The sequence below is a fragment of the Chiloscyllium punctatum genome, chromosome 40 (genome assembly GCF_047496795.1).
Source record: "Chiloscyllium punctatum isolate Juve2018m chromosome 40, sChiPun1.3, whole genome shotgun sequence".
Lineage (NCBI taxonomy): Eukaryota > Metazoa > Chordata > Chondrichthyes > Orectolobiformes > Hemiscylliidae > Chiloscyllium > Chiloscyllium punctatum.
This window is the reverse complement of record NC_092778.1, coordinates 58,951,901-59,240,258: the sequence shown is the minus strand read 5'-3', so window position 1 is coordinate 59,240,258 and position 288,358 is coordinate 58,951,901. Positions and strand designations below refer to the sequence as shown.

The 288,358-nt window shown below is 41.8% G+C and overlaps 4 protein-coding genes across 9 annotated transcripts in view; 2 read left to right on the top strand and 2 right to left on the bottom strand.

Moving 5' to 3' along the window:
• Positions 1-4,429, top strand: part of LOC140464656 (uncharacterized) — a 35,701-nt gene extending 31,272 nt beyond the window's left edge. For both annotated transcript variants that reach the window (XM_072560019.1, XM_072560018.1), the window contains one exon: positions 3,978-4,429. In XM_072560019.1, the coding sequence (XP_072416120.1) occupies positions 3,978-4,022 (45 nt within the window). In that variant the 3' untranslated portion in view covers positions 4,023-4,429. The remainder of the gene's footprint in view (positions 1-3,977) is intronic.
• The window catches only part of ciita (class II, major histocompatibility complex, transactivator), a 126,336-nt gene extending 20,426 nt beyond the window's left edge, over positions 1-105,910 (bottom strand). The window contains exons 1-13 of the mRNA XM_072560017.1: positions 105,868-105,910; positions 70,978-71,289; positions 34,462-34,605; positions 32,769-32,861; positions 32,589-32,654; positions 31,450-31,515; positions 29,170-29,262; positions 21,209-21,301; positions 17,580-17,726; positions 16,266-16,409; positions 6,349-6,417; positions 4,771-5,001; positions 3,475-3,549 (exon numbers count right to left, since the gene is read on the bottom strand). Of these exons, the coding sequence (XP_072416118.1) occupies positions 3,475-3,549; positions 4,771-5,001; positions 6,349-6,417; positions 16,266-16,409; positions 17,580-17,726; positions 21,209-21,301; positions 29,170-29,262; positions 31,450-31,515; positions 32,589-32,654; positions 32,769-32,861; positions 34,462-34,605; positions 70,978-71,287 (1,531 nt within the window). The 5' untranslated portion in view covers positions 71,288-71,289; positions 105,868-105,910. The remainder of the gene's footprint in view (positions 1-3,474; positions 3,550-4,770; positions 5,002-6,348; positions 6,418-16,265; positions 16,410-17,579; positions 17,727-21,208; positions 21,302-29,169; positions 29,263-31,449; positions 31,516-32,588; positions 32,655-32,768; positions 32,862-34,461; positions 34,606-70,977; positions 71,290-105,867) is intronic.
• A 43,892-nt stretch (positions 105,911-149,802) lies between these two features.
• On the top strand, positions 149,803-216,706 carry LOC140464654 (Golgi apparatus membrane protein TVP23 homolog A-like). Of its 5 annotated transcripts, none has more exons than XM_072560014.1 (8): positions 149,803-150,065; positions 150,203-150,288; positions 171,249-171,285; positions 175,649-175,738; positions 176,379-176,510; positions 181,968-182,096; positions 195,667-195,746; positions 197,546-197,842. In XM_072560014.1, exons 1-8 carry the CDS (start codon positions 150,057-150,059, stop codon positions 197,658-197,660), a joined length of 678 nt encoding a protein of 225 aa, XP_072416115.1. In that variant the 5' UTR covers positions 149,803-150,056; the 3' UTR covers positions 197,661-197,842. The 5 variants fall into 5 exon arrangements, with proteins under 5 accessions (XP_072416115.1, XP_072416114.1, XP_072416112.1 ...); XM_072560011.1 differs by having other exon boundaries at positions 149,805-150,065; positions 171,249-171,393; XM_072560016.1 differs by lacking the exon at positions 195,667-195,746 and adding an exon at positions 187,049-187,082 and having other exon boundaries at positions 149,808-150,065; positions 171,249-171,393.
• On the bottom strand, positions 197,726-271,708 carry nubp1 (nucleotide binding protein 1 (MinD homolog, E. coli)). The gene is made up of 11 exons (XM_072560010.1): positions 271,642-271,708; positions 263,057-263,161; positions 262,830-262,963; positions 230,283-230,351; positions 217,664-217,696; positions 215,770-215,860; positions 205,557-205,711; positions 203,006-203,116; positions 202,132-202,234; positions 200,155-200,238; positions 197,726-199,138 (listed from the first exon to the last, which is right to left on the bottom strand). The coding sequence occupies exons 1-11, from the start codon at positions 271,670-271,672 to the stop codon at positions 199,086-199,088; spliced, it is 969 nt and encodes a 322-aa protein (XP_072416111.1). The 5' UTR covers positions 271,673-271,708; the 3' UTR covers positions 197,726-199,085.
• Between the last annotated feature and the right edge of the window lie 16,650 nt (positions 271,709-288,358).

The following is a 288,358-nucleotide window of genomic DNA, read 5'->3' as shown; positions in this document are numbered from 1 at the left end:
TCTAAGGACCTGCATGTCCTTGGTGGAGTGGGAGGGGGAGTTGAAGTGTTGAGCCACGGGATGGTTGGATTGGTTGGTGCGGGTGTCCCAGAGGTGTTCTCTGAAACGTTCCGCAAGTAGGTGGCAAGTCTCCCCAATATAGAGGAGGCCACATCGGGTGCAGCGGATGCAGTAAATGATGTGTGTGGAGGTGCAGGTGAATTTGTGATGGATATGGGGCCTTGGGGAGGAAGTAAGGGGGGAGGTGTGGGCGCAAGTTTTGCATTTCTTGCGGTTGGAGGGGAAGGTGCCGGGAGTGGATGTTGGGTTGGTGGGGGGTGTGGACCTGACAAGGGAGTCACGGAGGGAGTGGTCTTTTTGGAACGCTGATAGGGGAGAGGAGGGAAATATATCCCTGGTGGTGGGGTCCGTTTGGAGGTGGCAGAAATGACGATGGATGATATGATGTATATGGAGGTTGGTGGGGTGGTAGGTGAGGACCAGTGGGGTTCTGTCCTGGTGGCGATTGGAGGGGCGGGGATCAAGGGCGGAAGAGCCGGAAGTGGAGGAGATCCGGTGGAGAGCATCATCAATCACATCTCGGGGGAAATTGCAGTCTTTGAAGAAGGAGGCCATCTGGGTTGTTCAGTATTGGAACTGGTCCTCCTGGGAGCAGATGCGGCAGAGACGAAGGACTTGGGAATATGGGATGGCGTTTTTACAGGGGTCAGGGTGGGAGGAGGTGTAGTCTAGGTAGCTGTGGGAGTCGGTCGGTTTATAGTAAATGTCCGCGTTGATTCGGTCGGTCGCCCGAGATAGAAATGGAGAGGTCTAGGAAGGGGAGGGAGGAGTCTAAGACGGTCCAGGTAAATTTGAGGTCGGGGTGGAAGGTGTTAGTAAAGTGGATGAACTGTTCAACCTCCTCGTGAGAGCATGAGGCAGCGCCGATTAATGGGTCGAGATTTGGAAGTACAGATACACAATCCTTTATCCTAAACCTTTGGGACCAGCTGGTTTTGGGAATCTGAAATTTTTCAGATTTTGGAATAAGTGACAGTTTAACAGTGAAATTTTAAAAAAATCTTACCAAACAGCAGATGCACCTTTGAGTACCACGGGCCATGAGACAGAATTGATGCCTTGCCAATACCCCCATGTCGCATCTGAGTGAGGTGGGCAGAGTGGGTGGGGAGTTGGGTTAACTGTTTGCACTAGGAGCAAGTGAGGACTGCAGATGCTGGAGATCAGAGCTTAAAAATGTGTTGCTGGAAAAGCGCAGCAGGTCAGGCAGCATCAAAGGAACAGGAGAATCGACGTTTCGGGCATTAGAAGGGCTTATGCCCCGAAACATCGATTCTCCTGTTCCTTTGATGCTGCCTAATGCCCGAAACATCGATTCTCCTGTTCCTTTGATGCTGCCTGACCTGCTGCGCTTTTCCAGCAACACATTTTTAACTGTTTGCACGCCAAACAACCTTGTTAATGAGAGAGAAACTTCACGATAAGCTCTTCAAATTTCAGGATTTTGGAAAAGGAATGGTCTACCTGTGCCAGTGAGGTCTAAAGAGAGAAGATGGGGAAAGGGGTAAGGAAAGTGAGGAAAGGCTTGAGTGTTGATGTGAACAAATAAATACTTGGCTCCCAATGGCAAGAAAAGATAAGGAGAGGATTTAATTGTAAATGCATTGGAGTAAAATGAACTGGAAGCAGAAATTGCTTTGGGGGATATGACATAATAGTTTTGACAGAAACTTGGCTCAAGCCAGAATAAGGACTAGTTACTTAACATCCCAGGTTATGTGGCAGGGTAAGTAGAAAGAGAAGAGGTATAGCAGTCTCGGACAAAGATAGTGTCACAGCCCTTGAATGAAGTGTAGATCCTAAATTAGAATCTATATGGTTGGAGGTGAGAACCAGGAAGTGACTGGTGACCTTGTGTATTTATTACAGACCTCTACGACAGAAGACAGCATCTACTGGCAGATTGTGGGGCATTCTAGGATGAGAGGTCATAGTCTTAGGACAAGGCGTAGCAAACTTAAGACAGAGTTGAGGAGAAACTATTACTCCCAAAGGGTTGTGAATCTGTAGAATTCGCTATCCCAAAGTGCAATGGATGCTAGGACAGTGAGTAAATGTAAGGAGGAGTTAGACAGACTTTTAATTGGTAATGGGGTTATGGGGAGAAGACAGGAAAATGGGGGTGAGGAGCATATCAGCCATAATCGAATGGCGGAGCAGACCTGATGAGCCGAATGGCCTAATCCTGCTCCACTATCTTAAGGATTTATGAATTATGGAAAACTGCAGGAAAATTAGTATTGTAATAGTTGTTTTCGATTACCCAAAAGGGTAGACTGGGAGAAAGGTGGAGTCTAGGGCATGGAAGGAAAGGAATTCCTGCAAGGTATGCAGGAGAACTTTCTGGAACAGTACATTTTCCAGCCCCACCAGGGAGGAAGCTATGCTGGATCTGGCCCTAGGAAATGATGAAGCCAACAAGATCCCAGACTGGAAAAGGGTAAATTTTGGGGGTTTAAGAAGTTGAACCGGAGCAGATTGATTAGAAACACATTTTGGTGGATAAAGCAACGGGTGAAAAAATGGTGGATTTCAAAAGAGAGATGAAAAGGGTGCAAGCTAGGTAAATACCTCGGAAAAGTAAATTATGGGGTATCTTAAGCTAGAGTACCCTGAACGACTGGGATATTGATGAGAAAATAAGAAAGACCAAGGTCGCATATGATGCATATTGTAATAATAATAGAAATCAGGAAGAGTATCTCAAATGTAGGAGAAAGGCTAAGGCTGGGACAGACACAGTGGGTCGAATGGCCTCTTTCTGTACTTAAAAGTCTGTGATTCTATCTGCCAAGGAAAAGTTCCGCCTAGTTAGCCAGAGAATTTCTCAAAAACAAAGGTTTCAGTGCAGTTCATAATTCTTAATTTAACACAATCTGATCGCCATGATGTGAAGGTGCCAGTGTTGGACTGGGGTGTACTGACTTGAAAATCACACAACATCAGGTTATAGTCCAACAGGTTTATTTGGAAGCACTAGCTTTCAGTAGCTGTCCTGATAAAGGAGCAGCGTTCCGAAAGCTAGTACTTCTAAATAAATTTGTTGGACTATAACCTTGTGTAGTGTGATTTTCAAAACTCTGATCTTAACCTCAGGCTTGGGTCAGCCAATTTCAGTTCCTCTTTTCTCCTTGCTCTGTGTAGCAATGGACAAGGTTACAGCTGAAATCAGCATAACTACAGCTAAATCTAACATGCACTTCAACTTCTGACATTACTAAAATTAATCTGTTCATCCCACCTCAAAATCAAGAATAACAAAGTAAAATATGCACAAAAGCATTGGTACTAAGTAGCATTTTCATTTTTTAATTTTGCAATTTACTTGCTAATTTAACCCATCAGGTAATAAACACAATATTGACCAGCATACAGAGTTTCACCAGATGTTGATATGTGGAATTAAGTATTTACTTGTTTTTCTGTACGACTTGATTGTTGGACTTGATGGTCCTGATGATTCTTCACCAGATGACTCTGTTTCAAGATCTAGTGTGAAAAGTGATAATTAGTGTCTTTCCAAGTCAGATATTCTGACTAATGTTTTCTCTCCATGCAGCCTCTTGCTTCTGTGAAGTTCTCACAATCTCTAAACTTCCCACAAACACTGTTAACCTCATTTGACCAAGAGCCAAGTTGCCTGAATGCATCCTTCGGTTCAATTTCCCAGTGTTGTGGACAATTCCATCCCAGACAGAAATAAGCCTCTGCTGGGCTTGGGGGGAAAACTGAGGAAGTGAATTACTGTTTATTCTGGTACAACGCACGTTTCCTTAATGCAAATTCACTGTAACGCGATTGACGAACTGGAGACACTTTCTAAAGCACGAACTTTTAAAATGTGTGTTGACTGTAACGCAATTACATTGCTCATGCTTTAAGCATTGTTTCTAAAGCACGATTTTTCTATAATGCAGGTTGCACAAGAATACAACCATTGCATGAAAGCAGAACCAATCTGAAAATTTGTGGAGCTGAAAATGTGTTGCTGGAAAAGCGCAGCAGGTCAGGCAGCATCTAATGAACAGGAGAATCGACGTTTCGGGCATAAGCCTTTCTTCAGGAAAATTTGTGGAACCAAACCAGATTAAAACGAGTGTCTTATGTTTTTTTTCCGTGAAAATGGTCTCATTTATGTTGGAACTGAGAATTAAATATGACATCTTTATAACTTTGATAGAAAGTTGTGCAAGAATCTGGAGTTGAGGTTGAAAATATGATCCACCATGGTCTTAATGAATAGCAGAGCAAGGCAGAGTGGCCTTCCTTATGTAACTTTGACAATACAGTGTGCATGAAAATCAATCCAGCCTCAAATATTTTGATATGGAATAGCCAGCTGTGCAATAAAGGAGAAAACTGGACAATTTGCCAACAGTCTATAATACTTGATGATTCCCAATTTCCTCCCAGGTCTCCATCCAGATTACTTATTTCAAAAGTATTTCGACTGCCATGAATAACCAGAGTAACTTCATTCATCCTACAACCCAATCCCTTTGTCTTCCTGCTGTTATCATGTGTGGCTAAACCTGGCAGCTCAACTAAATAGAGGGCTCAGAATTGTATCCTTCTTCCATTTGAGATTGCAGGCTGGCTTTCCACTTTGCTGCATAACTGATCTTTAGCTAAATCTTCTCACCCCTCGCAGCATCAATCAAGCTAATGCCAACTTGATTGGTTAACTGATTAGATCTCGGTGTAACATACCTAGTCTCTCACTGTCCAAAGAGACTGGAGAGGTTGGACTATCCACAGGCTGAGCATTGGTCACGGACTCTGGTGAGCTCTGAACATTGACAGATTGAGGACTGGAGAAGCCTGGACCAGTTGGACTAACTTCAGGACTGGCAGTCTGAGAGTCTGTGTTCACAATAAGAGCTAAAGCACTCCATGGGTCCACTGGAACATTCTTGGGAGTTGATTCCGGTGTTGAGCTCCCTGAAAGACAGAACACATGGAGGTAAGATACCAGAGACCACTTTTCACTCAGTTAAACCTTCAGTTTGAAATCTTAATTTGACAAGCTGATGCCATCAGTAATTTTTAATCAGCAACCCACTTGAGAATAGCAGCAAGAGAAGGTTGAAGAAATACCACAATGAAAGGCCAACATGTTCCGGATCTCTGCACCGCAAATGATATCTGGATGAAGGGTGGTATCGCATTCTGTCCGCACCATAGTTAATTAGCTCCTACTTCAGACGTGCTAAATTCCCAATCTCAGTCAAACTGTGGTGAAGGTAATGAGTACTTAGGTTTTATGATTGTGACGATGGTGATTTTTAGAAGTCCACTGCTATACCCATAGGACTTGTTTTGTGCAGAATGATCTAACACCTCTCCAGTGACTTCGCTCAGCTGATGCTTCAGTATAGTAATGCTGGTAAGCTGCATTGTCACAAGTGCCAACATTGGCATGAAACAGCCTGGGAGCTTCTCTGCCAACTCAAATTGAAATATATTTCAAAATAAATCCCACCCACTATTCAACAAAGAAACTGGTTGGGATTTCCCGATGTCCAAGGCCATCCCCCACCAACCTTCTGCTTTATTTGTGACTGCATTACAAAGTCAATTCCAACCGTCTACCAGCATTTATGCGGGGAGCATTAGATAAACTGAGCTGATAGCCCTGATAATAAAACGTTTCAGTAGAAATTGAAATATCCCCAAAATGAGGCTTGAGGCATTTTTTAGGTATTTATCTCATTGTTGAGTGTGTAGTGTGACTTGCAGATATGCCCAAATTATAACATTGGCTACACATTGAAAATTATTGACTGCAAAGTGCTTTGGGATATCTGTAGTTTAAGGGCCAATTTAATTGCACATTGTTCTGTGGTTTTAAATTTTCTCAGACATGGTCATATTTTGATTGATCAAATCCCACTATTTCGTCTATGGCACAACCAGCCAAACATCTAGGTCAAATTTATTATTTTCCTTGCTTTTTACAAAAGGATACAAAGGCTGTTCGAATTAAAGCCTCAAAAAACTTAATACAGCTACAACTTGCACAAGATGAGCTACAAACAAGCGCGCTGAAATGGTGGGACTCAGGCTAGTTCACACTTTAAGTTTTCTGCTTTCTCCTGTTGTTAAAGATGAGCATACTAATTATGAGCAGGAATACATAACTCAGCTTGTAAAAATTACTGTAAAAATGGCTTGTTCTGCCATTTAATAACATCATGGTTAACTTGATGATAACCTCAACACCACCATCCTATCTGATCCCCACTAGCCTTTTGGACTCCTCTTCAATAAGAACTGAAAACTACTTACGTGGTGAATGCAGAGGCGATGTCGGTAGTGGTGTTGTAATCTCAAGAGTTGCCAAGCTCTCATTTAGAACTGGAAATCAAAAACATTTTACAAGTTAATTTTCAAGTATGTGTTCCATTGTATAAACAGTCATCTTGTATAATGTGAACAGCCTACATATTTCCTTAGTAAAGAAACACCTTACAGAGGACAGCACTCACTCACCAGGATTTGCAAGGGCGTTAGCAGCAATGTAGCAGTCTGATGTCCAAGTGAGATTAATCATTGCAAATCTCCACTGAGCCACAATGTGCTAACGATGTGGTAAGTGTAGAAAGTGCTAAGATGGCTCAGCAACGTGTAAATGTCAGTAACACAAAAAGCTAACCGGACCTATAAGTCATTCCATAGATGAGTAAAAGTAAAGTCACCACAGTCCCACTCTCTCAGTAAGCAGTGGTTTAACCTGGGGGTTATCACACCTCAGTAATAGGAGAGGATGTGAAGGGACTCTTTTGTGGTAACCTCAGACACTACAGGAATTGAACCCACACAATTGGTATCACTCCACGTTGCAAACCAGTTGCCCAGCCAATGGAATTTGATGATCAAATAGATTACCAACACAAAGTGATGATATAATTCAACCCTGATAACATCTAATGAACATGCACCTACCACTAGTTTGAACTGAAGGAAACAAAACAGCACATGATACTGGACACAGTCAGTAATTTGGAGAATGTTAGAATATTGCAATAACAAAGCAGACCATCTGCTCTCATCCCAATTTCCAGAACTCTCCCATTAACTTTTCATATTCCCCTTCTTAATGAACTGCATGAATTACTTTTAAAAAGTATTTCTTGATCTGTTTCAATAATGGTCCCAGAGAGTTCAACATATAATCACCTTGTCGATAAGAATTTTTGTAAGTCTTATCCGTAACTCTTTGTGATTATCCTAAATTTTTGTTCATTGCTTACCATCCCTCAGACAAGGAAGGAGTTGAAAAGGAAATAATGTAATACTCAAAACAGACTCTGCTTTCTACATTTATCCAAGTTCATCTTTTATACCTCAAATATGGAGCCTGGATTCTGATCTCCAGGATCTTAGCTATGTATATGATTGTTGTTGTAAATGTAAATGGTTCTGGGAGGTTAACATTGGGGACTGCATTAAGCTCCATTGAATCTGATGATGTCTAAGGACTTGCGCAGGGAAAGGCAGAACACTTTGGCATCTCGAAGAGATCAGATCTGATATCCTGGGTCTCCTCACAGTCTTTGTAGCAACATCTATTTCATTAGTGTAACTTGTACCTGATGCTATCGTGCAAAAAGTTACACCCTGTTTACAATAACAGCCTATTCACATTGCAACTCACTAGTAGCTTTCTTCTACCACTGTAAACCAGTGAGGCCCATCAATCCAGTCAAGTAAAGAGGTTGATGGCAGTAACATACCTCAACCACAAGTTGGTAATGGTTGGCATCACAGGGCATAGAACAGTCACCTTTATCAACTTGTCTATCTGCATGCCAACAGCTTCTTTGGCTCCACTTGAAACTCAAATTTAACAAAGTAAATTTATTTTACTTATATTTTCTTTCATCTTTGTACCCCATCCCACCTCTCACCCATCAGCAAATCTCAGCACTAAACTATGGAATGATATTCTTGAGTTATCTAAACTAAACACAAATGTGCTATCCTGATTCTATTTACTTGAAGATCTCTGATGGGTTTATTTACAATTAAACTAATGTCTATTGTACAGAATAATTTCTAGACACAGCTTTTGCCTAGAGTGCTACAGTATAGAGAACCTAATACTGTGGTCATGTGATAATATCCAGGTACATGATTCATCTGTATGTTGTGCAGTTAAAGGTGTATCACTCCCCTTTAAACTTCCCTTTTCTTTCAAGAATCGCTCTTGTATAAGTGATAACACATAAACAATGGGTAATAACAAAATTAGATACACAGGGTCTATATATGTTTCAGCAGTTTAATAACACTTTAGATTTCATATTCCAGATAACTCACATGTACAGTTTCTGAGAGAATCTCCAACGCAAGCTCCTTGGGAACATCACTCGCAATCTTAGTTCTTTTCTTTCTGCCCTAGAATCAGATGTCTTGATTTATATGGCCCCACTCCCTTATCCTGTGCCATTCCCTTTAGATGACTAATGCAGTAACATTACCATATACCACCAGATGAGAGGCCTGGAGTATTGTCCTGCAGCCTTGAGTTCAAATCCAACTGTAGATGATAATGGCATTTAGATTCAATTAACATATTTGACTACCTTCAAAAATCTGGAATTGAAAGCTCATCAGGCAACATGAAGTTATCATTGATTTTCACTGAAGTCATAGAGTCATAGAGATGGACAGCACGGAAACAGACCCTTTGGTCCAACTCATCTATACTGACCAGATATCCTAAATTAATTTAATCACATTTCCCAGCATTTGGCCCATATCCCTCTAAACACTTCCTATTCGTATACCCATCCAGATGCCTTTTAAATGCTGTAATTGTACCAGCATCCACCACTTCCTCTGGTAGTTTATTCCATACACGCACCACCCTCTGCGTGAAAACGTTGCACTTCAGGTCCCTTTTAAATCTTTCCCCTCTCACCCTAAACCTATGCCCTCTAGTTCTGGACTCCCCCACCCCAGGGAAATGACCTTGTCTATTTAAATCTCCTCAGCCTCCAACGTTCCAGGGAAAACAGTTCCTGCCTATTCAGCCTTCGCTATAGCTCAAACCCTCCAACAAGGGAAATACTGCAACATCATCTGTGACTCCAAATCCATAGCTCTGTGATGGATTTTTAATATGTATCATGGCACTTCTGAACAGGTTGATTAAAAACAAAAGTGGGCAAGAGCGGGGCTATTCATCAATGGGGAATTGGCTTCAGGACAAGGAGTCATAGAGTCATAGAGATGTACAGCATGCAAACAGATCCTTCGGTCCAACCTGTCCATGCCGACCAGATATCCCAACCCAATCTAGTCCCACCTGCTAGCACCCAGCCCATATCCTTCCAAACCCTTCCTATTCATATACCCATTCAAATGCTGCAATTGTACCAGCCTCCACTATTTCCTCTGGCAGCCCATTCCATACATGTAGCACCCTCGGTGTGAAAAAGTTGCCCCTTAGGTCTCTTTTATATCTTTCCCCTCTCATCCTAAACCTATGCCCTCCAGTTCTGGACTCCCCCACCCCAGGGAAAAGACTTTGTCTATTTATTCTATCCATGCCCCTCATAATTTTGTAAACCTCTATAAGGTGACCCCTCAGCCTCCGACGCTCCAAGGAAAACAGCCCCAGCCTGTTCAGCCTCTCCCGAGAGCCCAAATCCTCCAACCCTGGCAACTTCCTTGTAAATCTTTTCTGAACCCTTTCAAGTTTCACAATGTCTTTCCGATAGGAAGGAGACCAGAATTCATGCAATATTCCAACAGTGGTCTAACCAATGTCCTGTACAGCTGCAACATGACCTCCCAAATCCTGTACTCAATACTCTAAAGGAAAGCATACCAAACGCCTTCTTCGCTATCCTATCTACCTGTGACTTCACTTTCAAGGAGCTATGCACCTGCACTCCAAGGTCTCTTTGTTCAGCAACACTCCCTAGGACCTTACCATTAAGTGTATAAGTCCTGCTAAGATTTGCTTTCCCAAAATGCAGCACCTCGCCTTTATCTAAATTAAACTCCACCTGCCACTTCTCAGTCCATCGGCCCATCTGATCAAGATCCTGTTGTAATAAAGAACAAAGAAGAACAAAGAAAATTTACAACAGGCCCTTCGGCCCTCCAAGCCTGAGCCGATCCAAATCATCTGTCTAGATTAGAGTGGTGCTGGAAAAAGCACAGCAGGTCAGGCAGGATCCGAGGAAACCTGTCGCCCAATTCCTAAGCACCTGTATCCCTCTGCTCCCCACCTACTCATGCATCTGTCCAGACGCATCTTAAATTAATCTACCGTTCCTGCCTCTACCACCTCTGCTGGTAACGCGTTACAAACACCCACCACCCTCTGTGTGAAATACTTGCCGCCCTTAAACTTTCCACCTCTCACCTTGAAAGTGTGACCTCTCATTATTGAATCCTTCACCCTGGGATAAAGCTGGTCTCTATCCACCCTGTCTATACCCTTCATGATTTTGTAAACCTCAATCAGGTCCCCCTTCAATCTCCTTTTTTCTAATGAAAATAAACATAACCTACTCAACCTCTCTTCAGAGCTAGCACCTTCCATATCAGGCAATATCCTCGTAAACCTTCACTGCATCCTCTCCAAAACGTCCACATCCTTTTGGTAATGTGGCGACCAGAACTGTACACAGTATTCTAAATGCAGCTGAACCAATGTCTTGTACAATTTTAACATGACTTACCAGCTCTTATACTCAATACCCCATCCAATGAAGGCAAGCATATATTATGCCTTCTTGACCACTCTATCCACCTGTGCAGCTACCTTCAGGGTACAATGGACCTGAACTCCCAGATCTCTCTGCCCATCAACTTTTCCCAAGGCTCTTCCGTTCATTGAATAATTCACTCGAGAATTAGACTTGCCTAAATGCATCACTTCATATTTGTCTGGATTGAAAGCCATCTGCCACCTTTCCGCCCAACTCTCCAGTCTATCTATATCCTCCAGTATTCTCTGACAGTCCCTTATGCTTCCTGCTGCTCCACCAATCTTCATATCATCTGCAAACTTGCTGATCATACCAACAGTGCCCTCTTCCAGATCATTTATGTGTATTAGAAACAACAATGGCCCCAACACTGACCCCTGTGGAACACCACTGGTCACCTTTCTCCATTTTGAGAAACTCCCTTCAACTGCTCCTCTCTGTCTCCTGTTGCTCAACTAGTTCTTTATCCACCTAGCTGGAATACCCTGCACACCATGTGACTTCACTTTCTCCATTAGTCTACCATGGGGAACCTTACCAAATGCCTTGCTGAAGTCCATGTATATGACATCAACCATCCTTCCTTCATCTATCAATTTGGTCACTTCCTTGAAGAACTCTGTTAAGTTGGTATGGCACGATCTCCCCCGCACAAAACCATGTTGCCTATCACTGATAAGCCCATTTTTTTTCTAAATATAAATAGATCCTATTCCTCAGTACCTTCTCCAGCAACTTTCCCACCAACAACGTCAGGCTCACTGGTCTGTAGTTATCTGGAATATCCCTACTACCCTTCTTGTACAGGGGGACAACATGAGCAACCCTCCAGTCCTCCAGCACATCACCTGTATTTAAGGATGCCGCAAAGATATCTGTCAGGGCCCCAGCTATTTCCTCTCTCACCTCCCTCAACAACCTGGGATAGATCCCATCCGGTCCTGAGGATTAGTCCACCTTAATAATCTCTAACCTGCCCAACACATCTTCCCTACTTATATCAACGTGATCCAGACTAATCAAACTTCTATCTCTAATTTCAACATTCACCATGTTCCTCTCCTCAGTGAACACTGATGCAAAGTAATCATTCAGAATCTCACCCATTCTCTCAGGTTTGGCACACAGCCTTCCTTCGTTATCTTGTAGTGGACCAGTCCTTTGTCTACTTACCCGCTTGCTTCTTATATAAGGATAAAATGCTTTGGGATTCTCCTTAATTCTGCTCGCTGAATCTATTTCATGACCCCTTTTAGCCCGCTTGATTCCTCGTTTAAGACTTGTCCTACTCTCCTGATATTCCTCCAGGGCCCGTTCTGTACTTAACTGCCTAGACCTTATGTATGCTTCCCTTTTCCTCTTGGCTAGTCGTACAATTTCGCCTGTCATCCACGGTTCATGAATCTTGCCCTTCCTATCCTTTGCCTTCAATGGGACATGCCTATCCTGAACTATCTTTAACCTATCTTTGAAAGCCTCCCACATCTCAAATGTCGACTTCCCTTCAAATAGCTGTGTGCAATCCACATTTCCCAGCTCCTGCCTAATATTGATATAATTGGCCTTGGCCCAGTTTAGTGCTCTTCCCTTAGGACCACTCTCTTCTTTATCTACAAGTATTCTAAAACTTACAGAATTATGGTCACTATTCCCAAAGAAATCCCTCATCAGACTATTGACATACTGCTGTAGAAAACTCTCCTGGACGCTTTTTACAAAGTCTACCCCATCCAGACCTCTGACATTAAGTGTATCACAGTTAATGTTGGGAAAATTAAAATCTCCCATTACCACTACCCTATTGCCTCTACATCTTTCCATAATCTGTTTACCTATTTGTTCTTCTATCTCACACTCACTGTTGGGAGGCCTGTAATACAGCCCCAACAATGTAACTGCACCCTTCTTATTTCTCAGCTCCATCCATAATGCCTCACTGCTCCAAAGTGTGTTCCTTTAGCACAGCCGTGATATCGTCCCTGACAAGCAATGCAACTCCACCCCACCTTTTACTCCCTTCCCTGTCCAGTCTGAAGCATCTATTTCCTGGAACCTGTTGCCAATCATCATGCCCTTCCTTCAACCAAGTCTCTTGTGATTGCAATAACGTCATACTCCCAGGCACCAATCCAAGACCTAAGTTCATCTGCCTTACACACTATACACCTTGCATTAAAGTAGATGCATTTCAGGCCACCAGATTTTTTGCGCTCATCTGCTCTCTGCCTACTCTTCCTTTTATTAATGCTATCTTCATAATTCTTACAGTCTCCACCTCGCTGCCTACTTGTTTTCTCTTCTGGTTCCCAGTCCCCTGCCATATTAATTTAAAACCTCCCCAACTGCAGTATCAAAAACTCCTCCAAGGACATTGGTTCTGGTCTGGTTCAGATGTAGACCGTCCATTTTGTAATAGTCCCACCTTACCCAGAACCATTCCTAATGTCCAACAAATCTGCATCCCTCCGTCCTACACCATCTCTCAAGCCACGTGTTCATCCTGCCTATTTTACATTTCTACGCTGGCTAGCACGTAGCACTAGTAGTAATCCCAGGATCACTAACTTTGAGGTCCTCCCCTTTAACCTCTCTCCTAGCTCCCTGAATTCTTCTTTCAGGAACTCATCTCGTTTTATTTATATCGTTGGTGCCTATATGCACCAAGACAACTGGCTGTTCACCCTCCCCTTTTAGAATGCTCTGCAGCCGCTCAGTGACATCCCTGACCCGAGCATCTGGGAGGCAATATACCATCTGGGAATCCCGTTTTCGGCCACAGAACTACCTATCTACTCCCCTCACAATAGAATCCCCTATGACTATGGCCCACCGAGTCTTTTTCCCGCCCTTCTAAACAGCAGTGCCTACCACGGTGCCATGATCTTGGCAACTGCTTCCCTCCCCAGGTGAGCCATCTCCCCCAACAGTATCTAAAACGGTATACCTATTTTGGAGGGAGATGGCCACAGGGGACACCTGCACTGCCTTCCTACTCTTTTTCTGTCTTTTGGTCACCCATTCACTGTCTCCCTCAGCAATTCTAACCTGCGGTGTAACAGTTCACTAAATGTGCTATCCACGACCTCCTCAGCATCGCAAATGCTCCACAGTGAGTCCATCCCCAGCTCCAGAGCCATCGTGCGGTTCAAACAACAGCTGCAGCTAGACACACTCCTTGCAAGTGTAAGAGTCAGGAACATCAGACACGTCCCTATGCTCCCACATCAAGCAAGAGGCACATGCCATGAGTTTGAGGTCCCCTGCCATTGTAAGCTTAGCTTTATATGAACTAACTAAAACCAAACAATGCACTTAAACATATGAAAAAAAAGATAAAGAAAAAATAAAAGCCTTGCCTTACTGAGTCTTTTTCTTCCAGTTAGGGGAGAGGGGCAGGTGGAAGATACTACACGTATCGTATCTCGGGTTTAGCCACTGGCCAAACATAAATTAAGCCCTTACCCTCCCGGCAGCCCTTGCTTCACTCCACCTTCTCTTCTAACTGCACTGTCAAAATGGAGGCCCGACTCCCGAGGTAAGTGCCTTTTTAAGTAGGAAAACTTACCCTTCCCAGCAGCCCTCGCTTCACTCCTCCTTCTCTTCTCACCATGCTGTCAAAATGGAGGTAATCTGAGGTAACCTTCTTCGCTGTCCACTACACCTCCAATTTTGGTGTCATCTGCAAACTTACTAACTATACCTCTTATGCTCACATCCAAATCATTTATATAAATGACAAAAAGTAGTGGACCCAGTACCTATCCTTGTGGCACTCCACTGGTCACAGGGCTCCAGTCTGAAAAACAACCATTCACCACCACCCTCTGATTTCTACCTTTGAGCCAGTTCTGTATTCAAATGGCTAGTTCTCCCTGTATTCCATGAGATCTAACCTTGCTCACCAGTCTTCCATGGGGAACCTTGTTGAATGCCTTGTTGAACGTTCATATAAATCACATCTACTGCTCTGCCCTCATCGATCTTCTTTGATACTTCTTCAACAAACTCAATTATGTTTTTGAGATATGATTTCCCACGCACAAAGCCATGTTGACTATCCCGAATCAGTCCTTGCTTTTCCAAATACATGTACATCCTTGGAAAAGATCCAGCATGGAGAGGCGGAACCTCATGGGTCTCAACCAGGATCTTGGGTTCATGCCACACTACAGGTGACCCCACTGCACTATACACTCTCTCAATCACAATCACATACACACAGTTTACCAAGCTTGCACACACGTGCATACTCTCTTATTGGCACTTCCACTCACACAGTCACATGCATACACTCACTCTGTCCCTCCTGCATACGCACACACACATAAGTTTATGGGGTAAATTTGTATATTCAGAATTATGTTTGCAGATACATTCTATTTTGCTCAAAAAATGCAGAACCTGCAGGCACTCAATCGATGTTATATTTTGTAAATTCCTACTTTGGAAATAGAAACAGTCAGACTCAAGATTGGAATACAGACAGACTCTAACCTCACTCCTTTAAGGCATTGTCTGAGCTGAGATGTCATCTTTTTTTATAAAACCTTAAGTTATCTTGAGAATGTGACTTAAAAGAAGTTCTGGGATTTACATATTAAAAAACCGAAACCAGCAAACCCATTCCAAAAGATGAAAGATTTAACAGTCTAGGTTTGTTCATTATATCATTTCAGCTGTATGAGACTGTAATATTTTGCTATAAATTCTGTGTCTTATGGTCCTGCTTCACAACCACCTGAAGAAGCAGCAGTTGGAAAGCTAGTGCTTCCAAATAAACTCTCCTTCCTGGGGAAAAGACCTTGAATATTCACCCTATGTCTCTCATGATTTTAAAAATCTCTATAAGGTCATCCCTCAGCCTCTGATGCTCCAGGGGAAATAGCTCCAGCCTATTCAACCTCTCCCTATAGCTCAAACACTCCAACCCTGGCAACATCATTGTAAATCTTTTCTGAGCCCTTTCAAATTTCACAACATCTTTCCTATGGCAGGGAGACCAGAATTGAACACAATATTCCAAAGTGGCCTAACCAATATCCTGTACAGCTGCAGTATGACATCTCAACTCCTATATTCAATGCACTGACTAATAAAGGGTGGCATGGTGGCTCAGTGGTTAGCACTGCTGCCTCACAGCACCAGGGACTGGATTCAATTCCACCCTCAGGTGACTGCCTGTGTGGAGTTTGCACATTCTCCCCATGCCTGTGTGGGAAATGCAGAGTTATAGGGATGAGGTAGGTGGACAGGTCTGAGTGGAATGCTGTTTGGGGGGGGGGTCTTTGTGGACTTGTTTGACTGAGTGGCCTGTTTCCACCCAGTAGGGACTCTTTTGATTCAGTACCAAATGCCTTCTTCACTACCCTGTCTAACTGCAACTCCTACTTTCAAGAAACTATGAACCTAGACTCTAAGATCTTTTTGTTCAGCAACAATGGAAGTGGCAGCAAAAGCACAGTTTCGGAGACTGACCTAAAAAGCAGGTGGAGGCTCTTGAATGTACAGCTCCATTGACAGGCACCTTGACGACTTGCTGTGGTACTGCATATGATGGGACAAACTGGAAACCAGCAGAACTGACTGCTGGACTGTTCGTGATCGATTCATCGCCTTTGACTGAAACAAAGCAAATATGAAATGCAGAGACTACAAACCTCATTCCTAATAGTTAATTTTCTTTTCACATTTCAACTTACTTTTCCTATATCTCCCTTCTGCTTGATGATCCAAACCCCAGTTTAATTCCCTGGCAGTGGAATGATTTGGAGATGCCAGTTTTGGACTGGTGTGTACAAAGTTACAAATCCCTGTCTGTGCCATAATGTTTAGACTGATTCTAATCTAAAAAGTGATTTAACAGAGTCTTACATGGATTCAGGGAACATGAACTCAGGGATTCGTGGATTACAGGGAACACCGGGGGCTAGCATCTTCAACATCTCAACAGCGCTGACACCAATTGTTACAGTTAACCTGAGAATGTAACTTTTAAAAAAAATGTTTTGTGGTTTACATGTGAAAGAAGTGAAACTATCATGGTCATTCTAACAGATGAGAGACTTAAATAATCAAGGTATTTTTCAATGTATAATTTCAGTTACATCACACTGTAAACTTTGCTATAAATCCTGTGTCTTACAAATGTGCACTCCACAACCACCTGATGGAGTGGCGGCTCTGAAAGCTAGTGCTTCTAATTAGACATGTTGGACTATAACCTGGTGTTGTTTGATTTGTAACTGGCAGAGGAAATTTGTCTTAGTTATTGCCATTCTGAGATAGGGCACTAGATGGCAGACATGAGCAAAACTCATTTCTTCCATATCTCAGGGCAAGTGCCAATATTTGATTTAGTTCCAATCAGTTCACTTTATAGCAACTACAAGCATGAACATGCATTTCAACATTCCAAGGTACCTTTATTTGTTGCTATAACAGCCTTCCTGTGCAATCAACAATAACAATTTGTCATCACAAAGGAACTTTTGTGTTATGATTCATCCCAAAGAGCTTCAGAGGGATGTTTCTAAATAAGCTCCACAAAATGGTATTAGGACAGATTAGCCAAAGGCTTTGGCCAATGAGTTAAAAATTAAAATTACAACAGTTTAGGTTTAAAGTGAAATGGCTGCGTTCAAGGTGAATATTCAAATCCATATAATATCCTCATCAAGCAATAAGCAAAGAGCAAGATCATCTGGTTGGATCTAATTTGGTTAGACCAATGGAAGACACAAATTTAATCTGACCAATCATATTGCAAAAAGAGTTTGCAGCTCTCCAGACCTGAGTTTAAGGAAGCGTCTGATCCAATCTGGGCAACATGGTTTTTCAGTTCCTTCAGATGGTTGATGTCCGAAAGGTAGATGGTTGGAGACAAGATGTCCGCTGAATTGTTGGAATGTTCTGGAGAAGGAGGTAGACTCTCTTCATCTAAAATTATAATCAAATGCATTGGTACGTATTTCTAGTTGTGGGGCAGAACAGAATTTGAAAACTGCTGAATCAGAATGGCAGAAGCGTTATGATGCAGATGGAGGTACACTGACCTATTGCCTCATGAAACGAACATCATTACCTTATAGGATGATAAGGCATAGCAGTAGAAGTAGGCCATTCAGACCATCAAGCCTGGGCAAGGGCAGTGTTTATGGGAAGACAAGCCAAAGAGTTCAGTACACTTCACACCTATACTTAGTGGTGAGAGGTCCCTGCTGTAGGATTAAACAAACAAGGGTCCAAGAAGTGAAGGGAGAGTTTTAAAATTTAATTTCAATGGTAATTTACGAGAAGTGAAATATTTTCCTCATGGTAGCATCTCAGGAATATTCAGTTTTTAAGCCAATCAGCAAAGAAATGGGAATCTGGATCCATTATGTCAGGGCTCCATCATCACCAATGTTGCCCCGAGATTTCCAGTGCTTCTGCTCATGGACATAACTGGGACAACACAGGAATGGGGTGAGATAGTGATGAGACTATGGGAAGGAGCATCTCACTTTTCCGAAAGTGCCTCTCAGGCAACCAAACAGAGGAAGTTTTGTGACCGGCCAAAAGATTACTGATACCTATGTTCACTTTGGGCTTTTATCTTCTTTCTTATCCATTAAAGAAGCTCTTGCTGTCTGACTTGTTATTATTTGCTTTTTTATCCCCAAAATTTATTTTCTCCTTTTTTTAGGTCTGTTTTTGTTGGTTTAGAAAGCTTTCCAATTCTTGGACTTAGCACTAATCTCTGCCACATTGGATGATTTTTTTCTTTCAATTTTATGCTAATGTTAAGTGCCTTAATAAACTACGGTTAGCTTTCCCCATCTTACAACCTTTCTTTCTCATCAGGATATATCTTTGCTGTGAGTCATGAACTACTTCCTTAAAAGCCTGCTATTTTTGCATCCACTGTCTTTGACTCTGAACCCTTTTGCCAGTCCACTCCACTCATTCTTTTTGTCACATTTATTTACAGTTTATTTACAGCTTAAAGTTTATTCCCTCGCAATCCTGGTCTTCTGGCCTCAGTACCATTTGGCCCAACATCCCACAATGGGCCTACAGGAAAAATTGGTGAACTCCCCGATTGACAGCTCCCCCTCCTCCTGAAAGGATACATCTGTTTGAGAGAGCTGAGGAGTGAATGCCTAGAGGAAAACCCCTCCCTGCTTCGTTCAGAAACTGGAAGGAGAATTCTTGATCCAAGGTCTAGAATTCTCAAAAAACAAATTCATTTTATTATTCTTACAATGTTTACTTCGGATAAATCTTTGCTGTTCAACGATGTCTGGTGGGGAGTGGAGATTTGGTTTTGCACTTGTTTCATTATCTTTGGTTTTAGCTTCTGTTAAAAGATTTTTTTGAAAGGAAGTCATATCCCCGAAAGTGGAAACTGTCCTGTACTTAAGCCAGCTTGATAGTGATTCCCAACTGAATGTATTCACAACACTTCCGTACCCACCCCCAAACTATTATATCAACAGGAGCTGGATTTGCTCTTTCCAAGTCGCTCATTCTTGTAACCTATGCGTGACTGGTCGCACTGGATAGAAAACTGGGGGAGTCATGATCAGGCCTTCAATTCTGGGTGTATTGCCTTAATGGTAAAAATAAAGGGACAGTATGCAAAGATAAAGCATCACAGTGAGAGAAATAGAGGGAGACACGCACAGAGATAGCGAGAGAGACATGCACAGAGACAAAGAAAGATGGACAGAGAGAGAGAGAGGCACAAAAAGAGACTCACAGAGAGAGAAAGAGTGAGAGAGATGCACATGGAGAGAGTGACACAGAAAGAGAGAGAAAAAAAAAAACAGAGGGAAAGGCCATTATTCCTATGGACCACATGGAATCAAAATTGGCTTTCAGCATGTCTCTGATATTGGGTGAGCTTCATTTGAAGGGGACGTCAGTAAAGTTTGCTTCAGTGTGCCTTTGAGAACCTGTAACTGGTCGAGGTGTTCAGGATGGGGATCAGTTCCAATGTCACCTCCTACATCCAAAGCTGAATGATTCAGGTAAGGGTTTCCTTTGTGAAGTGTCCTCTGCAAAGCACTGATCCCTGGAAGTATTTTGTGAACAGTTGTTTTATGTTATATTGTCATGAAACCCACTGCAGCAGGTTGTCCAAGTTGGGGTAGGGTTGGGTGGAGTGGCAATTAAATGTGGTAGGGGTGAGGGTGGGGAAGGGGGATGCGAATCAACAAATTTCACAAAGATAAAAGTTTGATATAACAGTGGAGATGAATCTCAGAAGAAAGAATCCATTTAAATGAATAATTAATTAAAATAGTGACCATCAAAAAGAGTCAAGCAGCAGAGCTAACTAATAAAACCCTTTTTGTTTTTCTTTTCAGTTGAGAAGCAGAGGTAGAGAGAGAGAAAGAAACTGGGCCTTGCATCCCAATCACCAGGGGAAGAGTCGAGGGCTTGTGCCGAGTTAATAAGCCAGTTTTAAAAAGTGCTGATCCTGGTTCATTGCTGCTGGGGCAGACTCTAAACAGCTTTGGCAGAATCCACATGGAAGAGATGTCTGGAAATGGGTCATCCTTTCAGTCTAGGCATTCTGGCCTGCTTGATGGATGGGTTTTAGGGCTGGGGTCTCGGAGACAATGATCATCTGCCTGGCCCCTCATTGTTCTCTTACGTCTCCTACCAGCACCACCACCACAATGACGGTTCCTATTCCCTGCTGTTCTCCGGCAACCAGCCTGTTGTTCCCCGTCCTTCTTCTCTCCCAGCTGGTGTGTCCCAGTCACCTATCCCCGCAGCAGCTCCAGACCTCGGCTTCATCTGGTACTGCTCCAAAAATCAGGGACTGCTTCTTTCCTACATCTGCTACTGAGTGGGCCAATCAGAAACAAATATGGGAGAGAAGAGGTGTCTGATTGGAGGAGTAACTCATTTCAACATCTTCTGGAGTGGAGAAGACCTAGTGATATGGTCGAGACCCAGCTAATGTTCCGGGGACCAGGGTGCGAATCCTATCACGACAGATGGTGGAATTTGAATTTAATTTAAAAATCTGGAATTAAGAGTCTAATGATGACCATGAATCCAATGTTGGGGGAAAAAAATCTATTTGGTTCACTAATATCCTTTAGGGAAGGAAACTGCCGTCTTTGACCTACAAGTGACTCCAGACCCACAGCAATGTAATTGTCTCTTAACTGCCCTCTGGACAATTAGGGGCAGACAATAAATGCTGGCCTAGCCAGTGGTGTCCTTATCCCACAAATGAGGTCTCTACCTCTGAGTCAGGAGGCCTGGATCCAAGTCCCACCTGTGCTATAACACATCTGAGCAGACTGCTTAAAGTATTGTAGCTCGGGTGTTTAGAATGGATGGGCTTGATAGAGACCAAGTTAGAAACTGAGCCAGTTTAAGGTTTAGATTTTAAAGACACATAATTGTGGGTTCCTCACCTCCTCTTAAACACTTGGCTCTTGGAGCATCCGAGAAACTAGTAGAATCCTGAGATGGAATTCCCGAAGCACTTGGACAATCTCCAATGGCCGCTGAAATAAAGGAGAGGAAACACAATATGGCTTCAAACAAATTGAAAAAAAAATTGTCAAACTGCAGCTTACTTAAGCAACATCCAAGATCAATTAGGCATAAATAAATATTCTTTTTTTTAAGTGTATCTTTTTATTGTAAAAATAGATTTTTTAATATTACAAGTACAAAACAATACAATTCAAAACAGTACAAAAAACCCAAATAATAAAAAAAATCCCCAACCCACCTTCATGTAAAAATGTATAAACATATATCGAAAAATATAGAATTAAAAAAAACCTAGACTGGCTATTTCACAAAATAAATAAATAAATAATCAACAACAAACTAATAAATAGTAATAACTCGGCCCAGCCAAACAGCTCATACGTTCACAGTTCCTCCTCCCTGGATATTGGACTTGTAAAATACAATCGTTACGGCTATATAAAAGCCCTTGTTAGTGTGGCAGATAAATCTGTGTCAAGGTATTCGAAAAAGGGCTGCCATGTCTTGTAAAAATTCTCAGTTTTGTGGTGGACCATATTTATGAGAAAATCCAAGGTAATATGCTCTATAACAATCTTCCGCCAACCCGACAGGCCCGGGGGGGTTTTCAGATATCCAACCTAGCAAGATATTCTTTCTTGCACAGAACATGAGAATATTGAAAAGTTTTTTCTTATGCACATCTGCAGGAAATACAGTGGGCAGGCCCAAAAGGAGAGAGATAGGGTCCTTCTCCATCCTTACACCCAAAATCCTCTCCATTGTGCCTGCTACAGCACTCCAATATGTTTGAAGCCTATCGCAAGACCAAAGACAATGGGTAAGAGTGCCTGTGCAGACCTTGCACTTGGGACAAGCTGAAGATACCCCTGGTTTAAATTTTGACAAACGGTCTGGGGCAAGGTGGATCCTGTGGAGAATCTTCAACTGTAAAGCATGGCTCCTATTGCAAATTGATATCTTCCTTGCATTCTCCCAAATATCCTCCCATGCCTCTGAGGAGATTTCAACACCCACCTCTCTTTCCCACATCTTGCAGAGTCGATCAGACTTATCTGGGGTGGCACCCCTCAATTGATGATATAAAATACTGACAGAGAATGTATTCTTAGCCCTCAGCACCTCCCCCATCCATGTCAGATTTGCAGGGATCAGTCAAAAGTGTGGTCTGTTTTTGAATAAAATCCCTAACTTGAAAAAAAAACTAAAGAGGTCTCTATTAGGCAACTCGTACTTCCGTACTAACTGATCAAAGGACATCATTACGTCTCCCTCAAATAAATCGCCCATGCATGACACACCCCTAGATGCCCAACGTTTAAATCCTGAATCTATCATACCTGGTTGAAAACTTGGCATACCCACTAAAGGTGTAAACAAAGATGTTTTGCCAATATTGCCTTCCCTTTGCTGAATTGCCCTCCATGCTTTAACAGTATTGATGACTATTGGGTTATGGCAATATCCCCTAACTGTCCTCATCTTGTCCAAAATCAGCAAACTGGTAAGGGGGCACCTTGCCTGAGAGACTTCGATATCTAGCCATATTGAAAGAGGGTCTCCACAAATCCAATCTCTCACGTAGGACAAAAGCAAGCTTAATTGGTAATATTTAACGTCTGGAAAGTCCACTCCCCCAATCTATGAGGCAACTACAGTTTGGCTAATTTAATGAGGGATCACTTACAATGCCAAATAAAGGAGCTGAACAAGCCGTTCAGCCTCCTGAGTGTTTCCTTATTGAAAATCGGGGGAGCATCCGTATATGGTATCGCAAAAGAGATGGTGGGAGACAATTATCTTATTAAGCGAAATCCAACACAACCACGAGACTAGAAGTGCCTCCCATCTTTGAAGATCTTGTTTAATTTTTCCAAATAATTGAATAAAATTGTCTTTGAATAGCCAACTCAGAACTGGAGTAATGAATATGCCCAAATACACAAAACCCCCCTGTGACCACCTAAATGGGAATCTATAGTAGCCCTCAACAGCTAGCTCCCTCGTAAGACCACCTGTAGGCATAGCCTCTGATTTAGCAAAGTTAATCTTACACCCTGAAAAAGTGCCAAACGCGTGAATGGATTGTATCAGGCGAGGCACTGAAACTGCTGGATTTGTCAAAAAAGTTAGGACATTGTCTGCGTACAACAAAATCTTATGGAATTTTGACCCCACTTCTGGAGTTGATATATTGGGATCCCCATGAATGGCCACCGCCAATGGTTCAATCACCAACGTAAAAAGCAATGGCGAAAGGGGGCAGCCAGAAATATTAAAATTGCTTGATCATACCCCGTTGGTGATGACCACTGAGAGAACCTTTACCCATCTTATGAAGACTTTGCCCAAACCAAACCGCTCTAGAGTATAGAAAAGGTATGGCCACTCAACTCAGTCAAATGCCTTCTCTGCATCTAAAGAAATCACCAATCCCTGTATTGACTGCTGTTGACATGCTTGAATTACATTAAGCTGCCTCCTAACATTATTGGAGGATTTGCAACCCTTTATAAAGCCCGTCTGATCCTCTTTAATAATAGAAGGTAACGCAGTCTCCAGTCTTAATGCGAGAGTCTTAGAGAGGATTTTAAAGTCAACATTTAAGAGCGAGATGGGCCTGTATGAAGCACAGTCTTCCAGGTGCTTCCCTTTTTTAAGGATAAGTGAAATATTGGCCTCTCTCAGAGATGGTGGGAGACAATCATGACAGTATGAATCATTAAACATATTGAGCATTGGGCCTGACAGTATACTTATAAATTCTTGACAGAATTCACTGCGAAGTCCGTCAGGACCGGGCACCTTTCCACTCTGAAGCTGCCTCACAGCTTCCTGCACTTCTTGCTCTGATAAAGGGACATTGAGAAAGGTCTACCGCTTCCTGCTGGTGGAATATGAAATAACTAACCCCCTAGCATCAGCTTTTGCAGTTTCCTAGAAGCCTATGTTGATGTCTAGGAACGCCCAAAATTCCCCGAGAGAAATACTCCACAAACCTATTATCCTTGAAGACAAAGGGATCCATTTGCCAGTATCTCAAACCTACTGCAGGGGTCAGAAAAAAAATCAATCCTCGTGTGACATCTGTGCGAATTGGAGAAAAATGTAAAATCCCTGCCTGTAGGATGGAGACACCTCCAGACGTCCACCAACCCTAACTCCACACACAGACCCACTAACTGTTTAGTTTGTACAGAGGGTATCGAGGCAACCTGTCTACTGTGGGATCCATGAGAAAATTAAAATCTCTCTCTCTATAATGATGTGCCGGGACTTGAGACTTATCAGTTTAGAAAAAGCATCTACCAAAACTTTAAGGGGATGAGCTGGAGGGCAATAAACATTTAAAACACCGTATTCTTCCCCATTTATCAAGGCTTTAAGAATTACAAACATCCTGTGTATGTCTTTAACATACTCCAACAATTTAAATGGGAGATTTTTCCTAACCAATATAGCCGCTCCTCTACTTCTGGTATTAAATGATGAAAAATAAACTCAGTAACAGCCATTCTGCTGTAATTTCAGATGCTCCTTGTCATCCAAATGTGTCTCCTGTAACAAAGCAATATCCCCCTTCTCCTTTCTAAGACTCAAGAGTACCTTCTTCCTCTTAACTGGTAAGTGACTTCCCTTGATATTCCAGGTATACCATTTAATCAAATCATTAGCCATAATCTTCTGCAAAAATATTTAAATTCCAGACAGGAGGAACCCAAACCACAAATTGCTGAGCCTTAGTGTCACATGATCCACCAAATATAAAAACTACATAAACTAAAACCACTACATTTAACAAACCTACAAAACTATTGAGAATAAAAAAACAACAAAAAATAAACCAACATATAAAGTGACAACACAGCTGAGTAGGGGAACTCACTCCCTGCCCAGAGGGGGCAACTACCCATAAGAAGGCATCTAACCATCCCAACCACCTTCATTTCTCCCAGCTAGAGCCGCACCACAAACACAAGCTGAAAAGAATAAACACCCCATAGAATATCGATATGAATTAAAAAACATTTTCTTTAAAAATAGGGGAATAAATACCCCATCCATCCTTTGGTATATCCTAACTTGAAAATTGAAAATGTACGTCTCAACCACTGCCAGACATAGTTTAAACAAATTATTATCAATAGAGGAAGAAAAAGAAAAAAAAAGTTCCAACCGGACTTCCTCTGTTTCTTTTACAGAATGATAAACACATACCCAAACAACACTATTCACATGTACTGAAATTGTTCCAATTAGGTTAGTTTGTCCACAAAGTCTCTTGCCTTCTCCAACGTATCAAAGAGATGTCTGGATCCACCTAATATGATCTGAAGCACTGCTGGATACCTCAAGGAGTACTGAATCCCAAGCTCCCTCAGTCTTCTCTTGACACTGTCATAAGATTTTCGTTTCTGGATCCACCGCCACTGAGAAGTCCTGAAAGAACATGATCTTAGAGCCCTCATAAATTAGGACCTTTGGATCCTTCCTCTGGACTCTGGAAGCCTCCATGACTTTCTCCTTATCCCGGTAATGATGAGGACGTTGACCCAGCCCTGATCTTCGCGCTGCGACCCAGTAAGCCCTGTCTATTTTCAATCCTCTCATGCCAGCCTCCCAAGTCAAGGAATTTTGGCAACCAATCCTCAACAAATTTCGCAGGCCGCTCACCTTCCTTACCCTCTGGCAGACTTATGATCCGAATGATTTTTCTCCTGCCCCTGTTCTCAAGATCATCCGCTTGGTCACGCAAATTACGGACCTGCGTCTTCGGGGCTTGGATCTCATCCTTGGATGAACTGGCATCAGCTTCCACCACTGTGACCCTGTGCTCCACCTCATCTGTCCTCTTCTCCAGGTCTCCCAGTTGCTGCTCATGCTTCTGCAGCATGAGAGAGATTGGGGCCATTCTCTTCAATCTGTTTCCCCAGCATCTCACGAGATTTCAAGAGCTGGTTCACCAGGTCCTGGAGAGTAATCGACTCAGGGGCTACTGCAGGCTGAACTGCAGACCTGGCCTCGGATGCTCCTCCTCCCTTTTAGGCATCTCTGGACAGCTGGAAACACAGGTAAGTTAATTTTTAGAAGTTTCTTGGGAATCCACGATCTTTCTGGATTCCCAAGATATCATGATGGCCTAGGTTGGGCAGGTTAAAGGATTATCCTGCTTGTGCTGCGATGTGAAGCTCTGCAGTGCGATCTTCTCAGATCGCCGCCATCTTGGATCCCCCATAAATAAATATTCTAATGGTTGAGGAAGTGCATCTGCCCAGAAGGTCGCCATTGGGTGGGTGATTTTCCATATGGATTGGCTACACCAGCTCCGTCTCCGACAATCTACAGAGTGAGGGTTTGACAAGTCAGCCCTCCATAGGGCAGCAAACACCCAACTACAGAGCAGGTTTCTTCACCTCACTCTGTATCAGCAGCACTGGGGTAATTCCACCAGCAACATCTCCATCGCATTCTCCAGATTCGATGGGAGCACTGTCTGACAAATGCCAGTATCCTTCTAGAAACCAGCTCTACAAGTACTCTGGCTAAACCCCTGCAAAAAGCCAACTTTGATGGACTGGACATTGCGTCCAAATGTCCTGCTGCCATGATTCTGGTTTCTCAAACGGTCAGCATTCCAGGGGAGGAGAGAAAAAATGCTGCACAGATACTTTCATGCTCTCCTTGAGGCATAGCTCTGTTGGTCATTAACGATTGGGAGGAGTTCACTGACAATTGATCAAAAATGAAGACAACTTGCCCATCCAGCTGAGCTACTGATGAGGCAGAGCTGCGGCCATCAGGGTCTCTCTGACTCCGGAATGTTGTGTCCCATGGGACACTGGCCTGCGGGTTCAGAATCAGCTTCTACATTCATAAGAGCAGCCGTGGCAGAAACATATGAGCTCATCCTCAAATTGAGGGAGGCCCAGTGACAACTGGCTGAGATTCTGCATCTCTTCTTGCAATGGCACCTGTCCAGTTGTTACAGGTTTCTCCAAGAAGTTATCTAGAGTCATAAGAGTCCTACAGCACGGAGACAGGCCCTTTGGCCCAAGCTGGTCCATACTGACCAAAATGTCCATCCACACTGACCCCATTTGCCTGCACTTGGTTCCTATCCTTCTAATACTTTCCTATCCATGTATTTATCCAAATGCCTTTTAAGTATTGTTAATGTACCTGCCTCAACTACTTCCACTGGCAGCTCATTCCATATGCGTACCACCCCGTGTAAAAAAGTTGCCCAACAGGTTCCCTTTTATTCTTTCCCCTCTAACCTTAAACTGATGCCCTCTAGTCCTCAATTCCCCAACCCTGGGAAAAACACTGAGTGCATTCACCCTATCCATGCCTCTCATGATCTTATACACTTCTAGAAGGTCCCCCCTCAGTCTCCTATGCTCTACACAGCTTATCCAACCTCTCCCTATAACTCAGTCCCTTGAGTCCTGGCAACATTCTTGTAAATCCTTGTAGTTGGCTAAAGTGAGTCATAGGACTGTTCAGATGAGGAAGGCCACATCAAACGTACTGCACAGGAACAGGCCATCCTGCCCATCTAATCATATACATTCTACAGCAAACCCTTCCACCCTTGAATTAACCTTCCACTTTATCTAATTCCGTTCAGAATCTGATACAAAGACTAGCTCCTGGTCAATTTATTAATCTCATTGACTAACATTAGGGATGTGGTAGTTGACCACAAAAGTCCTGGATCAGGAAGATGACTGCTCCTGGCAAAGATCCAACAATTCTTGCTGAACTTTGGTGGAGGGCGCAATCAATGTGATGGTTCTTGTAGTTGAATGGAGTGCAGGCACTGTACGTTGGAAGCTGGAAAGGCACCTTGGAGATTTGAAAACTCAACTTTCAGTCAAGATTATGAAGGAACCTGAGGGCCAACTTTCATGAGGAGAGTTTCAGAATTTGTGGAATATTCAAACGAGGTTGGGTCGTAGTGTTTGAGTTGTGGTAAATTAAGGCAATAGACAGGAGGAGGGTTTGAGGAAAACTCAGCCCTGCCTGGCTCAGGCTAAATACAGAGGGCTGGAAGCGGATTGATGTGACATGCTCCAATCATGCGTGGTACCAAAAGGAGATGCAGAGTGACTTGTACATGACTGTTCCTGTGAGGACAGACCTTTTTCACAGAGCCATAACACCACAGGAGGCGACCCATCGGTATTTCAAGTCTTATTTAAATTTGTCAGCAAATTGGTTGCTCTTCTGGACCAGACCTCCAATCAAAGTGGAGCTGGTGTGCATGGAGTAGGGGTGGTTTGAGTATTGGGGGGGGGGGGTTTGAGAAACCAAGCCACTCACTGAACTGTTGGTGGCACAGTTCAGAAATGTGTCCCTGGACACGGTTCCCTGAAATCCTCCACTGCTACTCCCACAGAGTGTAAAAACTACAAAAATAAACATGGTGAAAGAAATATCTCAAACACAAATAATAAAAAAGAGGAACAACACAAACCACAAGTTCTGCTCTTACTTTTGATGCCATCAGTCAACTTCTTTATTCCAAATATTGCATTGCATGGTTATATTAGATTCCCTACAGTGTGGAAACAGGCCCTTCGGCCCAACAAGTCCACACTGACCCTCCGAAGAGTAACCCACCCAGAACCATTCCTCTCTGACTAATGCACCTAACACTATAGGCAATTTAGCATGGCCAATTCACCTGACCTGCACATCTTTGGACTGTGGGAGGAAACCCACGCAGACACGGGGAGAACATGCAAACTCAAGGAAAGATCATTTTGTGTCCAGAAACTGTATTATCTACCTTTTCTCACCGGTAATCAATATTCTGGAATCTGATGGTCTCATTAACTAATAGCTGGACAGTGCTGAATGATGAACTTACATCTTTTTCTGCTGTATGTGTTCACCTCAGATGGAGAAACGGGACTCTGGCAGGTGACTTTGGTGTCTGAAAAATGCATGCCACAGACTGATGCTAGAAGGTTAAAAAGCACAGTTTAAAAATAACCACGATAAGTGATCTATTTTTTAAATTTAGATTAGATTACTTACAGTGTGGAAACAGGCCCTTCGGCCCAACAAGTCCACACCGCCCCGCCGAAGCGCAACCCACCCATACCCCTACATCTACCCCTTACCTAACACTATGGGCAATTTAGCATAGCCAATTCACCTGACCTGCACATCTTTGGACTGTGGGAGGAAACCGGAGCACCCGGAGGAAACCCACGCAGACATGGGGAGAACGTGCAAACTCCACACAGTCAGTCGCCTGAGGCGGGAATTGAACCCGGGTCTCTGGTGCTGTGAGGCAGCAATGCTAACCACTTCTGTCCTGGTGCCCCACAAATCACAATAGATTCTAACTTCTAACACTACAAATGAGATAGTCACAACTAAAACCAACAAGGAATTCTAGAGAAATTTGAACCACACCAGGGGAGTGATTAACATGTGGAAGTATTTTGCTTGTGCAGTACTAGGTGAGTTACATTGATGAATTTAAGGGGAATCTAGATAAACATAAGTGAGGAAGTCGTGGAAGAATATGTTGACAGGTTGAGAATTCCCTGTATAGACAAGTGAATGAAGTAAAACTGAATATTGTACAGGTCTGCATGATAGCATATGGAATCCTAGAAAAAAGACTGAATTTAGAGAGAGATGTTCAGCACAGAAAGAGGCATTTGGTCCAAATGGTCTATGGGTCTGGCTGGTCCATTGACTGGAGAACATCCAAACTCTATTGTCCATCCCCGAGCAAGCACCAAGTCCTATTCACTCATCACTGTGGTCACTGATTTGTATTGGCCCTAAAGTCATAGAGTTTGTCCAGCTTATTGTGTCCACACTGGTCATCAAGCATTTATTCTAAACCCATGTTGTTTTTAGCACTCGTCCCGTAGCTTTGTATGTTATGGCATTTAACTCTTGTTTAAACAAAGCCTTGGTGTTGAAATTCCCAGTCTTGTTTTCATGGCTTTTTCCCCTCTGTACTTGTGTCTACTCTTACATCTCTCCATTCCACCATGTCCGGAGTCTGAGCATCCCTGATTTTAACTGCCCCACCATCGGCAGCCATGCTTTCAGCTGCTAATTCCCTTCTTATGCCTCTCTTCCACTTGAAGATGCTGCTCAAAACTTATTTCTTTCAGCAAGCTTTTGGCCAGTATAATTGCAACATTTAAAAGGCATCTGGACAGGTATATGAATAGGAAGGGTTTAGATATGGGCCAAGTGCTGGCAAATCGGACTAGATTAAGTTAGGATATCTGGTCAGCATTGATGAGTTGGACCAAAGGGTCTATTTCCATGTTGTACATCTCTGTGATGCCATGACTCTTCACATGGATATATAAATTAGTAGGCCACTCACCCCCTCAACCCTGCTAATGTGGCTCAATGTCCATATTTGTTTCAACAACCTCCCTTAAGATATTTAAGATCTACTTAGATGAGTGCTTGAAATGCCATAGCATACAAGACAATAGGTCAAATGCTGGAAAATTGGCTGGTGTTTGATTGCCGGTGCAGTCACAATGGGCTGAAGGATCTCTTTCCATGCATCAAAACCTCAATGACTCAAGCTTAGTAGATGGACCTGTAACTGAGTAGACTCTATTTTGCCTCGACATCAGGGATTTCCAAACTGTGGATCAACGGGACAGGCAACATGGCTGATGCCACAATGGCGGCTGTGGAGTGAAGACCGGGACTTGACAGTCTTGGGATTGGCTGTGAGGTCCCTTTAGATATACATGAGTTTATTTTATGCCAGTTAGAATGGCCTAATCCCCAAGGCCTGATCACTAACACCAAGATATCCTACAAAATGATAGACATCTTGGTTGCTTTGATTACCTGTGTCTATTGATTGCTTGCACTCTCACCCCAATGTCTCCCCCAGTACTCCATGCCTATCCCTACAGGCCCTTACACTAAGCTAGCCTCCTTAACCCGTACCCAATGTATTCCAAACCACTCCCCACCCCTACCCCCCAACCTACCAACCCACCAGTCATCCTTCATACCCCTGCAACAAAATTTCAATTCAGGATCGCACTATATGTGAAGCCTTAAAATAAGAGTCACGACAAAAGACAATTTGGAAGCTCTGCCTAATGGTTGCCCCTGCATTCTCAATAGTAATGACGGAACTCACAGGCAGTACCCTTGAGTGGAGTGCTCTTGACTGTCACTTCCTGTGTTTCCAGTAATATTTCATCATCTATAAAAAGACACAATAAAAGGCATTATGAGTTCATTAATATTTAACTCTGTTTTGCCCAGTAAGGAACTCTTACCAGTGGCGTAATGGTAATGTCAATGGACTAATTAATCTCAAGCCTCAGGTCCATCAGTTCTGGGTCCATCAGTTCAAATTTCAGCATGGCAGCTGGTAAAGTCTGAATTGATTAAAAGCTGGAATAAAAAGCTAGCTCAATGGACAGTATGGTGGCTCAATGGTTAGCACTGCTGCCTCACGTCGCCAGGGACTGGGTTCGATTCCAGCAAACACTGTCTATGTTTGCACATTCTTCCTGTGTGTGTGTGGGTTTCCTCCTACAATCCAAAGATGTGCAGGTCAGGTAAATTAAACATGATAGGTTGCCCACAGTGTTAGGTGCATTAGTCAGGCATAAATATAGGTTAGGGGAATGGGTCTGGCTGAGTTATTCTTCAGAAGTTTGGTGTGGACTTATTGGGCCAAATGGCCTGTTTCCATACTGTAGGGAATCTAATCAATGGCAATTGCTTAATGTTGTTGCTTAAAAAGCCACGTGGTTTAGTAACACCCTTTGGGGAAATCCACATTCCGAAATGTGTGACACAATGTGGTTGACTCTTACTTGCCCTCTGGGGGATTGGGAATGTGTAATTAATACTGACCAACGATGAATAAATCAATGAGTGTTCTTCTTAAATATCTGCATTTGGTAAAAATGCATTGAAATAATTGGAACAAAAATCAGGCAGATTCTATCAGACATAATTGATACTTTTTACTTTAACAACGGTATTTTCATCAAGGCCATTTTTGCTACTTGAACGTTTAATCCATTTCTGCACTTTCTGCTTCTTCCCAATCCCCTGACTTATATAATTACTGTTCTGTACTTTGATTCGAGTAAACAATACAGAACAACCAGGAACTCTTAATTGTTGTTGTTTCCAGTGGATAATTGTACAGCACACTGCAGCAGACAGATCTTTATATTTAATGTCTCTAAACTGTTAGAGACTAAAGTTTGAATTTTGCAGAAAACCAGGCACTCAAAAGAGCTAGGCAAGCATGCTCACCAAAATATTGTTCAAGTTCTATTGCATTTAGTGGCCGTGGGTCCTGCAAATACTTCAAAATTCCTTCTGCAAAACAAAAGTCACACCTTTGTTAGCCTGGACACAGTAGAATGTGTCTATGCCTAAGCTTAATGTTTCGTTTGCAGGCAAGAAGGTTTGAGTCAAGATAACAAAACCTACCAATGCCAACGTCGCATGGTTCATAAGTTCTATCCAGTTCACAAAAGTCCTCTAAAATCTCTTTGTAAAGGTCGCAATGATTACTGTCAAGACCTGCAACACATTGCAAAAAAAAACACTGAAATCATGGTATCGCAGATGTTGGAAAGATGTTTGATGTTTAAAAGTACAAAGTAGTGGGAATACTCAGTGACTGGCAGCAGCTCTTGAAATAAACATTTTGAGTTGAGGGCGACTCCCCTTCAAAACGGAAGACTTCCTGAAGTGTAAAATAGCCAGAATGGAAAGGGGGTGGTGGGGTTTATGTCAGTGGATGTGGGGTAAAAACAACAGGAGTTCTGGGACATGGTAATGGGTTGAAAAGATTAAATGACAAAGGTGTCCTACAACAATTACATAAGACCATAAGCTACTGGAGTGGCAGAAGGCCATTCGGCTCACCGAGACTATTCCATTATTAGATCGTGGCTGATATGTTTCTCAACCCCATTCTTCTGCCTCTCCCTGTAACCCTTGATCCCCTTACTAATCAGGAACATGACTATCTCTGTTTTAAATACACTCAATGACTTGCACCCCACAGTCTTCCGAGTTCCACAGATTCATCACCCCCGGTGAAGAAATCTCTCCCTCATCTCAGCTCTAAAGGGTCATCCCTTCACTCTGAGGCTGCGCCCTCAGCACCTAATCTCTCCCACTGGTGGGAACATCTTCTCCATCCATGTCCACGCCTCTCAGTATTCTGTAAGTTTCTATCATATCCTCTCTTAAACTTCTAAACTCCATTGAGTACAGACCCAGAGCCCTCAACTGCTCTTCATATGACGAGCCCTTCATTCCTACAATCATTTTTGTAAACCTCCTCTGGACACCCTCCAACATCAGCACATCCTTCCTTAGGTAGGTGGCCCAAAACTTCTCACAATGTTCCACATCCGTATTTCAGAGAATAGGAAGTGATCTTGTTCAGAACATTTAAGATTCTGAGAGGACTTGACAAAGTGGATCCTAAGAGAGGGCTCCCACTTGTGGCAGAGCCTTGAGGAGACACTATTTAAACAGAAGGGCTCTGCCATTTTAAGATGGAGATAAGGAAATGGGCTTTTTCTCGGAGATTCAATGGTCTGTGGAATTCTCTTCCCCAGACAATAGGGGAGTCAGAATAATTGAGTATATTAAAGGCTGAGTGAGACAGTTTCTGAAAGGAAATTGCAACAGAAAACACAATCATCTCAGCCATATATTATCAAAAGCAGAGCAGGCTTGTGGGGCTGAAAGGTCATCTCCTGCCCTCTTATGTTTTTGTGTTGTGTCAGTGACCAAAAGGTAAAGGGAGTGGCAATGAATGTGTTCAAGAAACAAAACAGAATGACTGTGAATAGCAGAATAACAAGCAGCCTGAAAAGCAAGATTAAGTCTGGCACTTGGCAAAAGTGCACAATCAAAACAAGTTGGTAGTGGTGGTGGTGGTGGTGGGGTGTGCACATCATGGCCTGAAATTGCTGAACTCAATGTAAAAATGCCAAATTGCAAGATGAATTCCTGTTCCTGTCCAAATTGTTTTTCATTTTTGATCAGAGGTAAACCAACTCAATTAAAATAGGTCTGATTCTGCTTATACACAAATGCTTTTAAAGAAACTGCCTGCAGATGTATATTACTGATAATACACAAGACTATTTTATTTCCAGACCTGTTCCACAAGTTACTTCTCCATTCTGACCGCAGCTGCTTGACATAGCCATCTGTGCTGAACAATGTTCCTCCTGAAGCAGAGCCAAGTAGCTGTGGTCTTTTAGTGATGGCAACTGTATGGTGCAGCTTTGGCTTCTCATGTCTGGTAACAGAAACAGAGGAGGCAGAAATTGAAGACGATGGAACAAAATATTAGCATCATGGAGATCAAACACTTGAGAGTGAAGCAACGCAAATTTGGTGAACTGGAACTTCTCTAACTTTAACACTTGGCAAAAGAACAAATGGACTTTCAAATATACGGATGTGTAATGTAACATAAAACGATAAATAATATAAAATCCTCTTGGTAAAATAAAACTGAAACTAACTAAAGACAAACGTTGTCGATCAAGTCAAGTTGAAACATGTTTTTCTCAATGAAATCAATAGCTAGCAAGAGAAGGGCTTTTGCAAATTTTAAACATAGCAAGTGACTGCAGAGTATGCAACACTTTATGCAAGAAATATTTAGTAATTTCAGATGCCAGCATGTAAGCTTCCGATTTGGGCAGTTCATTGCCACCAGTCCTCTGTCCATTCTGCTAAGTGTAGAGTTTGGCTAATTATCAGTAGAGGGAAGACCACTTGCCTTGGCTAACCATGTGGTTTATTGCTTCAAAATTGGAGACACACCTATTATTGGATGTAACGATTTATGATTCTCAGGAGCTGCGCAAAATTTGCGAGATCCATGTGAAGGCCAGTGTGGAACTCAACTGCCTCCAAAGATGGTCTGGCCTACATGTGACTCCAACATGAATATTATCTGCTTCAGAGCATAACCTTATACAACAATATGTACTTTTGTCATGAGATGGCAACAGGAACTAGGATATATTTGTTGATAGTCCTGCTTTTAGGGCTTTTGAGGTGCAGCGGTAGTGTGCCTACCTCTGAGCTTGGAGGTCCAGGTTTGAATCTTACTTGCTCCAGAGGTGAGCCATCATTTCCCTGCACAGGTTAATTTTAAAAATACCTGCTCATTCTACCCAAACATTTATTGTCATGTTCCCCTGGACAGGGGCATGTCACCAACAGAGAACCTCCGATCCAGCAGAGGTTATATTTTAACTCAGGAGATCAGAATGGGTCAGACAGCATCCGTGGAGAGAGAGAAAGCTAATGTTTTGAGTCTAGATGATGTCTAGATTAAGAGTCTTGCTCTCTCTCTATGGATGCTGCCTGACCCAGTGTGATCTCCAGCATTAGTTGTTTTCAGTACAGATTCCAGCATCTGCAGTAATTCGTTCCTTATATTTTAACTCAATTGTATTGACTCTTCCTCCACAAGTCTATGGACAGGGCTGTGGAAAGGATTTACTCCAGCGATATCAGTAAATGCTGCGCATTGTTCTCTTTGGTGGCTGCATAGTCCATTGTACTTCAATCCAGACAAATTCATCCAGTACAACTGCAGTTCTGCTTTCCTGAGTTAACTGTGAAAGCTTGCCACTGTTACAAAGTATATCTGGTTAAAAATGATTCATCTGTACAAAGGCCTCCTTGGACCACACCTGGAGTATTGGCAGCAACTCAAGGTACTTCACCTTGAGAAGGCTGGATTCGATTTGGATGGAGAACAGCATGGTTTTGCCAGAGGGTTGTGTTCCTGTGTGACACTGCACAAAGAGGAGCACTTTCTATACATGCACAGATGCAGTTATAGCATTGTCACCTTGCTACTCTATGCCACCCTCAAGATGGCCTAGTGGTATAATCACTAATCCTGAGACCCACATAATGTTCTGGAGTTCGGGGTTCAAATCCTACCATTGTAAATTCAATTTTAAATAAATATCTGTAATAAAGAGTCCACCGATGACCATGAATCTTTTGTTGATTGTTGAAAAAACCCATCTGGTTTACTAATGTCCTTTAGGGAAGAAAACTACCATCCTTACCTGGTCTGGCCTACATGTCACTCCAGACCCATAGCAATGTGATTGGCTCTTAACTACCCTCTCTAACTACATGTAGGCCAAACCAAATAAGGATGGCAGCTTCCTTCCCTAAAGGGTATTTTGAACCAGATGGGTTTTCCAACAACAGTTTCCATGGAGACCATTAGACTCTTAATTCTGGATTTCTTTTACAGAATTCAAATTCCAAAATCCATCATGGTGGGAATTGAAACTCAGGGCCCCAGAGCATTACCTGGTTCACTGAATTAATAGTCTACTGATATAGTCTACTGTCCACTAGGCCATCACCTCCCCGATTGCCACTGGGAATTATGACCCTCTTTCCAAGACCTTAAATTGTGAACTTGTGTTGTGCCATTAGGAATCTTGCACGGTTAAGCACCACAACATATTTTGCTTCTCGTTCTCAGAAACAACACAAGATTGTGCCCAACATTATCATTGCTGGCGTTGACCTATCATTCTCGTCAGCTATGTTAGGGATTTGTGAGGCACAGTAACACTTACAATATGAGGTTGCACAGTGATTAGTACTGCTACCTCACAGCACTAAGGGCCTGGGTTCAATTCCACCCTTGGGTAACTGTCTGTGTGGGGTTTGGACATTCTTCCTGTGTCTGCATATGGGTATGGGTTGTGTCTGGGTGGGATGCTTTTCAGAGAATCAGTGTGAACTTGTTGGGCTGAATGACCTGTTTCCATGCAGTAGGGATTCTTAAAGCAATGTTTTAAAATATTAGCAATGCTCCTGCAACTGGCCAGCTCTGTTTGTTCAAATACACCAAGGGGTGGAAGAGCGATTTGGCTCCAGTTTGGATGTGCATCAAGACACAAAAGCACTCACACACTCATTATCTTTTACAAGTGACCAGCTACACAATTTTGTGCACTGCAGGATGGGTGTCAGGACCTAGGAAGGGATTCAGAGAATATTTACCAGGGTGTTACAAAAGCGAAATACCACAAAACATGGAAATATGAAATGTAAAAACAGGAAATCCTGGAATCTCTTAGCAGGTCTCTAAGAGAAATAAACAAAACCAACATTTCAGATTGATGGCCTATCATCAGACAATACCGCACAAACTAATGACTGTTTCTAACATTTTACATCTTTACCAAAAGAAGGATTTTAGTTACACAGAGAAATTGGAGGAGCTGGGATTATTCCCCTTAAAACAGAGAATATAAAGGGGAAATCTAACACAGTTATTCAGAATTATAAGAGTTTTTTTCATGAAGACTCTGGGAGAATATTCCCCCTCTGAGTAGGTCAGTACTTGATTTAAGATAATTGGCACAAAAGGGGCAGTAATGAGTTGTGACATCCTGGGGGAGCATTTGCTGAAAGGGTGATGGGATTAGATTCTATTGGAATGTTCCAAAGGCAACTGGATATATATTTGGAGAGAACAGGGGGAATAGCTGGAGGTAGGGACTAAATTAGACAGCCATTTCAAAGAGCTGGCATGGAGACAATGGGCCTAAAGGTATCCTTCTGTTACGTGAAGATTCTGTTTGTCTCTGTGCTGCTTCAATGAAACTCTGTGAAAATGAACTGCGCTCACGGAGAGGGACTAATCGCAAGCATTTCTCACGTATTTTGTTCTGAATAATGTTGCCAATTTACATGACATATGACCACAAACACCAAATGCAGCATCGATCCTGCTCAGGATGAACGAACCAACGTCATGGGTCATACATGAACAAGCTGCAGCTGTAATCAAGTGCACCGGCACATAAAAGACGCAGCATTTGCTTGAAGAGTTCACTGCAACTGAGTCACTGCTTGTCATGAGGAGATATCACATTCAAACACAGAGGTTAATGAACATTATTGCATGAAAAATCTCAATGGAAGCCAGAACTGAATTGACATTTGGATAAGGAGATAGCCTACTAAGCAATGGTAGGTAAATTCAAACACAGGATTCCCTTTTTGATTAAGTCTTACAACATCCAAGGACATAATACATAGCTTTCGTCTCCTCCAATCCTGCACCTTCAGCCTCAGTTCTGCCTGGACATTTGCCAATTTATTTTAAGTACTTGCCCAGCTGACCTAATGGTAATACAGGTAAAACAAATTAAACACTGCTTGAAATGTCAACTCCACTTTCTCTCCATTGATGCGGCCAGACCTACAGAGTTTCGCCAGTGTGTTTGTGTTATGAAAATATGTAAATATGATTAACTGCAGATTATTTCCCAACACTTGGGGCTGATGCCAATCAATTGGGACCTTAATGCATGAAAACAATTTATTTCAAAACTATCCATCTCTATTTATTCAAGACATTGAAAAGGTCTTACAACCATAGAATTAAGTGATTTCCTCTTTAAATTCAATACAAAGACAACTTCCCAAGGTATGGTGCTTTGTATCCTCTGTTCTCTGAATTCAGTAATTCCTGTTCTCTGAACTCTTGTACTTTATATCAACAAACATTCCCAATGACAACTTATTGGCAGTGAAATCCATTTTCAACCTGTGATATTATTGAGCAATGACACCCTTTAATGGACTTCAGACAGTTTCTGTCTGCCCATTCAACCTCCACTTTCTGTGGATAGAATCACAGAATCGTAGAATCGCTCCAGTGTGGAAGCAGGTGATTCAGCCCATCAAGTCCACATTGACCCTCTAAAGAACATACCACCCAGAACCCCCCTACCCTCAAACTCTGCAGTTCCCATGGCTAACCCACCTAGCCTGCACATCCTTAGACATTATGGTGATTTAACATGGTCAATCCACCTAACCTGCGCATCTTTGGATTGTGGGAGCAAAGAGGAGCACTCAGAGGAATCCCACACAGACGCAGGGAGAACATGCAAACTCCACACAGACAGTCACACAAGGGTGGAATCAAACCCAGGTCCCTGGCGCTGTGAGGCAGCGGTGCTAATCACTGAGCCACTGTGCCACTCCAATGCCCGTGATCAGCTAACATGTGACTTGGTTACTGTTTTTACTGTGAAATCTGTATGTATTTTGGTTAAGTTTCAAATGAGCCTCCTGCTTGCTCTCTTCGTTTCATCTTGTCAACTTGACATTCTCGTCCTTTTCCTTCATGTTTTTCATCAGATAGCCCTTAAATGCATTAATATTGCTTCCCAAACCATTAGCCATTATGGTGTCACAACCCACCATCGCTCTGGCCCTTTTGGAGCAGGATTCAGGCCTCGGGCCTCAAAGTTTCTTCAGTAGACCAGGCCTACCATTCAGCAAAGTGAGGATTTAAAGTGCCCGTTCGGAGTTGGTGACCCCAGAAATGAGTCTCACCATTCCACTGTGGCCTGTGATCCACAGTTTGGGAAGTCCTGATCTATACAATTCATTTTAAAAACTCCTTCTTGTGGCAAGTTCCACCACCTAACTCCTCTCTGGCTACAGAATCTCCTCTTCAATTCCCTGTTGAGCCGATTGGTGATTACCGTATTTCTAATGACCTCTAGTTCTTGATATTTGCACAACAGAGTCATTGAGTCATATAGACTCTTCGGTCCAACTTTCTATAATCCCAAACTAAGCTAGTGAAAATAACTTTTCTACTTCCACTCCATCAAATCTATTCATAATCTTAAAGACCACAATCAGATCAGGGCTCAGCCTTCTCTACTCTGTAGGAGAACTAGCTTTCAGAGTGCTGATCCTTCATCAGGGAAGCTCCGAAAGCTAGTGCTTCCAAACTAAACCTGTTGAACTATAACCTAGTGCTGTGCAATTTCTAACTTAGTTCACCCCTGTCTAACATCGGCTCCTCCAAAGCATGGCTACTCTGGGGAAGAAAGCCCCAGTCAGTTCTCTCTCTCTCTCTCCCTCTCCCTCTCCTGATGGGGATAACCCCTTGCTTTCTGGTATCGCTCTTATAAAGAAGCTGACCACCAAGGATCCAGGTGAAACTCCTGTAAGATTCAACATACCACCCCCTCCACCACCCAGGCTCCAGGGCATTCCATTATCAATTTATCACCTAAATCCATTTTCAATCCAGCTGGCTAATCTGGCATTCACTTCATGGCAATCTAGCCAACTGAGCTAACTGGCCAAGGTTACCATAACCTTTCCTGCTGAAGGGCTTTTGCCCAAAACGTCAATTTTCCTGCTCCTCAGATGCTGCCTGACCTGCTGTGCTTTTCCAGCACCACTCTGATCTAAACTCTGGTTTCCAGCATCTGCAGTCCTCACTTTTGCCAAGGTTACCATGATGATCCTCCTTCTCAATCTCACCTCTCGTCTGAGGCCTGGGGAGCCTCAGATTAAAGCACTACCAGCCGTCTCTCTCTTTCTAATGAGAGAGCAACCCTTTACCGTTTTATCGTAAAAAGGAATATCTTGAGGGAAATTAGTGCAAAATACTGTCCATTATAGGTCATCATCTCAGGGCCTGACGCTTCCATTGAAAGTTGGATAGAAATGAAATACAGGGATATAAAAAAAATAGGAGGAGACTGGCACTAGGTTAGACAGCCAATGTGCAATGGTCCTCTTCTGTGCTATAACAACTCTGAGGGGTACCTGGATTAATGTGATCCAGGAAAGTTGACTCTCCACAATCATTGAAAGTAAGCACATAAGTGCAGCAGCAAAAGCCAAATGGAATGTGGTCCTCCACAGCGAGAGGATTCACATACAGGAGCTGAGGTACCCTTGCTGCAATTATCCAGGGGTGTGGCGAGACCACACCCAAGGTAGTGTGTGCAGTTTTGGTCTCCGTATCTGAGGAAAGATAATCTGGCTTTGGGGAGCACACAAGGAAGATTTAGCAGATTGATTCCGAGGATGGCAGGACTGACACATAAAGAGAGGCTGGCTCGATTAGGGCCTTATTTACTGGAATTTAGAAGAATGAGGGGGAATCTTACAGATGCTTATAAAATTCCAACAGGACCAAACAGGGTAAATGCAAGTATGATGTTCCTGATGACTGGGAAGTCCAGACCAAGGGTCGCAGTCTAAGGATATGGGATGAGATGAGGAACAATTTCTTCACCCAGAGAGTGGTGAGCCTGTGGCATTCTTTGGTTGAGCCCAAAACATTGAATGTTTTGAAGAAGGAGTTAGATATAATTCTAAGAGCTAAGGGGATTAGAAAGTATCGGAAGAATGCAGGAAGAGGGGACTGAGCTGGATGATCAGCCATGGACATTATGGATGGTGGAGCAGGCTTGAAGGGCCAAAAGGTCATTTCTGTGTTTCTATGTAGAGTACATGCTGCAATCATCTGGATTGGATCTTTCCCAGGGCTCAGCAGCCTGTACAAAATATCAGGAAAGTTTGAACTCCCCTCATCAAACCCTTTCAATGAAATAGCGACATATCTTCGTTCAGTAAGACCACAGATCAACCGCGGAAGTGGAGACTCAATATAAAATGCTATTGATTTTTTTGAAAATCCTTACTGATCTAAGGAAGGACATACTAGCCATAGAGGGAATGCAATGAAGGTTCATCAGACTATCCCTGGAATGGTGGTATGGTCCTAAATTGAGAGAATGAGGAGACTGAGTTGACATTTTGTCTAGAGTTTAGAAGGTGAGGTGAGCCCATTGGTGCAAATGAAATCCTTACACTATACAACAGCATAGATCGTTATGGACCAGGCCAGACCCCCCTCAAATTATTTTAAGAAGGTAGTCCAGACACTAACTATTTCTTATTTTAAAGGCAGATGTGAAGTGGATATTCCAGGTGTGATGCAGCTGGTCAAACCACTCAACTTTAAGCAAAACAGAATTTACTTAAACACTACAGTTGAAATGCAAACAAAATAAAACAGAATTTAGAATAACTTAATTATTTGAAAACCAAACTGACTCGATATAGCAGCTTAACCATGAGGGAGCTGTTTCAATTCCCGTTACAGCCCATAATCAAATCCCTTGGCAAAAAGTAAATTCAAACTCAGGTACTGGGAACAACTTCCAAAGGAATTTCAGAGAAAAAGCTGAAGCTTGGAACCTTTCTCCACTGCAGTAGCTTCTGACCGTCTGCTAAAACCAAGCCAAACTAGAAAAACCTGAACGGGGAGAACTGGCCACTCTCCTGCCATGGTTAAAGTAGACATTTCAGCACCTCTGCCTTTACCACCTCTCTTGGACAAAAAAACACTGACAAAATGACCTTTTTAAAGTGACAGCATCGTCACAAGATACAGAAAGGATGATGTCCTTGGTTGGGATGAGTGTGGAGGGGTCTGGAACCAGGAAAACCAGTTTCAGATTAAAGAACATGTCTTTGGAATTGAAACACTCAGAAGGAGGAATTTCTTTACTCAAAAGACGGTGAACCTTTGGAATTGTTGACCCTGTAGAGCTATGGAGGTTCAGTCACTGATTACGTTCAAGACTGATAGCGATACATTCCTACATAGTAAAGATACCAAGGTTGCTGAGTTGAATATCAGCCATGATCCTGTTGAATGGTGAACCAGAGGGGCTGAATGGCCTACGACTGTGCCTATTTCCTATGTTCCTATGAACACTCCACAAGGTAAGCCTATAGGTCAGAGGTACTCCTCCACCAAGGATAATATCTTCAAGTTAACAATTTTCATACCTCATTATACTGGAATACTCAGATATGTCAAACACCACCACATTAAAAATTCCGTTGGTTCAAGGATGGAATACATTCTGACCAAATACAACACCCACACACAATGAAAACATTTGTTTTAAAAATCCCTGTTACTGATTTCTCACCAAACAAAACTGATTGAAGATCAGGTTAAACACCTCTACACTGATGAATCAAACTCTTGAGTTTAAAATTGATTACTTTATGACAGTGTAGGGGATTTTAAATACAGCGGCCAGTCATACTGGAAAGATTTGTGTAAGCTCTACCCGAAAATATACATCACATGACCTGAGGTCCACCTTTTTAAAAAGTACACATTCGTCAGGATCGAAGAACATGTGACATGATCATCATTACCACTACTACACAAAATTAACATAAATAATTGTCAACAATTACTTCATTTCGTGTAAAATGTGTAATGTTGCAATAATTACTGTTCTTTTACTGTCGTAGAATGGTGACATTTCTGCAGTGTCAAAAATAATGTACTTTAGGAGATGAGTCAAAGTTTGGATACCTTGGAAACAGGAAAGTCTCAAAATATCAGATGACCACACAGTGGGACTGCAGCATGAAAAGTACATATACATAGTTTCATTCATAAATTACATGTAGAATTGAACTGTGTAAAGATAAACAGAGTGTATGGCTCATACAGGACTGATACCAAAACCCATTAAATCAGCATTTAACCTCCATTGACCATACTTAGCCTTGATACCTCATGTGCATTATCACATCACTGAGGTTTTGTTTTAAACCAGTCTAACCTTTTTAAAATCAAATTAAATCTAATCAAATGGATGAGTTGGACTGAAGGGTCTGTTTTCATGCTATATGACTCTATATGATTTATTTTCAAGCACAAGATTTCTGCTTTGATTGTATGTTTAATTCAAATTATTGGACAACCTGAGTTCTGGGACCTTTTAAACGTTGTAATTGTACAAGCCTTCACCACTCTGGCAGCTCATTCCATACACGCACCACGCTCTGTGTGAAAAAGTTGCCCATTAGGTCCCTTTTAAACATTTCCCCTTTCACACTAAGACCTCCAGTTCTGGACTCCCCAGTCTAGGGGAAAGACCTTGTCTATTTACCTTATCCATGCTCCTCATGATTTTATAAACCTCTGTAAGGTCACCCCTCAGCCTCTGACACTCCAGGGAAAACAGCCCCAGCCTATTCAGCCTCTTCGTGTAGTTCAAACCCTTTGACCCTGGCAACATCCTTGTAAATCTTTTCCGAACCCTTTCAAGTTTCACAACATCCTTCCTATGAGCAGCTTCCTACCTTTGAGTCTCACTGAACAGCAGGGCAAGATAGAAGCAAGTCTGATATCTCTGGCTGAGGGAACAAAGTGCAAAAGGCAAAGGCAGTGAAAATGCAACACAAGGCAGGGATGCTTGAGAATTCAGGTAGTTTCAGAGTGAGAAGCATTAGTAGAGCAAGCAAACAGCCCAGGAGATGCAAACCGAAAGAACTGTGGATGCTGTAAATCAGAAGCCAAAACAGAAATTGCTGGAAAAGCTCAAGAGGTCTGGCAGCATCTGTGGAGAGAAATCAGAGTTAATGTTTCAGGTCTGGGGTCAGTTCTGAGGAAGGTTCATCTGACCAGAAACATTAACTCTAATTTCTCTTCTCAGATGCTGAATTTTTCCAGCAATTTGTGTTGTTGGGCCAAGTGATGCAGCCTGGTCCAGCCCATAATTTGGACAGTGTCTTTGCTGCAGCATTACAACAGGAGCTACTGGTGCAGCACCGAAGGGCAGAAACCTCCTATAAATGGATCAGAAATACGCCATGGTAAATCTTACAGGCTGGTACATATCAGATGCCAACATCTATGGATGTGGGGGTGCATATGGCACAGTGCCCATGGGTGTGCACTGAGTTGTTGGTGCCAGTGTTTAACATTGAGGTCCTTTGGAGCAGATGGGTGTGCTGAACATGCCAGGTACCTGCTCTGACTTCCATGTCAAGAATTCTCGATATTGAGCTTGTTTGGCAACTTTGGTAAAATAATGAGGTGAATATCAATGAGGTGAACTGAGTCATCTTTTGCGCATTTAACGAGTAATGATCCCACTTCACTGGCAACTTGCTACTGTCTAGCAGGAATCTCGGCAAACCATTTGGAAAAGCATAAAGGATGGAGCAAGATGACATCTGGTGAAACTACTTTCTCCAGAAAGGCATAAACAATTCTACGCTGTTTCATAGGGTGTCAGGGTCACTCAATTCAGGTTTTCAACGTAACATTCTTCAGTTGGTAGCACAGCATCTTGTGCCCTCCTTTCTCTATGCAACTGTTTAAAGAGGGTCAGTATGATACAACCTTTAAAACAACCTTGAGCCCGGAGATGGACAGATAGGCAGATTCTGGGTTGCCCTTGCCATTCTGGGTTCCTGACCTGTATTCATTGGTTAGGATGATGATTGACATTGCGTATACCACCTATCCCTAGATAAACAAACAAGGAACAATGAACATTCCTGATGAAGGGCTTGTGTCCGAAACATCAGCAGCCCTGCTCCTCAGATGCTACCTGACCTACTGTGCTTTTCCAGCACCACACTTTCTTGACTGATTCTCCAGCATCTGCCATCCTCACTTTCTCCTAGAAACAAGAGTTGTCTACTTGGTCCTTCGAGCTTGCTCTACCATTTAATAAGATCATGGCTGATCTGATTTTAATCTCAACTCTACACTCCTCCATATCCCTGATAACGTTTCATCCTCTCAGTAATCAAAAATCTATCTACTGCTGCCTTAAAGTTAAATAAAGATTGAGCATCCACTACATTTTGATTAAGTGAATTCTAAATATTTTCAATCGACTGAGAGAAAATGTTTCCTCATCTCTGCTTTAAATGGCCGCTCTGTATTTTTAAACAGTGACCCCTAGTTCTAGATTCTCCCACAAGAGAAACACCCTTTCCACATCCACCCGGTAAAGTCCCCTCAGGATCTTAGACATTTCAATGAAATCCCCTCAAACTCTTTTAAACTCCAGAGGATACAGAGCTTTCCTCACTTTTACAATCTTTTTGGACAGCATGATGGCTCAGTAGCTAGCACTACTGTTTCACAGCGCCAGGGGTTCGGGTTCGATTCCACCCTTGGGTGTCTTTGTACTGTTTACACATTTTCCCCATGTCTGCGTGGGCTTCTTTCAGGTGCTCCAGCTTCCTACTACTGTCCAAAGATGTGCAAGTTAACTGGATTGGCCAGATTAAATTGCTTTTGTGCCCATAAACGCTCAGTAGATGACACAACTCGCTTTATTGTTAGCCAAGGGAAATCAGGGTTACATAGATAGGATAAGGGTAAGGGTAGGTGGATGCCCTTTGGAGGGTTGGTGTGGACCTAATAGGCCGAATGGCCTGCCTCGACACTGTAGGAATTCTATAATTCTAAGGCAAACCACTCATTCCAGATAGAACTGCAGTAACCTTTTCTGAACCACTTTCAACACAATAGTGTCCTTCTGTGAATATGGTAGCCAGTATTAGTAATAGTATAGATGTGATCTCACCACTGCCATGTGTGAACTGAACCATATATAAAGCATATTACGGAGTGCTTAGAGACAGGGGAGCAGTTTTTATCAGATAGCTGGGCCAGTCAGGTACCTTCCTCCTTCAGATGGAAGGCGGACCAAGAAAGATGGAGGAAGGCCACAGGAAGAGAGTTCCCTAAACAAATTGGCTAGGGAGTAACATGCTGCCATCATTGGTTAATATTCTGTGTTAAACACCAACCATTCATACTCTGGGATCAACGAACCACCATCAACTATCACTGCATGTGTTGCCTGTCTACTTTGCTAATGTGTCATATCTAAACTTCTGCTTACGAATAAACTATCTGAAAATTACTGATGGATAGTCAACTGCCTTTTGTAGGTGCAAGAAGTGTCTCTCCCACTTAATACCTTACATTATTAACTGAAACCGTTCACTCAGTTTCTTTCGAAATGACCTGCTGAATTGTATCAGCATTAGCTGCTTTGGTTTCAGATTTCCCACAGCCACAATATTTTGCCTGTCACTTAAAGGTTTTGACCACTTTTGTCAGTATTTGTGAAGTGGGGAATGATAACCAGGATACCACGGGTTATCCATATCTCTCTATGAATAGTTTCATCACATTTTCTTTTCACAGTTAGCCAAACAGGCAGACCAAATCTGGTTAGTATTCCATCAGAAAATGACTCCTTTCAATTGTGCAGCAAGCCCTCAGGGGAGTGTCTTACAGTAGGGTTTTAACCTGTCATCTTGTTTTGGAAGAGAGCAAGCCAGTTAGAATTTACAACTGAATCAAATGAATGGATTTAATGTGTAAACTATTACAGCTAATGGATATGGAACGGTAGCCTGTACAGTTCTTAGTAATTCTTCACTCTGAAGGTGACAGTATTCAGAATTAACTATCTCAAAAGATTGTGGAGGCTCTATTGTTGAGTATCCCATGGATTGAGAGCTTTCTAGGTACTAAAAACATCAAAGATTACAGGAACAGTGCAGAAAACTGGTGTTGATGTAAATCAAGCGTTATCTAATTGAATGATGGAACAGATTTGCAGGGCTGAATGGCCTACTCCTGCTTATATTCTTTATTTTCTTATGATTATAGGGGCATATTAAAAGTGCGTTGTTTGGCATATGATGTAATTTCTGCATATTGCTTCATGTTATTGTAAGCAGTACTTTGGAGTATTTTCATTGGTGACATGCAGATACAAAATGTATTTATTGGGCAATCTTAAGTTGGATGAATTTAATAGAAACTGGTGTGTTTCCTGTTTTATGATTATAGTTAGCACTTCTAAAGTTTAAATGCTTTGTTTCTAATACATGTGGAGTAATTTGTTCATTTTTCCAATTTGGCATTTTGTTAGTCAGCTGACATGAACAAAAGCCTTTCATTAACCTTAACGCCCTCGCAACAAGCTGCTGAGCTTAAATAGTCTTCATTTTCCTGACACTTTCTTCAAACAGGAACAAATCCCTCTTACTGAATTCCACAAAAACTAGCAACAGCATATCGCTTTGAGCTGTATTACACTCAAGTGGTGCAATGCAAGTAAACTGTTATTGTTTAATTACTATCATCAGGCATTCAACCAGCCATTACTGTGCTAACAAACTTCAGGCAGCTCGTGCATCTCGGGTCACACTTCCTATTATAAATTTGTAGGAAATCAAAACTCTATAAAGCATCTAATTCTTTAGGTTCCATTAATCAATCAATGTGCTGGATGGGGAATCATCAACTGGGCCTCAGAATCATTGGGGGTTAACTTGGTTCTTGTTCTCTATTACCAATGTGACACCACAAAACCAAGGTGATTCCAAAGGTATTTCTTTCATTCTATTCCTTGCAACACAGTCTCAAAGTTCTGACAACTTTGTGTCCCATCAAACCAAATGTAATCAACTGATAATCCACATTGAAATGTTATAGCATGTCAACTTTTGCCCTTCACTACATCAGAAGTACTGTATTAAATAATACACTCCTGCAGAAATTTGCTCTGAACACCTTTTATTCATATCAATGATTTGGATGAGAATGTACAAGGCATGATTAGTAAGTTGCAGGAGACACTAAAATAAGCGGTATAGTGGACAGTAAAGGAGGTTATCAGAAGTTGCAGCAGGACCTCAGTCAGCTGGGGAAATGGACCAGGAAATGGCAAATGGAGTTTAATATAGAGAAGTGTGAGGTCTTGCATTTTGGAAAGTCAAATCAAGGTAGGAATTTCATGGTGAGTAATAGGGCCTTAAGGAGTGTAGTGAAACAGAGACATAGGTGTTCAGGTACACAATTCTCTGAAAGTGGAGTCACGTGTACACAAGCAGGGAAGAAGGCTTTTGACACACTGGCCTTCATCAGTCAGGGCACTGAGGATAGAAGTTGGGAAGTTATGTTGCAGGTGCACAGGACATTAGTGAGGCTACACTTGGAGTAACTGGAAAGAGTGCAGAAAAAAATTTACAAGGATGTTGCCTGGACTCAACAGTCTGAGTTATAGGGAGGGGTTAGACAAGCTTGCACTTTTTTTTAGAGCATAGGAGACTGAGGGGGGGACCTTATAGAAGTGTGTAAGATCATGAGAGGCATGGATAGGGTGAATGCACTCAGTTTTTTTCCCAGGGTTGGGGAATCGAGGACTAAAGGGCATCAGTTTAAGGTGAGAGGGGAAAGAATAAAAAGGAATCTGAGGGGCAATCTTTTTAAACAGAGGGTGGGACACATATGGAATGAGCTGCCAGTGGAAGTAGTTGAGGCAGGTACATTAACAACATTTAAAAGGCATTTGGACAAATACATGGATAGGAAAGGATTAGAAGGATATGGGCCAAGTGCAGGGAAATAGGGTTAGCATGGGTAGACATGTTGGTCAGTACGGACCAGTTTGAGCCAAAGGGCCTGTCTCTGTGATGTAGGACTCTATGACTCTAGGCTGTAATTGCTAAGATGTTTCAGAACGTAGGCTGCGGTTACCCTTTATAACTTTCTGAGACTGGGTGACAAAGTGAAATTTGCAGCTGGAAAGAGCCCGTTACTTTTGTTTTGGTGTAAAACTGCATCACCTTTCTTCTTCTGTGTTATCTGTGCACACACCCATATACATATTAACCTACTCTGAACATCATTAAAACTGTCTGCACATGTTGGAGGATTAGTTTTCACAAAATGTTAGAGCAAAGACTTTACATCAAATTTAGAGACTCTTTAGGAGATTCAAGAAACATTTTATTAGCATAGTTTTTCATAAAATTGGATCTAAATTCACACCACACTAGCATCAGGAAATGATTAGCAAACAGAAAGATTTTAATTAGGTCCCTGTGACATTCAGTGCTATTATTATCACTAATCGCCAACTAACAGTGTGCTGGGGATTACCATTGACCAAAAACCAAACTGGACTAGCCACATAAATACCATAACTACAAAAGTGGGCTAGAGACTGTGAATTCTGAGATTAATAACTCAACTCTTTAGTCCATCAAAGCCTGTGCATTTTCAATAATCAATACAAGAGTGTGATAGAATACACACTGGAAGAGTACAGGTCCAACAACACTCATGTCTGACATCAACTTGCTTAACAGGCACTCCATCCACCACCATTTACTCTCTCTACTATCAGAGCACAGTGCTAGAGAGTATATCATGGACAAGATGTACTACAGTAACTTGCCAAGTTTATTGCAAAAGCACCTTCTCAACCTTGAAGGACAAGCACAGCAGAGGCACTGGCACACCACTGTAGTGGAAGCCATCTAGGACTTCAAAGGATTAACTAAATCACAAGTAAGTTGTGTCCATCAGGGTATAAGGGAATGTTTCTGGGAGGAGCTAACCAGTTCTCCAAATATATGCCTCAGTGATTATTCTTAGTGTGTTAGAAGTATCTAGCTAAAGTAGTGATGTGTACTTTATCCTAAAGCATGCCTGAAGCCTAACAATCCAAAAATGTGCAGGTTAGGTGAATTGGCCAGGCTAAATTGCCCGTAGTGTTAGGTGAAGGGGTAAATGTAGGGGAATGGGTCTGGGTGGGTTGCGCTTCGGCGGGTCGATGTGGACTTGTTAGGCTGAAGGGCCTGTTCCCACACTGTAAATAATCTAATCTAATCTAATCTAACAAGAGAATATCATGCATCTCAGATGCAGTGTAACGACTCATTAAGTAATACATAATAAACTTATCCACTGTTCACGAAGGTTGAACGAGTTTTCTGCATGAGTCATGTGGCCATGTTTTTGAATACTGCTCACTAGTTTAGACTAATACCAGCAAAGAGGAATGGGGGTGGCAAATCTACCCAAGGAATCCAGAAGACAGCTGTATCTTTATGAGACCATCACCTGCAATGTTCCCTTCTGAGCCACACACCAACATGACATGGGACTATATCTGTTTCCTCACTGGCACTGGGTCAAAATCCAGGAACTCCCTCCCGATCAGCTTTGTGAACGTTCCTTCACCCAATGGGCAGCAATGGCTCAGAAAGGAGACTCAGAGGTCAGGTCCCAATGGGGCACAAGTCGGTGCCAGAATAGATTTAAAAAGAAACATGGAGATCACACAAATGATGGAGAGAGTTTTTACGTCCTTTTCTAATTAAATCAATTTAGGCTCAGACATTTACAGCATAGAAGGGGGCCATTCGCCCCCATTGTGTCTACACCGGACTCCAGACTCTACACTCCTTCTCCAACATTTGGTATATAGCCCTGGTGGCTATACCAGTGCAAGTGAATATCTAAACACTGCTAAACATTATGAGAGTTTCTGAATCTTACTTTCAGGCAGAGTGTTTCAAACTCCCACTACCCTCTGCATGAAAACACGTTTATCCTCTTTGCTTTCTACCACTCTCCTTAAATCTACACATCTTGGTTACTGACCCTCGTACTATTTCATAGTCCTCTGCCCTGCTATCTATACCTGTATCCTGCTTTTCTATTGTGAAAGTCAATGCAACATATCCATTGAGGATTGTGCCTATGACTTCAGCACTCTGGGCTCTGGACCACACACAACGATGAAATAGGGATCATATTTTCTCTTCAACTGGGTGGTTGGGTTTTGAATGAGTTGAAGTCACATGGGTTTCTATTTCTGCACAAACATAAATGATAGCATGTGATACTTCCCTTCAGATTCTGGGCAGGGTACATGTGCCTGCTCCTGTTCTGACAAAGGACGCTGTCTCAGAGACAGAATGTTAAGTGTAGAGTAGTGGCGAACTTCTGAGTACACAGCACTCTATTTAAAAATCAGTGACGTGGAGATGCCGGTGTTGAACTGGGGAGGACAAAGTTAAAAATCACACCTCAACAGGTTATACTCCAATAGGTTTATCTGGAAGTACTAGGCACGGTGGCTCAGTGGTTAGCACTGCTGCCTCACAGTGCTAAGGACCCAAGTTCAATTCCCATCTTAGGCAACTGTCTGTGTGGAGTTTGCACATTCTCCCTGTGTCTGTGTGGGTTTCCTCCCACAGGACCAACAATGTGCAGGTGAGGTGAATTGGTCATGCTAAATTGCCCATAGTGTTAGGTGTAGGGGAATGGGTCTGGGTGGGTTGCTCTTCGGAGGGTCAGTGTAGACTTGTTGGTCCGAAGGACCTATTTCCATACTTTAGGGAATCTAACCTACTAGCTTCAGGAGCGCTGCTCCTTTCTCACGTAGCCACCACACTTTCAGGCAGAATGTTTCAAACTCCCACTACCGTCTGCATGAAAAAAAAGTATCTTTATCAGGTGAAGGAGCAGCGCTCGGAAAGCTAGTGTTTATTTTTAAAAAGTAAAAGACGGTTCTATCTGTTCACTCTGCTTTCTCTCCACAGATGCTGCCAGACAAAATTAGGAACCATTAACGAAAAGAGAAGTTGCTGGAAAAGCTCAATGGGTTAACTCTGATTTCTCCTCACAGGTGCTGCCAGACCTGCTGAGTTTTTCCAGCAACTTCTGATTTGCAGCATCCGCAGTTCTTTCGGTTTGAATTCAGGAACCATTCCCTGGCAATTGGAAAAACAAGGTGACAATTGTGCGCAATGTTATTGGGGGGGGGGGGGGGGGCAGCAGGCGGAGACTCAGCGCAAGTCGCGGCGCATCTCTCTCTCTCTCTGATCAATTTCACTGGGGGCAGAAGCAGAAATTGCGCTCACCGCTTGAAAAGGCGGCAGTTTTTATTCGTCTAGGTTCTGCAGATAACATGAGGCGTGGAAATACGATTCTAGCCTCAGCTGGACCTTACTATCAGTTTCCCGGAATTCGCCACGCGGTTTACAGTAACAGACTGCTCCAACACCAGTGCTCAAATTTCAGCGTTTCTCAATCCCCATTTCTGACGATATCTGCCTCTTTTTTTGGTCACGATGACTTATTTTTTTTGCACAGAGCTAAACCATCACATTGAAAGAACGCCGTCTGTTCACTGTGAAAGTAAATACAAGGGAATTGATACTGGAGCTTAACAAAAATAAACTCCCCCGCTAAAGAACTGCGGATGCTGTAAGTCAGAGACAAAGGCAGACATGGCTGGAGAAACTGGCGGAAAGGGTCGTCCAATCGACTGCCGTTTCAACATGATCCCCGTCCAACATCTCTGTCTCAGAGTCAAAAAAAAAATTGCAGATGCTGGAATCCAAAGTGGACAGGCAGGTGGCTGGAAGAACACAGCAAGCCAGGCAGCATCAGGAGGGGGAGAAGTCAACGTGACCCTCCTTCGGGACCACTCCACCTCCTGGTGCTGCCTGGCTTGCTGTGTTCTTCCAGCCTCCTGCCTGTCAACATCTCTATCTCAGGCTCGCTGCAGAGCTCCAGGGAAGCTCAGCACAAGCTGGAAAAATAGCACCTCGTTTTCCGCTTGGGGACCCTGCAACCTTCAGCACTCAATTTCGAGATCATGAATTTTAGGGCCTGAACTTGTCCCATGTCCTGACCCCAACCCCCATACACCAGGCCTTGTCATCACACCGACTGCTCCCAAAAGCACCCCATTGTCCGTCACTAAAGGTCCCCATTAGCAGCTTTTCATTCTCCCAGTCTGACCCTTCCCCATTCCTTTATCAAACTGTTTTTCTCGATATAATTCCTGAAATGTTCACTCTGCTTTCTCTCCACTGATGCTGCCAGACCTGCTGAGTTTTCCCCACAGCTATTGGAGCTGTCTTCTAGGGTCTGCTTAATTAAAACAAACCCTCAGGCGATTGTCTGTGTGAAGTTTGCACATTCCCCTTGTGTCTCCGAGGGTCTCCGGTTTCCTCCCACAGTCACAAGGTGTGCAGGTCAGGGTGAATTGGCCACTGCTAAATTGCCCATAGTGTCCAGGGATGTGCAGGCTAGGTGGGTTAGTCATGGCAAATGCAAGGTTACAGGGATAGGGTGAGATTAGCTGATATGGGATGAGTCTGGGAGGAGTGGAATGAATCTGGGTGGGATGGGACGCATCTGGGTGGGATGGGACGAATCTGGGTGGGATGGGACGCATCTGGGTGGGATGGGATGAATCTGCGAGGAATGGGATGAATCTGGGAGGAATAGGATGGGTTTGGGAGGAATAGGGTGAGTCTGCGAGGGATGGGGTGAGTCTGCGAGGGATGGGGTACTAGCAAGGTAAAAACAATGACTGCAGATGCTGGAAACCAGATTCTGGATTAGTGGTGCCGGAAGAGCACAGCAGTTCAGGCAGCATCGAAGGAGCTTCGAAATCGACGTTTCGGGCAAAAGCCCTTCATCAGGAATTATCCAGAATGGGGCACTAGCAAACGAGTCGCTCATCCTGCAGCGACTCGTTTGCTAGTACTGATCTTCACTTTAAAATAAACAATCAGTCAATTCCTGTCTGAACTGCATTCAACATTGAAGCGCATATACCTCCACAGCTCCCTGCGAATGATTATAACAACGCACGCTCCCTTTCCAAGTCACCTCTTTCACTTGCTGTTTGTTTCCAGGAGAGACCTTTCGTTTCAAACAGGGCGTAGGTTTCTACACTTCGTGCGTTAACGACCGGCCAGGAGAAAAAAATAAAACACGCACAATAAAAACCAAACGCAGGGCTGCCAGGTCTGCTGCTCTCCAAATTCAGCACCGTGTGCAACCTCTGCTTACCAGCTATCCCGAGTCTTTATGTGTGGGTGTTTTTTTTTAAAATCTCTATAAATGAATAAAGCAGAGATTCACAGGTGGTAGCGCACCCACAGTCAGATTTAACCGCCCTGTGCTTTATTTTAAAATAAAACTGAACGAGATCTCTGGGAACAGGAGGATAAACACTAAACACAAAAGTCTAACTGAAAACCGCATACCAATGTCACCAAGAGTTTGACCATCCAGAGCTCCTCACACTCAATGAGTGCAGCGCCGCTACACTAATCCCCTCCTCTCAGACATCAGCACCAATTTTACACCAACTTACCGGGAGTTCACCACCGACCGAAAGCCACAAGGAACAATGTTCGAGAATGGGGAAAGCCCCTTTCTCAAGTGCGCCGGCGCACTGCCCGGGTTCCACAGCAAGCTTCCATAGAAACATTGGCGAAGTGCGCAAGGTTGAAGTCGGAGCGATTCTGCTGGAGCTAAGTTTCACTTTTGTTCTCTTGCTAAGCAGATAGAACCGTCTCTCTCTCTCCTCTCAGCTTCATGCCACAAACATGTTGGGGGGGGGGGGGTGAAATAGTATTAAGAACACATACCCACACACTGGCCCTGTGTTCTGAAGAAGGGTCACTGGACTCGAGAAGTTAACTCTGTTTTCTTTGTACACTGTCAGACTTGCCGAGTTCATCACTTGCTTTCACATTTCTCAGTGCAATGCCATTCTTAGTCATGTCTTAGTGAATCCAGAACCTGATTAATTTCAGAATAATCCATCGTGCTAGGGTCTCATTGACAACATTGGCTGGATACTACCTCAATGGCATCTGAACTGTATCATGATGAAGAAAACATTCCTTATCTTGTAATCTTAGTCCATCATTATACTTAGCTTCTTTGGATTTCTCCCATTCCTATCCCCACTCCACCACATACTCTCACACACACAAACTTGGCCCATGTACTGAAGGAGGGTCACTGGACTGGAAACATTAACTCTGTTTCTCTCTTCAGAGAAGATGCCAGACCTGCCGAGTCTCTCCAGCAATTTCTGCATTTTTTTTTCAGATTTTCAGTATCTGCAGTTCTTTGTTTTATTTTCTGGCCTGATCTCTCCCTTTTTGTCCCACAGTTGAAAGTGCTGGATCAGAGCACAACGAGGAGAGCAAGAGGTTTTGGGGGAGGGATGGAAAGCTTCAGCTTTTGGAGCAGGTTATGAGCGGACAGAGTCCTATGGGATAGAAATATGGTAAATAGGAGCACGAGTAGGCCATTCTTAGAGCCACAGTATTTGAGCCAAAGTCGTCAGATATCAAGGTGATTGGTGCAGGTTTCACTGATGGAGAGACTGAGGTTGTTATGGAGCTGGATGGAATTGTGCAATATTTGTCAAGGAGAGGATGATGGGATTAAGAAATGCTGGGAAATGTTCAGTGTTTGTGGAGAGAGAATGTGGAATTAACAGTGGACTGAATTTGACTAGTCCCCTTAAGTCGAGATGGGTGTCATGTCAAATGGCAGCACTGTATAACAGCAGATTGTTGATCCTGAGGTCCAGGTAATATTTGGGAAACCTCAGTTCAAATCAAATGGTGGAATTTGAATTCATTAAAAATCTGGAATTGAAAGTTTACTGATGACCATGAAACTGTTGTTGATTGTCAGAAAACACCAGTATTTGGCCAACATGTGACTGGCCAACCTACTGGACATACAGAACAGACAACAAGACAGTGAAACTATCAACAAAGACTACATACTCAAACTACCTGTGCCTCACAACACACTTCACATTCAACAACCAAATATATGAACAAATCAACAGCACACCCATGGGCTCATCCATCTCTGGACTCATAGCAGAATCCATCACGTCTCCTGATTTGATAAATTCTTCCTTTGTTTTAAATGGTTTAAGTTACAGTGACACCAAAAGCGCTGCTTTGTCTCTTTTAATTATTTTGTTTGATTTGGTTATTCTTTTATAAACCTGAAATGCTCACTAATGTGGTGTGGATTTCAGGGAATCAGGATTCAGAAGGGAAATGTGGAAACTGATGATGAGACTATACTGTAGATTTATCTCCAAAAGTTTGTAAATCTCAAAGTTTTCTGCTGCCTAATTCAACATGTGGTATCAGTGTTTGAAACAATGCACATGGTGAAATCTCAAATCTAGTTAAAGGGAGAATGCACTTGAAGCTAGAAGGTGTTAATGGTGGATTCCATCAGATTTAATTGTGCTTTCCTGGAATGATTACTGGGTGTACAGCAGGGACTTTGTTAGTCCGCCGCGGTGACAGAAAGAAACCAGCAGCTCTCACCAAAAAACCATGAGGGGAGGAACAAGGCAGTGGAAGTCAAGAGCAATGTCTGATTTTCTACCCTCTCCAGTATTCATACCCCCAGATTGGGATCAACAAAGGCCTCTCTACTCCATTCATTCTGGGCCCTAGGCAGGCAGTCACTGAGTCATAGAGATATACAGCATGGAAACAGACCCTTCGGTTTACCTCATCCATGCCAACCAGATATCCCAATCTAATCTAGTCCCATTTGCCAGCACTTGGCCCATATCCCTCCAAACCCTTCCTATTCATATGCTCATCCAGATGCCTTTTAAATGCTGTAATTGTATCAGCCTCTACCACTTCCTCTGGCAGCTCACTCCATAAACACACTACCCTCTGCATGAAAATGTTGCTCCTTAGGTCCCTTTTATATTTTCCCCCCTCACCCTAAACCTATGCCCTCTAGTTCTGGACTCCCCCACCCCAGATAAAAGACCTTTTCTGTTTAGCTTATCTACGCTCCTCATGATTTTATAAACCTCTCTAAGGTCACCCCTCAGCCTCCGACGCTCCAGGGAAAACAGCCCCAGCCTAATCAGCCTCTCCCTATAGCTCAAATCCTCCAACCCTGGCAACATCCTTGTAAATCTTTTCTAAACTCTTTCAAGTTTCACTACATCCTTCAGATGGGAAGAAGACCAGTTTCGCACGCAGTATTCCAAAGTAGCCTAACCAATGTCCTGTACAGCCACAACGTGACCTCCCAACTCTTTTAATTAATGCTCTGACCAATAAAGGAAAATAGATCTAAGGGGCAACATTTTCATACAGAGAGTGGTGCATTTGTCGAATACGCTGCCTGATGAAGTGGTGGAGGCTTACTATTGCAACATTTAAAAGGCATCTAGATGGGTGTGTGAATAGGAAGGGTTTGGAGGGATATGGGCCAAGTGCTGGCAAATGGGACTAGATTAGGTTAGGATATCTGGTTGGCATGGACTACTTGGACTGAAAGGTCTGTTTTCATGTTGTACGTCTCTATGACTCTATGCCAGGAGCAGGCTAAGATCCTTTAATCGTCATTAATTGAGCACAGTTGCCCATGAACCTTCCCACACAGAATGTTATGAATGAGATGGAAAAAGTGGAACGTTATTTCTCCAGTGCTAACCTCTCTGATTATCTGCCCTTCCCATTACCCAATACTGGAGGGGGTGAAACCCATCCATTGAGTTCAATTGCTAATTTGCCTATATCCCATGATGAACACTGACAACCTTGTCATAATTAGCATAGTAGTCCCTCAAATGGAAATTGCAGAGTGGCTTCCTTTGAGTTCTCTATCAGTTCAGTTGTATGTCGAGTTATTAATAGGCACAGCAGTGCATTATACCATCTTTCCCTTCATATTTTCTTTGCTCCCTGTTAGGAAGCTTTGCTGGTTATTGTTTCTGTGACTTAAGTCAGGAAATGGCCCACTGGGAAACCGTAGGGGTAACCCCACAGTGCAACCCATTTCCGTCACCTATCTTAGTAAATAGTCATTCAGCCTCACACCTACCCACTGCCCACTAGATCCTGTCACATAGTGACATAAGAAAATAAACCAATGAAAAACTTCAGCTCACACTTGAGCTCGACAAGCGTCAATCACCAGAGGCTCACATTTCCACTTCATCTAGATTAGTGTATTCCATAATATCACTTAAATGTCAGTAGACCCCAGGGTTAACTTTCCTTTCATTTCGTCACTTATCCTCCCACCATTTCCATTCACTCTAATCCATATGCCATCTGACACAACTGATAACCACCCTCACCAAATCACCATCATGCTTATTTTCAACAGTCATGTTCTGACTTTATTCCATCAATGATGAAGTGGAACAGAGACAATTGAAGTTTCTGAGTTTGCCAAAACTATTTCATATCCATTAGACTGCAAGGCTGGATAGGTTGGGATTTTTTACACTGGAGCATGGGAAGTTGAAAGGTGATCTTATATAGTAGAGGTTTATAAAATTATGAGGAATTTATGGTAGGGTTAATGTTAGGTATCGCTTCCCTAAGATGAGGGATCTTCAATACTATGAGGCATATGTTCAAGGTGAGAGGATAGAGATTTAAAAATGATACGAGGGGCAAATGATCTTATGCAGAGTTTTCATGTGAAATGAACTTTCTGAGAAAGTGGTGGACGTAGGCACTGTTACAATGTCAAAAAGACACATAGATACATACATGAATAGGAAAGATTTGGAGGTATATGGGCCAGGAGCAGGCAGGTGGCATTATTTAGTTTGGAACTATATGCGGCATGAACTGGTTGGACCGAAGGCTTTGTTTGTGTTCTGTGTAACTCCATGACTCGAAGACGTTAAGACCGGAAGAAGATATTTCCGTCCATCAAATCTGCTCTATCATTCAACGAAATCATGGCTGATAATTCTCAACTCCATTTTTCTACCTTCTCTACAAATCCTTTGATTCCCTTACTGATTAAAAAAAATCTGATTAATAATGATTAACAATGGACTCAAACTTTACTTTGTCTCTCTCTCCACAGATGCTGCCAGATCTGCTGTTTGCCCAGCATTCTACAAGTTTTGTTTCTAATTATGAACTTTCCTACTATTCTAATTTTAAAATTAAATGGAAAAGTTAGTGCTTTTAACACAAAAAGTGATATAAACTGAACCTCTCAGAGCCAAAACATCAAATTTAAAAGTATGGAGTCTCATTCCCTCAGGAAAATAAATTAGGTTGCAGGGTTAAGAAAAATTTACTTCATTCCCATGTGCGTGACCTAAGTTTTATTTAACTTCCTGAAAAATAAATGAGAATGTATTTTGTACCTCCTCTGTTAATAACTTCCTGATTTGATATCGCTGCTCCTCACAGATGCCACATATCCCCTCTAGAGGGTGTTGAACACAACGAGGATCCTGTTTCACTTAAAAGGCTGCAAAAACTTTGTGGAAAACTGTACTGGAGACAAATGGCAAAAGCAATTCATTCGTTATTCATGGCAACACCCAGGCCAATAGAGGGAGAAACTGCTAGACCCTTACAGAAGAAGAACAATGTTGCATTTGCTACAATGTCCTCTTCCGTAGTCATGATGTGGAGGTATCAGTGTTGAACTGGAATATGCAAAGTTAAAAGTCACACAACACCAGGTTATAGTCCAACAGGTTTGTTTGGAAGCACTAGGTGGTTGATGAAGGAGCAGCGATCCGAAAGCTAGTGCTTTCAATTAAACCTGTTGGACTATAACCTGGTGTTGTGTGATTTTTAACTTTTCGGTAGTCTTTGTTTAACCAAAGAAAAAAGTTCTATTTTTATTTACTGCTTTTATTCAGCAGATGTTACTGACTTCCCTCAATGTGGAAAACTTAAGGAGAGCTTAAATCAGCTGTATGCAATAGGTAATGCTCTCACCTCAGATCCTCATTACAGAGGCATTGGCACATAATCTACACTGACACTGGCATTGACAGAGTGCTGCATTGTTGTAGATGACACCTTTTGATTGAAACATTAAGCCAAGCCAAAGAACACTCAGATAGAGCAAATGAGGTTAGTCCAAGCCAAAGAACACTCAGATAGAGCAAATGAGGTTAGTCACAGGAGAGCAGGGAATTATCCCTACAGTCCGAGCTAACATGTAACAATCAATCAACGTTTAATGCTCTAAACAGTTATGGCAAACACACAACGTTGATTATTACTGATCCACTTCATCATTGATGGAATAAAGTCAGAATGTGGCGGTTGAAAATTAACATGATGTTGGTTTGGTGAGGGGGATAATCAATATTACTAAAGCAACTTATCAGGCCATGCTGAAGAAGGGTCACTGAACCCAAAATGTTACTCTGCTTTCTCTCCACAGATGCTGCCAGACCTGCTGACTTTCTCCAACAATTTCTGTCTTTATTATCTGACCATTTATTGGCCGTAGTTCTTGAATTACCAAGCAAATTGGATGCAGCAGCATCTGTCACATTACAACAGTGAGTGGACTGCAAGAAGTAATCATCTGGGCTGTTAAAGTATTTTGAGAGCAGTTTGAGAATGTGAAAGTTTCTGCAGATGTGCGCAGATTTTATTTTCTTTTAGCTGACTGGCTAGAAAAGGCACAACCCTTTCTCCTTCTTCAGAGTTGTGCCTTGCATTTTACAAACTAAAACATTTTTCAGCCAGTAGGAGGCCATCTATTAAATGAGTATGACACCATAATGGTTAGATTAATGGATTAGTAATCCAGCAACCTAGAATCAGCTAATTAAATAAACATGGAATTAAAAGCTTGTGTCAGCCGAATGGTGACTGTGAAAGTCCCAGATTGTTGCAAAACCCCACCAAGTTCAGTAAATATAATTTAGGGAACTAAAACTGGCACCCATGCCCATTGACTGTAGATCCAATATCAATTTGGTTGACTCTCTACAGCCCTCTGAAGTAGCTAGCAACACAGTTATATCAAAACTTCTATGAAAAGTTACAAAGATTCAAAAGAATACCCAATACTGACCAAGGAAAGGACACATGCTCGGACAGAGGAGACCAATCTGGTTGATCCAATGAGGAGGTGAAGGGAGACCATGCCTGCAGCAACATCAGACAGGTAGTCCTCAAACTTTCCACGAGTGTATGTCATCTACAATGTGCGATGCAGAAATTCACCAAAGATCCTTTGGCCGTCCTAACCCATGGCTCCTTCCCAGGACAGAGATGTATGGGAACACCACCAACAGCAGGTTTCCCTCCAAGCCACTCACCATCCCGACTTCTTTATTCATTCGTGGGATGAAGGCATTGCTGACTAGGCAGCATCTATTGCCCATCCCTAAGAGTCAACCCCATTGTTGTGGGCCTGGGGTCACATGTAGGCAAGACCAGGTGAGGGTGGCATTTTCCTTCCCTGAAGGGCATTAGTGAACCAGATGGGTTTTTATGACAATTGGCAATGGATCCATGGTCATCATTAGATTTTTAATGCTGAAAATGTGTTGCTGGAAAAGCGCAGCAGGTCAGACAGCATCCAAGGAGCAGGAGAATTGACATTTTGGGCATGAGCCCTTCTTTTAAGAGAACTTCTTCAAGGAAGGCATCCTTGCAAGAGGATTCGCAGTAGGTTAAAATCTAGGAGAAAGTGAGGACTGCAGATGCTGGAGATCAGAGCTGAAAATGTGTTGCTGGAAAAGCGCTGCAGGTCAGGCAGCATCCAAGGAGCAGGAGAATCGACGTTTCGGGCATGAGCCCTTCTTCAGGAATTCACATCCCAAGAGTGAATAAAGAAACTGAGATGCTGGCGGGGTGAGGGAACAAAGCAGTACTACCTGCCTGCCAAACGTTGGAAGCTGCATCTGTGGACAGAGCTAAGCTAAACCACAACCAATGGATCAGATCAAAACCCAGTCACAAATGGTGGTGGGCGATTAAACCACTAAGGAGGAAGAAGGGATTGTGAATCCCCCATTCCAATGACTACAGAGACCAGTATAGGCACAGTGGGCTCAGTGGTTTGCACTGCTGCCTCACAGCGCCAGGGACCTGAATTTGATTCCAGCCTCGGGTGACTGTCTGTGTGGAGTTTGCACATTCTCCTCGTGTCTGCGTGGGTTTCCTTCGGGCGCTCCAGTTTCCTCTCACAACTTAAAAGATGTACAGGTTAGGTGAATTGGCCATGCTAAATTGCCCACAATGTTCAGAGATGTGTAGGTTAAGTTTCCACACTGTAGGGATTCTATGATTCTGTAGGGATTTACATACGATCCATGTTAACTTCTTCCTGGATTCTACCCCTGCAGTGTTGTAAATATCAATCTTCAGCCAATTCTAGTCATGTCACATGATCTCTACAAACAACTGAAGGCATTGGATACCGCACAGACTATGGGTCCTGGCAACATCCTGGCAGGAACACTGAAGAAACACTTCAGAACTAGGTGCACCTCTAGCCAAGCTGTTCCTGTACAACTACAATATTGGGATCTACCCGACAATGTAGACAATTGTCCAGGTATGTCCCCAAAAGGCAGAACAATACAATCTGATCAATCACTGCGCCATCAAGCTACTCTCAACCCGAGTGATAGAAGGTCTCTTTGATGGCAGGATCAAGTAGAATTTATACATCAGCAATTTGCTCACCAGTGCTCAGTTTGGGTTCTATCAGGGCTTTTAGATTTCAGTTCTCATTACTGCCTTGATCCAAGTATGGATAAAAGAGCTGAATTCCAGAAGTGAGTTACTGAGTGATTGTTCCTGACACAAAGGCAACATTTCAGTGAATGTGACTTCAAAGCAAGCATCACAAAACCTGAAGTCAATGGGAAGCCAAGGCATAGGGGATCTTTTCACTGCTTAGAGTCGTGTGTAAAATATGGCTGTAGTTGCTAGAGACCGATCGCTTCAGTCCCAGGAAATTCCTCGGGATAGTTCTTAGTTCCAACCATCTTGACATTGTTCAGTTCAACTTGCAAAGATACAGTCTGCATTCCCGCTCAGGAAGATCTGGTCTTGTTTGATAAGCAATACACAGGTGTCAATCAAGGACAACCTCCAAGAAAGGACAAGAAAAAAAATGTAACCACTCCATCTAACAGTCAACAGCATTTCCATTGTTGAATCCCCACCAGGCACCACTGATCAGGAATTGAACTGGACCAGCTACGTACATACCCTGGAAACCAGGAGGTTTGTGATAAATAACTTGCTACCCAAAAAGCAACTGCTGACTATCCAAAATCTGCCTGCTTTCTGCAGTGCAAGCAGAGTCAATCCCCTCTCCATGCTCAATATATACATTTTGATCTATTTCTTTAAAACTAAAGCCACTGAAGATGGCTTCCACAGCTGTTCCTGGTCTGGCATCCAATTACTAGAAATTGCCTAAGCCTGCTTGAATTGCACTTCTCTTTTGCAATTTGAACAGATTAATATTTCCTTTCAGTGGAATTGTCTGTGTTTGAGAACAAAGGCTGTCACAACAAGTACAGGTATAAAGAGCCGGAAAACAGGAAGAAAGGAAAATAAATTAAAAATGAGGGAGTAGCCATTTTGAAAACAAAATTGGCAGAACTGGCAGCCATCAGTTTCTTCACCAGCTACTTCAAAGAGAAGCGACACTTTGAAAGTAATATAGCATTCGAAGGGATGATGCAGCAGTGTTATAAAACAAGATAATACTGGGGCCAGTGGCAAGAAGCTTGGTCAAAGAGGTGATAGCCTAGTGGTATTATCACTAGATTATTAATCCAGAGACCCAGGTAATGTTCTGGGATACAGGTTTGAATCCCACCATAGTAGATGGATGGAAATTGAATCCAATTTTTAAAAGTCTGTAATAAAGAGTCTAATAATGACAATGAGTCATTTGCTGGAAAAGCCCATCTGATATATTAATTCCCCTTTAGGGAAGGAAATCCTGACCTAGTCTGGCCTACATGTGACTCCAGACTCACAGCAATGTGGTTGACTCTTAACTACGCTTTGGGGCAATTGTTGATGGACAATGATTTTTTTAAAAAGTATGTTTTAAGGAGGATAGAGAAATGGTGAGATGGAGACAGTGAATTTAATAGCTTGAGGATAAGGCAAGAGCTATCAACCATGGAATCATTATAATTGGGAATGCATAATTAGTGAATTAGAGAAATGTGTGTGACACTGATTCTGGGTCAGTCCCACTGTTAAGTTGCATTAACTAATGCTCTTGATGCTGAATGCTTTCTGTAACTCACTGTAATCATTATCTTTGACCATATGGTAGCCCGGATTTTCAGATTGCAATGAAAGCAAAACTGTCAGCGTTTTCCAGCATTGCAAGGTGAAACTAAGAGTGACTTCCAATGATCACATATGTAGTAAAATGGGAAAAAACCTGAAGTCACTGCTCTTGTTTACAGTGTGCTGCTGAAATCTTCCTCAGAAGGCAGTTTTTCAAAGTCACTTGAACTGATGGGAACATCCGTTTTTATTTTGTATCATTGTTAAGAAACCCTGAGAAGACACACCTTTTTGAATATAAGTATAACTAGGCTATTTACTAATGAACAACCCCTCTGACCTAGAAAAATAAACTAATTTGATAATTGTAGGACATCAAATTTCTTCATAATATAGTCTTGAATTTTAGAAATGTGGTATTTTTCTTCTATCTTCTTTCTCTGTAAAATGCTCTGTAAAATGTATGAAACATTGACAATAATCAGTGCATTTCACTCACTGATGTACTCAGTGAGACTTCTTCAATGTGATTGTCTAGTTAACTAGTTTCATTAATCACTGTTACTGAACATCTTATGATCCTTTGACTTAGCACAATCTAATTAAAACTGGGAGTGTGAAACTTCATGCTAAAGCTCAGTCGATCTTCCACCAGGTTAATGGTGGGCATCATCACCTTACCACTAACAGTAAAACACAGGCCACTATAATGAATCAGTTGATTGGTTTATTATAATTTTACTTATCATCTAATGAAATGATCACCCTCCTGAAATTCCGCAGTAACAATTGCAGGTATTTAATTTTCTTTAAACTCCAAGCAGTCCCCAGCTAGAAATGGAGATGCAGTTGTTACCATGGTAATCACCATTCATTTCAACATTACCATTTCCAGTCAGAATGCTATAACTGTGGGACGGTTGGTAACAACCAGGCAGCATTCTTGGGAAAGAGGAAGCAGCAATATTCCTGGTAACGTTCAAGGATGCCCTCCAAATCGATATAACGATAGATTTGGAAATGAGCAGTGAGGAAAATCAAGACTTGTATTCAGTAAGACATCAAGAAAACACTGGACGGGAGACATTGAATGCAATAGAACTGAAGATATCCATGGTAGATATGAAAGTTGGAGATTCACATCTTGGTTTCATTGTTGATCCAACTGCAGCAGTATCTGTTACCTCAAAAGAAGGTACAATAAATATCCAACTCTCAATCCCTTATGCTGTTGTGAAACTGACCAGTTAACCCAGCAACTCAAGTCCCACATTAGTGACAGATTGGAAGATGATGATGCATCCTATTACTTGTCATTGGTCATAGGATGGACCAAAGCCTCCATGATCAGAAGGAAGTGGCTCAAGAAAATATGGTTAAACCTGACCAAGCTATTTACAGTAAGTCCCAGGAAGAGTCTGTCTGTTTGAAAAAGTGAGGTAAAAACAATGACTGCAGATGCTGGAAAGCAAATACTGGATTAGTGGTGCTGGAAGAGCACAGCAGTTCAGGCAGCATCCAACGAGCAGCGAAATCGACACTTCGGGCAAAAGCCCTTTATTCTGATGAAGGGCTTTTGCCCGAAATGTCGATTTCGCTGCTTGTTGGATGCTGCCTGAACTGCTGTGCTCTTCCAGCACCACTAATCCAGTGTTTGAAAAAGTGGTCATGAGAATGAGGACAACGTGATAAAATTAGACATCATGGATCTGAAATCAAAGTAAGAGACACTGTATATCTGGCATTTTGCAAGTCTACACTTTCCTCGTTCCTGAAGAAGGGCTCATGCCCGAAACGTCGATTCTCCTGCTCCTTGGATGCTGCCTGACCTGCTGCGCTTTTCCAGCAACACATTTTCAGCTCTGATCTCCAGCATCTGCAGTCCTCACTTTCTCCTCGAAGATTTTGCAAGTCTAGGCAAGTCATAACTTATACTGTTAGAAGCAGTAAGCAAAGAATTGGATTGATTAAAAAGAACAGAGGCAATGAAGGAAGCAAACATTTATAAAGTGTATCTCTGAAGTAGCATTGTTCCACACAAATTCCAGGCAATGACCATCTTCAATAAGTGTCAAGATTAGAGTGGTGCTGGAAAAGTACAGCAGATCAGGCAGTATCTGAGGAGCAGGAAAATCGACATTTCGGGCAAAAGCCCTTCATCAGGAAATTGCAATCTACCTACCGTCTCTTTACATTCAATGGAGATATGACCAGGAGTTCCCCTTTATCAACTTTTGGGGGGCGGGAGGGGTGGGGGGGTGCGGTGGTTACCATTGACTAGAAATTCAACTGATTTGATTTGAGTAATTGTTGTCACATGGAACAAGATACAGTGAGAAGTGTTGTTTTGCGTGCTGTCCAGCCAGTTTGTACCATATAAAGTGCATCAGGATAACAGAACAGAGTGCAGAATACAGTATTACAGCTGCAGAGTAGGTGCAGAGAGAGAGAGAGCATGCGATCAATATTAGCATTTGAGAAGTCCATTCAAAACTCTGATAATAGTGGGGAAGTAGCTGACCCTGAGTTTGTTTGAACATGCATTCAAATTTTTATATCTTCTGTCTGACGGAAGAAGGTGAAATAGAGTATAACCGGGGCTGGAGGGGTCTTTGATTATGTTGATTGCTTTCCCAAGGCAGTGGGAGGTAGAGATGAAGTCAATGGTTGAGGTGGTTGGTTTGCGTGATAGACTGGGCTGTGGTTACGACTCTCTGTAGTTTCTTGCAGTCTTGAGAACTGCAGTTGCTATACTACACTATGATGCATCTAGACAGGATGTTTTCTATGGTGCATCTATAAAAATAGGCAAGAGTCTTCATGGACATGTCAAATTTCCTTATTGTCTTTTAACGTGCTGGCCACAACAGCATGCCAAAGCTACACATCCACAAGAATTCACTTCCTGCACCTTCAGTGTTCAGGAGCAGCAGTATGTACTTTCTATAAGATGCACTGCAGAACTTCACCAAAGATCTCAGACAGCACTTTCTAAACCCACAAATACTTCCATCTAGAAGGACAAAGGCAGCAGATACATGGGAACACCATCACTTGTAAGTTGTCTTCAAAGTCAGTCTCCATCCTGACTTGGAAATATATCACCATTCCTTCACTGTCACTGGGTTAAAATCCTGGAATTCTCTCCCTAAGGGCAGTACGGGTCTACCTACAGCACACGGACCAAGCAGTTCAAGAAGGCAGTTCATCACCACCTTCTCAAAAGCACCTAGGGACAAGCAATAAATGCTAGAGAGCTAGTGACACCAATGTCCCATGGATGGATAAAAAATTAGAAATGGTCCAACCGTAGTTCCTTTCATTTCATGGTCAAGCACAAGAAATACATTAGAATGGATAAATGTTTGAGGTGGATCACACTCTTGGTTAGTAATTAGGAACTGCTTAAATGTTGTTCATACCACAAGTGCCAAAGCTATTCAGATTTTGACAATTTGGTTTGCAAGTTATGGCTTGTCAGAGGTGTTAGTATGAAGTGGTGAATCACATTTTACATAAGAAGATTGGAAATATTTGATTAAGACTGCAGTGGAACAGTCTAAACCCATAATATCATTCAGTATGGAACAGTGCTGCAGAACGAATTGTACAAATTTTAAGAAGGTCATTGCAGAAATAATTGCTGTGTGGTATTCATGTTTCTCTCTCACAAACCAGCCACACTGTCTACATCAGGTTGTTCATCTTAAGTACTAGTTTTTAAGCACACCCTGGAACAAGGATTAGTTTGTTTCATCCTGATGTCAATAGTAAAGAATAGTGAAGCAATAAAATAAACTGATAAAGTGGAGATAAGCCACCAGTTTACAGCCGGTGGGATGGTCATGATGAAACCACTGAGCTGATTTAGAAATGTATATGATTGCAGTTACTGTCAAAGAGATTAGGTGCATTCATAGATCCTAGTGAAGATTGGAAGGAATCTCCATCATGGAGACATACAACACAGAAACAGACCCTTCGGTCCAACCAGTCAATGCCAACATAGTCCCAAACTAAACTAGTACCACCTGCCTGCACTTGGCTCATTTCCCTCCTAACATTTCTTACTCATGAACTTATCTAAATGTCTTTTAAATGTTATAACTGTAACTGCATCCACCACTTCTTCTGGAAGCTGATTCCACACATGAACCACTCTCTGTGTAAGAAAAATGACCCTCAGGTCTTTTTTCACATTTTTCTCCTCTTACCTTAAAAATATTTCCCCAAGTCTTGAAATCTCCCACCCGAGGGAAAAGACACCTGCCATCCATCTTATCTATGCCCTTCATTATTTTACAAACCACAATTTAGTCACCTCTCAACCTCCTACGCCCCAGTGAAAAAATCCCAGCCTATCCAGCCTCTCCTTACAACTCAGCCCTCCATTCCCAGCAGCAACCTGGTAAATATTTAATGAATAATAATATCCTTCCTACAACAAGGAGATCAGAACTGGACATAGTACTCCAGAAGAAGCTTCGTGAATGTCTTGTTCAACTTCAACATAATGCCCCAACTCCCATACTCAAAGCTCTGAGTCAGATGTCACCCCTACACCAGGTTATAATCCAACAGGTTTATTTGAAATCACAAGCTTTCAGAGAACTGCTCCTTCATCACCTTGAACTTCTGACTGTGTCCACCCTAGTCTAATACCGGCACCTCCATATCGAAGGTCTGAGCAATGAAGGCAAGCGTGTTAAATGCCAGTATCATGTGAATCATTTGCTTGAAAGAGGATAGCTGAGAATAGAGAGCATGATAAACCTGCAATTGTCTAAATTTTTCTGATAACATAAATTAAAAGTAAAAAAAAAGCCAAAAGAAACTGAAAACCTGCTGATATCGAAGGGTCTACCAGTTGAAGAAAGTGAGTCAGGCCCGGTGATTAAAAGAAATAAACATCACAATCCAAACTATGAAGTAGAGTTGGTAGTTGAAATTTAAGGTCAGATTTCACACAGAGATTGAGAATGCAGAGTCAAGCTGATAGAAATGGAAGATGATACACTGACAGAAAGTAGCCAAATGGAGGGAGGAAGAAGGAAATTATTTCTAAAAATTATTTCTTGTCAAATGTTATTTTTTTTGTGAACTACGTTGATATTAAGGGAAAATAAAAAAATATGCTGGTAAATTTGGTCATATACATTTTGGTTCACATTGTATTTTGTCATATTTTATTCTGGGAATTATGTGTATATACTGTGCAAGTTGTTTAAATGTTTTGATGAACTGTTTTGATGAACAAAACATTAACTCTGTTTTTCTCTCTGCTGACCTACTGAGTTTCTGTAGCACTTTCTGTTTTTGTTTCAGATCTCCAGCATTTGTGGTTGTTTGTTTTATTATGCAAGATTCTCGATTAGGTTGGCAGGAAGTACAATACATTAGCTCAGGGTAATGAAGGATCAGTAATAAGTTAGAGTCATAGAATCATCAGAGATATACAGCATGTATACAGACTTTTTTTAATTTCAAAATATACTTTATTCATAAATGATTTGATGGTCTGTACATTGGATCATGCCATACATATGTCCATATTTACAAACACAGATTCGACTTTATTCTTGTCCTTTACAATCCTGTGCATTTTTTCAATCTTGTATATATACATATATTTGGCTGAGGCATCAGCAGAGCCCAAAAAAACGTCTGTATGGGCCCCCTGTTCTTCTTTCGGCAGGCCGATCTTACACAGTGGTCTTTCCCCACCGCGCCTTGGCGGCAGCTGCCCCATACAGCATGTATACAGACCCTTTAGTCCAACTTGTCCCATGCTAACCAGATATCCTAAATAAATCTCATCCCCATTGCCAGCATTAGGCCCATATCCATCTGAATCCATGTTGTAATGTTGTAATTGAACCAGACTCTACCACTTCCTCTGGCAGCTCATTCCATACACAGTTGTAGCCTAACCAGCAACTCCTATATCCCATGAATAAAGAAATAAAGGTCAAGCATTGTGTAGTACTACTCTTTCTGTTAAGGTGATGTAAATAAAGTTAGTTCTGGCTAATAGGTGTTAGGCTTACTCAGTGCAACGCACAACATAGGTATTCAGATAAATTGCAGACCCCAATCCATCACTATGCTGGGAGCTTCATACAACAGCAGTGTTGCTTTGATTGGTCAATTAGAGTACAGAGTACACACTCACAGCACAATTAAGGACATCAGTTGGGCTGTCACATCAATATCATGTCACAAATCAAAACACCTTCACATGCATTCTTTCTATTTTCACACACCAATTTATTTCAAGCTGGATTGAAAAAGACAAGTTACTTACTGCCTGGTTGTCCATTTCTCCATGTTTGATCCTTGTTGTTGGAAACTTGTTGAAACACCCCACAAATCCACGGAAAATGGGTGCAGAGAAGGGAGAGAAATGCTTGACAGTAACTCTCCTCTTTGCCAAGAACAGATACAAGGATGGTCCGCGGCAAGTCCTCGGGCTCACATTGGTTGTAATGCCGATAGCCATCCTTCGTTAATAGGCCCTTTTCCAACAAGTCACTCAGTAAATCTTGGAATTTTGAAGGAGGTGCTTGCGAAAGTACATTAATCAAGCCAAGTAGGTCTTTTCTGGAGTGAATCATTCCTAAAAATTGAAGATGATTATTGGTCACAAAAATATCAAAATAGTTGAAATAAATGCTGGTGTTTTGTATGGTTTGTTTCTAATTGCAAGTGTTAGCTCTTGTGAAATAATGTTTACTTGGTTCAGCTTGAACGATTACCAAATGTCTAAATCAATTGTGAACTATCAGGGTGCTGTGTTGTAGGAATATAAAGCAGGGAGATTTTTCTTTCCAGTTACATCGCGGCATAAAATATGTTTCTCTCAGAGGATTGTGTGATCAGGAACTCTCTGACTCGGAGGGTGGTGCAGGTGGTATCATTGAATATTTCTACAGCAGGAAATGGAATTGAAGGTTATATTAGGTAGTTGTGAATGTGAAACTCAAACCACAAACAAATCAGCCATGATCTTTTTGAATGGTAGAGCAGATTTGAGGGGCTGAATGGTCTGCTTTTGCTTCTAGTTCATACAATTATCATAAATGATCTATTATTTTGACAGAGATGGGAGAGATACACTGTCTTTCTCCAGTCCCAATACTCAATGGATCACAGCATATTTTAATTATTTGGTTCCCAAAATAGCCAATTGTAGGCTTTCTCTATATTAGACTTAGCATTAAAAGCTCCATCAACCAGGTTACTTTAATGAACACAAAATTGTTGACTGACTGTAAAACAAAACTTATTCAATAAATTAGTTAAGTGATGAACACATTTAGTTTGGAACATGGAACAAGCGCTGTCATTATCACCTCTTTATTGCTCCCTTTGTTTCTGGAGCCATGACTCACCTTCTCTCAGTCTAATATAAATACCTCCCTATTTCTCCCTTTTTTTTAGCTTTGACAAAGGGTCAGTTAGACTTGAAACGTGAGCTATTTTCTCTCCTTACAGATACTGCCAGACCTGCTGAGATTTTCCAGCATTTTCTCTTTTGGTTATGAAAATTTAAATGTTTACCTTTGAATATCATATACACATTGAATAAAAAAAGAGCAAAAGTGGATTTCTCTCTGCAGAATTTCACGTTAAAAAAACATTTTTGGCCAATAAGCCTTGGTTCCTGGAGGCAAAAGGGATGAGTTTTCAGATGTTCAGAAGGCTTTCAATGTGACGTTCAGGTGGACAAAGACTGATGTTGCAGAACATATGCAGTTGTCACTGGAGACTTTTGCAGCTATAGGCATTATCGCAAACTCTGAGAGCTTCTGGACCAGGACAGCAAGGACGATGGATCCAGAATCAGGATTCTTTCCAAGAAATGAGACAGGGAGCTTCCTTTTTTCCCCAGAATGCTTCTCTCCAGTGAGAATTCAAACAAACAGCCACAAAACCCAGAAGTAAAGACAGCCAGGTGTTTTCCCTCGTGTAAGCCCAGCACTTATCTGGAACCATGTGGTTTCCAAGAAATACCTTGTTAAAAAAAATTCCAATGTGTCTTTTCATTGACCTTTTAAAACGAACTATAAAATCCCAGTATTATCATAGAATTTCAAAAAATCCGTTTTTCCACAAGCCTTCGAAATGCAAGTCCAAACAAAAAATGAAGTCTTCAGAGTACTTTGGGGAGCAATAGCATAGTGATTAAATTATCGTACCAGTAATCCAGAGACCAGGCATAATGGTCAGATATATAAATTCAAATCCTACCAAAATAGATGGGGGAGGTATAAAGCTGAAACAGAAAGTTAGTATAGGATGGTGGGGACTGGGTGACAACTGGATTGTTTCTCCAGCACAACCGCACCAATCAACCCCACCGCCCCACGGCCGAACATTTCAATTCCCCCCTCCTACTCGACTGAGACCTGCAGGTTCTGGGCGTCCTCCACTGCTACTCCCTCACCACCCAATGCCTCATCTTCCACCTCGGAACACTTCAACCCCAGGGCATCAATGTGGACTTCACCAGTTTCCTCATTTCTCCACCCCCCCCCATCTTAACCCAGTTCCAACCTTCCAGCTCAGCACCATCCTCATGACCAGTCCTACCTGCCAATCTTCCTTCCCCCCCATCCACTCGACCCTCCTTTCCGACCTATCACCTTCACCCCACCTCCATCCACCTATTGTACTCTTGGCTACCTTCTCCTCAGCCCCACACCCCTCCCATTTATCTCTCCACCCTGGAGGCTCCCAGCCTCATTCGTGAGTAAGGACCTTTGCCCGAAATGTTGATTTTCCTGCTCCCTGGATGCTGCCTAACCTGCTATGCTTTTCCAACACCACTCTGGACCCTGATCTCCAGCATCTGCAGTCCTCACTTTGTAAAAATCTGTTTTACTAATGTTCATTGGGGAAGGAAATCCACTGTCCTTATCAGCCTGACCTGGACTTCAAACCCACAGCTCGACCCCTGACTGGAGAGTCAGAGTCATACAGCACAGAAACAGTCCCTTGGGTCAAACTTGTCCATGCCGACTAACTAGTATCCCAAACTAATCTAGTCCCATTTTCCTGCATTTGGCCCATACCCCTCTAACCATTCCCTATTCATCTACCTGTTCAAATGTCTTCTAAATTTTATAACTGTTCCTGCATTCATCGCTTCCTCTGGTAGTTCATTCAACATACGAACCACCCTCTGTGTGAAAAGTTGCCCCTCTGGTTCTTTTAAAATCTTTCTCCACTCCCCTTATAAATACACCCCATACTTTTGAACTACCCCACCCATCTTACACCAACTTTATGATTTTCACGAGTGATATGGTGAGCTTCTCGCTAGGCACTGGCACGTTGAGAATTACTGGGATTATTGCTTGTTAAATGCTTCATAGATGGCTGAACTCACATCATTAATATCCAGCTTCCTACCTTACCAAAGATGCCAAACAAGTGTGGAAGTCAGAATGGGTACTTGGCAGAATCAGCTCACCAACTTGCTCCAAAGGACCTCGAGACTGGACACTGGACACCAACATCTCAACACATGCCCCATGGGCACTGGCCACTTACACCCCACCCGGAGACATTGGCATCCAACATGCCAGCCTCTAAGAAACCTCATGGCCCATCTCTGATCCACTTACAGGAGGCTATGGACTTTAACGCTGCACCTTGGGCTGTACCAGTGCAAGAGCAAATGATGCCTGTGAGTTCGAGTCATAGAGATGTACAGGATAGAAACAGACCCTTCGGTCCAACTCGTCCATGCTGACCAGATATCCTAAATTATCGCAGTTCCATTTGCTAGCATTTGGCCCATATCCCTCTAATCCCTTCCTATTCATGTATCCATCCAGATGTCTTTTAAATTTTGTAATTATACCAGCCTCCACCACTTCCTCTAACAGTTCATTCCATACATTTGTGGGATGTTTGCTGAGTTGCAAGTGTTTCTGGGGAATGGGGCGTGGTAAAATGGAATTAGAATTAGACACTAGGGGTAGGGTAGACAGGTAATGAGGCGAGTTTGATAAAATATGGTGAGGAATTTGGTAAAATATTTTGAAATCCCTCCAAAAGAGAAACTCCACACAACTCGGACTCAGCCAAAGAATGGTCTGATTCAGCCCAATGTCACCTTAACAATGGGTGGCACAGTGGCTGAGTGGTGTCTCAGAGCGCCAGGGACCTGGGTTCAATTCCAGGCTTGGGTGACTGTCTGCACATTCTCTCCATGTCTGCATGGGTTTCCTCTGGGTGCTTCAGCCTGTATTATTAGCCATGGGAAATATAGGATTATGGGATAGGAGGGTAAGTCTTGTTGGGGTGCTCTTCAGAGAGTTGTTGGGTCAATTGGCCTTTTCCCACACTGAAGGGATCCTATGAATGTTGCTGTGGAACTTTGTACATCCTGCACATTGCAGTGACTGTATTTCTCACTCAGAATCTGCCAACGCTGGTAGGCATGCTAACAGATCTGGTAATTCTGCTACCTGCAAGGTGAAAACCAGAAACAAATGTCAACAAGTATATTCTAGTAACATTAGCCCACTTTGAATGCAATCCCATTTGCTAGAGGGGTGTAGGGTATGAGGTGCACAGCTGATTCACCTTGGCACTTGCACCATTTTGAAAGTAAAATCAACATTTATCATCTCTCTGCTGGGAGTCAGATATGGCACCAGACCATCTAAAATATGATGAAACAGCCAGCAGGTGAAATGTGGCCCTTTATGGAATGCAAATGAAATTACTTTGAAATGCACACATACAATGAAACTGCAAATAACACATGTCAACCTTTCATTATTGTAATGAGGAATAATTAATAACATCAATGGATTTGGTAATCTGTTTGTTGGTTAAACTAGTCAACAGGATCAAAACATATCCTGAGAGTAATACAAATATTCAGACTGCCTAAACATTGATGCCAAAGCAGTACATTTCACAGAACAGATGCAAATGAGGAAGATTATCTCCCAGTTATACACTTCAATCACTGCATCATATTGAATCTTTAATAACTCGACTCCCCTACAATTAGCTGGTCCATTCTCTGTGAAAATATTTTGTGATGTCCATCCTTTCCGCCATTTACTAGTTCACACTTGTCTCTCCCAGGTCATGTTTTGATTTGAAATCACCATCTTTTCTCAGTATGTATTGACGGTTTATTATGACTGTTACCTCTTAACATATGTAAAGGAGCCATTTGTAAGTCCAGGAAATTATGGTATGCCAGGTCTTTAAAATTACACTCCTGTATGGGTTTGCATTTGTAAATATCGTTTGTAAGTTCTATGTTTAGAAATTGGGAATTTCACTTTAAAAACAGTTGGAGCATATCTTCTGAATCTATGTACAATGCATGCCAGTGTATTGTTGAAAAGATGTTTGGATAATTACTAACAGCGACGGAATGATACATGGAGGAAGGCCATTACGCCCTTCAGTGACTGTGTCCGCCATCCAATTCCTATTCCTTCCATACTCTTTCCCCAAAGCCTTGCAAATGTTTCCACATCATGTTCAGAAGTCACATAACACCAGGTTACTGTCCAACAAGTTTATTTGAAATCACAAGCTTTTGGAGTGCTGCCATCAACAGCTTTCTGCTTCTTCCCTTTGGTTCCATTCTGCTTCTATAGCCCTTTCAGGAAGTACATTCTACACAATAATTTTCTTTGTTGTTATTCTCTTTTTAATTATTACTGTTGGTTCTTTTGCCAATGGCACCGATTAATGAGAAGCCAAACCATTGTCGAGGAATGAATCAGTTAGTGACTTGTGCTGTCTGCACATGCCCAATTAAATATGCCTCACTCCTTGAGAACACCACTATATTTCCAAGAGACACAACAATGACATGAAACACCTCAACCTGCCCATTAGGCACTTGCCAAACTGCCAGAAGTACTTAGTGCTTGACCATATCCAAGTGTAAAGAATTTTGAAGCAAATTAAGAAGACATCATCAACAGCAAAAAAAACAAAGTTAGTCACTGAAAACAAACTATTGTGTGTCAGTCATAGATCAGCTGGCAGCACATTCTCTCCTGTGTTATAGAGTCATAGAGATGTGCAGCACAGAAACAGATCCTTCGATCCAACTCACCCATGCTGACCAAATATTCTAACCTAATCTAGTCCCATTTAGAGTCATAGAGATGTACAACATGGAAACAGACCCTTCGGTCCAACCCATCCATGCCAATCAGATATCCCAACCCAATCTAGTCCCACCTGCCAGCACCCGGTCCATATCCCTCCAAACCCTTCCTAATCATATACCCGTCCAGATGCCTCTTAAATGTTGCAATTGTACCAGCCTTCACCACATCCTCTGGCAGCTCATTCCATACATGTACCACCCTCTGCGTGAAAACGTTGCCCCTTAGGTCTCTTCTATATCTTTCCCCTCTCACCCTAAACCTATGCCCTCTAGATCTGGACTCCCCGATCCCAGGGAAAAGACTTTGTCTATTTATCCTATCCATGCCTCTCATAATTTTGTAAACCTCTGTAAGATCACCCCTCAGCCTCCGACACTCCAGGGAAAACAGCCCCAGTCTGTTCAGCCTCTCCCTGTAGCTCAAATCCTCCAACCCTGGCAACATCCTTGTAAATTTTTTCTGAACCCTTTCAAGTTTCACAACATCTTTCTGATAGGAAAGAGACCAGAATTGCATGCAATATTCCAACAGTGGCCTGACCAATGTCCTGTACAGCCGCAACATGACCTCCCAACTCCTATACTCAATACTCTGACTAATAAAGGAAAGCATTCCAAATGCCTTCTTCACTATCCTATCTACCTCCGACTCCACTTTCAAGGAGCTATGAACCTGGACTCTTGCCAGCACTTGGCTCATATCTCTGCAAACCCTTCCTATTCATATACCCATCCAGATGCCTTTAAAATGCAGCAATTGTACCAACCTCCACCACTTCCTCTGGCAGTTCATTCCATACATGCACCACCCTCTGCATGAAAAAATTGCCCCTTAGGTCACTTTTTTTATCTTTCCCCTCTAACCTTAAACTTGTGCCCTCTGGTTTTGGACTCCCTGCAGTGGGAAGAAGACCATGGACTCATCTGTATCTATGTCCCTCATGATTTTATAAACCTCTATAAGGTCACCCCTCAGCCTCTGACATGCCTGGGAAAATACCCCCAGCCTGTTCAGCCTTGCCCTCCAGCTCAAACTCTCAAACCCTGGCAAAATTCTTGTAAATCAGTTCTCCACCATCTCAAATTTAACAACTAATCTTTCCTGTAGTAAGGAGACCAGAACTGAATGCAAGTTTCCAAAAGTGGCCTCACCAATGTCCTGTACAGTCAGAAGGTTCCATCTCTGAATTCCATTCCAGGACATTGAACATCAAACACAAAAGAGGCTGACAGTCTAGTGGATTCCAAGGAAATGCAGCACCACTGCATAGAATCCCTATGGTGTGGAAGCAGGCCATTCAGCCCATCGAGTCCACACCGACCCTCTGAAGATCATCCCTCCCAGACACATCCTCATCCCTTCTAAAGGAGCCACACTGTGTCAGAGGCTAGGCGGAAGTGGGTACTGCAGATGCTGGAGATTAGAGTCAAGATTTGAGATGTGCTGGAAAAGCACAGCAGGTCAGGCAGCATCCAAGGAGCAGGAAAATCGACGTTTCAGGCAAAAGCCCTTCATCAGGAATGAGGTCTCATTCTTGATGAAGGGCTTTTGCCCAGGACATCGATTTTCTTGCTCCTTGGATACTGTGTCAGAGGCTGAAAATGTGTTGCTGGAAAAGCGCAGCAGGTCAGGCAGCATCCAAGGAGCTCCTTGGATGCTGCCTGACCTGCTGCACTTTTCCAGCAACACATTTTCAGCTCTGATCTCCAGCATCTGCAGTCCTCACTTTCTCCTACTGTGTCAGAGGCTGTCTACCAAATAAGATAACAGACCGAGACCCCATATATCCTTCAGGCAGACAACAGTATAGGCCCTGCCAGCAATGTTCACATCTCACAAGAGAACAGAAAAGACTTTCTAAGATGTCTATCTCCAGTGTCTTGGTCAACATTTACCTACCAATGAGAAAAAGAGATTATTTGTTTATTGCCCCATGGTTTTTTTAACGGGAGTGTGCTGTGTGAAAGTTTGTTGCCATGCTTTAACAGCACAACAGCAACCGTGCTTCCAAAATGTTTTCTTGACTGTGACTTTTGGACATCCATTAGTCATGAAAGGTGCCAAATACCTGCTGAGTCTACTGTCCACAACTGAGCCTAGAGATGTGGTGGCTCATTCCTTCAACTTTTATTTGTCATTGGTTTTTAATCAGTTCTTAACCTCACCTTTGTTTATCACATTTTCTATACACCATCTGCCACTGAATGTATACTTCCCATTTTGGACTGTGCGGCCAAATATTTACTGTGACAGGTTTGGAGGGCAAGGGGAAGTGCTGTGATTGAGAAACTCATTCTTGTGCGTTTTAGTTTTAAGAACAGATTCTTGATTGGGAGGCCAGGCTGGTTGACAGGTGTAGCTGCCTGTGAGGCAAGGAACACTGAAACGCAGGGAAGCCCAGGCCCAGGTAATTGCAGCAACTACTGGGGAGTGTTAATGATCAGTCAGAGGGAGTGGATTGGCAGTGATTGGATAGTGCGAAGATCTTGATATTGGGATGCAAACATGCCTGCTCCTCCTGATCCGAACCATCCATGGAGTATGATGAATCAGGATCCCCCAATATGTGTACCTGTGCTGAAAACATGCAAAGTTCTGAAATCACCTTGGAAAAGTCCCCTCTGGAGGTGTGTGTGTGTGTGTGGTGTGTGGGGAGGGGGCAGCTAATCAGGGAAGAGTTACCATGGTAAACAGAACCGTCAGAACCTGCAAGGAGATTTACATCCAATCAGAGGCTGCTTCTGTCCCATACGTGCTGCTGATAGGCTCAATCTGTGATCAAGCGAATAGCACGGCTATGAGCTTGTCAGCTGGGGACTGGAAATGAAGTCACAACTGGAAGGAGAACATCAAGAGACAGAGGTAGGGAGGCTGAAGAGCTAGAGGACTGAAACTAGGGACACAGTGTGATTTACCCTGGGGCCTGCTCTCCCTATGGGTGGCTGGGCTCCTGACCCACAAGCAGTGCTGCAAAATGTGTGTCAGTAATCGATCCAGCACTGTTTGCCTCTGTTTAACTGCTTCCTAATCTTCAAAAGGGAAGGAACAGATCCTCCTCCATGATTCAATGGCTAACCTGCTTCCTGAGAGTGAATTGGTTACTCACCCCATTATCATGACTCTTCTGAAACTGGAAGTGGCTGAGTTTGAGGTGGGCTAGGTTCCTCTTTCAGATTGTGCATGTTCTAAATTCTACTCAATCCAAACTAACCCATTGCTGTGAGTTAAAATGACCCTTCTATGTCCCCAATTCATTCTGATTCATGAGGGAAATCCAGACACCAGTGTGTGAGATCCTCTGTAGACTGCACCATGCAGCTTTGGTTTTCTTATCCAAGCATTCTACCATGCATTCTCATGACTATAAAGGGAGTAGGCCTCTAGATATTTGCTTGGTTTGACATCAAGGAGCAAACTACACTTCCTGAAACACGTAACCATAAGCTAGTTTGTTTCACAGCTGGACAGGGGAGAATAGATGTATTATTGAACAATTGCAGGAACAACTCCAGTAAACTCTGATGAAGAGTCATCTAGACTTGAAATGTTAGCTTGCTGTCTCTCCATTATTGCTGCCTGACCCACTGTGATCTCCAGAATTTGGTGTTTCCAGCAAATGTACATACTGCAGCCCGAAATATTAGACTCTGAGCTTGCGTTCAATTGTCTAGAGGCACTAGTTTCACATGTGACAATCCATGAAACATTGTGGAGTTTGTACATGGCATAGGAGTTGCAGGATGTCCTATATCTTGCTTATAAATTGAACTAAGTGGTCTGTACCTGAGCTTTAATATAAATGGGGCAATGGCCTATGGTATTATTGCTAGACTTTAATCCAGTAACTCAGCTAATGTTCTGGTCACCTAGGTTCAAATCTTGCCATGGTAGATGGTGGAATTTGAAATCAATCCAAAAACAAAAATCTGGAATGACCATGAGCCATTGTTGATTGTCAGGAAAACCCCATCTGGCTCACTCATGTCCTTCAGGGAAGGAAATCTGCCTTCCTCACCTGGTCTGCCCTACATGTGACTCCAGACTCACAGCAATGTGGTTGACTCTCAAGTATCCACTGAAGTGGCCTTAGAAGCTTCTCAGTTCTAGGGCAGCTATGGGTGAGCAATAAATGCTGGCCAGTGAATAAAAAGAATGGATGACATCCATCTACCTCAGGACATGAAAGACGTATCAGTATATGTGTCAGGAAACTGGTGACATATAGGTTACACCTGCAGTAAATCTCAGCTGAAGACACAGTTCAAATCACATTACATTGTAATTTAAATTCAACATTTTTTTTAAAAAATGTGAATTTTGAGTGAATGTAACACTGAAATTATCACCATTTTTGGTTAACATCTTATCTGGTTCATTAATGAACTTGAGGGAAGGAAATTTGCCTTGCTTACCTTGTTTGACTTATATACAATTCCAGTTGCACAGCAATGTGGTTGACACTGAACTGGCCTCTGAAATGTTCTTGCAAACCACTAGTACAAGAAAAATTAATATTGGACAACACACACTGGTCTTGCCAGCAACATCCATGTCCCATGAAAGAATAAGGAAGAGGGAGGCACAGTGGCTCAGTGGTTAGCACTCCTGCCTCACAGCACCAGCGACCTGGGTTTGATTCCAGGCTTCGGCAACGATCTGTATGGAATTTGCATATTCTCCCTGTGTCTGTGTGAGTTTCCTCTGCGTTCCCCTCAAGCTAAATTGCTCACAGTATTCAGGGTTGCATAGGTTAGGTGCATTAGTCAGGGGAAACGTAGAGTGATAGGGTAGGGGAATGGGTCTGGGTGGGTGATAATTCGGAGGGTCAGTGTGGATTTGTTAGGCCAAAGGTCCTGTTTCCACACATTAAACATTGTGTGTTGTCGCTGAGATTGATAGACAATAGTGTTGGGTATTAGAGTCATAGAGATCTACAGTACGGAAACAGACCCTTCGGTCCAACTTGTCCATCATGACCAGATATCCCAACCCAATCTAGTCCCACCTGCCAGCACCCAGCCCAAACCCTTCTTGTTCATATACCCACTCAAATGCCTTTTAAATATTGCAATTGTACCAGCCTCCACAACTTCCTCTGGCAGCTCATTCCATACACGTACCACCCTTTGCATGAAAAAGGTGCCCCTTAGATCTCATTTATATCTTTCCCCTCTCACCCTAAACCTATATCCTCTAGTTCTAGACTCCCTCACCCCAAGGAAAGGAATTTGTCTATTTATCCTATCCATGCTCCTCTTGATTTTATAAACCTCTCTAAGGTCACCCCTCAGCCTCTGAAGCTACAGGGAAAACAGCCCCAGCCTGTTCAACCTCTCCCTATAGCTCAAATCCTCCAACCCCGGCAACATCCATGTAAATCTTTTCTGAACCCTTTCAAGTTTCACAATATCTTTCCGATAGGAAGGAGACAGAATTGCACGCAATATTCCAACAGTGGCCTAACCAATGTCCTGTACAGCTGCAACTTGACCTCCCAACTCCTGTACTCAATACTTTGACCAATAAAGGAAAGCATACCAAACGCCTTCTTCACTATCCTATCTACTGCGACTCTACTTTCAAGGAGCTATGAACCTGCACTCCAAGGTCTCTTTGTTTAATAACACTTTCTGGGACCTCACCATTAAGTGTATAAGTCCTGCAAGGATTTTGTGGCTATTGTTGTACATGTGTGTCATTATCCCCAAATATTTACCTTTTTCATCAAATTTGTAAAGTATGTTATTTAATAACAAATTTGAACTGCTAAGTAAAGATCAAAAATTCTTAACACAGTACATGACACTGTGAGGTGCCTCGCTACATTTGCAATAAGTCATATTTACATTTCATGCCAAACACTCCCTAGCACCTATAACTCAACAGATCTAATACAGGTACAGGTCCCTCAGTACACTATGGCAGAGAAATTTAAAACTGTTGCCTTAACCCTTTGAGTATCTACCCCAATCTTGAGAGTACCTCTGTGCTGGTACAGTATCTCAATGTTAATCTTGCTTTAGGAGGACCTTCTTTGCAGCTGAAACTTTATATTCCTCGTTTTGTTCAATCTGCCTTACTGCACACAAAACAAAATTTTTACTGTGCTTAGATGGATGTGACATCAATAAATCAAATCAAATCAAATCAATTCTGGCATCCTCAGGACTAAGGCCATGTCACATTTTTGATATTTCTGGATTTTGGATCAGGTAGCTTTGACTATGGGTAGTTCAGGTTAAGCCAGACTGAGTGGGACCAGGGGGTCACTTGGATTCCAGGATAGATTGGGGCTAGTAATGAGTTTGAAACCATGTTGTAGTGATGCAGCACATAGCTCAATTGTCTAGGTGTAGGAATCTTGTTAATTTTTTTATTAATTCATAAATAAAATGCTGGTAAGTCAGCATTTATTGCCCATCCCTAATTGCCCAGAGAGCAACCACCAAATCTGATATGAGCAGATTTGCTTCCCAAGGGACATTAATGAACCAGATGGGTTTTTCTTGACAACTGACAATGGACTACACAAAAGTGAGGTCTGCAGATGCTGGAGATTAGAATCAAGTGTGTGGTGCTGGAAAAGCACAGCAGGTCAGGCAGCATCCGAGGAGCAGGAAAATTGATGGTTTGGGCAAAAGCTCTTCATCAGGAATCAGACAATGGTCTGTTGATTCCAGATTTTTAACTGAATCCAAATTACACCACCTGCCATGGCAAGATTCAAACCCTGGCCCCCAAATAATTTCTGGGGACTCTGGATTAATAATCTAATGTTAATACCACAAGGTACTTTTACATATTTAAAATGCATGTAATAAGTGTTGAGTTTGTTTTTAGTTAGTTGGATTTGAGTATTGTATTTGTATGTGATATTTGATCACAAATAATTCCTTAGAACTGCAAGCCAGTCTGACTCATCTCTTTTTAAACTTTAAATAAGGAACCATATTTCAATTGAATTTCATAACGAGAAGTGTCATTGCTGACTTGCTTAGTTAGTTTCTATATTACTCGATAATAAATAATGTGATTTATATACCAAATGTTAGCAAGAGAGAAAGCAGATGTTGTCATACTGAGAAAACCAGCACCCATCCTTCAACGACAATGACAAACAGGCAGTTCTCACCAAATGTCATATTAAAAGTATTAAGAATTTAAGGCAAGGAATTAATGTTTAAGACTTTTCTGACTTTATTTAGAAATTAGTTTTGTTTATTATCCATTAGTTGCACACACCAAAAGCAATGAGCTATAACTGCAAGCATTTGCAAATACAAGCTGGATTTCCAGACAAAAGTTGGAGCAGTCATTTACACAGTAGTAACTGATGAACAGGTAGATGACCTCTGGAAAGATGGCCAAAGAGAAATAAGACCAGTTTCAAAACACGACATGTTACTGCTGAAATTCATACACCACATTACCTTCTTGTGTGATAAGGCCGAACATCTTTTTTGGCTTGACAGCAGCATCCTGTTGGTTAGCTCTGTTGACTGGGGTGCTGGTTTGAACTGCAGAGTGATGCCAACAATGTGGGCTCCTGCACCAGCTGAGGTCAACATGAAGATCCTGCCTCCTGCCCTTTGCCTGAGCTAAGGTGACCCTTAGAATAAACTCACCATCAACTGTCGCTTTTTCTTACAAGAAAGTGAGATCACAGTGACTTCACCTCTACCTTTGTGGTAAAGTACTTCTTGTGTTATGACTGCATAGGAGCAAGTGAAACCACGAGCTTCAGCTGTTGCTCAAATGTTTGAGATATGTCAACCTTCAGGGTTACCTGAGGTAGACTGGGCAGTTCTCAGGACCAAAGCGATCAGCTTTAAGGCCATTCATGAGTTTGCGCAAGATATAATTGCAGTAGCCATTGTCCCACAGGATAGTTTTGAGGTGTCCTATTTCAGTATCAGTCTTGCACAGTAAGCAGGTGGCCCTTGCCCTATTTAATAGCAGGTGCTGCAGAGAGAAACATGGGACTTGCAATAACCGAAGAAAGAGCATGTGGAAGAGATGGAAAAGTATGGGCTAACACAGGATCATAGAGTAATACAGAGGGGGGCAACTTAGTCTCCTGTGCTTGTGCCAGCCCTCTGAAATCAGTTATACTACTCTGCTCTTTTCCTCAAGGTCCTGCAGTTATTTTAGATTAGATTAGATTCTCTACAGTGTGGAAACAGACCCTTTGGCCCAATAAGCGCACACCAATCCTCTGAAGAGCTACCCACCCAGACCCATTCCCCCACATTTACCCCTGACTAATGCACCCAACACTATGGGCAATTTAGCATGGCCAATTCACCTAACCTGCACATCTTTGGACTGTGGAAGGAAACTGGAGCACCCGGAGGAAAACCCATGCAGACACGGGGAAAATGTGCAAACTCCACACTGTGGCCTGAAGTGGGAATCAAACCCGGGTCCTGGCGCTGTGAGGTAGCAGTGATAACCACTGAGCCACCATGCAACCCCTATTTATTTTTTCCTTCAATCATTTATTGTCATTTCTTTTCTGAAAGTTATTACATCAGCTTCCATCTCCCTTTCAAGCAATTTTACATCAATTTGTATGAATGGCAAATACTGGTGAGATCTGAAATAAAAACAAAAAGTGCTGCAGAAAATTAACAGGACTTAGAAGAAATCATACTGGACTCAAAACATTAACCCTACTTCTCTCTCCACAGATGAAGTCAGAACTGCAGAGTTTCTCTGTTTTTATTTCAGGTAATTTTTTGTTTGTTATGTCACCTTTGGCCTTTTTGCCAATGACCTTAATGTTGGTGTCCTCTGGTTACATCTGCTCCTGTCACTGGAAGCAGTTTCTCCCTGCATACACTGATCAAAACTCATGATTCTAAACATCTCTGGCATATCTCCCCATAAATTTAAACTAGAGGCTTTTAAACTAGTCTGGCAGAGGGTGGGGACACAGAATATCGATGAAACAGGGACACGTCATGTTACATGATGGATCTGGTTCTAGGGAAAGAAACCAGACAAGTGTTTGATGTGGCATTTGGAGGGACATTTAGGCAATAGCACAAGGTAAGTTCAAATTTGTCTGGACAAGGAAAAGGTTGATCTGCAAAAGGTGACTTTGGATTGGAAGAAGGCAGCTTTTATTAACATAAAGTAGGTTCTGCTCACAGTAGACTGGGAACAGCTCCTTACGGGTAGGTTTACAGCAGAACAATGGGAGGACAGTGGGGAGCTGGGGAAAGTGCAGATTCAACACGTACCCTTCAGGGGGAAATGTAGGAACAAAACATTCAGGGAACCTTGGATGTCTAGGACAACTCGGGACCGGGTAAAGAAGAAGAGAATGTCTTTTAGTAAGTCAAAAGGGAGCAATTCATCTGTAGTCTGAAAGAAATGCAGGAAGTGCAGGAGGAAACTTCAGAAAGCGTTTAGAAGATTAAAAAGGGGGCCTGTGAAAGGACTTGCGAACAGGATTTTGGAGAATACTAGGATATTTTATCAATACATTAAAGGAAAGAGCTGAACAAGGGAAAGAGTATGGTTCATTAGGAACCAAAGGGGGCAACGTGTCTGTGAAACCACAGGATATTGGAAGGATGTTGAATGAATACTTCCCTTCGGTCTTCTTTCTGGAAAAGGAGAACATAGGTAGAGAATTCAGGAACCGGGACCATGAGGAATTTGCACAGCTTGGTATAGGAAATGGGGAGGTATTGGAAACTCTGTCAGGCTTAAAAACAGATAAATACCCTTGACCTGGACAAATTATATCCCAGGCTGCTGTGGGAGGCAAGAGAGGAAATCGCAGTGGCTCTGACGCAGATTTTTAATTCCTTTCTGGCCGTGGGGGAAGTGCACGAATATTGGAAGATGGCTGAAGTGGTTCCATTTTTCAAGAAAGTTAGTAGAGATGAACCAAAAACATACAGACCCATGAATGTTACATCAGTGATAGGGAACCTATAGGAGAAAATTCTGAAGGAGTGAATTAATACTCACTTGAAAAGGCATGGGTTAATTAAGGATTGTCAGCATTGTTTTGTCAGATGGAGGTCATGCCTAACATATTGTTAGAAGTTTTTGAAAGTGTGATGAAATGTGTGGATGAGGGAAGTTCAGTTGATGTGGTTTATATGGATTTTAGTAAAGCTTTTGACAAGGCCCCACGTGGGAGACTGATTGAGAAGGTTAAAACACATGGAACCGCGGGAAACCTGACAAGATGGATCAGAAACTGGATTAGTAACAGGACATAAAGGGTAGTGGTAGAAAGCTGAAGGATTAGAGGCCAGTGTCCAGCAGTGAATCACAGGGATCAGTATGGGACCCTTATTGTTTGTTAGATATATAAATGATAGAGATGAAAATATGGAAGGTATGTTAAATAAATTTCCAAATAACACCAAGATTGGTTGAGTGGTTAAAAGTGAAGACAATGGTTGCAGGTTACAGGAAGATATGGATGGGTTAATCAGATGGGCAGGTCCATGGCAGATGGTATTTAACCCTGATAGGTGTGAGGGTGATGCACTTTGGGAGGAGAAACAAGATGAGGTAGTCTTTAATAAACAGCAGGACACTGGGCTGCTTGGAGGAGCAGAGGGATCTTTATTCACAGGATAGTTAAGGAGGCAGATGGTCACTTACTTTCATCAGTAATGGCAATGAGTATAAGAGCAAGAAGTTAATGTTATAATTGTACAGAGCATTGGTTAGGCCACAGCCAGAGTACTGTGTGCAGTTCTGGTCACCTCACTACAGGAAGAATGTAATAGCACTTGGGTGGGTACACAGGAGGTTCACCAGGATGTTGCCTGGGATGGAGATACTGAGTTTTGGGAGAGACTGGACGGGCTTGGATTGGATTGTTTAGAGCAGAGAAGTCTGAGGGAGGACACGATTGAGGTGTCTATGATTATGAGGGGGATGGACAGGGTGGAAAGATAACAGCTGTTCCCCTGGGTTGAGAGGCCAGTCACGAGAGGGCATAGTTTTGGGGTAAGGAGCAGGAGATTCAGAGAGGGTTTGAGAAAAATCTTTTTGACTCAGTGGGTGGTGGGAATTGGAATGCACTGCCTGGGTAGTGGAGGCCGGAAACCTTACAACTTTTAAAAAATATTTGGATAAACACTTCAGATATCATAACATTTACGGATATGGGACAAGTACAGAAAATTGGGATTAGCGCACTTTTAGTGGTAGTTATGTTGGTGCAGACTCGATGGGCTGAAGAGCCTTTTTTTGCACTGTATGAATCTATGAATCTATAGACTTCTCTAATCTTTGGAGAACAACTGTGGAGTTTGTATAGTGACCCAGTGTGACAGAAATTCTTGTTCCCTGGTATCATTCTAGTAAATCTCTTCCACAACTTCTCAAAAGCCTTGCTAATCTTCTGACAATCTGGTCCTAAAGATTTATCACAATCCTACAGTTGAGGCTTAAGCAGTGATTTAGAACCAACGAGGATACGTTACTTGCTTTTTGCCCAAGTGATTCTATTTAAAGAAGCAAAGATCCTGGGGTCATTTCTAAGAGCCTTCTCAACCTGTATTCCCAGCTGCAAAGATATACAGGTTTCCATCTGTTTCTGGACACATTATACAATTTCATTTATTTTGCATGTCTTCACTCTCCTTACCAGATAAATCTGTACACACATTTCTGCATTAAGTTTCATCCGACATATGCTTGAGAATATCACCAGCCAATTCTTAACCACAGAGGATTGTTTAGGCTAGGTTGTTAAGTATACTCAAGTTGGTGGTAGGCAGATTTTAACTAATAAAGTTACCAAGGCTTATGAGGTGAAGGCAGGAAAGTGGAGTTGCAGATTACCTGATTAGCCATGATCTCATTGTCACCTGCAAACTTTAACAACTAGTCCTGGGGTCTGCAGGGCCTTTGCTCATTCTCCCAGGAATAATCAATGCTGAGACAAAGCCCTACTAGCACATCCATGTCAGAAGTAACTGGCTTGTGCAGAAGCCTTAAAACAACCAAAATTACCGTCAGTGTTACAAACCACTTCCTGCAGTCTTCTGCAACTTGAAATATTTATGGCAAGTGTGCAACCCTTGCAGACTTTTATTAAGAAATCAAAAAAACAAATCAACTCACTTGCAAGTAACTGACAGCACTTTTTATATCGCTAGTGGTGGGAGAGGTTGGGGGAAAGTGAGGTTTATAACATTATGTGGGGTGTAGATAAAGTGGATGGCAGATGTCATTTCCCTAGTTTAGAGGCATTCAAGACCAGGGGGAATATTCTTAAGGCCAGAGGAGAAACATTTTGGCACAGAGTGGTTCCAGAGGAAGTGGTATATGCAGACACAATTACAATGATTTTAAGACATTTAGATAAGGAGATGAATGAGAAATGTTTGGAGAGATATGGGTCAGGTGCAGACAGGTAGGACTAGTTTAGTTTGGGATTATAGTTAGCATGGACCAGTTGGGCCAAAGGATCTGTTTCCATGCTATATTACTCTATAAATGCTTTTACCTGCTCAGTATGTGCTTTGTCATGCATGATTAAGAGAGGAAAGCAATTGGAGCATAGAGATCCTAAAGGCTGGCACTGGAATCATTTTAGCATTTGGCATCATAATCTACTTGTTTGTTCAGGGTATCAGGCATAGAAACAGGCCATGCTCCACTGCAGCCTCCTTTAATCCTTCCTTGCCTCAATCTTATCATCATAAACCTCTATTCCCTTCTTCCTCATATACTTATCTAGCTTCCTGGTAAATACATTACACTATTGTTTTAACCACTCCCTCTGGTAGAAAGTTATTTTTCCCTGCCCGTATTAGACCGATGAGTGAACTCTCTAACTTCAAATAATGTTGATCTTGTTAAAGTTGATCTTGCTTCATGCACGTCCTGTGCAGTGTAACCTGTATGTCCAAGTTTCTTTTACCCTTTGATCTGTATGTCCTTGCTTACTATGATCTGCCGGTACTTTCGTAAACAGTACTTTTCAGTGTATGTAGGCACACGTGATGATAAATCAATCAAATTATGCATGTTCTTTGGATCAAGAAATTCTAAAGTCTGCTCTGCTTACTTCTGACAGAAGTTGGCAGTGTGTGTGTTAATGTCTTTATCAATGTGGCATCTGTAAAGTTGGCAGTGTGTGTGTTAATGTCTTTATCAATGTGGCATCTGTGAAGAACTAGAGCAGAAATGTGCACATGTAAACCATGGTCCCATCAACATCCTCATTACCCAACCATTGGGCAAGACCAAGCCCAATGACCAAAGAGAGGTTTTGTAAAGGCATTTCTCCACTTATCTAAACTTTAACATTTGAGACACCCACCAGGAACAGAGAAGGAAATTGGTACTAAGCCAGAGGGCAGAATTGGAAATGCACGGATCTAACTGGAGAAAAGAGTTACAAATTTTGGAGAGGTGAGGCCATAGAGGGACTTGAAAAGAAGAATGAGAATTTTAAAATTAGATCTTGGAACAGGAAAGAAACAAAATATACTCTGGGTGGAGGATTTCAATGTCCACCACCAAGTGTGGCTGGGCAGCGGTACTATAGATTGAGCTGGTCAGGTTCTAAAAGACATAGTCACTAGACTGGGTCTGCGGCAGTTGATGAGGGAATCAACAAAGGGAAAACAAAGTTTACCTCAACCTTATCAGTCTGTCAGCTGCAGATGCATCTGTCCATGAGTGTATTAGTGAGAGTGACCATCACACTGTCCTTGTGGATCCAAAGTCCCACCTTCACATTGAGAATACCTTCCATCATGTTACTTGGTACTATCACTGTGCTAAATGGGCCTTTGAAGAGATCTAGCAACTCAAGACCATGAGGTGATGTGGGCCATCAACAGCACAATCTGTAACCTCATGGCCCACATATCCCCCACTCAACCATTACCATCAAGCCAAGGGATTGACCCTGGTTCAATAAGAGTGCATGCCAGGAGTGGTACCAGGCATTCCTGAAGATGAGATATCAACCTGGTGAAGCCACCAGACAGGACTACTTGTATGCCAACAGCCGAAGGAGCAGGTGATAGACACAGCTAAGCAATCCCAAAACCGATGAATCAGATCTGAGCTCTGTAGTCCTGCTACATCCGGTCGTGAATGGTGGTGGATGATAAAACAACTCACTGGAGAAGAAGGCTCCACAAATATCCCCATCCTCAATGATGAAAAAGCCCAGCACATCAGTGCAAAACGTAAGGCTGAATCATTTGCAGCAATCTTCAGCCAGAAGTGCCAAGTGGATGATTCATTTCGGCCTCCACCAGTGGTCCTCCACATCACAGGTACCGGTCTTCAGCCAATTCAATTCACCCTACATGATATTAAGGAATGGTTAGACGCACTGGATGCAAAGGTTATGGCTATGGTAATATTCCAGCAATAGAACTGAAAACTTGTGTTCCAGAACTTGCCGCTCTCCTAGGCAAACTGTTCCAGGACAGTTATAATACTGGCAACTATCTGACAATGGGAAAAATTGCCCAAATATGTCTTGTACATAAAAAGGTCAAACCCAACCTCACTAATTATGAGATTAAAGTGGTGCTGGAAATGCACAGCAGGTCAGGCAGCATCTGAGGAGCAGGAAAATCGACGTTTCAGACAGGAGCCATTCATCAGGAATGAAGGATGAAGGGCTCTTGCCCGAAACATCGATTTTCCTGCTCCTCAGATGCTGCTTGACCTGCTGTGCATTTCCAGCATGACTCTAATCTTGACTCTAATCTCCAGCATCTGCAGTCCTCACTTTTGCCCACTAATTACTATCCCATTTGTCTCCTTTCAATCATCAGCAAACTAACTGAAGGTCTTTTTTTATTGACGAGTTGCTTGGATCTCATCAGCCTTGTTTTCCCACCATTAGTTTGGCCAACAGCATGTGTTTTGGTGTTCTTTCCTGGTGATTTCTTGGGTGTGAGCATTTTGCATTTCATCTGGAGGCTTTGGATCTGTCTTTGTCACTGTTGATCAAATAGTCTTGATACTTCCACTTAAAGTATCCTAGGATCTCAGATGGCATGCTGTAAGTAACATCCTTGAAAGGTTTCCAAAAATCTTCAATGGCAATAGTGTCTTTTGGGTTATCAGCAATTCCAGTGACTAATTTGTTTTTCAGTTCCTGTCGGTCAGATCTTTAAGGATAGTTTTAGAAAGCTAACTCTGTTACATGACTCTGTGCCAAAGCATGTTAGGATTTGTCTTAAAAGATACAGTACACATGAAGTAAATTCAGCTAAAATCACATAACTTATTGTAAATGCTGTTTTGAATCAGATGTTCTAAATGACTGTTGCCTTAAAAAAAGTCAAATCTTCATAGAATTGAAAATTAGAATCCATCTTTCCTCCAGTTTAAAACTCAAGTAACCAAATAATCACAATAGATTATTAATCTTTATCTCAGCATTGGCAAGTTAAACTCTAATAACCGACTCCTTTTCTCGAAGTACACATTGAGTTTTATCTAACAGTCACAAGCAGCCAACCAGAAATCAACACTGATGCACTCTAGAAATTAAATACTGGCACAAGTTGCACTGTGCTTTTGTACATCAGACAAACCTCAAGGCGATAGACCGAAATCTGACCTAAGGCCCTCTCCCTTGAGCTTGTCAGAGATAATCATGACAAGTTTCCTGCACTAAACGCCAAAGCAAGGTAGAGGTACCGAGCTCAGTATCTCTGGGTAAGGAGGGTGCCACAAAGCAAAGCAATGCAAGGCAGCATTCAGGTGGTTTCGAGTCAAGTGTGCACAAAGACAGCAAGCAAACAGCCATGAGATGTAGCCTGGTCCTCTCCCTGAACTGGAAGTTTGTTCCTGCCTATGTGTGTCCCTGCAGCAGCACTGCAATGTTAGTTGCATCTCAAGATGCACTTTTAAAGTGGAGGAGAGTTCTTGATGCAGAGGGGCTGGCAAGTGACCCAGGGTGTGAAAGACCACAGAGTGTTCCTTAGGTTACTGGGTGTCAGCTACCAAGATGGAGGTCAGGATGAGTGAGTGGTCAGGGATCTGCTCTTACTTTCTTGTCAAGAATTCTTAGCGTTGTGTTTCCTCTTGGTTGATGGTAGAATAGGGAGCAGTTAATGTGGCTGACAACAAGCAATATTCCTTGTTAATAAGCATCCCACCAATGCCTAAAGAGAATCGCATTTCAACACCTGGATCTTAGTTGGAAAATACAGCTTATTGTTACCAACATCAAGAGAGACCTCACTGGACTTCTCTCACAATTCTCCCAGATTTCCACCTCATTCAGACCCCTGTAAAAATCTGTCCTTTTTATTCTTTTGTTAAAACTACATTGGCAGCTATTTATGAATGCATTAAGTGACTGACCTTCACAGTAATATAAATTAACAATAAAACTCATGGCTTATCAAACCAGATGTCATATTTGGATTAGCTGGGATGATAACAATACCATGGTGTCCTAGTATTCCTTTCCATGTATAACAGACTGTGCCCAATCAGGTATAGGGTATTGGCATCACTAAGAATAATGAATTTACTCTGATGGCAACACCTCTAATTATCATGCTGACCAATCATTGATCATCTCTTTGACCTTATGCAGATTGCCATTGCTAGATGATAGGGAATACTGAGATTTCCATGCTGGTTATTGGCATGACTGAAATGAAAAACCACAATTGAAATTTACAAACTTAGAATGGGCATAATGAAAGACCAAAGTAGTCAGGTAATTGAATATGAGCAAATGGTAGAAAGAATATTTGGAAGATCAATACAATGTATCGCTACATAATGACAACTCAATCGGTTCTGGGATGCTACCCCACTCAAATGAAAGCGAATTGATAATCTATGGTATTCCAGACAAACTTGTCAGATTGGTATAATAAATGTTTGCTCAGTCCCCAAATTATGTTAGGGAAAAGACAAATAGTTTGATTCAACAGCAGAGCTAAGACAAAGATGGACACTGTTGTCTGATTTATTTGACTTAGAACTGGGAACAGCAATAATCACCTTCCCTTAAAAGCTTATCCTTATGTAACAAGATTTCGATGACATTGATCTTGGACAGTACCATCTATGACAGATTTGCAGAGACTGGCTAATAAGCTATACTTTATGAGTACAGAATTTGGATTGCAGGTTAGCAGTAAAATGGCCAGGAGTGTGTATCTGGAAAGTATAAGGAAAATGTACATGTTACATTTGGAGGGGTTGTAGTAGGACAGGCAGAAATTATTGTTTATACTTGGTAGGTTAGTTTCAGAAAATGTTAAGCATTTTCCATGAAAAATATATCAAAATAAGGAGTGGACTTATTTCTTCAGCATTTTACATGTTTAAGTCGGATACAGAAACCGACAGTTATTTTATTCCACCATTCTGACGTGTATCCCCTGTTTAGTTCATGAAGACTGTGTTTTTCACTGACGTTAACATTTTATACAGATGGTTCTCTTTTTTAAAAGAACAGTTGTTAACTTGTCTGAAAAAAAAGGAAGGACTTTTTTCCATGAAGTATGATGTATCACAATATTTTCTTTTAGAAAAGCGCTTTCTTTGGGACCTTTGATGGCATTGACCAAACCTTCATTCACAATAATCTCTTTAATTTTATCATTTTTTTAACCCTTAATTATCCCTTACTAACAGTATTCAGGACAAATGGAATTGAGACACTTTTAGCAGGTATGTCACATAACTTGTGAGATTCGGGAATATTTGACACTTTGTTTGATACATTATATTTTTCAGCAATAATGATATAACACAACAAAATAGAGTAAATACTTTGTTGGTTAGGGAGCAAAATTTTCTCTTAGAAAAGTTAACAAAGGTTTAAGTTGCAATAAGTGAAACAAGTGAATAAGTGAACAAAACCCAAGGTCATTTGAGCCTGTCGCACTAAATTTTAAACTCAGTACCACTAAGTGAGTGGTCAATGTGACTTCTGCATATCAGTCATTCTTTGTTCCTGCCAGGAACCTAAAAACAACTATGTACAGCGATAAAGAAAATCAGCAGCCTCTACAATTCCTGACCATTACTAAAAAAACCATGACATGCAAGAATTTGTTTTTTTATTCATTCACAGGATGAAGGCATTGCTAGCTAGGCTAGCATTTATTGCCCATTCCCATTTACTCAGAGGTCTGTTAAGAATGAATCACATTGTTGTGGGTCTGGAGTCACATGTAGACCAGACCAAGTAAAGATGGCAGTTTCCTTCCCTAAAGGGTATTAGTGAACCAGGTGGGTTTTTCCGACAATTGGCAATGGATTCAGGTTATCATTGGACACTTTATTCCATTTTTTAAAAATTGAATTCAAATTCCACCATCTGCTGTGGTGGCATTCAGATATCAAAGGCACAGAATTGATCATCCATTCCCAAGGATGTGCTCTCCTGGAAAACCTTAAATCTTTTGCATTACAAATGATGGATTCAGGTAATTCTGAATATATGATAATTGACACACACATTGTCTAATTTTAAAAAGAAATGAGATAGATTATAAACTGGACAGACAAAGTAGCACTTCCCCAAAAGTTATATCCAGAAATTCAAACTCACTCCCTGTTCAAGTTCAGCGAGGGAGACTATGGTCTGTCCAAGTTACTTGCCTTTCAATGGCAAACTATAGTATTTACCATCTAACTCATTCCCAATCTTTCCCTTCTCATTGCTTCCCATTCCTTTTTCTTTTCACTTTTTATTGATAACTATTTTTCTTCCTCAGCTTCCTTTACTCTACTTTCTCAATTAGGGATCACCTATCCGACCCGTATCTCTCACAAAAATACACTTCACTGAATGCTGCTGATGTTGGAAGTAGTCACCCATCCTGGCACGATGGGCTCAAATGGTTTTGTTCACTTCTTTTCCTGTTTTAGAGGATTTCACCTAAAAGCGAATCTGGACAAGAATCATTCACAGTAGCAATGAAGAGTGACATGAGGGTTGGACATTTTCCATAAATTAGTACAAGGAGTCCTTCTATAATGCAATAGTTATGTTGTTGTGCGAACCCGCATTGTAGAAAAAATCACACTTTAGAAACAGCATTTAAAGTGCTGGCAATGTAATCGCGTTACAACCAAGACATGTTTTAAAAGTTCGCACTTTTGAAACAGTGTTCCCAGTTTGTCAATCCTGTTACAGTGAATTCAAGTTAACGAAACGTGCCTTATAGCAGAACAATCTGTAGACTTAAATTCCATTGCCTGATTCAAAAAGTTGCATTGTGACATGAACCAATTTGTTACTAAGGATACAAAACCAAACCTCTCTTTTGAGAGGTGAATTGAGTCTAGTTGTGCCTGTCTCCATCATCTTTTCACAAAAAGATAGAACAGCACAGCAACCAGCCAGTTGGTCTAATTGATCTGTTAAAGAAAATGTTATGCTTACCAAACTCCATGCAATAATAGAAAATTTAGGCAATAAAAGAAATTCATTTGCTTAATTTATATTCTATCAAAAATGGAAAATCTTTGCTGGAACTGGCAAGTTTGCTTCTAAAGTCTGACTGGCTCTTAAAATACCAGCAAAAGATGTTAATATCAAGACTTCACCATTGCATCACATACATAGATCTCTTCTAATCAGCCCTTCAGAGATGTTAGAATACACCTCTGGAACAGGTGGAACTTGAACCCAAGCCTCATGACTCAGAGGTAAGGGCAATAGCCTTGATGACAAGGAAGCTATGGCAGGTGAGAGCACCTAGAACTGATCATTACCACTAAAGAGGTAGTGTTGGGCAAGCTAATTGGGCTAAAGGTAGATAAGTATTCTGGCCCTGATGGAATATATCCCAGATTACAAAAAAGAGATGCCGGGGAGATAGTAAGTGTACTCGTGGTATCTTACCAAAGTTCGGTGGACTCTGGGACAGTCCTGGCAGATTGGAAAACAGCAAAAATGGATAAAAGATGGGTAACTATAGGCCTGCTAGCTTAACTTCTGTAGTGGGGAAAATGCTTGAATCTATCATCAAGAAAGAAATTGCAAGATATCTGGAGAGAAATTGTCCCATCAGGCAGACATAGCATGGGTTATTGAAAGGCAGGTCATGTTTAACTAATTTAATGGAATTCATTGAGGACATTACGAGCACGGTGGACAATGAGGAACCAGTGGATGTGGTGTATCTGGATTTCCAAAAGGCATTCATCAAGGTACCACACAACAAGCTGCTGCATAAGATAAAGATGCATGGCATTACAGGTAATGAAGAAGATTAGACAGAAGATGGATGAACAGAAAAAATAGAGTGAGGATAAATGGGTATTTTTCTGGTTGGTGATCAGTGCTTAGTGGTGTGCCTCAGAGATCAGTGCTGGGACTGCAAGTGTTTATAATTTACATAGATGATTTAGAGTTGTGGACCAAATGTACTGTGTCAAAGTTCACAGATGACACTAAAATGAGTGGTAGAGGAAAGTGTGCAGATGACACTGAAAGTCTACAGAAGGATATAGATAGATTAAGTGAGTGGGCAAGGTTCTGGCAGATGGAGGACAATGTTGGTAAATGTGAGGTCATCCATTTTGTGAGGAATAACAACAAAATGGACTGTTATTTAAATGGTGAAAAATTGCAGCAAGCTGCTGTGCAGCGGGACCTGGATGTTCTTGTGCATGAATCACAAAGTGTTGCTTTGCAGGTGCAGCGGGTAACTAGGAAGGGAAATGAAATATTGTCCTTCATTGGTAGAGGGATGGAGTTTAAAACCAGGAAGGTTATGCTGCAGCTGTAAAGGGTGCTGGTGAGACCACAAATGCTGGAACAATTCAACTGGAGTTCTGAGTACAGTTTTGGTATCCTTACTAGAGAAAGGATGTACTGGCACTGGAGGGATGCAGAGGAGATTCACGAGGTTGATTCTGAAATTGAGAGAGTTGGTTTATGCGGAGAGATTGAGTAGACTGGGACTGTACTTACTGGAATTTCAAAAAATGGCAGAGAATCTTATAGAAACATATGTTCATAACATAGTTATGAAGGGAAAAGACAGGATAGAAGTAGGGAAGTTGTTTCGACAGGCAGGTGAAACTAGAACTAGGGGGCATAGCCTCAAAATAAGGGGGAGCAGATTCAGGACTGAGTTGAGGAGAAACTTCTTCACCCAAAGGGTGGTGTATCTGTGGAATTCCCTGTCCAGTGAAGCAGTTGAGGCTACCTCATTGAATGTTTTTAAAGCAAAGATAGATAGATATTTGAGCAGTAAAGGAATTAAGAGTTATGGTGTGCGGGTGGGTGAGTGGAGCTGAGTCCGCAAAAAGATCAGTCATGATCTTAATGAATGGCAGAGCAGGGTCAACGGGCCAAATAGCCTACTCCTGCTCCTAGTTCTCATGTATCCCTGTACCACAAGAGCCCTCACATGTGTGGAATGGGACTGATTTTAACTTGCTTAACTTTCATAGAATTCAAATCAATCAATACTGGATGTGTAGGTATTTTAATTAACCTGTTCAGACATTCTGCAACACCCCTCCAGGGTGGGTGAGATTTGAACTTAATCCTTTAGCGTAGTGGTAGGAGATACCACAAGACTCCAGCATCAGATGTGCACACTGAGCCTGATATTAACTCACTTAATTCCAGGTCAATGACACAAAATTAAAATCAGATCAGTGCCCAATGAGGTCACCCATGTTATGTTGGTCCTTACTGACACTCTATCCCTCTGCTCATTTATGAAATGTTCAAATCATTAAGATATTGTTGTGTGCATTCCTGAGTAATTCTCTGTGGAGCCAGGCTTTCAGATAAGTGTGAAAGTTTGATTTGAAAGGATTAAACAGACACAGATTAAATAGGCAGATATACTGACGAAACAGACAACACAGATTAAACAGGCAGATGGAAGGATTAAACAGACAGGCATCTTAAACAGGCAAAAACACAGATTAAACAAACAAACAGATTTAACCAACACACAGATTTAACCGATACACAGATTAAACAGACAGACCGACATAAATGAAACATTGATAACTGGCAGAAATGGCACCTGTATCGGTTCCAGTAATGTTTTAATGGATTGGTCAAAATGAGGATGTGGGAAGAACTCTATAAATATAGTTACATTGACCCCTGTCAAAAACAGAGACATATACATATTGAATAAATAAACACTTAAAAGCAGAAAACACTGTAGCTTCCATGGTGAGAGAAACAGAATTAATGTTTTGAGTCCTACAGGATTCCTCTTCATTTGTCTCTCCACAGAAGCTGTTGAATTGTTCCAGCACTTTGTTTTCATTTTTATATCTCTGGGATCCACAATGTTTAATATTCTAACCGTGTTCTCGTGTTCATCCTTTCAGATTTTTGTCAAAAGGTTTCTGACCTGTGAACTTCCTAAAATAATCAGTTACTCTCTTGGCTCTGTTTGGAGGAGCTGTAGATTGGGCCAGTTGTTCAAGCAGGAATTGGGACTCATTTTAATTGCCTTATGTGGATAAATTGTCACAAGCTACTTTTAATTTGGCTACTTAATAAGAAATCACACAGACAATCAAGTACTGAACTAATGATTTAAACTTTATTGGATGTAGCAAACAAACCAAAACTCCTCAAGTAAGCAAGTTAAGCTTTAAAATGCAACTTGGCTATTACCCGATTAATGGTGGAATTTAGTGATGATTCAAACCAGCAATTATTGTTTCTGACGTCCAGGGTTTGATCCTTGTGCAGTCTTGTTCTTCAAAGTTCTGCTAAGGGAGAGTTCTGGAATTGTGTTATTACATATGTTTTCATCCTTTGGGTCTATGCTGTAATATTATTGAGGATTCTTTAGATTCTTTCATCCAAAATATGAATTACTTATTTGGAGTCCTTGGGTTTGCAGCTTGTTTCTTTATCAGAAGTCACTCCTTCGTCCCTTATTACATGCAGTGTTAGCTGTCTGCTTGAAGATACAGCTTTCCTGTGATTAACTCCTTAAATTCTTCTTCAGGGCGAGCATTTGTCCCTGAGGCATAAGGCACCCAGTTATCAAGCAATTGATAAAATAATTCTATTTATGTAGCTTTGAATCCTTCTTCTCCCAAACATGGCTAACTGATTTTAATGAGCTTTGTAATAGAATAGAATAGAATAGATAGAACAGAAAAGTACAGCACAGAACAGGCCCTTTGGCCCATGATGTTGTGCGGAAGTTTAATCCTAATGTAAAATATAGGAACTTAACCTACACACCCCTCAACTCACTACTATCCATGTGCATGTCCAGCAGTCACTTAAATATCCCCAATGACTTCGCTTCCACCATTTCAGCTGGCAACGCATTCCATGCATTCATAACTCTCTGCGTAAAGAACCTACCTCTGACCTCTCCTCTATACCTTCCTCCTAATATCTTCAAACTATGACTCCTCGTACCAGTCAATCCTGCCCTGGGGAAAATTCTCTGGCTATTGACTCGATCTATTCCACTCATTATTTTGTACACCTCGATCAGGTCTCCTCTCTTCCTCCTTCTCTCCAGAGAGAAAGGTCCGAGCTTATTCAATCTTTCTTCATAAGGCAAGCCTTCCAGTCCAGGCAGCAACCTGGTAAACCTTCTTTGCACCCTCTCCAAAGCCTCTGTATCTTTCCTATAGTAGAGCGACCAGAACTGGACACAATATTCCAAGAGTGGTCTCACCAGGGACTTCTAGAGCTGCAGCAAAACCTCACGGCTCTGAAACTCGATCCCCCTGTCAATGAAAGCCAAAACACCATATGCTTTCTTCACAACCCTATCCACTTGGGTGGCAACTTTGAGGGATCTATGTACTCGCACACCCAGATCCCTCTGTTCCTCCACACTGCCAATAATCCTGTCTTTAATTCTATATTCAGCATTCGGGTTCGATCTTCCAAAATGCATCACTTTGCATTTATCCAGGTTGAACTCCATCTGCCATTTCTCAGCCCAGCTCTGCATCCTGTCTATGTCACGCTGCAGCCTGCAGTAGCCCTCTATACTATCGACAACACCTCCAACCTTTGTGTCACTGCAAATTTACTAACACACCCCTTAACCTCCTCATCCAAGTCATTTATAAAAACTACAAAGAGCAGAGGCCCAAGAACAGAACCCTGCAGGACCCCACTCAACACTGTCTTCCAGGCAGAATACTTTCCATCTACAACCACTCTCTGCCTTCTGTCAGACAGCCAGTTCGGAATCCTGATAGCCAAATCTCCCTGTACCCCATACTTTCTGACTTTATGAATGAGCTTATCATGGGGAACCTTATCAAATGCCTTGCCGAAGTCCATATACACCACATCCACTGCTTGACCTTCGTTGACCTGTATAGACACTTCTTCAAATAACTAATAGTTTGTCTTTATTCCTTAATAAATTAGTCCAGACAGAATAGTTGCAGATCTTTTCGTGTGTGCAGTCAGTTCTGCTATAAGGTTCATGTCTTTAATGCAAATTGGCTATAACATGATTGAAGAATTTCAACCATTATTTGTAGATTGCAAACTTTCCTTACCTGTATTGGCTATAATGCGATTCTGGTCCCGTTGGCTTAAATGGTGCTGCTATTACACAATTTTCTTATAACACGGGATTGCACGGGAATGGAACTATCAGACTATATCAGAACAGACTGTAACAGTTTATCTTTCTTGATTCTTTCAGTCCATGTATGATTGTTAAAATTCTGAAGTTTATAATATCACAGCCTGCATCTGGAAGCTAGCTCTGATAATTAGCTGAGCAGCTGCCAAGCCCTGTCTTTGCCGATGATTGAATTTTCTTTGAATTTACACTGGGGTGATTCTAATACTATTTATAAGGGCATTGCAATGCTTCAAACAGAGGTGGGCTGTTGCAGGAACTGGACTTTTCCTCTTCTGTGATGATGCTGAATTGGATTCTGAGTGGTTTAAGATTAACCATCAGATTATAATCCAAAACTTGTTCCATAAAGTGCTTTAGATGCCTTCTAATTGACCTGTTCAAAGATAATCAGCAGTTCAACCTAGATAAATGCGAAGTGGTTCATTTTGGAACATCAAATTTGAATGCTGAATACAGGGTTAAAGACAGGATTCTTGGCAGTGTGGAGGAACATTGGGATCTTGGGGTCCATGTGCATAGATCCCTCAAAGTTGCCACTCAAATTGATAGGGTTGTTAAGAAAGCGTATGGTGTTTTGGCATGATTTTTCTGCAGCTCTATAAAACTCTGGTTAGACCACACTTGGAATATTGTGTCCAGTTCTGGTCGCCTCATTATAGGAAGGATGTAGATGCTTTAGAGAAGGTGCAGAGGAGATTTACCAGGATGCTGCCAGGATTGGGGGGCTTGTGTGATGAAAAGAGGTTGAGTGAGCTGGCGCTTTTCACACTGGAGAGAATAAAAGGAAGAGAGGTGGCTTGAAGGAGGTAATCAGAGGCATAGATAGAGTGGATAGCTAGAGTCTTTTCCTCAGGGCAGAAATAGCTGTCTTGAGGGGTTATAATTTTAAGGTGATTAGAGGAAGGTACAGGGGAGGTGTCAGAGGTAAGTTATTTGCACAGAGTGTGGTGGAATGGTAGTAGAGCCAGAGACATTATGGAATTTAAGTGACTGCTGGACAAGCACATGGATGGCAGTAGATTGAGGAGTATGTGAGTTAAGTTGATCTTAGATTAAGATAAATGCTTGGCACAACTTTGTGGGCCGGAAAGCCTGTACTGTGCTATATTGTTCTACGTTCTATATTATGCGGCACCTCTGGGACAGGTGGGCTTGAACCGAGGTTTCTCAGTCCAGAGCTAGTGACACTTCAACATACCTCAAGGATGCTCATAAAATGCTTTACATTGTACTTTCAAATCCTTGCTGTGTCAGGACAATGATTAATCATGGTCTATGCCACCAACCCTTCTCACTTTATAAATTGTCTGCTCATCCAATGAAAGCTAATTTTTCTATTTGACGGGACTTCTTAAATCCACCACCAACTTGGAGCAGGAACCATGAATTATAGACAGCTCCAAGGTGTTGTGATCAGTTAAGTGATCAATTCTTTCCCAGAATCAAAATCAATTCTATCAGTCTAACTGTGCATGCAATACTTCATACTTGTAATCTCCAGAGTTCAAATGTAAGAGAAATTAAACCACTCAATCAATATTGTCTAAACTGCAGAGTTGTTGGGAAGAGATATCCTGCTATGTAATTGAGACAAAACACATTCACCTTTTCGTCAACAATACCAAGGTTCTTAACTATCACATGACACATTTATTTTTAAGAATGTGATAAAATATCATTCCTTTCAGACTCTAAAGTCTTCTACCAGTCAGGAAACCTTTCTTTCCGCATTTTTCGGATGTGAGTGTCACTGGCTGTGTCAGCATTTATTGCCCATCCTTAATTCTTTTTGAGAAGGTGGTGGTGAGCTCCTTCTTGAACCACTGATGCAGACTTAACTAGATTAGATCCCCTACAGTGTGGAAACAGGCCCTTCGGCCCAACAAGTCAACACTGACCCTCCGAAGAGTAACCCACCCAGTGCCATTTCCCTCTGGCTAATGTGCCTGACACAAGGGCAATTTAGCGGACCTGCAAATCTTTGGACTGTGGGAGGAAACCGGAGCACCCAGAGGAAACTCACGCAGACACAGGGAGAATGTGCAAACACCACACAGACAGTTCTCAGGGGAATCGAACCTGGGACCCTGGTGCTGTGAGGCAACAGTGCTAACCAATGAGCCACTGTGATTTGAAACATTAACTCTGTTATCTTCCCACAGATGCTGCCAGAACTGCTGAGGTCTGCCAGCAGTTTCAGATCTCTAGCATCCATAGTTCTTTGTTTTATAATAGATGGTGCTGGTTGTACATTTGGAAGGTGCTGTCTGAGGATCTTTAGTGAATTTCTGTAGCACATCTTGTAGATGATACACACTGCTGCTACGGAGATGGCAGAGTTAATGTTTTTGGTGGTGGTGGAAGGAGTGGGTGTTTGTGGATGGGGTACCAATCAAGCAGGCTGCTTTGTCCTGGATGGTGTCAAGCTTCTTGAGTGTTGTTGGAACTGCACCCAACCAGGCCAGTGGGGAGTATTCCATTACACCCCTGGCTTGTGCCTTGTAGATGGTGGACATGCTTTGGGGAGTCAGGAGACTTGCTGCAGTATTCCTAGCCTCTGATCTGCTCTTGTAGCTTTTTTAAAATATGGTGAGTCCAGTTGAGTTTCTGGTCAATTGTAACTCCAGGGATGTTGATAGTGGGGTATTCAGTGATGGTACTGCCATTGAATGTCAAGGGGTGATGGTTAGATTCCCCCATGTTGGAAATGGTCTTTGCAATTGGAAAGAGATTGAAGCATAAATGTAATGGGATGAAGGAAACGATATACTTCTGGGATCGGCTGAAGGCCAGTGACCGTCCTCTGTTACAAATCCGGATATCTCTCAGTGCATGGTTCCATCAAAATATCACCAACCCAACTCCCTTTAATAAAAAGCATGTTTTTCCTTCTCCATGCCCACGCCAATGATTAGCGTGGCTCACACCACCAGCTATCCACACTAATTCGTCTATTTCCAACACACATTACTCCGTTCAAACTCATTATATCGGATTTGGCGCAACCACGTTTTATTTTGTCAATACCTTAAGTCAACGATAACCTCAAGTCAAACCATCAAGTGCATTTTATAAAAAGATGTAATTGTCTATAATGGCTCCAGAAATGAAAATAAAAGAGCCTTACCTTCTCCCAGTGCTAACGGCTCGGCTTCACGGAGTTAGTTCATATTCTGGATGACAGACCCTGCTGGTTCCGAGCGGTATGTTATTGGGTGTCTGTATTTGAGGCTGTGTATCACTGTGTGTGTGTCTGTGGGAGGGGTGGGGGTGTACTTGGGTCTGTAGCTGGCTGTGTGAGCGTACCTGTCTGTGTGTCACTGTATGTATCTCTGTGTCTCCGCGTCTCTGTGAACCTATCTGTGTGTCGATCTGTGTCTCCCTTTGTCTCTCTGTGTACCTGTGCTGTATATCTGTGTCTCTCTGTAGTTTTTGTGTGTAGCTGCCTGTGTGAATCTCTGTGCACCCCACTGTTTCTATGTGACTGTAATTCTCTATGTGTGTCTGTATCTATATCTGTCTTTATATCTCTGTGAGCATATATGTGTCTGTTCCTCTCGGTGTCTCAGTATGTACATCTGTGTGTACACCTATCTCTGGATCTCTCTGTGTGTATATCTGCCTGTCCCTCCCGGTGTTCCTGAGTGTAGCTGCAATGTCGGCTGGGCAATTTCGGCAAAAGCTAACTTTTCCGGAATGACACGCCTCCTGAACTATTATTCTATTACTCTTTTGTTATTGGACCAAAAATACTCCCTCGCCTTTGTTCGAGAGTGATTTCCCCTTTTTTGAGACATGTCCCATGGCCGTTACAGGAAATCCCCAAATTGTCCAATCTGGGCACCAATTCAGAAAAAAAAAACAAGCTCTGTGAGGTTAATTCAGCAAATATTTGTGTTATATTTAGCTCCCGTAAATAACTCAGGTCAGATGAAGAAAATCCCGCCATACACACGTGCGAATATGACTGATCTCAACTGTTGGGGAAAAAAAATTCCAAAACATTTTTTTGTCTCTTGTGTGAACAGTTTTCTTAGCAAATAAAAATAAAACACAAGGTGGCTCTGACTATGAGCAACGACAGTGACGGTCGGTTTGATCTGGATTAGAGGTCAATGTTAAAGATTGGTTACATTGTACCTGACTGTTACAAAGGTATTTCCCTAAAATACACCGGCTGGCCCTGAAATGACTTTCAAAACAATGTCTGCTGCAGCAAATACTGTACTCAATGTCACATTAGAGTCGGGAAGAAGTGTCAGGCATTGGAACTGTGAATGGCTTGCGGAGTTCTCCTAAAAAGGTAGCCCCCCTTGAGTTTCATGAACATTTGTTCCATCTGCACATTTGTTTTCAGTGAAACAAACACAGAGACAAAAGAAAAACACAGAAAGCAAACACTAAAACATTCTGAGATATGCTGGAGATCTCAACAGGTTGGAGAGACTCACGATCTGGCAGTACCGGTGGAGAGAGAACCCTAGATCCCCGATGGTTTCAGATTTCCAGCATCCGCTGTATTTTATTTCTAGTGACAGTGGCTGTGGAAGATTTTGGACTGGGACATACCAGTTTAACTGCCTTTTCAATGAGGAGTTCTGCATTCCAGTAATGCCATTCAGCGTCTCCACCCTGGGCTGAGAACAATTATAATTGCTATGTCTTTTAATCTGACATAAATTTCAAATGTAAATTAAAAACTACAGTCTTACTTCTCATTTCAGTCTGCCTATACCCCTCACTCTTTGCCAAGCTGTTTCCTACCTTTATTTCTCTCTACTGAAGGATGGCTTCATTGTCTGTGAGGGACTTGCTTCCAATTGTCAAAATGGAGACAACTTGTCCATCAAATTACACCATCCTTTGAGTACAAAGGCCTTATTGATGGAGCAGAGTGTTGGCAGAGGTAAGAAAGGGAAGTAAATCCTGCTCTCAGGCTCACACTACCTCATGGGAGATCCTGCTCCATGTGTCCAAAGATCTGTGGGTTAAGAATTGGCCTATGCAGTCACACAAAGACCCACAGCAGAAACGTACTAATCTGAGTATCCATCATCCTTAATTGAGGAACAGGTGATAACAGGAGATCTACTTTGACAATTATTCATTTTATTGCTGGGGAGGCAATAGCCAAGTGGTATTACTGTGAGACTATTAATTCAGTGATGATAACCGACAATCTAACCTGAATGCAACAGTCAAGAAGGCACAAGAATGCCTCTTCTTCCTCAGGCAGCTCAGGAAATGTGGCATGTCCATAATGACCCTCACCAACTTTTACAATGCACCACTGAAAGCATACCAGCTGTGTGCATAACAGCCTGGTATGGTAACTGCTTAGCCCACAACTATAAGAAATTAAGAAGGTTGTGTGCACAGCCCAGACCATAAAGGAAGCCAATCTCCCATCCATTGACTCCATTTACATGGCTCATTGCCATGGAAAGGCTGCCAACAACATCAAAGACCCCTCCCACCCCAATAATGCTCTCTTACAACCTATTCTGTCATGCAGAAGATACAGAAGCTACAAGACACGCATCAGCTGGTTCAAGAACAGATTCTTCCCTGCTGTTATTAGACTAACGAATGACTTTCTAGCTTCAAATAATGCTGATCTTACTGATGTTGATATTACCTAGTGCACATCCTGTGCGATGTAACGTGAATGCTTCTGTCCAGGTTTTTTTTCACCCTATGTTCTTACTCACTATGATCTGCCTGTACTGCTCATAAACAAAGCTTTTTGCTGTACTTAAGGACACATGACAATAAATCAATCAAATAAATCAAGTCAAAGCAGCTCAGCTAATATTCTGGGGACCTGAATTAATTTAAAACAATAATATCTGGAATGATGGGGAAAAATCCATCTGGCTCATAAATGTCCTTCAGGGAAGGAAATCTGCTGTCCTCAACTGATCTGGCTTACATATGACTTCAATGTGGTTGACTCGCAACTGCCCTCTCTCGTAAGCTCCTCACTTCAAGGCAATAACATGCAAAAAATGCTGGCTAGCCAAAGATGCCCATATCCCACAAGTGTATTGAAAAATAATTAAGGCCTATTGTGGCCTGTAGAAGTGTCTCTACTCCTGGACTAGGAGGCTTGGGTTCAAGTCCCAACTGCTCTGGAGATGTATGACAACATTTCAGAACAGGATGGTTAGAAAAATAGGCTAAATTTAAAAAAATAGTTCCTTCTGTATTCACATGGAATCACAACTCTGCTAACTGATTATATAATATAGAACATAGATCATTACAGCGCAGTACAGGCCCTTCGGCCCTCGATGTTGCGCCGACATGTCATACCAATCTGAAGCCCATCTCACCTACAATATTCCATGTACGTCCACATGCTTGTCCAATGACAACTTTAATGTACTTAAAGTTGGCGAACCTACTACCATTGCAGGCAAAGCATTCCATACCCTTACTACTCTCTGAGTAAAGAAACTACCTCTGACATCTGTCCTATATCTATCACCCCTCAATTTAAAGCTATGCCCCCTCGTGCTCGCCATCACCATACTTGGAAAAAGGCTCTCCCTGATCACCCTATCTAACCCTCTGACTATCATATATGTCTCTATTAAGTCACCTCTCAACCTTCTTCTCTCGAATGAAAACAGCCTCAAGTCCCTCAGCTTTTCCTCGTAAGACCTTCCCTCCATACCAGGCAACATCCTGGTAAATCTCCTCTGCACCCTTTCCAAAGCTTCCACACCCTTCTTATAATGCGGTGACCAGAACTGTGCACAATACTCCAAGTGCGACCGCACTAGAGTTTTGTACAGCTGTAGCATAACCTCATGGTTCCGGAACTCGATCCCTCTATTAATAAAAGCTAAAACACTGTATGGCTTCTTAACAACCCAGTCAACCTGGGTGGCAACTTTCAAGGATCTGTGTACCCAGACACCGAGATCTCTCTGCTCAACTACACTACCAAGAATCATACCATTAGCCCAGTACTTTGCATTCTGGTTACTCCGACCAAAGTGAATCACCTCACACTTGTCCACATTAAACTCCATTGGCCATCTCTCAGCCCAGCTCTGCAGCTTATCGATGTCTCTCTGTAACCTACAACATCCTTTGTCACTATCCACAACTCCACCGATCTTAGTCTTGTCTGCAAATTTACTAACCCACCCTTCTACGCCATCATCCAGGTCATTTATACAAATGACGAACAGCAGTGCACCCAACACCGACCCTTGTGGTACACCACTGGGAACTGGACTCCAGGATGAACATTTCCCATGAACCACCACCCTCTGTCTTCTTTCAGCAAGCCAATTACTGATCCAAACTGCTATATCTCCCACAATCCCATTCCTCCGCATTTTGTACTATAGCTTACTGTGGGGAACCTTATCAAATGCCTTGCTGAAATCCATATACACCACATCAACTGGTTTACTCTCATCTACCTGTTTGGTCACCTTCTCAAAGAACTCAATAAGGTTTGTGGGGCACAACCTACCCTTCACAAAACCGTGCTGACTATCCCTAATCAAATTATTCTTTTCTAGATGATTATAAATCCTATCTCTTACAACCTTTTCCAACACTTTACCAACAATAGATTTGCATTATTTCGTTTTTATATCTATTGCACTATATCAATTGATCTCTGACAAAAACATTGCAATGTTTCTTTATTTAAAACTGAGGAGCTTAGAATTAAAACTAATGTGTTAAAAAAAAACTGGTGAGAGCCCCCTTGTGGTACATTGGTAGTGTCCCTAGACCAAGAGATCCAGGTTCAAGTCCCACTTGCCTCCAGAGGTACAGAATAACATTTCTGAACAGGTTGATTAGAAACTATGTTAAGTAACAAAGAGACAACTTCAAAAACTTTTCTCTCTCACATCATAATAAAGAAAACATTGAGAAAAGGTGCTTAGTGCAATGGTAATGTTCCTACCCCCTAGACTGGGACACCTGGGCTCAAGTCCTGCCTGCTCTAGAGGTGTGAAAAAACATCTCCAAACAGAATGATTAGAAAAATAGGCGAACAGAAAAAAGTAGCATTTTGGAAGGGTGCTTATGGTGCAGTGATAGTGTCCTTACCCCCTGTACCAGGAGGCCTGGGTTCAAGTCCCACCAACTTCAGACGTGTGTAATAACGTCTCTGAACATGTTGATTTGAAAATATTTACACTTGAATTGGTGACTCTGGCAGCACAGTAATAAAACAAATCTGCCATGGGCCCTGTTATGGCACAATGGTGGTGGCCTGGGTTCAAGTGTCCCAAAAAATCTGTTGTGGTGTAGTGGTAATGTCCCTATCCCTGGAATTGGAGGCCCAGGTTCAAATCCCAGATGTTTGTAATAACATCTTTGAAGAGGTTGATTAGGAAAAATAGGTTAAAAAAAATGCAGATCCGAAGAAGAAAAAAAATCTGCTGGGGCCCCTTTGAGGCACAGAGATATTGTCCCTAACAAGAGTTCTGGATTCAAGTCCCATCTGCTCCAGAGGTCATAGAGTCCTACAGCATGGAGACAGGTCTTTGGCCCAATATGGTCTATGCTGACCAAATGCCTGTCCACGCTAACCCCATTTCCCTGCACTTGGCTCATATCTTTCTAATCTTTTCCCATCCATGTATTTGCCCAATTGCTTTTTAAATGTTGTTAACGTACCTGCCTCAACCACTTCCACTGGCAACTCATTCCATACGGTATCACCCTCTGTGTAAAAAACGTTGCCCCTCAAATTCCCTTTTATTCTTTCATCTCTAACCTTAAACTGATGCCTTCTAGTTCTTGATTCCCCAACCCTGGGAAAAAGACTGAATGCATTCACTTTATCCATGCTTCTCATTATCTTATACACCTCTATAAGGTTCCTCTCAGTCTCCTACGCTCTAAAAAAGAGTCCTAGCTTGTCTAGCCTATCCCTATAACTCAGATCATTGAGTCCAGGCAACATCCTTGCAAATTTCTTCTGCATTCTTTCCAGTTTAGTAACATGTTTCCTATAGCAAGATGACCAACACTGAACACAATACTCCAAGTGTGGCTTCACTAACATTCTGTCCAACTGCAACATAACTTCCCAACTCCTGTATTCAGTACCCTGGCTGATGAAGGCCAATGTGTCAAAAGCCTTCTTCACTGCCCTGTCTACCTGTGACTCCATTTTCAGAACTCCAAGATCCTTCTGTTTCACCACACTTCTTAATGCCCTACCATTCACCATGAAACTCCTACCTTGATTTGATTGTCCAAAATGCAAGACCTCACACTTCTTTATATTAAACTCCATTTGCCATTTTTTGGCCCACTTCCCCAGCAGATCAAGGTCCTACTGCAATTTCTGATAACCTGACTCATTGTCCACAATAGCTCCTATTTTAGTGTCATCTGCAAACTTACTAAACACGCCTTGTAAATTCTCATCCAAATCATTAATCTAGATAACAAACAGTGACGGGCCCAGTACTGACTCCAAAGACACTCCACTAGTCACAGGCTTCCAGTCTGACAAGCATCCTTCCACTATTACCCTTTGCTTCCTAACATCAAGCCAATTGTGTATCCAGTTTGCCAGCTCCTCCTGGATTCCATGTGATGTAGCCTTCCAGAGCTGCCAACCATGTGCAACCTTATCAAAGGCCTTACTGAAATCCATATAGACTATGTCTACCGCTGAGAAATTCTATAGCCTTAAAACTTGTCTTTAAACATTTAGACTAAAACGAAATGTTGAATTATAGAACACATTTACTGTACTAGAAAATAGACAGGCAGCAAGGCTCAGAAAAAAGGGGGAACTCAAGGAATGCAGCATCCAAGTGATAACAGGATGCTGTAAGACAATTAAGAACATTTGTCTTAGCATCAGTGAATCTGGGTGAACAGGACACCAAGTGATAACATTCATTGTCGTTCCCTTGTGAAATTAATGACAGTGTTTGATTCTGACCCTGAAACGAAACTCGGTACTATCAAAAGCTTTGTAATTAATGGTCAGATGCTGTTAATTATAATGGATCCTTATTTCCCCCTTGCAAGTGGGGCAGACACAGAGAGAAAAAAAAATCTTTGCTGTTACAAAACCCTGACTTGAGAGTTCAAAAGGACACGAGAGAGACTATCTTAGTGCTGAGGCTGTTGAATGCAGTAGAAAATGAACTCTTTGTGCTTATCTGCTTTGGATTGAATTTAATTGCATCTTGAAACTTTTTGATGATTTTGAGTAGCCAGTTCTGGTTATGAAATGCAAACTCTGTAAAAGTAAATATTGATAAAGCTTTAACTTACTTGCTGTTCTTGCAGACCACTCTACAGACCTTACATACTGCCCCACTGTAAATTCGAACTAATCAGATCTTATGTCTTCTTTGAATTTGAATCACAACCCTGAAAAGAAAGTATGTTAATTCAAAGACTAATGAGTCAGTTTAAATGCAACCTTATGGTAACATTTCAGCCTCAGGTACAGAATGATTCAGTGCTTAAAAAGCAGGAGTTTTCTAAGCCTAACATTGAAGAGATTCTGGCACAATGCATCAAGTAAACATTTTATGGTCAAAGGTTTTCCCTCCTTGCTAGGAAGCCATTTTGTAAAATACTTGTATCAGACATGTGAGGTGTGCAAGGTTACTTTATGAACTCTCCAATTAGCTTAGACTGGTACCTCTTTATGATAGTAGTTTATCTCGCTAGCAGGTGCCTAACTCAGCTGGGTATGTTTTTCCCACCTGATGGAATGGCTTAGGGTCTGTAGGAGTGATTAGTCAAGTGTACGCAGACCTGTCAATTAACTTTCCTTCCTAACAAATTATTGCCTTCACTGTTATCTGTCTAATTAAGAACATGTAATCTTAAAAAAACTTTTGTATAAAGGATGCCACTTTGTATCAGTACATCGGGGTAGCCTGCTGGGGCATTTGAAGAGCTGGTACCCTACTCTCCTACGTTATTAGAACCCAGTTAGTTTAGCTTATAGGTATCAGTGTTGTGCTGTAACAGTGATGCTATAAGTGAATAAAGAGGATGACTAAAATTAAACTAAACTGTCTGTAAGAGGTTTTTATTCCAGACTTCCAAAGAATACGATCTGCGGGATGAACCAAGAGAGAGGCTTTACAGGTCTGAGTCCACAAGGGATTCTCTGGGCCATCTCAAATCTGTACTTTAACACTGCCTTGCCCTTGTCAACCTTCCTGGTCACTTAATCAAAGAACTCTAACAAATTTGTGAGGCATGATCTCCCACTCACAAAGCCATGCTGATACTACTAATAAAACCCTGTCTTTCCAAATGCATGTATATCTTGTCATTCAGAATCTTCTCAAGTAACTTTACCCATGACAGATGTTAAGCTTACTGGTCTGAGCTATAGCTCCCAGGCTTTTCTTTGCAGCCCTCCTTGAATAATGGCACAACATTCACTACCCTCCAGTCTCCCAGCACGTCACCTGTGGCTAACAATGATACAAAAATATCAGCCAGGGTCCCCGTTGGTGTGCAATAATATCTCAAAACAGATTAATTTGAAAAATTGGTTAATGGGAAAAAAAGACATTGTGAATAGGTACTTGTGGTGCAATGGTAATGTCTCTATCCCTGGACTGGGAGGCCTGGGTTCAAATCCCACCTACTCCAGAGGTGTGTATTAATACCTCTGAACAAGGTTAAGTGGAAAACAGGTTAAATAGTAAAAATGCTGTTCAAGGCAGACTATTCCAGGAAATCACAAGTGAACAATAAACTGTTGTTGCAGTAAAAACTGGGCAAGTCCAATGTTTAGTTACCAAACAGGATTGTGAAGGGGTATGAAAAAAACATAAAGTGCCAGGCAGCAGATGCATGCGTTGAATTTTAACATCTACCTGTAGACCCAACCAATTTACCGAATCGAGATTCTTCACTCGTATGTTTCAAAAATAGATCATTTGTATTTGTTAATAATTATTGCATCATCTCTGTTTACATAAGATGGGAAGTGAATTATAGAAACAATGGAGAGAACACATCAGGAGTGACTAACACTGTTTAGTGTTAAACAAATGGAACATTTTGAAATGGAAGCCTCACAAAGTATGCCGAGAGTATTATGAATGGTAGTTAAACATAGTATTTATTTATTTTATCATAATATCAACAAAAATATTATAAGTTGGTGTACCAAAGGATTATCACAGCCAGCATCTATAAAGATGCCTACCTTTTCAATGTATATTAGTTTTAGAAAGCACCAAAACATAATATTTTGAAAAAAATGAAGTATATTTAATTCATTGTTGCAATGATGTTTATAAAATTACAAAAGGATTTTTAAAAAGTCTTTCCTTCAGTAAATTAATTTTACTCTTCCAATGATCCCTGTTTCCCTATCATTCCTGAAGACATGAACACCTTGGTAAGGTTCCATGCCTCTTGCTGCCCTCCTAAGCTTTAACAAAGTTGCTACTTTTCATATGTGACACAAGGTAATGTTGTGTTAGTTTACACTCTCATTGCACTATGTTTCATAATAAGGCTGATTCTATTCTAGCTGAACTACACACACTTTGGCATGCCGTTGTTAGATGATATTCTGGATTAGTGGTGCTGGAAGAGCACAGCAGTTCAGGCTGCCTGAACTCCTGTGTTCTTCCAGCACCACTAATCCAGAATCTGATTTCCAGCATCTGCAGTCATTGTTTTTACCTTGTTGTTAGATGATAACCTGGCCAGGGAGGTACAGTAGACGGGTTTTCCTCCTCACTAGCACAGAGTACTAAGCAATTGTAACACAGATACTGCGAATGAGGCTGAAATCAGCTAAATCATTCCTAGAAGTTTGTTTATATTTATTTGATTTAATTGTGTATCAGATTATCTTGTGGAGCCTTTGGGTGAGTTCATTTTTCCAATTGGCAAGCTGCCTCCCTTGTCTATTTTTCTTTAAAATTGTCACCAAAATCAACAATAAATCATAAACCATAAACTGGCAACTATAACTATCATAAAATCTTAGAATATTACAGCACAGAAAGAGGCCATTCAATCCGCTGTGTGTGTGCTAGCCATCTGAAAGAACAATTAACTTAGTGCCACTCTTTTCTACTTATCCCTGTAAATATTAACTTTTCAGATAATACTTTATTTCCCTTTTGAAAGCTCAAATGGCTCAGGCTCCACTCCTGTGTAATATAGTGAATTCTAGATCCTAACTGCTCACTGTATGAAAATGTACTTCTTCATATTGCCGTTGCTTCTTTTGCTAATGCCCTTAAATCTACCCACTCATTCTTGATCCTTCTAACCAAGGGAACAGTTTCTTGCTATCTAGCCTGTCCAAAACCTTCATGACTTTGAATATTGCTGTAGAATCCATCTCAACCTTCTCTTCTCCAAAGACAATAGTCCAAACTTCTGCAATCTATCTACAAAACTGAAGTTCTTCATCCCTAGAACCAATCTCATTAATCTGCTTCTGCAATCTCTCTAACAACTGTACATTTTTGGTAAAGGATGATGCCCAGAAGTGGATGCAGTTCTCTAGTTGCAGCTACCTGACCCTCTGACATTATTTTCCTGCAGAAAATACATACAGTGTTTTCTATAGGTTTAACATCACTTACTGATAAAAGCCAGGAGGCTGTAGTTTTTTTCTTTAGCTGCTCTTTCAACCTGTCCTCTGCCTTCAATTATTTATATACATACATACACACTCTAATTGGGAAATGGTATTTTTGTGTTTTGAAAATTACAGTTGCTATTTATATATTTATTTTATGGCTGCTTGCAGTTTTTTTAAATTTGCCAATTCCCTCCCTATCCATGCCATTCCTGAAGGTATATACCCATTTGTAGGCTATGGTGCCATGCCACTTATTTGCCTCCAAGACTTTATCAAAATAGCTATGCAACTTGGTACAATGCTAGAATCCAGGCATGTATTTGCTTTGATAGATTATAATTAAGAAATCTGAGGAATTTTATTAAGTTAAAAATCACACAACACCAGGTTACAGTCCAACAGGTTTAATTGGAAGCACATTAGCTTTCGGAGCAATGCTCCTTCATCAGGTGGTACCACCTGATGAAGGAGCGTCACTCCGAAAACTAGTGTGCTTCCAATTAAACCTGTTGGACTATAACCTGGTGTTGTGTGATTTTTAAGGAGAAAGTGAGGATTGCAGATGCTGGAGATCAGAACTGAAAATGTGTTGCTGGAAAAGCGCAGCAGGTCAGGCAGCATCCAAGGAGCAGGAGAATCGCCGTTTCAGGCATGAGCCCTTCTTCAGGAATGAGGAAAGTGTGTCCAGCAGGCTAAGATAAAAGGTAGGGAGGAGGGACTTGGGGGGAAGGGCATTGGAAGTGCGATAGGTGGAAGGAGGTCAAGGTGAGGGTGATAGGCCGGAGTGGGGTGGGGGCGGAGAGGTCAGGAAGAAGATTGCAGGTTAGGAAGGCGGTGCTGAGTTTGAGGGATTTGACTGAGACAAGGTGGGGGCAGGGGAACTGAGGAAACTGGAGAAATCTGAGTTCATCCCTTGTGGTTGGAGGGTTCCTAGGCGGAAGATGAGGCGTTCTTCCTCCAACCATCGTGTTGCTATGGTCTGGCGATGGAGGAGTCCAAGGACCTGCATGTCCTTGGTGGAGTGGGAGGGGGAGTTGAAGTGTTGAGCCATGGGGTGGTTGGGTTGGTTGGTCCAGGTGTCCCAGAAGTGTTCTCTGAAACGTTCCGCAAGTAGGCGGCCTGTCTCCCCAATATAGAGGAGGCCGCATCGGGTGCAGCGGATGCAATAAATGATGTGTGTAGAGGTGCAGGTGAATGTCTGGCAGATAGGGAAGGATCCCTTGGGGCCTTGGAGGGAAGTAAGGGGGGAGGTATGGGCGCAAGTTTTGCATTTTTTGCGGTTGCAGGGGAAGGTGCCGGGAGTGGAGGTTGGGTTGGTGGGGGATGCGGACCTGACGAGGGAGTCACGGAGGGAGTGATACACCCCAGTCCAACACCGGCATCTCCAAATCATGAGGAATTTTATGATACTCTGAAGTAAATATGAAGGCTTATTGTTATTATTTAAATAGTGGACAAACACTTGATTCTCGTTTGTGATCAAGACTCTAAATTTATATCTAGTAATGAAAGACGTCACATGGTGTCTTATTGGAAGTTCATTCTTGTCAGATGTAAACCAATGTCTCATTGAGATTTTTATATCAATAGCTTTCTGGCCAGTAGGGACTGAAGCTTTGTTCTAAACTCAATGAATGAACTCTTGGATCTAAACAATGAATATTCATGATACTGCCTACATAGCACTGAACACTAAATAAAGGCAACACCTTGAAAGACTACTGCATGGTGATAAACATCATTTTGTGAGTTCACCATGTGAGAAACCATAGATCTGGCTAAATCCATGGCTTGCCTTTTACGAATTTATTATTTGTTCATGGGATGTGGGCATCACTGGCTAGACCAGCATTTATTGCCCATTCCCCTGCAGGCAATTAACCACTTTGTTGTGGGTTTGGAGTCACATGTTGGCCAGACCAAGTAAGGATGGCAATTTCTTTCTCTAAAGGTCAGCAATCAACATGGTTGCCAGTAGACCAGAATTTTAATCCCAGATTTTCTTTTGTTGAATTGAAATTTTACCATCTATCCATGGTTTTGAACCTATGTCCACAGACGTTAGCCTGGGATTCTGGATTACTAGCCCAGTGGCATTATGATTCAACACTGCCTCCCTGTTATGGTCCAATGTATTTTGATTATAGCGCATCACATCACATGCTGGCCTAAAGGCATTGCAGTTATGTTTTATGCTGAAAGGAAATTCAGTTTGTTATCAGGTTTAGAGGGTGGATTAGAGAAAAGCTAATGTTACCCTAGGGAGAAGAAATAAACTGGGCTTTCTGTAAATTAATTGTGAATTTGCAAGAAAACCTAGCCAAATTTGTGCATAGAATGATCAAGGAAGGTGCAACCATTAGATATTAGCAACTTCTTCTGGTTGAGTTGAAACCAAAGTCCCATCTGCTCCTTCAATTGGATATAAAAGATCCCAAGATACCATTTTGAAGAAGAGCAGTCCTGGTCTCATGATTAATACCATTGTCCTTCGAGAGGGTGGTGGTCATGTGTTTGTAAGGTACTGTCTAAGAATCCTTGTTGAATTTCTGCAGTGTGTCTGCTAGTACACACTGCTGCTACTAAGCATAAATGGTGGAGGGAGTTAATGTTTGTAGACATGACACCAATCAAGCGAGCTGCTTTGCCCTGGATGGTGTCAAGTAGTCTGTGTGTGTTTGGAGTTACATCCATCCAAGGGAGGGTAGGTATTCAATCTCCATCTCACTCCTCATTTGTGTATTGCAGATGGTGGAAAAGCCTTGGAGAGTCAGGAGGTGAATTACTTGTTGCAGGATCCCTCACTTCTGACCTGCTCTTCTAACATTAGCATTTATATGGATAGTTCAGATCAGTTTTTGGTCAGGATGTCAAAAGTGAGGAATTCAACAATGGTAATGTTATTGAATATCAAGGTGTGATGGTTAGATTCTCTCTTGTTGGGGATAATCATTGCCTGGCATTTGTGTAGTGCAAATGCTACTTGTCATTTGTCAGTCCAAATTGAATATTGTCCAGGTGTTGCTGTATTTCTATATTGACTGTTTCTGTACCTGAAGAGTCATGAATGGTGCTGATGACCATGCGATCATTAGAGAATATCTCCACCTCAGACTTTATGATGAAGAGAAAATCATTAATGGAGGAGCTGAAGATGATTAGGCCTAGGACACTATCCCTGAGGAACTCCTGCAGAGATGCTGGGATCTAATTTTCCCCTGATTCCCATTGACTTTAGTTCTGATGAGGCTCCTAAATGCTACACTTGGTCAAATATGACCTTGATATCAAGAGCAGTCAGTCCCAACTTAACTCTGGACTTGAGCTCTTTGACCATGTTTGAATCAATTGATTTCAGGAGCTGACTGATCTTGGCAGAGACCAGACTGAATGTCAGTGAGCAGGTTATTGCTAATGAAGGGCTTATGCCTGAAACATTGATTCTCCTGCTCCTCGGATGCTGCCTGACTTGCTGTGCTTTTCCAGCACCGTACTTTTCAATTCTGATCTCCAGCATCTGCAGTCCAGATTTTCTCCTTGATTATTGCTAAGCAAGTGCTGATGACACCTTAGATCATTTTATTGATGATCAAGAGAAGAATGATGGGGTGGTAATTTCTATTAATGTCCCCAAATCTAAGGAAAGACATACTAGTATTTGAGGCAGTCCAGAAAAGATCTACTAGATAGATCCAGGGTATGGAGGGATTTTCTTATGAGGGGAAATTAAGCAGACTGAGTCTTTACTCAATGGAGTTTAGAAAAATGAGAGGCAACCCAACTGAAACATATTAGGTTCTCAAGTGGTAGTCCCCATGGGGATGCAGAGAGATTATTGCCCTTTGTAATAGAGTATAGAACCAGAAGATATAATCTCCGAGTAAGAAGTCAACTAATTAGGACAGCAGTAAGGAGGAATTTCTTTTTCAGAGGGTAGTGAATCTGTGGGATGCTTTACCACAGAGGGCTGTCAAGGTTGGGTCATTAAGAATTTACAAGACTGAGACAGACAAATTTTAATCAGTAAGGGATTCAAGGATTTTGGGGAAAAGACAGAAAAATGCAGTTGAGGATTATAAAATCAACCATCATCTCATTCAGGTGCAGAGCAGACTCAATGGGCAAATGGTCCACTTCTGCTCCTATGTTTTGTGGTCTTACAATATTCACCATTTATGAGAAATAGGCAAAAAGCTAAAAGGAGGTGTGGTATTGCTAACAATAAGAGGTAGAATGAGAGTATGTGTGACAGACAATATCCAATCAAATATACATGATTTAGAATCAGCTTGGGCAGAGCTATAGAATAGCAAAGGGCAACAAACATTAGTAATTTATAGGTCACAAAACAGTAGTAGTAATGTATGGCATGATATACATCAGGAAATTAGAGACACATATGGCAAAGTAAGTGCGTGGGTGACTTTAATGTACATATTGATTGGATAAATCTAATGAGCTGTTTGCAATAGTTTTCTGGAGCAATAAGAGGCAATCTGTTCAGGAAAACCAACTCGAGCAGAGGTTATTTTAGATCTAGTTTATGAAATGAGAAGGAGCTACTTAATAACCTTGGTGTAAAAGTACCTTGAGTGATCATAGTATGATGGAATTTGAAAAGGTTCAATCTTAAGTAATTATGGAGGTATGAGAAAGAAGTTGGCTGTGGTAAATTGGAAAACATACATTACAATGTTTGACAGCAGATTCTCAGTGTGTAGTATTTAAATAATTAATGCTTGGCTTTCAAAAAGAAGAATACATTGCTTTAAGGCAAAACTGCTTGAAGGAAAAGGGTTTGAGACATGACCACAAAGCAGTATGTACGACAATGACAGAATTAGATCAAAGGCAGAGGCTTGTAATGTTGGCAAAAAATGTTGTAAGGCTAAGAATTGAGAGATTTTACCGTTCAGCAAAGAAGGACCAAGAAATCGATGCGGGAAGGGAGAAAGAAAGGAATGTAAAACAGGCCTAAATGTAAATATTAGCTGTAAAAGCATAAAAGTACATAAAAGGGAAAATATTATCCAACACAAAGTTAAGTTCATTTACAGGCAGAGGCAAGAGAATTTATGATAGGAAGTAAAGAAATGCCAGACATGCTAAATACGTACTTTGAGTCTCACAGCAGAGGACACAAGAAGTCTCTCTAAAATAGTTAAAATCAAATAGTCTAATGAGAGTGTGGAATTGAAGGAAATTAGTGTTTTAAAAAAAAGTAGTTTCGAGGAATTAATGGGACTGAAAGTTGACAAGTTTGCAGGATCCAATCACCTTCACCTGAGATGTGAAGGTGCTGGTGTTGGCTTGGTGGACAAGGTCAGAAGTCACATGACAGCAGGTTGTAGTCAGACAGGTTTAGTTGGAATCAGAAGCTTTCAGAGTGCTGCCCTTTGCCAGATGACAAAGGGCAGCATTCCAAAAGCCTATTGGACTATAATCTGCTGTCATGTGACTTCTGACCTTCTTCACCTTAGAGTGTTGAAAGAGGTAACTACTGATTTGTTAGTGATCATCTATCAAAATTCTATTAATTCTGCAATAGCATCTGCAAATTGAAAGGTTGGAATTGTAACCTTATTGTTTAAAAAAAGGAGGGAGAGAGAACACAGAAAACCACAGAACTGTTAGCTTGATGTCAGCAGTCGAGTAAGTACTAAAAGCTATTATCAAGGATATGATCATTGGCTATTTCGAAAGTAATTATCTGATGGAAGAATTAACATGGATTTAGTAGAAGTAGACCATTCAGCCTGTTGAGCCTGCTCAGAAATCTTGCTTGATAAACCTAACAGAGTTTTTTGGGGACGTTACTGACAGAGTCATAAGGGGAACAAATGGATGTAGTATATGTGGATTTTCAGAAAGCTTTTGATAAAGAAGGTTAAAAACAAAATAAAGCTTCTGAAATTTGAGGGTAATATGCCAGCATGGATTGAGGATTGGTTAACAGGCAGAACACAGAGTGTAGGAACATATAGGTCAATGTCAAGTTTGCAAATGATATAAAATTTGATAGGAAAGTGAGTCGTGAGGATGATACAAAGAAGCTTCAAGGTAATTTAGTCACTTCTGTCACCTCACCAATGATGGCTTTGCTTTTGGCTATTAAAGCCCTAACACCAGAATTCCCTCCCAAAACATCTCCACTTTTTTATCTACCTCAATATTTTTCAGCTAATTGTGCTCTTCTGAAGTGCTGTGGAATATTTTTTAACTACTTTCAAGGTGTATATATAAATGCAAGTTGTTGTTCTTAATATAAATAAGAATAGGAATTTAAACTGCCTCACTGTATCTTTAACTCATTTACATTATCCACTTCAACAGCCTGTTCTATAAAGCTATTCCATAACACTATTTATGTACACTTGAATGAAAATATGCACATGAAAACTTTGGAAGTTTTATCTGTAGGGTGAGTACTAACGTGAATAAAATTACTGTTTGTTCCCTCCTGTTTTCAGTTCAGTTTTCAGTGCAAGAGCATCACCATACAGAAGTTTCTTTTTATTAATTTTGGCTAAGCCAACACTAATCGCCTCTTCCTAATTGCCCAAAAAGTAGTTAAAAATCAACCTCATTGCTGAGGTTCTGAAGTCACATTTAGGCCAGGTAAGGACAGATTTCCTTGCCTAAAGGAATGAAACAAATGGGCTTTTCCTGACGATCAACAATTGTTTCATAGTCATTGTTTGACTCTTAATTCCAGATTTTTATTGAATTCAAATTCCACCATCTGCCACAGCAGGATTCAAACTGGAGTCTCCAGAACATTATCTGGGTCTCTAGATTAATAGTCTAGCAATAATGCCACTAGGCAATTGCCTCCCCTTAGTTAAATGATGAGAAATGAGCAGGAAGCACAGTATTAATTCTATCATAAACTCAGTGTAATTAGTGACGAGCAGGCTAATGTTCTTGGACATGGGCTCGGATCTAAACACAGCAACTAGTGGAATTTAAATTCAGTGAATAAAATGTTGAATTGAATGGTAATGGTGACCACAAAAATTTCATCGATCATTATCAAAACCCATCTGGTTCATTGATGTACTTTAGTAAGGAAATCTGGCATCCTTATGTGGTCTGGAGTACACGTGACTCTAGATCCACAGACATATATTTGGCTCTTAAACCGTCCCCTGAAATGGCCAAACAAGTCGCAGAGTTCAAGGACAGTTAGGGAATGGGCAACAGTTACCTGCATTATTAGAAACGTCTACATTCCATGAAAAATTAAACATAAATGTCTTGCTATACACATTTGCCTTTATTGAAATCAAATATTAGAAAGATTGAAGAAAGTTTCTAAAAGCAGATGGAAATTGGAACAGGAGATATCAATATTTAAATTATTCCTACTAAGGCCGACAATAATGAAGAAGGAACAAAAAGTCACTCAGTCTTGATAACTGAAATCTTCAGGGCAGATGGATTTCTTCTCGGTACTTAAATTAAATTTAGATTCAAGATTTTGAGTAGTTTCTGAGAATCTAACATTTGAGATCGTAAGAATCCGGGAATCCACATAGGTCAACAAGCACAGGAGTACTGGGTAAGTGGGATGTGGTGGAGAATGGGATAATTTTCAAAAGACATTTGATTTGACTTAATAACATCAAAGTTTATTATAAAAAATGAAAAGGTCACAGTGCAGTGGGTAGCATATTAGTTGCACATATAGAAGGTTGGCCAGCTAACACTGAGCTGGAAGAAAGAATAAGTGGATCTTTTTCAGATTGGCAAGATGTAATGATTCTTTTATTCACTCATAGGATGTGGGCATCACTAGGCAGGACAGCATTTATTGCCTGTTCCTAGGTGCCCTTGAACCGAATGGCTTGCTGGGCTATCGCAGAGGGCAACTGAGAGTCAGCCACATTACTGTGGAGTCACATGTAGGCCAGACCAGGTGAGAATGGCAGATTTCCTTCCTTAAAGGACATTAGTGAGCCTAGATGGGCTTTTCCTGACAATCCACAATGGTTTCATAGTCATCAGTAGCTTCTTAATTCTTTTCAAATTCCACCATCTGTCATGTTGGCATTTGAACATGGCTCCCCAGAACATTAGCTGTGTTTTTGGATTCATAGTCTAGCAATAATACCACCATGCCATTGCCTCCCCCCAACTCTCCTGCAATGATTGGTATATCAGAAGGATTTGTACAGGGACCTCAACTGTTTACAGATTACAAAAAAAATGATTTGGATTAAAGGATGGAAGGTGCAGTGCCAAATTTGCTGAAAACACAAAGATAGATACGAAAGTAAGTTGTGAAGAAGGTGCAAGGAGGATTCAAAAAAGTATAAATAAGTTAACTGAATGAGTAAAGATGTGACAAATGGAGTTACATTGTGTAAAATTGTGCATTTTGGCAGGAGGAATAAAATAGAAATATTATCCAAATGGTGAGAAATTGCAATATCTGAGTTGCAGAAGAATTTGGCTGTCTTATTGTTAGAAACAAAATCAATAAAATTTAAGACGAGACCAACAAATCTGGAAACAAGACAATTTATTATGGACTTACAAGTACGGGCTGCAACTGCACAAAGCAATTGAGCGAATTAGACTTGGGTTAGTTTACAATTATACCTTTGAGCTGAGTGAGGTCACCTCTCCAGACTCCTAATTACCCAATCTCTCTTACTAGGCTATACAACTGTCCATCTTCGCTCCACCATTGTTACTTCCCCTTCCCCATGTTGGCAACCTTCCTCCCTGTTAGTGCTGACATTCATTATTTTGTAGTACATCAAGATATAGTTTTACATTTTGTATCAATACTGCTGGTACATTCCATTCTCCGTATACTTCATCAATTTTGTATCATTTTTGTACAGCTCAGGCATTTTAGTTATCTCAGTTTTTTTGCTGAAAACTTATTTTAAAAGTGTTAACTTGCTTATATTATATTCCAGAATTAGTATTTAATTAACCATAATTAAAAGTAAAGATACACTTCTCTAAGTACCTGCAGAGTTAATAGTTTTTCTGCTGGACCCCTTTTCTTCATGTTTTTTTTATATCTGCAAAAACAACACTTCTTTTCATTTCTAACAACGCCCCCATTTCTTTTATTTTACTATTTGTTGTTTTTGCAAATTTTATTCTCTGCCCTCTTTTCACCCTAAGGTGTAGAGGTTCACAATTTTACCATTTCTGCTCTCTTAAGTCTGCCTTTTTTTCAAACTCTATGAGTAATCTATTACTCTCTCTTTCTTGTGTGTTTAATATTGTCATGATTATCATTGATTGTTGACCTCCGAAGGACATTATCAACTTATTCATTATCCACTTTAACACGCTAAATCCTATTATCAGTCCTACTATTATTAGCAAGACATAAATGCCTAAATTAGCTAACCATCTTCCCCAATTGATCAGTCCCCAGTCACCCCATTCCCATCGCTCATCTTTTCGAAGTTTATTCTCAATTTCTTTTATATTCTTTATCTTTTTCTTTACTATTTCTGCCTTATCTTCTACTAGGGAAGTGGTGTCTGGGATGAAGGTGCAACATTCCTTACCAATTAGTGCACAGGTTCCCCCTTTTTCGGCCAAGAGATAATCTAGAGCCATTCGATTCTGTAAAGCTGCTAATCTTGTGGCAATCATTTCGGTGGTTATGGCCGATATTTGGGACTGAGTTTCTCCCATTACGTCGGAGATATTATTAATTAATTTCTCAAGGGCAGCCGCCAGTTTATGTATCTCTACCCCTGCCCTTGCAGTGCCGTAGGTTGGGAATAGTGTCCACAACAGATGGTCAGAGACCTCTCGGGTCTTACCTTTTACTCCCCCTTCCTTCCTCAGGTTGTGTTCATGTTTTTCTAATTGGAGGTGAGGAATTATATAAGCAAGGTAACAGCGGCCACCCCAGCCTTTCTGGCTTTGAGGCAATGACTCATCAACATCAAAACATGTATTTCTTCCTATACATTCGGTCATTCGAACATATTTCTCCCCGGAAATAAATGGATAGGCCTTCCGGCCGCATACCCAATAGGTTCCATTTAATATTTTGGGAACAGTCTTGGCTGTGGCTTGGCTGGTGTAGACACAAGATGATTTTCCTAATTGGAAGGGTGCGGCATCATTCTGATTACAAAAGCAGGTGGTATTCACTGCTCCTTTCGGTGGGGAAATTATAAAGCCATTGATAATACCCGTGGTTCTCGGAGCTGGTCTAGGGAACCATCCTGCAAAGTTATATTTATCCTTATCGTTGTTAGAAACGAAAATTGCTTCTTAATAATCGCTCTAGACAAATTCAGGAAAACAAAGCTTTATTAGCAAGTCTGCAGAGATGGGCAGCCTTCTGAGTAAAAGGCGCGCTGAGGCTTACAAAGTTTCTCATTATATACAGTACAAGTCCCTCCCCTCCTTGGTTCTAACGAGCCATGAGGTTCACATTCTTAAAAACATCATTATTCTCCAACTTGCATCCTTATCACAAAGTCTGCAACAAATGCCTCCAGACCCTAGAGGTGTTATTTTTTCTCCCCCTGTAGTCTTATCAGTCAAAGACTTATTCTTCTCTGTCTGTGCTGTAGCAGATGTCTCTGTATCAATCTGTAGCAGTTGTCTCTCGAGTCGTTTCCCTGTCCTGCAGTCTTTATCAGTCAAGGACTCATCCTTCCCTGCCTGTGTTTATGGTTTCATCAATCAAGGGCCTGTTTGTTTTACTCTGCTCACAAACTGCACTATTTTAAACTATTCTACTTTTGAGTATACAAAATGTTTTAAGAAAGCAAAAGTCTAATGTTTTAGGAAAGAAGCAAAAGTTTTATCTTTTATTATAGATCAGTCTGTGGTCTAGGCACATCTTAAAATTGCAAACCGAAATTACCTCTCACAATTCCACCCTTTTCTCTTTTTAAGATGTGCCTGACCAAGATAAGACCGCCCCCTTCCTTAAGGGCCCGGGAAATCTTTGGACTTTCGCAGCAACATCACCTTAAGTTTCCGTGTCCCATGTGTGGAAACACCACTGCCTGGAGTCGGGAAATATTTTTCTGAATTAGAAGCTGAATACAGGGGATTAGGCAGGGTAATACGAGAAGAAGAATCACAACCCCCCCAACCATCAGTAGCGCCGTGCGCCACCAACTACCACCTAGGAGACCACCCCACCATCCGATGCCACTAAGAGGACGCCAAGATTGTACTGGCACATGGGCCAATTTCCGAATTTCATCGGAAATTTCCAAAACCGCTTTACCATTATCGTCAATTTCTAGGCAGCAGTTAGTCAGGTTAAACTTCCCGCACACGCCCCCCTCAGAGGCCAACAGATAATCCAAGGCAAGTCGGTTTTGATATATAGTAGCCCTCATCTGATCCTGCTGCTTAGCCAGCAGCTCCAGGGCCAGGGCAGTCCGGTTAGTAATAACCTCTACGACTGCTTGGAGCCTGAAAATTCGATTTAACATATAGATAGGAGTACGGTATCCCCATGATCCGTCCTGTGCCCATGTAGCTGGCCCGTAGTATGCAATAACCCGGGCCGGTGGCCACTCATCCCCCCAATCACCGACTTGGATATCCCTTGGCGACCTACGGAGAGAGTCAAAGAGTTTAATTCCCAAATCGTTGCCTTCCTTCCGGGGTAATAGGAAGAATGCAGGTCGTATTAGACCTAGGAAGCATACCCCAGCCCATCCCATGGGCAGTTTGGAGTATGCCTGATTACCGCATATCCAAAATAGGCCATCTGGAGCAGGCCCTCCCTGCCTCACAACGTTATCCCACAGCTCCTTCACCCGGGGACACCTTCATAAGGACCAGGACCACTGCAATTCCAGTAATCAGCCCCCAGCTTGTCAGAGGAGGAATCAGTACGTATTGGAACGCACGAGCCATGATCTCGGTTTGCAATGTACCAAGTAATATCCTCAGGCCACCATACTCGCGTGGTCGCATCCAATACATTCTGACAGGGACTAATCCCTACCTCCACGGTCCCCTTGCCTTCAATACAGAACTGGCCCTCAGGGCTGTTTGTCAGTCTCCACCCCTGGCTTTTCCTTTCGTTGACATGAGTCCAAGTGGTTTGCAGCAATTCCCCTATGTCTAAGCTTTGGCCAGTCCACGGCCATTGTTCTGACATATGCGGCCCTCCACAAACCCAGCAATTGCTAACATTTAAAACAGTGGCTATTCTAGAGGTGAGATCAATAAACAGGTTTTGTGTAATATCAGGGAGTTCAATCTTTTCTTCTACCTGTTCGTATACAGATGGCACTTTAGAGAGCACGACCGTTCCCTGACGGTCTTGCTCTTTCCCCAACCCCCGATCAGTGTTCTGTATCTTGGTCTCCTTGACTCTGTCAACCTGCTCCCTGAGCAACACGGAAGATGGGTCCCACCTTCCAGTTTTGCTAATACATACCCAGCGCTCATTTATAGGGCATCCACGGATTTTGCCACCGTATCCCTTATTATACACCTGATAATAGGGTCTTCCGCCCTCCCAACATTCATGGCGTGCACTCACATCAAAACACCAATCGTCCACATAGGAATGGGACACAAATGATCCCGTGTAGATTCGAATCCCAAGTCTTACTATAGTTCGACATTTGTCACATCTCCCCTCACCCTCCCCCACATACAGGAGTAAACTGATCAATATCCCCACCAATACAGTCCAAGTAGAGTTCATTATTGCTGTCTTTTCAGTTTTACCACCAACGGCTTGTCCCCTTGCTCGCATGTCCAAGTGCTTTCTCCTTCAGGCGGAACAGGCCCCTTTATCCTTGATGCGTGGACCCACCCTTTTTCTTTCGTCCGAACAGCTGCTTCAGTTGTTAACAGAACCAGGAACGGTCCTTCCCACCTGGAGCTTTTCGGCCTTCCAGGTCTTAACAAGTACCCAATCTCCGGGCTCCACCTAATGCAGGAGGAAGTCGAGCGGTGGAGTCTGAGCCAGGAGACCTTTCCTCTGGAGTTCTGCAAAAGAACGGGATAAGGCCAGTAAATAGTTTCTGATAAATACATCTCCCCCTTGTAAAGTGGGACATCCGTCAACCTTACTCCAATATGGTAATCCAAACAGCATTTCATAGGGGGAAACCCCGACATCCCGGCGAGGTGCCGTACGTATCCTCAATAGGGCAATTGGCAGGCACTTCGGCCAAGGTAACTTAGTTTCTAACACCAGCTTAGTCAATTGGGTTTTGAGTGTGCCATTCATTCTCTCAACCCGACCCGAACTCTGAGGATGCCAGGGTGCATGGAATTTCCATTGGATACCCAGGGCAGTACAGATCAAATGGTGTAGTTTAGAAATAAAATGCGTCCCGCAGTCGGAGTCGATAGATTCCATTATGCCATATCTCGGGATTATGTTCTCTAACAACAGTCGGGCCACGGTTGGTGCATCGTCTTTGGCAGTTGGGAAAGCCTCTACCCAGTGAGTGAAATGGTCTACTATTACTAGCAGATATTTCCATCGCTGCACTGGGGGTAATTCTGTAAAGTCGACTTGGATCCTCTGAAATGGCCTAATTGCGAGGGGCTGACCACCGGCTGGCATAGAACGCATGGCTTTCTGGTTAATACGCCGGCAAGTGGGGCATCCGACTACCTCTTGTTGGGCTAATGTGTGTATCCCCCTGCATACATAGTCTCTCAGGATCGTGTCGCACATGGCTTGCACCCCCCAGTGGGTCTGATGGTGTAATCGGTACAGAATACCCCGGGTGATCTGTTTGTTCAGTACTTGTCTCCCATCAGGAACCGTCCACTTCCCGTTAGTATCTAGCCGGGCACCCAATTGATCCATTTTATCAATCTCCCCCTGGTTGAAGACGGGTTGTTTAGCGAGCCCTTCCCTCAACGGTATTAACGTTAACAATTGGACGGATTTTTCGACCGCTGCCCGCTTGGCTTCCTCATCTGCCAGCCGGTTTCCCACCGCTTCCGGTGTCGACCCCTTCTGGTGACCGGGTACATGGACTACTGCGAGTTCCGTAGGTAACGCCAGGGCTTCCATCGTTAGGCTGATCATTTGTTCGTGAGCTAACTCTTTTCCCCGGGAAGTTATCAATCCTCGCTCTTTCCAGATTTTCCCAAAAGTATGAACGATCCCGTATGCATACTTTGAGTCAGTATATATGGTTCCCACCTTCCCTTCCAACAACTTCAGGGCCCTCTGGAGGGCGTACAACTCACAGGATTGGGCTGACCACTTCCCAGGCAGTCGTCCGGACTCGATCGTCTGCTTTGCTGCACCATCTATGATAGCATAGCCACTGTACCGTACCCCACTGATGCACCGGGAGGACCCGTCGATGTACAGTTCCTGTCCTTCACCCAGCGGGGCCTCTTGCAGGTCCTCTCGGCTCTTGGTCTGCAAGTCTACAAATTCCACACAATCATGCTCCTGTTCTCCATCTGCAGGACGTCCGTATAGAAACTGGGCTGGGTTGCAACTGAGATCTTTTGCAAAATTGAGATCGTCCCCGGTCATCAAAATCGTCTCATACTTCAGGATGCGAGAGTCTGTTAACCAGCGGTGAGCCTTCTGAGCCAGTATGGCACTAACCGAATGTGGGGAATATACTGTGATCCTTCCTCCAAAGGTAAGTTTTCGGGCCTCTTCCACTAACATTGCCGTAGCTGCCACTGCCTGTATACAGGTCGGCCATCCACATGACATAGGGTCTAACATTTTTGACAAAAATGCAACCGGCTGACGTTTCCCTGCCCGCAGCTGGGTAAGCACGCCCTGGGCAATTCCGCCGGCGCTATTGACATATAACTGGAACGGTTCCTTCAGGGTGGGTAAAGCCAATACCGGAGCTCGGATCAGTTTACTTTTAATAATATTAAATCGCTGCTCCTCCTCATCTGACCAGTCCACCTTTTGTACTTCTTGTCCCAGTTTGTCGTACAAGAATTTTACTAAAGTGGTGTAACTTTCAATCCATATCCGGCAATATCCTACTAGCCCCAGGAATTGTCTGATTTCCTTCTTCGTCCTGGGTATTGGCATACCCGTAATCCCTGATATTCGTTCTGGCGTGATACGGCGATGCCCCTTACTGACTTGATGGCCCAGATATCTTACTTCTTGCTCCACAAACTGGAGTTTTGTCCTGGAGACGCGTAGGCCCTGTTTCCCCAGGAAGTTCAGCAGGGCAACGGTGTCTGCCCGTACTTCCTCTTCTCTTGGTCCTGAGAGTAAGAGATCATCGACATATTGGAGCAATTGATTTTCCGCGTTACACCGAAATCCTCCTAAGATCTGCTCCAGTATTTGTCCAAACAAGTTGGGTGACTCCGTGAATCCCTGCGGCAAGACCGTCCACCTTAACTGTCGCTTTCGTCCTGTGAAGGGATTCTCCCATTCAAAGGCAAAAAGGTTCCGACTTTCTTCGTCAAGGGGGCAACTCCAGAAGGCATCCTTCAGATCTATTACGCTGAACCATTCGTGTTCGGGGGAAATTTTACTCATTAACGTGTAGGGATTGGGTACCACCGGGTACCTAGCCTGGACTACTTCATTCAACCCCCGCAAGTCTTGCACCAGCCTATATGTCCCATCCGGCTTCCTCACAGGGAGTATTGGAGTATTGAAAGGGGACATACATTCCTCCAGTAGTCCATCTGTGATTAATCTTTCTATCACAGGTTGTAACCCCTCGCGTCCTTCCATAGCAATCGGGTACTGTTTCCTTCTCACGGGGCCTCTTCCTGGTAACACGGTGATTTGGAGAGATTGGATTACTTACAGTGTGGAAACAGGCCCTTCGGCCCAACAAGTCCACACCGCCCCGCCGAAGCGCAACCCACCCATACCCCTACATCACACTACGGGCAATTTAGCATGGCCAATTCACCTGACCTGCACATCTTTGGACTGTGGGAGGAAACCGGAGCACCCGGAGGAAACCCACGCAGACACGGGGAGAACGTGCAAACTCCACACAGTCAGTCGCCTGAGGCGGGAATTGAACCCGGGTCTCTGGCGCTGTGAGGCAGCAGTGCTAACCACTGTGCCACCGTGCTGCCCAAAGTTTGATGTTTAAACCCCCTCTGTTCCCTTCTCGGTACCATACTTCCGGGTCTATTTGTTGATCATCTTCTTCGGTGAGGGCGAACAACCTTACCACTATTTCCCTGTTACTTGGTACCGTTCCGATCCCTAGTTTGACCTGCAAGTCTCTTCCTAACAAATTAAACCCCGCCGATGGCAGTAGAAGGAGATCTCGTTTAGTAGTTCTGTTTTCATACCCAATTTCCACGTCCTCCACCACTGGGAGTTGTAATTTCTGTCCTCCAATTCCAGATACCCCCATAACTTTTCCTCCTGCTCGGGTGCAGGGGGGTATTTGGATTATACTTGATCTTTCGGCTCCCGAGTCCACCATAAATGTGATCTCCGATCCTTGGGGTCCTACTTTCAAGTTTACCAGGGGTTCCTGTCTATAGTCCTTTTGCCCCAAGGGTAGGAACCCCCGACCTCCCTAATCTTCCTCCATTAGTGCGTACGACCGCACCTCCCGCTTGTAGCGGGGGCACTCCCGTTTAAAATGTCCCTCTTCATTACAGTAGTAACATCTGAGTATCCTCTTTGTTTCCCTGTCGCGGTCTCGCGTTCCTCCACTCTTCCTTTGTTCCGGCCATGGTTCTCTTTTCCTCTGCTCTTGCCACGACTCTCCCCTTTCCTGTTTCTGCCACGGCTCTCCCTTTTCCCTTCTTCCAGCTGTCATTTGTTGCACGGTTTGCATCATTATCTTTGTCGCCTTCTTTTGCTTCTCATCGTCCCTTCTCACAAACACCTTTTGCGCCTCTCGTAGTAGTTCACTTAGAGATTTACTATCCCAATCATCCATTTTCTCTAACTTCTTTCGTATGTCCGGCCAGGCTTTTGATACAAACTCTACCCGTATGAGTTGTTGCCCCACGTCCGTCTCAGGGTCCACCCCAGCGAACTGCTGCAAGTTCTTCCTAATCCTGTCTAGGAAGTCCGTATGGGTTTCCTCCGGGTTTTGATGATTACCAAAGGCCTTGGTAAAATTGTGCCCCTTCGGGGCTGCCTGCCTTATTCCTTTTATCCAATATTCCCGCATGTCCCTCATGTTGCGCCGTCCTTCCTCCGTGTTCTTATTCCACTCGGGGTCGGTGAGGGGAAACTTCTGCTCCCCTCCTTCTCCCCCCTCTTTCTCCCAGACCAACAGCGCAGCTTGTCGTATCATCTGTCGTTCCTGGCTAGAGAACAATGTTTTCATGATGGAACACATCTCTTCCCACGTGTAAGTATTCGGACCCAGGAACTGATCTAATTGTTCAGCCAGGCCCATGGGGTCCTCTAGTAGACCCTTCATCTCCCTCCTGAAATTCCGTACTTCAGTACTCGTCAAGGGAACGTTCACATATCCCGTCCCTCCTTCCTTGCCCCCCATGGGCACTTCCTGGAGTGGATTCATTAATGCAATTGAGGTAGGGTTTTGTCCGTGACCCCTTCCAGCTCGAGATCTGGTCTGCACCCCTGAGGTAGCCTGTGATTCCTCCCCTTTTTCTTTCCCTTCCCCTGATTCGTCGTCACCCGGAGGAACATTTTGTGGGGCAGACGGGGTCACGTAGGGCGGCGGTAAGTGATCTAAAGGTTCCCATTCTTTCTGTCTTCTCGAGTCTTCATTAGTTGCCTGCATTTGGCAAGATATCGCAACCGGTAGCCAACAAAAGGCATAATCACTTTCTTCCAGATTATCACCCGGTTTTGAATTGACATATAAAATGAGAGCTTGCCGGACCCAGTCTTCGTCAGTACCGAATCTAGGCCACCACACTGAGTCGCCCTGAATAGGTTTCTGGGACCACTTTTCACAGTATTCTACCATCTTCTTTTTAGATTTTCCTTTTCTCCCGCCCTGATTCCAATTATTTAACATTCTTCCTAACGGACTATCGTCAGGTACCCCGGGGTATGTGTCATTGTCCCTGTTTAAGCCTACCCTTCCCTTAATCGCCTTGGATCCCCTATTTCCCATTGCCGAGGACTTCGTATTTCTCGTATTATCCCGTGATAATCTATCACAATTTAGCCAATTCCCGGACCTTCAGTCCCGTGATCGCCCAGGTTCCTTTGCAGGCACCCCCGGTCTTTGGATTCCTGTGTCCTACGTCTCTGTGACACAGATCACAGGCACCCCGTAGGTACACGTTCCTCCTCAAACACGGTCTCTGCAAAATCCCTCACAGGCGAGCCCCGGTCTCTAGATACCTGAGTCCCACGTCTCTGTAGAAAAATCCACAGGCACCCCGTAGGTCCCCAGGCCTCCGGAAACACGGTCCCCGCAAGTTTTTTCTTACCTGGGTTCGGAGCACCGAAATTACTCGATCGTTAACCGTCCCCACTGCCTCGGCTACACCCCTCCTTTGTTTTCCTGAGCCTCCTGGGTATCACTCGCTCAAGCCGCGCGGGGCGACAAGCAAGGAATCAGGGACTGCCGAAATCGGCAGGGTGCACCTTCTCCGATGTCCTTCCTCAGCTCCCCTTGCGGCCGGAGTGTTGACCGGATGAGCCCCCAAGTTGTTAGAAACGAAAATTGCTTCTTAATAATCGCTCTAGACAAATTCAGGAAAACAAAGCTTTATTAGCAAGTCTGCAGAGATGGGCAGCCTTCTGAGTAAAAGGCGCGCTGAGGCTTACAAAGTTTCTCATTATATACAGTACAAGTCCCTCCCCTCCTTGGTTCTAACGAGCCATGAGGTTCACATTCTTAAAAACATCATTATTCTCCAACTTGCATCCTTATCACAAAGTCTGCAACAAATGCCTCCAGACCCTAGAGGTGTTATTTTTTCTCCCCCTGTAGTCTTATCAGTCAAAGACTTATTCTTCTCTGTCTGTGCTGTAGCAGATGTCTCTGTATCAATCTGTAGCAGATGTCTCTCGAGTCGTTTCCCTGTCCTGCAGTCTTTATCAGTCAAGGACTCATCCTTCCCTGCCTGTGTTTATGGTTTCATCAATCAAGGGCCTGTTTGTTTTACTCTGCTCACAAACTGCACTATTTTAAACTATTCTACTTTTGAGTATACAAAATGTTTTAAGAAAGCAAAAGTCTAATGTTTTAGGAAAGAAGCAAAAGTTTTATCTTTTATTATAGATCAGTCTGTGGTCTAGGCACATCTTAAAATTGCAAACCGAAATTACCTCTCACATCGTGACTCCACATTGTATTATTTGAGCCCGAATCAAATTGTTGCACATCATACACTTTCTTTTTGGTAAATGGTATTACCGAGGTGTGGATTCCAGATTCGTCATGGTGTGGGATCTCTGCACAGACCCAACAATTAGTAAGTCCCTTTTGTTCAGCATAATTTTGGCCTAGTGTAGTAAAGTGATTTCTCCCGTTTCCTCGAATAGTTAGTATTACGATTGTTACAATACTATACCAATACTCACCCATTTCTAACCACTATCTACCTTCCTATCTTAATCTTTTTAGGCACCAAGAAGAGGTGAGTCCACGCAACCCTTACAATTAATACAATATATATCATCAAACATTAAAAGAGTCTTTTATCTTAGTTCATTCCCTCTTTCTCAGCTTACCTTTCAGAGGGTTGTCTGTTGGATGAGCATGCCACTCCGCCAATGGGGTGTTCACAGGACCTTTGACGCGAGTGTGATGACTCCACCCTTTCTCAGCAGTCCGGATAACTGTCTCAGTCGTCAGGACGGTTAGGAATGGTCCCTCCCAACTCGGGTGGAGTTTGGTATCTTTCCAGGTCTTGATCAGGACCCAATCACCCGGTTGTCGAACTCAAGTGGAGGTATCTGGGTCAATAGACCCTTCTTCCTAAGGACAAAGAAGAGCCGAGCGCCACAATATAGTTCTTTAAAAACTTATCATTGAAATCTACAGTTGGTAAATCCCCTCTTCCACCCAAGAAAGGTAATCCAAACATCATTTTATAAGGAGAGAGGCCTATATCATGTCTAGGAATAGTCCTAATGCGTAGCAATGCGATAGGTAAACATTTTGTTCATGGTAATCGAGTCTCTAGGACTAGCTTAGATAATTGCTTCTTTAAGATTTGATTCATTTGTTCCACCCTCCGAGGGTGGGTGCCAAGGGGTGTGGAATTCCCAAGAGATCTCTAATCCTGCCATTACTCCTTATAAGATCTTGGAAGTAAAATGGCTACCTTGGTCTGAATCTATACTTTCCACTATTCCATATCATGGGATGATATGTTCAAGGAGGGTTTTCACCACTCCTTTTGAGGTAGCTAATGATATTGGGAAAGCTTTCACCCACCCGGTTAAGTGGTCTACTAAGACCAACAGGTACTTCTGTTTTCCCACTGGGGGTAGTTCGATGTAATCCACCTGTATACTTTGGAAGGGTCTCACTCCTGGGTTCCTTCCTCCTTTGAGCCCTTCCCTTATTATTTTATACATATTTAGTATCAGTGTAAATTGTCCCATCCCGATTCTCTAAGTGTTTTAAAGCTTGATTTAATGCGTACAATTCACAGGTCTGGGCTGACCATGTGTTTGGCAGCCGGTCTGCCTCCACTGTTTGGTTTTTGTTACCGTTCACTACTGCATATCCATTGTGTGTTTTTCCTCCCACTACTCTCGATGATCCATCTATAAATAATCTATCCCATCATGTAAAGGTAGATCTCTCAGGTCCTGTCTAATTTTGGTTTGATACTCTATGATATCTAAACAGTCATGTTCTAATTCTCGTTTGTCTAGAGGTTTTCCCTTCCATAAGTAGGTAGCTGGGTTTAAACAAGTGTCTTCGAGGAGAAAGTGAGGACTGCAGATGCTGGAGATCAGAGCTGAAAATGTGTTGCTGGAAAAGCACAGCAGGTCAGGCAGCATCCAAGGAACAGGAGAATTGACGTTTCGGGCATGAGCCCTTCTTCAGATTCCTGAAGAAGGGCTCATGCCCGAAACGTCGATTCCCCTGCTCCTTGGATGCTGCCTGACCTGCTGTGCTTTTCCAGCAACACATTTTCAGCTTAGACAAGTGTCTGTTGCTAACACCAGGTCATCTTCTTCAATCAGGATGGCCTTGTCAACCATCTCCCTGCCTTTTGGTTTAACACAGTTCTGACTTGATGGGGGATACTAACTACTATAAGGCTGCTCCACCTGCTGTCTTTGCAGCTCCTAAATCTTTTAGTCCCTTTTCTCCCTTTGCAGTAAATAATGGGGTACCCTGAAGATCTGAAATTGTAGGTATTAGGGAGCATATCACTGCTCCTTGTGGATTCAGGGTCGCTTCTTTAACTACCTCATCGACCAGTCTATTTCCCCTTACTTCCGGTTCATTCCCCTTCTGATGTCCGTTTATGTCAACTATCGCTATTTCTCTGGGGAGTAATAGGGATTCCAGCACTTGTTTTATCAATTCCTCATGTGTTAGTTCTTTTCCTTTGCTATTTATCAGTCCTCTTTTTTTTTGCCAATATTTTTTTTCGAAGGTATGTGCACTCCAAACGCATATTTGGAGTGTGTACATATTGTTCCTTTTTTGTTTTATAAGGTTCTGAGAGCTCTTTCTAGGGCATAGAGTTCACAAGTTTGGGCTGACCAGCCGTTAGGCAGTCTTTCAGCCTCGATAATGCTTCCCTCTATCCCATCTACTACAGCATATCCATTATGCCTTTTACCCTCAATCATCTGGGAGGACCCGTCGATAAACAACCGAGCTCCCGCATGCAATGGTACATCTCTTAAGTTCATTCGCACTTTAGTCTGATATTCAGTAATATCAAGGCAGTCATGTTCTGGATTGCCAAGGGCCACCCCCCCTCCCCTCTCCACCACAGAAATGCAGCTGGATTCAAGCAACTGTCTGTGACTAACACAAGGTTATCCTGTTCTATTAAGATTGTCTCATATGTCAAGATCTGAGAGTCTGTGAGACATTGTCCTGCTTTCTGATTTAGTATGGTCTGTACCTGATGTGGGGTGCTGACCATTAAGGCTCCCCCAAAAGTAAATTTCCGACTCTCCTCTACCAATAAGACTATTGCTGCCACTGCCTGCACACACTCTGGTCAGGAATGTAGCTTTCCATTCTTTAATTGCAGTTCATGTTTTAAATTAACCATGAATCAATAAGACAGGTCACTGAGAATGTGTGAAGGAATCCTGCCAATTAATATTGATTCAGGCTAACACAATTGATTTATTATAAATATTAATTATTAATTTTATATATTTATTATAAAATTCAGGGTGGACACGCAACAAGTGACTAAAACATTTAAAAGAAAACTGTAATCGTGCAGTTCTGTTTGTTTACCAGTCACTTGTGACTTCTCATTCTGTTCCTGTAATTGTTTTGCTCGAGCACATTCATTTTTAAGAACCGCAACAGATTCCATAGCACCATTTGCAGTTAATTCAATCCCCAATTTGGTGGCAATATCTCGTCATGAGTGCAAAACTGATTCTTTGTGCCTCTCATCACAAAACTGCTGCCATAATCCAATTAACTTTTTTGTTCCCGCTCCCTTGGGCTTAAAATTTTAAGGATAACCTTGCTGCCCCCCTATCGACTAGGAAAACTATGTCCTCTTTGTAAAGTCCCACCTTTAAATTTATCAAGAGTTCCTGGAGGGTCCCCGGGGGCAGGAACTCCTGAAACCCCTATTTTTCACCAAGGTTCATAAACGGCACAGCCTTTACTTCCTTTTTTGGATCTGGACACTCTCTCTTAAAGTGACCTGTCTTTCCACAGTAATAACATCCCGCCTGTGGGGATTTCCACTTTGATCCTTGTTCCTGTCTACCAGACCCCTTACCATCTCTTCCCCGATCTCTTCTCTTCCCTTTATTTTTAACATATTACCTGCCACCAGTTTCCTTATCCTTTTAGTTTTGTCCTTTTCTTTATTACCTCATCAACCGTGGCTATCATTATTTTTGCCTTCTGTTCCTGCTTCTCATGTTACGTTGCCAGATCAGTTGCTGAGCCGATTTAACCAACTGAACAGCTTTAGGGCAACCTCATGGCCATTCCTCATCACCCAATGTTTTGTTTAGATCTTGATTTTTTAAAGAAAAATTGCAATATTTCTTGTTCCCTGTAATCTCAAATATTAATTTATGCTTGTCTAACTTAAATATACATTTAGGAATCTTACTTGTGTATATATACATACACATATATATATATATATATATATATATTATATATTCATATTTATATATTATAAATTCATTTATTCAGTGTTTAATATTTAAAATATAAAATGCATACAGTTCCCAACTCTGAAATCCACCACAATCACCCAGTTCTTGTCCCCGATTCAAATCCAAAACTAGTCCTCCCAAGTAGTCCTAACCAGTCATTGCTCAATTACAATGCTATAGGTCATGAAATAACCAGAGCTGCCTTAAAAGGATTTGTCTATTCAAGTTAAAACTTCAATTGTCCTCCATAAATCGCTTTTCTGTCAGAATAAAAGAGATTAGTTAGAAACTGATAGTAAGGCAGTCATGACCTGTAAAAAGAACATTTTATTTCATAATCTTGCAAAATCCTTAACCTTAAAAGAAATCATGTTAAAATTTCCATAATAGAAATCAAATTCAAAACAGTCCCGGATCTCAAGCTCCAGGGAACATTCAATCACCAACAAACAAATGTGCATTCACACTGAATCACAAAGGGTTAAACTTTCTACTAGCTGTACAGCTCTTATATCTCTCTCTCTCTCACACACACACACTCACACACCATGTCTCACAGACACTTTGAGTTTTCCGCAATGACTCCTCTAGCTTTTGAATATTTTTCTGGGCATCTGGCCATAAGTTAGTTACGAAGTGCACCCTCAGTAGCCCTTCAGCTACTAGCCCTTCTGACACGAAGCATAATCTGATTCGTCCTGACTGTAAGGCTGTTTTTCATTGACATTTTATCATTTGTTTTTTATCCTTTCCTCGCATCTGAGGATTGTACTTCCAATCTCGTAAAGTTTTTCCTAAAGACTGTCCGTTGGGATATGGTCCTCGGACGTCCCTCTCATGTCCCCTTCTAAACTTAAATCACTATTTTTATTCCCCATTTCTATGATCAGCCGTTTCTTTATGTAATTTAGTTAACCTTACTGAGATCTGGTGTCACCTGCTTCCACATCCACTTCAGGGCCCTGACCTTCGCGTGGGGGATTTCCCCTCTTAACAACCAGTCTAAGGCTGGGTGATCAAATCAAGTAGACACCTTACTCATCAGATTAATCTTAGCCAATTAAAAACTTTAATGTAAGAGTTGCCAATTACCCGTACTTCTCGTACGTCCCCGACCACCAAGGCAATACTTAAAGGTCCCTTTTCTTACCTTGGTCTGTGCACAAGAGTTACCTGGTCAAATTCGCGCGTCCTTATCCCGCGGCAATACCCTGGATATATCCACCTGGCAACTGTGACAACTGCTACCTACCCTGGTTGATCGTGTTCACCTAACCCGGTCGCCCAGAACCACGGATATATCCGAATGGCAGCAAATACCGCTGCCTACCCCGGTCACCTGGATAAATCTTTTAAGACCTTTCTTACCCGGTTCTTGTGCACATAAGAGTCACCCAACCGAACCCGCCGCGCCTGCCCATCTTATTTCCAGGGTCTCCCAGTCTGGATCGCGCTCGCCCAAAGCCGCCTCGGCAACAAGGGGGAACCAGAGATCGCCGAAATCAGCAAGGTGCACCTTCTCCGTTTCTCCAAGAATGTCGAGCGACTGGAGCTTGGGATCCCAGACGAGCCCCCAAATCTGTTAGAAACAAAATCAATAAAACTTTAGACGAGACCAACAAATCTGGAAACAAGACAATTTATTATGGACTTGCAAGTACGGGCTGCAACTGCACAAAGCAATTGAGCGAATTAGACTTGGGTTAGTTTACAATTATACCTTTGAGCTGAGTGAGGTCACCTCTCCAGACTCCTAATTACCCAATCTCTCTTACTAGGCTATACAACTGCCCATCTTCGCTCCACCCTTGTTACTTCCCCTTCCCTATCCTCCCTGTTAGTGCTAACATTCATTATTTTGTAGTACATCAAGATATAGTTTAACATTTTGTATCAATACTGCTGGTACATTCCATTCTCCGTATACTTCATCAATTTTGTATCATTTTTGTACAGCTCAGGCAGTTTAGTTATCTCAGTTTTTTTGCAAAACTTATTTTAAAAGAGTTAACTTGCTTATATTATATTCCAAATAGTATTTAATTAACCGTAATTAAAAGTAAAGATGCACTTCCCTAAGTACCTGCAGAGTTGATAGTTTTCCTGCTGGACCCCTTTTCTTCATTTTTTTTATATCTGCAAAAACAACACTTCTTTTCGTTTCTAACATTATGCATGAATCTTATAAGATTGGTGTGTAGCTACAGCAAGTTATTAGGAAATCTAACAAAATGTTTTGATTCATCATGAGGGAAATTGAATACAAAAGCAGGGAGGTTATGCTTCAGTTATACAGGACACTGGTGAGACATGATTATTTAAGGAAGATGTAAATGCATTGGAGGCAGTTCAGAGGAGACTTACCAGACTAATATCTGGAATAAGTGGCTTGTCTTGTGAGGAAAGATCAGGTAAGTTAGCATTTTATCCACTGGAGTTTAAAAGAAGGGATTTGATTGAAACATACAAGACCCCGAGGTCTTGACAGAGTAAATTGTGAAGCAGATGTTTCCTCTTACAGGATAATCTAGAATTAGAATGTAATCATTGTTTAAAAATAAAGGATCACCTTCTTTAAACATAGTCAACATGATTTTTCTTCTTTGAGTGTTGTGAATCCTTGGAACTCTCTTCCTGAAATAGGGAGGTAAGTTGAGTCCTTGAATATTTTGAAGGCAGAGGTAGATATATTCTTGCTAAACAAGAAGATAAAATGTTATCAGGGCAGGTAGGAATGTGGATTTGAGGTTACAATCAAATCAGACATGATTTTGTGTCACAGTGGAGCAGGCCAGAAGGGGTGAATTGCCTTTTCCTGCTCCTAATTCATATGTTCATTTGTTTGTGACTGGGAGAACAGCAGAAATTTTGATGAGTTGACATTTATGCAAGATGGAAGTGAGGAAGAAGACCAGAAGAACATTGCAAGTCAAATGTGGAAGTGACAAAGGCATGGAAAAGTGCTAAAGTAGATAGGAGATGGGCAATACTATGTCATTTGGTATCTTTAAGAACAGGAAGATCTGATGTTGGGAGTTCAGACTGATACCAAACAGCATTCCAAGGTTGCAAATAATCAGAGAGAGTTAGTATGGAGAGGGATGGAATTAGAGGCATTTGTAGTTTGTGACAGTGACCAAAAATAATAGTCCTGCTTTTATTAATGTGTAATCTGACAAGCTTGTGGTTCATCCAGCACATGATGTCAGCTAAGCAAACATAGAGGCAGTGGTAGTATACAAAGAAACAGTGGAGACTAAAAACTACGGCAGTCCCATGTCTTCAGAAACTGTCAATGAAGGACAGCAAGGTAAGGATGTAGGTAAGGATGAAGAGAGGTCCAACTAGGATAAAGCCTTGGAGATGTTCAGACCAAGAAATGGACAATTTGTTGTTGAAGATGCTGTGACTATGACTGGATAGGTAGTGATGGTGTATTCCACACCTGGACAACAGAGGAAGAAGTTGCTGAAACCTGAGAAGAGTACAAATTGTCAAAGGAGGGATAATGTATCATGGCTACAATTACAGAAGTCTGCAACATTTTTGACTTTGGTTCGAACTTTTTTCAGTGGTGCGGCAGGGGCAGAAAATTGAATGATTTAAATGTAAATTGCAGAAAATATTTTTGGTAATTGTAGGTGATAATATATCACATTGACTGGATTATTTTATACAATAATTATAATAATAATTTTCCTTTTCTAACTGCATCTTCATCAATGAAACAAGATTCCTGTTTGCTGTTTCAGTATGAATTACCCTATTTATCCACATTAAGAATGATCTGCTTTTTTTTTTAGGAACCTATTTGTTCCAGATACTGCCAAATCCCATTAACCCCTTGTGGGATATAGGTAAATTAATGTTAATTCTGCAATTCTGCAATTCCATTTTACAAAGTAAAATGGACTCACACCAGTGTGTAATTGTTTTAGCCACGAGCTGAGTCAACAAGAATGGAAACGATGTGGAGGAAATATATAATTGTTTTTGTATTAGCTAAAACTGTATGTCAGAATGAAATGTGACTTCAAAACAATGGTAGACATTATGGGCAAGTAGATAAGATGTTGTGAGGGGATGAAGTTAAGCTAGATACGCCTGTACAAACAGTAGGTATAAACATCTGTTTCCCACTTTTACAGAGACAGAGGAACAAACCCCAATTAAAAGGGTCATAGGGATCAGAACGGCCTCGGGAAAGGCACAGATGAAGGGGGTAGATAATGATGAAGAAAGAATATGCCTAACAATGACCTACAGCAGGATGAGGTCAAACAGCCTTGTAAGGCCAGAAATAAGCATTTTGTCACAGACAAGGCCGGATAAGGCAAGAGATAAACAGGGGTAATGGGGGCCGGTCTTAGGGAAATGGAAGATGTAAACAGGGGAGGAGCAATGTAAAACAAAAGAAATCAAATCATATAAATGTTGTGTATGAATTGAATTTGGTGTGTATGTCCTCTGCCTTATAGACACTGGACATCACACCCACTTGCAAGTGTAAAATAAATGACACTACTGATTCAGATCTTGTCTCGGACTGAAATTATTGAAGTGTGTGAGCTTTGTTTCTCACAATTGGGGGCTCGTCCGTGATGTTCTTCCATCGCCGGGGGGAGTGGCTGGCCTTGGACACTGGGAAGATGCGTCCCGTTCCCCATTGAGGAGTGGTCTCGTGTCCTGGTTTGGTCCACTCTCTTGGGGACTGGTACGAATCCCACAAGAGAGACATTTGAATCAGACAGTGATAGGAACTCGATAGACAATACGGCACAAAGGGGCCAGGCAACTCTATGCACAGACCAAGGTAAGAAACCTGACTTTTAAGTATTGCCTTGGTGGCCGGAATTGAGTTTTAGTAGTTAATAAGGGACTAACGAAGGAACTCAATATGGGTTGTGCTGTGGGTAAGGAAAAAGCCTCCGGGAAAACCAAAGAAGGGAAAGGCAATGGAAATGGAGGCGGGGTCCCTTACAACATACCTCCAAAAAGTCCTTTTGGGCAGGATGTTGTGGAATTGGCAAAATAATACTTGTACAAGGGAAAAAGATGATTAAATATTGTTGCTTCGTATGGACTAAGGAATCCATTCTTTGTCCCGCCTCGCTGAATTTTAAACCAAAGAAAGTAGGAATGTCAACACGGTCAATTACTGTTTCAGGGGTAAAAGAGGAAGGATTTACTGTTCCAGTATTTGAACCTATGATGATAGAAGGTCCTAAGGATAGGGTCACAGGGGAACTGTTGTATATCCCTGATATAGGAAGTAACTTATTAGGGAGAGATTTAATTATCCTCTTAGGACTGGAGATTGGCATTCAGGAAAAAGAATTAGTTGTACAAAGGCAATGTTGACAGAGGATGTGGAGAGAGAGATAGACCCTATTGTATGGGCTAGGGAAGGGAATTGTGGAAAATTACAGATCCCTCCCCTTGAAGTAAATTAAAAAAAAAGGAAAGGGGACGTTGTCTGTGAGTGACAATATCCCATTTCCATAGAAGGTAAACGAGGACTGCAGCCAGTAATTGAAGGACTGATTAGAGATGAACTGTTGGAGCCATGTATGTCTCCTTATAATACCCCAATTCTACCAGTGCGGGAATCCGATGGAACTTATCGATTGGTGCAGGATTTGAGAACATTAAATCGAATAGTACAGATCAGGCACCCAGTGGTGCCAAACCCCTATACGTTATTAAGTAAGATCCCTCATGACCACAAATGGTTTAGTGTGATAGATTTAAAGGATGCCTTTTGGGCTTGTCCCTTGGCAGAGGAAGGTACGAATTTGTTTGCCTTTGAGTGGGAAGACCCTAAGACAGGACAGAAACAGCAATACCGGTGGACTGTGCTCCCCCAGGGGTTTACGGTCTCCCCGAATTTATTTGGACAGATGTTAGAACAAATATTGGAGAAATTTAGCAGCCCCAAGGGGACTACCCTGTTGCAGTATGTAGACGACCTCTTAGTAACAGGAAAAAGAAGAGAAAGAGTAGTAGAAGCCACTAACAAATTATTGAATTTCCTGGGCCAGCAGGGACTGCGAGTATCTAAAAACAAACCACAATATGTGGAGCAAGAAGTGAAATACTTGGGACATTTAGTTAGTGAGGGAAAGCGAAAGATAAGCCCGGAACGGATAGAGGGAATAGTGGGAATGCCGCTGCCCATCACTAAACGGGAGTTACACAAATTTTTGGGTCTCATGGGTTATTGCAGATTGTGGATTGATTCCTATGCACAGAAGACTAAGAAATTATATCTCAAACTATTAGAGGGGGAAGCAAAATGTCTAAGTTGGGATGATGAGGCAAAAGAGATCTGATCCATGCCCCCGTGTTAGCCTTACTTTTCCTAAATAAATCTTTCCACCTCTTTGCTACCGTGGATAAGGGAGCGGTTTTGGGAGTATTAACCCAGAGGTGGGGGAAGGAATTAGTACACGAAGAATTGATTAAACGGGTCTTGGAATCCCTATTACTCCCCCGAGAAATAGCAGTAGTGCATGTAAATGGTTATCAGAAAGGAAATGAACCAGAGGTTAGGGGAAATAGATTAGCCAATGAAGTGGCGAGGGAAGCCGCCCTGAACCCACAAGAAGTGGTGATTCATTCCCTAATACCTACTGTCCCAGGTCCTCGGGAAGCTCCTATATTTACTGAAAGCGAAGAAAATGAATTGAGAGATTTAGGGGCTGTAAAAACAGCAGACGGGCATTGGATGTTACCTGATGGAAGAAGAATGTTAAACAAAATGATGATGCGAGAGATTATGGCTGTCCTACACCAAGGCAGCCACTGGGGAGTACAAGCAATGTGTGATTTAGTTCTTAGGGAATATGGATGTAAAGGAATATATACAATTGCTAAACAAATATGTGAGGGATGTATCATATGCAAAAAGGTAAATAAGAAAGTCTTGAGAAAACAGACCCCGGGAGGAAGAGACCCAGAATTGAGACCTTTCCAGAGTATACAAGTAGATTATACTGAACTCCCCAGGGTAGGGAGACTAAAATATATGCTAGTCATAGGAGATCATTTATCTGGTTGGGTTCAGGCATACCCCCTAGCTACTGCCACTGCGAGTGGAGTGTCTAAAACAATATTGGAGCACATAATTCCCCGATGTGGGCTAGTGAATCGTATAGATTCCGACCAAGGAACTCACTTTACCTCTAAAGTGTTACAAGGGGTAATGAAAGGATTGGGAATTTCCTGGGAGTTCCATACTCCATGGCACCCGGCATCATCGGGAAGGGTTGAGAGAATGAACCAAACACTCAAACGACAGTTCTCTAAATTGATAATAGAAACCAGACTCCCTTGGACCAAATGTTTACCTATAGCTCTCTTGCGAGTACGAACAGCCCCAAGGAAAGATTTGGGACTATCCCCCTATGAAATCTTATTTGGATTACCTTACTTGGGAACGAATGGAGAATTGCCAATTCCCGAAACTAAAGATTTGTTTTTAAAGAAGTATATACTGGGCTTGTCCTCCTCTTTGTTTTTCCTCAGGAAACAGGGTTTATTGGCACAGACTCCACCCCTTGAATGCACCGTTCATCCCATCCGGCTGGGCGATTGAATCTTAGTAAAATCATGGACAGAGACTAAATTGCAGCCGGACTGGGAAGGACCGTACCAGGCTCTTTTGACCGAAACAGCAATAAGGACAGCGGAGAAAGGCTGGACTCACTACACTTGGGTCAAAGGGCCAGTGGACCCTCCAGTTGAGGAAGAAGTCTGGACAGAATACTGGGAATGCTGCTTAGAGTTATGATGCTAGCTCTCTTAGTATTGGGATTTCGTCAAATATCATTTTCATATGTATTATTAACGGTTCCTGAATCTGATAATCCACAAGTAATAGACGCTGATGTATGCAGCTTAGTAAATTGTGGGGATGTAGATAATCAGAGACAGTACTGCAGCTTTGAGATACATCTTAAGTCCTATGGGAATGGCCTTGGGGATGGTACTTAGTATAATGGTCTCGTCACAGTACACAGGACCCCCTTCCGACCAGCTCGCGACTGTCCCGATAAAAAGTGTAACCCAATATACCTAACGATAAGGAAAACCACATGGCACGAAACAATCCTGGGGGGGGGGGCACCTATGAGATACAATGAAATGAAACGTTTGGGATAGAAATGAAAGCAAATGGGAAGGATTTCTTGGGCTATTGTTTTCGAATTAGCGTAGGATGGGGAAAACGGGTAGAACTACTGGGTAATAAGATACAATCTTTCACCCCTCCCGATGATCCTAAAGTTGTAAAATTTATAGAGGTAAAGGATTTGAAACAGAGCATTGAAATAGAAACTGGGTACGGGGATGCAAATGCCTGGGTTGAATGGGTAAAGTATACTGTAAAAAGTCTGAACAAAAGCAATTGCTGTGCATGTGCCTCCGGTAGGCCAGTGGCCCAGGTGGTTTCCTTTCCACTCGTGTAGAAGCGATGCAGGAAGGGCATGAAATGTATGATAGCCCTGTATCAGGATGAGACTGCATGGAATGATAGGAATTGTACCTCCCTATCTCTGATGTTCCCTCCCTTGGAGAAGAAAGATGCAAAAGGTCCCCCCCTATTTTCCGCCGCAGTTGGAAATCACACATCGTGTGTGCGTAGACGAGGTACAAGTCGGTCGAAAGATTTGGTGGAGCTCAAATTATGTACAGAGATTAAGAATGTTACCGAAATGGAGAAGGGAGGGAACTACTCAGCACTAAAGGTTCCCCGAGCGGATCTGTGGTGGTACTGTGGAGGCAAAATATTGAGACCCATGCTACCTCCAGATTGGAGAGGGATATGTGCAATTGTACAATTGGCAATTCCATTTACCCTGGCATTTGAGAAGGAAAAGATAGGAGGGAAAAAGGGAAGGGGTGAGAGATTACTGTTAGACACTTCTTTCGATGACAGGATTTATCTCGATTCTGTAGGAGTCCCTGGGGGGTACCTGATGAATTCAAGGCTCGTAACCAGATTGCAGCAGGCTTTGAGTCAGCTCTCTTTTGGTGGGTAACAATGAATAAAAATGTAGATTGGATAAATTACATTTTCTATAATCAACAGCGATTCATAAATTATACAAGAGATGCGGTTAAAGGAATATCAGACCGGCTTGATGCGACAAGTAGGATGGCATGGGAAAACAGAATGGCCCTTGATATGATTTTAGCAGAAAAAGGGTGTGTGTGTGTGTGTGATGTTAGGAGGAAGCTGTTGTACCTTTATTCCTAATAACACTGCACCTGATGGTTCAATTACTCAGGCCTTAAGGGGATTGACTACCTTAGCAAAGGAACTGGCTGAGAATCCATGAGTAGACACATCTCTCATGGGATGGCTTGAGTCCTGGTTTGGAAGGTAGAAGGGGGTGGTGGTTTCTATCCTTACTTCCCTGATAGTAGTAGTCGGGGTATTGGTGGCCATTGGCTGTTGTATCATACCCTGTATACGAGGACTCACCCAAAGACTGATTGAAACAGCCTTGATGAAACAGGTGCCCCTAGAAGATAAATGCAGAAGATAACAAATGGTAATTAAAGAAAAGGGGGAAATTGTGGGATATAGGTAAATTAATGTTACTTCTGCAATTCTGCAATTCCATTTTACAAAGTAAAATGGACTCACACCAGTGTGTAATTGTTTTAGCCACGAGCTGAGTCAACAAGAATGGAAACGATGTGGAGGAAATATATAATTGTTTTTGTATTAGCTAAAACTGTATGTCAGAATGAAATGTGACCTCAAAACAATGGTAGACATTATGGGCAAGTAGATAAGATGTTGTGAGGGGATGAAGTTAAGCTAGATACGCCTGTACAAACAGTAGGTATAAACATCTGTTTCCCACTTTTACAGAGACAGAGGAACAAACCCCAATTAAAAGGGTCATAGGGATCAGAACGGCCTCGGGAAAGGCACAGATGAAGGGGGTAGATAATGATGAAGAAAGAATATGCCTAACAATGACCTACAGCAGGATGAGGTCAAACAGCCTTGTAAGGCCAGAAATAAGCATTTTGTCACAGACAAGGCCGGATAAGGCAAGAGATAAACAGGGGTAATGGGGGCCGGTCTTAGGGAAGTGGAAGATGTAAACAGGGGAGGAGCAATGTAAAACAAAAGAAATCAAATCATATAAATGTTGTGTATGAATTGAATTTGGTGTGTATGTCCTCTGCCTTATAGACACTGGACATCACACCCACTTGCAAGTGTAAAATAAATGACACTACTGATTCAGATCTTGTCTCGGACTGAAATTATTGAAGTGTGTGAGCTTTGTTTCTCCACCCTTTTGTAACATATTCCCAACACATTGTTTAGTATTATTAGCAGATCTGACTAGTCAAATGTTATCATTTGAGAAACAGTCTAAACCATCTCAATGTAAAGTCCAAATTAAGACAACTGGCAAAAGATGGGAATAAAAAAAACACACAGCGAGCTGTTTTGATTTTAAGGTAAAGATAAAGTCACCATAGTCTGAAAGGATCCAAGTGCTACTCTTTAATTAGAGAGCGATGACTGGTGGTAATTTAACCTAAGGGTCACACTGAGGTTGAGAATCTGGGACCTTCTTGGTAACCTCATGATTTTAAACATATTGACTGAAAGGATGGTATAAGTAGAATGGGAATGATAATCTTCCAAAAGAGGGGATGACTCAACAGGTCTGGCAACATCAAAGGAGAGAAAGAAGATGTCTCCTCTCCACAGATATTACCAGACCTGCTGAGTTTTCCTAGCAATTTTTGTTCTTGTTTCTGATTTCCAGTATCTGCAATTAATTATCTTTTTTAACCTTTCAAATGGGATTGGATCAATACTTGGAGTGGGTAGAATCATCCCTTCAGTATGGAAGCAGGCCATTCAGCCCATCAAGTCCACACCGACAGTCCAAAGAACATCCCTCCCAAACCCAACCACCCACCATATCCCCTAACCTTACGTCTACTATGGCTAATCCACTTTGCCTACTCACCCCAGAACTCTATGACAATTTCAGCATGCACATCTTTGGACTGTAGGAGGAAACTGGAGCACCTGGAGGAAACCCATGCAGAGTCAAAGAGTGACACAGCATGGAAACAGATCCTCAGCCCAACAAGTCTACATTGATCAAAATTCCAAATAATCTAATCCCACCTGCCTGCTCCTGGCCCATATCCCTCCAATCCTTTCCTATTCATATACTTATCCAAATGTCTTTTAAACATTGTAGTTGTACCCACATCCACCACTTCCTTTGGAAGTTCATTCCACTCGCGAATCACCCATTGTCTAAAAAATTGCCTCCTATGTCTTGTAAAAATCTCTTTCCCCTCACCTTAAAAATGCGCCCCCGTGTCTTGAAGTCCCCGCCATCCTGGGGAAAAGACAACTACCATGAACAACTGTGTCTATACCTCTCATTACTGTGCAAACTCCGCACAGACAGTCACCCTGAGACTGGAATCGAACCGTGGGGCAGCAGCGCTGACCAACCATCTGCAGGGTTTGGGTGGGAATGAGGTTGGCACGATGGGCAGAATGGCCAGCTCTCTGGGTGATAGAGTACACTGGATTGCTGTGTTTTTTTCCCAGTGATGAGGAGGCAGGGCGGGGAATGCTGATCATTTGGTTGCTGTGCTGGGGTCGATGTGAATGATAGATGTTGCTGCTCGCGCTCTCCCTCCCTCCCTCCCTGGGCTGTGCTCGCGCCGGATCCGTTCAACTGCCGTGCAGGCCCCTTGGCAACCGGCCCCCTCCCTTGACAACCGGTCCCCCTTCGGCAAACGGTCTCCCTTGACAGCCGGCCATTGCTGTGACAGGAGGCGGAGGAGGCTACGGCTCCGACACCGCGGATCATGAGGCAGGTGAGGAAGGCCCGGCATCTTTCTTCCTTCTCCTCCTCGTCACCTCGGCCCCGGCTCCTTCCACACCCCACCCGGCCCTCTCTCCGTGTTTTTATTAATTAACCCACCCCCCCTCTCTCTCTCTTAACTGTCTCCAGGCTCTCGTCGACGACACCGAAGACGTGTCCCTGGATTTCGGCACCGAAGAGGAGGAGGAGCTGGCGCTGAGGAAAAACAGGATCAGGTAAACGTGGCGCCGGGGGGGTAACACTAACCGGTCCCCATGGGCTACAGGTGTGTCCGGGGTAACACTGACAGCCCCCTGGGCTACAGGTGTGTCTGGAGTAACACTGACCACCCCTGAGCTACAGGTATGCCAGGGCTAACACTGACTGCCCCTGGGCTACAGGTGTGTCTGGAGTAACACTGACCACCCCTGAGCTACAGGTATGCCAGGGCTAACACTGATTGCCCACTGGGCTGCAGGTATGTCGGGGGTAACACTGACTGCTCCCTGGGCTACAGGTGTGTCGGGGGTAACACTGACTGCTCCCTGGGCTACAGGTGTGTCCGGGGTAACACTGACCACCCTCCTGGGCTACAGGTGTGTGTGGGTTAAAATTGACCGCTCCCTGGGCTACAGGTGTGTCCGGGGTAATACCGACTGCTCCCTGGGCTACAGGTGTGTCCGGGGTAACACTGACCACCCTCCTGGGCTACAGGTGTGTGCGAGTTAAAATTGACCGCTCCCTGGGCTACAGGTGTGCTCAGGGTAACACTAACCGCCTCCTGGACTCAGGTATGTCCAGGGGAACACTGACCACCCTCCTGGGCTACAGGTGTGTCGGGGGTAACACTGACTGCTCCCTGGGCTACAGGTGTGTCCGGGGTAACACTGACCACCCTCCTGGACTCAGGTGTGTCCGGGGTAACACTGACTGCTCCCTGGGCTACAGGTGTGTCCGGGGTAACACTGACCACCCTCCTGGGCTACAGGTGTGTCCGGGGTAACACTGACCACCCTCCTGGGCTACAGGTGTGTGCAGGTTAAAATTGACCGCTCCCTGGGCTTCAGGTGTGCTCAGGGTAACACTAACTGCCTCCTGGGCTACAGGTGTGTCGGGGATAACACTGATCACCCCCTGGGCTACAGGTGTGTTGGGGGTAACACTGACTGCCCCCTGGGCTACAGGTGTGTATGGAGTAACACTGACCACCCCTGAGCTACAGGTGTGTCCGGGGTAACACTGACTGCTCCCTGGGTTACAGGTGTGTCTGGGGTAACACTGACCGCCTCCCGGACTCGGGTGTGCCTGGGATAACACTGATCACCCCCTGGGCTACAGGTGTGTCCCGGGTAACACTGACCGCCCCCTGGGCTTCAAGTGTGTATGGAGTAACACTGACCTGTAGCCCAGGTAACACTGACTGCCCCCTGGGTTACAGGTGTGCCCAGTAACATTCTGGTTCTGGAAAGTTAGTCCAGTGATAATTTTCCTAACCCCTTAATATTAGAAAAACTGTATGAGAAGTATTGCACTGAATTCACCTTTTACTTGGTATCAGGGCCAAGAGTTTCCAGGCCAAAAGTACCCTGACTGAGTGCTGTCATCCTGGCCAAACATGGCTCAGGCAGTCAATGTCATGCAGGTACACCCAAGGCTGTTTAATCCAATAGTCAATTTATGTATTTTTTAAACTATGGGTCTTTTATGTTATTGGACTTCTGAATTTTTGTCATTTACATTTAAACAGCGCAGCAATGAAGCATGTCATGTGCGTGTTTCCCAATTTTAAATGTGTCTTGAAGAAATAACTGCAGTTAGAAGGTACTATTGTCATATTCTTCGACTTGACTCAGGAACTGTTCTGGATAACTTATAGATTGTATTTTACAGCTGAGAGAGGGACCTTTTAGTGCCTGTGCTGATATTCTGAAAGAAGTTGTAAACTAGACCCAGTCTACCTCGATAATACTTTGCTAATGGTCAACTCTTTAAGAAGTAATCAAGACATCTATTTTGTGGGTATATTTTTCAATAGGAAAGGAACAAATGCAGGTAAACAGAGCTGAGCTGCACGTCAGGCATGAATTTGAATGGCTTGTTGATATTTGGCCAGTTCCCATGTTGTCCTTTCACTTATGTATTTGGACTCCTGAGTTGCTCTGCTACTTTCTTTTTGATAGTTAGACATTTAGTCTAGAAGTCAAAATGAGCTGAAATTATTTGCTTAGATATATTAGTTAACTAAAGGCAGTTGGGAAGGATTTTAAAAAATAAATAAAGTGAGAAAAATTTATTGGAGCAGTATTGCCAACAGATTTGCAGTGCAAATTAACTTTCAAATTTGAATTGGTGGATAGAGTCATACAGCACAGAAACAGAAACTGACCCACACTGACCAGACATCCCAATCTGACTAGTCCTGTTTGTCAGCATTTGGCCCATATCCCTCTAAACCCTTCTTACTCATAAACCTATCAGATGCTTTTTAAATGTTGTAATTGTACTTGCCTACACCATCTCCTCTGGCAACACATTCCGTAAAGCACCACTCTCTGTGTGAAAATGTTACCCTTCAGGTCCTTTTTAAATCTTTCCTCTCTCACCATAAATCTATGCCGTCTAGTTTTGACTTCCCACACTGGGAAAAAGTCCTTAGCTATTCACCCTAAAAATGCCCTCTCATGATTTTATAAACTTCTATAATGTCACCTCGCAGCCTCCAATGCTCCAGGGCAAGTGACCCCAGCCTATTCAGCCTCTCCCGATAACTCAAACTCTCCAGTCCTGGCAGCAGCCTTTTCTGCACTTTTTCAAGTTTAACAATATGTTACTGAATTCAAGGTGTACAATAAAGGGAATGTGACAGAATGGATAAAAGGTTGGCTATAGACTAAGAGTAATTGTTAATGGATGTATTAGGCTAGAGGAATGTAAGAAATAAATTTGGAACCATTTCTGTTTTTTTAATAGTTTATGCTTTTAAAACAATACAAACATTTTTTAAAAATCAAATGATAGAAATATTCAATAGAGTAAGCATATTGTGGATGGAGAATATTAACTTTTTTAGTTAACATTTCAGGTTTTGTCAGAACAGTGGCTGCATGTGGGCATTGTGGTAATTGTGAATATGTTTTAAAATAATTTTACAAGAGGGTCACAGGGTATAGGGAATTAAAAGCTAGAATCACATTAGCTACAATAAGCTAAATAGGTGATACACCTTATTCGAATGTTCAAACGATTGTCGTCAAACATTTCATGTAAATATTTATCAAAATCACTTGACATCTTTCAGCTTCCATGCCAAAGTATTGTATTAACTTTAAGGTACATGGATTATGGAAGGGGCTCAATCAGAGTTCTTTGTCTTTCAGGTGATGGCAGAGGGAGTGGGGTGGCAAGGTGGGGAACCTCTGCATGAAGGTGATCGTTGGGTCAGAATGTAATCAGATTTGGCTGTATATAATTTTTTCCTCCCACCGTATCCATGAATTAGCCTGATTATTATCATTGTCCACCTCAATACAGCATACTAAAAGCTAACTATTGCTGACAGTTTCACCTTGAATCACTGCCCTAGGAAGAGGAGAAATCTGAGTGATACAGTCATTAATCACATAGTATCTCTATGTTTTAAGACTGATAACTAGAATGCCTTCTTGGTGTGATTTTTGATTCTTGAGCATTTATGTTAACTAAAATTCTTGTTTGTAATTTATTTTGTTTCTTGAGCATTTATAATGATGGAAATTCTTGTCTCTTTGGTGTTTGCTTGCTCAGCCTCTGATATTCATAAGGGTACTACCAACGTTTTCTCTCACACCTGATTTCAAATAGACAGCTGCAGCATAACAACAGCTGCTGAAAGTTCTCTATTCTATTAAATCTGTAGGCGATTTAAAAGAAAAATCAGCATTTTATGTGATGCTGATTTGAATAAACTAATTGAATTAGGTTGTAAGTAACCTAGCAGAAAATGTAATGTCTGTAAATTGTACTTTATGAATGCATTTCAGCCTCTATTTCCAGCATAACTCTGTGGGGAAGCATACTAAAATGGAAAAGGCAATATTTGTCTGTCTTGTAAAAGATTAAAATGCATGGAAACTATTATCTTCTGAAAATATTTTCTCAAAAAAAGATACTTCCTTATGGGTTGAGTGATGGAATAACTATGCACAAGTTTCATCACAAATTTAATTAATAAATTTCTGTGTGGAATGTAAAAGGACACAGCTATTTTTAATGGACTACTTATTTTCAATACAAGTGTGATTGTAGAATGACAGAAAAATGAATATCACCCCTCACCATCTGATGTAATTTAGCACCTTGGAATTTCCTACATTTGTTTAAAACTAACAAAATGTGGATGTGTCTTTACCATTTGATCGTTGCCGTAATTGTCTTTTAAATGGTTATGGAACATAGAACAGTACTGCACAGTACTGTTGTGCCAATCTTTTATCCGACTCTTAGATCAAACTAAGCTACATACCCTTCATTTTACTATCATCCGTATGCCTATCCAAGAGTTGCTTAAAAACCGCTAATGTAGCTGACTCTACTACCATTGCTGGCAGTGCATTCTACGCACCCATCACTCTCTGTGTAAACAACCTACCTCTGACATCTCCCTAAACCTTCCTCCAATCACCTTAAAATTATGCCTCTTCATGAGAGCCATTTCTGTCCTAGGAAAAAAAGTGCTGACTATCCATTCTGCCTCTGCCTCTCATCACCTTGTACACCTCTATCAAGTCACCTTTCATACTTCTTTGCTCCAATGAGAAAAGTCTGAGCTCCTTCAACCTTTCTTCATAAGACATGCCCTTCAGTCCAGGCAGCATCCTAGTAAATCTCCTCTGCACCCTGTTGAAAGCTTCCACATCCTTCCTATAATGAGGTGACCAGAACTGAACACAATATTCCAACTGTAGTTTAACCAAGGCTTTATAGAGCTGCAGCATAACCTTGTAGCTCTTAAACTCTATCCCCCTGCTAATGAAAGCAAACACATCATATGCCTTCTTAACAACCCTATCAACTTGGATGGAAACTTTGAGGGGTCTGTGGATGTGGACCCCAAGATCCCTCAGTTGATCCACACTGCCATGAATCCTGCTTTTAATTCTGTAACCTGCATTCAAATTTGACCTTCAAAAATGAATCACTTCACACTTTTCCAGGTTGAACTCCATCTTAGCTCAGCTCTGCATCTTGTCAATGTCCCATGGCAACCTACAACAGTCCTCCACACAATCCACAACTCCACCAACCTTTGTGTCATTGGCAAACCTACCACCCCACCTTTCACTTCATTATCCAAGTTATTTATAAAAATTACAAAGATCAAAGGTCCCAGAACAGATCCCTGCGGAACAGTACTGTCAACGAGCTCTAGTCTGAATACTTTCCATCTACTACCACACTCTTGTCTTCTATGGGCCAGCCAAGTCTGGATCCAGACAGCCAAATTTCCTGTATTCCATGCCTCCTTACTTTCTGACTAAGCCCACCATGGGGAACCTCATCAAACGCTTTGCTAAAATCCATTTACACTACGTCCACTGCTCTCCCTTCATCAATGTGTTTTGTCACATCCTCAAATAATTCAATAAGGCTTGTGAGGCATGAGCTGCTCCTCACACAACCATGCTGGATATCTCTAATCAAACTATCCTTTTCCAAATAATAATAAATCCTGTCTCTCAGAATCCTCTCCAGTAATTTGCCCAATATAATAGAATGCTTATCAATATAATTAGCGTGTTTTAGAGACTTAATATGCAAGGACTTAGGAGTCTGCATCTGTCCCATTATTAAAAATAAGTTATTTCATATTTCTATTCCTTGGAAAGACTTGAGACTAACTGGTATGTGAATGTACACCTGGAATGTCACATTTATGGCTGTGCTACAGTTAGGCATCGAGCACCAATGTGTCAAATGAAGAGAGCTGAATGAAATATACTCAGTGAAGCTGTAGTGTTTTGAGGGTAAAGGTGTATTTATTATGAACTTGTGAGGCCTAGAGAGGTAACAATATATAGTGCACATACGTTCTTGTGTTCAATGGATAAGAATTGTTCTCTGGTCATTTCTTTATCTTACTATGTCAAACACTCTTGTGAATGAGTGACCTGCTTCCAGTCCACCATCGATATTACTCATTAGCTAGCTTCTAAAGGGGTTGTACAAAGCTGACTTTCCATTGAAACCTTTGCCAATTTGCTCTCTCTCCATTAAGATTGTGAGCAGGAACTCAGCAGAAAGAGGAGTAAACTATTACATTAATACCCACTGCTGCTGTACATTGCTTTTGTAAAGAGCTGTAAAACTCTGCCTTGTGAAAGTGCTCACCTTCCCCTCGATGTGGAATGGTTAACAAGAAATGATTGGCATGAGGAAGTTAAATTCATAGACGATTTATCATACAGCCATGCAGTAATTAGCAATACATTTATGTTGCGGCATTGCAACTTAGCTGTGGCACCTTTGGTTTTAATAATCAACTATGTAAATTGGCCTGGGAACTAGTGCAGCAACGTTTTATTTTCAGGTGCCAACTTCCGCAATGCAGTGAGTGGCATATGTGGAAATAAACCTGAAAACTGCTTAATACAGCATGGATGACAGCTTGGGACATAATGCTGCTTGGCTGCTCCATTATGTCTGTGAATGCTGCCATGTAATTTGGAGAACTAAATATTAATTTCTCAGAAGGAAAAAGAAGAAATAAGTTGACATTAAAAAACAAGGTGGCTGGTCATCTTGCAGTTTGACTCAAGCTGGTTTTAATCTTACGAAATCTCATACAGAAGCATTATATAAAATGCTGAAGTAACATTATTTACGTTGGCTAATGGTTTATGATTCCACTTCTTTAAAAATGCTCAGAATATCCATATGCACTATCTGTTTCTGCATTTTGTGAAATTGCGATAACCATCGTATATCAGTAGAAATTCCCCCTTTTGCTTGCACAGATGACACAGAAACATAACATTCCGACCAACATTTTTAAGCTGGTGTTTTTGGTCTGCATGCATCCTTGCATCCTCTTGCATCCTTGCATTTTCTTGCTTTATCACTATTACCTTCTATTTTGTTTCTTTTATGTACTTATCCAGTTTTTCATTAAATGCACCTCTGCTATTAACCGCAAACATGCCATGTTTTATTGAGTTGTACACTCTTACTATCCCCAGGGTAAAGAAATTTCTCCTCAATTCCTTTATTGAACTTATTAATAACTATATTGTATTTATTGATTTAAATATTAGGTTCCCCTATCACTGGAAGCATCTCCATGTCCACTCTATTGAACCCATTTATGGATTTAAAGACTTAAATTAGGTCATTTCAGCCTTTCTTTTGTGGAGGAAAGAGCCTCAGCCTGTTTAGTTTATACTAAGTTGCACTTTGTCTGTTCTTGTGTCATTTTTTTGTATATCATGTTTACATATTCTCCTTTGTTCCTATGACCTTTTGAAATATGGAGACCAGAACTATATGCACTAAGTGTGGTCTAACCACAGTTCTACACCTGTTTAATATAATTTTCAAACTCTTATCTTCTAGAAATGAAATCCTAGAAGAAAAGTTGCATTCTTTCAGTTCTTGTGTCATCTTTTGTACATCTTGTTTATGTCCTCTCCATTGTTTCCTTGATCTTTTGTAATATGGAGACCAGAACTATACTCACTAAGTCTGGCCTAACCACAATTCTACACCTGTTTAACATAACTTTCAAATTCTTATCCTTTAGGAATGCAATCTCAGAAGAAAGGTTAATTGTGTAGTGCTGCTTCAGATAGTACTACAGAGAGTAGATGATTTGACAGGTGGAGACAAAGCTCTCAGCCACGAGCTGTGTGACTAACACCTGTTTCTTTAATTATATAAATGAAGAAATCCACTAGGGCCCACAGGTAGCACGCATCTCTCAGGAATGGGTGCTTGAAGTGATACTTCGCAAGCAAGATTGTCCTTTGCAGTGCTTTATTTGCACTCTCTCTGACTTTACTAACCTACATTGCTATTTGTAATGATTTCTGAATCTGTACCCTGAATCACTTTGCACCTCTATTGCAATTAGATTCTTATTTTTCATTCAAAGTTGTGCCGTTTCACATTAGTTTTCCATTTATATGTCCACTCTGAGTTTTTAAAATGTTGCCTTGTTGTGGCCTTCCTCTCAGAATTAATGTAAGCCAGATTTAACTCTTGCAACACTTGCAAAAGCATAATTTAGTCACTGATGCCCAGTTTGGGTTCTGCCAAGACCACTTGGCTCTTGACCTCATTATCACAGGGACTAAAGACCTGTGAGTCTGACATTGGTGGTGGGTACGTTGCTGGAGGTGATTCTGAAAGGTAGCATTTACATGCATTTGGAGAGGTAGGATTGACTAAAAAGAGTCGAGAGGTGCGAAGGAGGAGCGAAGGACTTCTGGAAAGGTGAGTCTAATGGTTTAAAAACCTTAGTGCAGGCGTCGGGGCCTCCATTTGCCGAGAGGTGTGAGGGAGGAGTGAAGGACTTCTGGGGAGTTTTTAAGTGGGTGAGATCCTGCAGAATGTGGCAGGTGAGAGACATTTCACATGTCTCTGTCGACTACATCTGCAGGAAGTGCACCCAACTCCAGCTCCTCGAAAACTGAGTTAGGGATCTGGAGCTGAAGCTGGATGAACAATGGATCATCCGGGAGGTTGAGGGGGAAATTGAGAGGATGTACAGGGAGGTGATCACTCCCCAGACACAGGATAAGGATAGCTGGGTTACTGTCAGGGGGAGGAAAGGGAACCGACGGTCAGAGCAGGGATCCCCTGTGGCCGTTCCCCTCAACAATAAGTATATCATTTTGGATACTGCTAGTGGGGACAGCCTACCGGGGAAAGCCATAGTTGTCAGGTCTCTGGCACTGAGCCTGGCACTGTGGCTCAGAAGGGAAGGGGGGTGGAATAGAAAAGCGCTAGTGGTAGGGGACTCGATAGTTAGACGGATTGACAGGAAATTTTGTGGTCAGGAGCGGGACTCCCGGAAGGTATGTTGCCTCCCTGGTGCCAGGGTTCAAGATGTTGCTGATCGGGTTTACAGGATTCTGAAGGGGAGGGGGAGCAGCCAGAAATCGTGGTACATATTGGCACCAATGATATAGCCAGGAAAGGGATTGAGGATCTGAAAGGTGACTATAGAGAGTTAGGATGGAAGCTGAAGAGCAGGACAAGTAGAGTAGTGACCTCGGGGTTGCTACCGGTGCCACGAGATAGTGAGATGAGGAACAGTCAGTGAATGCAACTTAACACGTTGCTGCGAGGCTGATGCAGGAGGGAGGGTTTCAGATACCTTGACCATTGGGATATCTTCTGGAGAAGGTGGGATCTGTACGTGAAGGACAGGTTGCACCTGAACTGGAGGGGTACAAATGTCCTGGGTGGGAGATTTGCTCGTGCGATTCGGGAGGGTTTAAACTAGTTTGGCGGGGGCAGGGTGGGAATTGGAGCTACACTTCTGAGAGGGGGTCAGTTGCAGACAGGACAGTGACAGGATATATTGAGTCTATCAGGAAGGTTTCTCGCGTGATGAGACAAAGGGATCACTTAAAGTGTGTCTGCTTTAATGCAAGGAGTGTCCGGAATAAGAGTGGTGAACTTAGAGCATGGATCAATACTTGGGACTACGGTGTTGTGGCCATAATGGAGACGTGAGTTTCACAGGGTCAGGGATGGTTGCTTGATGTTCCAGGGTTTAGAACGTTTAAAAAGAACAGGGAGGGTGGAAAATGAGGAGGGGGTGTAGCATTGCTAAACAGAGAGTGCATCACAGCTACAGAAATGAAGGTTGTTGAGGAAGGTTTGTCTACTGAGTCAATATGGATGGAAGTTAGGAACAGCCACCACATTGGGGGTTTACTACTGACCACCTAATAGCAGTAGAGAGATTGAAGATCTCATAGGCGGGCAGATTCTGGAAAAATGCAAAAGTCGCAGGGTTGTTGTTATGGGTGATTTCAACTTTCCCGATATCAACTGGAACCTCCTAAGTGCAGATGGTTTGGATGGAGCCGTTTTTGTCAGGTGTGTTCAGGAGGATTTCCTTACTCAGTATGTAGACAGACCGATGAGGATAGAGGCCATTTTGGATTTGGTGCTCAGCAACGAGCCAGGACTGGTGTCATATCTTGTGGTGGGAGAGCACTTTGGTGAAAGTGATCACAACTGCCTCACGTTCAGCATGGCCTTGGAGTGTGAAAGGTGTAGTTACCGAGGGAAGATATTTAATTGGGGAAAAGGAAATGATGATGCTATCAGACAGGAGTTGGGAAGTACAGACTGGCATCAATTGTTTCACAGAAAGGGCACAACAGACATGTGGAGATTATTTAAGGAGCAGTTGTTGCGAGTGATGCACAAATTTGTTCCTCTGAGACAGGTAAGAAGGGGTAAGATTAAGGAACCTTGGATGACGAGAATTGAGGAGCTTCTAGTCAAAAGGAAGAAGGCAGCTTACGTAAGGTGGAGAAAGCAAGAATCTAGCACAGCTTTAAAGGATTACAGACTTGCTAGAAAGGAGCTCAGAAATGGACTGAGGAGAGCCAGGAGGGGGCACGAAAAAGGTTTGGCAAGAAGTATTATGGAGAACCCAAAGGCGTTTTACTCATACGTGAGGAATACGAGAATGATCAGGGAGAAGGTAGGGCCGATCAGGGATAGTGGAGGGACATTGTGCGTGGAGTCTGAGCAGATAGGGGAAGCCCTAAATGAGTTGTTTGCTTCGGTTTTCACCAAGGAAAGGGAACTTGTTGTAAATGAAAACTGAGGAGCTAGGATACAGTTTTGACCAGGTCAAGATTGATGAAGATGATGTGCTAGAAATTTTGGAAAATATTAAGATTGATAAGTCTCCAGGGCCAGACCAGATTTATCCTAGGCTGCTCTGGGAAGCGAGAAAGGTTGCTAAGCTGCTGGCGAGGATCTTTGCCACCTCGCTCTCCACAGGAGTCATACCGGATTATTGGAAGGAGGCGAATGTTGTTTCACTTTTCAAGAAGGGTAATAGGGAAATCCTTGGCAATTACAGACCAGTCAGTCTCACATCTGTGGTCAGCAAAGTTGTGGAAAGAATTCTGAGGGATAGGATTTATGACTATTTGGCAAAGCATAGTGTGATTAAAGGCAGTCAGCATGGCTTTGTGAGGGGCAGGTCATGCCTCACAAATCTTATTGAGTTCTTTGAAGAGGTGTCAAGACAGGTCGATGACAGTCGAGCAGTAGATGTGGTGTATATAGATTTCAGAAAGGCATTTGATAGGGTTCCCTATGGTAGACTCATTCATAAAGTCAGGAAGTATGGGATACAGGAAGATTTGGCTATCTGGATTCCGAATTGGCTGTCTGACAGAAGGCAGAGAGTGGTTGTAGATGGAAAGTATTCTGCCTGGAAGACAGTGTTGAGTGGGGTCCCGCAGGGCTCTGTTCTTGGGCCTCTGCTCTTTGTTGTTTTTATAAATGACTTGGATGAGGAGGTTGAGGTGTGTGTTAGTAAATTTGCAGATGACACAAAGGTTGGAGGTGCCATTGATAGTATAGAGGGCTGCTGCGGGCTGCAATGCGACATAGACAGGATGCAGAGCTGGGCTGAGAAACGGCAGATGGAGTTCAACCTGGATAAATGCGAAGTGATGCATTTTGGAAGGTCGAATTCGAATGGTGAATATAGAATTAAAGACAGGATTATTGACAGTGTGGAGGAACAGAGGGATCTGGGTGTGCGAGTACATAGATCCCTCAAAGTTGCCACCCAAGTGGATAGGGTTGTTAAGAAAGCATATGGTGTTTTGGCTTTCATTGATAGAAGTATCGAGTTTCAGAGCCACAAGGTTTTGCTGCAGCTCTACAAGTCCCTGGTGAGACCACACTTGGAATATTGTGTCCAGTTTTGGTCGCCCTACTATAGGAAACATACAGAGGCTTTGGAGAGGATGCAAAGAAGGTTTACCAGGATGCTGCCTGGACTGGAGGGTTTGCCTTATGACGAAAAGTTGAATAAACTCAGGCTTTTCTCTCTGGAGAGAAGGAGACCTGATCGAGGTATACAAAATAATGAGTGGAATAGACTCTGGTTTCCAGCATATGCAGTCATTGTTTTACCCTTCGGCCCTCCAAGCCTGAGCCGATCTAAATCCATTGTCTAAACCTGTTGCCCAGTTCTTAAGCTCCCCACCTACTCATACATCTGTCCAGATGCAATAAATGATGCCTGCCTCTACTACCTCTGCTGGCAATGCATTCCAGGCACCTACCACCCTCTGTGTAAAGTAATTGCCACATGTATCCCCCTTAAGCTTTTCACCTCTCACCTTGAAAGCGTAATCTCCTGATATTGAATCCTTCACCCTCGGAAAAGGCTTATCTCTATCTACCCTGTCCATACCCTTCATGATTTTGTAGACCTCAATCAGGTCCTTCCTCAATCTCCTTTTCTTGAATGAAAACAATCCTAACCTACCCAACCTCTCTTCATAACTGGCATCTTCCATACCAGGCAACATTCACATAAACCTTCTCTGCAAGCTCTCCAAAGCATCCACATCCTTTTGGTAATGTGGCGACCAGAACTGGACACAATATTCTAAATGTGGCTGAACCAGTGTCTTATACAATTTAACATGACCTAACAGCTCTTATACTCAATACCCTGTCTGATGAAGGCAAGCATACCATATGATTTCCTGACCACTCTGTCCACATGTGCAGCAATCTTCAGGGTACAATGGACCTGAACTCCCAGATCTCTCTGCTCATCAACTTTCCCAAGGCTTTTCCGTTTACTGTATAATTTACTCTAGAATTAGACTTCCCAAAATGCATCACCTCACATTTGCCTGCATTGAACTCCATCTGCTACTTCTCTGCCCAACTCACCAGTCTATATTCTCCTGTATTCTTTGACAGTCCCCTCTGCTTTCTGTAACTCTACCAATCTTCGTGTCATCTGCAAACTTGCTGATCAGACCAACAGAGCCCTCTTCCAGATCATTTATGTATATCACAAACAACAGTGGTCCTAGCACTAATCCCTGTGGAACACCACCTTTCTCCATTTCGAGAAGCCTCTTCAACTACTACTCTCTGTCTCCTGTTGCTCAACCAGTTCTTTATCCACCTAGCTAGAACACCCTGCACACCATGTGACTTCACTATCTGCATTAGTTTACCATAGGGAACCTTATCAAACGCCTTACTAAAGTCCAAGCATATGTTTAAGACCATAAGACATAGGAGCAGAAATTAGGCCATTCAGCCCATTGAATCTGCTCTGTCATTCAATCATGGCTGAGTTTCTCAACTCTATTCTCCTGCTTTCTACCCATAGCCTTTGATACCCTTGATACTCAGGAACCTACCTATCTCAGTCTTAAATGTACTCAATGACCTGGCCTTATAGAGCCTCAGAAATACATCCTTGCAAAATAAATGCCATCATTGCATTTGCCTTCCCAACTTCTGACTCAACCTGAAAATTTATCTTGAGAGAATCCTGGACTAGAATGTCCAAGTCTCTTTGCATTTCAGATTCTGAGTTTTCTACCCATTTAAAAGATAGTCCATGCCTCTATTCTTCCTACCAAAATGCATGATCTCACACTTTCCAGTGTTGACTCCATCTGCACTTCTTTGCCCACTCTCCTAACCTGTCCATATCCTTCTGCAGCCTCCCCACCTCCTCAATGCTACCTGTCCCACTATAGTTGTATTGTCTGTAAACCAAGCCAGAATGCCCTTAGTACCTTCATCTAGATCACTTAGTGAAGCTTTTGACAAGGTTCCACATGGTAAACTTATAGTAAAGTTAGATCACATGGGATTCAGGGTCAACTTGCAAATTGAATACAAAATTGGCTTTAAGGTAGAAGTCAGAAGTTAGTGGTGAAGGGTTGTTTTTCAGACTGGAGGCCTGTGACCAGCGGTGTTCCTCAGGGACTAGTGTTGATTTTGTTTGTTATTTATGTAATGATTTGAATGAGAATAGAGGAGGCATGGTTAGTAAGTTTGGTGATATAGTGGACAGTGAAGAAGGTTATCTAAGATTGCAAAGAGGTCTTGATCAATTAGGTCAATAGGCTGAGGAGTGGCAGATGGAGTTTAATTTGGATAAATGTGATTTATTGCATCTTAATAATACACACAAGGACAAGACTTACACAATTAATGGTAGGGCCCTGGGTAGTCATAGTCATAGAATCATATAATCATACAACACAGAAACAGTAATGATGTTTAAAAGACATTTCAGAAGTTCATAAGATATTGGAGCAGAATTAGGCCATTCGGCCCAGCGGGTCTGCTCCTCTATTCGATCATGGCTGATATACTCCTCACCCCCATTTTCCTGCCTCCTTCCTTAACCCTTCAACCTATTACCAATTAAAAATCTTTCTAACTCCTCCTTACATTTACTCACTGTCCCAGCATCCACGACACTTTGGGGCAGCGAATTCCACAGATTCAGATTCCTTTGGGGGAAGTAGCTTCTCAACTCTTTTAAATTTGCTAGCCCTTCTCCTAAGACTATGACTGCTCGTCTACAATTCCCCACAAGAGGAAGCATTTGTTCGATTAGATTAGATTCCCTACAGTGTGGAAACAGGTCCTTTGGCCCAGCCAGTCCACACCGACCCTCCGAAGAGTAACCCACCCAGACCCATTTCCCTCTGACTAATGCACCTAATGCGATGGGAAATTTAGCATAGCCAATTCACCTGACCTGCACATCTTTGGACTGTGGGAGGAAACTAGAGGAAACTGGAGCACCTGGAAGAAACCCACGCAGACAAAGGGAGAATAGGCAAACTCCACACAGTCACCTGAAGTTGGAATCAAACCTGGGACCCTGGTGTTGTGAGGCAGCAGTGCTAACCACTGAACCACCGTGCTGCCCCTTCAACCCACTCCCCTGTCATACAAGTTTAAATCCATCCCCACTAAATTATTTACTCTCAGCCTTGGGTCTCTTTTATATCTTTCCCCTCTCACCCAAAACCTAGGCTGTCAAGTTCTGGATTCCCCCACCCCAGGGAAAAGACTTTATCTGTTTATCCTATCCATGCCATCATGATTTTATAAACCTCTATAAGGTCACTTGTCACCTTCCGACGCTCGAGGGAAAATAGCCCCAGCCTATTCAGCCTCTCCCTATAGCTCAAACCTTCCAACCCTGGCAACATCCTTACGAATCTTTTCTGAACCCTTTCAAGTTTCACAACAAATTTCCTATAGGAGGGAGACCAGAATTGCACATAATATTTCAGAAGTGGTTTAAGTAATGTCCTGTACAGCCACAAAATGACCTCCCAATTCCTATAATAAATGTAGGGCCTAATTGCCTTCTCATACGTCCTTACCCCAACCCCCAAACAGCAGACTTTGTCATCAAATAGGCTACTACCACAAACAACCCATTGTCAGCCACTAGTGGCGTCCACTAGCAGCTGTTCATTCTCCCAGGCTGACCTCTGTCCTTTCCTTAGTAAGCACAACTATTTTTCCCTCTCTCTGGATTTCATCTCCACCTATTGTCTAATTCTGCCCACTCCTACCACTGCACCTTCAGCATATATACCATGTTTTCCTAATTAAAATCAATTTTGAAGAAGGAACTCTGCTTTCCCCCTACAGATACAACCACATCTGCAGAGTTTTTCCAGCAATTTTAGTTTTTGTTTCTGATTTTCAGCATCCGTAGTTCTTCAATTTTTTTTGACCAATCTAAGAGGCTTGCTGTAAACATGTTTGAGACTAAGTCATTGATATTACACAAATGAAAACACCTGTTCATTGAAACAGAATGCTGCACTCTGTTTTTTGAAATCCAATTTCCTTCTGGGCTGAAGTCCTTACAAGCAGTTAAAAATAATATCCGAAACCTCCCTGTATTTCCCTCGCTAGTCCAGGAAGCACTGAAACTAATTGAAGCTTGTTGAGATTAGGTGTCAAGCATGGGTTCTTTCCTTTTATGAAACATTTATTGACCAACTGAATCGTCAAGGAAACATAAGTTATTGCTTAAGAAGGGAAATGTATTCCCTTTGTATTCCTTGAGACGTCAAGGTGATTGGAACATCTAAGCAAGAACCTTTTATGAAACCCTCAGGAGTGCTATGAAATAGTAAATGTCTTAATCTTTTCTCAGCCGGTGCTATTTAGCAATGTGTGTTGTATTGTAGCCAACTATCTTAACCTCCTTCCCTTTCGTGGTTAACTAAGTTTTGTAATCTACAAACTTCTCATGAGAAGTAGAAATTAAAAGTCCCGGGTGGGTTTTTAGTTCACTGAAATTGAATGTAAAGCATATTGAGTGGAAATATGAGAGAAAACATTGAATGAAAAGATGTGGAACCAAACTTTCCCAATGGAAATAACCTTGATTTTGGTTCATATTGGGGGTTATGGAGACTGGATTAGCAAGGTGTAAGGTAGATGCAATTAGTTGAACCAAACTGGTAATCCCCTAATGAACTTTTAGCCATTGTCGTAAGAGCAAAAATAGCCAGAATGTTGCAACATTCTTCTGAATTGTTTTTAAAAATCCTTATCATTTGGTAGAAGAATAGTTCAATAAGTAAATAATTGTTGAGAATAGAGAGTTTTGAGTAGATTTGTAGCTCAGGTTGAGGTTCTGGATGTAGTTTTGTTTGCTTGCTGAGCTGGAAGGTTCATTTCCAGATGTTTCGTAACCCTACTAGGTAACATCTTCAGTGGGCCTCCAGGAGAAGCACTGTTGACGATTCCTGCTTTCTACTTATATGTCTAACTCGATCTACCGCCCCCTGAGAAAAAGAACAGGAAATGACATCGCAGGAAATGACATCACCAAAGCAATCCAAACATATAAATAGAAAGCAAGAATCATCAACAGTTTGTAACACTCTTCTCGTTCTCTCAGAGAGCACTTTGGACCTACTGAATTATCTTTGAAACGTAGTTCACACTTGGTTAGCAAATGCAGAATTGAATTGAATTGAATTGAATTTATTGTCACGTGTACTGAGGCACAGTGAAAAGTCTTGTTTTGCGAGTTATACAGGCAGATCACACAATTAAATAGCATAGATAAGTAAATAATAGGTAAACAGCAGCAAAAACGAAGACACAGGTGCAGGTGAATGCTAAGAGTTTGTGAGTCTATTCAGTATTCTAACAATAGTAGGGTAGAAACTGTTTCGAAAATGGCTGATGCGTGTGTTTAGGCTTCTGCACCTTCTCCCCAATGATAGAGGTTGTAGAAAAGCATTGCCAGGGTGAGGTGGATCTTTGAGAGTGCTGGTGGCCTTTCCTTGACAGCGGCCCTGGTAGATGGATTCGATAGATGGGAGATCGGCCTTTGTGATTGTCCGATTCAAGTTCACCACTCTCTGTAACCGTCTCTGATCTTGAATAGTACAGTGGCCATAAGTTAACGTCCGCATCTAACAGAGGCCACTGATCAACCATCAAGTGATTATTTTTGAGATTTGTCCCAAGCAACTTCATGACACAGGACTCTGTGCTCTATGGGCTGTTCCCAGAACACACACTGTGACAAATATAGATATCACCTGGTGTACCATCAATTCAGAGAAACACGCTCTTCCGTCTGCCTAAAACTTGTTGGTCTTTCAGTGTAAAGAGTTGACCTCAATCAAACGTGACAGACTGGCACATTCCAAGGTTCAGGATTACGTGTGGAGGGATGTGCTAAAGCTCGGGGAAAGACTGCTGTCTAGGGTATTTCTACCAAAGTATAATGGAGGTCTGTTCAGTTGACAACCTCTGTTGGTGCCTCAAAATGATCATAATAGTTACATACATAAGTAGGAAATGCCTGTTTGTTTTCAACTGTAAAGAAACTTTGGAGCAGCAAGATTGCGCAGTGGTTAGCACTGTTGCCTCACAGTGCCAGGAACCCGTGTTCGATTCCAGCCTCGGGTGACTGTCTGTGTGGAGTTTGCACATTCTCCCCGTGTCTGTGTGGGTTTCCACCGGGTGCTCTGGTTTCCTTGCACAGTTCAAAGATGTGCAGGTTAGGTGAATTGGCCATGCTAAATTCCCTAGTGTCCAAGGATGTGTAGTTTAGGTGCGTTAGTGTAAATGTAAAATAGTAGGGGAATGGGTCTGGCGGGTTACTCTTCGCAGCATCGGTGTGGACTTGTTGGGCCAAAGGGCCTGTTTCCATGCTGTAGGGATTCTATTAAAAAAAAACTCTGAGAAATGGGAACATTCCAGTGCTTTGTTTTTTCCCTCTCTGCAAAGACTGTCCAGATATAATTTAGAATCTTTGCATGTACTTATAGATATTTTTATGAATAAAATATATTTTTGAAATGAAAGTGTTTTCTGTAGTTTAGCTGATAATTCACACACACTCTTGTTAATACTCCTACTGCCACCCTGACAGAGATCATGTAAATTAGCACAATCTTGGTCTGCATGGGTTAGTTCAGCACTGATTTAAACATCTGCAAAAGTATGCCTTGTATATAATTCTTATTTAAAGGAGTTTTGAATAGTCCTTTCAGTATCTGGAGAATTGCCAACTGAGTTTATGGAATATGAGCAAACTTCTTGAATGTGCTAATTCAATTAATTACCTTGTGGCTTAGTGCTACTTTAATTCAAGCCATCAGCATTCATAATTTTAAACAATTTTGACCATATTTTTAATGAAAATGGCAATTTTAAAATCAGTACACTGTTCCTTGTGATTCTTCATGATTTGAGTCACTTGTATTACTTCCCCTTATAAGAGGAAACTAGTATTCTCTGGAATATTTATAGCTAGTTCTAGCAGCTCACTTTGCCTCTCTTCAATTGGAATCCAGTGACCTATTTAGGAATATTTAGGATGAAGGGACTGGGGGCGTTGTAGTGAAGTTTGCCGATGATACGAAGTTAGGTGGACAGGCAGGTAGTACTGAGGAAGTGGGGAGGCTGCAGAAGGATCTATACAGTTTGGGAGAGTGGTCCAGGAAATGGCTGATGGAATTCAATGAGCAAATGTGAGGTCTTGCACTTTTGAAAAAAGAATACAAGCATGGACTACTTTCTAAACGGTGAGAAAATTCATAAAGCCAAAGTACAGAGGGATCTGGGAGTGCTAGTCGAGGATTCTCTAAAGGTAAACATGCAGGTTGAGTCTGTGATTAAGAAAGCGAATGCAATGTTGTCATTTATCTCAAGAGGGTTGGAATATAAAAGCACTATTGTGCTACTGAGACTTTATAAAGCTCTCATTGGGCCCCATTTGGAGTACTGTGTCCAGTTTTTGTCCCCACACCTCGGGAAGGACATACTGGCACTGGAGCGTGTCCAGCGGAGATTCACATGGACAATCCCTGGAGTGGTAGGTCTAACATACGAGGAACGGCTGAGGATCCTGGGATTGTATTTATTGGAGTTTAGAAGATTAAGGGGAGATCTAATAGAAACTTACAAGATAATACATGGCTTGGAAAGGGTGGACGCTAGGAAATTGTTTCCATTAGGCGAGGAGACTAGGACCCATGGACACAGCCTTAGAATTAGAGGGGGTAAATTCAGAACAGAAATGCGGAGACATTTCTTCAGCCAGAGAGTGGTGGGCCTGTGGAATTCATTGCCGCAGAGTGCAGTGGAGGCTGGGACGCTAAATGTCTTCAAGGCAGAGATTGATAAATTCTTGATGTCACAAGAAATTAAGGGCTACGGGGAGAATGCGGGTAAGTGAAGTTGAAATGCCCATCAGCCATGATTGAATGGCGGAGTGGACTTGATAGGCCGAATGGCCTTACTTCCACTCCTATGTCTTATGGTCTTATGGAATATAATTTTCCCTGAATACACCTAACCTGTGAGAGTGTGTGTAACCACAGCAACTTGGCCTCTCTAAGTTATCTGCAGCACTACCATAACTACAGGCTTCTGCAAAATTGATTGTGCACTATTGTAAAATGATAATCAACTTACTGACTAATAAAATAGCAGACAAAAGTATTTTATATTATTATCATCTCACATAGTACTCGACCAAGCATTAAACTTTTCACTGTCTCATCAACAATAGAGGATCCAATGTTGCTTATGACCTTGCACTTGTGTTCACAAAACATATGCTTGACAAACAAATCACAACATTTGTTCTTGTAATTAGCCAGCTCAGATTAATTTTGGCTGACTATCCTGTTTCTTCAGTTTTACCATGATAATCAGCATTTATCTGGGACCTTATTAGGCGTAATCATTATATTTGCTCTGCAATATTATTAAATTAGTCACCAAATGAATGTTTCAGGTGAGTAGTACTTAATTGTTTCAAAAGGGTAATGAAGAATGTTTACAGAAAAAAATCTGCTACTGCTGAAATATTGTAATAGCAAAATATACCAGGGAGTGTTGCTGTCAGCATTTAATTGATTTTAACTTGGCTCTAGTGTATCAAATTTATAACAGCTATGAAATATCTCAGTTCCCGAGTCCAACTTCGCATTTCCTTAACAAAAATAGACACAAACAATCTCGAAGCACTGTGGATACAGAATCTAGCAACTGATGAGACTTAAAAGAAACAACAAACATGAGAAAAGTCAAATTGAAAATAAGCAATGTTGAAATTTTGCAGACACTTGGTTACTAATTCCAAACAGAGAGAATTTTGATAAAAATTTACCTGAAACGTTAATTATTTTCTTTCTCCACAAATGCTGCTAGACTTGTTGCAAATTTTCTGTTTTTATTATAATTATTGGAGTTTTGTGTGACTCTTCCATTATTCTTCAATTTTGATGATGATGTAGACACCAAAATGTAAACAACTAGTCTTTCCTCTCTACAATGCTGACTGATCAGCTGTATATTACTGGTACTATCTAATTTAGTTCAATTATTGTGGACATTTTTTACATTCATGTTTATAATACTTAGGTTGGAAAGTGGCAACAAAATTAAAAACCTTGCTCTGCATCAATAACATTGTAGGTGCTCTTCATAAATTTTGTATGTTATAAATTATAACAAGTAGTATATAACATAATTTGGAATAATAGGCCTCACTATTATACTAAATGATTGTGGTAATAGATATCCAGAGATTGAAATACAGAAATACATTTTGAATATATTTCTTTATTCTTTGAATCCCTGCTGTTAATATTTTAATATCTTGAACCTTTTTCAGACATCCACTAGCAACATTTTTCCACCTGTTTTTCCGCGTAAGTGCCATCATTACTTACCTCTTCTGTGACTGGTTCAGCAGAAGCTTTGTTGCCTGTTTTGTGATGATACTGCTCCTCTTGTCCTTTGACTTCTGGTCAGTAAAGGTAAGAAATATGGATCTGATGACTACATGCCACAGCTTATATACTTATGTTAAATGTGATCTGCAGCTGTGGTAGTCTTTGATAAGCTGGTTTAAATAAGAATTCCTCTGTTACTAGCCAAAAAGAGAGATGTAAAGTTACATACTCTAACACGGCAGTAAAGTACCTTGCTGAGATTTTTATTTTTCTTAATGGGATGTAGGCATCACTAAATTGGTCAGTTTTTGCTTTGAACTGAGTAGCTTGCTAGGTCATCATAGAGGGTAGTTAAGGGTCAACCACGTTGCTCATGTAACACAGATGCCAAAGTAGATAAGGACAACAGTTTTCTCTTATGAACCAGATAGGCATTAGTAACAGTTGACAAAGATTGTATAGTAACTATTAGACTATCCTTTAATCCAGATTTATGTTGAATTCAACTGCCATGTCCCCAGAATGTTATTCTGAAATTCTGGATCACCAGTTTTGATTACAAGCCCAGTGTTCCTTCCCCTTCCCCACTCTATTTCTTTGTGTGATGGGGCCTCTGTCAGAAATATTTTGAATTAAAAGTATTCAAGATGAGCCCCCAGCATCGCCTTTCCAAAACTCTAACCTTGGGACAATGGGGACACGGACTATAATCATGGGTACTGCTGAATTGGAATATTGCCATCTTGGCTTTGTGATTGAGCATGCTAGGCAAGACGTTCCTTTTATTTTGTAACTTTGCCTTAGCTGCTTATGACATTCATGAAAATATGCCAGATGATCTTTTCTCATTGTTACTGCATAATTAGCTCTCACTGTCCATACATGGGTTGAAATATTCGACATCTGCCTTAATTTCTGGCAGGAAGTTCCATAAGTAATAACACAATTCCAGGGACAACTGTTCCTTGGCAGCCAGAAGCCACACCCAAAACACTATCCATACAGAAGAAAACACTGACCTCTGGTTTCTGGGTTCAAATACTGGCAGCTTGTTTGTGCTGACTTTGCTTTTGCCATGGTGAGGGGTCTGCTATTACATATCCAGTTAGTAGTTTTTTTTTATTCCTCGATAAGCTGATATTTTTTGATAGGTGCAAAACTGAAAAATTCTCCATTGTACAACAAGCCTACCACCTATTGGCTAAGCAGTAGATGACATGACTCAGTGATGAAAATAGACGCACCCATGAACAATTTTATCATGTTATGAGTTATACAGTAAACGGGCAAATGGATTGTAAAATTCTTGCCTTAATAACAATTTTTAAAAATCCATATTTTCAAATAATTAATTCAAAACTAATAATTCTTTCATAACTTTAGATTTCCTACAGTATGGAAACAACTCCACACCGACCCTCTGAAGAGCAACCCACCCAGACCCATTCCCCAACCCTACATTCACCTCTGACTAATGCACCTAACACTATGGGCAATTAAGCATGGCCAATCTATTTGACCTGCACATCTTTTGGATTGTGGAAGGAAATCGGAGCACCTGGAGGAAACTCATGCAGACACAGGGGGAATGTGCAAACTCCACACAGTGGAGTTCAGTGGAATCAAACCCGGGTCCCTGGCACTGTGGGGTAGCAGTGCTAACCACTGAGCCACCTGTTCTGCCCATTTACTCACGGACTATTCATTGGGAGAAAAATGCAGTTTTGTGTTCTTTGAAAAATAACTTTTTATTTATATATTTCCTCTGGACAACATAACGGAATTCAAATATGTTTGTGATAACTTGTGGTAATTATTTCTAATTCATAAAACCTTACCATAATCCCATCTTTTAAATCTATCCTGCTGATGAATCTGTGGATTTAAAGTTTCTTATATCTCTGCTATAAGAAATACAAAACTTAGGATGCACTTTGTCAAAATTCTACAAAAATTATTAAAGTGCTTTGCATACTTCAAAATGGTGAGACTATGTAACACTTGAAAGCTTTTTATGCACAGTAAGATTCCACAAAGAACAATGAGGACGAGTATTTGTTTATCTACTTTGGTTGAATTGGTTGCCTCAACTGCAATCTTTATGCCTCACCCAAATGTGACCCCCACAAAATCTTCCATTTACCTTGACTTGATCCTTCAGTTTTATGCCCACACTTTAATCTCTCTAAGCATATCTCTTCTGTAAACACAACCGGTTGTCCTCTTGATATCCCACTCAAATCTTGACTAAGTAGCCAGTTTTCCTGACCTTCATACTTGCAAAGACTATATGATTCACTGCTGCCATTCCTATTTCTTTCCAAACCACTGTGATCAATTTGCATCTCAAAAACCTCAATTCAGGTATCCTATATCCTGAATTTGAATAATTTTCTGCAGTCTTTGACATGCTGGAATTTCCAAATCCCAAAGGAAGCTAAGGGGTGATTTTGATCCAAGCTGTCAAGAAATTGACAAGACCAGTTAAGATCAACAGTTTCTACATGTACTGTTTGGCAGCTTATGACTCAAAAACATTGTTTAAAAGTTAAATTTCAGACATTACAGCATTGAAATTGGACTGTACTTCTATACATGAGGACAGGTGATTAGTTTTAAAATAGATGGCTGAGTCTTTGTAAACATACTACTAAGAGGTGTGTAGCAAAGGCGGATACCTGAATTTACATCACAGATCAGCCATGATCTCGCTGAATCAGAGAAAAGGCTCATAGGAGCAGGAGTTAGCCATTTAACTTTTCACGCTGCTCTGCTGTTCCAGATCATGGCTGATCATCGACCTCAATACCATTTTCCCACTGTGATGTCATTAGTTTCCAGAAATCTATGGATCTTTGTCTTGAATATATTCAATACTGAAGCTTTCACAGCCCCCTCGGATTTGAGAATGCATCATGCTTTGAAGAATTTCCTGCTCATCTTAGTCTTTAATGGCTACAAGAACAGGTCAGCATCTAGGAATTCTGAGACTAGTGACTCACCTCCTGACTCCCCAGACCCTGCACATCGTCTACAGCTCATGTGAGGAGTGTGGTGGAATGCTTGTCATTGGCCAGGATGGGCACCTGGCAGCTCTGATAATGCTCAAGCTTATCACCGTGTAGGACAAAGTATCCTGCTTGATTAACATCCCATCCTTGGACATTGACATTTATTCCACCACCTTAGTCATGCATCATCTTCACCATCGACACACTTTGGCAGGAGTGTGTAACATTTACAAGATGCACTGCAGAAGCTCCCCAAGCCTCCTTTAATAGCATCATTCAGACCCATGACTTTGACAACCTAGAAGGTTGAGAGCAGCGGATGTATCGGTACACCACTAACTAAATTCCCCTCCAAGTCAGTCACCAGGCTGACACTGCATGGACCACAACTAAGAAGTAGGAGCAGGAGTAGGTAGTTCAGTCCCTTGAACCTACTCCGCCATTTTGATACAGTCATGGCTGATCTTATCTTGGCCTCAACTTGACTTCCCTGCCCACTTTCTATGACTCTTCAACCCTTTACTAATTAAAAATCTGTCTTATCTAATCTTTGGTGACAGTTCAAGAAAGCAGCTCACCACCACTTTTTCCAGGGCAATTAGGAATGGGCAATGGCCAGTGACAGTCACATTCTATGAACGAAAAAAACGTGCAATGGTTCTCTCGAGCCTAAATAGAAACTGAATTTTAAGAGCCTCCTTGAAGTTCAACAGCCGAATGCAATTAATGGAAACTCGCAATAGTGATTCATCTGATCTTACAATTGACATAGCTGGCTTTTAGCAAATGTTTTTAAACTAGTGCAAAAGATTGCAGAAGCTCAATTTGTGTGTAACTTTTACCTGTAAATTCGTAGGTATTTGCACTGTTTTTGCACTGATATGGTTAACTTAATGCTAAAATATACTGAACAAATTATACAACCTAGTGGAAACTACTGCTTTAAAATATTTAATATTATTTTGAGTTTTGAAAATAAAATTGTTTCTCTGCTATTATCAGTGTGTTAATATTTTGATTAATGTTGTGCAACATAATAAAGTTAAGCCTGGAACCTCATGGTCCTGTATGGAAAACCTGTAGAATTATTAATTGGACTACAAATTACTTGAATTAAGTTAATGTTTCTCTGCCAACTGCCAGATACAGAGCTACATGTGGGAGTGAACAAATAATTTCTAAATACATTTTACTGTGTATAGATACAAACCCTTTTCCTGCATTACTAACTGAATGAATCCTTCTGGCTGCGTCTCTGTATAAGATTAAGGGATCATAATGAAAAAAGGGATGAGTTTTTGTGAATTTATAATGTGTTGTTTCTGTAGAATATAACTGGAAGGCTCTTGGTTGGTTTACGCTGGTGGAACCAGATTGATGAAGATGGAAAAAGCCACTGGCTTTTTGAAGCCAAAAAGGTATACAGCTTCATCATAATCCCATTGTGTAAGTAAGGATTCAAAGAATTACAGGATAATGTGAAATCCCAGCGCAGTACATTTACAATAGCGCTATTCTCTGGCACTGCAGGTAATTAACTCTAGCCAAATTGAAAATTAGGTTCTATTCAAGGATCTCTTTGTCAGCAATAAAATTGATGTTTTATGAAAAGATGATGGTGCTGTCATTTTCTTGCATAGAAGAGAATTATTATAAGTAAAAAGAACTATCCCTAGTCTTTTCTCCTTTGAATTACTTTCTGAAGAAACCCAATGGGTTTAGCAAGTATCCATTGTGATCTCTCGTACCACCCACCCTTGATCAACCAAGCCCTTTCTCTCCATCTTATTACACATTCTTGATAACTCTTTTCATGTCAACCCTGCTCTCTCATCCCTCTTGCTTGATCTTTCTTCACTTCCTTGCGCTTGATCTCTCCAAACCCATGCTGTCCATCTCTTCTTCCCTCTCCTTGGCTCTCCTCTCCTCTCCTCTTTTCCATTTCTGTATATGCTCCCTCTCTGTCTCTTTGCCTCCCTCAGGTATTCATTCTGTCATTTTTTAAATTTGGGATGAGAAACTATAGTCAATATACTAAACTCTTCTGTTTCTTCACAGACTACCCCTAAAAATAGAGCATCATCGACTGAAGCAGAAGCTCAGATCTTCTGGCTTGGCCTAATTGTCTGTCCCCTAATATGGACCGTGTTTCTTTTCAGTACATTGTTCTCCCTGAAGCTGAAGTGGCTGGTAAGACATTCTAAAAGAAATGCTGGAGGAAGATGAACCAAATTATTTGTTATTTTTTCTTGTTCTTTTAAGAATGCAATTACCTTCTCTAATCTCTACTGGATAGACTCTACCTCTCTGTGTGGTCTGGCAGACAAATCAATAAGATCACCTCCCATTTTTCTGAACTCCAATGAGTACATGTCCAATCTTCTCAACCTTTCCTCATTAAATAACATCTTTTAACTCAGGAATCAGCCTGGTAAATCTTCCCTGAATAGCTTCCAAAGCAAGTATTGCCCTCCTTAATGAAGGAGACCAAATCTGTGCAGAGTATTACTTCAGGTGCAATCTCCCCAAAAGCTCTCTATTCTTGAAGTAAGACTTCCCTACTGCAATAAAAGGCTTCAATTCCATTTGTCTTCCTCATTACTTGTTATTTCTCTATGCTAATCTTTTGTGATTCATGTTTAAGGACACCTATATCCCTTTGTACTGTACCATTATGAGGATTATCTCCATTTAAATAATCTTTTTAAAAATTTTATTGTTTAAGTGAACAGCGTCATATTTTCCCACACTATTCTCCGTCTGCTAATATATCACCCCAAAACTATGAGCTCTTGCCTTGTGCAATAATCTTTTATGTGACACATTATCAGATTTCAATTTAATTAGAGAGAATATGAAATATAATTGTCTAATAGTGGTAACAATGAAAATACTTGGTAGTCATAAAAAAAACAAGTTCATTGATGTTCTTTAGGGAAGCAAATCTGCTATCCAGATTTAGTCTGGTTCACATTCTTGAAAGGAGACAGCTGGACCTGCAGGAGACACCTCTACTTGGGGCGATTTGGCAGCCGGTCTGATTGTGAGCCGAAAACCAAGATTAACATCATAGGAAAAATGTAGGTGTATCGTTGCCGAGAAGTTGCTGTTGAGGACAGAGTTAAATAGTTTGAAGCTAGAACAATGTATAATTTAGAAAGAACTAGCTGCTACTTGGGATTTCAGTAAGGAGCACCAAAAGGGAAGCAAAGTTAAATCAAGTCAAAACAAAATAATAAAGTAGACTGAAGGAAAATTGAGCAAATGTAGGTGGAGTTTTTTTAAAACTTACCATAAGAGTAGCCAATAGTGGTTAGATTTATGGGATGGCAGGTCGGCTGAGCCAAGTTGTGAACATACCCTGTGTCCTAGGCAGACACATCTGCACAAAATGTCACTGACTACACAAGATTGAGCTTCAGATTTTGAAACTTGAGCAGTGGCTAGAATATCTGTTGCACACCCATAAGGCAGAGGCCTATGTAGTTTGCAGGTATACAGAGCTGGTCACACTACAAGTCAGAGCTATGCAGGTAGAAGTGAAATGGGTGACTGCCAGGCAGTCTCAGAGAAACAGGCAGGTAGTGCAGGCGTCCCCTGAGTCTGTTCTGCTTGCTAACTGGTTATTTCAGTTTGGTTACTGTTCAGGGAATGGATGTCTCAACTATATGGAGAAGTTGGGGGAGGGATGTACAAAGAAGAATGGATGGACTGTAGTGCTAAGGGATTCCACTGCCAGGGAATCATTGAAATGCTTTATGTGGCACATGACTCGAGGATAGTGTGTTGCCTTCCCTGGTGCCAGGGTCAAGGTTGTCGTGGAGCAGCTACAGGATATCCTTCTTGGGAGAGGGAAGTCAGCCAGAGGTTGTGACCTTGACACAGGGAGACAGGGGGATGAGGTCCTGCAAACAGATTTTAAGGATTTAGGAAGAAATAAAGGTGGATCTGATCTAATTGCTATTACAGAAACATGGCTGCATGGTGACTAGGAACTGAATAATAAAGATATTTAATGTTTATGAAGGAAACAATGTGTCAATCCTGTTTGGGTAGAAATAAGAAACAGCAAGGGCCAAGCAGACACTGCTTGGAGTTATTTGTAGACCACTAATTAGTAGTGAAATTGTGGGAATGGTATTTATCAGAAGATGAGAGATGTATATAGCATAGGCAACACAGCAATCATGAGTGACATCAATATTCAAATAGAATAGGTAAACCAATTGAGCAATAAAGCTATGGAGGATGCGTTAATGGAATGTGTTAGGGATGGTTTTCTAGAGCATGATGTTGAGGGATTGACTAGGGGACACCTATTTTGGATTTAATATTATGTAATGTAAAAGGGCTAATTAACAATCTTGTTGAAGAAGAGTCTGATGTGTACAATGGCCTCCTGCTAGGCACTCTTCCCCCTTGAGAACATTCTGCATCCTCTCTGGGACATCCTTGATCCTGGCACCATGGAGGCAACACACCATTCTGATTTTTCACTGCTGGCCACAGAAACGTCTGTCTGTGCCTTGCTGTAGAGAGTCCCCTAACACAATCAATCTCTTGGAACCCAATGTACCCCTCATTGCATTAGAGCCAGTCTCAATACCAGAAACTTGGCTGTTCGTGCTTCCCTCAGAATCCATCACTCCCTACATTTTCCAAAACAGCATACTTATTGTAGAAGATTCCTGTACTACCTATCTACCTCTCTTAAATTTCTGGAACAACCATAATTCTATTAGTTTTAAAATAGTGATGGAAAAGGATAGACCAGATCTAAAAGTTGAAGTTCTAAATTGAAGGAAGGGTAATTTTGATGGTATTAGGCAAGAACTTTCAAAAGCTGACTGGGGGCAAATGTTTGCAGGTAAAGGGACAGCTGGAAAATAGGAAGCCTTCAGAAATGAGATATTGAGAATCCAGAGACAGTGTATTCCTGTTAGGGTGAAAGGAAAGGCTGGTAGATGTAGGGAATGCTGGATGTCTAGAGAAATTGAGGGTTTGGTTAAGAAAAAGAAGGAAGCGTATGTCGGGATAGATTGAGTGAATCTTTAGAGTATAAAGGCAGTAGGAGTATACTTAAGAGGGGAATCAGGAGGGCAAAAAGGGGACATGAGATTGTTTTGGCAAATAGGGTGAAGACGAATCCACAGGGTTTTTACATATACATTATGGACAAACGAGTAATTAGGGAGCGAATAGGGCCCTCCAAGATCAGCAAGGCAGCCTTTGTGTGGAGCAGCAGGAAATGGAGAAATACTAAACAAATATTTTGCATCAGTGTTTACTGTGGAGAAGGACATGGAAGATATAAAATGTGGAGAAATAGATGGTGACATCTTAAAAAAATATCCATATTACAGAGAAGGAAGTGCTGGATGTCTTGGAACGCATAAAAGTGGATAAATCCCCAGGACCTGGTCAGGTGTACCCTAGAACTCTGTGGGAAGCTAGGAAAATGATTGCTGGGCCCCTTGCTGAGATATTTGTATCATCGATAGTACAGGTGAGGTGCTGGAAGACTGGAGGTTGGCTAACGCAGTGCCACTATTTAAGAAAGGTGGTAAGGACAAGCCAGGGAACTATAGACCGGTGAGCCTGATGTCAGTGGTGGGCAAGTTGTTGGAGGGAATCCTGAGGGACAGGATGTACATGTATTTGGAAAAGCAAGGACTGATTAGGGATAGTCAACATTGCTTTCTACTTGGGAAATTATGTGTCATGAATTTGGTTGAGCTTTTTGAGGAAGTAACAAAGACGATTGATGAGGGCAGACGGGATCTATATGGACTTCAGTAAGGTGTTCGACAAGGTTCCGCACGGGAGACTGGTCAGCAATGTTAGATCTCATGGAATACAGGGAGAACTAGCCATTTGGACACAACTGGCTTAAAGGTAGAAGACAGAGGGTGGTGGTGGTGGAGGGCTTTTATATCAGACCAGTGGAGTGCCACAAGAATCGGGGCTGGGTCCACTACTTTTTGTCATTTATATAAATGATTTGGATGTGAGCATAAGAGGTATAGTTAGTAGGTTTGCAGATGACACCAAAATTGGAGGTGTAGTGGACAGCAAAGAAGGTTACCTCAGATTACAGCGGGATTTTGATAAGATGGGCCAATGGGCTGAGGAATAGGAGATGGAGTTTATTCCATTTGTGGAATATAGCATGCATTTCTGGTCTCCTTCCTATCGGGTTCAGAAAGGATTTACAATGATGTTGCCAGGGCTGGAGGATTTGAGCTATAAGGAGATGTTGAATAGGCTGGGGCTGTTTTCCCTGGAGCGTTGGAGGCTGAGGGGACCTTACAGGGGTTTATAAAATCATGGGAGGGCATGGATAGGATAAATTGACAAAGTCTTTTCCCTGGAATGGGGGACTCCAGAACTAGATGGCATTGGTTTAGGGTGAGAGGGGAAAGATATAAAAGAGACCTAAGGGACAACTTTTTCACGCAGAGGTTGATATGTATATGGAATGAGCTGCCAGAGGAAGTTGAGGCTAGTACAATTGCAACATTTAAAAGGCATCTGGATGGTATATGAATAGGAAGGGTTTGGAGAAATATGGGCAGGATGCTAGCAAGTGGAACTAGATTAGGATAGGATATTTCTGATTGGCATGGACAAGTTGGACCGAAGGGTCTGTTTCCGTGCTGTATATCTCTATGACTCTGACTCTCAGAGGATTGTAAATCTTTGGAATTCTTTACCACAGAGAGCTGTGGAAGCTTAGTCTTCAAATATGTTTAAGATAGAGATTGATAGATTTTTCATTACCAATGGTATAAAAGGGATAATGTAGGTGAAAGGAGTTGGGTCAGTCATGATTGTATTTAAAGGTGGAGAAGGCTCAATGAGTTGAATGATCAATGTTCTTGTTCCTATGGCCTACATGTGACTGCAGCAAAATGGTTGATTCTTAACAGTTTTGTGAAGTAGCCTAGCAGGCCACATGGGCAATTAGAAATGGGCAGTAAATACTAGCCTTTTGAGCAATGCCCATACACCATCAAAGAATTTAAGAAAAAAGTACAGTAGCTGGTAATTTGCCCTTTTTTTTTAATCCACTCTCCCATCACCAACCTTCAGTCATTGGCTGGCCATAGATGGTGTAAAATTGTGAAATTGTTATGTTCACCTTTTAAGCTACATTGCATCATTTAATGCTTATCACATTAGTCTGACCTTCTATCTCTTAGTAATCATCATTTGAAGTGTACTTGAGATATACTGTCCTGGGCCTCAAACTAATTATCTTATTCAGCAAAGTGTAATTATGCCAAACGTTTTGTACTGGCATTCATGGATCTTAAAAAGTTAAAAACATTGAACAACTTTCCAAATGAGCACAGGAGAACTCAGGTGTTTGGCCATCTATTCTTATTGAAACAATTTCTAGGAGGCCTCTTTATGAGTACTTGACTGATCTCTAAGATATTCAAATAGATTTGCTCAGTAAGGATTCTGTTTAATTGTATTGCTGCATGTGATCTTCATACATTCAGAGGAAGAAATTACATTAACTTTAATTAATGAAAGGAGGAATGAACTATTGTGTCCATTTGATCTTATTTAACATTTAATATGTTGCTATTTCATTTGACTTCTATATCTTCCATTAATTAATGTGCTTTTATCTTGTAGGCCTTGGTGATAGCAGGACTTTCCTTACAAGCTGCTAATCTTTATGGATATATCCGTTGCAAGCTTGGGGGAAACAAGAACGTTACAAAAGCAGCTTCAACATATCTAGGCCAACAACTCTTCCAAAGGGTAAGGTTAAAATTATTAATTTTAATTAGCATTGATGGATGTTTTTAAAGAGTTTTGTGCTCTCAGCAGAATTGCCTATTAAATTTAAAAAAGTGTATCATATTGAAAGACAAAATATTCGAAGCCAGTAATTTGAGAGTAAGAGATTATCTTAAACTGGTGAACATAAGCTTAAGCTCCAACTTCCAAGTGAGTTCCATTTTTTGGATATTTTATTATGTCAAGGGATGACATAAGTTGTTTGTTTTCAAACAGTAACTTTTTGAGTTAAAGTGATTCTTTGAAAACAAAAAGTCAAATCTTTTTCTCTGCTGAAGTATTTCTCCAGCTGTCTGTGATCTGAATAATGCTAACAGTGAGTGCTGAGACATGCATGGATCAAACTAACCTTTCCTTCCAACTAAATAAGTACTAGCCAAATACAGAGTTTAGTATTCCAGCCTTGGAAAAGCTATGGCAATTGGGACTAGATCATTTAGAATATCTGGTAGTAAGGACAAATTGGACCAAAGAGTCTGTTTCCGTGCTGTATGACTCTATGCAGTGTTTTAAGGTTCACCTTAGCATAATAACTGCTGGTTAGGTTAATAAGATCATTAAAAACATAGCTAAATATAAAGCTGATTAAATAATTAAGGATTAAAACACATTAGGTTGGCAGGATAGGTGACGTATCTCAATTGCCTCATGTTGGAGTTCCGGCATTCCAGTTTGGTTCAGAGCAGAGTATACAACATGTTTCACTGTATTTTGTAACAAAATGCACATGACAATGAATAAATCAAATTGAAGAGCATGCAAGTCTGCAGCAAGTGATTAAAGTTTAATCAGATTCAGCTCACATCTTGTGAACTCGAGACTGAACTACAGATATTGTGACATGTCGAGGAGGGGAAGGAATTACCTGGATTCTTGAAGCGGAGGCAATCACACAGTTAAGGAATGGATCCTTCGATTTGGTCAGTATTCAGGGACAGGAGAGTGTGAAGCAAGTAAAGGGACCCAGAGGGTAGGGGCACAGGAACCTCAGTCTTTGAAATTGTTCCACAGGCTTGAGGTTCTTTCAGCTTATCTGAATGACAGTTGGGACTACAATGGGGATGAGCTAACTTTCCATGGGATTGTGGTACAGCGAGCCCCTTGAGGGGGGAGTAAGAAAGAATGCAGTGATAGTGGACAGTATAGTGTGGGGTAGTGACATTGTTCTCTGCAGTAAGGAATGTGAATGAAAAACCAAAAGAAAAAGCAAATGCTGGAATTCGGAAACCAAAGCAAAAACAGAAATTACTGGAAAAACTCAGCAGGTCTGGCAGCATTTGTGAAGAGAAATCAGAGTTAATGTTTCAGGTCCAGTGACCCTTCTTCATAATGGAGTCCAGATGGTTGTTATGCCCGGACGGAATTTCACATTGGCCCAAAGGTCCTGTACTCCCCCCGGAAACCTGTGCCCCACAACCTGAGCCACCTCTGGAATTTTAGTTTTGTCCCTTTTAGGGGCATAAAATGGCGGGCCATGTACAAACTGCTGTTGCACACAGACCACATCTTTTCTCTGATCCATCGCCCAGACATGCCTTGGCGTGCCCATTTACCACTGGGCGATGGGGATCCTCAGTGGAGGGCTCTCTATGCGGGAGTCCTCCCAATTTCACTTGGAGATCTGGGGTGGAGGGTGCTGCACACGGCAGTCCCCTGCAACCGCAGATTGCAGTGGTTCACGGACTCCCAGCCCAACTGCTTGTTCTGTGGTGCTGTGGAGTCTGTGAACCATGTATATGTTGGGAGTGGGCACTTGCAGTCCCTTTTTGATTTTCTTAAAAATCTCCTCTGTTTTTAGTTGCACTTCAGTCCCACGCTCCTGATCTTTGGGCACCCGGTACAGAGGGGGGATGGCAGGTCTAAGGACCTTCTTGTGGGTCTGCTCCTGGGCCTGGTCAAACTGGCCATACACCATCTCCCTCACCTCCTCCATCCAAGGCCCTAAAGGAGCCTTCCACATCCATCAAAGTTTTACCTGCTCATCCACCAATATCATTTATTGTATCCGTTGCTCTCTATGCGGTCTCCTCTACACTGGGGAGACTGGACGCCTCCTAGCAGAGCGCTTTAGGGAACACCTCTGGGACACCTGCACCAATCAACTACACCGCCCTGTGGCCCAACACTTCAACTCCCCCTCCCACTCACCTGACGCCTGGAGGAAGAACGCCTCATCTTCCGCCTCGGAACACTTCAACCCCAGGGCATCAATGTGGACTTCACCAGTTTCCTCATTTCCCCTCCCCCCACCTCCAAACTTCCAGCTCAGCACTGTCCCCATGAATTGTCCTACCTGCCTATCTTCCTTTCCACCTATCCACTCCACTCTTCTCTCTGACCTATCACCTTCATCCCACCCTCATCCACCCATTATATTCTTTGCTACCTTCCCCCACCCTCCTCCCTGACCTATCACCTTCATCCCCACCCCCATTCACCTATGGTACTCTATGCTACTTTCTCCCCACCCCCACCCTCCTCTCATTTATCTCTCCACCCTTCAGGCACTCTGCCTGTATTCGTGATGAAGGGCTTTTGCCCGAAATGTTGATTTTCCTGCTCCTCGGATGCTGCCTGAACTGCTGTGCTTTTCCAGCACCACTCTAATCCAGAATTTGGTTTCCAGCATCTGCAGTCATTGTTTTTACCTACCAACCTGGCCATAAACAGGTCCAGAGAGGGGGTCATTAGGGCTGATTGCCTGCCCCCTCTTCTGCGGTTACATTAGAGTTCGGGTGTCTCTGGAGAAGGAGCACGTGGTGCCCACCAACACCCTTGAGCTGTTCAGGGAGAGGTGGGTGTTACAGTGAGTGGAGTGGAGTGTATTATTTCCCCGAGGTAAAAACAATGACTGCAGATGCTGGAAACCACATTCTGGATTAGTGGTGCTGGAAGAGCACAGCAGTTCAGGCAGCATCCAAGTAGCTTCAAAATCGACGTTTTGGGCAAAAGCCCTTCATTTATTCCTTTGATGTGAAGGGCACTGCTTGTCACTGGCCACTTGGGTGTTTCTTTTCTTCCTGGTGGTGGAAATTGAATAAAGATTCGTGCACCTTGTGCCTTTCACTGTGTCTCGCACTAGCACATACACAACATGGGTGTGGGGAAAAATAGACGGTAATGTGGGGGTAATAGAAACAGAAAGGGAAAAAAAATTAACTTGGGGTTTAGAATCTCCTCAGTTCAGAGGACTGACTCTGTGCTGGCTGATCATAGCCAGTACACTGCACAAGTAAATAGAGGATGACTTGGTGGTTGTATGCTGGCCTCTGTTATTTCAGAAGGGGAAAAGAACTTATATAGGTGGCACTTGCATCTGCAGGAGAAAGAGAAAAGCAAAAAAAGAAAAAGAAAAAAATGGAATGCTATCATTTATTACAAGTAAAATTGAATATAAGAGTAGGGATGTTATCTGTCAATTATAAAGGACACTGGTGAGACTGCATCTGGAATATTGTGCGTTGTATTGGTTATCTTATTTGAGGAAACATGTAACTATATAGAGGCAGTTCAGAAAAGATTTACTTGAGTAATACTTGGCATGGGGAGGCTATTTTATATGGAAATGTTGGACAGCTTAGGCTTGTATTTGCTGGGCTTTAGAATATTAAGATGATATGATTGAGGAGTCTTGACAGGGTAAATGTGGAGAGAATGTTTGGTTTTGTGGGAAAATCTAGAACTAGGGATTACTGTTTAAAAATCAGGGGTGCCTCATTTAATGCAGAAATGAAACAAAATGTTTTTCTCTTGGAGGGTTGAGTATCTTTGGAACATGTTTTCCTGAAAAGGAAGCTTAGTCCATGAAACATTTTTAAGGCAGAGGTGGGCTGGCTACTATTAAGCAAGGAGACAGAACGTTATCATGGGTAGGCGGGAATGTGGATTTACAATCAAATCAGCTATGATCAAAGGGCTGTTTGTCCCACTCCTGCTCCGAGTTCGTGTTTTTGTATTTTCTAATATGATGAGAAGCCAAGTTATGCTTAATGTATATCAAAAGCATCTAAAATGGAATCCTGTACTTCTAAAACTTCTCTTAATTGATTGAACTGATCATTTTCCTGTACTACCTATTCACTTACTTAAATAGAATACTCTGACTAACATTATACATACATGTTTGTTGGTGTTAGTGCAAGTGTCAAACGATTCAGGGACATTTGCAGAAAGACTTTGTACTTAGGTATGTAGCAAATTTGTCAGGAAGACTAAGTATTCATACCCATAGTGAGTTTAAAGATTGTTTCAGTTCAATTATTTAGTCATCTACCATGCCTGAATGTGATTTTAGCAACAGCACCTCAGGATTTCTAACACTCTGCTTACCTGTTTTGAGTATTTGGAAATCACATTATGATTGTACTTACGTATCCTGCGAAGATTGCTTTTTTTGTGGGGATGTTGTTTATTTGTAACATCTTGATCAACATACAATAGAGATGTTCAAGAGAGCCCCCAGGGTCAGATGCACATATGTCCTGCATTGATCTACCCATACTCCTCCTCGTTTATTCCTTTCTTCTTTACACACTTTGAGTAAGGTTGCTTTCAACTTAACTTCAAAAGATGGCGCACAAGAACCTGAAATGGGCAACAGAGTTATTGCAGGTGAAAAATTGTGCTACCCTTACTATAACAAACACCTGTCTGATTGTGCTTAGGAAGACCAGAAGTACTGGTTGCCATTAAAAGAATCATAAAGGGTTGTCTCTAAAGAGGCAAATTTGTAGAATAGATTTCCCTGGAGGAGAGTGATTAATGTCTTTGTCAGCTTTGTATTGATGTCTGAATTGTATTCTGAATATCTTTCATAATATATAAACCTATGACAAAGGAAATTTCCAGAAGAGTGTTAACTAAATTCTTGTATCTGAACAGCCCATGTCACTAATTCTGATCATTTTTTTCAGTCGGACATCATATTTGGAGAGCTATAAACTACAGGTAATGCACCAGTTAGTGTTGACATCTCACTTTTCTCTCAGGTGAAGCAAAGAATCAACTATTTTTCAAATAAAAATTTGGTTCAACTGATTTAAATTCAGTTAAACATGGCATGATTTTGTCAAATGACTGATTACCTTTTAATGGGTAGCATTGTCCAGAACTCAAACGTGTATCTTATATTAAGCAGTGAGGATCATTTTTAGGTTAGTGTTGGTTTACACAATATTGCTTCAGTGAAATCAATCACATTGAACAAGTGAAAGATCTACTTTTCGGGAGAGCTTACTATATTTTCCAGTGTTTATGATAGCTTGAAAGAGTGAAATTTAAAATTTGCATTAATCTATACACCATCTTTCTGTGCTGTTCTCAACTTTTAACATTCCTTGCCTACATACTCTTGCCCACAGAGAAAAAATACAGAAAACAGAGGGGCTTTTATTTCCTGAATAAGATTCTTAATTGATATCACTTTCTCACCATCTTAAGTCAGAGCTTGCTTTTCAATTGTAATTTATAATTAATAAAAGATTGCGTCCAAAATACTTCACGATAAATGACATTCATGGGTTAACAAAAAATACAAGGAGAGCTTGCTATTGCTAAACACTTTATTTTTGAGATTCTTCCTTACTGATATGAAAAACACAAAAGACTATTTGACCTATAGGAGCAACAAATGAATGGAAATTAGAAAAACAAGTGAACTCAAAAACTAATCAGAAGGGAAAGGGAGCTGCGGAGACTCACCGGGAAAGTGAAAAAACAAAGAACTCAAAGATATGAGTACTAGCCACAGTGCAACAACTACTTGCATTTTCATAGAATCCCAACAGTGTGGAAACAGGTCATTTGGCCCAACAAGTCCACACCACCCCTCCGAAAAGTAACCCACCCAGACGCATTCCCCTACCCTATAACTCTACATTTCCCCTAATGAATGCACCTACCTGAACACTACTGTGGGGTGAAACTGGAGCAGCTGGAGGAAACCCACCAGACACGGGGTGAATGTGAAAACTGTACACAGACAGTCGCCTGAGGCTGGAATCAAACCCGGGTCCTTGGTACTGTGAGGCAGCAGTGCTAACCACTGAGCCACCATGCTGCCCATAAACAAAGGCTAGCACTGTCAGGAAATGCTCTTTTTGCCAAAATCCGGGATTGAACCAGGGACCTTTTACATCTTCAGTCATCTTGGTGGATTATCCAAAGGTGCTTGATAGGAGAACAATTAGACAGCAACTTAATACAAACCAAAGAAAGAGATATTACAGGTCTATTTTAAAGAACATCTAAAAGAAGCAGTGAAAGAGAGAGGTTTACGGATGGAATTTCAAAGCTTTGAGCTCTATTGAGTTTGTTTGGTGGAGAAATAGACCAGTATTAATGCAGAGTTGGATAAGGTACCAGTTTGGGTTGGCATTGGTCATGGAGGAATAAGTACTTTGAAAAGTGTCAAGTTTAAATCAACAAGTCCAGGTGAGTGAGTGAGCAGGCCTCGGTGAGAATTATTATACTGGTTGAAGAGTCAGTTGGATTAGTTCCATCTTATAGAGGATGGAATATGTGATAATGATCAGGGCAGTATTGAGATAGTTGGCCATGGACAAGGCTGTCAACAGTAGATGTGTTGAGGCGGGGGTAATATGGAAATAGTAATGAGGAACAAAAACAGAAATTGTTGGAAAAGCTAAGCAGTTTAACAGCATCTGTGGAGAGAAATCAGAGTACACATTTCAGGTTGAGTAACCCTTCTGCCAAAGGGTCACTTCCTGGTGATAAGAATATTGGATTCAATTAAATATGAAGTTGAGTTTGAAAATAATCTACAGTAGATCAACCTGAGATAGTGGCTAGATCACAGAGTAGCACAGGGTTGAAGATTATAACTTGAGTCTTCCCAGTATTTAATTGGAAGATATTTGAATTTCTATTTAGAATTCTATCACTGGCACAGATGACTTGAGCAAATGGTCTATTTCTCTGTTTGTAGCTTTCGAGATCAGACAAATCTGAGACATTGAAGTAGCTGAGAGAGATAGGTGATGAAACAGAACAGGATGTTACCAGCACACATGTAAACTTGGTCTGTTTTCTGATTGATTCTGTGAAGGGCAGCATTAGATAAGTGGCGAGGATGGGGTGGGGGGAAGCAAGGATAGATTTTTGGGTGACTTGGAGATAGTGAGGACTGGAGATGCTAGAAAGTCAGAGTCAATAAAATGTGAAGCTCGTAAAAGCATAGCAGATCAAGCAGCATTAGAGGAGCAGGAGAGTCGACATATTTGGCAGTACAGGAAAACGTGATACCAAAGACAATTCTATTCAGCTGGATGTGGGGGATTTTGGTGTGAACAACAGTGTCAAATTCTGCAAAACAGTGGCAAGGATTTGGAGGGTTAACACACTGTAACTAGTTGCAGAGGATGTCATTTCTGACTTTGGTCAGGGCCACATCAGTGCAATGGGAGTGGTGGAAAGTAAACTGGAGAGGTTTAGGTATGAGATGGCATAGATTTTGAAACTGACAACACATTTAACACTTTGGAAAGGAATGGGAGGTTGGTGATAAGGGTGATAGTTGGCAAGACTAGAGAATTCAAAGATGGTTTGCAAGGAGGGTGATAATTTAAATTAGAATCTGTACATGAATCATGAACTTTGAATGGTTATAACTATTTTCATAATTGTCAATAGAAAACAAGAGCCTGAATGATTATTGTGGTTTTACAGAGCTAATGAAGTGTAAGTTCTTAATCACAGAAGTAATGGTATTTTTCAACTATGTACAATAATGTATAAACATTTTTATAGAAAGTATCCCTATTGTAGGATAGTTAGGAATAGAACCTAAGACCCATTAGTTATCAAGTGCACCAGTTATTTTTGTTGTCTAATGTATATTTTTCATTTTAACTAATGCTATCAGTGATGTTAAGGTAAGAATCAATGTTTTCAAAAATTATAGTCTAAGTCAAATACATGACTTAAAAATGTGAACCAAACCATTGAGTGCTTACCTTAGAATTCCCAGCAAGCTTAAATATCATATTTATGTTCACTGCAGTCTTTAAGTAATAGATAATGATATAATCCAATTGATTAATGATACATGATTTCATTAAAATTAAATCACTGCATAGCAGGAGATCTGAAATAAAAACATAAAATGCTGGAGAAACTCAGCAAGATTGGGGTCAGCTATGGTGAGAGAAGCATTTCTGTTCTCAGCTACTGCAGTGTTCCACTGAAGTTTAACACAAGCTGGAAGAATACAGCCTCATTTTACTCTTAGGCATTTTATATCCTCAGAACTCAACATTTATTTCAGACCATGAACTCTGTGCTCAATTTTGATTACCACTCCCGCTCCCCACCTTAGTGTTTTGATTGTATGGAAACAAAAGCAGAAACTGTTGGAAAAACTCAGCAGGTCTGGCAGCATCTGAGGAGAAAAATCAGAATTAAACTTTTAGGGTTCAGTGACCCTTCCTCAGAAGTGATGGTATCACTTGGTTTTATGCATAAGATAGGGTGGGGGGAGATAGAGCTCCAAGAGAGAGAAGAACAGTTGGACAAAGGAGTGGGTAATGGTCAACCTTGGAGAATGAATAGCTACTAATGAGGACAATTAGTGGCTAATGATGGGTTGTGTGTAACAGCAGGCCATGTAATAATAAGGCCTTGTGTGCGGGAATTAGGGTAAGGACATGGGAGAAGGTGCCTCATGCCCGAATATAGTTGAACTTGATATTGAGTCCAGAAGGCTGTTGAGTTCTCAAGCAGAAAACTGTTCTTCTCTGCTTACTCCTTACTGCTCCCCCCAACCTATCATCTGCATAAAAATTAACTTTTTCTTTGCTACCATCAGTTCTGAAGAAGGATCACTGAATCCAAAACGTTAACTCTTAATTTCTCTCCATAGATGCTGCCAAACGTGCTGAGCTTTTCCAGCAATTTGTTTTTGTTTCTGATTTCCAGCACCTACAGTTCTTTCGTTTTTTTTAAGGTTCCCTTAGATTAGACTCCCTACAGTGTGGAAACAGGCTCTTCGGCTCAACAAGTCCACACTGACCCGTCGAAGCGCAACCCACCCAGACCCAATCCCCGACATTTACCCCTTCACCTAACACTACGGGCAATTTAGAGTGGCCAATTCACCTAACCTGCACATTTTTGGACTGTGGGAGGAAACTGGAGCACCCGGAGGAAACCCACGCAGACACTGGGAGAATGTGCAAACTCTACACAGTCAGTCGCCTGAGGTGGGAATTGAACCTGGGTCTCTGGCGCTGTGAGGCAGCAGTGCTAAACACTGTGCCACCGTGATTATAATGGTTTGCACTTGGCAAAACTGAGTAAGTTTTAATTATTAACACTGACTCTTCATCCATATATTTATTACTAATCTTACTCCCTTGGCCTTTTGGTTTGGCATCTCACCACTTGGTCTTCCTGCCAACTATCCAACAGCATAAAAAGAAACTTTTCCAGCCTTGTCCAAGCTCTGAACAAGAAATAGCAGACTAAATTTTCATTGTTTCTCTCTCTACAGATGCATCCAGGTTTGTGTAATATCTCCAGTATTTTCTTTCCAATCATGAAATAGCTGTGAATATCTGTTATGTACTCAGTGACTTCAGCATATGTGGAAACATAAATAACAAGAATGAGAGAATCATTTTTTAATGTGTATGGAAACTATTTTATTCTCCATCAAAAGCACCAGTATCAAAGTACAATAATCCATGTAGCCTAAATTAACCCTAGCTTCACGATTTATTCTTTTGTAAAATCATAATTCTTTTTAAAAATCTATTTATTTTGCAGATATTTTTCAAATAATATAGATTCTGGGATTGTTTTGGGTCACAATAGAAACTTAGTATAAAATTCTGTTCTGTCACCCCAAAGGTATTTGGCAGCTAAGCGTTTTGGTTAATGTTTTCCAAATAGGATTTTTTTATTAATACAAAACTATGTGACTTGAGATGGTTCCCGTACAACATTGAAATAACAGAAAAAGACCAGAATGCAAGAGAGTATCATCTATTGATTGATCTATTATCCTTGAGAAAACCCCAATAATAAATGATGTGGGGGAAAAAGTGCTGGTGAGAATAGATAAACAAAAGGGACTAAGTTCATGTTTCATTCATTAGTGGAGACCTAGGAAAATCAGCTAAATCAAAAAGATGTAAATCAAGTAGAATTGTGTGCATACATCAATGCACTTATATCCCCTCTAGACAGAACAATAGCATTATTGTTTTAACACTTTTTCTAATAAGTTTGGGGTTTAGTAGTAGCACTCAGCATTAAGAAAGTTGCGGCATCAAGTAACATTCCAGAGACTTGAACGCAGTCTGTCTAAGTGGACATACAGCTGACGTTTTAAGGGATTCTGCACTGTCAAGCATAATGTGCTTCAGATGAGCCATGAAACTGTCTGAAGTCTCATGTAAAAGATCCTAGGAGATTTAAAGTGCAGAGAGATTTTCCTGTATTTCTGGCCATTATTTATTTACACCTCTGAACAGGTTGATGAAAGTTTTTTTTTTCAATCTCATAACCACCGATTAAAACTGATCAACTGGCTGACATCAGATTTCGGTTTTTGGGACCCCACTATACACAAACAAGCTACTATTTACAACAGTGACTAAGTCAGGTCCTTTAAGCTATTGTAAAATTCTTGGGATCTTCTCTGGCTGAGAAAAATGCCTTTGATATTTTCATAAGTTTGCCCATCAAAACCCTGTGCTTTGTACTTCCTTAAGAATGTGCAAAGAGACCTTTGTTCTTCTATGCTATGCGTGGTGTTACTTTTGGTTTTAATGATGGGTGAAGCGCTTCTCCAGTGACAGAGAAATAATTTTGCATCGAGTATTTAAATATTTTGGTTTGGTCCAAAGCTACAGAGGTTGACATGACTTTTGGGAAGTGGTGAAGGAGATAGTGGATCCATTGGCTACAATATTCCAAAAATTCCTTGAACACTGAAAAGGTTCCAATAGATTGGAAAAATGCTAATGTAATGTCCTTATTCAAAAAGGAAGGCAGGCAAAATGTGGGAAATTACAGACCAGTTCATTTAACATCTTGATGGGAAGTGTTAAATCAATTATCAAGATGGCAATATCAGGACATTTGGAAAGTCAAAACGCTATCTTCAGAGTCAGCATGGTTTTATGAAGGACAAATCATACTTGACAAATTTGCTTGAGTTCTTTGAAGATGTTATAAGCAAAGTAGATAATGGGGATCCTGTAGATGTAATACATCTGGACTTTCAGAAGGCATTTGATAAGGTACTGTACAAAAGGTTAATTCACAAAGTTGCATCATATGAGATTGGGGTAATTTATTACCTTGGATAGATGACTGGCTGATGGACAGATGACAAGAGAGTTGGGATAAATGAATTTTTTTCTGGATGGTAAGATATAACTAGTGGGGTGCTACAGGGTTCAGTCCTTGGACCCAAAGTGAATAGAACATAAAGGTAAGGAAATATTGTTGCAACTATACAGGCATTGGTGAGACCACACCTGGAATACTGTGCACAGCTTTGGTCCCCTTATTTAAGGAAAGACGTAGTGGCATTGGAGACACTTCAGACAAGGTTCACTGGATTGAGCTGAAAAATGTGTTGCTGGAAAAGCGCAGCAGGTCAGGCAGCATCCAAGGAGCAGGAGAATTGACGTTTCGGGAACAAGCGTCCTGAAGAAGGGCTTATGCCCAAAACGTCGATTCTCCTTCTCCTTGGATGCTGCCTGACCTGCTGCACTTTTTTAGCAACACATTTTTCAGCTCTGATCTCCAGCATCTGCAGTCCTCACTTTCTCCTAGTTCACTAGATTGATCCCAGATATGAGGGGTTTGTCATATGAAGAGAGATTAAACAGTTTAGGCTGATACTGTCTGGAATTTAGAAGAATGAGGGGAGATCAAATTGAAGTATTCAAGATGATAAAAGGCATGGATAAAATAGACATGAAGTGGATGCTTCCTCTTGTGGGACATTCTAGGGCAAGAGGTCATAGACTTAGGATAAGGAGTGGCAAATTTAAACCAGAGTTGAAGAGAAGCTACTTCTCCCAAAGAGTTGGGAATCTATGAAATTTGCTATCCCAAAGTGCAGTGGATGCTGGGCTAGAGAGTAAATTTAAGGAGGAGTTGACAGATTTTTAATTGGTAATGGATTGAAGGTATTTGGGGAGAAGGCAGGAAAACGGGGGTGAGGAGCATATCAATCATGATCAAATAGCAGAGCTAACTCAACTCAACTAATTCTGCTCCTATATCTTATGACTTTTGGTTTTACCATTGTGTTCACTGCACTTTGTGATGCCCACACCTACAAGGTTATGGACGTGTTGAAAAATAGAATTAAAATAGTTATGTGGTTTTTTTTACCATTGTGAATATGATGGACTAAAGGGCCTTTTTCTGTGCTGTAGACCTCTGTAAAGTGCATGCTGAGGATAAGTAAATATTGCATAAAATTACCTTTACTGTAGAATCTGAATTGTTAGTTAGTTTGGCACCTGATGGAATATAGGAGAAGCAGTTCCAAGTGATTTGCCTGTAGAAACAATAAACTTCATTTGAGGTCAACTCCAAATCAATTTTATTCCAGTTTTACCCTCAATTTAAAATTACTTACCTTTTTTTTAACAACATTGCTTATATAATAAAAACATTCGTGCAAAAGAATGTTAATCACATTTGGTCAAAACCAGTTCTTCTCTGGTTGCAAAGATATTGCATGGACAATGTGCAATTGATGACTGGTGTCTGATAATAACACTAAAGCATGATTAATTTATGAATTCAGAAATAAATTTATGAAATGTTAACATTCAGAAAAAGAAATGAAGCAAAATAAGTTGAGGAAGAGAAACAATATCCAGCCTTAATCTGCATAATTTTCCTTTCTCACCTTTCAAACACCAGAGGATTTATAAACGAGAAAGTTAGATTATTGGTAAACTGGCAACATTTTGCATTGGGTACCAACTGTTTGTGTCTTGAAGCACTGGAAAGTTTTAAAGTTTTGTAATTCAAAGTAAGACAAAGTAATGATCGTTAATGCAAAACCCCCACACCAAATATAGCTGTAATTAATTCTATAAATGGAGCAAATACTTCCTATAAAAATACATTTATCGGTTATTCGTTCTCATGAAATATCTGTACAATACTTTAAGAATGACTTAAATATCTAAGAGTTTCCTTCTATAATTGGTCATCAGCTGACTTTCACATTTTCTAATCCTGAGATGTCAGCAGGGAAATTTAAGCTGCTCATGCCTAAAAATTAAATAACAATTAATAGAATGTTTGTTATTGAGTTCTAACCTCCAGGTAAATCATTAGAACAAAAATTGACCTTTGATGTTTACAAAGTACTAACTCAGCTTATGCTTCCTGCTGATCGTTAATTGATTTATAACTTAAAAATGTGTTCAATACAATTGTTAATGTCACTTCAGCATCTCTCTCCTGGATCCCAATACTCAATCCAGCAAACTGGCCTCTGTTTGAGAGCTTCAAGAGTTGTGTTTTTTTACAGCTAGTCACAGGTAGAGTTCTGAAGAAATATGCAGAATTAATCAACCTGTTCAGACATGTTATGACACAGATCTGGAGCAGGTAGGACTTGAACCCAAGAACACAAAGTTAATGTGCATGTTTAGAAAGCTATTAAGAGGGCAACTAGCATGTAACCTTATTGCAAGGGGATAGGTGGACATTAATAAGGTCGTTGTACCACTATTGTGTAGAGTTTTAGGTTTCTCCACCTGAAGTACCGTACAATTTTGCTGCTGTTATTTAAGGAAGGATACACTTACCTTGGAATTGATAAAGCAGAGTCTTCACCAAATTGTTTCATAGGATGAGAGGGTTGTTCTAGGAGGAGAAACTGAACAAATTGGGCTTTTGCTCTGGAGTGTAATAGAATGAAAGGTAATCACCTTCATTGTATCATACAGGATTCTGAAGGGGCTTTTATATGGAGGGTTGTTTCCCCTAGCTGGGATATTTAGAACACTGAGCACAGTCTTAGGATAATGTGTTGATTATTTAGGAGGGAGCAGAGAGATTTCTTTGCTAAATGTTGTGAATCTATGAAATTCCTTGCCTTGGAGACAGGGTTACAGATACCCTATATTCAATACTGAGAATTTTGGGGCCTCATGAAGTCAAATGTAGGGAAAGTGAGGTGGAAAATGGCATTGAGGCATAAGATCAGCTACAGTCATAATGAATGACTGAGCAGGTTTATGGATTCTTATGTGACCAGAATTGAGTGAGAAGAGGGCAACACACTGCAGGGCTATTTCTGTTGGCAGAAAGGAAGTAACGGCAAAGATAACAATTCACTTGAAGAAATCCATTATCGTTTGTGGAAAATGGTTTATTTAACATTTATTTCTATTAAGCTGCCTCAGTTCCTCAAATGATCTAGGTCTTTCCTTCTTGCCCTTCATGATGTCACCTTAAAGTCTATGTAAGTGATAACTGTGTATCATTGATAAAGATTGATTCCTGGTCCTGCAGGTTTCCACTTGCTACCCCTGTTCAGAGCCTGTTTTTGATCACTCACCCAATTTTAAATTCATCTTAGTACATTGCCAGCACTAGCAGCTGCATGGGTTTGCCATACTGATTTTTTGAACAGTCTGTCTTACTAAAATTCATGATTTGGAGATTGATGTTTGACTAAATGATAATTAACCAGACTGCCCTAATTTTATTTTAGATAAGATAGTGTACTTGCTATTTTCTTAAAATATCTCTGCCACCGCTGTACTAGTTTGTCTGAAGCTGCTACCAGTAGGATATATATCCCAACCCCACTAGTGGCTTTATTTACTTAGCTGGATATTTGAACAAGATCCATCAATTCAGTACTAAAGTTGATTTTATTCACTATCTTGAAACAACCTTATGTATTTTTCAATTGTAATCTGGATTAATGTTCTAGAGCACCCCACTTAGTAGCCAAGGGAATTTAAATTTAATTAAATAAATAAATCTGGAACAAAAAGCTGTTGTAAACACTTATCTGGTCCCCGTTGGGGAAGGAAACTGATTCCCCTTATCCAGTATGGCCTATAGGGGTTTATAGGACCCTGTGTACAAAGATCTGTAGAGAAATGGATTTAATCTCTTCATGAACTCCACTATATATTGGTTCTTTTCAAATAGTATAGCTGTAGTGTTGAGACCAAATCAGTTCTCCAATCTGAAGAAAAATGTTTCAGGAACTCTTACTCCAGTGGAAGCATTCTGTTAAACATTCTGTATTTAAAAAGCTATCTAGTTAGACACAGGTTTTTGTTACAACATCAGCATCAATTCCATGGTCTGTTCTGATCAGAACAATGAGTCAATTAAAACTTCATCACAAAGGGTCTAATCATTTTTGCTATTTCTTTCCACACCAGACACATTGGAACAGCAATGACAAGAAACAGAAGTCCTTCAAATAAGTTTTGTTTGGTACCATGGAGATTAATCTACTGCATCAACCAGATGGATTTGTTTCTAAATCATCTGTAGTAGCCACAATGCATTTATCTGAATGGGACTGCAAGTGATAATTATGCCAATGCCAAGAGTAGATATGTAAGCTAAAGATATTTTATTTATGTTGTAAATTTTGAAAACACTTTGTTCTGAAAGTACAGTGCCTTTCTCACCTCTGAGGTCAGGTTTATTAAAGTGTCAACATACAAGTTCAACGTATATTACATTAATTTACACGATTACTATTATGATCTTACAACATTTTAACAAACTCAGAATCCAACTTTATCGTGTATCTTGCAGGATGGAGCACAGATTTTGGGATCCACTTAATCTGTCAGATTGCAGACTGGCTAATCATCTAATCTAAACACAAACAGTACACAAAATCAAAGATTTGGGCTTTAACCTAATTGACTCAACATTTGGACAAAGTGAAAGTAACTGAAAATAGTGAGGACAGCGATAAAACTGAAGTTTGTAATCATTATTAACACAATTATTTCCACATCATTACTAACACAGATTTATCACGTGGAACTGCTTTGACTTGAGGTATCAAAATTGCATTAATCAAGTAAACAGTATTTAGCATTGACACATGAAGAAAACTCCAAATAGTATTAACAATTTTCTAAAAGGATGTTGTCAGTTTGGAAACAAAAAAGCCAGTATAATAATCCAAATGAGTAATTTGGCTTTTATTGGAGGAGATTGAAGGAGACCAGAGTCTTCGTTTGGGGTTCAAATTAGTTCTTGAGGAGTTGTTTAAACATATAATTCACAATCAGAGACTCAGCAGCAATATCAAAAATTACTGGTGATGGAGAGTTGAAATGCAGACTTAAATGTGAAGATAATACATTGTAGCTAGAAGGTAGCTATCATGTAACCTTTTTCTCTCAACACATAGTCACAAAACCCAGCACAAAAGCAGAGGAGTAAAATTCTGTGTTGTATTTGAGTATAGAGTTCCTGCTCGCTGAGTCAAAGGCTTGGTATGGTGAATCTATTGCTGTTTCCTGAAAGGGCATCATGTCTTGGCAGCCATGAGTACAATTTGCTTTTTCCTTCACTGGTTCCCCCACTATACACTAGCGTATGGCTAAATAAGGGAAATAATTCTATATTTAACTCCCCTTTGCATCATGATTAGACCACTCAATCAAAAATGTCTTTCTCCACTGGCAGTGCAACAAATATAAAAAGACTCTTTATTAGAAATCCTTATGTCCATCATTCTATTCCATTAAAGTAATTTAAACTGAAATCTAAAATGAGAGCTTCACTGAGTATAGCAGTAGAGCCAAGATAGCAAAGAATTATCTTGAAGTTCAGAGATTACGAATGAAAACTGAAAATATGCAGTCAGAGTAAATTCAGCTTCAGCTGTGGTTTCCTCCATTGACTTAAGTTGGCCAAATTCGCTCAGCAGATTGCAGAAAATCTTTTGATACATTAGGCGGTTGCTTCTACATCAGATTGATGAGTGGCACAGTGTTCTTGGATTCCTGTTTAGGAAGCAATTTTTTTCATTAATTAAAGCATTCAACATATCATGTACTTCACTACAAGTAGAATCATAGAGTCCACATATTGCAGAAAGAGGCCATTTAGTCCATCAAATCTGCACCGATCATCCAAGGAGCATCCCATCCATTCCCAGCCTACCCTATGTCTGTAACCCCACATTTCCCATGGCTAATCTACCCATCTTGCACATCCCTGGACACTACGGAGTAATTTAACATGCAAATCCACTTAACCAGTACATCTATGGGAGGAAACCGGAGCACCTGCAGGAACCCCATACTGACAGTCACCAGAGAATGGAATTGAACCTAGGTTCCTGGCACTGTGAGGCAGCACTGCTAACCACTGAGGCACCATGACAGCCCTAAAAAGTAGTTACCTTTTCTATGTGAGCAACATCCAGGACCATTTCAAGGTTTAGTGGGGGTCTTGGATTGCCTGTGATTTTCCACCATGTGCTGGAAATTGGTAAGGAACCCCTGATACAAACTCAGGAAAATCTAGGCTTGAATGCTTTATCATTTGTCACTTCACTTCAGGAAAGGCGATTGTATTTAGTGAACTGGTGCAGCTGTTGTGGAGTTTGCTGTAAACATATTTCTAACCCTTCTTGATTATTTTTTAAAAATGAACATCCAGAAGGGATTTTCACCCAGTCAAAACTTGCACACAGTTCCATTCCACTCTCGGTCCTTTTTGAACAGATTTCTGTATAAAAAGCATTGCCAGACAAATGTTCATCTAGTTCTTAATGTTTATCCAAGCGCATTGGATAAGCTCTAAGAACATTAAACCAAATTTAGCCACTATAATCACTCCTTTTAGAAAAGGCTATATCAAAAATCAGCTTGGAGATAAAATCTAAATTGAACCTGATCCATTCAAATGACATTACTTTCATGCAGTTGATGAATTCTAAGACCAAATATATAAGATTTCGCTTTCTCAAGCCTTATAAGCCTGTAGAGCTATTCTGAAAGTAGGTATTACTTACGATGAATGATATCCTTGTAGACAACAGTTGCAGAAGAACCTGGAATTTCTGTCAAAAATGACTTGCCTTCATCACAACTCTTTCCTTTAACAAAAATAAAAAGGTATTAATTAAATCAAAAATTTTATGAGGCATAAACTTCAGAAGAATTTCACCAATTTCAAGTTTTACTAAATAGTCATTATGAACTGTGACAGTATAACTAACATGTTACTTCATTTACATTGTAATGCTGAACACAAGGAAGTTACTTAACCCTCTTTCCAAACCCCTCGGTTCAGACTGTTTAGTCAGTTCCAACACCTATTATGCATCCTTTCAGTGGTTTAGAGAAGGATTTCCAACGTTACTGATTAAGACAACATCATCAATGGTGGAGCAATATAATGGACCTATCCAATATCTAGCTGTTCAATGTTCAGTTATGCTGAGGATAAAAATCCTCAAAAGCTTTGTTCCAGTGTATTTTAAAAAGTAATCATTCATGGAATATGAATATGTTGGCAAGGTGAACAGTTACTGACTCTCACTAATTGCCCATAGAAAATGATGGTAAACCATATTTAACACACAAATCTGATGATGCTTGATCAGTATCAGTCTCCAGGGTCAAAAGCTCATTATTGAAAGCTGCTGTATAAGGCTGGTGTCTCATCTATTAAGGGCTACTCACCTCACCATATTCACACCCAAATCGAATTAGAAATGTCAGTTTGTTGTTTGGTGAATAAAGTTCAGTGGACTGACCACAGTTAATGGCTTTGTCTTTGACATAATTTTTAAATAAAGGCAACCTCTAGATAAAGATCTCAGACTGGTTTCATGGCAGATGGAGTTTAATTTAGCAGGATTATACACTTAATGGTAAGGTCCTAGGGAGTGTTGCTGAACAAAGAGACCTTGGAGTGCAGATTCATAGCTCCTTGAAAGTGGAGTTGCAGGTAGATAGGATAGTGAAGGCAGCGTTTGGTATGCTTTCCTTTGTTGGTCAGAGTATTGAGTACAGGAGTTGGGAGGTCATGTTGCGGCTGTACAGGACATTGGTTAGACCACTATTGGAATATTGTGTGCAATTCTGGTCTCCTTCCTATCGGAAAGATGTTGTGAAGCTTGAAAGGGTTCAGAAAAGATTTACAAGGATGTTGCCAGGGTTGGAGGATTTGAGCTATAGGGAGAGGTTGAACAGGCTGGGGCTGTTTTCCCTGGAACGTCAGAGGCTGAGGGGTGACCTTATAGAGGTTTACAAAATTATGAGGAGCATGGATAGGATAAATAGACAAAGTCTTTTTCCTGGGATTGGGGAGTCCAGAACTAGAGGGCATTGGTTTAGGGTGAGAGGGGAAAGATATAAGAGAGATGTAAGAGGCAACTTTTTCACACAGAGGGTGGTAAGTGTATGGAATGAGCTGCCAGAGGATGTGGTGGAGGCTGGTACAATTACAACATTGGAGGCTGAACAGGCTGGGGGTATTTTCCCAGGCATGTCAGAGGCTGAGGGGTGACCTTATAGAGGTTTATAAAATCATGAGGGACATAGATACAGATGAGTCCATGGTCTTCTTCCCACTGCAGGGAGTCCAAAACCAGAGGGCACAAGTTTAAGGTGAGAGGGGAAAGATAAAAAAAGTGACCTAAGGGGCAATTTTTTCATGCAGAGGGTGGTGCATGTATGGAATGAGCTGCCAGAGGATGTGGTGGAGGCTGGTACAATTACAACATTTAAGAGGCATTTGGATGGGTATATGAATAGGAAGGGTTTGGAGGGATATGGACCGGGTGCTGGCAGGTGGGACTAGATGGAGTTGGGATATCTGGTCGGCATGGACAAGTTGAACCGAAGGGTCTGTTTCCATGCTGTACATCTCTATGACTCTAAGTACATCAGTTAGTAAAATCAGTATAACAGTATTAACTTCCAAAGGTTCTTATTTAGCTTTGGACAATCAGTCTTGTTCTTTAGCAGTCTGTAGGACATACCTATCCTAGGATCCAAGGGCACTTTACCAAGGAAGGGAATGCTTAAATCTTTACACATCTTCATGGCACCTCCTGTAGTTGGTGGAAAAATCTGAGATTCATGCTGTAAATGTGCAAAATATAGAAGCAATTATATTCTATGCCAATAATTTGAAAACAAGAAAGACTAGAGGAATGTAAGACCTATTCAAGACTCAATTTATCCTACACTCTTTGGCAACTCAGTCCAATGAAAGCCAATCTTTCACAGCTCCCATCCCAGAGGCCTTTACTGCACTTTCTGAAGTGATATGGTCATATGCATTGATAGCTACTCCCTAAGCTCCTACATTAACACAAAACTAGTCTAAACACAGCCACATTTTCACTGGAAGTTCTACTTTCTGTCCCTCCCCATTCCTCTGAACATTAGCAAACCCACCTATTAGTCATATACAATAGAGTTTTCACAGTTCTTCTCACAAATACTGTTGGAACAAATGTGCTTATGACAAATTCATTTTGAAACTTATAAGGCTGCATATGCTAGTGAGCTACTACCTTGCTTGGTTTTATCTCAATGTATGGTGACCAACAAAACACCATTAGGGTTAAAAGCCATTGACAACATGATTTCCTTCAACACGCAGTCATACCCAGTGCTTCCATGGGAAAGCAAGCAATTCCTCCATCAGAGGGGAAAGAGTGACAGAACCTGGCCTATGTTAGTTTAGAAAACATTTATTTTGAGAGGAACATCTGCAATAAGCCTGAGAGCAAGCTGCTTGGTCCTCTTCAAGATTGTGGTTTAATACATCAAGAGCTAGAACAGGGATAAGAGGCTGAAACTGGCTTACAATTTTAAAGTAATTTCATTCAGAATGAAACATCTCACCTGGCACTTTGGACACACAAAGCCACTCATATTTTCTACAACCCCAATTATAGGCAAATTCACTTTCCGACAGAAGTTAATTTCCTTTCTCACATCCTGTAGCGACACTTCCTATTATAGGATCAAAGTAAAATTTACAGTATGAGTACAATAGCAGATTAGAAATTAACTTTTAAAGGCATTTAATAACAACACCAAATCAATTCAACATCCCTTCCATCAGATTTCAAAGTACCATATGTGGTACTTTGAAAACAAAGATGTTTTCCCAAAAACCTCTAAGCATTTCTCAAGAACAATTCAGAATTTTAAGAACTCTGCGGAGATTACACAGGCTCAATTCAAGGGCAGCGAAAGATCTTTCCACTTCAAGATTGGAAAGTTGCAGAATTTGCACTGCTTGAATATTTATAAACCTCAAAATCTCAGGTTCCAATGCACTACCACAAGTATACTTTCTTCATAAATATGTCCAACATGGAGATTATGTAGCCCTAAGTGGAAAGTGCCAGTTTCTGATTCAGTTTCTTTCTAAAATTCCATATTACAAATGTTACAGTTTGGTGTCTGGACAACACGTTTTGGAGCATTTGCTGTGAGTACTTTTCACCGAAAACCCAAGAAAAGGAACTAAATCCGGCTTACACTAAACATTTTTAAACCCACTGTCAGATCAGTCTGTGGTGCTGAAAGAAGGTTTCTCGTATTTGAAAGCCAATTCAAAGGTAAGAACTCTAAGCTCCCTAAGCAATGAGCAATCCACTAATCTTATGGGCTGGCCCACAAACTGGGCTTTCTGATTAACTGGAATAGTGGTGAAGTGAACACCGAGGATGCTGGTGAAGTGAACACAGAGGATGCTGGAGAAGCTCAGTAAGTTTGGCAGTGTTTAGTGCCAGAGGTAAATTGTTCAGCAGTTGTATGATATACTTTAAATTGCAAGTTCAAACCTCTGATTATACAGACATCTGGAAGGAGACCAATGGTTTAACCAGCTTTTTCCAACAAAAATCTCAAGATTTTTAATTCATGCTCACCACAGCTTCTACTCTAGCATATATTGCAGAAACATCTAACCATGACCTTAGTATCTTTCTGGGCAAGTTATGACTGCATGAGAAGGGAATGTTCTTGATTTCTTCACTCTCAGTGAAGACTTTTAAAAATTTTTCATTGCCTCTTGCAGGAGAGGGCATACTCCATATGGGATGGGCTCTGTAACGTGATAGGAGAAGACCATGCATGTTGTGATGGATGGAGAGTGCACATGATGGCTGGATATATGCATTGTAATGCATGAGGCTTTTCAACATGAATTTCATGCTTGTTTGAATTGAGCCAAATATGCAGAATTCAGATGCATTTGAATTGGATATGCTTTACAACACACACGGTAATGGGCAGAGTGTCAATTAGACCCAAAGTCTCCTGTAATAAATAAAAATATTGATAAGTAATCTGCAGTTTCCAAAACAAGTCATCAGAATTTGGAAAGCACACATTTCATGCAACTGATCAACAATCAAAAAGATGATATAATGTCACTTTTGGTATGTTGGCATTAGATACATTCTTCTGCATCGATTGTCAAAGTGGAAGAAGTGAAACCTATTTTAAAGTCTGTCTCAGTGAAGAGAGATTGGATAATGTTGAAAATACTGCAAAGGGCAAAATGCATTAGCTAGATTAAAAAAAATTTAAAGGCCAGTTTTTAACATGTATTTATATCAAATATAAATAACTTCAATGCTTCCAATTCATTTAAACATAAATAGAATATAAAATAATGTAATTCTTGGAGTCACTTAGAGCAGACAATATCACATGGCTGATTCACTGTGTTACAGTGCTGTCTCTTATTAATGCTGTGGTTCTTAACAGTTCAGTTTTTGTCTGTGCCATTCCTACATTAACAAATTCATAAGTTTTGATTTTTTCCTTCACCATGGTGCATATAGTTTCTTTTTTATTAAAAAAACATAGATAGACCACACAAATGCTTTATATTGAAAAGCATGTATGGACTATATAGTTGCCTTTTATTAATAAGCATAGAGAGGTAATGATGGTGGTGCTAAATTGGTTTACAGGGATGATGATAGAGCTCTGAGATTACAATGCAGCTTGTGGGTTAGAGGTAGATGATCAGCTCAAATCTAACTGGATGGCCTACTCTTGCTCTTACATTCCTAGGGGCGTTGGTTTCCTTTGCTCATTTCACAAAGTTCCTTCGACCTGGTGCAATGAACTAGCAAAACCCAGGCATTCTGCTCTTATTTCTAGACCCATTCTTGCTTCATAGCTCATAAAAGCAAATGCAGTCGATTAATATAAAGCAGTTGCTTCAAAACAATATAAAACAATATGAATATTAAGTGGTGAAATTCCTGAAGGTTTCATTGCATCACCAACTCTCACTACCAACCACCCCACCAGGCCTAAAAGTCTTTACCACCCTGTCTCCACTACTAAGAAAAAACTTTAATTTTAATCTTTAACTCCTGGAGGCTTGACAACACTGGGGGTGTTCTATTTTGATAATGCAGCCTACCTGTGGAGTGGTAATGATCACAGCTCCATCGACTTGTGTGGCGCTCAGGTACTGTACAATGGAAAGATGTTCATCAGAGGTACCAGGTGGTGTATCAACAATCAGATAATCTACTTCACCCCAGTCCACATCTCGTAAGAACTGCTTGATTAAACCTAAAAGAAAAAAAAATTTTTTTAATACCAACAAATGAGGATGGCAAACTAAAAATCATTCTGTCAGCTGATTTCCATGCCTCAAAGCATAAAATCTCTTGAATGTAGTGAAGGCCCATAACCCTGATTCCTTGCAGACCTCTGTTTCCAACCCGAAATCACAGGATTGCTAATATGTGTGAGGCAGAGCCCGGGTGCTTTCTTACTGTTAAGGCAGTGAGACCTTAGTGAAACAATCACCCTTGAATATCTCTCACACACAGCTTCAGTGGGTGACTCCTGAGGTGCCTGCAAGTCGAGCCCATGCAGTCTCAATTATGGTACAAGGTGAAATGGGGAAAAAATACTTTTAGAAAAGGAATATTACCAGATTATTAATGCAAACGTTCATGTTTAACACTGCTTGTGCTAGATCAAATTATATTCTATTTTACAGTGGCAAGAGGGAACAAAAAATTTTATTATTCTATCACCAAAGTTGATCTGGGCTTAAGATCATTTTACCTTTGAAGACAAGAATATATAATTGCTCTAAATATGAAGAATCTGAGATTACTCTTATTTGAAATTTGATGTGGAAACATTTTGGATTGGAATGTGCAGATTTAAGATTACCACTGAGAAGACCCAAATGTTTAACATCTGTAATAAAATGCAATGGCTGGAGAGAGACATTCAGATGTACAGTTCATAGAATCATAAAGTCATAGAATCACTACAGTTTGGAAGCAGGCCATTCAGCCCACTGAGTCCACACCGACCCTCCCACCCAGATCCACCTCACTACCTTATCACTGTAACCCTGCATTTCCCACGGCTAATCCATCTAACCTGCACATCTTTGGACTGAGGAGGACACTGGAGCAACTGGAAAGAGTGCAAGCAGACACGTCCCTCCATACAAGGCATCCTGATAAAGCTCCTCTGCACCCTTTCTAATGCTTCCACATACTTCCTACAATGCAATACTCCAAGTGCGGCTGCACCAGAATTTTGTACAGCTGCAACCTGACACCATGGCTCTGAAACGGAACTCAATCCCTCTACCAGAAACCGTACGCCTTCTTAACAATCCTAGCAACCTGGGTGGCAACTTTCAGGGATCTCTGCACATGGACACCAAGATCTCTCTGCCCATCCACACTATCAAGAATCTTACCATTAGCCCAGTACTCCGTATTCCTGTGACTCTTCCAAAGTAATTAGCTCACATTTTTCCACATTAAACTCCATTTGCCACCTCTTTGCAGCCTATCTATGTCTCTCTGTAACCTGCAACATCCTTCAGCACTATCCACAACTCCACCATAGTATCCACTTTAGTATCATCTGAAAATTTATTAACCCATGATTCTATGCCCTCATCCAGGTCATTTATGAAAATAACAAACAGAAGTGGCCCCAAAACACATCTTTGTGGTACACCACTAGTAACTGAACTCCAGGATGAACATCTCCCATCAACCACCACCCTCTGTCTACTTTCGGCTAGCCAATTTCTGATCCAAACCGCTAAATTGTCCTTAATCACATTCCTCCGTATTTTGCGTGACAGCCTACTGTGGGGAACTTGATCAAACACTTTAGTGAAATCCATATACACCACATCAACCACTTTATCCTCATCCACCTATTTGGTCATCTTCTCAAAGAACACAGTAAGATTTGTGAGGCACAACCTACCCTTCACAAAACAGTGTTGATTAGTCCCTAATCAAATTATTCCTTTCTAGATGATTATAAATCCTATCTCTTATAACCCTTTCCAAAACTTTATCCACAACCGAAGTAAGGCTCACTGGTCTATAATTTCCAGGGTTGTCTCTATTCCCCTCCTTGAACAAGGGGACAACATTTGCTATCCTCCAGTCTTCTGGCATTATTCCTGTAGACAATGACAACACAAAGAATAAAGCCAAAGGTTCTGCAATCTCCTCCCTAGCTTCCCAGAGAATCCTAGGATAAATCCCATCTGGCCCAGGGGACTTATCTATTTTCACACTTTCCAGAATTGCTGATGCCTCCTCCTCATGAACCTCAATCCCATTTAGTCTAGTAGCCTGTATCTCACTATTCTCCTCAGCAACATTGCCTTTTTTCAGTGTGAATATTGACGAAAAATATTCATTTAGTGCCTCTCTTATCTCCTTGGACATCATGCACAACTTCCCATTATTGCCCTTGACTGATTCTAATCTTACTCTAGTCATTCTTTTATTTCTGACATAGAAGGCTTTAGGGTTTTCCTTGATCATACCTGCCAAAGACTTCTCATGTCCCCTCCTTGCTCTTCTTAGTTCTTTCCTTAGGTCCTTCCAGTCCTTCCTGGCTAACTTAGAACTCTCAACTGCTCTAACTGAACCTTCACATCTGATCTTTACATAAATCTCCTTCTTCTGCTTGACAAGAGATTCAACTTCTTTAGTAAATCATGGTTCCCTCGCTCGACCACTTCCTCCCTGCTTGACAGGTACATACTTATCAAGGACACGCAATTGCTGTTCCTTGAACAAGCTCATTTCAAACGTGCCCATTACCTGCAGCTTAATTCCCCATCCAATTCACACTAAACCTTACCTAATTGCATTGTAATTGCTTTCCCCCCGCAGTATATACCTATCCCTTCCTATTGCTAAAGTAAATGGAACCAAATTGTGGTCACTATCACCAAAGTGCTCCAACTACCTCCAAATCTAACACCTGGCCTGGTTCATTACCCAGTACCAAATCTAATGTGGCTTTGCCTCTTGTTGACCTGTCCAACATACTATGTCAGGAAACCCTCCTGCACACATTGGACAAAAACTGACCCATCTAAAGTACTTGAACTCCAGTGATTCCAAACAATATTTGGTAAGTTAAGGCCCCCCATAACAACTATCCTGTCATTTTAGATAGATAGGTTTTTTAATATCAAGGGAATTAAGGGTTACAGGAAGAAAGCAGGAGAATGGGGTTGAGAAACTTATCAGCCATGATAGAATGGCACAGCAGACTTGACGGGCTAAATGGCCTAATTTCTGTTTCTATGTCTCCTGGTCTGCTGTAGTCATGTGACCTCTATCATGAGGCACATCTCACTGAGCAGACATTTTAAGTTCACTTCAGTGAAGATCATTACGTTGAACACATGGCCGTGTTGTAGACACAAAGCAAACATTTTGTACAGTGCCCTGGTCAGAGGACATCTTGAATAAAGTGAGACCATCAAGGGACCTTTAAGAAATCACCATTCCACTCAGTTCAGACTAGAGAGTCTTCAGGCTGATCAATAGTGTCAATGGGATGGGTTGATGAGAAAAAAAAAGAGAGAAATAAGGGTGGTTCAACCCTAAAAAGAGGAATCTAAGAAGTGGCCTTAAAGGTAAATAATATAATAAATAGTATAGGAACAGATAAATTTAGAAAATTACTTCAAAATAGTGAGTAAGGTAAAAGTAAAGTCAATATATTCCCCTTCATAGGGGCTGCTCTCTCATTAGAGAGGGACGATTCGTGGTGGTTTAACCTGAGGGTAAAGAGCAAGGGAGAGGTTCAGAAGGAGAATCCTTCATGGTAATCTTAACTAGTGCAGGAACTGAACCTACTTTGTTGGCTTCACTCTGCATTGAAAACCAACCATCCAGCTAACTGATCCCCTAAAATAGTGAGTAGACATAACTAAACACTAATTGAAGATTAATGAAGGACCAGCACATGTATGCTTTTCTTCATCCAAATTTAAGATTCATCCTCAGAATTCCGTAATTAGTGAAGACAGAAAACTCAGATTCATTTAAGAAATGGACAATACAGATAGGTTGGGGATCCTTCTGAATGGATCAAATAAAATATGCCAATAGGAGAGATAAATATCTTGTGATAGCAATGAATGTGAAGCAGCTCAGCAATCTGTATCAAACGAAGACAAACAATCCCTTCACAAGTTCATTTCAGCAGAGGGTTCATAAAAGAGAGGTATTGCAACAATAGTGAATTCAGCATAATATAGAACATAGAGCATTGCAGCGCAGTACAGGCCCTTCAGCCCTCGATGTTGCGCCGACCTGTCATACCAAACTGAAGGCTATCTAACCTACACCACTCCATGTATGTTCATATGCTTGTCCAACGACGACTTAAATGTATTTAAAGTTGGCGAATCTACTACCATTGCAGGCAAAGCATTCCATACCCTTACTACTCTCTGAGTAAAAAAACTACCTCTGACATCTGTCCTATATCTATCACCCCTCAATTTAAAGCTATGCCCCCCTCGTGCTCGCTGTCACCATTCTTAGAAAAAGGCTCTCCCTTCCACCCTATCTAACCCTCTGATTATTAAGTCACCTCTCAACCTTCTTCTCTCTAACGAAAACAGCCTCAAGTCCCTCGGCTTTTCCTCGTAAGACCTTCCCTCCATACCAGGCAACATCCTAGTAAATCTCCTCTGCACCCTTTCCAAAGCTTCCACATCCTTCTTATAATGCGGTGACCAGAACTGTACACAATACTCCAAGTGCAGCCGCAGTGGAGTGGAGTTACTTGGAGTAACTCTCAACACGTGGCTGCAATCCTATTCCTTCCAGTAGGAAATTTGGAGTTTAAATGCAATAGTCAGAAGCTGATGCACAGTTTGCAATCAATGACTGATATCAGAAATAAGTGTTTCTGCTTTTGGTACTCTCAATCTGATGTCTGAAATGACATCAGAAACCACAGGTTGGCACCCACATTATTAAATTGTTTCCACAGACATCATTGCTGTTAAAATAAAGTGCAAACAAGCACATGACTTCCAGTTAAATTACGGTAGCTTTTTTTGAGTTGTGCATGTCAAGTAAACATTAATTGATCTTTGGTCTATACTAAATTGGCTTCTCCTTTGAAACCACCAATCCAACAGCTACATGCATGACTGGCTTGAAAAGACAAAGAAAATGATTATTTTTCATCCCTGTATCCTAAACCATGCAACATCTGACCATGACCAACATAAGTAATGTCCCTCTGAAGATGGACAAGGCATATCCAGTAGATGTAGTGTACCTGGACTTTCAGAAAGCTTTTGATAAAGTCACACATAGGAAGTTAGTGAACAAAATTAGGGCGCGTGGTATTGGGGGCAAAGTACTAACTTGGATTGAAAGTTGGCTGACTGGAAACAAAGAGTAGTGATAAACGGCTCCATTTCGGAATGGCAGGCAGTGACTAGTGGGGTACCGCAGGGATCAGTGCTGGGACCACAGCTTTTTACAATATATAATGATATAGAAGATGGTATTAGTAATAACATTAGCAAATTTGCTGATGATACTAAGCTGGGTGGCAGGGTGAAATGTGAGGAGGATGTTAGGAGATTACAGGGTGACCTGGACAGGTTAGGTGAGTGGTCAGATGCATGGCAGATGCAGTTTAATGTGGATAAATGTATGGTTATCCACTTTGGTGGCAAGAACAGGAAGGCAGATTACTACTTAAATGGAATCAATTTAGGTAAAGGGGCAGTACAGAGAGATCTGGGTGTTCTTGTACACCAGTCAATGAAGGTAAGCATGCAGGTACAGCAGGTAGTGAAGAAGGCTAACAGCATCTGGCCTTCATAACAAGAGGGATTGAGTACAGAAGCAAAGAGGTTCTTCTGCAGCTGTACAGGGCCCTGGTGAGACCACACCTAGAGTATTGTGTGCAGTTCTGGTCTCCAAATTTGAGGAAAGACATTCTGACTATTGAGGGAGTGCAGCGTAGGTTCACGAGATCAATCCCTGGAATGGCGGGACTACCTTACGCTGAAAGACTGGAGTAACTGGGCTTGTATACCCTTGAGTTTAGAAGACTGAGAGAGGATCTGATTGAGACATATAAGATTATTAAAGGATTGGACACTCTGGAGGCAGGAAATATGTTTCCGCTGATGGGTGAGTGCCAAACCAGAGGACACAGCTTAAAAATACAGGGTAGACCATTTAGGACAGAGATGAGGAGAAACTTCTTCACCCAGAGAGTGGTGGCTGTGTGGAATGCTCTGCCCCAGAGGGCAGTGGAGGCCCAGTCTCTGGATTCATTTAAGAAAGAGTTGGATAGAGCTCTCAAGGATAGTGGAATCAAGGGTTATGAAGATAAGGCAGGAACAGGATACTGATTAAGGATGATCAGCCATGATCATATTGAATGGTGGTGCAGGCTCGAAGGGCAGAATGACCTACTCCTGCACCTATTGTCTAACTGTACAAATTCAGTCAATGACCCTCTGAAGCAGGTATGGTTCAAAGAAATTCAATCTCTGTTTTCCTCTCTCCTTGTGGACAAACTCCTTTTAGTTTCTATTCTCTTCTAATATTCAATTCTTATTTTAAAAGAAATGCCTATTTTATACATCCATGCAATCAAAATGTCGTAATTTTTCTTCAATGGCACTGTCAACTCTTCCAAAGCTATCAATCTAACTAGCGAAGAGCTGGAAGGGTCCAAAAGCTGCCTGTCTTTAAGATGGAAACTCTTCAATTTCTCACACCAGCTACCCAAGTTATTCTGAGCAGAAGGAATTGAAGGTGCAATGTTTTCTTTGTGCAGGTAAAACCTAACACAGCACACTTGTTGGGAATGCATATATATTTACAGATTACCGGAATTAGAAAATGGACATTTGGAAATTACTGGGTTGCAAAGAATTTATCATCTGATTATTTAGAACTGGATAGCCAAGAGTTTGAATCAAACTATGATCAATTCAATGTCTCCAACAAGATGAGCAAGACGGAATTTTGTTGCTTTAATTGTTGAGCAAACTCATACTAATGGATCTATGTTTCCTGATAAAGGGCTTATGCCTGAAACGTCGATTCTCCTGCTCTTCAGATGCTGCCTGACCAGCTGTGCTTTTCCAGCACCACACTCTTGACTCTGATCACCAGCATCTGCAATCCTCACTTTCTCCAGCTATCACCTCGCCACAGCCTCTGGATTGAGATAACTGGTGCTTTTTCAGCACGCACTTAGAAACTCTGGGCAGTTCCTGGGGAAGTTTGCAAGGGTGTAGCACTCTCTCTCTTTTTCAGGCTATGAGAATCCGAGCTTGAAGCTGAAGGCAGCATTCTCTAGATGTCTCTCAGTGAAGTAGTTTGGAAAACCTTACAAGGTTTCAAATACCTAACAATTACTCAGCTGACTCTGAAATCTTTTCTGAAGATTTTCCATTATTCTGTCGCTGTTAGCAACTGCATCTCAGTGACAAGAATTCAAAGGAGCTACAAGAAGTTGACCCATTTTTGTTGTCTGATTTTGCCCCTTGACAAACAGGGACATTGTGGTTTCATTCCCCTTTTGGCCCATTGTTTTCCCATGCTTAACAACACTATGTCTTTGCCTGTATGAAGACATTTGGGATTAAAAGGGATATGGTTTCATTCACAAAGCAGCTTAGTTAACAATTAGTTTCCCACTTGTTTGAAGACTACGCTTGTCTGTAATAAACATGTTGAGTCACAGGTAGATAGGATACTGAAAAATTCTGGATTAGTGGTGCTGGAAGAGCACAGCAGTTCAGGCAGCATCCAACGAGCAGCGAAATCGACGTTTCGGGCAAAAGCCCTTCATCAGGAATAAAGGCAGTGAGCCTGAAACGTGGAGAGATAAGCTAGAGGAGGGTGGGGGTGGGGAGAGAGTAGCATAGAGTACAATGGGTGAGTGGGGGAGGAGATGAAGGTGATAGGTCAGGGAGGGGAGGGTGGAGTGGATAGGTGGAAAAGGAGCTAGGCAGGTCGGACAAGTCCGGACAAGTCAAGGGGACAGTGCTGAACTGGAAGTTTGAAACTAGGATGAGGTGGAGGAAGAGGAAATGAGGAAGCTGTTGAAGTCCACATTGATGCCCTGGGGTTGAAGTGTTCCGAGGCGGAAGATGAGGCATTCTTCCTCCAGGCTTCTGGTGGTGAGTGGAAGGGGGAGTTGAAATGTTGGGCCACGGGGCGGTTTGGTTGATTGGTGCGGGTATCTCGGAGATGTTCCCTAAAGCGCTCTGCTAGGAGGCGCCCAGTCTCCCCAATGTAAAGGAGACCACATCGGGAGCAACGGATACAATAAATGATATTAGTGGATGCGCAGGTGAAACTTTGATGGATGTGGAAGGGTCCTTTAAGGCCTTGGATAGAGGTGAGGGAGGAGGTGTGGGCACAGGTTTTACAGTTCCTGCGGTGGCAGGGGAAAGTGCCAGAATGGGAGGGTGGGTCGTAGGGGGCTGTGGACCTGACCAGGTAGTCACAGAGGGAACGGTCTTTGCGGAAGGCGGAAAGGGGTGGGGAGGGAAATATATCCCTGGTAGTGGGGTCTTTTTGGAGGTGGCAGAAATATCAACGGATGATTTGGTTGATGCGAAGGTTTGTAGGGTGGAAGGTGAGCACCAGGGGTGTTCTGTCCTTGTTACGGTTGGAGGGGTGGGGTCTGAGGGCGGAGGTGCGGGATGTGGACAAGATGCGTTGGAGGGCATCTTTAACCACGTGGGAAGGGAAATTGCGGTCTCTAAAGGAGGAGGCCATCTGGTGTATTCTATGGTGGAACTGGTCCTCCTGGGAGCAGATACGGCGGAGGCAGAGAAATTGGGATTACGGGATGGCATTTTTGCAAGAGGTAGGGTGGGAAGAGGTGTAATCCAGGTAGCAGTGGGAGTCGGTGGGTTTGTAAAAAATGTCAGTGTCAAGTCGGTCGTGACTAATGGAGATGGAGAGGTCCAGGAAAGGGAGCGAGGTGTCAGAGATGGTCCAGGTAAATTTAAGGTCAGGGTGGAATGTGTTAGTGAAGTTGATGAATTGCTCAACCTCCTCGCGGGAGTTGCAAGAGATAGGGTGGGAAGAGGTGTAATTGCAAGAGATAGGGTGGGAAGAGGTGTAATTGCAAGAGATGTTTGGTTTCCAGCATCTGCAGTTATTGTTTTTACCTCTAGGATACTGAAAAAGGCATTTGGAATGCTTTCCTTTATTGGTCAGAGCATTGAGTATAAGGGTTGGGAGGTCATGTTGTGGCTATACAGGACATTGGTTCGGCCACTTTTAAAATATTGTGTGCAATTCTGGTCTCCTTCCTATCGGATGTTTGTTGTGAGACTTGAAAAGGTTCAGAAAAGATTTACAAGGATGTTGCCAGGGTTGGAGGGTTTGAGTGATAGGGAGAGGCTGAATAGGCTGGGGCTGTTTTCCTTGGAGTGTTGGAGGCTGAAGGGTGACCTTTATAGAGGTTTATAAAATCATGAGGGGCATGGATAGGATAAACAGACAAGATTTTTTCCCTGGGGTTGGAAGTCCAGAATTAGAGGGCATAGGTTTAGGGTGAGGGGGGAAAAATTTAAAAGGGACCTAAAGGGCAGCTTTTTCACACAGAGGGTGGTACGTGTCTGGAATGAGCTGCCAGAGGAAGTGGGGGAGACGGGTACAATTATAACATTTAAAAGGCATCTGGATGGGTATATAATTAGGAAGGGTTTAGAGGGACATGGGCCAATTGCTGGTAAATGGGACTCGCTTATGTTGGGATATCTGGTCAGCATGGACAAGTTGGACTGAAAGGTCTGATTGCATGTTGTACATCTCCATGACTCTATGCTCCTTCAGAATTTATTGTGAAACATGTTGAAAAGTCTCTTTTATTCTCATTAATAATGAGGAGGAGGAACAAAGTGACTATTTTGTTGATGGAATAAAGCATTTACACTTTCATACAGCTCATCAAATAGTGGAGAAAGTTCCGACTGCAGATGCTGGCATAAGCCCTTCATCAGAAATGTCGATGCTCCCGCTCCTGGGATGCTGCCTGACTTGCTGTGCTTTTCCAGCCCCACAATCTCAACTCATCAAATAGTGAAACTTGATTTCCAGCAGATGGCTCCAAACAGAGTCATAATGTTCCAGAATAATATATTCATTCAATCTTTGACTTGTCCTTTGACCACACTATGCCCACGTGTATTTTCATCCCATTCAGACTCCATAAAATACATTAGGAATGAGAGACATTATTGCCCTGAATGCTATACATGTCACAGAGGACACTTTTTAAGCCATAAAGGATAAACTCAACAAAAATAAACAAACCATTTTTCTTTGGCCCCCTCCAAATTACAGCGTCATCAAGGCTGCTGAGCAAAAATCCAATTGACATTATACCCAGATTTTCTTCCACATACTGTAAGAAACAAATCAAAAGAGAGAAACATCAATATGGCTTGTAGCAATGCGGTTAGGGTGAAGTTCAACAAATTTTCACAAATGTGCAGTAAATCAATATTCTAATAAAATTGAGTTGGGAGGCACATGAACGTAACAAATATAAAATGGAGAACTTGTATAAAATCTCCAATGATGGGAGAATCGTGTGCTTATATTTGAAAACACTGTATAACAGAAAACAAATCAATAGGGCCCAACAAAGAAGCAAATTGAACACTGGGTGTGAGCGTCTCTTAATGGACCTGCATTTATTGCACATCCCCAACTGAGCAGAGGGCAATTAAGAGTCAACCACATTGCTGTGGGTCTGGAGTCACATGGAGGCTATATCAGGTGAGGATGGCAGATTTCCTTCCCTAAAGGACACTAGTGAACCAGACGGATTTTTCTGACAATTGACAACGGAATTAAGAGTCTAATGATCATAAACCCAAATTTTTCTTTTACTGAATTCAAATACTGAATTGACCATCTACTGTGACAGGATTTGAAGCCAGAACCTTAGCCAAGTTTCTAGATTAATAGTCCAGCGATAATAGGTCATTGCTTCCCCTTTTGTGGTTGTCTGCAGGGAAATTCTGGAATGTCACATCCACATGGAGTCTGGGAAATGATAATGAGACAGATGATTACCATCAGAGATAATGACGAGCTAAACTCCACCCAGCAGGAACCCATCTCCGGCAGACATGTTTGTGTTTTGCTCTACCAGAAATACGCAAAAACAGTAGATTAAAATCAAGCTTCAACTCAGACAGCTTGCAGTAGCGGTCTGACGTTCTTCTGAGTGGATTACTGTACTGTGAAGGTCACAGGTATGAGAACCGGAACTAAACATCCCTGCATTGCAGCTAAAGAAAGAGATAAAACACTCGCTTGAATGTAACACTTGAGTGTTATCAATCAGTCCCAAAGGAAGGAACAGGACAAAATAATTTCAATTAACTGCAAAGACAAGAAACCTGAAATCACCTGATTAACCACCAACCTCAATGCTATCAGTGACAATCACTGCAATGGCTGCAACATTCTACTATCGACTCTTCATGAATGACTCTCAGACATACTGTACATTTTCAAATTTTATTTTAGATTTATTTTTTTATTCAAAATCTGTGTTTATGTGTGCTGCATTATTATTTCTTCTCGCATTTTATAAATAACAAATTCACTCTTGTTAACTGAACACAGCCAGGTTAAATGGACTCCTTTTCAAACATACAATCATTCAGAAAGATCTCTGCAAGGTTAAGAGATACTTCTTAAATTAATCTTATTGCAACCAACGGATGGGTGAGGAGAGGGGAGGGGTCAGTAAAGGAGGGGGATTGGTTCATCCCTCCTCACTCAGGACCTTAATAAATTGGGGAACCTTGCCTGAAAACTGGTCTTAACAAAAAGCACTGAAATCACAGCCGTGATGATATATTGGGTAAATTGATTCATTTAGAAGTGTTAGAGGCGTTTTTCAAAAGCCTCATATGATGGGGTCAGGGCTCGAAATGTTAACTCTGTTCTTTTCTCTTCAGATGTTGTCAAACCTGCAGAGTTTCTCCAGCACTTTCTGATTTTGTTTTAGATCTCAAGTGCTTGCAGTTCTCGGTTTTATATTACTCATTCAACAGGTGTATTGTATGAGGATGGGACTAAAAATGGTAATAATTTCAATTCTGCAAAGCACTTCCCACGGGCCTGGCTGCCTACATGTCAGAATGTTTAGACCATTCACAAGCTAGTGATTCAACAAAGCAATACGTACCACTGGAGACCATCCTGACCCACTCTGGTGTACCTGTGAGAACAGAAGGGAAGGAAAAAGTTTAATTAATATAATTTCTTTTAAATCCTTGGCATACACAGATTGCTTACATTAAAGATTGGGAGTATGTATGTGGAAGAGAAGGATTTTTGCTGCTGTAAATTGCATTCATGACCATGTTATTTTGTTGCTAAATCAAATGAAGCTCCTTTATAATATGACATTGGTTAATTGGTGTTTTTCTTCCCCCAATTAAATATTTCCCTGATATCAGCGAGCCACATCACTGTGGGTCTGGAGTCAAACGTAGGCCAGACCAGCTAAGGATGGCAGATTTCCTCCCCTAAAGGATACAGGTGAACTGGATTAGCCTTCATTACAGCAAGTGATGGTAATGTCATGGCTACCATTGTTCTAACTGTGACTAGCCTTAATTCCAAGATTTTTAATTGAATTTAAATGTCACCAGCTGTTGTGATGTGATTTGAACATGTGCCTCCGAGTGTCAGCCTGTGGCTTTTGGTAATGTCCAGTGACATTATCCCTACCCTTTTTTTAATAGAATACCTACAATCCAAAGATGTGCAGGTTAGGTGAATTGGCCATGCTAAATTGCCCCATAGTGTTCAGGGATGTGCATGTTAGGTGCATTAGTCAGAGGTAAATCTACTTTAATAAAATCTTTTAAAACAGGCACACATTAGGGGTTGTGTACTGTAAGTTTAGCGATGTTTGGTGATAAAGTCTGGATGTGTTATCAAAAAAGGTGAGTGTAGGCAGAGTACAGGACTATGCTAAGTTCTGAAGAAAGGTCACTCGACCCGAAACGTGAACTTTGATTTCTCTGCACAGATGCTGCTAGACCTGCTGAGCTTTTCCAGCAACTTCTGTTTTTGTGTCAGCTAAGATCCAGTACACTGCTGTAATGGGGGGATGCAGAGAGACTGAAAGAGAATGAGATGTAACTGGCCACAGAACGTTCTTAAACCAAAGGAATCTTATGTCACAAGGAGTGCCTCTAGCAACACAATGTACCAATTTTAATGTGATAATTTCTCATTTCTCTGCCTTAAAGTACGTAAACTAATTTGGCCACAGAGCACTTCTTGTCCTGGAGGCTGTGTACTCAATCAATTTGCAATCTAATCTGTTGAATTAAAGTTTAACCAAGTTAAACATCAACTCCAATATAAGCATCTAACCAAAAATACAAAACAGCATTTTCACAGCAAACTACTTTGTACTGCAGTAGAACTATTGAAAAAAAAGTCCTTTTAATTTTATATTCCAGATAGTTGTAAGTAAATAGTCCCCATTTGATAGGGTACAGTAAAAGAACAGAAATATTAGCAATATTCACAAAAGCTGTTCATAAAATATTTTGGTGGAACGAAGTACAGAATTATGATTGTCTCTGATCTACTGCAGTATAAGCAAGGTGCAGCAGGTGGTGCTGCTGAGCAGTCAATTTCTCCCTCATTCTAACACTGCAAACGCTGGAGATCACAGTGGGTCACACAGCAACCATGGGGAGAGAGCAAGCTAATGATTTGAGGCTAGATGACTTTTTATCAGAGCTGAAGTGAAGTATGGAGGGTACAGCATGTGTGCTATAGTTTGGGGGGGGGGGGGGGGGGGAAGCTGGGGGTAGTGGGTGTAGGGTGCTGATGGAGAAAAGGCATTGATAGTTCAGATTAACTGATTGGAATGTGACAATGGCAGAACAATGGTGTGTCTCCAGTCCCCACTGGGATGAGAGGGAGGGGAGAGAGGACAATCTAAAAGTAAGGGAATAAATGGGAGCTGGTTCACAATGTGAAGGTGTTGAACTCAATACCAATATACAAACTCAATATGAAGTCCAGAAGGCTATAAAATGCCTAGTCTGAGGATGAATTTGTTGCTCCTCCAGTTTGCGCTGTGATTCACTGAAACACTGCAGCATGCCGAGGACAGACAAATGAGAATGCAAACAGGAGGCTGTGTTAAAATTACTGGCTATGGGAAGGTCAGGATCCTGCCTGCGCAGACTGGAGGTTGCAAAGTGGTCACTCAGTCTGCGTTTGGTTTCTCCAATGTGGAGTCGGCCACACTGAGTGCAGCGAATACAATACTCAAGACTGGAGGAGGTACAGGTGAAATTCTGCTTCACCTGGAAAGACTGCATAGGCCCTTGGATGGTGAGTACCGAGGAGGAGAAGGGGCAGGTGTTGCACCATCCTCTGAGTGGAAAAGTTGCCCCTTAGGTCTCTTTTAAATCTTTCCACTCTCACCTTATACCTATGCCCTTCAGTTTTGGATGCCCCCACCCTGGGGAAAAGACCTTGTCTATTTACCCTAGCCATGCCTCTCATGATTTTATAAACCTCAAGAAGGTCACCCCTCAGCCTCTGATGCTCCAGGGAAAACAGCCCCAGGCTATTCAGCCTCTCTGTCTATGCTCAAATTCTCCAACCCTGGCAACATCCTTTTCTGAACACTTCTAAGTTTCACAACATCCTTCCAATAGCATGGTCGAGTATGGGAGCCAATGACCCAGCATTATCACTTGATAATTAATCCAGAGACCCAGGTCATGTTCCTGAAGAAGGCCTTATGCCCGAAACATCGATTCTCCTGCTCCTTTGATGCTGCCTGACCTGCTGCGCTTTTCCAGCAACGCATTTTTAAGCTCCGATCTCCAGTATCTGCAGTCCTCACTGTCTCCATGTTCTGGGGACCCAGGTTTGAATCCCACCGTGGCAGACTGTGCAATTTGAATTCAATTAAGTGTCTAAACATGAAACCATTGCCAATTGTTGGAAAATCTTACCTGGTTCACTAATGTCCTTTAGAGAAGGAAGTCTGCCATCCTTAGTGTTCGTCTGACTCCAGACTCACAGCAATATTAACTACCCTCTGGGCAATTAGGTACGGGCAATAAATGCTGGCCTAGCCATCCGTGATTAAAAACAAATTCTTAACAGAGGTCAAAAAGAAACGTTTAAACCAAATCTATGAAGAACAATTTCGATTGTTCTTCAGATTGGAAATCAGGATGCTCTAAAACACTTGACAATGAACAAAGTATTCTTTGAAGTACTGTAGTTATTGTTATAATTATAATATAGGAAAGTTGGTATCGGATTTGTACATAGAAAGCTCCCAAAAACAGCAAGGTGATAATGACCAGCTATTGTGTTTCAATGATGTTACTGAACTCCTCTTTGAAATAGGGCAAGGGAATCTTTTATTTCAGCTCAGTATTGCAGCGAGTTTCAGTCTTGGCTTCTGTGTCCAAGTCACTGGAGTGGGGTTTGAACATGTCACCTTCTGGTTTGGAGACAAACATGCTACCCACTGAGCCACCACCGATACACAGGGTTGCTGTAGGTAAGAAGATGATGACGTAAAGCCATCACGGTTTCTGAACTAACTAAATATTCATACTGGCACCTCCAAAGTTTCCTTTCCCCTCAATCAGAGAATTCCACCCCGACCATGATGGACAGAGTCATTGACTGCATCCATCCTATTTCCTTCATTTCTATTCCCATTCATTTTCCAAGACCACAATAGGGTTTTCCTTGTTCTCATGTTCTACTCCACCAGCTTCCATTTCCAATTGTCCTCCACTATCACCAAGCACATCTGATTCTCTTTCAGCATTCTAGAAGGGTTTTAGTATAATCTCTATTTCACCTGTGTGGGCCTTGTCCACCTTAAAGCCTCTTTCAACACTCCTCCTCGTTCTCTTGCATCTTTCCACACAAGCAGGGCAGTAGTGGTGTCATGATCCGGTCTAGCCTACATGTGATGCCACAGCAACATGATTGGCTCTTAACTGCCCTCTGGACAATTAGGGACAGGCAATAAATACTGGCCAGTAATGCCCATGTCTATGAACAAATTTTACGAAGTGTAGATGTGACACCAGCCCTTTTACCTCTTCAAGATCCAGAACACATTGTCCAGGTGGAACTTTCAACTTAGCGCACATAGTTCGCTGCTCACAATGTTGTTCGCAGGGGAGACCTAATCTGAATTGGATGACCACTTTTATACAATCAAGGTCATTTATCCCTGCAATTCCCTGCTTTGCTCTGATACTGACCTCTCTATCCTCGGCTTCCTGTTTGCTCCAATGAAGCTCAGCATAACGTCAAGGATATTCCAATGTAAACTGGTTCAATTTCTCAATTCAAACCTCCTAACATTCTGCTCACTGCACTATCCAGTTTATGATCCTGAAATTCAACATGTTTAATCTGTATTACAGAATTCAACACCAGCTAACTTAAGTCAGTAAAATTCAATTCAAACAACTCTATGCTTTTCTATGAGCTACACTGATCACTACACTGTACTGAAATATGCTGTGATCATTATACTGTACTGACATACGCTGTGATCATTATATCATAGTGAAATACACTGTGATCATTATAACATAGCAAAATACACTGTGATCATTACACTGTACTGAACTATGCTGTGATCATTATACTGTACGGAAATACGCTGTGATCATTATACTGTACGGAAATACACTGCGATCGTTATACTGTACTGAATGATGCTATGATCACTATACTGTACTGAACTACGCTGTGAATGTTATACTGTACTGAACTACAATGTGATCTTTATACTGTACTGAACTACTTTGCGATCATTATACTGTACTGAACTAAGCTGTGATCACTATACGGTACTGAACTACGCTACAAACGTTATACTGTACAGAAATACGCTGTGATCACTGTACTGTACTGAACTACGCTGTGATTGCTATACTGTACTGAACGACGTTGCGATCGTTATACTGTACTGAACTACGTTGCGATCGTTATACTGTACTGAACTACGTTGAGATCGTTATAATGTACAGAAATACACTGTGATTGGTATACTGTACTGAACTACGCGGAGATTGGTATACTGTACTGAAATACGCTGTGATCACTATACTGTAATGAACTACGCTATGATCGTTATACTGTACTGAACAAAGCTGCGATCGTTATACTGTACTGAAATACGCTATGATCGTTATACTGTACTGAACTACATTACGATCATTATACTGTACTAAAATACGCTGTGATCACTATATTGTACTGAACTACGCTGCGATCGTTATACTGTACTGAACTACGCTGCGATTATTATACAGTACTGAACGACGTTGCGATTGTTATACTGTACTGAACTACGTTGAGATCGTTATAATGTACAGAAATACACTGTGATTGGTATACTGTACTGAACTATGCGGAGATTGGTATACTGTACTGAAATACGCTGTGATCACTATACTGTAATGAACTACGCTATGATCGCTATACTGTACTGAACAAAGCTGCGATCGTTATACTGTACTGAAATACGCTGTGATCACTATACTGTACTGAACTACATTACGATCATTATACTGTACTAAAATACGCTGTGATCACTATATTGTACTGAACTACACTGCGATCGTTATACTGTACTGAACTACGCTGCGATTATTATACAGTACTGAACGACGTTGCGATCGTTATACTGTACTGAACTACGCTGTGATTGGTACACTGTACTGAACTATGCTGTGATCATTATACTGGACTGAAATACGCTGCAATCACTATACTGCACTGAACTACACTGTGATCACTATACTGTACAGAACTACGCTGCGATCACTATACTGTATTGAAAAACGCTGCGATCACTATACTGTACTGAACTACGCTGTGATCGTTATACTGTACTGAAATACACTATGATTGTTATACTGTACTGAACGACGTTGCGATCGTTATACTGTACTGAACTACACAGTGATCGTTATACTGTACTGAACTACATTGCGATCGTTATACTGTACAGAAATACACTGTGATTGGTATACTGTACTGAAATAGACTGCGATCACTATACTGTACTGAACTACGCTGTGAGCACTACACTGTACTGAACTATGCTATGATCGCTATACTGTACTGAATGCTGCGATTATACTGTACTGAAATATGCTGCAATCATTATACTGTACTGAACTACGCTATACTGTACTGAAATACACTGCGATCACTATACTGTACTGAACTACGCTATGATTGTTATACTATAATGAACTACGTTGCGATCACTTTGCTGTACTAAACTATGCTGCGATCATTATACTGTACTGAGCTACGCTGTGATCACTACTGTACTGAACTACGCTGCGATCACTATACTGTACTCAACTACACTGTGATCGTTATACTGTACTGAAATAGATTGCGATTGTTATACTGTACTGAAATACGCTGCGATTGTTATCCTGTACTGAAAAACGCTGTGATCGTTATACTGTACTGAACTACGCTGCGATAGTTATCCTGTACTGAACTACGCTGCGATCGTTATACTGTACTGGACTACGCTGCGATCGTTATCCTGTAGTGAACTACGCTGTGATCACTATCCTGTACTGTACTACGCTGTGATCACTATATTGTACTGAAATAACCTGTGATCATTATACTGTACTGAATTACACTGTGATTGGTATACTGTACTGAAATACGCTGAGATCACGATACTGTACTGAAATATGCTGCAATCACTAAACTGTACTGAAATACACTGTGATCGTTATACTGTACTGAACTATGCTGTGATCACAATACTGTACTGAAATACACTGTGATCGTTATAGTGTACTGAAATACACTATGATCATTATACTGTACTGAACTACGTTGTGATCACTATACTGTACTGAACTACGCTGCGAGCTGTATACTGTACTGAAATACGCTGCGATCACTATACTGCACAGAACTATGCTGTGATTACTATACCGTACTGAACTACGCTGTGATCGTTATACTGTACTAAACTTCGTTGCGATCACTATACTGTACTGAAGTATGCTGTGATCGTTATACTGTACAGAACTATGCTGTGGTCGTTATACTGTAATGAACTATGCTGCAATCACTATACTGTACTGAAATACGCTGCGATCGTTATACTGTACTGAAATACGCTGTGATCGTTTTACTGTACTGAACTACGCTGTGATCTCTATACAGTACGGAAATAAGCTGTGATCGTTATTCTGTACTAAACTATGTTGTGATGTCTATACTGTACTGAACTACGCTGCGATCACTATCCTGAACTGAACTACGCTGTGATCGTTATACTGTACTGAACTACGCTGTTATCATTATACTGTACTGAACTACGCTGCGATTGTTATACTGTACAGAAATATGCTGTGATTGGTATACTGTACTGAAATACGCTGTGATCGTTATACTGTACTGAACTACGCTGTGATCTCTATACTGTACTGAATGACGCTGCGATCTCTATCCTGTACTGAACTACTCTGTGATCGTTATAGGGTACTGAACGACGTAGCGATCGTTATACTGTACTGAACTACGTTGCGATTATACTGTACTGAACTACGCTGTTATCGTTATACTGTACTGAACTAAATTGCGATCATTATACTGTACTGAAATACACTGCAATCACTATACTGTACTGAACTACGCTGCGATCACTATACTTTACTGAACTATGCTGCGATCGTTGTACTGTACTGAACTATGCTGCGATCACTGCTGTAATGAACTACGCTGCGATCATTATACTGTACTGAACTATGCTGTGATCGTTATACTGTACTAAAATACACTGTGATCATTATACTGTACTGAACTACGCTGCGATCACTATACTGTACTAAACTACGCTGTGATCGTTATACTGTACTAAAATACACTGTGATCATTATACTATACTGAACTATGTTGCGAACACTACACTGTACTGAACTATGCTGAGATTATATTGTACTGAAATACGCTGTGATCGTTTACTGAACTAAATTGCAATCGTTATACTGTACTGAAATACACTGCGATCACGATATCGTACTGAACTACGCTGTGATCGTTATACTGTACTGAACTATGCTGTGATCACTATACTGCAATGAAATACGCTGCGATCAATATACTGTACTGAAACACGCTGTGATCATTATACTGTACTGAACAATGCTGCGATCACTGTACTGAACTACGCTGTGATCTCTATACTGTACTGAAATACGCTGTGATTACTATACTGCACTGAAATGCACTGTGATTGTTATACTATACTGAACTACGTTGCGATCACTATGCTGCATGAACTATGCTGCGATCATTATACTGTACTGAAATACGCTGTGATCGTTATACTGTACTGAACTATGCTGTGATCACTATACTGTACTGAACTCAGCTGTGATCTCTATACTGTCCTGAACTACGCTGTGATCACTATACTGTACTGAACTACGCTGTGATCGTTATACTGTACTGAACTATGCTGTGATCACTATACTGTACTGAACTACGCTGTGATCACTATACTGTACTGAACTATGCTGTGATCACTATACTGTACTGAACTACGCTGTGATCACTATACTGTACTGAACTACGCTGTGATCGTTATACTGTACTGAACTATGCTGTGATCACTATACTGTACTGAACTATGCTGTGATCACTATACTGTGCTGAAATACGCTGCGATCACTATACTGTACTGAAATACACTGTGATCATTATACTGTACTGAACTACGTTGCGATCACTACACTGTACTGAACTACACTGCGATCACTATCCTGTACTGAACTACGTTGCGATCATTATACTGTACAGAAATATGCTGTGATTGGTATATTGTACTGAACTACGCTGAGATTGGTATACTGTACTGAACTACGCTGAGATCGGTATACTGTACTGAAATACGCTGTGATCACTATACTGTACTGAACTAGGCTGTGATCTCTATACTGTACTGAACTACGCTGTGATTGTTATACTGTACTGAAATAAGCTGTGATCACTATACTATACTGGACTACGTTGCGATCACTATACTGTACTGAACTACATTGCGATCACTATACTGTACTGAACTACGCTGCGATTGGTATACTGTACTGAAATACGCTGCGATTGTTATACTGTACTGAAATACACTGCGATCACTATACTGTACTGAACTACACTGCGATCGTTATACTGTACTAAACTATGCTGTGATCACTATACTGCACTGAAATGCACCGTGATCGTTATACTATACTGGACTATGTTGTGATCACTATACTGTACTGAACTACATTGCGATCACTATACTGTACTGAACTATGCTGCGATTGGTATACTGTACTGAAATACGCTGCAATCGTTATATTGTACTGAACTACGTTGTAATCGTTATACTGTACTGAACTACGCTGTGATCATTATACTGTACTGAACTACGCTGTGATCGTTATACTGTACTGAACTACATTGCGATCGTTATACTGTACTAAACTACGCTGTGATCACTATACTGTACTGAAATACGCTGCGATAACTATACTGTACTGAACTATGCTGTGGTCATTATACTGTACTAAACTACGCTGTGATCACTATACCGTACTGAAATACGCTGTGGTCATTATACTGTACTGAACTACGCTGCAATCACTATACTGTACTGAACTATGCTGTGATCCCTATACTGTACTGAAATACACTGCGATCACTACACTGTACAGAACTACGCCATGGTCGTTATACTGTACTGAAATATGCTGAGGTCACTATACTGTACTGAAATACGCTGTAATTGTTATACTGTATTGAACTACGCTGCGATCACTATACTGTACTGAATTACGCTGTGATCGTTATACTGTACTGAAATATGCTGCGATCGTTATACTGTACTACACAGTGATCACTATACTGTACTAAACTATGCTGTGATCACTATACTGTACTGAATTACGCTGTGATCGTTATACTATAGTGAAATACGCTGTGATCACTATACTGTACTGAATTACACTGTGATCACTATACTGTACTGAACTACGTTGTGATCGTTATACTGTACTGAAATACGCTATGATCATTATACTCTAATGAACTACGTTGCGATCACTATACTGTACTGAACTATGCTGCAATCATTATACTGTATTGAACTACACAGATCACTATACTGTACTGAAATATACTGTGATCGTTATACTGTACTGAACTACGCTGTGATCACTATAATGTACTGAACTACGCTGCGATCGTTATACTGTATTGAACTACACTGATCACTATTCTGTACTGAAATACACTGATCGTTATACTGTACTGAGCTATGCTGTGATAGTTATACTGTACTGAAATACGCTGTGATCACTATACTGTACTGAACTACACTGTGATCTCTATACTGTCCTGAACTAAGCTGCGATCACTATACAGTATTGAAATACGCTGTGATCACTATATTGTAGTATACTACGCTGTGATAGTATACTGTACCAAAATACACTATGATCGGAATACTGTACCAAAATACGCTGTGTTCATTATACTGTACTGAAATACGCTGTGATAACTATACACTGTTGAACTACGCGGTGATCACTATTCTGTACCGAAATACGCTGTGATCACTATACTGTACTGGAATACACTGATCTCTATACTGTGCTGAAATATGCTGTGATCTCTTTACAATACTGAACCATACAGTAATAATTATACCACACTGAACTGGCCTGCCATCTTTATAGTGTATTGAACTATGTTGTGATCATTATGCTATACTGAACTATGCTAAACACACTATGCTAGACTGAACGATACTATGATTACTATAACACACTGAACTACACTTTAATCACTATGTTATACTGAACTATGCTGCAATCGTGTGTTATGGGGTTCATTCTGCTCTGCAGGAAGAATGAAGAACTTTCCCGTGGACACAATGAGCAGTTTCCTCTGATCCCTGCATGAATTCTCTCTCTGAAAGGGGAAAGCCATGATACTATGACTCTCCAATTCACAGTTATTTTATCAGTACAAGTGTATGCTGCTTACAAAATAACCTGAAAGTATCGATTATAAAAATGACTTGATTTACTAATCACAAGGATTTGAGAATTGGATGAACCCAGTGAGGGATTGTAAACAGATCCAATCTATAATGAAAGAATTGGATTAAGTTTTAATAAGTTGCCTATGACTCTGCTGAACTTTTGACTTCATTCCCCCTCCAGTAAGAGTTGATGTTGTTAATAATGACTATGGGTTTGGTTAAGTCCGTAGAATGTCAGGGGACCACTCACTAAGTGGACACAAACAGTGCTCCAACAGATGGGCCAAGTTCAGTGACAAACATTCTGAATTGGATCTTGGTATATCATTAATGACTGTCACCGTGCCAGGCTGCACAACCAACAATCTGAACAGAAATAAAAAGGCACAGTTGGAGATACCACAGAAAGCCAGATGTTGTACTGTTTGCTGCCTGAACTGCTGTGCTCTTCCAGCACCACTAATCCAGAACTACACCCCTGTTGGCATACACAATAAACTTTCACTTTTTTAAAAAAGTGTCTTCCATTTGCGACACTGTGCACTGTGTTGCACTGAGTTGTGTGAAGTGATACAAGGAAATGGTTTACAACTGAGCTAGCAAATCCATCATGGCAACCAAGAAATTTAGTTGATTGAACAAATTTGGAAAGCTAGCATCGTTAATGGTGAAACCACTGGGTTGCCATTAAACAAACAGAAATTGCTGATAAAGCTCAGCAGGTCTGGCAGCATCTGTGGAGAGCAATCAGTTCTGACCCGAAACGTTAGCTCTAATTTCTCTCCACAGAAACTGCCAGACCTGCTGAGCTGTTCCAGCAACTTCACTTTTTGTTTCTGATTCAAGCAGCCGTAGTTCTGTTGGTTTGCCACTAAAACCCATCTGGAAACCCATACGAATGTCCTTTAAAGGAAGGCAATCTTTTATCCAGTCTGGCTTATATGGGACTCTAAATTCTGGCTAACATAGGACTCGAGAACCACAGCCAAAATGTTATGAGATATGGCACTGTTGGTTACAGCAGCACCGTTTTGCCCATCCCGAACTGCCATTACTAGCTTATTCCCGGTGCAGTTAACAACCAATCACATTGCCGTGGATCTAGAGTCTCCTGTCGTCCAAGCTGGAAAAGGGTGGTAGATATCCTTTCTGAACAGAGAACATAGAAATAGAACAGTACAGCACAGTACAGGCCCTTCGGCCCATGATGTTGTGCCGAGCATTTACCTTAATCTAAGATCAACCTAACCTACACAATCCCCCAAATTAATATAGCGATCACAGCACGTTTCAGTACAGTATAGTGATCACAGCGTATTTCAGTACAGTATAATGATCACAGCGTAGTTCAGGACAGTATAACGTGCTTGTCTGGAAAGATCACGAGTGAACTGGATGAGGTTTTACAACAATCAACAATAGTTTTATGGCTGAGCCTAACTTTCAGTTCTAGATTTTATTATTAGAGTTTAATTTCCCCAGAGATTACAAGTCTGGTGACATTACACTATGCCACCATCTCCTGATTGTGTCTCTACAATGCCCCAGAAAGCCACTCAGTTATCTCCTCAGTCTTGTTCACATCTGACAGCGGATATAGTAGTCACGCTAGCCAATTAAAATTTTGAAAAGCTTCCATTTGGTCCAATGTTCACTAAAGAATATTCAATCCCTCAACATTGAGGAACTCCTCTCTTACTTGTTCACCTTCCACTCCCATTATTTTTGGAATGGATGGGCCACACATGTCAGCGTCCAGAAGAGCAACCTGTAATCAGAAAAAATATAAAGAATGAAAACTGTGCTCATGTAAACCAGGGTCTTTTTAATTGCATTGCACAAACACAGAAATAAAACTACAGGACGAGGATACTATTTTTAATAAATCTACTGTTTAGCTTCTTCACTGCAAAATATCTCCCATTTGCTGTTCTCTAGAATAATGTATGCTCATCAAGACAAGCACAGGACATTTTTGAGCATGTCCTCATTTTGTTATAAAAGTTAAACATGAATAAAGCCTGTTGTTTATTAACAAAAAGGTGCAAATACAGGGGTCGACATGGTGGCTTAGTAGTTAGCACTGCTGCCTCACAGCGCCAGGAACCTGGCTCAATTCCGCCCTCAGGTGACTGTCCGTGTGGCACATTCTCCCCGTGTCTGCGTGGGTTTCCTCCGGGTGCTCCGGTTTCCTCCCACAGTCCAAAGATGTGCAGGTGAGGTGAATTGGCTATGCTAAGTTGTCCCATAGTGTTCAGGGCTGAAAAATGTGTTGCTGGAAAAGCACAGCAGGTCAGGCAGCATCAAAGGAGCAGGAGAATCGACGTTTCGGGCATAAGCCCTTCTTCAGGGGCTTATGCCCGAAACGTCGATGCTCCTCCTCCTTTGATGCTGCCTGACCTGCTGCGCTTTTCCAGCAAGACATTTTTCAGCTCTGATCTCCTGCATCTGCAGTCCTCACTTTTTCCCATAGTGTTCAGGGATGTGCAGGCTAGGCGGATTAGCAGTGGGAAATGCAGAGCTACAGGAATGGGGTTGGGTCCGGGTGGGAAGCTCTTCGGAGGCTCAGCGTGGACTTGATGGGCTGAATGGCTTGTGTCCACACTGTAGGAATTCTATGATTCCAAATAAAATTGTTGGAGACACTGAATGACTCAATCTGTGTTTGTGGACAGAAACAGCGAAGTTGATTTTATTTTTTTTAAGTGTGATCAGAATTTCCTTTACTTAAATAGGGAACACTGCAGGAAATTGATACTCTGAGACAGAAGTATTATGGGTTGGCTCAAGATGGGTCAGGGTTTCTATTCTTGACTGTGGAAGAGGATAAAACAGTAAAAGCAAAGAACCTATTAATGGTTGATATGCTAGCAGTCACCTCTGTAGGGAGAGCTCCCGGGTACTTTGAAAATGCAAAGAAAAACAAACAACTTTGTACTAAGAGTTGTCTAAGCTTGATCTTTTATCTGCAATCTCAACCGCAGAGGGAAGCCTTATTGAATGGAATTCAGCAGTTTCCCAGTAATGATATCAAGGAATTTTCACACCCAGAGTACTTCTGCGAAATTCCAATGAAAATCTAACCCTCTGCAGCAAATTTATTAAAGAACAGCAGATGGAGCTGGCTCCTCAGGACAACACTCGGCAACTTACTGAAGGCAACTTGAAGCAAGAAGTCCAGAACCATAAAATGGCTAGGTTAATTTAAAAATTATTTACAAACAGGACACTCTACAAACACTGTCAGCATCAAAACTAGGCATCAATCACTATCTCAAAAGACCAGATCAGCCTGAGAGAGGACTGCAAACATTATTTTAAAGGCTGATTTAACATTCTGCTCTAAAGCAAAGCTGATCAGGCGTGTGGGTGAGTTTCGTGAAGTTGAAGTAGTTTATATAGATTTCGGTAGAGTCTTTGACAGGGTCCTAGATGTGAGACCTATCATGAAGTTGGGATCCAGTGTTACAGGGTAATTTGGCAATTTGGATGCAAAGGTGGCTTTGTGATTGGAGACAGAGTGGTGGTAAAGGAACTTATCCATCCCAGGCAATACCCTGGTGAATCCCTTCTGCTCCCCCTCCAGTACAAACACGTCCTTCCTGATATAGTGCAGTGACAAGAACTGCACACACTACTCTGGCAGTGGCCAAACCAAAGTTCTATACAGCATCATCACTTCCTCCCTGCTTTTATAATCTGTACCTCGACTGAAAAAGGCAAGTGTCCCATTTGTTTTTTCAACTATTGTATTAACTTGTGGTGCCAGCTTCTGGGATCTACAAACATGTCCTCCAAGCTCTCAAGAGCTTCCTTGTGCACTCACTTTTCTTGTTACTTCTAGCTATGTGCATTACTGCATGTTACAGAATTGAATTCGACCTGACCAGTCCTCCTGTAACCTAAGACCTTCTTCCTCTCTGTCAACCACACAGCCAATCTTCATGTCATTTGCAAACACACTTACCACCACCATCTCCTCCTCCCCACCAGACCAATGCACACATATACACATTTAGTTCTATATTGTTTTTATATATCACAAACAGTAGGGGACCCAGCATTGGCTCCTGTCATATGCCACTGGAAACAACCTCCAGTCACATGAACAGCCTACCAACTCTCTCTCTTTCTCATTCCACTAGTTGGGATTTCTTATTGGCAGCACTTTGGGTGGTACGGTGGCTCAGTGGTTAGCACCAGGGAGCTGGATTCAATTCTAGCCTCGGGCAAATGTCTGTGTGGAGTTTGTACAGTCTTCACATGTCTCCATGGGTTTCCTCTGGGTGCACTTGGTTTCCTCTCACAGTCCATAGATGTGCAGGTTAGGGTGGATTAACCATGAAAAATTGGTCATGGTATTCAGGGATTAGATTAGATTCCCTACAGTGTGGAAACAGGCCCTTCGGCCCAACTAGTCCACACCAACCCTCCAAAGAGTAACCCATTTCCCTCTGCTACGGGCCAATTTAGCATGGCCAATTCACCTGACCTGCACATCTTTGGACTGTGGGAGGAAACCGGAGAACCTGGAGAACCGCAGACACAAGGAGAATGTGCAAACTCCACACAGACAGTTTGCCCGAGGCTGGAATCAAACCTGGGACCCTGGTGCTGTGAGGCAGCAGTGCTAACCACTGAGCCACTGTGCCGCCCATATGTCTAGGTTAGTTGGATTAGTTGGGGGGATTTCAGAGTTACAGGGATAGGGTATGGTTAGGTCTGGATGGGATACCCTTCGGAGGCTCAATGTGGACTCAATGGGCCGAATGGCCGGGTTCCACATGGTAGGGATTCTATGATTCTATTCTATGATCAGTGGCATCGTTAGGTGGCCCACAGTGAGAGCAGACACAGTATTCCAGAGCTGCATCACTGCCACAACATGTGCCTGTCACAAAAAAAAACATGCTACCCAAATATTCACAGGGCAGCCCTGGTAACATCATTCTTGCATTGAGACAAAAAGCCAAGAATTGGCAGGAGTTTCTGGGAGTAATTCAGGAGACACAGCAGAGATTCATCTCAAGGGAAAAGCAGCACAGTACAGGGAGGATGAGGCAATCATGGCTGACTAGGGAAGTCAGGGTTAGCATTAAAGCAAAAGAGAAAGCTGACAATGTGGTGAAGTGCAGTGGGAAACCAGAGGATTGGGAAGTTTACAAAGACCAACACAGGGCATCAAAAAAAGAAATAAGCAGGGAGAAGATTAAATATGAGGGTAAGCTATCCAGTAATAAAAAGGAAGATTGTAAGAGTTTATTTCGATATAGAAAGGGCAAAGGTGAACATTGCATCACTTGAAAATGATGCTGGAGAGATAGTAGTGGGAAACAAGGAAATGTGGGCCCTCTGTTGGCATTTGTAAGATTCCCAATCTTCTAGTTTGCCACTGCCTTTCGCCACATTATATGCTTTCTTTTTTCCTCTTATGCTAACCCTGACTTCCCTAGTCAGCCATGGTTGCTTCATCCTCCCAGTACCATGAGGAACTGAATAATTACTTTGTATCAGTCTTCATGGTAAAAGACACAAATAAATCCCAAACATTCAGGAGAGAGAGGGGGCAGGATTGAGTATGGTTGACATCACAAAGGAGAAGGTGCTAGTAAACTGAAAGGCCTGAAAATGGATAAATAAACCTGGACCAGATGGACTACACCCTCGTGTTCTGACAGAAATAGTGGAGGCGTTAGTGGTGATCTTTCAGGAATCTCTAGAATCAGGGAGGGTCCCAGAGGACTGGAAAATTGCTAACGTGACATCCCTGTTTAAAAATGGAGTAATACAAAACACTGAAAATTACAGACCAATTAGCCTAACCACAGTTGTGGGTTAGATCCTGAAATCCATTGTGAAGGATGAGATTTCCGAATACTTCCAAGTGCATGGTAAAATAGGGCAAAGTCAGCAGGGTTTCATCAAGGGGAGGTCATGCCTGACAAACCTGCTAGAATTCTTTGAGGAAGTAATGGCCAGGTTAGACCAAGGAGAGTCAATGGATGTTATCTATTTGGACTTCAAGAAGGCTTTTGAGAAGGTGCCCCACAGGAGGGTACTGAAGGTAAGGGCCCATGGTGCTAGCATGGATAGAAGCTTGGCTGTCTAGTAGAAAGCAGAGGGTGAGGAGAAAAAAAAGAGTCCTTCTCAGGATGGCAGTTGTGTGTTGTGCAAGGCTCAGTGTTGGGACCATAACTTTTCACTTTATACATTAACGATCGAGAGTCATAGAGGCATTAAGTCATAGAGATGTACAGCACGGAAACAGACCCTTCAGTCCAACTCGCCCATGATGACCAGCTATCCGAACGTAATCTAGTACCATTTGCCAGCACTTGGCCCATATCTCCCTAAACTCTCCCTATTCATATACCCATCCAAATGCCTATTAAATGCTGTAATTGTACCAGCCTCCATCATTTCCTCTGACAGCTCATCCCTTACACACACAAACTGTGTATGAAAAGTTGTCCCTTAGGTCTCTTTTATATCTTTCCCCTCTCGCTCTATATGACCTCTAGTTCTGCATCCCCTACCCCTGGAAAAATACTTGTCAATTTATCCTGCCCATGCCTCTAATGATTTTATAAACCTCTATAAGGTCACTCCTCAGCCTCCGATGCTCCAGGGAAAACAGCCCCAGTCTATTCAGCCTCTCCCTATAGCTGGCAACATCCTTGTAAATCTTTTCTGAACCCTTTCAAGTTTCACAACATCTTTCCGATAGGAAGGAGACCAGAATTGCATGCAATATTCCAACAGTGGCCAAACCAATGTCCTGTACAGCTGCAACATGACCGTCCAACACCTACACTTAATGCTCTAACCAGTAAAGAAAAAGCATACCAAACGCCTTCTTCACTATCCTATCTACCTGCGACTCAACTTTCAAGGAATTATGAACCTGCACTCCAAGGTCTCTTTGTTCAGCAACACTCCCTAGGACCTTACATTAAGTGTATAAGTCCCGCTCTGATTTGCCTTTCCAAAATGCAGCGCATCATATTTATCTAAATTAAACTCCATTTGCCATTCCTCAGCCCATTGGCCCATCTGATCAAGATCCCGTTGTACTCTGAAGTAACCTTCTTTGCTGTCCACTGCAACCCCAATTTTGGTGTCATCTGCAAACTTACTAACTCTGCCTCTTATGTTCACATCCAAATAATTTATATAAGTGATGAAAAGTAGTGGACCCAGCACCGATCCTTGTGGCACTCCACTGGTCACAGGCCTCCAATCTGAAAACAACCCTCCACCACCACCCTCTGTCTTTGATCTTCAAATGGCCAGTTCTCCCTGTATTCCATGAGATCTCACCTGGCTAAATAGTCTCCCATGAGGAACGCCTTTCTTAAATCCATTAAGATCCTGTCTATTGCTCCGCCCTCATCAATCCTCTTTGATATTAGATGAAGCAACTGTGCATTCTGCCTAAGTTTGCTGACAATTGAGGAGGCAGAAAGGCTGCAGAAGGATTTGAACAGCTTTGGAGACTGGATAAAGTGGCAGATAGAGTACAAAGTGGGTAAGTGTGAGGTCATGTATTTTGGTAGGAAGAACAGAGGCATGGACTATTTTCTAAATGGGGAGAAAATTCAGAAGTCTGAAGTGAAAAGAGACTTGGGAGTTCTAGTCCAGGATTTTCTCAAGGTAAACTGGCAGGCTGAGTCTGTAGTTAGGAAGGCAAATGCAATGATGGCATTTATTCTGAGAGGACTTGAATATGAAAGCAGGGATGTACTACTGAGGTTCTATAAGGCTCTAGTCAGACCACATTTGGGGTATGGTGCCCAGTTTTGAACGCCATATCTCAGGAAGGATGAACTGGCCCTGGAACATGTTCAGAGGAGGTTCATGAGAATGATCCCAGAAATGAACAACTTAACATATGAGGAATGTTTCAGGGTCCTGGGTCTATACTCAATGGAGTTTAGAAGGATCTAACTGGAACATACAGAATACTGAATAGCCTGGACAGAGTAGATGTTGGGAAGATGTTTCCATTGGTAGGCGAGACTAGGACCCGAGGGCACAGCCTTAGAGTAAAGGGAAGACGTCTAGAACGGAGATAAGGAAAAACTTCTTCAGCCAGAGAGTGGTGAACCTATGGAATTCATTGCCACAGAAGGCTGTGGAGGCCAGGTCATTGAGTATATTTACGACGGAGTTAGATAGGTTCTTGAGTATCAAAGGGATCAAGGGGATGAGAAACGTATCAGCCATGATTGAACGGCAGAGCAGACTGGATGGGCTGAATGGCTGCAAGATCTCAGCGAGCATGTTTAGTGCTGGGGACACAAAACCCTGCTTTTTCAAAGCTGTGTTATGAATGAAGAATGATCATGTTTTTGAAAAGAGAACTTCCTAGAATATACTCCAAAGTGTTCTCAAAAATTGCTAACTCCAAAGAAGTCTTTGTAAAATTCATTGGCAGAAGGTGAGCAACACTGGCAAAGCCAACATTTAGACTTTTTTTAAAATCAACCTATTCACAGATGTTATTATACTCCTCTGGAGCAGGAGGAACTTGAACCCAGGGCTCCTGGCTCAGAGATAGGGACATTATCACTGTACCACAGGAGTTTCTAAAACTAGCATTCATTAAATTTTTACATTGTCTCATCAACCTGTTCAGAGATGACATTATACATATCTGCAACAAGTTGGGCTTGAACCTGGACCTGCTGGACCAGAGGTAGCGACACTACGACTGTGCCATAACAACCCTAACACCAGTATTTAATCAACCTGTTCAGATAAATGTGGCTAGTTTAAATATTTTCTAAACAACTTGTTCAGAGATGTTATTACACACCTCTTGAAGAGCTCGGATTTGACCTGCACCTCTTAGTTCATAGCTAGGGACACTACCACGGTGCCACAAAGGTCAAAGATTGGTATTTATTGTCCATTGCTGAATTGAATTGCATGCTATGTCATCCAACAGTGTAGTTAAGAGTCAACCATATGACTGAAAGCCTGGAGTCATATGTAGGCCTGACCAAGTAAGGATGACAGATTACCTGCCCTTAAAAAAGGAATATTAGAGAACAAAATGATTTTTAAAAAAAATCAAATCCAATCATTTTATGGTCACCATTACTGAAACTAGTTTTACATTTATATAATTAACTGAATTTAATTTCCCCAGCTCATGTGACAGAATTTGAACTCATGTCCAGGTCTCTGCATTATTACTCCAGAACCTTAACCACTGTGCCCCTGTTCCTTTATAATGAAGATATATTTCAGGGATGCTCCACTGTGCAGACCACTGATTCCCACCAATCATGGCTGTGGAACTCAGGGAGTGAATAAAGAAGGAGGGACATGACCACTGCACACAAGATTTCTAATATGCATATTCCCCAAACATTAATTTCCCAAAATTAATTTAATACCGGGGAAACATGTATTTGACTAAAAACCCTTAGTAACTGATTCCCACATCTCAATAACAGTCGAATGACAGCCCGGGAGTTCTGTCACTTTGAATTCACTGAACAGTACAATCCTAGGTGTGCATGGGACATTGGCTAGGATTGAATAGAGTCATAGCCAGCACAGAAACAGACCTTTTGATTCAACCCGTTCCATGCTGACCAGATATCCTAACCTGATCTAGTCCCATCTGCAAGCATTTGGCCTAATCTCTCTAAACCCTTCCTATTCATGTACCTATCCTAATGCCTCCTAAATGGTGTAACTGTACCAGCCTCCACTACTGCCTCTGGCAGCTCATTCTATACACGTACCACCCTGTGTGTGAAAAAGTTGCCTCTAGTTTCCTTTTAAATCTTTCCTCTCTCATCTTAAACCTACTCTAGTTTTGGACTCCACTCTTCCAGGAAAACAAGCCTTGGCTATTTATCCTATCCATGCCCCTTATGATTTTATAAACCTCTATAAGGTCATCTCTGAGCTCCAGGGAAAACAGCCCCAGCTTATTCAGCCTCTCCCTAAAGCTCAAACCCTCCGACCCTGGCAACATCCTTGTAAATCTTTTCTGTACCCTTTCCAGTAGCAGGGAGACCAGAATTGCATGTAGTATTCCAAAAGTGGCCTAACCAATGTCCTGTACATTGAATAATTAGATGTAGGGTCATGGAATATGGATCAGGGGTTAGTGTAATGGTCAGAGCTCCTGGCCTTTTTAGCTAACTAGTGGCCTCTGCTTAAAATCATGTGCATGTGCACAAAGGCCATGCAGAAAGTCATCAATGACCTGAACAACTCACCAGCACTCATCGTTGAGGATCTGACTCCCAGCTGAAGTGAGCGACAAACAGAAAGGCTGACAAATGTTCATTTGATGTGTAGCCATTCAATGTGCCCCAATTTTTTCTTTCTACATGTTTAAAATTCTCTCATGGCATGTGGGCGTTGCTGGCTGGGCCAGCTTTCATTACCTGCCCCTATGTGCCTTGCAGAAGATGGTGGTGAGCTGCCTTTTTGAACTGCTGCAGTCCATTCAGTGTGGTCAGACCCACAATGCCGTCAGAGAGAGACAGTCCCAGGATTTTGACCCATTGACAGGATGTCAGTGATGACAGGAATGTTGTTAGGAGTCAGAGTGGTGAGTGGCTTGGGAAAAAAACTTGCAGGTGGTGGCATTCCCATGTATCTGCTACCCTTGTCCTTCTAGATGTTAGTGGTCATGGGTTTGAAAGATTCTGTCAAAGGATCATTGATGAATTTCTGCAATATGGCTTGTAGATGGTGAACACAACTGCTAATGAACATCAGTGGTGGAAGGAATGGATGCTTGTGGATGTTGTGCCAATTAAACGGGTTGCTTTAGCTGGGATGGTGTCAAGCTTGAGTGTTGTTGGAGCTGCACCCATCCAGGCAAGAGGGGAGTCATAGAGATGTACAGCATGGAAGCAGACCCTTTGGTCCAACTTGTCCATGCTGACCAGATATCCCAACCCAATCTAGTCCCACCTGCCAGCACCCGGCCCATATTCCTCCAAACCCTTCCTATTCATATACCCGCCCAAATGCCTCTTAAATGTTGTAATTGTACCAAACTCCACCACTTCCTCTGGCAACTCATTCCATACACGTGCCACCTTCTGTGTGAAAACGTTGCCCCTTAGGTCCCTTTTATATCTTTCCCCTCTCACCCTAAACCTTTGCCCTCTCGTTCTGGACTCCCTGACCCCAGGGAAAAGACTTTGTCTATTTATCCTACCCATGCGCCTCATGATTTTGTAAACCTCTATAAGATCACTCCTCAGCCTCCGACACTCCAGGGAAAACAGCTCTAGCCTATTCAACTTCTGGACTTTGGGGTGTCAGATGGTGAATTACTTGCTGCAGGTTTCCCAGCCTCTGGCCTGCATTTGCAGCGATAGTATTTACATGACTGATCCAGTTGAGTTTCCGGTCGATGATAATACCCAGGATATTGTTAGTGGGCTAAGGCTGCTATCCAGAAGCGGTTTCATATGGATTAAGCTGAGTTCTCTTTTCTGCAGTTTTTTGATGAAAGTAAAATTGATCCATGAACAAGATGAGTGCAATGCTTCCAGATATTTCAGGGCCATCTGCAGTTCATCTCCCTTTCCGTAGGATTTGGTGATACCAAGAGTCGTAGATTTAGAAAGGCAGGTAAAGTGAATCAAGGGGTCTCATAAGAAATTGGGACAATGACAGATAGTCTACATCGAAAGAAATCCAAGCCAATTTAGATGGTGAAGGAATCTCTACAGACAAGCACTTTCTAAAGAAAGACTTTCCCTGTCATACTTCAGTGATTCATCGCTTCACTGATTCATCACTTCACTAAAATTATAACTATTAGGAAAATCTTCTGGACCAGCTTTACGCACTGTTTGAGGACTGGTCAAGTGACTGTGAGATCATTCAGCTGACACAGCCACAAACGACAATAGTAACTGCTTCCGTGAAGAAAAGGGGAAATTCATCATCTGCCATTTTCTGCTCAGTCACAGAAAGTTAGCATGTGAGCCAGTTTGGTCAATACGGAGTCGAAATAAATGTTATATTTAGTAACACGTTTTAGTCATAGAGTTATGCTGCTCGGGAACACAATCTTTGGAGCAACCAGTCTGTGCCAAAGTAAACTAGTCCCACCAGCCTGCACTTAGAACATAACAGCACAGTACAGGCCCTTCAGCCCTCAATGTTGCGCCTACCTGTGGAATCAATCTGAAGCCTATCTATCCAACACTGTTCCATTTTCATCAATATGTTTATCCAACTTGGCCCGTATCCCACCAAACATTTCTTACTCATGTCCTTCCTTAATTGTCTTTTTAATGTAATCGTACCCACATCCACCACTTTCTCTGGAAGTTCATTCCACACATGGATCACTCTCTAAGTTAAAAAAAAGCCCCTCATGTCTTTACTAAATCTTTCACTTCTCGTCTTAAAAGTGTACTGCCTTGTCTTGAAACACTCCCACCTGCGCCCCCCACCACCCCCGCCGCCACCACCACCACCTAGGGAAAGGCCACCTTTCATTCATCTTATCTATACCGCTCATGATTTTATAAACTTCTATGAGGTCACCCCTCAACCTAAGCTCCAGTGAAGAAAAAATCCCAGCCTCTCTTTATAACTCAAACCCTCCATTCCCGGCACATCCTGGTTAATCTGTCTGACCAGTCTCCAGTTTAACAATATCGCTCCTATAACAGGGAGACCAGAACTGGACACAATATTTCAGAAGAGGCCTCATCTATGTCCTGTACAACTTTAACAAAACATCCCAACTCCTATAATCAAAGGTCTGAGCACTGAAAATAAATCACCTTATGTACTTGAGATGCAAACTTCAAAGAATTTTGCACCTGAAACTCTGCTCTACAATACTATTCAAGGCCCAACTTTTAATTATATTTGCTTGTTTTACCAAAATGTAATAGCTCGCCAAATTAAACTCTACAATCTATTGACTCAATTGATCAAGATCTCTTTGTATTCTTAGATAACCTTCTTCACTGTCAACAATACCACCTATCTGAAAAATGTGTTGCTGGAAAAGCACAGCAGGTCAGGCAGCATCCAAGGAGCAGGAGAATTGACGTTTCGGGCATAAGCCCTTCTTATGCCCGAAACCTATCTTGGTATTATCATAAATTTAATAATCATGCTTTCTATATTTTGATCAAAATCATTTATAAAAAGGACATGATAGAGTGGACCCAGCACTGATCCCCATGGAACACCACTGATCACAGGACTCCAGTCCCAAAAACAACCCACCATCACTCTGTCTCCTGCCATTAAGCCAATTTTGTACCCAACTGTCAAGCTCCCCCTGAACCCCATGAGATTTAACTTTACTAATTAGTCTAACATGCAGAACAATGTTAGATCTCATGGCATACAAGGAGAACTAGCCATTTGGATACAGAACTGGCTCAAAGGTAGAAGACAGAGGGTGGTGGTGGAGGGTTGTTTTTCAGACTGGAGGCCTGTGACCAGTGGAGTGCCACAAGGATCAGTGATGGGTCCACTTCTTCTCAGCATTTATATAAATAATTTGGATGCGAGCATAAGAGGTACAGTTAGTAAGTTTGCAGATAACATCAAAATTGGAGGTGTAGTGGACAACGAAGAAGGTTACCTCAGATTACAACGGAATCTTGATCAGATGGGCCAATGAGCTGAGAAGTGGCAGATGGAGTTTAATTCAGATAAATGTGAGGTGCTGCATTTAAGTGTATAAATGGTAAGGTCCTAGGGAGTGTTGCTGAACAAAGAGACCTTGGAGTGCAAGTTCATAGCTCCCTTGAAAGTAGAGTCACAGGTAGATAGGATAGTGAAGGCGGCGTTTGGTGTGCTTTCCTTTATTGGTCAGAGTATTGAGTACAGGAGTTGGGAGGTCATGTTGCGGCTGTACAGGACATTGGTTAGGCCACTGTTGGAATATATGTGTGCAATTCTGGTCTCCTTCCTATCAGAAAGATGGTGTGAAACTTGAAAGGGTTCAGAAAAGACTAACATGGATGTTGCCAGGGTTGGAGGATTTGAGCTACAGGGAGAGGCTGAACAGGCTGGGGCTGTTTTCCCTGGAGCGTCGGAGGCTGAGGGGTGACCTTATAGAGGTTTACAAAATTATGAGGGGCATGGATAGGATAAATAGACAAAGTCTTTTCCCTGGGGTGGCGGAATCCAGCACTAGAGGGTATATGTTTAGGGTGAGAGGGGAAAGATATAAAAGGGACCTAAGGGTAACTTTTTCACACAGAGGGTGGTACGTGTATGGAATGAGCTGCAAGAGGAAGTGGTGGAGGCTGGTACAACTGCAACATTTAAAAGGCATCTGGGTGGGTAGATGAATAGGAAGGATTTGGAGGGATATGGGCTGGGTGCTGGAAGGTGGGACTAGATTGGGTTGGGATATCTGGTCGGCATGGACAGGTCAGACGAAGGGTCTGTTTCCATGCTGTACGTCTCTATGACTCTAAAAGCTTTACTAAAGTCCATGTAAACAATGTTTACTGCTCTGCCGTCATCAGTTGACTTGGTTACATCCTCAAAACACTCATTGAAGTTTGAGAGATGCGAATTTCCTTGCACAAAACCATAATCCTTCCAAATTAATTCATTTATATGGAGCTTTAGATGATTGGGGTGGGTTTATTTACTTTGTGGAGAGGCATGCCAATCCAAATCATGATAGTTGGCAGTGGAAAGGAACTTTCAAACTGTCAGGCACCTAACCAGATACCACGAAACAGAACACAAGACTCCACACAGAAGATCCAATCATAATTGGATTTAAAGTTTGAGACCTCAGAAATACCATAAGAGCAATCCAGGTGGAACATATAGAAGTTATTGGTGAGGAGCATTCATATTGAAGCAAAGTTTGATCTACATTTAAATCAAAGGGGGAGAGAAGGTTCACACAAACTAAAAACATCCTGAAACCTACTCAGTTAGACTGGAAGTGTTTTATGTTTTATTTAATTTATTAGTTAGTTAATAGGAAGTAGGTATCTCTGGCTAGCCAGCATTTATTGCCCATCCTTTATTACCCCTGAGGTGGTGAAGGTAAGCTGCCATCTTGAAATGCTGTAGTCCATTGGGGGAAAGATGCATGGCACAATGCTGACAGGGAAAGGATGCCAGAATTCTTATCCTGCAACAGTGAAAGAATAGCGAAAACATTCCTAGTCAGGATGCTGAGTGGCTTGGAGAGGAACTTGTAAAGTGGTGAAGTTTGCATTTTCCTGCTGCACTTATGGTAGAAGTCAGAGATTTGGCAGGTGCTGTTGAAGGAACCTTGCATCTTGTAGATGGGACACACTAATATATGTGAAAGGTAGTGGCACCAAACGTATCCCTACATTGTAGCAGTGATTAAAATTTCAAAACTGCATTCCTCAAGACTCCTGTTCGTCTATTTTGTAAAGCATTTCGGTTTGCCCATCAATCATTCCTATTATACCTGTGGAAGCTCCTTCTTTCTCTCCCTTGAGGTATTAATGATCTACAAAATTCCTGCTGCCAACCACAAAACTGTAGGTAGCCAGCCAGTACAATTCAGGGGTTTACTGAACGACAGCCTCCACAGAACCATACTGACAGTAAGGTGCCACTGGCACCCATCCCATCTGGCTGACTTCAGGCATGAGATGACTAGTCAGAGGAAAACTCATGTCGTAAAAGCTGACTCATGTAGTCCATGCTGCATTCCTCATAAAACTCCCCTATCCCATACGTTGAATTTCCTGTGTAAATAAGGGCTTCTAACTAGTGTGCCCTATCTACAAGGCTATAACTCCTCATGAAACAATAAACTTTTCTTGGAAGGGAACAGAGCCTGGAGTTTTAACTTCAATCAATATATTACCAACACATTCTCAGAATGGGCGAGTTCCTTTTCCCAGAAACTCCAACACTCCCCACCCCCCCCCCCCCCCCCCCTCCCCCTCCCTTTATCTGTAATAATCACAAGGAGAAGCTGATCAGTAAAGTGCGAGAGATGTTGGGCATGAAATCCAAGTCAGTATCTGCATAAATACATGCTTGGACAGGTTCCTTCCGCCGTCACAATGCTGCATTACATTTCAATTGCAGGTTAATTTGACACATGTGTGCATATCTAAAACATTTTTAAATTCTATGGGGCTGCCTGTCACTTTGTTTGACTTCTAAGTCACTATCTAAATGAAGTCAGCCTTTATGACAAGTGTAAAGAAAGCATTCCTGCAGTTAGTTGACATGTTCAATATCCAGTTAGTATGTTAGTCAATATCCATTATACTGCAAGAGCAGCTTTTTAACAATTCAGCCATCACTGCTTCAAACTGTAGGAGAAAGTGGGAATTGCTTGGAAGCTCCCGGCAGAAATCTGTTCACAGTTCCAGATACTATGGCAAAACCAGACACAAATTAAAAATTTGATGATTGTCGCTGCAGTGCAATAATCGGAATTTGCCCTCAAAGTTCACCAGCAGTTGTCATTCGAGGCAAAAATGAGCACACCAAGCTCCAGTTGCTGGTGTCGTACCCAGGTAAAACTAAGGTCTGATTTTATATCCCATTATGGTGCTTGAACATGACTTCTTGATTTTTACCTATCCAGCATGCAAGTGAGTTTTATTTAAAAGAAATTTAACCTTTTCAACATTGATCTTCCTATGGTTTGTAAAGAACAAAATGAGGACTAATCTTTTCTTAAGTGCTAAACTGGGTGTACAACTTGCATAAGTACTTAAATTAGTAAAGAACATTCATTGGTTACACTCAACAATAGATGTATTATGACTAAATACAAACTGGTAACGCGACTGTCCATGACGATGAGTGTACAATCAATACGCTACAACAGTGTTGCACGTAACTATAGATCAATCATACCACAGACAGTTCAGTCCAAATGGTACGTGCCAGTGTTATGTTGTGTGGGAGGCTCCTCCCATCCTTCCTCTTCCAAGATAACCACTAATTTCCTCACGTCTTTATCCAGCTTCCCCTTAAATGCATCAGTACTATCAGCCTCAACCATTCACTATGATAGGGCACATTCTAAGAATTAGGGCCAGGCCATGCAGGAGAGATGTTAGAAAGCACTTCTACATGCAAACACTAGTGGAGATTTGGAATGCTGTTCCTCAAATGGCAGTCTATGCTAACTAAATCATTCAATTTAAATCGGAGATATACAAATTTTTATTAAGCAAGGGTATCAAAGGCTATGGGCCCAAGGCTAGCAACAGTGTTTTCCAAAGTCACACAACACCAGATTATAGTCCAACAGGTTTATTTGAAATCATAAGTTTTTGGAGCACTAATCCTTCATTCGGTGAAGGAACAGTGTTCTGAAAGCTTGCGATTTCAAATAAACCTTTTGGACTATAATCTGGTGTTGTGTGACTTCTGACCTTGTCTACTGCAGTCCCACAGTGGCACCTCCACATTATTACTGAATGGCCAAGCAGGCTCGAGGAGCTGAATGGCCTTACTCCTCTACCTTTGGCAGGTTCCACATTCTCACCACTCTCTCGATAAAGGAGTTTCTTCTGAATTCCCTACTGGATTTCTTGTTTTCTATCTTCTGTTGATGGCCCGTGGCTTTTCCCTCTCCCGCAAGTGGAAGCCTTTTCTGTGTGTTCACTCCATCGAAACATTTCATCATTTTAAACAATTTCACGGTGGCAGTGGGCGGCACGGTGGTTAGCATTGCTGCCTCACAATTCCCGCCTCAGGCGACTCTCTGTGTGGAGTTTGCACATTCTCTCCGTGTCTGCGTGGGTTTCCTCCGGGTGCTCCGGTTTCCTCCCACAATCCAAAAACGTGCAGGTTAGGTGGATTGGCCATGTTAAATTGCCCATAGTGTTCGGTGAAGGGGTAAATGTAGGGGAATGGGTTTGGTGGGGTGCGCTTCGGCGGGTCGGTGTGGACTTGTTGGGCCGAAGTGCCTGTTTCCACACTGTAAGTAATCTAATCTAATCTAATCTAATCATCCCTCGGCCTTCTCTCTTTGTGAAGACAGCTAGCCAACTTGTACATCTCTGCCTAGTAAGAATAACCACACAGCTCTGTCAGCGATCAAAAAGGCAAAACAAAATAACTTTGCAATGCATGGATTTCTGCCAATGGTTAAGGTCACACATATAGTGCACACCTTCATTGGTAGCTGGAGCATGCAAAGCTGCAAAACCTGCAGGTCCCCACACACTACCTACAGAACACTACCAATGGACTCCAATGTATTATCCAAAGCAATGGGAAATGCACTCAATTTCAGTTATAAAGAGGGGGCAGTCCATTACTGAGGATGAAATATGCTTGTGTTTTATTGCATGATTTAACATCCTTCAGGTGTGGGGATGTGATGAAAGAATCTTACTAAATAGCAATTGTAAATTGGTCAGAACATAAACAGTTTAAACCATCATCATTCCGCACAAACGCCAATGTTGTAAACATAAGGGGCGGCACGGTGGCTCAGTGGTTAGCACTGCTGCCTCACAGCGCCAGGGACCCAGGTTCAATTCCTGCCTCGGGCAACTGTCTGTGTGGAGTTTGCACATTCTCCCCGTGTCTGTGTGGGTTTCCTCCGGGTGCTCCAGTTTCCTCCCACAATCCAAAGATGTGCAGGTTAGGTGAATTGGCCATGCTAAATTGCCCGTAGTGTTAGGTGAAGGGGTAAACGTAGGGTCTGGGTGGGCTGCTCTTCGGAGGGTCGGTGTGGACTTGTTGGACCGAAGGGCCTGTTTCCACACTGTAAGTAATCTAATCTTATCATAAGACCTCAAGATCTAGGAGGAAATGTAGGCCATTCAACCCATAACGTCTGCTCCACTATTCAATGAGATCATAGCTGACCTGATGATTCTCAACTTCACCCTGCTGCCTTTTCTCCACAACCCTCCAGTCCCTTACGGATTAAAAAAATCTCTATATTTCTCAACGATCCAGCCTCCAACAACTTCCTGCTATAAATGTGTGGAATTCCTGACTCTCCTGACATTGCATAGCACAGCACAATGTCAAGCCTTATTCAAGGGTAACCTATCAAAACAGACTTTCTCCTTAGAAAATATCAAAGCTTGTTTTGAGATGTACTGACTGCTCAAGCACACATACCAGAGTCTCATAAAATAACTTGCTTTGTTCAATGTTGCGCACACTAATGAACTGATATGAAACAGCTACATTATTGCTGCTTTTTCGTATCATTACAATGGTCCCTTACAAAACTGTGGATAAATCTTTGTTCAAACTTGCATTGAGATAAATACATAACATGCAACATAACTTCTATCCATGAATGAGTCTGCCTAATAACTGCAATGTTGGATACTGGTCTCTCTTACCACCTTATCTGAAATCTCTTCCAATCCTAAAATCGCCAACATTTTTAAATTTCCCCAATTCTGGTTTCTCGTGCATCCCTTACTTTTGATTCATTTCACCACCGGTGGACAAGCTTTTAGCTACTGAGACATTGAACATTGAATTCACTCTCTAAACCTCTCAGCATCCCTCAACTGCAGATTCTGCTTAAGTAACAAAGCAAATCATCATTAAAGTTCAATGTAAAACAGGAGCCATATTAAAGAAGATCCCGTAACATTTCAGTGATGCTATGGGTTTTCCTCCATCATACTCGCTTCATGTTGTAAATTTTGAGACATTGACCCCATGAAGTAAAGGAAAAGGATACGTCATGATGGTCTTTACACCTGCTGAAAATGCATAAATATCGAATGTGAACCATTGCTCAGCCGACATTATTTCATTGCTTTGTTTCCGACTCATGTAGTCTGCCCTCCAAGTTATGAAAGACTGGTGGGAAAAGGGTCAAGTAATGGCCATTTTTAACCATCCTCTATCGGCTTATGATCAAGGACTTCTCAAGCACGTGGATTTATTCCCGAATTACTTAAGTGAGCCCTTCAACAACAAATAACTCCTAGTGTGTTTGAGGATTACATGAATACTTCTGGCTAAGATTCAAAACCACCTTTGCAATGGTCTTTCAATTTAAATAAAAATATCCTGTTCCTTTCGAAATGGAGGGGGGGGGGGGGTTACTGCATCTGGGAAATGTTACATGGACAGTATTGTGATTGCCGGATTTCTGCAGGAAGTCCACAGATACCAGTGGAAGCAGTATACAATATGCTGACTCAGTTAACACATACTGTCCCAACAACCTGATGAAAGGTATTTTTCTAACTCTGTTTTCTGGCTGCGTCACTGACACACTGAGAAAGTAATTCTCCCTGATTGCTTTACTTATCACATTACAATGTACGTTGAAGTAAAATTTCAAGAGAAAGGACGGTGTTTAGAGTACCTCATCTTCATACCCCGGCCTGTGTTGCAAATAAGAGTTTTTCAATGAGATACGGGTTTGGTAAAGTGGGTATCTCCGACAGAATGTTCTACCCAAGTATCTGGTCAAGTAAGAGTGTTGCACGTTCCTGTCCACATTACAGTTTAACAATGGTATTTTCTTCTTCTCAGGTTCTCTGCCTGAAGCAGGTCTGACCCACAGAACTGCAATCTCCACCACAGGAGGGGCAAGGAGACATCCTGAATCAACCCCCAAGCTGGAACGGGGATCCAACAACCTGTTGTTGGCACCAATCTGATCCACACTGGCTATCCTGCCGAGTCTGTCAGTCATATTAACTGCTTTTCTCCCCATTACCACAAACTCATTGAAGGAGCCAGAGTTCCCATGGCAACACAGCCTGAAGTTATGGATAGAGATTACTGAGGCTTCGAATTCTGTGCATCGCGTGATTGGCCAGGAATCTCTCCCACACTTACCACCCGCTATTGTGTGCATTGGAAAGATTTATGAATTGATTGTCAACCTGCTTGGCTTGGCTGTAAATATACCTTCTTGGGCCAAGACGTCTTGCAGATGGGACTTGAACCTGCGCCTTGTGGCTCAAAGACAGAGCCTTGCAAACCCATCACCAACTTCATCACAAGATCTGCTCATACGTCATTTGCTTGAAAATGTTTCAAAGACAAAGAGGAGAATCTTGTACGTTTCAATAATTCTAATGAGTGTTTCATGTTTCTATGAAAAACAGTCAAGCAACGTTTTCCCATTCACTTCTGTTATAATAGTGTAGACAATTTAAATCACAAATAACCAATCTAAATAACAATGTTCTCCTCAGCAGTCAGATACTAAGCCAAAAAGCAGTAATAAAAAGATTAAGAAAGATAACAGTATTGATAAAAAATGAAGCAAATCTACATTATAAATCTACAACCTCAAGGAACATAGTTGGGATCTGGGATGTGTAGTGGAGACTAGTTTATTAAGGTATTCAAAAGTCAAATTGAATTGGTGACATTGAGGAAATTGGGGAACGGCATGAAGTAACTTGTTCCCCTGGAACGCCAGTGCAGAGACAATGGGCCAAATGGTCTCTTACTGTGTTGGAACAATTCCGTATTTCTGTGTTAGTCATTAATTTGCAGCCAAACTAATCTGGGCTTGGAAAAGTATACTTTCAGAACTGCCAAAAAATACAATCGGATAAGATGTGTGTTATCATTTCATTGCTTCTGGTTTAGGGTGTAGGTTTGCTCACTGAGCTGTAGGTTTGATATCTAGACATTTCATTACCTGGCTAGGTAACATCATCAGTGGCGACCTGATGCGAAGCTGTTGTCTCCTGCTTTCTATTTAGATGTTTGTCCTGGATGGGGTTCTTGGGGTTTGTGGTGATGTCATTTCCTGTTTGTTTTCTGAAGGGTTGATAGATGGTATCTAGATCTATGTGTTTATTTATGGCATTGTGGTTGGAGTACGAGGCCTCTAGGAATTCTCTGGCATGTCTTTGCTTAACCTGCCCCAGGATAGATGTGTTGTCCCAGTCGAAATGGTGGGTTTTTTTCATCCGTGTGTAGGGCTACGAGGGAGAGAGGGTCGTGTCTTTTTGTGGCTAGTTGGTGTTCGTGTATCCTGGTGGCTAACTTTCTTCCTGTTTGTCCTACGTAGTGTTTGTGGCAGTCCTTGCATGGAATTCTGTAGTAAACATTGGTTTTTTCCATGGGTTGTACTGGGTCTTTTAAGTTTGTTAGTTTTTGTTTGAGAGTGTTGGTGGGTTTGTGTGCTACTAGGATTCTGAGGGGTCTTAGTAGTCTGACTGTCATTTCTGAAACTTCTTTGATGTATGGTAAGGTGGTTAGGGTTTCTGGCTGTGTTTGGTCTGATTGTTGTGGTTTGTTCTTGAGGAATCTGCGGACTGTATTTTTTGAGTATCCGTTCATCTTGAATACGTTGTATAGGTGGTTCTCTTCTGTTTTCCGAAGTTCGTCTGAGCTGCAGTGTGTGGTGGCTCGTTGGAATAGTGTTCTGATACAGCTTCAGTTGTGTGTGTTGGGATGGTTGCTGGTGTAGTTAAGTATTTGGTCAGTGTTTGTCGGTTTTCTGTTTGTTGGCCAGAGAATTTCTAGAGGCCTGGCACTCCAACCACAACGCCATAAACAAACACATATATCTAGATACTATCTATCAACCCCTCAGAAAACAAACAGGAAATGACATCACCACAAACCCCAAGAACCCCATCCAGGACAAACATATAAATAGAAAGCAGGAGACAACAACTTCGCTTCACTTGGAGGTCGCCACTGATGATGTTACCTAGCCAGATAATGAAACGTCTAGATATCAAACCTACAGCTCAGCGAGCAAACCTACACCACCATTGCTTCTACCATCAAAGACTCTTCTGCAGAGCTACCAAAATGTTCAAATGTTGACATTTTTAATTTGTCATTGATCTTAATGCACACTGCAGTGAGAGGTGTATGACAACATTTAATTCACACAATTTTCCAACTTTTACTTATGATTACCTTCTGAGGCAAATACATTTTAAGAATATCTTCCACACCACTTGTTGACAGGTACTCAACATCGAGATGAGAATCATAAATCCCAGCAGTTCATAAATCTGAGTTGTTCCATCCCACAACCTGATCTTTCCCCATAGCATTTCCAAACTTCCTCTCTACAAGCATTCGTCCAATTCCCCTTTGAATGTTGCTACTGAATCTGCTTCCAGCATCATTTCAAGTACACTTTGTCACATACTGTCTCACAATTAAAATAAACAGATATTCTGAACCAGAGTGTCAGAGGAGCTTCCCTACCAGTCCAGACAAGTTAAACTGAGTCAGAAAACATACAGGTTTAGAACATAGGGCTGGTTCTTGTACTAATACAGATATATATCAGAAACTAGTTTCTTCACAACAAACATGAAGAGAAATCCTTTTTAGTTTAAAACTTTTTGTGGGAGCACGTGTTACACCAGAATCACCTTACAGAAAGGAACTGAAACAGCTTTCATGATTCCCTGTGATCTTTCTGTCAATTGTGGTTAATAGCAGACCCCACCAGAGAGATAATTAGGTCACTTTTATATTGTTCTCAAGTTGCAAGCTGTAATAACCCGAATGCATTTCACCACCTCAAAGTAAAATGACTGCCTTTTGTTAGACTGAGTCAGGAAAACCCACATTTCACTTTCACATGTCGCAGCGAGAGGCCACCAAAATGCTATACTAGCAGTGAAGTGATGTTGATGTATTTCCAGAACAATTCCTGTGGTTACCCTACAGTTGTAGGAGGCTTTTCTGTCTAGGTCAACTCTGTGAAAGAGCTATCCAATTTGTAACACACCCCTGCTATTTCACCATCGACCTATATATCTTTCCCAAGTACTTATCCAATTATCTTTCGAAAGTAATCTGAATCCAGTTCCGCTGCCCTGTTAGTCAATGCTTTCCAGATCAATTTAATCTTCTGCACTAAAACAAAATACCTCAATTCTGGGTCTTTAGGCTACTGCTTTTGAGACAATATTTGATTAGGGGCAGGATAGTAAGGAATGTTTGTGAGTTCTTTATAATGTTTGTGGAATAACTAATTGGCTTTAACAATGCTTGAAACGGGATTTTAAGAGTTTAAATTAATTGTAAGGTGATTGATTGTAATTCCCTTTAATAAGAAATTTTGATCATACAACCTGCGATCCTTAACCTGGAAGCAATACCAACATAAGGGAAGTTAAGATAGGGAGGCCATTGGGGCAGCCTCAAAAAAGAGCTACAGATGAGAGTCTGATACCTGAATATGGGCTGAATTAGAACAGAATACAGGCTGAGTTAGAAAATGGAGACTCATGACCTATGCCTATGCAACTAGTGCAGCTAGAGACAAAATGGGTCCCTGCGCCTACGTGACTAGCTGTATTGTCACATAGGCATAGGTCATGAGTTTTCATGTTCTAACTCAGCCTATACTGAGGTTTCAGACTCTCACAAACACAAAAGAAGAGCTGAAGACAGTATGAGTTCAGCACATAACTGCAGTTAGGGACCGGAAAAGGAACTCAGAATTCTTGTGAGAATCTGCAATCTCTCAGGAAAAAGACAGAAAAGGAGACAAAACTTCTTCAAGGCACTGCGCATACTGGCTCCTAGGGTGCAATGCCCTGAAGTCCATAGATATTAAAGAACTGGCTGTTATACCAGAAGTGACCATATCGTAAAGTGGGGTGTTATTGTTTGGTGTGCTGAAAGAACCTCCAGAAAGTTGTACTACAGGGATTGTCGAGACCCAAGGGAAAGAGGATGTGTAGAAGCGTGCCATACTATTGATAATGGAGTCTGGAGTTGAAAGCTGCTGTTAGATTCACAACAATCCTGTTGAACTGAGTAGCTTTATCATACCACATTCGGCAAGGAGTACAATGGCTGGAAACTTATCTTTATTGTACCAACTATTCAGAGAGAAATCTACCTTTTTATTTGAGGTATAGCTTGCCGGTCAATTCATGTTTAATTTACGCTGCTGCTGATTCATGTTGAAGTTATAAAAAATGTAATTTTGTTGGTAATTCCTTCATTTATGATTCATTCAGTAATTTTTTAAAAGTTCGATTTAAATGGTTTTCCCACCAGTATTGTGACACCTTCAAACTGTGTTCACTAGTTATTGAACCTCCTGCCACTAGAAACAAATTCTCTTCATTCACTTTACCAAAACCCCTGATTGATTTTGTACATCTTTATGAAATCAATTCTTACTGTTCTCCGTCCAGGACTTCAAACTCTTTGCATACCTGCAATATGTTATTCCCGGTGTCAGTTCAGTTAATCTCCTCTGACCAAGGCCTTTTGATATATTTGGCAACATTCCCCTGACACCAGTAACATCATATAGTTATACCACAAGTCATTCTATTATACCAGACAATTACCTTGTAAATGCAGTGGCCAATTTATTGTGGTCGCTTTCAAGCCATATAATACTCTCATTGCATATTGCTGCTGATTCAGAGGAAGAGAACTGGATGCAGTTCCAGTTTTGAAGATTGTTCAATTAAGTGTATTCTCCCAATACATTGCTTGTAAAATATCTGCTTATAAGTGCAAACAACTTAACATTGTGTCGCAGGCTCTGGTCTCCACTTGGAGGCATAGCCCTGTCATGTCGAACATTTATAAGCTCAAGACTCACTTTCAGTCTGGTCTAAATCAGCATATGCAAAATAGTGAAGATGCTAGAAATGTGATTTCAAAAGAGATGGGGGAAATACTCAGGACAGATGGCACTTGTTGAGCGAGAGAGAATATCTCAGGGCAATGACTCTTTTTCTCAGAACAGGACAATGTTGGGGGTATGATATGATGAAATTGTTGTGTCCAGAATGCTGTAAAATGTCAAGGTGATAAAGACATCTGTTAAACTTTGTTAGAACAGTGTAGGAGTGATCAGCGAGTGAACAATTAAAAAAGCAAGTGACCAGAAGCTCAGGGTCTTGCTTATGGACTGAATTGAACCTCTCCACAAACCTATCACTGATTTGCACTTGGTCTCCATAACGTAACCCATAAGTAATGTTTAAGTTGTAATAATTGGAGTACATCCAAATTATTATTGCCACAGGAAGGAATGATTGGTGTGAAGGGTACAAGTGAAAGATACACAGGATGTATCTCTGCTGTGCTTACAGTAGGAAAGCTGCAATGGGAAGAGGAGAGTTTGCTGAGAGGGGTGTGGTAGGGGTGGTGACCAGAATGTCACAAAGGGAATGATGCCTTCAGAGTACTGAGCGGCGAGGGAAGAGGAATATGCATTTAATTGCAGCATCTTGGTGGAGCTGACAGACATGTTGAAGAATGACCCTTTGAATGTGAGGGCTAGTGGGGTGGAAGGTGTGGATAAGTGAAATTAATGATAGCTCTGGTCATGATTCTGGAAGGGTTGGGTAAGAAAAGCCCTGGATAATGTGGAGGGGTCTGTCTACCATGAAGGAGAGTCTTTTGTTGAAGAAAAAAGATGACATCTGAAGCAATGGTATGGAAAATGACATTGTCAAAATGGATGCAACGGACATGAAGAAAGTGAAAGAATTGAATAAAGTGCGTGAAAGAAATGGGAGGGAGGAAATATAATCCTGTGGCCAAATATCTCTATTTTGGCATCTTAAAGACTAAGAGAGGGACTGTGTGTTCAAATAGGCTTTTGACTCTGGAATGTGGTCTCAAACCCACTTTAAAAAAGAAGTTAAGAGTCTCCTCTTGCTGCAATGGTCTTAAAAATATGAACGTTCAGACAAATTCATGCAATTCCATTCTACACTGTAAAATTGACAACAATTTAATACAAATCTCTCAAGCCACCAGGGTTAGTTCAGGAAGCTGGAAATTTATTCAGCACTTGCTATTAGAATAGCAAGAAACTCCCCAATTTATAACAGGGAATTTCAAATAGAAACGTGGGGTGAATGGTACATAGAAGTAACTGGACATTTGTCAACTCAGAGGTCTCTGAACAAAACTAAAGCAGAATTCCAAATTAACTATTACTTTGACTTGCAAAATACTGTTGCTGTGGTCGGCAAATGTTTCGTGGTTTGTGGTTTGAAATGTGTAGGAACAGTCAAATTGTCTCTGACCATGGATATTTTTAATGCAAATCATCCTCTTTGACCTGGTTGCTAAGTAAGTCACAACAGAAAATGAGTCATCATGGCAACAGATTTCAAACACTTTTTATCAGGCTGGATGGAAAGTACCCTAAGCTTTCCCTTAACCAGGCATATGGTGGAACCCAACATGCTTTGATAACACATATAATTCAGTTCAATATCAGCGGAAACAAAATAAGGTGCAACTTTGATATAATTCCATGAAAAATGTTTTAATGTGTTACTCAAATTCTGCTGCCATTAAAAACAATAAAGACAAGAGCATGCACTCAGTACACTTCTAACTCTGTTGGCTCCACCTGATCAGATCAAACAACAGATAACTCACATCTGCGTCTGCCAACTCTACCACATAAACAGGTATCAGCAGGTTTGTAGTTGCAATGATTTGAAGCCTCCCCTTATACTGTTAGTTTACAGCAGCAGAATCCCAGTAACCATGGTTCAAAGATTACATATGACAATTAATTACAGTTCCATTCCTGAAGCCAAATAACTTTTCTGATAACTAAATATTTGCAGCTATAGTACATACTTTGAGTTTAATTATGGTTTAATTATGTTAATGAAACAATATTTCGATTAAACTCTCTCATTAAGAATCATATCATAGTTTAACAAAAAGGGCCATGAATTGAATTAATTTTAATTAAATAATTAATTACATTAATAATTGCAATTTAATTACAATTGCAACATTTAAAAGGCATTTGGATGGGTATATGAATAGGAAGGGTTTGGAGGGATATGGGCCAGGTGCTGACAGGTGGGACTAGATTGAATTGGGATACTTGGTCATCATGGATGAGTTGGACCGAAGGGTCTGTTTCCGTGCTGTACATCTCTATGACTCTAAATACCAAATTCCACAGTCCAAGACAAACTTTGTCGTTGTCTTAATACAAAGCTTTAAACATCAGAATTTGCCAGGGTCTCTTGTATGGTTATTCACCGAAATCATCATAAACCCATTAACACTGTTTCTTCGTGGAACCCGATTGCTACTGTCATGAGCAGCATCAAGATCCATTGGTGAGAGGCAGCAACCATTTCCCAATGTTGTGACCTGAGGACCCTGGCGAATGTTAACTTCAGTGTGGAAATTTCTCCAATTTAATAATATCCTTCCTACAGTAGGGCGACTAGAACTCCCTCCCCCATCATACTTGCTCAAACCCCTCAATTCAAACCTTGCCTCCCATTTAATTTAATTTATTACTATCAGATGTGCCGAGATATAGGAGTTGGGACATCATGTTATGGTTGTACAGAATGTTGATGAGGCCACTTTGGTGTACTATGTACAGTTCTGGTCATCCTGCAATAGGAAGGATATTATTAAATTAAAGTGGGTACAAAAAAGATTTACAAGGATGTTACCAAGACCGGAGGATTGAAGTGACAATGAGAGACTGGATAGGCTGGGACGTTTTTCACTGAAACGCGAGAGGATGATAAAATCATGAGGGGCAGAGATAAGTGATAGCAAACATCTTTTCCCGAGGGTAGGGGCATTCAAAACCAGAGGCCATAAGTTTAAGGTGAGAGGAGAAAGATTTAAAAGGGACCCGAGGAGCAACTGCTTCAAACAGAGGTGGGTCATACGTGGAATGAACTGCCAGAGGAAGTGGCAGACGCAAATATAGTTCCAACATTTGAAAGACACTTGGACAGGTACTTAAATGGGAAAGGTTTAGAAGGATATAGGCGAAATGCAGATAAATGGGACTAGTTTAGTTTGGGAAATCTGGTTGGCATGAACGAGTTGGACTGAAGGATCTGTTTCCGTGCTGTATGACTCTATGACCGTATAATGCTGCTTAACCCAGAGAGAGATTTTAAAACAATTAACCATTTCGCAAATCTGGAGGCAGAAAAATTGATTCCTTTAATAAGGAACTCTGCCTCATTGGAGTTAGACAGCCAACAGCCTGTGTTCCATTTGAATTTCTTATCAATGGAGTGATTTTTAAAAACTTGGATATAAGAATAAGTTTATAGTCTCAAAGAATTGCAAAGAGATAAAGCAAAGCTTACAGAAGAATTTTTACAATTTAGAATCTGTGTTTTGCAACATTACATAAAGACCCATTTCACAATGAGGACATACTGCCAAAGTACAAAATAAGATAGAATCAGTTTCCTCCTGAGGTCCCCATCCTCTCAAAATTTAGATCTCAATAAACATGATTCACGTCATGTGACGTCAAGAAATGGCTAGATATAAAGACTCGCCGAGGCTATGAGAGCCAACAATATCATTACTACAATACAGCTGACTTGTGCTCCAGGGCTAGTCATACCTCCAGCCAAGCTGTGTGAATATAGTGACAACACTGGCACCTAAATGACAATGGAAAATTGCCCAGAAAGCAAATGGGACTAGATTAGGTTGAGAGATCTGGTCGGCACGGACAAGTTGGACAGAATGGTCTGTTTCCATGCTGTACATCTCTATGAATCTCTGACTATGATTCTATATGTTCTGTTCACACGTCCAATTCATCAGGTTACTGCCCTAGCAATCTCCTTCTTATCATTAAAGAAATGGAAAATATCATCATCAGTGTTATTAAATGACTATCAACTTCATGAGGTTCAGAGGCTGAGAATTATACAGCAGATAACTCTTTTTCTGACCCAGAGTCATACAACACATAAACAAATCCTCCGGCCCAACTCATCCAACCGAACAAGACCCATTTGCCCGAGTTTCACCCAAAACCCTTGAAACCTTTTCTATTCATGTACCTGTCCAAATGTCTTTTAAATGTTGTAACTGTAATCATCTCTGCCGCATCCTCTGGCATCTCATTCAATACACGCACCATCTTCTGTATGAAGAGGTTGCCCCTCAGGCCCCTTTTAAATCTTTCCCCTCTCACCGTAAACTGTTCCTCCCCTAGTTTTACACTCCAATATTTTGGGGAAAAGACCTTGGCCGCTCACCATATACCAGGGATTTATTCTAAGAAATTTGAAATTAACTCTCCAAGGCCTTTTCATCATCTAAAGGTCAGAGGTCGTGGGTGAGTGATGGAATCTTCTGCAGTTGTTGGATGAGTGTGATTTTAGTAATTTAATAATTTAATGACACCACACCTGACAAAGCAGCCTGCTTGATTAGCACTACACTGACCATCTTAAATATTCACTCCATCCACCGCCACCTCACTCTGGCTGTATCAAAGCTTCCCCGACATTATATCCCAAATCTGCAATCTCTACCAGCTGGGAGGACAAGATTGGCAGGTAGATGGGAACACTACCATCTCCCAGTAACATATCATCCTGACTTGAAACTATATTGCTAATCCTTCACTGTCATTTAGGTTAAAATCATAACTAACTTCACAGTGTGTGAACCTTCACTACACAAAGTGCTGTCATTTAAGAAGCCCATTCTCCACCGCTACTTCAGAGGCAATTAAAGGCGGACAATAAATCAATGAATAGTGACACTACCATCTGTGGTTGTACCTACACCAAGTGGACTGCAGAGGTTCAAGAAAGCAGCTCACCATCACCTTCACAAGGATAACTCGGGATGGGCAGTAAACGCTGGTTCAGCCAGTGATGCCCACATGCTCTGAATGAATTTTTAAAAATACACGATGCTTGGGCAAGAAATATTAAAATGGGATCTGGTAGGGTAAAGCAAGGACACAACAAAGATCTATATGGCCAAATGGCCTTTTCAGTCCTGTAAATCTCAATGTAATTCTACAGGAATATTTTTCCAAACTTTGTTACTTTAGTGAGCAATTAAACAGCCTCTGAATGGACAAAACCCAGTACACTTTCTAATTTTATATTTCTATACTCCATAATAACCACACAAAGATAAAAACTGGAAAAAATCTTCTACCATGTGTAGCAATTTTTGATGCAAATTTTCTCCACTTCGCAACAAAGTGTACATTATAGTTTAATAACAACCGACCGTGACTATTCCTCCCCTATCCTCCTTCACTAATGCCACAGAAGGTTTTGGAACAAGTCTGCGCCATTGTGTCTTCCCCATTACTCCTCCGGCACAAATTGCTGAAATACTTTGCTGTATTTTCTTCCTTGGCAACACTTGTTGTCAAGTGTGGTTAAGTCGTGGAAACAGGGTGGAGAATGCAAGGAGCCCATTACACGCCGAGGCTCACGTCTGGTCAGTTTGTCAGCACTTGCAGTATTTTTGGAAAGATGGGTAAAACCCTGTAATTTGGAGTGATTGTGGGGAGAGATTTTACTTTGAACAGAAATTCTTTCACACGCAATCATACTGGTGAATCACTCAAATTTATTCCATTATTTACTTTGCAATTTGGGAACAGTTCAGACAGTGCAGTCATGATGTGGGAGTGGAGGCAAATGCTTCTTTCTGCAATGACAGATCAACTTACAGTCGCTTCAAGGAGAGGAATGCATTTTTCCCACGTGTTTCAGAACAAAACTCCTTTGCAATCCTAAGTGTGTACTTCCTTAGCTGCCAACTTAATCCGTACACTCTCCCCGTCTAGAATGGCATTCTAACAGCTTGAGGAAGTAAGCCCAGTAACTGGGAAAAGAGTCACCCAGATGCAAGATATGTAGGCATTCTCAGTTCTCATTAAAACAATCACAATCACGGAAAGGCCCTGAACACACATCTTCACAATTCTACCAGTAAGGAAGATTTAAAGCATTTTGTTTAAAGAATTAGTAGTCACTATGGGGAAGCATGCCGGTCTCTACATTCAGTTTCTTTACTGGGAGTTGAAGACAAATCCACCTGACCTCAGCACAGAACAGAAGGAAGCCATTCAGCCCTTCTAACCTTTTCTACCGTTCAATGAGATCATGGCTGAACTTTATTCCAATTCCATCAATCACTTTCCTTGTTCTGTTCCTTGAGCTAACAAAAAACTATTCATCTCAGATTTCAAGTTTTTACTGAGCTACAACAACTTGAATTTATACAGTGGCATGTAGGAAGGCTGGGTCATGGTCAAGGAGAGGAAAGGGAGGTTGGATGTAGGCTTGTGGTTTACAAGTGCCGAAGGGTCAAGGCTATGTTTTTTTGAACAGATTTGAAGGCGAGAGTGACATGATATGAATAACAACAATAGCAGCTAATATTCAAGTCAAGAGGAGATGTTTTGTGGTTGGGAGTATGGTGGAAATAAGGCCAAGGGAGTGGATGGCATGGACAAAATCTTTAAGAGGAGAAATTAGTGGAAGGGAAACCTTAGGAGCAGTTAAGAAAGAAAGCCTCAGAGACAATTGGTAGAATCCTTAGCGATATGTTCACGAGCACCTCAGACTTATTGCAGACTAGCACAGACAGATGGAGAGAGGAATTCAAGAAAATGGTTTGCAGTGAGAATAGAAGTCAGGAGCTATCGTTGGATTTCAAGATGATTCTGGAGTCACGAGCAGTTTGACAGAAAACAGCAAGATCTGATAGTGTCTTATCTGGGTTAGAGTGGTGCTGGAAAAGCACAGCAGGTTAGGCAGCATCCGAGGAGCAGGAAAATCAACGTTTTGAGCAAAAGCCCTTCATTAAGTTCCTGATGAAGGGCTTTTGCCTGAAACGTCGATTTTCCTGCTCCTTGAATGCTGCCTGACCTGTTGTGCTTTTCCAGCATCTACAGTCCTCACTTTTGCCTGGTGTCTTATGTGGTCTACCCCGACCTGGTAATCAATGGAGAAACCATTTGACTGCAATATATGTTCGAGTCTGTGTGATATGCGCTGAAGGGAGTAGGCTTGGGGGCCATGCCGGTGGAATGACCAGGGCGAGAAAGAAAGAGGGTAATGTTTTTAACACAGATGAGGGAATCAAAGGTGAGGTTATGATGAAGCAGATCAGCAGCTGTAGAAGTGTTATGGTGATTAGAGAGACAAAGATAACTTGGCTGGAGATTTGAAAGGACAGTTAAATGTGACTTTGCAGAGCAGGCACGTTTTCCATGCGCTTACAGAAGGAAGTATGGTTGGGAGATGGAAGGGGAGGTGGGTGTATGGAAGTGATCGGAGAGGGATTTCTCTGTGTTTGGCACAACTGAAGTAGCAGGGTCAAGTAAGATAGTGAGGTTGAGCAAGTGGTCAGGAATATGGGTAGAGGGGTTTTTAATGGAAGGAGAGATTCAGGAAGGATAGCAGAACAGTAAATTCAGAGTTCAGGGAGCATAATGAGTTGAGAGTGATCTTCAAATCATCTCAGATGAAAAGTCACTCAGTGCAGAGTCCAGGAGGGGGAGGATAGAAGCAAAGTTTTCTCGATGGAAATCTAGAAATGGCACCTGGGTAGGTAGCAGAGAATGTGAATTTTATCATGACAAGGGAAAGGTGAGAGATAAGGTTAGACACTCAAAAGGAGAACGTCTATCAGAGTAGAGAACAAATTAATTGCAGTCTGATGATTTGAGCAGAGTGATGAAGAAATGTTTATACAGGAGGTGCTTCTTCAAGGGAGATGTCATTACCATCAGCCATGCTGCTGTCCAGACCATGGTAGGCAAAAGTGAGGACTGCAGATGTTGGAAACCAGAGTTTAGATCAGAGTGGTGCTGGAAAAGCACAGCAGGTCAGGCAGCATCCGAGGAGCAGGAAAATTGACATTTCAGGCAAAAGCCCTTCATCAGGAATAGGACTCCAGATCATGGTGTCAATGCACTTATCCACAGTGACAGATGGAGAAGAGGGACTTTGTGTACAAGTAAATGGTCATTTTGAAGGGAAATGAGAGCGCAGTGGGGAAAGCTGACCTACTCTCAATGTCCATAGGGTCATAATTTGGGATTGGTGAATGGGACAGGAAGGAGGTCGGAAAGGTGACATCCCAGAGGGAATGCTGGGCTGGAAGGCCAGTGAGAGAGCAAGACAGGGCACTAGGGGTTGCTGCTGAAATGATGACACCAATGGAGTGCCTTAATAGGCCCTTCAGAGGATGCCAAGAGAGGCACAGAGGGAATCTAGAGGCAACATGAGTGTAGGAAAGTCAAGGAACACTGAAGGCTGGTGCAGGATTTGTGCAGGCAGATTACCTGCAATAGGAAAAAATGAAAGGAGGTGCAACAACAGGAGAGGAGGACCTAGGAGGGGTAAAGAATAAAGAATGAAACGAGAGAAAAATGGGACATAGCATCAAGGACGTGAGGCTGATGCAGCAGGCAAAACAAGGGGAGGAGGAGCAAGCTGGTATCATAAGGTTTTAAAATTTTTCAGGAAAGAACACTCCTCTTGTGCTGGAAGTTGCGAAATCAAGAAACAGACATAACAAAACTTTGATCCTCTACCTGTTTACTGTCATCACTCGCTATTCCGTGGGCTAAGTGCGCACTGAAAGTGCTCTTGCCAACACCTCCTTTTCCAGATAAAACCAAGATTTTATGCTTTACGGATGCCATCTTATCCTTAATCTCCTGAATGGCTGCAAGGAAAAAAAAAAGAAAGCAATTTCACATTCAGGAAAGCATCCACATTAGTTAGTTTAAGGTGAGCAAAGTTTCTCTTTAAAATGTACCTGGATCTGTAGCTTTGGATGCACCTGAGGCACAGAAAGCTTGATTGGGACAGCCCTGGCAGGCTGAAGCTTTACCAGCATTATCACTGCCTGTTCCTGGACAATCTGGAACATATTAGAAAATATATAAAGCCACTGATCAACTACATGTAACAGGTAACATTGATTAGTATCTTACTGTGAGTGCCAGAGTATTGGACACGTGGAATAAACTGACATAAAAGGATAGGGATTATCCACTGGCCAATAGTTATTTCGTGGTGAATGGGTGTTGCACACAGGGACCCTGTGGAATCCCCACTATTAAAGACTCTGAAGGAACTGCACTAGAGATTGAAGATTTCACTGAGCAATTCCCCCATGTCTAGAACCTTCTGAAAGTACCCAGTTAAATCAGAGAATTTAGAGATTGTGATAAAATGAAGTAAAACAGCTAGTCGAGATTATGAAATTTATAGTCTAACTCCTGAATGGTTGACTGACCCACACCTACCTCAACACCCCCATGCAACATGCACCCCTCCCCCTGACATAACCATTCCTCGTGCCCCCTCTCCTTTCCCCACTCTGGACCAACATCTCCCATTCCCTATTGCCAGACCTGACACCCTTCCCCTGTTCAAAATCCACACCACACCCCCATTCCCAGTGAAAAGTCTGAAAAAGACAGGGAATGTGAAGGTCCAGATCAAACCTGCAGATGAATGGTGGTATTCTAAATGTCCTGTACGTGTTTGGTCTTTCCACTGAAGAGGAGAGCAATTTGTGAGCAGAAAATATACAACACTATATTTGAAAAGTCGAGGTCACCCTATTCCATCCATGGGGTGTGTTTGAGGACCTGGTCCTGGGTTGAGGTAAAAGAACAGGCATTGCATTTCTGGCACTTTCACATGGGAAGAAAAGGTAGTGACGGGGGTGATTCTGGAGTTGGCAGGGGCATCGCAGAGGGAATGGCCCCTTCAGAATGCTGAACGTCTTGGCTAACAACACAGTTAAAGGTAATTGAGTTGGTAAGAATATGGATTTATACCCAAGAACTTGTGACTGGCGGAGCAGGCCGAATGGCCTACAATTTCTCCTCTATTTGTAAGAAAGGTGAAAAGGAAAGATGTGGCATCATGCATGAGGTGATGGAAATGGAGGAGGATAATTTATTAATTGCAGAGGCTGGTGGGAGAGGAAGCTGAGGGTGAGGTGAACTGTATCATGGTCTCTGGGGAAAGATAGGATAAGAATTGAAATGTAGAAAATGGAATGGACGTTGCTGAGGGTTCTGTCAACTAGTGTATCGTGGAATTCTTGGTTAGCGTGAAAGGATGATGCACTGGATGCAGTGCTATACAACATATGCAACAGAGACAAAGAAATTGAAAGAGTGGAAGCGAATCTTCAAAGGAAGCAGGACCAGGAAGATGTATTTTCATTGTAGCTTTGGAAGTCAGTGGGCTTATGGTGAGTATAGGTTGATAACCTGCTCTGAGAAATGGAGATGGACAAGTTGAAGGGGAAGAATTAGAAATGGATTATTTGAAGAAAGGGTGAAAATCGGAAACCAAATTGATTCAATTCTCTCATTCTGGATGAAGGGAAACAAAGGATGGTCGATGAGAACTGATGGTGCCTCTGTCCAAACCAGAAGTACAGGTCTCTCAGGCCATCTTCCTGCGCATCAAGGAGATTTACTAGTCAATCTCCCATTACACTCCACGTAATAGTCAGAATGTGTTTAGCTTTAAGATGAAGCAACATTCGAAATCAGAGTATTCAAGCACAGCTCAATCGCCATCTTAATTCCGAAATTTTGGCATTTACCTTACTTTTCCAATGACAAATTACTATGACCACATTTACATTGCAGACTGCCAAAATAAATTCGTTAAGTTATAATTGAAGCATTCCATCAGTATGTGCGACTGAAGCACCTCCAAAGAGTCTAGTGAGAAGGGCAAGAATGTAAAGATAATATACATAGACAGTTTTCAGTAGAAATGTGGATCCAGGAACTTATAATAAAAAATTAACAAGAAGAAGACAAACACACAGATTTAATGCATGAGTTTATCTCTTTTGCTAACCACCCCTCAGCACATCCCGCCTCTCTTAACACCTACTATCTCTATCAACTCCCACTTCCTGGCTCAGAAACACCACCACAAAGGCAAATAGGGATGGGCAATAAATTCTGGCCAGCCAGCAATACCCATGTCCTGTGAATTTAAAAAATAAAATGCAGCGTACTTTCAATGGTGCGTAATCTCTCCTTCTCACCTTTATAACCTAGCTGCCTGCCTTCATTCCCTTCCTTAATCATCCGCGACTGAACATGTCTCTTTCCTGGCAATCACTCTCAGAAGCTCCCTCGTTCAATACTGTTTGTCAGTCACTCTTTGCTCCAGCTCTCATTCTTTTCATTGCTTTTCTCTCTCCCAATGACATCTCCTCTGCATCATTTACTGAAAGGTCCTCTTTTCCAATGTGTCTGCCTCCTCACAACATTGCTTTTAAAACTCAATAACTTCAAAACAAAAATCAAAGTAAAATCAGCAAAACACCTTTCCACGCAAGACTTTGTACCTGCAACATGGATTTATACAAATTAGAATCTCAGCCTCAGAATAATCTCTGAGCAATACCATTTTTTTGTTGTGAAATTACAGGTGGGGATAATGATTTGGCATTAAATTTAAGTTGCTCTTATTACTGATAGTGGACAACAGCATGAGAATGGAGCACTTCTCATTTTCTCAGCTTAATACAATTTGAAATTTTCACAACAAAAACAAAAGTTGCAAGTATGTCAGTAGCACACTCCATACTCTTCAGTAACATAGATGTGTTCTCTTTTACAAAAAGTCTCCAGATAAATTTGACTTCAATTACTTATATGAAATATGCCCCTACTCTTCTTCAAATTATTGCAAAGTGGTAGGAACGGAAGATGATGTCAGATCTGCAAAGCACCTCGGAATATACAGACCCTACAATGCTCAGAGAGCACAATCCAAGTTCATTCACAGGACCAGACAGCTTGCAAAAATAAGCTGCAGGTTTATACTGTTGAAACAGACTGAAACATTCAAGCCAGAAATGAAACAGCGGCATTGAAAGACAACTTAATGCATACATTTAATCACTTTAAGTTGACAAAAACACAAGTCTCATCTTGATTAAACTCTCCTTCAGCATTATGACAGCAGTTGACAGTAATACTGGATGAGTGAAATCACAGACTGAAACCTGGCCGGATAGATCTTCTGCAATTTGGTTACCACGGTGGTCAGTAACTTAACATATGCACATGAGCCTGACAATGTACTTTTAACAAAAGCACAAGTTTATTACACAAAATAATTTTTCAAATTTGGAAAGATCTTTCAAGCAGCAAAATCATTCAACCTTTCTCCCCCAACAATATGCTTTCCTCTCAGTCCAATGAAATATCGTTCCTATCTTTATTCTTTAATTTCTTAATCAACTGATGAGGTCACAAGTGTTTCCTTTCAGTACCTTGCTAATATGTGATCCTCTTCCTGAGGCACACTATCACAGGCTAAACACACTTGATTTCTCACCAATTTCAATGAGATAAACATTTAGTTCTTTTTCCAGGTATTTTGATGCTGCTAAACAGCACATTAATATTTGGATCTTTTCTTCAGAACAGAAACTGCTTCAAGCCGCTGATCTTTTTTTCTCTGGATCCTAAAAGATCAACTAAGTCAACACTCCAGCAATTATCTCACCAGGTAACTTGCCTATTCATTTCACTTGTCACACGATTACCAGAAATGCCATTTTGACACACTGCTATTAAAAAATTTCTGACTTGTTGCAACAAAACAAGCCATCTTCACAGAGCTGAAAACCAAAAACCCATTTCCGTCTATTCTGAAACCCAAGTTTCCAAATAATAATGATACATTCTAAACCTTCATCACATCAAACATTAGAAACTTCAGGTGCTGAAAAATGTGGTGATTAAAAAAGTATTTTTTGAACGATTTGTGGAAATCTGGTGGCCAAGTGGGAAAAAACATGACTATTTTCAGGCAAAATCCACTTAGAGTCATAGAGATGTACAGCACGGAAACAGACCCTTCGGTCCAACTTGTCCATGCCGACCAGATATCCCAACCCAATCTAGTCCCACCTGCCAGCACCCGGCCCATATCCCTCCAAACCCTTCCTATTCATATACCCATCCAAATGCCTTTTAAATGTTGCAATTGTACCAGCCTTTACCACTTCCTCTGGCAGCTCATTCCATACACGTACCACCCTCTGTGTGAAAAAGCTGCCCCTTAGATCTCTTTTGTATCTTTCCCCTCTCACCCTAAACCTATGTCCTCTAGTTGTGGATTCCCACATCCCAGCTAAACAACTTTGTCTTTTTATCCTATCCATGCCCCTCACGATTTTGTAAATCTCTATAAGGTCACACCTCAGCTTCCGACACTCCAGGGAAAATAGTCCTAGACTATTCAACCTCTCCCTATAGCTCAAATCCTCCAACTCTGGCAACATCCTTGAAAAGCTTTTCTAAACCTTTCAAGTTTCACAACATCTTTCTGATAGGAAAGAGACCAGAATTGTATACAATATTCCAACAGTGGCCTAACCAATGTCGTTCTTCTACCAATGTTCTACAATTTTCATTGTTGATATGGGAATTGATAGTTGGCACATTATATGATTCAACCAAGAAGTGTACAGATATAGTGATATTGAGTTTGAGGATATGTCTTACACGTGTGCAATATATTTTTTGGAAACAATTGTGATACAAAGATAGGTAATATTTTTATGCACAGCCTTGTGCCTGCTTCATTTGAATGAATTAATTGTATACACATATGGAAAGTGCAATTTGGCTGCCTATATTGCTGTAAATTTAAGCATGTAGTTAATATTATCTCAACATTTTTAAAAAATGTCTACGGTTTGAAGGTTTTCAGAAATCATAAAATCCCTACAGTATGAAAACAGGTCCTTCAGCCCAACAAGTCCACACCAACCCTCCGAAGAGTAACCCAGCCAAACCCATTACCCTACCCTTTATTTGCCCTTGACCAATGCACCTAACCTATGCATTTCTGAACACTATGAGCAATTTTAGCATGGCTAATTCACCTAACCTGCACATCTTTGGAATATGGGGGGAATCCAGAGCACCCGGAGGAAACCCACGCAGACATGGGGAGAATGTGCAAACTCTGCACAGACAGTTGCCCGAGGCTGGGATGAAACCCTGGTCCCTGGCGCTGTGAGGCAGCAGTGTGAACCACCGAGACACCGTGACGCTGACAAAGATCAGTTCGAGAAAGGAATTACGTCACATCCAGAGGGATGGAAACAGCCAGTTCAACCTCATCAGTCTGTGTTAGCGTAAACCTTCAAAATGAATCGTACTCCAAACACAATATTTTTATTTCACTTTAAGACGTTAGAATTTTCCATCGTAGAGAAAAAAACGTCAGATAATGAGTTTATAACTCTCCCCTCTTTCAACCTATTTCTAAATGTCAAAATGATCTGTTTTAATTTCTGGTAGTATTTTCCACAGTCTCAAAACCCTTGATATAAAAATATTTCCGTCAGTCAGAAACTCATATTTAATCTTAAACGTACCTTTCCTGGTCCATGACTCCCCCAAAACTCTAAAAGCTGTGTGTCATCCTTTTAATCTTTAAATTATCCCCTAAAGTCCCTAGCACTAATAAAAACAGCAGTAAATTTTCATACTTGTATTCACGTTTGCATTTTGTCACAGCAGACAATGGATTAGATTGGATTTGCTAGTGAATAAGAAGAGTTGTTCTTTTCAGATAGAAAATGCCTTTGAAATTAACCAAAGAAGCCTTTAAGTATATTGAACAATTTCCCTGTACTTATATATGTTTTTAATCAAACTATTTGAGCTTATGATGAAAATTGAGGATGCGAGGGAGCCAGAAACAAAGGAATACTGAGGTCTTATGAGAATTGTAGGCTTGGCCGAGATTACAGAGATTATGATGGTGTGGTCATGGAAGGAGATGAACTGGAAAATGGACAGGTTGCCAGAGGAGGCAAGTAAAGTAAATGGGAGTTGATGGAAGCTTGGAGAGAGTCAGAAGTGTTCGGAAAATCTTACACTTATTGAAGATGAACAATTGGAGTCAAGCAATTGAATAATCAAATGAGTAACTGGCTCCAATCAGTAACCAGTCACCATTCAGTGACAATGCCAGGGTAAGTGGCTGGTATTCATTCTGCTCAGTGTTCAGGGTCAGTGACTGACCCTCACTCTCTGACCATTCCCAGGGTCACACACTGACCCTCACTCTTTGACCAGTCCCAGGGTCAATGATTAACCCTCACTCTCTGACCATTCCCAGGGTCAGTGACTAACCCTCATTCTCTGAACACTCCCAGAGTCAGTGACTGACCCTCACTCTCTGACCATTCCTAGGGTCAGGCACTGACCCTCAACTCTCTCACTATTTCCAGGGTCACACACTGACCCTCACTCTCTGACCATTCCCGGGTCGGTGTCTGACCCTCAATCTGACCATTCCTGGGGTCAATGACATACCCTCACTGTCTGACCGTTTCCAGGGTCACACACTGACCCTCACTCTCTGACTATTCCCAGGGTCACACACTGATCCTCACTCTCTCGCCATTCTCAGGGTCACACACTGACCCTCAGTGACTGACTCTCACTCTGACCATTCCCAGGATCAAATACATACCCTCACTCTCTGACTATTCTCAGGGTCAGTGACTGACCCTCACTCGCTGACCGTTCCCACAGTCACAAACTGACCCTCACATTCTGACCACTCCCCGGGTCACACACTGACCCTCACACTATGACCACTCCCAGGGTCGGTCACTGACCCTCACAATATGACCACTCCCAGGGTCAGTGACTGACCCTCACAATCTGACCACTCCCAGGGTCAGTGACAGACCCTCACTCTCTGACCATTCCCAGGGACACACACTAACCCTCACTCTCTGACCATTCCCAGGGTCAGTGACATACCCTCACTCTCTCACCACTCCCAGGGTCACACACTAACCCTCACTTCTCTGACCACTCCCTGGGTCACACACTAACCCTCACTTCTCTGACCACTCCCTGGGTCACACACTAACCCTCACTTCTCTGACCACTCCCTGGGTCACACACTGACCCTCACTTCTCTGACCACTCCCTGGGTCACACACTGACCCTCACTTCTCTGACCACTCCCTGGGTCACACACTGACCCTCACTTCTCTGACCACTCCCTGGGTCACACACTGACCCTCACTTCTCTGACCACTCCCTGGGTCACACACTGACCCTCACTTCTCTGACCACTCCCTGGGTCACACACTGACCCTCACTCTGACCATTCCCAGGGTCACACACTGACCCTCACTCTCTGACCACTCCCAGCGTCACACACTGACCCTCACTCTCTGACTATTCCCAGGGTCAGTGACATACCTTCTCTCTCTGACCATTCCCAGGTCAGTGACTGACCCTCACCCTCTGACCATCCCCAGGGTCACACACTGACCCTCACTCTCTGACTATTCCCAAGGTCACACACTGACCCTCACTCTCTGACTATTCCCAGGGTCTGTCACTGACCCTCACACTCTGACCACTCCCAGGGTCAGTGACTGACCCTCACCCTCTGACCATCCCCAGGGTCACACACTGACCCTCACCCTCTGACCATCCCCAGGGTCACACACTGACCCTCACTTCTCTGACCACTCCCTGGGTCACACACTGACCCTCACTCTGACCATTCCCAGGGTCACACACTGACCCTCACTCTCTGACCACTCCCAGCGTCACACACTGACCCTCACTCTCTGACCACTCCCAGCGTCACACACTGACCCTCACTCTCTGACTATTCCCAGGGTCAGTGACATACCTTCTCTCTCTGACCATTCCCAGGTCAGTGACTGACCCTCACCCTCTGACCATCCCCAGGGTCACACACTGACCCTCACTCTCTGACTATTCCCAAGGTCACACACTGACCCTCACACTCTGACCACTTCCAGGGTCAGTGACTGACCCTCACCCTCTGACCATCCCCAGGGTCACACACTGACCCTCACCCTCTGACCATCCCCAGGGTCACACACTGACCCTCACCCTCTGACCATCCCCAGGGTCACACACTGACCCTCACTCTCTGACCATCCCCAGGGTCACACACTGACCCTCACCCTCTGACCATCCCCAGGGTCACACACTGACCCTCCCTCTCTGACCACTCCCAGGGTCAGTGACTGACCCTCACTCTCTGACCACTCCCAGGGTCACACCCTGACCCTCACTCTCTGACCACTCCCAGGGTCAGTGACTGACCCTCACTCTCTGACCACTCCCAGGGTCACACCCTGACCCTCACTCTCTGACCACTCCCAGGGTCACACACTGACCCTCACTGTCTCCGTGTGGTCACGGGGAAGGTGATTGCTGTTGGTCCTGTTTCCGGTCCTCTCTTCCCTATCTCGGGGTCTCCCTGGAAACTTCAATAATCTATTTCCCGGGAATCTCGCTCCACTCCTGACCCCACACTCACGTGATGGCGCGTTGCTTGGAACGTCCGCCATGATCGCGTTGTCCTGGAACCACACTTCCGGTTCCAGGACAACAGAGAAGTGTTCCGGTCTCCGCCAGTGCTCCCCACAAACGTTCCTCTTGAGACTAGCATCACTCCTCATTGTGAATGCTGAAAATTATTGCCAACCAAAATCTGCAAAAGTGTTTCCTCCATCTTATCCATAGATTTGAATAAAATTAGGACATTCAGAATGATTATTTCCATTGAATGCAATCACACTGCTGGTTTTGCATGCAGCTGACATCAGGGATTTTACTTTGCGTGTCTACAGAAGTGTCATTAGGCTGGTGAATTTAACTAACTACCTGTTTCATTAGTTCCTTTCTCTCCCCGGCCCCTGGTTCAGGGAAAACCAAGCTGTTCGTAACCTGTCCTTCGTAAAACGTAAAAGTCGATTTTCTAACTGCATAAAGCAAAAGCGGTTTTGCAAGCTGGTGATCTCAAATGAAAGCACAAATTGCAGGAAAACCTCAGCAGGTATGGTAGCATCTCTAGAGGGGAAACATAGCAAATAAGAGCAGGAGTAGGTCATTTGACCCTTCGAGCTTGATCTGCCTTTCAATATGATCATCCAACTCAGAACCGCATTTCTACTTTCTCCCCATACCCTTTGATCCCTTTAGCCCTAAGAACAATCTAACTTTTTGTTTGAAGGTATTGAATTCAAGCATTTTATGTTGGAGGGAATTCCACATGCTCCCTTGTCAGGTTGAAGGAATTTTTCTCATGTCAGTCCTAAATGGCATATTCTGCATTCGTTGACTGTTACCTGTGTTTCTCGACTCCCTAAGCATCAGGATCAACCTTTCTGCATTTACCCTGTCTAGTCTCGTTTGAATTTTATCGGTTTCTTTGAGATCCCCTCCTTTTTTTAAAACTCCAGTGAATAAAGTCCAAACTTATCCAGTCTCTCTGATACTTCAGTCCAACCATTCCAGGAAACAGTATGATTGTACTCCCTCCATAGCCAGAACATCCTTCCTCAAATGAGGAGAACAAAACTGCACACCATACTCTTGGTGTGGTCTCACCAAGACCCAGTACAATTGCAGCAAGACATCCCTGCTCCTGTACTCCAATCCTCTTGCTATGTGGGTCACTGTACCATCTGCCTTCTTCACCACTTGCTGCACTTGCATGCTTATTTTCAGCAACTGGAATACAAGGACACTCAGTTCCCATTGCACTATAATTTCCCAATCTATCGCCATTCAGATCATAACCTGCTTTTTTATTTTTGCTACCAAAGTGGATAATCTCACCTATATCCACATTGTACTTCATCCACCAAAATGAGAGAAAGAAGCAATGAAATTGGGTTTAAAATACTAACTGTTTCTCTCTCTCATAGATGCTACCAGACTGGCTGATTGGATTATCCAGCACTTCTGTTTTTACTCCATGCAGGGCCTCCATTACAAAGGCTTTTAGCTTTCCCTTCTGTAATCTCTCGCCAAAACCTCAGCCATGCATTTTCAGCACTAAACTGAGCTGTCCAACATCCCCAAGCCACTTCAATATTATCACTGTACATGCTGATCGACAATATCTGGTTCCTAAACTACTAAAGCTTCCTCAATCGTGTATGAATACCCTGACCTGACTTTATCTCTGGAATCGCCTCACTTCTTGCAATGCTTTCATTCCTTTATCTAGGTATCCTCAGTTGTTTACAGCTCATGAGTCATTCAACCCCACGAGTCCATGGTTGCTCTCCATGGTGAAATCAAATCAATCCAACTTTCCTGCTCGATATCCTTTTTGCCATGCACATTTAATTCCTTCAACTGCCCTCTTAATTTTTGTTTAATGGGTGGCATTGCAGCTTAGTGGTTAGCACTGCTGCCTCATAGCACCAGAGATCCAGGTTCAATTCCAGCTTTGGGTGACTGTCCATGTGGAGTTTGCACATTCTCTCTGTGTCTGTGCAGGTTTCATCTGAGCGCTCTGGCTTCCTCCCACAGTCAAAAGATGTGCAGGCAGATTGGCCACGCTAAATTGCCCATAGTGTCTAGAAATGTGTAGATTGGGTGAATTAGCTATGGGAGATGCAGGGTTATTGGTTAAGGGTTGGATGAGATGCTCTCAGAGAGTCATTGTGGAGACAACAGGCTGAATGACTTGTTCCCACACTATAGGATTTGATGATTAAATCAATGATGGTTCCAGCTTATTGCTACTCATTGCATAGTAAAGTTCCTTCTCACATTCTCTCTATGTCTGTTCTTATAACCTTCAATCTATGCCCCATAGTCTAACTAACAGCTATTAGGGACAGTTTTATTCCTTGTCAATCTTAACAAACCTGCCATAATCTTTTACTCTTTTAGCAAATCTCCACTCAATTTCTGTCTTCGCTCCAAGGAGAACAAATGCACTCTTCTAAACTAAACCTTTAACTAAATTCCTCTAACTCTGGAACAACTATGTCTATGACTTGAAGTATGATGACTGGATCTAAGTGTAATATTCCAGTTATGAGGCCTTAGTGGAGATTTGTAAAGGTTCATTATGACTCCTTTGGTTTTGTAATCACTTACTCTTTTTAGGAAGCCCATGATTTTACATGTTTTGCTAATTACTCTCTCAATAGCTCCCGCCAAATTCAAAGTTCAAAGTTCAAGACATTTTAACACATCCGCACCCCCCCCCAATCAGGATCCCATTCCTGTTGTGGGAAGAAATGGTTCTGAAGGGGTTAATGTTTATATTATACTGGATCCACCCTTTCAACTGTTACCGCACGAAGTCTGTGGATGGAGACAAGGAGGTCAACTCTAGCTTTGGGAACGAGCAGATGTATCTTTACCAGTTCCCCAAAGTCTGAGTAATGATGCCTGAAGTTGGACTTATTGTTATCATGTGATAAATCTTTCTATTATCTAAGAACACAGACTTTTCTGCAGACACTCTGCAGTGATGTATCCTTGACTGCTAATTGCTAGATAATTCCTGAAGAAGGGCTTATGCCCGAAACGTCGATTCTCCTGCTCCTTGGATGCTGCCTGACCTGCTGCGCTTTTCCAGCAACACATTTTTCAGCTCTGATCTCCAGCATCTGCAGTCCTCACTTTCTCCTGATTGTTAGATAGGCCCAAGACATAGGAAAATGGGTAACAGTGAAGTATATCAAGCAACCTATACAAACTACAACCTGGTAAAGGTGGCAAATATGACAAGCTATCAAGAGGGCAGTACGGTGGCTCAGTGGTTAGCACTGCTTCCTCATGGCGCCAGGGACCTTGGTTTGATTCCAGCCTTGGGTGACTGTGCGGAGTTTGCAGGTTTTCCCTGTGTCTGCGTGGGCTTGCGCTGGTTTCCTCCCACAGTCCAAAGATATCCAGGTGAGGTGGATTGGCCATGCTAGAGTATCCTGTAGTTTCCAGGGATATGCAGGCTAGGTGGATTAGCCATGGGAAATGAGGGGTTACTGGGAGAGGATGGGGGTTGGGTCTGGCTGGAATGCTTGGAGAGTCGGTGCAGACTTGATGGGCTGATCACAGATCATAGAATTCCTATAGTGTGGAAACAAGCCATTTGGCCCAACATGTCCACACCAACCCTCCAAAGAGTAACCCACCCAGATCCATTCCCCTACCCTATTAAACTCCATTTCCCCCCTCTAACCTATCTCTCCTTGAACACTATGGGCAATTTACCACAACCAATTCACTTAACCTGCACATCTTTGGAAAGTGGGAGGAAACCAGAGGACCTGGAGGGAACCCAACACAGACATGGGGAGAGTGTACAAACTCCACACAGACAGTTGCCTGAGGCTAGAATTGAACCTGGGTCCCTGGCACTGTGAGATAGCAGTGCTAAGCACTGAGCCACCGGGCCGAATGGTCTTTTTCCCAATTGTAGGGATTTTATGAGAGATCCTCATTGTTATGATGCTGGATCATAACCCTGATTACCCATGGACATATGTATTTTTTTTTAAAAAATGAAATAAAATGACATGTTGACTATAGACGTGAATTAAATGGCAAGGTAGAGAGAGAGAAAAAAAAACATTCTTGAATGTCACACCTGACAAGATGCCAAAGAAACTTCAAAATGAGACAATGCATGACAAACTGACTTTGTAATCTCCTGGGAATATATCAGAATGTAAACATGATACTCATGAAAAAAAGACAGCTGAGAAACACGTTTGCTTTACCCCTTGAAGGAATATATAAGTCCTGGTTTGTGCACATTTATGACCTGACGTTCTTGTGTGTGGATTAGGTTGCTGTGAGGGTCACAGCTCTCAGGACATGCTGTGACAGTGCTGCTCTTTTAACAAGGGTGTGTTGTCCTTGTTTTTTTTCAAAAGTGTTGTACAAGGCAGAGTAGCCGAAATGTCTGGGTTGGTCTACGTGAAGAAGCTTTTAAGATTTAAGAAAAATGCTTGTACAATGAAAGGGGAGCGGTCAGTTCTCCAAGCTCAGATTTTCTCTGGTTTGGTTTAGTTGGTTTTAGCAATCTGGCTGTTCAGAGCAAGCAGTCAGTCAATTTTGAGGCTACTGATCAAAGAAACAGCTACATGGAAGAAGGTGTTCCATGCTGAATCACTCTGCCATCTCTCTTGCTCTCCTGTAAGACCCCGTGTTTAATTTTACCTTTTTTGCCTAGGGGTGTTTAATGGGGATTGTTGCAGGAATTTGGAAGAGCATTATTAAATTGGGATAATCTGTTGGGTTTGTGGATAGGTTAAGTCATTCTGTATTCTGTTCTATTTTGTTTGTGTTTCATTTGGTAATCTTGAAAATAAATTCTGTTTTGTTTGAAACTAAGTGGTTGGCCCAGCTGTATCACTCCTGGAATATCCACCTAACTCCTGTTTTAAAAACAATTAGCAACGTTAGTATCCAGGCTACCTTCTTGAAATGTTTTTGAAGAGATCTGGCCTGATCCAAGACAAGCTATTTACACCTGGTACTGCAGGTAAAGCAGTGAGAAAAAGCTCTCCCTCACTCTGAATTCCGAGAGTCAGCCACTGCCAAAAGGAATCAGGAAAGAAAGAGCTTCAATCAACCTACAAATCCAAGAATCTTGAAATCAACTGTTCAGCTACCAAAGAGGAGAAAGTGAGGACTGCAGATACTGGAGATCAGAGTCAAGACTGTGGTGCTGAAAAAGCACAGCTGGTCAGGCAGCACCCGAGAAGCAGGAGAATTGACATTTTGGGCATAAGCCCTTTATCAGGCTTATGCCCAAAACATCGATTCTCTTGCTCCTCAGATGCTGCTTGAACTGCTGTGCTTTTTCAGCACCACGCTATTCAAATACCAACATCATTACAACTGATAATGGCATCAATATGATGGCCATATTGTTCAGCTATCTGCTGTTCAACAACAATTCAGAGACTGATCCATTTTTTAAAAAAGTTTCATGACTCCTCTTTTATTTCTGGTCCATGAATATGTGTGTAATATTACTATTTCATATTGTGTTTCGTAATGAATAAACTCGCTGTTTTTGTTCATTCTGCTGCCACTTGTCATTATCTGATTGAACCAAAGTGATCCTCTCTTATTCAAGAGACAAAGCTGGCGGTGGTTTAACCTGGAAGTCACTACGGCTCAGGCAAGGGGAGAGATTGAGAAGGAGAGTCCTTCATGGTAACCTCTGTCAATGTAGGAATTGACCTCATGCTGCTGGCATTACACTGATTTACAAGCCAGACTTCCAGAAAACTGAGCTAACCACTGCACATTTAAAGTATCTATACTCTTGCCAGACCATAGGGCTGGTCATTTATTAGAAAGAGATAACTGGTGGTGATTTAACCCAAAGATCACCACCCATCAGGTGAGGGGAGAGTTTGAGAAGGCAATTCCTTCATGATGCATTTGGGTTTGTATCTCCCTCGCTGTTCGCCACTCCTCCGTGTTTGGTCTCATCAATAACTTTTGAAATTCTCTCTATCTTCCAAAATTGAGGAAGCAATGATCTTCATACTGACGATGCAGGATTTTGATGTATCTGCTATCCTCCTGTCTGTAAAATAACCATTTATCACTGTTTTCTATCTTTAAAACAGTTTTTCAGCCAGTTGGTCACGGACCTTCTGATTCCATGTGAGCTCTGATGAAGAGCTTGCTGTCTCTCTCCAGAGTTGCTGCCTGACCCGCTGAGATTTCCAGCATTTTTTTTCAGTACAGTTTCCAGCATCTACAGTAATTTGTTCCTCCATGTGGGATTTGGTTAGCTCAGTTGGCTGGTTTGTGCTGTAGAGTGCAACAAACAGCATGGGGTCAATCCTTGCACAGGCTGACATTACTGTGAAATTCTCACCCTGCGTTTGCCTGAGGTGTAGTCACCCCAGGTTAAGCTCAGCCCCAGACACCTGTCTCCAACGAAAGAATAGAATGATGCCAACTTTATCTTTACCTACGATTCCACTGGTTTCAATTTTGTTAATTGACATTAGCAGTATTATTTTGTCATTTTTAAAAATCCACAAAGGCAACATCTACCACCTTCACTTCACGTTGCTGAGGGACAGCAATCAGAAATTAGGGAGAAGGGAGTGGGCAAAGACTGATCCTTGCAGGACACCAGTGTTTCAAAGTTATAGTGATTGGAACCAGGTGGATCTTATTGACAATGAGATCCTTGATTGGGGTTGCTAACCTGGGACAGTCGGGAGCCTTGGCTGACAGATATAAACAGGGGATTCAGAGAGTCTCCTGACTTCAGGGACTGACTCTGAGCTGGTTGACCACAGTCAGTATACTGTGCATATGTAAATAAAGGGTGACTTATTTGTCACCCCAGACTCTTTGCAGTTATATCAAAAAACAACATTACAAGTGATGCGGTGGTTACAAATCGATTGATAAGGGTGGAACAAGATCAGAATGGTCCTACTCAACTGGATACCAATGAAGAGGCATTGAACTCTCATGTTCAAAGGCTGCAGACAGTCAAGAGGATATTTACCTTCATCATGGCCATGTGGACTGTCATTTCAGACTTTGAGCAGTTTTGTTACTGTGGTAAACTGATTGGAGGGATTCAAACACGAAATTCTATGGAGAACAGGGACAGATTCAGGAGGAGCCATCACATTAAAGGATTGTGGTTGGAAATAGACCCATGAGGCGGACATGCAGGTGTTGGACAGGGGTGGACAAAGTTAAGAATCACACAACACCAGGTTTTAGTCAAACGGGTTTATTTAAAAGTACGAGCTTTTGGAGCGCTGCTCCTTCACCAGATTGGGTCTGTATTTTGAAAGAGGCAGTGGAGTCAATGGTTCATTTTTCAAAAGGAAGGGTGACTATTGAGAGATTTAATACAAGGCCTGAACAGACAGGGTGTGACGATACCATGGCTTTAGAAGGTGTACTTTGTCCCGAGTTTTTCTCTTTGAAGAGAGACTTTAAGGCAGAGCTGATGATCAGACTACTTGACACTCTTGAGTAAATAGTTTGTGAGACCTTGGGGATTATTGTTTTTAAATGGGAACAATAGAAGCATCCTGAATGGGTGTATTGAAGCGTTCACATAACCAGCATTTTTACTTTCAGATTTTAGCAGATGCTGTTGGAGTCTTAAAGAAGTGGAAACTATGTTTTCCTTCTCTTAGTTACAGCTAAAAGCTGGGGGCTGTCTTCTTGCTACTGGAGTTTTTTTTAGATTTTTATTGTCACGTATACTCTAGTATAGAACTACAAGAGTACAGTGAAAAGTGCATAATGGCGCAACACAAGGCATCATCTTAGGCACAAATACCAAGGTACAGAATCTTAACAACAAGGAAGAAAGAAAGAACAAAGTTAGACAGACTGCACCTGAGTTGGAAGGGGCTAGTATATTAGCAAGTTTTGAAAGGATTTGTAGCTCAGGTTGAGGTTTTGGATGTAGGTTTGCTTGCTGACTGGAAGGTTTATTTCCAGACATTTCGTCACCCTACTAGGTAACATCATCAGTGGGCTTCCAGGCAAAGCATTGCTGATAATTCCTGCTTTCTATTTATGTTTGGGTTTCTTTGGGTTGGTGGTGTCATCTCATGTGGTGATGTCATTTCCTGTGACGATGTCACTTCTGGTTCTTTTTCTCAGCGGGTGCTAGATGGGGTCTAACTCAATGTGTTTTTTGATAAAGTTCTGGTTGGAATGCCATGCTTCAAGGAATTCTCATGCGTGACTCTGCTTGGCTTGTCCTAGGATGGATGTGTTGTCCCAGTCGAAGTCGTGTCCTTCCTTTTCTGTATGTAAGGATACTAGTGAGAGAGGATCATGTCGTTTTGTGGCTAGTTGATGTTCATGTATCCTGGTGGCTAGTTTTCTGCTTGTTTGTCCAATGTAGTGTTTGTTACAGTTCTTGCACGGTATTTTGTAAATGACATTAGTTTTGCTTGTTGTCTGTATAGGGTCTTTCAAGTTCAATAGCTGCTGTTTTAGTGTGTTGGTGGGTTGATGGACTATTGAACTTGAAAGTATCATCAACAGTGCTTCACCTGGAGGCCCACTGAAGATGTTATCTAATAGGGTGACGAAACATCTGGAAATGAACCTTCCAGCTCAGCGAGCAAACCTACATCTAGGGCTAGTATATTGGCAGGGAGCTTGTTAAACTAGAAAGGTGGGGGCAGGGGGATGGTGGGAGTGGGACTCAGGGAGATAGTGAGGAAAGAGATCAGTCCAAAATTGTACAGTTGGGAAAAGGAGCAAGTCAAACAGTCAGGGTAGGCAGGAACAAAGCAGAGACTGAGATAGGACTGATAAATTAAACTGTGTTTATTTCAATGCAAGAGGCCTAACAGGCAAGGCAGATGAATCAAGGGCATGGTCAGGAACATGGGACTGGGATATCATAGCAAGTACAGAGGCATAGCTCACGGATTCACAAGACTGGCAGCTTAGTGTTCTATGATACAAATGCTTTAGGAAGGATAGAAGGGGGTGGGGAGGTGGTGGTGCAAGAGAGGAGAGGGTGTGGCACTTTTGATTCAGGATAATATTATAGCTGTATTTCAGGAACATGTTCCTGGGAATACATTCGTGTAAGTTATTTGAGTGGAACTGAGGAATAAGAAAGAGATGATCACCTTATTAGGATTGTACTATAGACTCCCCCACTGGTCAGTGGGAAATTGAGAAACTAATTTGTGAGAAGATCTTAGTCATCTGTAAGAATAACAGGGTGGTTATAACACTGCCATAGTATTAAGCGCTTCAATGGAGAGGAATTTGTTAAGAGTGTACAAGAAAATCTTTTGATTCACTGTGTGGATTACTTATCAGAGATGGTGCAAAACTTGACCTACTCTTGAGAAATAAGGCAGGGCAGGTGACTGAGGTGTCAGTGGGGGAGCACTTTGGGGCCAGCGACCATAATTCTATTAGTTTTTAAATAGTGATGGAAAGGGATAGACCAGACCTAACAGGAAAGCAAGAACTTATTAGGAAAGAATTTTCAAAAGCTGATTGGGGGCAGATGTTTGCAGGTAAAGGAACGGCTGGAAAATGGGAAGCCTTCAAAAGTGAGATAACGAGAGTCAAGAGACAGAGTAGTCCTGTTAGGGTGAAAGGCAAGGCTGGTAAATGCTGGATGACTCGAGAAATTGAGGGTTTGGTTAAGTAAAAGAAGGAAGCATATGTTATGTATAAATAACAGAGATTAGAGTATAAAGGCAGTAGGAATATACTTAAGAAGGAATTCAGGAGGGCGAAAAAAAAGCAACATGAGATGGCTTTGGCAAATAGGGTTAAGGAGAATTCAAAGGGATTTTATAAATAAGGCTGAGGGGTGACCTTATAGAGGTTTGCAAAACCATGAGGGGTGTGGATCGGGTGAAAAGACCTCGGGTCTTTTTCCTGAGGTGGGGGAGTCCAGAACTAGACTTAGCATAGGCTTAAGGTGAGAGGAGAAAGATTTAAAAGGGACCTAAGGGGCAACCTTTTCATACAGAGGGTGGCGTATTTGTGGAATGAGCTGACAGAGCAAGTGGTGGAGGCTGGTATAATTGCAACATTTAAAAGGCATCTGGATGGGTACATGAATAGGAAGGGTTTAGAGGGATTTGGGCTAAGTGCTGTCAAATGGGACTAAATTAATTTAGGATATTTGGTCAGTATAAACGAGTTGAACTGAAGGGTCTGTTTCCATCCTGTACATCTCTTCGTCTGTAAATATTCAGGGGAGATGGTGATGTAACGGTAATGCCAGTGGAACAGTGAGCTAGAGAACCAAAGTGATGTTTTACTGCTATGAGTTCAAATCCCACAGCTGGTGGAATTTCAATTCAATTAATTAATCTGAAATGTAAAACATGTCCCACTATTGGACAGACATGGGAATTATCATGGGAAAATCTCATCTAGTTCACCAATATCTTTAAGGTTAAATATTGCAGTAATTATAGTACAATGTAAAACATAGGAAATAAGGTTAAAAGTTACACAATGTTTTGTTTTTGAGTAAAAAATAATCATAAGTATTTGGATACAATTCCAATCAAGTCATAGAATCATAGAGATGTACAGCATGGAAACAAACCCTTCGGTCCAAAATTCAGATAATCAACGTTCAGATAATTGAGATTGTATTAAGTTAGGCTGGAGCAGTGTTTTGTAGAGGAATAAGATGGTACTATTTTCTGAGTCCGTAGATTGGAAGATGCAAAAATGGCCCTCAGTAAAGTGATATGCTCTTCTTGTCGGATGTGGGAGCTTAGGGAGAGTTTACGTGTTACTGAGGATTATATCTGCAATAAATGCCATTGGTTGCGAATCATATCATATTGAATGGATCAGTTGGAACGACAGTTAGAAGCAATGAGGAATTTATAGGAGCAAGGGGGTGCGATGGGTGACAGCTATAAGAAGGGAGAAAAGTCGTAGATAAAGTCACAGGGAGATAGTGAGGAAAGAGGTCAATCTGAGGCTGGTACAATTGTGAAAAGAAGCGAGTCAAATAGTCAGGGTAGGCAGGGACAAAGCATAGAACAAGGTAGCACTGATAAATTAAACTGCATTTATTTCAATGTAAGAGGACTAACAGGGAAGGCAGATGAACTCAGGGCATGGTTGGGAACATGGGACTGGGATATCATAGTAATCAGAGAAATATGGCTCAGAGATGGACAGGACTGGCAGCTTAATGTTCCAGAATACAAATGCTACAGGAAGGATAGAAAGGGAGGCAAGGTGGTGGTGGTGGGGCAGGGGGGCGGGGGGGGGTGGGGGGGGGGCAGGTAGCGGGGACGATAACATTTTTGATAAGAGGTAGCATTACAGCTGTACTGAGGGAGGATTTTCCTGAAAATACATCCAGGGAAGTTATTTGGATGGAGCTGAGAAATAGGAAAGGGATCAGTGCTGGGCCCTCTACTTTTTGTCATTTATGTAAATAATTTGGATGTGAGCATAAGAGGTACAGTTAGTAAGTTTTCAGATGACACCAAAATTGGAGGTGTAGTGGACACCGAAGAGGGTTACCTCAGATTACAACAGGATCTGGACCAGTGGGGCAATAGGCTGAGAAGTAGCAGATGGAGTTTAATTCAGATAAATGCAAGGTGCTGCATTTTGGGAAAGCAAATCTTAGCAGGACTTATACACTTAATGGTAGGGTCCTAAGGATTGTTGCTCAACAAAGAGACCTTGGAGTGCAGGTTCATAGCACCTTGAAAGTAGAGTCGCAGGTAGATAGGATAGTGAAGAAGGCGTTTGGTATGCTTTCCTTTATTGGTCAGAGTATTGAGTACAGGAGTTGGGAGGTCATGTTGCGACTGTACAGGACATTGGTTAGGCCACTGTTGGAATATTGAGTGCAATTCTGTCTCCTTCCTATCGGAAAGATGTTGTGAAACTTGAAAGTGTTCAGAAAAGATTTACAAAGATGTTGCCAGGGTTGGAGGATTTGAGCTACAGGGAGAGGCTGAACAGGCTGGGGCTGTTTTCCCTGGAGTGTCGGAGGCTGAGAGGTGACCTAATAGAGGTTTACAAAATTATGAGGGGAATGGATAGGATAAATAGACAAAGTCTTTTCCCTGGGATTAGGGAGTCCAAAACTAGAGGGCATAGGTTTAAGGTGAGAGGGGAAAGATATAAAAGAGATCTAAGGGGCAACATTTTCACACAGAGGGTGGTACGTGTATGGAATGAGCTGTCAGACGAAGTGGAGGAGGTTGGTACAATTGCAACATTTAAGAGGCATTTGGATTGGTATATGAATAGGAAGGGTTTGGAGGGATATGGGCCAGGTGCTGGCAGGTGGGACTAGATTGGGTTGGGATATCTAGTCGGTATGGACAAGATGGACCGAAGGGTTTGTTTCCATGCTGTACATCTCTATGATTCTATGACTTGATTGGAATCGTATTATAGAAATTGAGAAACAAATTTGTAAGGAGATTTCAGTTATCTATGAGAATAATAGGATGGTTATGGTAAGGGATTTTTAACTTTCCAAACATAGACTGGGACTGCCATAGTGTTAAGGGTTTAGATGGAGAGGAATTTGTTAAGTGTGTACAAGAAAATTTTCTGATTCGGTATGTGGAAGTACGTATTCGAGAAGGTACAAAACTTGACCTACTGTTGGGAAATAAGGCAGGGCAGGTGACTGAGGTGTCAGTGGGGGAGCACTTTGGGACCAGTGACCATAATTTTATTAGTTTTAAAATAGTGATTGAAAGGGATAGACCAGATCTAAAAGTTGAAGTTTTAAATTTGGAGAAAGGCTAATATTGATGGTATTAGGCAAGAACTTGCAAAAGCTGATTGGTGGCAGATGTTCACAGGTAAAGGGACGGCTGGAAAATGGGAAGCCTTCAGAAATGAGGTAACAAGAGTCCAGAGAAAGTATATTCCTGTTAGGGTGAAAGGAAAGGCTGGTAGGGAAATGGATGACTAGAAAAATTGAGGGTTTGGTTAAGAAAAAGAAGGAAGCATATGTCAAGTATAGACAGGAGAGATTGAGTGAATCCTCAGAAGAGTATAAAGGCAGTAAGAGTATACTTAAGAGAGAAATCAGGAGGGCAAAAAGCGGACATGAGATGGCTTTGACAAAAAGGACATTAAGGACATTAGGGTAACTAGGGAGAGAATAGGGCCCCTCAAAGATCAGCATGGCTGCCTTTGTCTGGAGCTGCAGGAGATGGGAGAGATACTAAATGATGGGTACTAAAAGTGTTTACTGTGGAGAAAGACATGGAAGATATAGAATGTAGGGACATTGATGGTGACATCTTGAAAAATGTCTATATTACAGAGGAGGAAGTTTGGGATGTCTTGAAACATATAAAAGTGGATAAATCCCTAGGACCAGATCAGGTGTACCCTAAAACTCTGTGGGAAGCTAGGGAAGTGATTGCTGGGCCCCTTGCTGAGATATTTGTATCATCGATAGTCACAGGTAAGGTGGCAGAAGATTGGAGATTGGCTAACATGGTGACAATGTTTAAGAAAAGTGATAAGGACAAACCAGGGAACTACAGACCGGTAAGCCTGACATCAGTGGTGGGTAAGTTGTTGGAGGGAATCCTGAGAGGCAGGATGTACATGTATTTGGAAAGGCAAGGACTGACATCTCCCAAGAATGCCTACCTTGAAGAAGTTCTTCTCCTTTCTCTACAAAGATCTCAGTGAGTCTCTCTCTTACTGCAACACCCAGGTCATCTCTCTGCCTTGAAGTTCTTCAGCTACATCCTGAAACAGTCTCAGTACCACAGCCACATCTCATTCCTCAGTACCTGCCTATGGAACCAATTGATCCAATCTCCCAGCTCAGCACTGCCCTCATGACCAGTCCCATTTCTCCATCTTCTTTCCCATCTATCTGCTCCACCCTCCCCTCCGACCTATCACCTTTACCCCCACCTGCATTCACCTATTGCACTCCCAGCTACCTTCTCCTCAGCCCCACCCCCCTCCCATTTATCTCTCCACCTCCGAGGCTCCCAACCTCATTCCTGATGAATGGCTTTTGCCCGAAACATCGATTTACCTGCTCCTCAGATGCTGCCAGATCTGCTGTGCTTTTCCAGCACCACACTCTCGACTCTGATTAGGGATAGTCAGCATGGCTTTGTGCATGGGAAGTCATGTCTCATGAACTTGATTGAGTTTTTTGAAGAAGTAACAAAGAGGATTGATGAGGGCAGAGCGGTAGATGTGATCTATATGGTCTTCAGTAAGGCATTCGACAAGGTTCCCCTTGGGAGACTGATTAGCAAGGTTAGATCTCACAGAATACAGGGAGAACTAGCCATTTGGATACAGAACTGGCTCAAAGGTAGAAGACAGAGGGTGGTTGGTGAAGGGTTGTTTTTCAGACTGGAGGCCTGTGACCAATGGTAGATCCACTGATTTTGGCCATTTATATAAATGATTTGGGTTTGAGCATAAGAGGTATAGTTAGTAAGTTTGCAGCTGTCACCAAAATTAAAGGTGTAGTGGACAGCGAAGAAAGTTACCTCAGATTACAATGAGATCTTGATCAGATGGGCTGAGGAGTGGCAGATGGAGTTTAATTTAGATAAATGCGAGGTGCTGCATTTTGGGAAAGCAAATCTTAGCAGGACTTATACACTTAATGGTAAGGTTCTACACAGTGTTGCTGAACATAGAGACCTTGGAGTACACATTCGTAGCTCCTTGAAAATAGTGTTGCAGGCAGATAGAATAGTGAAGAATGTGGTTGGTATGCATTCCTTTATTGGTCAGGAGCTGAGAGGTCATGTTGCGGCTGTACAGGACATTGGTTAGGCCACTTTTGGAATATTGCGTTCAATTCTGGTCTCCTTCCTATCAGAAGGATGTTGTGAAAAGTTTATAATAGGTTTATAAAGGTTTATAAAATCATAAATAGCCAAGGTCTTTTCCCTGGGATGGGTGAGTCCAGAACTAGATGGCATAGGTTTAAAGTGAGAGGGGAAAAATATAAAAGAGACCTAAGGGACAATGTTTTCGTTCAGAGTGTGGTACCTGTCTGGAATGAGCTGCCAGAGGAAGTAATAGAGGCTAGTACAATTGTAACTTTTAAAAGACATCTGGATGAGTATATGAATAGAAAGGGTTTGGAGGGATATGGTCCAGGTGTGGTGAAGTGGGATTAGATTGGGTTGGGATATTTGGTCAGCATGGACAAGTTGGATCAAAGGGTCTGCTTCCATGCTGTACACCTCTATGACTCTATGAGTTGCACGTGTCTGTGTCTGAATTTGCCTTTTGCCAAGGATGTGTTTATGGGATGTTACTATATTGGAACAGTTAATTAGTAATAGTTACTGTGTCTATTGTCCTATTAAGTTTTCCAATACAGTTGTTATTCCAATTACTTCTTTCTTTTACTGTATTTTAACTATAGTGGATGACTAAAGTGTGCTTTTCTTTAAACCCAGTAGTTTGACTACTCAAATTACATCTGCACTGCAACACCTTACATTTACTTTTCAAATAAGAGTTAAGGTCTCAATTATCTTCTGAATATTTTGAGGGGATTTGATCTGGTCGATAGCATGGTTCATCAATAATATTGGCTCAGACAGGGACAGGGGGTTTTGAGTGGTTAGGTGTGGGACTAAGGCCACTGGAGTAAGACAGGATGAAGTGAGTGAGGGCATGATGGGTGATAGGAGAGAAGTTGGCGAAACATGTGAGTTCAAGACTGATGCAGGGTATAGATTTAGAGGAATGTTGGTTTGTGGGCAGCTGATCAGATATCATCCTCAACTGTATTAATCCTCTCAATAAGCACAGGGTGGCTCAGTGGTGAGCACTGTTGCCTCACAGCACCAGGGACCCGTGGTTGATTCCAGCCTCGGGCGACGATCTATGTGGAGTTTGCATATTCTCTCCGTGTCTGCATGGGTTTCCTCTGGGTGCCCCAATTTCCTCCCATAGTCCAACGACATGCAGGTTAGGTGAATTGGCCATGCTAAATTACCCATAGTGTTCAGGAATGTGTAGGCTAGGTGCATTAGTCAGGGGAAATGTAGAGCAGGGGAATGGGTCTGAGTGGGATACTCTTTGGAGAGTCAGTGCAGACTTGTTGGGTCAAATGGCCTGTTTCCATACTATCGGGGTTGTATAAATTGTTAGAATTAAGAAGCACCAACAAACACTGCTGCCTCATTTATGGCACATGAATTTAGTCATGACAACGAGAGGATTTCAGACTGAATTGAAACTGTTATTTACATCCAGTTTTCTGAAGTTTCTAGTTAAGGCAGGTGTAAATTACACACTAAAGGTGAGAGTGAAATTGCATACAAAATGAATTTAATGGGCTGCAGGGAATTAATGACATCTATCACAATCAGAGCACAGCAATTCTGCAGGCAGTTGGAGAGTTGTAAAGGGCTCTGGAGAACATGAGTAACTTTTGTTAAGTTTGAAGGTAAGAGAATAAAAGCCAGGAACAAATGAAAGGAAAGGAAATGTATTCTAGAGCCTGCAGAGAATTGATACAGTTGCCTGACATCTCACCTCTGTTTAATTGTTGTTGAATCTAGGGGGTGGGTGTATGCCACTATTCCAATGCAACATTGTGATATGACTGCAAAGAATGTTTTTTTTTTAAACTTTGTTCTTCCATGGGTTGTGGATGTCACTGGCACGGCCAATTGTGTTGTCCATCTCTACTGGTCCTTCAACTGAATGGTCTGCTCGGCTTTCAAAGGACAATTAATAGGCAGCCACAACATTTGGAGTCATACGTGTGC

Coding starts and splice junctions, on each gene's coding strand:
- LOC140464654 (XM_072560011.1), top strand. Junction 150,289..171,248: donor CTGAGGAAAAACAGGATCAG/GTAAACGTGGCG, acceptor AACCTTTTTCAG/ACATCCACTAGCAACATTTT. Junction 182,097..195,666: donor GCCAACAACTCTTCCAAAGG/GTAAGGTTAAAA, acceptor GTTTTTTTACAG/CTAGTCACAGGTAGAGTTCT.
- nubp1 (XM_072560010.1), bottom strand. CDS start 271,672: ATGGCGGACGTTCCAAGCAACGCGCCATCAC. Junction 262,964..263,056: donor ATCCAAAGCTACAGATCCAG/GTACATTTTAAA, acceptor TTTTCCTTGCAG/CCATTCAGGAGATTAAGGAT. Junction 217,697..230,282: donor TGGGAGTGGAAGGTGAACAA/GTAAGAGAGGAG, acceptor CTGTTCTCACAG/GTACACCAGAGTGGGTCAGG.